Genomic DNA, 288,358 nt, shown 5'->3' with positions numbered 1-288,358 from the left:
TTTGAAAATGGAAGGGCCATGAGCCAAGGAACTCGGGCAGCTTCCAGTGTCTGGGGCCTCCAGAGAAGAGCACAGCCCTGCTGACACCTCGATTTTCTCCTCTAAGAACTATCTCAGACTTCATGGCTGCAAGGTAGTAAGTGCAGGGGAATCATGTAGGCCACTGAGTCTGTGGTAGTTTGTGACGGCAACCACAGGAAGCCGAGAGGTCCCATCCTCAGGCCTGTGTCGGTGTGCAGCAAGGACGACAGCCCAGACCCCCTTCCGTCGCCCAGAGCTGTCCGTCCTCACACTGGGCTTCCATGGGAGCCTTGCCCAAACCTGCAACACAGATTTCACAGAAGGCCCAGGGGTCTGGACACAAGCGATCTAGTCCCTCCCCAAAGACAGGCTCATCAGCTTGACCTGCGATCGAGCTCACCGCCACCTAAATGACTAAGAGGACAATTCAAGGAGACTTAGAACACAGGAAGTTTGATCTTGGTGATTTGCTGAGTTGAGTTATGAAGAGAAGGGCCAGTAGCATATCCACCTGCAATTTTAGGACCTGCTTCCTGGGGAGTCCTACGGGACTCCAGACTCGTGCGTGTGGCAGAAAAGCAGAGAAAGGAGTAAGCACGGAGGGCTGCGGTGACAGGACTCATGGGGGCTGCAAAGCACCGAAGTAGAGCCGGACACTCTGGCGTGAGGCCCCCGGGCGGGAGCCTGCCGGCCGCGCCCACATGGACCGGACTGCGCCAAGCAGATATTCCAGGACTCAGGCCGTTACCGCCTGAAGAGATCACAACCACAGCACCTGGCTCCTCGGGCTCCTCGGGAATCGGGCGCCGCAGAGCACTGAAGCAGGTGCGTGCTGTGCCCGCGCTGCACCCCTGAGCTGCCTCTGCTCTCAGCCGCAGCCGTGCCGGGCATCCTGTGTGCGGGACGCAGCACCTGCCTCTCTCTGCTTCTCTGATCCCGGGCTACCTCTGGAGCCCCAGAGGCCAGCTCAGCCAGGAAGGGGGGCTACTGAGAGATCTCAGGAGGCCCATGGACGAGTTCCCCAGCCTGCGTCCCTCAGAGGCATCACCTCCCAGGTCGCAGGGGAATCGGGCCTCCGTGTCCAAGCAGCTCCCTAGGAAGATGCACCTGGATGGGGCTTTCCTCCTGCCGTGTTTGACTCTTTCCTCCTTCACTCCCACCGCCTTTGCCCAACTCCCAGGTTGACCAACCCAACTAGTGCCCGAGTGCTGGTCAGAGGCTCTGCTTTCAGAAGGCAAGTCGCAGGCCAGCACAACACAAGGACAGGGCCACAGGCAGTCACACGCTGACCCGTGGGCAGTTGGGAGCTCATCCCAAAGAGGGGCAGAGGGTCAAGGTGAGAAATAGATTCAAGTAGACCAGATGGCTGGGAGTGCTGAGAGCCAGACTTACAGGTTTGCCTTCATTATGGAGAGGAGAATCCACCACAGGCCTTTAAATGAAAATGCTGGTCCACAGTCCCCAATGCTGCCCTGAGGCTCCGTGTGTGCCACAGTGGACTCCTGGGGATGCCACGGGGTATTTTAAATTGAGAGAAATATGGTGACATCTGTCTATAGAACTGTTAGCTTGAGGTCATTCTCTTCCACCAACCCTCACATTCATTCCCATGTTGGAGTGTCTTTGCTGGGTTTTCTCCAGTTGCTGGGATGGAAAGATTTGTGCAGAAATGAGGACATGGGCGTGGCAGTCTGCTTCCACAGTTCAAGGAGTCATGCTACGCTCAAGGGGACACAAACACATGTTAGTCTTTGAACCCAACTACTTCATAAAAGAAACTGTCAGGTATTTCCTTCATCCTAGGGGCATCATGAAGAAAAGTTATTACAGCTCGAAGGGTGTCGTGGACTGAGGAATCGGGGGCCTCTGTTCTGGCGGATCAGTCACCTGTTACGTTAGGGAAAGGCCTTGTCATCCAGAGGCTCACAGGAATAAGGAGAATCTGTAGTACACTGAGGTTAGGCAGGGTGAACACCAGCTATTCTGGGAAATTCAAAGAGACACCAGACAGAAGTGCATTCCACTATAAGCTCCCGATTAAAGAGGGCAGAGAAAGAAAATCCCAATAACCAGATGGGCTCCACGGCACCCTGCAGCTGTGCGGCGGCCCCAGCCAGCCTCGCTCTGGGCCTCAGCATCTTTTCCACGGCCTTCCCAAGAGCCTCCACCACTGCTGTGGAGTCCGGGCAGGGGCGAAAACTCTTTCCCTCTGAGCTTTAGAAGGTGTCAGACCCAGAGGAGAGGCCAAATCACCTCCCCATGTCAGGGAGAACGTCTTGCTGGAGTGACGGCAGAAGTGACCAGTGTTCACGGGGTGACGAAGCCTAATCTTTTCCATGGAGTTCAGAGCAGCTGGGGAGGGACGCTCCAAACTACCAGATAATTTATGGACAGAACCGTGTTTTCCCTATTGCATACATGCTTCTTTCCTCCTTCCTTCGTATCTGTAGCCAGACACATTCTGCCTTCACGTAAAAGACGCATGTTGCTCTAGTATTTGCTAATTCCATTCACACTATTTTTTTAAGTCCGTCTTGCTGTGACTGGCGTAAGTCCTGGCAACTTTTCACGGTATGGCAGCCAGTGAGAGTGGAATTTTTCGGTTGTCTCAACGTGCTCTGGATGGAGGAGGAAGGAGGCAGTAATGAGTCGTAGTGTTACTCGTCCAGGCGGCGACAGGGAGGTATGCGACCAAAAAGAGCAAATGGAACTGTGAGCAAGATGGCGGCTTTGCATTCAGGAGCCTTCCGTCCAGAGCCCAGATCTCTGTCAGGAGGAACAGTGTAGCGGGGGCAGCTGAGGGGCCCCGATGTGGATGCCAGCAGCCGGGAACTCTGAGGCAGCTGGTGTTTTCAGCTTCTGATTTCAGCACACTGTAAAAATACGTTACGACCTTTCCAAAAAGGCATTTCCCTCCAACAGCACAAATGTTAAGAAATAAACTCTTCCTTGCTTACCCCATTTTTATTAACACAAAACAATGTGGATACCAGATTACTGACAGTCAGTTCCATTAAAAACCCAAGCACCTAAAATGAGAACATATCTTCAAGTTCACACGCCCCAGCTGCCTTACATTGAAGCTGCTTATTGCCAGGATCAAAACTCTCTTTCTGGAAAACCAGGTTCCTTCCTCTTGGAGGTAACACATCCTGCTAAAAATGGTATTCATGAAGTAAAGCCTTCTTCCCAGAAAAAGCCAACTGTGAGAGGCAGGAATGTCATGGACCCGAGGCCCAGAACAGGCACCCTGCCAAAGACAGATGTGGATTTAAGTGCTTTTCTAGTTGTGTGCACAAAGTATGATAAGGAAAATCAAAGCAAAGTAAAAAAAACAATCAAAATGTGCTTGCCAGGTCTGTCCTTTGCAACCTATTTTATGGAAAGAAAGGAAGGAAGGAAGGGGGGGGAGGGAGGAAAGAAGGAAGAAGAAAGAAAGAAAGAAAGGAAAGAAAGAAAGAAAGAAAGAAAGAAAGAAGAAAGAAAGAAAGAAAGAAAGAAAGAAAGAAAGAAAGAAAGAAAGAAAGAAAGAAAGAAAGAAAGAAAAAGAGAAAGAAAGACCAGAGAACCTGGTGAGGTTGCTGATGGGTCACTCAGCTTCTGGGCGGAAACACTTCCTAGAATTGGCTATTATTATTAAAGTGTTACATAAATACTTTCTGATTTTCTTCCTCCAGGCAGGTGACACTATTAGGTGGGTGTCAGATTTCCTGTGGCTTTTACCGAGAAGGCCCAGCGCTTTGGCTGAGATGGGCACATCTTGCTGGCTTTGCGCTCTGAACACTCCTGAAAAAACGCTCCCATTTTTATCTCCAGGAGACTTTTGGGTTGGCAGTAGCTGAAAACAGTCTGTGTTTAAGGCATATGTGATCTGGTTTATACCATCTTCCTTTATCAGTCTTATTTCCTGTGACTAATCATCCCCCAGGAGCTCCTGAATACAGTATTTACCCTTGTTTTGATTAAAAGGAATGGTATCACCGGTGTGGGGTGTGGGGGATTTGCGCATACCAGCCTGGAGGAAAGCACTCTCCTGGGGCTCACCCCTGCTCCATCCCTCCACAAAAGTCAGGGATTGCCTCCTGATTCTTAAATGTGCAGTTTAAAAACTGGAAGGCTGGAGGCACCGGAAGGTCAAACCAGGTCAAAGGAGACGCCCCTTGCATTTCCAGGCTACATATAAATATTTCCTCAAGGAAACCATTGTTGAGAGTGATTTCCAGATAATATATCGCTAGCACCCAAAACTGCTCCCACAATATTGTAAAAGGACAGCATGTGCTGGGGCCAGCCCAGGGCTGGCTCAGGGGCTGAGTGGAAGCCGCAGCTGGGGCTCCAAGGACCGAAATGTCTAACCGTCACCTACAGCAACCACGGCCCAGCCCCGTTTGTCAGCATCCTCTGAGAAAACCAAGCAGCCACCTGGTGTCAGGTTGATGCGTCGGACGCCTTTCATCCGGAAAGATGTCATCTTGACTGGGACCTGCACCATTCCAAAGTCCAGCCTCAGGCAGCCAGCTGGGTTTCCACTTTCCTTGAATTCAATGACCTGCTTCAGCCGCTGAGGCAGTAACCACATTATTTAACGGGTGAGCATCCCAGCATTTTCCTCACCCTTCCCGCGTGCTAGAGCGTGTCCGCCTCCTCAGCCTGTCTTTGGTGAGAGGTCAGGTTGGAGGTTTCAAAGAGGGCAAATACCAGACACCACCAAAAGTGCGTCCTGCAACCAAAACCACAAGTCACCCGGAAACTCCCGGGTCCCTCGTGCTGTCCTGGGGCACACGCACACATTTTTAGCTGCAGCAAGTATCGTCAGAAATTTAGGGACTAGGCAGCCCCAGCACACACTTGTATTGCTGAGAAATACGAATGAGCGTGTGTCTGTGAAGATGCAGGTGATCCCTGCTCTGCAGGCATCTTGGTGCCAGGGGACGTGTCAGCAGCGTGTGAAACCGCCGGGCAGATTCTGAGTATTCGACTTCAGGTGGCTTCCTGAGATGATGTTTTCCTATTGTGGGGCAGTGGCTCAATCTGCTAAAGATATTCTGTCTAAATTTTAACAATATAAAGACATCCTTTGTCATTGAATACATTGTCCTCTTTTCCTGATCCCACAGGATGCTAAAAATTTCCTCCTTAGATAAATATTTCACTCTGTAATGTTATAATACTTTTTAAAGTTCACCCACACTCACCTCTAAGGAAGGGTAGAAAATAAATGCTGAGAAAGCATCCCCTTGACAGAATCCACCCTCTTTTCTCCACCAGACGATCCGACCGACAAGAAGAGATTAAGTCAACTTCATGTTTGTTACACAGATAATAAATGACTGAGTGAATTAATTACGATGACCAGGCATGCCCTGCTAATTCATTCAAAGTATCCCCAACAAACTGAATTCACAGCCCATAATTCTGAACCCATGTGTCCAAAGAAAACAAGTCAATAATTTCAAGTTTCTATTTGGAGACGTAAGTCACAAACATGAAACAAAGAAAGAAAAGTAAAGGTGCACAATATGACCATTGTAAGCATTTTGCAAATGCGCGTTTTCTCTGCTTAGGAGCAGAAAGTAGGGAAAACGGCATCCCTGATCTTTTCTCTAAATAGGATGAAGTTCATTTCTATGTCTTTTCAAGATGTTTACACATCCCAGCATTTTCAGAAATCTCCTTTGGTAGCCTAGATAAGGCTGTTCACATGTTTGCTACATCCGACCTTCCAGTCTGTCAACCTCAAGTTATGTCCATAAAAGTGGAGCATTTTTAAACTTGCTGGTCTCTAATGACTTTGAACCCTGACTTTCTGCAGACGGTGAGGACCCAGGGTAATTCTTCTGGCACCAGATGAAGTATTCATAGTGGAGTGTTTACACATTTAATACTTGTAAAATGTTCAACTATAAATACCATTTCCCACAATAATCATACAATTTAGGAAAGCGAGCGCAGTTTAAAAGTCCTATGGGGTTTTAAATAACCATTTATGCTTTACTAAAGAACATCAAAGCTCAAAATATCTTGATCCAACCAATTATCTTTTTATTTCTCACATTAAATGTCTAATGATGTTTTCTTAATTAATAAATGTTGATTCCAAAGATGAAATGGCCTTTTGGTAAAACTTCAAAAACATTAGAGGTCAAACATGCAGATGCATATTCACAGCAACCCAAGACTGAAAAAAAAGAGTGTCCATCAACAGAGGAATGGATAAACAAAACGTGGCATACCCATGCAACGGGATATTGTCTAGGCACAAAGAGGAGTGAAGCACTGACCCAGGCTACCGTGTGGATGGACCTTGAAGACATGATGCTAAGCAAAAGAAAGCAGGCAAAAAGTACAGTATAACTTCATTGATATGAAATGTCCAGAAGGCAGACTGCGGTGACTGCCAGGGCCTGGGGCAGCAGGGAAGGGGACTCCTCTTAAAGGATGTGGCTTCCTTCCATTTGGTGAAAATGTTTTGGAACTAGACAGGGGTGGCAGGTGCACAGCACTGCGAATGCACTAAATGCATTTTATTCACTTTAAAGTGGTTAATTTTATATTTTGTGAATTTCATCTCAATAAAAATTAGGAAAAAAATAGAGGCCTTGAATTGGAAAGATCATAAGGTTATCCCAAGGGCAGAGGTCACTAGCCAGGTGGAGAGTCTGCCAGACGGAGAGGCAGGACACAGGCTCGACCACCGACCAGCAATGCCGCCCAGCACCACAGCTCGCTCCTCTGTGAAATGAGACTAATAACATCAGCCCTTCAAGACTCATGCACGGTGGTGAGTAAGACAGGATAGAAGTGCACATAGACACTTGCACTTTTAAACCTTATAATCCTACCGACAGAGTTATAAACATGCAAACATGCATACATCCAAACATGGCACTAGGGGGTCATCATTTTTGAGAAAAGAGTGTATACACAGTTCAGAATATTCTCCTCTCAATTGTGCACTGGGTAATACTTGCTTTCAGGAAAGTAGGTATTTGTGGGATTGCAACTTGTTGACAATACTAAAATAACTTCTCCGCCTAAAGCCTTTTCATGAATACAAAATAACTTTGATGTATTTTAGAAGGCCAATGGAGCACTATTAATGATTGTTTGAGAACAATATTGACTCATACTTGTGTCATCTTCCAATATTTTGAGACTTTTTCCATGGTCATGGTCATTAGATGTAATAAATCCAAAATCTTAGGACTGAAAAACACTTGGTTTTGGTTTCTAACCATTTACATATGTCATACCAACCATTTGCAACTTAATACTAATGGGCTCGATGGGTTTTTCTTCTTCTTATGAGAACAAGGCACTGAGACCAGGTTGGGGTTGGGAGCTGCTCTGGAGTCCTGGGAGAGTACACCTGTGGAGCAGGCGAAATGGATTATATAAAATCAGTGATTGTTTAAAGAATCAGCCTCTAGCCACCAAAAGGATAAGGCTGAAAAGCAAGAAAAACTTATTTCCCCCAGGGGGTGAGCCTGTATTTAATGCTTAATAGACACACTGGAGAGAATAAGGAAAATATGTACTGGATTAGTTTTAAAACTTCTAGAAGACCAATGCAAATAGTTAAGCAACAAATGAAGGTCTTTTGATGGTGATGACAATGATGATGATGATGATGACGATGATAACAATAACGATGATGATGGTGATGATGATGATGATGGTGATGATGGTGATGACAATAATGATGATGATGATGATGGTGATGATGATGGTGATGATGATGGTGGTGATGATGGTGATGATGATGGTGATGATGATGATGGTGGTGATGATGATGGTGGTGATGATGATGGTGATGGTGATTGTGGTGATGAAGGTCTAAAAATGGTCTGAAAAATGTCTGAGAACACACCCTTTCACAATATGCTTCAGTTTAAATAAAGCAGAAAGAATTCAGGGCTGAGAGAATGAAGCAGTTGTATAGTTGGGGCAAGTCCCTTCACTTCTCAAAGTTCAGAGTCTTCATTTTCTGTAAAAGGGAAAATAACAACGCTTCACACTGCCATGAAAAAAGCTGAGTGAGACAATATGCAGGCAGGAACAGCCATTTCTATACCACCACTCTAAATGCATTACAAATAATAACTCATTTAAATGTCTTAACAACAAGCGGGCAGGGGCTATTATTATCCCCTTATTTTACAGATAAGGAAATTGATGAAGAGAAGTGATCTGAATTATCCACAGTCACACAGCAAGTAAGAATGAAGTTGTGATTTGAACCCAGGCCATTAGACTCTAGACTCTGTGCTATCATCCATCATGCTATAGATAGAGGAGGAAAATATATATATATTTACACATATCTAAATAATGTTATAGATACATATAAAATATATGTGTGTGTGTATATGTATATATAATTCACTTTAAGATTAAATTGCCCACAAATTATGGTTTTTATTATAATTTATCCCAAATCTACTTGGAACAAGAGAAGAAAGATGCCAAATTTGGGTGGTCTCCTTAATTTCTCTCATTGGCAAGGACACAGACATGCACACACAGAGCCATATAGGCAAAAAGTTAAAATATTTACAACAGATTTGATTAGCTTCTCTTGTGCACATGGTTACTAGAGTTTGTTTTTCTGAATGCACACAAATACCGTATTTACTGGTGTCTGTTTAAAGCTACCCATGAATATCTTGAATTCCTGTCTTTATATCTCGTTTTATTTTATAAATGGCAGATGTAGCTTTGACCATCTAGTTAAATCACAAAACTCAAGGTACTTGAGGCCAAAGCAAAGTGTCATTTCTTTCAAGAGACATAGAAGGTGGTGGACGATACCCCGAGCCCACAGTGCTGCCATCTCAAATAGAAGCCTGTGAGTGGAGGAAGAAGAGCAGACAGTAATCGCCACCCAGCCTCGCATTCCCTTCCTCCCTTCTTCAGGGGTGCCTGATGGCATGACGAGCTCTCAGGAGAGATGTTAGAGGGGAACTGAGGCCGATTTCTGGGCAGCATCCAGCAGAGCTGCTGGGACAGGCCTCGGGGCATCTGGGCTCTATCAGCAATTGCTTCAGTAGAACCTGCAGAAATAAGATAATGAAAGATGAGTGAATGTAGATAGATGAAGGTATTTAAACTCTTCTCTAAATAGTCTGGTTATAGACTGAGATGGGAAGATACCCTCTGCCCTTGGGTGTGGTAGACCAGCAGTACATATATCTGAGGTCTGGTGGCATTTGAGAGTGGGCTGCCAATGAGACACCAGTCACGGGGCTGCATTTCTGGAAGGGTTAGTGAATCCTGAATCAGCCGAAAGGAGCTGTCTCCATGCTCAGCCACAGCAAGGCCTGGACTCCTGATGCCCAAATTCATCCTGATGGTCCCTGGAAAGATCTTGCAGGAGAGAGAAGGATAGCAAGCATTCTGTGATGACCCTGGGGGAAATACTTGAGTGCCTAGACCCAACTTATGGTTTGTAGCACACACTTTTAAATGTAAATTTATTTTATGATACTAAAAGAATTATAAACAAATAAAATCTTTGGCTTTAATCAAGGAATTTGAGAAATATACGATTCCTTTGAGTATAATACATGCATATTTGCCTCATAGAAACACATCAATTGTACTCACCCAAAATTCTTAAATGACACAATAGAATTACTCTAAATTTACTACTAGAATAACAGAATTCTACTAAATGTTCTCTAAATCTCCAAATATGTTTAAAGAAAACATGTGTTGTATAAATCATGATAAAAGAGAAACCAGCATGTGCTCCCAATCTTACTTGAATATTTCTTCAATTGAACCACATAATGTTGGTTTAGAAGATGCACATCATGTGGAATCAATCTCATAACTTATTTGGAATCTTCTCAAAAATGGGATATGCCAATCATTTAATAGTTTAATACGGAGCAATAAAGTGGAATACCACCAAATGTATACATATTTAATTAGAAGAAGGCATCCTCGGGACTCATCAAGGAGGAAGAACAGTTGTTGAAGGAGAAAGGTTACTTCTGTGGAGCCACCAGCCGCTGGTTTCCAAACCACATCGGTGTGTGCACATCTCATGCTGCCGCCCTTCAGAGAGAAGACACACCACCCAGAGGGCTCTCCTGGAGCCTCTGCTTGTGTGTTTGCAACCACGCCTTCCTCCAACTCTGTCAACAGCAATCTCTGGACAATTGCTTTTGGAAACACTTGAGTCTGCTTTTGGCCATTTGGATTTCGTGTCCATATCTGTTCTCCTCAGTGTTGGGACTTGTTTGATGATTTGTTGCCATTTTGCCCCCAGGGGATCTTATGAACTCCTGAAGAAGCCGTGCCCATCACCATCCACTGGTGTCTTGCTCATGTGAGGTCCAGCCTCTGGGGGTTTCGTAAGGAAAGAGGCAACAAGTCACCCTCATCCCCTCATGAACCTGCAGAAATAAAGGCTGGGGATTCTCATCTTAAGCAAGAATCATGATAAAGGAGGCATTGCCACAAAGTAGTCTCTCAGGGCTGATCGTCAGGAGCCTGCATCTCTTTGGAAACATCCACAGCTCCGAGCTCCCTTCCGATGCTTAGAGCCGGGGGCATCGCCAACTACCCGCCGAGCACGCGTGGAAATACCGGTTGTGGAACAGAAGGCATGCCTGAACTGGGGCTGATCCAACAACAGAGCATGAATGAACTCCACCACTGAGAGCAAGAGGCAGGGGTATGATCGTTTCTGACTGAGAAACTGAAGTTTTTGGCTTAGGCTCACGAATGTGCACTGGGCTGCTCCCATCTGCCAGCGCGGCAATGCCAGAAACACACCTGTATTTCTCTTAGATCCTGACACTTCAGTTCTGGAGAACCAGGGCTCCACACAGAGGTGCTCTCAACATTAGCTTATTTAATAAAGAAAGGTTTAAACGTAACCGGTGTTGAACTGGCGTGGTGTGGGATGTTGAGAGGAGTCGAAGGGGTGGAAGTGAGCGCCCCGCATTACCCCGTGATCCGTGCGTGTGCCGGTGTGGGTGCACCAGCCGAGCCAGCGTGACGTCCGGCAGCCTTGTAGGCAGAACCGGGCACGACACAACAGTCTGGGACCATGACAGGAGACAGAGATGAGGGTTGGCAGAGAGCCTGTGAAAGCCCTCCGTCCGCTCAGTCCGTCTTCCCCAGACATGCACAGAACGCCTCCTCCAGGCCGGGTGAGGGCCAGGTGCCGGGAGGGCAGCGGACAGGACACGCTCGGCCCCACTCGCAGAGAGATGCAACCGATTCTCCAAGAAGAGTCATAAAGAACACGGTTAACAAGGGTGTGATAGCTGCGAGGAAAATAGGACAGGCGGCTCTGACCTGTGAAGCAGGGGGTCCAGGAAGCTTCCCGCAGCAAAGGACATTTAGGTCAAGGCACGAAGTCGAGCAGAAGGCACCTGAGGACAGAAGAAACGTGTGTGCTCGAGTGTCTGCGTGTGGATTTGGGGCGTGGAGGGCGGAGCTCGGGACGCAGAGTGTGCCCACTCAACTGTCCAGGAGGCCCGGGGAGGGGGGAGGCGGGAGGAACAGGCACAGGGAAGGGGCTGTTGGCGCTTCCTCGCTTCTGTGAGGGGAGTAGGAAGACACGGCGGTTTGCGTCTCGAGGGCGGCTTCCTGAGAGCTGTGTCTCCAGAAGTCGCACCTGGCTACTTTGTGCTCATTGAAACAGAACATGAGGATGCGCACATGCAAATCAGTTGAATGTTGACAGCATGTTAATGGATCCATAGCAGATGCCTCACAACGGATGGCCGTTTGCCATCTCATCTCCCTTCTGAGAGTTTGGGAGAGTTCTGCATCCCTCACAGAGAAGCTGTTTTCCAGCCTCCCTGTGGGGCAGGGGGAGCCCTGTGCTGGAGGGGGAGGGGGCCGGGCACCCAGGGCGGCGTCTTCAGCCCTTCCCTGATGGATTAGGGCATGGCGCCCCAGCTCTGCAGACATGGCGGTAAGCCACGGTCCCCGAGGTGTGGCCCAGCGGGAGCAGGAGGGGGCTTCCTCGTTTCCACCGGGCGGCGTCACAGAGCTCCTGTCCTTGTGCACACACATCACCAGATGCCCTGTCCCTGCTTTCAGACCCCACTGTTTGCTGTGGTCGAGGCACGATGGAGTATTGCACACTTGTACCAGAACTGGAATTCTTATGAGTAGGAAAGGCATTTTGAGCCTCAGCCACACAAGGGAATCAGGTGCATGAATGTGGCTGGCGAGAAGGCGCCCGGAGGCAAGTCCCCCTGGAGTTAAGGGTGTCCAGGCGCTGGGTCCTGCCCTCCCCTGCACCGCAAGACCTCTAGTCCCAGCAGAGCATCTCCACCACAAGTGTTTCTGAAACCCCCCGCGATGTTTGCCTTTTCCTCCCTCCAGCGTTACACAGCTGGAGGCTCTGGGGCGAGCAGTGGCTCACTTCACGTGGCAGGCATGCAGCCCTCTGGGCACGGGTGAGGGCTGGCATGGGTGCTTGGAGGCCTCCCCGTGCCGAGTAAACACTGAACTCCACTCTCAGGTGGACAGTTGCTTGCACAGAGCGTCGAAGGTGCGCTTGCTGCTTCTGCCTGCCCCGGGGCAGTTTCTGAAGAACGAGCTGCGATGCTCACTGGCACGGTGCTCACAGGAGCCCATGGAGAGCTGGTGTGGGAGAGGCATACCTTTCCGTGCACAGCAAGACGGGCTGAACCAGACTCCCGGAGAGCACACCTCCAGTCCTCCTAGAGGTTTGGATCCCAGAGGTTGTGGTCCACGTGCAGGTGGAAATAGCCTGTCCACGCCTGTCCCACAGGAGGAGGCAGCCCCCTGAGCCCCTCAACCCTGCGGGGTCTCCCAGGTCAGGCCCTGAGCGATAATCACGGGCCAGCCTTCCTCCCAGTACCCACTCACCTGTGAGGTTCTGGCAAGTTGCATCCATCAGGTGGGGGTTCTTCTAGGTGACAACTAGGGCTCATTTCAAACATAAGCCGTTCTACTCAAAAGTGGACTCTGAGAAAGTTTAAGAAATGCATAGCACTTAGATATTCCCTCATCTTCCCAAAACTGCTAACTCTGGGATTCGACTGTGTGGTCTCCGACAGTATCATGTGCCTGTGTGCATCTCCGTGGCCCCCCAGCTTTCTCAAACAGACAGACCCCTCTCTTGCAGACCCAGACACGTTTACCTCTGCACCCCTCACACTCTTCTTTCTGCCTCTTCGGATTTTCCACACCCAGCACTATTCCCTTGTACACCCATGTTTTTATAAGGTTTCAGAAAGAAACATGCATATCACAGTCCTCTTTGTGGGATAGCATGAGCTATTAAACCATTGGCCAAAAAATGACATATTACATAATATTGTTACATCATGGGTCACTGATACTCGGTCCTAACATCGACAATCCGCAGATGGAATAAAAGCATGAAAACCATCTTAACATTTAAAAATTCTACCCACTAATTCATCCTGCCAACTGCAAAATGACCTCACTTAGTGGCAAATCTCTTCAACGCAGTCTGTGGTGCACCAGTGACTCAGGGAGCAAGGGTGGAAACCAGGGCCACAGCCACAGGGTAAAAATCACAAGCTGGTGTGTCCCTCACTCCTTCTGCAACAAGAAATTGCCCTTAAGCAAAAGGCAGTTACTGCTTCTCTCTTTTCTGCTGGCTTCCTCATGGACACATTCTGATTTTTAAGACTTGCCTCCCACAAAATATGCACTTTCTTTAGTGCTTAATTTGTGCCCAAGTCAGAAACCCAGGCCCCTCCTGCATCCTTGCTGGCCACACCCACTAAGTAACTGAAGATGGTTTCTCCCCAAATGTCCCATTAATTCTCTGTTATCACCACTGTGATTCTGATCCTAATAACGTCCAGCCCAGAGGCAGAGGTGGGTTACCCATGAGGCTCAAGAAGGTTAAATATTAAGACTTCTCACCTGGCGTGTATGTGTGCATGTGTCTGTGTGCATATGTACGTGTGTGCATTAATGTGCATGTGTGTGTGTGCATGTGTCTGCATATGTATGTGTGCGCATTAATGTGCGTGTGTGTGTGCACGTGCGTGCACATGTGCAAGCATGTGTGTATGCATGTGTTGTGCATATGTATGTGTGTGCATTAATGTGCGTGTGTGCACGTGTGTGTGGGTGCACATGTGCAAGCATGTGTGTGTGCGTGTGTCTGTGTGTACATGTGCACGCATGTGCAACCGTATGTGCGTGGGCATGTGTCTGTATGCGTATGTGTGTGTGCATGCATCTGTGCGTGTGCATGCATGTGTGTGCGTGTGTGTGCACATGTGTGCACATGTGTGTGTGCGTGTACCTATATCTGTGTGCATGTGTGTGCATGCATGCATGTGTGTGCATGTGCTCGTGTGCGTGTGTGCACATGTCTCTGTGTGCACGTGCAAGTGTGTGTGTGTGTGCAGGCATGTTTGTGCATGTATGCGCACGCACATGCAGGCATTTTACTCGCAGAAGTTAGATGTTGTCACAGCAAACTCTGAAGACTGCTGTGTCTCCCGCTGTGTCAGGTGACATTGGGTGACCCTGGGCATCGTTGGGCATCCCTTGCGGTTTGCACTGGGGAGTATTCAGTCCTGATTGCATGGTTTCTACTGCTTCTGTGTGGGTGTCACTGCTCATGGTCCTGGTCCGGGAACAGCCTCAGGAATACACCTGCTTCCAACAGTATTGATGCCAAAATGAATACTTCCTAACTCATTCTGTACCACAGTTTTGATTCTTATTTCTTGTAAAGAGGGCCCTCAAAGCCTCGTATGTTTTAGGTCCCCCCCACCCTGCCCCTGCACGATCAGCACCATTGCCGTGGCTTCTACCTGGTCCCCCCTCCTGGCTGGCCTCTCCAGCCTCCACACACCCAGAGTCATCTTTCTGTAATGAAAATCTCACCTTCCCCTCTTTCGCAGCCCCTCAGGTTCCTTGATTTGTTCGCTATCCAGACTGGGTCTGGGTGGTGCTCTTTCGATTGGAGGCCCCTGAGTCTACAATGCATCTCAGGCCTTCCTGAGAATCAAGCTCGGTGTCTGTTGCTAAGTGAACCCCTCTCCCAACTTGTGTGCTTCCACCTGAGCTGCTCGAGGCACACCCCTCCTGCCCCACTCGGAAAGAGCGGGCGGGCGAGATGCTCAGGCCAGGGAACCAAGTAGGTGGTGAGGGGTCTGAATAGTGTTTAAGGGGGACAACTAAAAGGTAAATCTGATATTTATATCTGGACTTATTCATAGCGTGACCACTGTACCTCCTTTCCCGGGACCCATCCCGGTCTGTGGCCACGGGGCAGTGGATGTTCACAGCCAGCCTCAGTCACGCTCCGCACTGTCCCCGTCCAGGTGGTGAACGGTGTAGCCCCGCCTTACACACCACAGGCACACACACCCTGCTAACTCACACGGAAATAGAGACACATCCTCACCCTATCATCATCGTTATTACTGTTGGTATCCTGAGTGTGCACATTATTTAAAACAACTTAATCTTACATAAAAATCACTTTAATAAACCACAGCAGTATTAGAATGTTTAAGAAATAAGATGTGGTGAACATGAGAAACATAGTAATTTCGGCTCCCTGGAAGGAAGCATTAAAACCCATGAGCATAGGACAAGTTTGGACCATCTCGTAAGAGACCATAATTATAAGTCCTTTAATTATAAGACAAAGAGCCAAAACTTTAACTGTGACACAGAGGAAAGCTATGCCTTTTTTTTGACATCTGCCTTTCTACTAAAAAGTAAAAGCTTTCCCTAAGCTTTTGGGGAAATCAGGACAACACAAAAAATCATAATCACAGAATAATGCCAGGACGTGTAGGTTGGTGCATGGTAAATGTTCCGATTATTAAACATGGGTTGTTCTACCAACAGAAGCTATAGGTTATAAGCCAAAATCGCTCCTTTTATCTCTCCCAGGCCCATCATCCAGCCTGACCACAGCCTACTTGAGCCCACCCTGGTGGCAACTAACTCCTTCTGCCTCTTCCCCACAGCCCTGGTGACTTTCCCCACATGCACTTCTCTAAAGATAAAAAGCAAGTCCCAGCCACAAAAAAATCACATTCTTGTCAAATGTCTGTGTATCTCTACCAAAAATAGAAGTATTATTTTCTTCTCAGTATTCCAATTCTGAAAGTGATGAAAGTGATAAGCTCTGAGAAGAACAGTAAGGACTAGAGATGGGCAGAGTCTATATGCAGAAAGGGCGCCACGAGGCCTGGGACTCCTCTAATGCAGGTTCCCCTGCGGACTCTGGCTAACACTGCGTTCCCTGAAACACCTGCAGAGTGAGGAAGGCTTCTTTGTCCAAGACGCAGCTGAGGATCTGTGCTATAAACTGTGAGGAATAAGAAGTGAAAAACACACTGTTCCTACTCTCCAAGATCTTAATATTTAATCGGACAAAATTAAACAAATGCATAAATTATCGTACCACAAACCATAGTATAAAGACCTTAAAGAAAACTGAAACACCCTTCAAAGTAGCATTTTTAAACAAATATATGTTCCTCAAGTTATTGGAAAGAAACAGCGGACGGGGATCTGCTTCCTGCTGAGAACATCGGAGATGTGAAAAGCACCAGCAGGGGCAACTAGAAGGGCCTGGTGGGGCGGTCAGAGCCACAGAGGTCAGGAGGAACTCGTGCCCCACTCACTCTAGAAACTGGCGGACATGCAGTGAAATAACGAGAGACACGCCATGTCTGTGTGAGTGGCATAATAAGGCGGCTCGCCCGCACACACATCCATCTCACCCTGTCCATGGAGGGTGCCTGGAAGCAGCGACACCCCAGTGGCCGTGAGCACACCTGAGGCCCAGATGTTGACTTCTAAGTTCCCTTCTCCATGAGAAGCCCACAGGCTCCGTGGAGAAATGACTGCTTCTAGGACCAATCGGGATGGAAATGTACACGATGAGCCCAGAACTTCTTATAATGCTGGAAAGTGAGGATGGCGGTCAGTCATTGGGACCCAGGAGGCTACCACCAGAGCCCCCGTGGCCCAAGCTGGACCAGTTAGCGTAACAGAATAAAGTCGTACTGGACTATAACCCAGATATAAACACCCGTAAGTCCACACTGACATAAACTCATGATCGAATAAGCAAATAAAAGGGAGACAATAGACAAATCTGTGCACGAGAATTCTGAATAACTTATGTAAATGCTCCACTGACAAGGGAAACCACCAGCCTACACCCCAAGTGTGGCCGTGCATAGTGCCCCTTTCTAGAGGACAGTCCAGAGTTTTTACAGTGGAGACACCTGACACACACCTTCCTGACCTTCTGGTGAGACTCAGGGGAGCAGAGGGCTTATCATTTGATTAATTTTGTAGCCCCCCAGGTTGGTGTGTGTTCAGTGTGAAGCTCCTACCCCCGAGAACTTTCTTCCTCTTATTATCTTCTCAGTGATTCAATAGAGAAATAAACTTGAGTCATTCCTGCTGTGGGGACCCAGGAGAAGTTATGCACGAGCTCAAGAAATCTTGTGGTAGACAGGATGGGTTCTTAGGCTCACAGAGAGATACAAGGTGCTTAAAATGCATGTGTGTTGTTATTGGTGTAGATGTTCTATTTCCTCACTCTATATGGGGCAATTTCTTGTATCAGCTTCTATTAAAAATCAGTTCTGGAATTGTGCTCTGACTTAAATAAACTTTAACAAAGAGGCTTGCACTAGTGTTCAGGCCTGTCCCACAGCAAGGACTCAGACGGATGCTCTGGGTGGAGATGGTACACTGGTCCTACAGCCCCAGTACCAGTAGGCCGTGCTCAGCTAGCAGACAACCAAGGACTCCGGGATGATGGAATAACTTCCATTCCCACCTGCATGATTGTGTAGCTGTGACCTGGGTGGCAGGTGGGCCGAGGGGCTGCTCGGGGATGCCCCACAAGCCTGCGGACACGCCTGAGCCCGGAGCAGGGACGCAGGGCCTTCTGACACGCATGCCTTGCAGGGCCTCCCGTTGGAACTGGCACTCTCTCCCACATGCAGCCCACGGCCCCGGAGGGTCACAAGATGCAGCCTTCTGGAGGGAGGCTACACTCTTCGGGCAGCAACGGGCAGAGAGGAAGGATAGAACCATCTGCTACGGACTCTAGAACCCAAGCACAAGGTTTGGGTTTCATCCCATGATACATGCAAAGTTATTCAAGGGTTTAGAATGAGGATATGATAAAAGCAGAGACTGAAGACACTCAATCTAGAAGCTGATTGCAAGAGAAAAGATAAAACTATCAAAACACCCCAGTGCCCTAGCCATCAAAATCAGTTATAGATGTTTCTCAAATTATTTTAAGAGATAATACCTAACTAGCTAAAAACTAGAACCTTGGACTACTCAAACATGACTGTCTCACAGAGGCCCAAAGTGCCCTCAGACGTGGGCAATGGAAGGGAGGTGTGGGGCCCAGAGCGTGGTGTGGGGAGTCCGTGGGGCCCGCTTCCCACCCTCAGAAATAGAAGAAAACACACTGTCCTGGGAAGATATTCATCCTGACTTGAAGTGTACTGTTAACAAAATATATTGACTTACAGCTCTAAGTAAAAGTCTTCTGTTATCTCATTAAAACATAGAAATTACACACATCAGGTCTTTGTCGGAAAAGATAATTATTCAAGGTCTGGGGGTCTCCCAAGAGCATGGCCCCACAGGGCCACAGGCTTGGATCAGGTGGGGACACTGTGCTAGCCATCAGTCAAGAATACTGTCTGGGTAACTGTTCTAAATACCTAATACAGACTGAAAACTTTTTTACATATGGAATCCAATGAATTAAAAGTATATTGTGAAATGTTCTCTGCAATTGATCCTGTTACCCACCATCTCTGTCCCTCCTCTCTTTCCCTGTCTCTCATTAAAGGAATAGTGCTTATGGTGCATGTATTCTCTAAAGATAAAGCCCCACTTGTTTAAGGGATGGAGCACTGGGTGTTCTACACAACTAACAAATCATGGAACACTACATCAAAAACTAATGATGGACTATACGGTAGCTAACTGAACATAATAAAAAAAATTTAATCTAAAAAAAACCACTACATAGAAAAAAATTAAAATGTGATGACTTAAAAAAAAGGGGGAGGTCGAGGCGCCAAACCTGAGTCTGCAGTTGGCTTTTGTCCTGCCTTCTGCAGCGGGGGGTGGAGAGCAGGGGGCAAGAGGTGCTGGTGGAGGGGCTGACGCATCTCCCGCCTGAATCTAGACACTCACCGCGGGTTGCCAACTGCTGCTTCATCCAAATCGGGCCTCTCATTAAAATACTCATTTGTGGGGGAAGGTTAGTTTTGGTTCATATTCATTTTGATTTTCTTTATTGTTATTTTTGGGGTGGAATTTCTTCCTGAGCTGAGGGATGATGGCAGTGTGGGGGAATATTTGCTAAGTTGTTTTGTTTTCCACTCATATTCATATTAAGAAATATATTGGCTTTAAAGCATTAAACTTTGACTGACTTGATTCTTTTGCTACTTTTCCTTTGAGACAACAATAATGCAAACTGTACTCTAGACTATCCCTTTTAAATTCCCTTATTGTGTTCATCTCTGATGTGCCCTAGCAAACTAGCAGAAGCCTGGTCACCTCCAAGGGGCAGAGCAAAACGGCCTCCGACCCCAGGTCCCACCCCTCACACGGAGCCCGTATAGCATGGGGTTCTGCTGTGGCAACAGGACCTCACCAATGGGAGGCTCTGTCCATTTTCCAAGTCTGGACTCTGTTCCTCACTCAGCTGGTTGTTATTAGGGCCTTTGCAGTAGCAGCAAGAGATTAACCACGGCCAAGTCGCTGCATCCTAACACAGACAGCCAAAATCCAATATGCCACATCCAAAAGGAGGTGAGAGGAACAGGAGCACATGTGGTTTCCATGTGCTCACTCGTCTAGGACTCTACAACACCATTTCAAGATAGACCAAACTGTTCAAAAATCCACAGGGTGATGTGCATTTAATTTAAGTAACATCGGTGAGTCTTAGGGATGATAATGGCTTTTCCAATTCAGTAAGAGGGAGTCGGTTCATAACAAGCTAACGCAGCATAACAGAAAGGAGAGCCCTGGGGTGGAAGCTGGAGCACGTCTCTGACAGCCATGCAGGAGCCAATCTTGGGTCCAGTGGGGAGTCAAGCCTGGGTCACTTCATCCATCAGGTTTAAAATATACAAAGCAATGAAAATGAAAGGCTGCACTTTTGTACCCACGGCAAGTCAGGAAGGCTGCTTGGCGGTTCCAGAGGAATGTTTCTGGCTTATGGTCCCTGGGAACCGGGGTGACTCCTTCAAATGGCAAGCACTTCAAATACTTGCTGGAAACAAACAAGGACACACAGAGCTCCTTCTTGGAAGCTGCTGGTCACATCAACTGCTGCTAGCTCGCCTTCCCTCCCCACTCGCGTGGAGCTGCAAACCACATTCAACAGTGCGGGCACACCACACTCGATTTAACCCTTCCACTTGCTAGCCACGGTGGTCATCCACTCTCTGCTGTTGGAAGCAACACGGTATTGATCAATAGTATACAAATATTTTCTTATTTTACCATGTTTTTCAGAAAGTAGTTTCCATTTCTGCCCTCATGACAAACTACATTTCCCGGACTATTCTCTTCCTGAAAACAAAGTGCTAAATGCAATTTGAAAATCATCTTTTTAACTGCCCTGCTGAGCTGGCCAGAAAGTAAGGAGCCCTCAGTTGCCCAAACCTAAAGTGTACACGGGAACCTAGGGAAGTAAGAGAGGCTGGGGCAGCCCCCGGGCAGCTGACAAGCTCTAAGGAGACAGTGGGCTCTTGCAAGTGCTGCTCAGGCATGTCTGCAAAGAAGACGTCTAAGAAGTCTAAGAAAGGAGCTGAGGGGCCACCACCTCCTCACCTTGAGAAGCAGGCTCGTTCGGGCATCCAAACAACCATGCAAAAGGGGAGCCCCCACGCCCGCCCCCCAGAGGACCTGCAACCACAAGCCAGGTCTTCACCACACTGAGCCTAGATTCAGAGCAGTTCCAGCCAGGAAATCCTTCAGATCAATGCTGGGTTGTGGGTCAGGCTTTGTCTTGACTGATTAGAGTTTTTTAGATTTCATTTTGTCTAGTTGACCTATCAGTTGCTGAGAAAAAAGTGTTAAGATCTGGCCCTGGTTGTGCAATTATCTATTCCTATTTTTAATTTGGTCAGTTTGGCTTCATGTGTTGGGGGGTCTCTCATCAGGCACCTGCACCTTTGTAATTGTGTTGACTCCCTAATGAAGAGAAGAGAATTTCATCATTGCAAGCTCGTCCTTTATCTCCAGCAGTGCTCACCACGTGGAAGGTTCTTTTCTTTGACATCAACACACTTACTCCAATGACTTCCTCTCAACATCCACATGGTCTATTTTTCCAACACTTTATGTTCGACCTATCTGTGTCTTCTTGTTTAAAGTTTGTCTCTGTAGGCAGCATATAGTTTGTACTTGCTTTTTATCCACCCTGACAATCTCTGCCTTTTATTTGGAGTGTTTAGGCAGTTAACTTTTAATGTAATTACTGATGAGATTTAATGCAGTCTAGCATTTTATTTATTGATTTCTGTTTTTCCCCCTTAGACTTTTGTTTTTTGTTCTACACACACACACACACACATATTTTTCATAAATATATCTTTCATAAAGTCATCTTCCATATCTTTTATCTTCTTAATCCATGAAACGGTGAGCAAGAGAGACAAGTATCATTTCTCACAAAAACTAATGTGGTTTTGGCAATCTCTTCTTGTAGCCTCTAGATTTTTTATTCCATAAAAATGTATTTCATGTTATTCGGTGCATAAAAATCTAGAGATGTTAAAAGTTCTCTTAATTTTTATGATTTTAATAGGCATGGGATCCCAGGTTTTGTGAGGCTTAAATGTTATACAATTTTCTCTTTAAGGCAATTATACACATAAATTTAGGAACACATGAGAATATTTATTTAAGATAAAAGAATAACATAAATTAAAAATTTTAAAGATGACAATTGCCATAAGCATCACACAATCCAGGAAATAGCATGATGTTTTAATCATTTAGCTGCACAGCACATCCACTCTGTGACCCTAACTGTGTTTTCTGCACACTGGCTTGTCTTTTCTTCTAAAGTATTCCTATCATGACACTGAGGTGGTCAGCAGAGTTGGTGACTAGAGCATTTCAAGAAGTCACCCCAGTGTAAGGACACAGAAGTGACAGGGCCCCACACACATCCCACTAAAGCTAACCCAAAGCACCCTGAATCCAATTCCTCCTCACCCACTGAGAAGGCCCTGCAGCAATCCTAGAGTCCTCCCACAGTGGGAAGCAGGGGCTGGAAAGAGGCGGTCATAAACGCCTGTTAAAGTTTCACAACAATGGTAGCATGAGCATGCTGCTGTGGCAACCCAACAGGTCTGGGGAAGAGCCTTACGCCTCAGCGCTGTCAGCCTCATGGGAAACCCACTTCTCAGAACAAATGACTGAGAATAACCAACATTTACTAAAGGTCTTGCTTCTTCCCTGGCATCACCAGGATTCTGCCACATCTTGGGGTCTCTTCTTGGTTTTCCATTTCTTAGCAACATCAGGTGCCAGGAAACCCTGGGGCGACTCACAGTTTAAAGAGAAGTTCTTTAAATAAAAGTCTTCCCTTCATGTATTTATTCATGCAACAAATATTTAATGAGCCCTATTGTCCTCCAGGCTCTACCCCAGTTCCTAGAGATACAGCACCATGAATGAAACAGAGAGTTCTTTCCCTGATGGAGTTGACAGGGCTGAGGAGATAGGCAGTCACTGACAGGAGATTATTATTATGGGAATGCAACAGTCATAGAAAGACATTCGCTAGTGTGCACTAAAGTGAGATCAATTCAACCCATAAAGCCTTCCTGAAATCTTACAAGAGTTATACACAGTGAAGACATCTAACTGGGGTCCAGCTGATAATTTGGAAGAATTATGAGAGATAAAAATTATCAGAGAACACGTGCTCAGAGTGAAGCACTTAGATTTCAACCGTACTCCTTAATTTGTAAAAAATCCAGGCTTCAAAACCTACCTCACCTTGCAGGGTTTCTGTCTGTTTTAGATGAGGTAATAGATCACAGTGGTGGATGCCACGTAAGCTCTGGTGGCAGTTATTTTAAATGATCGTTTAAACTGCTTATCACACTAGTAATAGTCATTTTAGATAATGTTATTATTAAAATAGGAATCTAAAAATTGACTGACGAGGCCATGTTCAACTAATGTTCTGTTTCCAAGAGATATACCTAAACAAAGCAACTCATAAAGATTAAAATTTTTAAAAGCACCAATCACACAAGCAAAAAGAAGGAGGATTACCCATGTGATAGTTTATAATGTACCATTTAAGGTAAAATAGCTGAATATACCAGAAAAAATCATTTCTAACACAAATGAGACAAACTCTGGAAAAGTCGACTCTCTACCAACAGGGTATGAATGTCTACTTTCTGTTCCAGTCGACACCCAGAGGAGGTCCCTCGTGCATCGACAACTGGAGAAAATGTCCAGTTCCCAGAGTCCAGCAGATGTTGAATATCTTTCTGCCAGACTGCGGCAAGATCTTACCATGTTCCGTCTCCAATTTTCAAACCTAAACCAGAAAAAAACACGCTTCGATATAGGAGACTGCAGATAAATGCCACTCTGCGGTGCATGAGCACCACAGCCGGCGGGCCTCGCAGGGCTGCAGTCTCCTGACGGGTGGGGACAGGGTGGCTCCTGGTGGGGGTGGCACGTCCATGGCCCATGGGGACCCTGCTGCTGATGGGAGGAACTCCCCTCTGAGGTGGGCACAGACAGAGGGGGACCAGACGCCACCCCACCGCTCCGAGTGGCCCAAGACTTTAAGACTTCCCAAAATTATAATTCATTATACTTCAGACTCATCTGGCCCATTTTCACAGGTAATTGCTCCCTGAGTCAGAGAATCATGATGGCTCTTTTGTTTTAGTTCTTGGTGACTTCTTTCCTGTTTCCCTGATGTTTAGTAGGAATTTGGAAGTGGACATATAGGAAACATCAGCAAGAGGCAGCTGAAAGTCCTAATTAGTATTTTAAGAGCACTTTTTAGGATTTTACTCATTAAAATAATAATTGTACTCATTAAAATAATTCCATAATAAATCCTTCAGTAAAGCAAAGTAGACGTTTACAAAGCAAATAACCTTCATGCATCAATCCCTAAACGTTTCTTCCTACATTTATAAGAGGTCCTTTATGTCCAGGACTCCTGACTCAGATTTCATGCGACGTAAAGTAATCGAGGCTCATTTTGTCAGCCCACGCTGCCTCTGCAAGAGGTGACCTCACCAATAATAGGCTCCTTCTGAAGAACAGGGTGGCGCCGCGTGATGGAGGTTGAGATGCTAATCTCATCTACTGTCCCGCTGGGCAGACCGCTCCAAGAAGGATGAGTAAGGCTCGGGCCTAAAATATCTCCTTAATGGCACATTTTTTTCAAGATGAACGTCCTCCCAGATAATTGCTGCCCTTGTGATAGATCTTCATGGGGAGTGTGGGCCAAGCCGGGGTTGGACGGGAGGAGTAGACTGGAGGAGCTGAAGGAGATGTTGGGGTATCAGCCGGCATTTCAGCCTCTTACAGCAGCAGGAGGAGGGGAGGAGGCCAGAGTCTCTGCAGGTGGCCCAGAGGTGGCAGGAAGACCAGGCATGTGCAAGGTGAGGAGGAAGGGTCCAGTGGAGACACTGATGGGGCACCCCGGAGCAGGCACCCCTCAATCCACTACGAACACCAAGGCTTGTTTCCATGGTGGAGAGCTTCAGCTCACAGGACAAAGTGACAGGACGCGGGCACCAACAGTGAAGGTGCCCTGGCTGGACGTGCCCTTCCTGAGCCTCGGTCCTGTCCCCACAGCGGTGCACGCACAGCGCTCACGTGACCCCAGAGTACCATCTGCGCAGAAGTTCTGGTCGTCCCGAAACACAAAACTTCTCAGAACAAACAGCCGTTTTTCCGTCTCTCCAGGCTGTGGGTCAGCAGGGTCTCTTTATTACCTCTGGGGTCTTCATGGTAACCTGAGACCCCAAGCTTCTGCCAGCCTACAGGGCTCTGAGAGGGCTTTTCCAACACCCAAAAGCAGATTGGTGCCCCCGTGTGCTTCCATGAAGGATATGCTGGAAGCTAGCACTTCCCAGGCTGCTGAGTCCCCACCCCTACCCGCTTTGTCCCTCGTAAGTTCCTGAGGTCCTGATGGCAGGACCATCATACCCACTATTGTAACCAAGAGTGGTTCAAGAGCCCAGCACAACTCTTTGTTGAAGGAAGGAGGGATGGAGACTAAGGGAAAGATGGGAAGGATAGAGATAGAGGGAGGGATGGTGAGGGATGCATGGGGAAGGAGACATGTGGAGGGAGAGATGGGGAGGGATAGATGGGGAAGGAGAGATGGGGAGGGAGAGATGTGGAGGGAGATATGGGGAGGGAGAGATGGGGAGGGAGGGAGAGATGGGGAGGGAGGGAGAGATGGGAAAAGAGAGATGGGGAAGGGGAGATGGGGAGGGAGAGATGGGGAGAGAGAGATGGGGAGGGAGAGATGGGGAAAGAGAGATGGGAAAAGGGAGATGGGGGGAGAGATGGGGAGAGAGAGATGGGGAGGAAGAGATGGGGAGGAAGGGAGAGATGGGGAGTGAGAGATGGGGAGGGAGAGATGGGGAGGGAGAGATGGGGAGGGAGAGATGGGGAGGGAGAGATGGGGAGGAAGGGAGAGATGGGGAGTGAGAGATGGGGAGAGAAAGATGGGGAGGGAGAGATGGGGAGTGAGAGATGGGGAGAGAGAGATGGGGAGGAAGAGATGGGGAGAAAGGGAGAGATGGGGAGTGAGAGATGGGGAGAGAGAGATGGGAAAGAAGAGATGGGGAGGGAGAGATGGGGAGGGAGAAATGGGGAGGGAGAGATGGGGAGGGACTGATGGGGAGGGAAGCATAAGGAGGAGAGGAGGGAGGGAGGGAGGAAACTCAGTCTATCAGTCAGGAGGATGCAAGGCGGAGAGTGCCAGGTGCCCCAGAGAGCACAAGGACCACCGTGCAGGATGTGGCGTGGATGGCCTCTGAATAAACAGGATCCATCCAGGGAAAAGGAGAGAAAAGCATCTTCCAGACAGAACACGGAGACGTGCAGGGGGCTGCTCTGAATGGCTATGCATTTGCTAAAGGGCAGATGGAGCTTCATATTTGGAAAAGTACTGGAAACAGCTTCACAGAGAAAACTGTGTTCAGCCGTTTTTTTAATAACTCAACATGCTATAAAGCACAGTATTAATGATACTGTGCTGTGGCCATTTCATGGTTTTGGCGAAGGAAACCCAGCGGTTTCTCTGATCTCCCCTACATCTCCTTCTGCAGGGCGCTTGCTTGGTGCTCCGGATGAACTGGGATCCCCCAGTCACGCACTTGGAAGGATCAGCAAAACCTGAAACTCCTGGACACAAAAGTTATATTCATGGAAGAGAGGCACTGCATTTCTCAGCAGTGGAAACTCTGGGTTTTTATTTTAATGTACATCTGGTCCCTCAAAATGATTTAGTTCATGAAGATCTAAAGCAATTCTTTTAAGAGCATTTTCTGTTCCAACATGTATAAAAGTGCCCGAGAAGAACACAGGTCTGTGTTTGCAGTGACTTCAAAGCTCCATGTTATCACTGCCTCATTTGCTCATATTAGACACTCATGACCTGAGGAAGAAACATCATCATTTTCTACCCACCAGTGTATTCCCCGTGCCAACCCCAGTGCCTGAAAAACAACAGGTGCTCAATAAATATTGTTGAAAAATTAAATGAGCGTGTGAATAAATATCACCAAGAACTCTGAATTATTTAATCTATTTGATGGAAAATTAGAATCCATGAATAAATACCACCTCCTAAAAGAGAAACAGAGCAAGGAAATGCCCAGGGTGCCGGGTACACTTGGAGGTCTGCCCCCAGAGCCGGACCCCAACTCCCGCGGGGAGAAGCGCCACCGGCCAAACAGGTCAGCTCGTGGAGATGGAGCAAACGACAGAGGCAGAACTGTGGCTGGGTCAGGGCTGCTTCGGCCGAGGTCCTGAGCCCGCAGGGTAACTGAGTCTCGCAGCAGAAGTCAGAGACTCCGTAGAGCAGGAAGACAGGATGGGATCTCTGCTCAGACCCTGGATCTCTAAGCCTTCCCTACCAGCAGCGAGGTCCCTATTCTGAGGGCCTGCAGCATACGTCTGAATCTTTATTTTCAAAATCTTAATTTTCTTAAAATAGCTGGAGAATGTGTTTCTTTTCCTCGCAGTGAAATAATCCCTGCGTAAAGCACAGAACAGCATTCCATCGGTGGCCTCACCAGACCCGAGCGGCGCCCTTGGACTTCTGTTTGCAGAGGGACCAGAAAAGGAGCACGTTACATGGCAATGACCTCCTCATCTTTTTAATTCTGATTTTTTTCCAGACATTAAAAGGAAGTGTTTTGAACAATCCTGTGCCAAAGTAAGAAGCTCAAAATACAAAGGTTGTTGAATCAGTTTAATACAAGTAGCCAGAAACAAAAGGAAGCAACGAGTTAGATGAAGGCACGTAGCACAGCCTGGAGCACGCTGTGTAAACCCTGTGTGGTGCGGTGTTCATGGTCCCAGCCCCCTCAGCCTCCTCAGACCCCGTGGCTGGTTGTGCGGAGGAGAGAAGAGAGGTTGCACGGGGCTCGGCGGCGTGCCACTAGCTGTCTGCCCACTGAGCCGCTGGGAATGTCCCCCGGTGCTTCCACATTCGTTCAGCTGGGAATGTCCCCCGGTGCTTCCACATTCGTTCAGCTGGGAATGTCCCCCGGTGCTTCCACATTCGTTCAGCTGGGAATGTCCCCCGGTGCTTCCACATTCGTTCAGCTGGGAATGTCCCCCGGTGCTTCCACATTCGTTCAGCTGGGAATGTCCCCCGGTGCTTCCACATTCGTTCAGCTGGGAATGTCCTCCGGTGCCTGTGTTGGGATGGAGTCATCTTGCCCTGGGTGGTCACCTAGGACCTCGTAAACCCTGAGACTCGTGTGGCTCCCGCGTACGGCGTGTATCTTGAATTCTTGGTCCTCCACCTTTTCTTCCCCTTTGTCTTGTGACGCCTTGGCCCGTTTCCCTGGCGATCGCCTGTGTGTTCTCTGTACCCGGGAGCTCGTTTTATTGCTGCTGCAGCTTGTTTTGTTGTAGGTCCCACAGGTAAGCGAGGCCACGCAGTATTTGTCTTCCTCCTCCATCTTATTTCATTCAACAAAATGCCCTCAAGGTCCATCCATGTTGTCACAGATTTTATTTTAGAGCCAGATAGTATCAATCGATCAAAATTCATAGGAAACAGTAACCCATAATCTAAATTCTAAAAAACAACTATCAGCTGTTAACACAGTTATACATTTATTTCTTCCATTTTGTCCTATAAAATATAAATGAATTTTTTCTATTTTGTCTGCTGCTGTGTCCCCGGCCCCGCCAACGATGCCTGACACGGGCTGGGTGTTGAGCAAGTGGATGAGTGAATTCATGCACGGTGCACGTTTGCACACGTACACCCCTAGAAACAAGAACATGCTTCACACACCACTCTGCAGCCGACCAGTCGCAGGAATACTGTCTACAGTGAATGCCTTTCCATGTCTCAACTGGTTTCCTTGGCTTTGTGAGACCCTACAGCTGCTTGCTTCCCTGTCCTGCAGCCCAGGGCAGCTACAGAGGACCAGCAGCCCTCCATCTTGTGTCATGGCAGGCTAGGTGACTTCCAGCAACAACAGGCAGTTGGTCACTTATTCATCTGTTCCTGTTCTTGCTCTCCTGCTCACCTCCTCCCCGAATCATGCCAACATGTGTCCATCTGTCTTCTGGGCCAAGCAAAGTCTCCAGGTCTGACATTCCAATCCACAAAGCCTGTCTGAGGACCTGCCTGCACTGTTTTGAATTAGACTAGAGGGACACACCCCTAAGTCTGGTAGAGTTCCTGCCTTCAAGGAGCATAATGATCGTAGCCATCATTTCAAATACAAACATAATACATGGATAAATGTTTTTTAATGGAAAGAGTAGCCACAGGAATCAGATAACCTAAAGATATAACAGGGGTCCAAATTGGTGAGGAAGAAGTCAAACTCTCACTCTTTGCAGATGACATGATAGTTTATATAGAAAGCCCAAAGACTCCACGAGAAACCTGCTAGCAACGACAAATGAAGTCAGTAGATTCACAGGATACAAAGTCAATGTACAGAAATCTGTTGCATTTCTATACACAAAAAAATGAGCAGCAGAAAGAGAAATTAAGAAAACAATCCCATTTACAACTGCACCAAAAGCAATAACATATGCAGGAATAAACCTAACCAAAGAGGTGAAAGACCTGCAGTCTGAAAACTCTAAAACACTCATGAAAGAAATTCAAAATGATGCAAAGAAGTGGAAAGGCATTCCATGCTCATAGACTAGAAGAACAAATTTTGTTAAAATGTCTATACTACCCAAAACAATCCACACATTTAATGCAATCCCTATAAAAACACCACCAGCATTTTTCACAGGACTAGAACAAACAGTCCCAAAATTTGTGCGGAACCACAAAAGACCCCAAATAGCTAAAGCAAACTTGAAAAACAAAACTGGAGGCATCACAGTTCTGGACTTCCAGCTCTACTACAAAGCTGTCATCATCAAGACAGTATGGTACTGGCACAAAAACAGACACATAGATCAATGGAACAGAATAGAGAGCCCAGAAATGGACCCTCAACTCTATTATCAACTAATCTTTGACAAAGCAGGATAGAGTATCCAATGGAAAAAAGATAGTCTCTTCAACAAATGGTGTTGGGAAAATTGGAGAGCCACATGCAGAAGACTGAAACTGGACCATTTCCTTACACCACACACAAAAATAGACTCAAAATGGATGAAAGACCTAAATGTGAGACAGGAATCCATCAGAATCCTAGAGGAGAACACAAGCAGCAACCTCTGTGACCTCGGCCACAGCAACTTCCTACTAGACTCATCTCCAGAGGCAAGGGAAACAAAAGCAAAAATGAACTATTGGGACCTCATCAAAATAAAAACTTCTTCACAGCAAAGGAAACAGTCAACAAAACCAAAAGACAACCTACTGAATGGGAGAAGGTATTTGCAAATGACACTACAGATAAAGGGCTGGTAGCCAAGATCTGTAAAGAACTTATCAAACTCAACACCCAAAAAACAAATAATCCAGTCAAGAAATGGGCAGAAGACATGAACAGACACTTCTCCAAAGAAGACATACGGATGACCAACAGACACATGAAAAAATGCTCCGCATCACTGATCATCAGGGAAATGAAATCAAATGAGATATCACCTCACACCTGTCAGAATGGCTAAAATTAACAACACAAGAAAAACAGATGTTGGTGAGAATGTGGAGAAAGGCGGACCCTCTTACACTGTTGATGGGAATGAAAACTGGGGTAGACACTCTGGAAAACAGTAAGGGGGGTTTCTCAAAAAGTTAAAAATAGATCTACCCTATGACCCAGCAATTGCACTACTGGGTATTTACCCAAAGAATATGAAAACACTAATTCAAAGGGATACATGAACCCCTGTTTATAACAGCAGTATCAACAAGAGCTAAACTATGGAAGCAGCCCAAGTGTCCATCGATAGATGAATGGTTAAAGAAGAGGTGGTATATACATACAATGCAATATTACTCAGCCATAAAAAAGAACGAAATCTTGCCGTTTGCAACAACATGGATGGAGCTAGAGAATATAATGCTAATCAAAATAAGTCAGTCAGAGAAAGACAATACCATATGACTTCACTCATATGTGGAATTTAAGAAACAAAACAAATAAGCAAAGGAAAAAAGAGAGAGAGAGAGGCAAACCAAGAATCAGATTCTTAACTATACAGAACAGACTAGTCACCAGAGGGGAGGTGCTTAGGAGTATGGGGGAAATAGGTGATGGGGTTAAAGAGCACATGAATCGTGGTGAAAACAATAATAAAGTAATTAAAAATAAATAAATTTAAAAAATGGGAACAGAGCCTGTTGTGGTGCTTGGCACATGGCAGGGGTCCAAGGACTGTGGACGGTGTGTGGATGGAGCTGACAGCAGGCCCTCACCCTACACTGAGCTCTCTGCACACTCCCCTACCTCTCTCAAACACTATGGGATTTCTGTGTTTGCATAGAAAGTCCATTATTGTAAATATTGTTGGTTAGAGTTTGATATCTGGATTATAGGCATGGAGCTTGGAATATTTACCTCACAACAGGAACAGGAAATCACACAATCTTTGTGAAGTCGGGAGGTGAGCCCCATGAAAGCCACAGAGACCTGGCCAACCTTGAACCTGTTTCCATTCACCTCATCCCTAGAGGCTCCCTGGGGACGGAGGGAGGATGTCTACCCTAACGTTCTAGTAAATGCATATATATAATGTAACATGAGTTATTATAAAAACAACATCATCTTTGGAAACACTGAAGAATAAATCATTACTGCTGGTATAGTTGTTAAAGATTATTTATCTCATGTTACTTAAAAATAGCTTATACCCACCCACAGTTTGATTCTGACAGGGCAAGGAGAGGAAATGAGTGGATTAGGGCCTTTCTTTGGCAAAGCACTTGCATTTCAAAGGATATTTTCAACCCAATACAACCAAGCAAAATTAGAGCAAAAAAAGAAAAGAAAATTCTGAGAAACTGTTTGAATGATAAGTGATAATCACTGAAAACAGACTGCTTATCAGAGAGACCCATCAAGTTCCCACCACAATGGGTCACAGAACAGTAAATGGAATCTCAAAAACTGGTTTTAAGGTAATAACAAGATAACGTTCCTCTTACTGACGTTCCTGCCCCAGGGCGACAGGAAAGCTCAGCAGGGGGCGCGCGGCCCCCGGTTAGACTCGCCCGACGGAGGAACAAAGTATGTCGTCAGTCTCGGCTCGGTAAAGGCAGACTATAGACCAGATTACTCAGTTCTCCGAGGAGAGATCTGAAGAGTGAAATTGTATTCTCGGGATTGAAGTAAAAATAGCTGCAGTTGGGTGTGCAGATGTTAACTCTTGAGTCATTGCAGTCTGGAAAAAATAAAAATTCTGAACAAATTTATAGTTCTATGCACCCAATGGGAAGAAATGAGAGGGCTGATGAGGGAGGAACAAAGCAGCGTCCCAGGATTGGCTAACAGAGGCCACGGTTGACGGTGGGAGGCAAGCAATACCATGTTTCACAGACATCAACATAATCAGAGAGACACGCGATTGACAAATCATAAGAAATTTGACAGCACAAAGGATGGAACCAATCAAGCCCCTCGTGGAAGTTCGACCGAGCTCCCTGTAGCCAGATCCGTCGGCACCCAAAATCACATACAGACTTTTTCCTTCAGCTGCACGGGCACGTTTCACTCTGCTTGAATAAATACCCATGTGGCCAAAGACATCACAGGTAAAGAGCAAGACTAAAATCCACAGCTCCTAGCTCGAGCGTAAATGGATGCTTCTAAAATAAAAATCCATTTGCTGTAGGAAAATGTTCTTTCCAAATTATTAAACTTTCCATGGTGCTTGGACAAAGTTCTGAGCTGGATTCAAACAAAGAAGGAAATACAAGTGCCGGCTTTATGTCTGGACATCTTGTCCTTCTCACCTCGGGTTTGATTTCTTTACGAAGTTTTGAAAGTGCTAAGTTCACTTTGCTATTTTTATCTACGGGGGGAGGGAACCGAGCGATCAGCAGGAAGAGGGCTGAGGAACGGGGGTGCGGCAGGCACAAGCAATGGCAGGGTGGATTTTCCACAGAGCGAATGTCTTTTCTGTGTGGACGCCAACCCATCTGTGCCTCACAGTTACGAGGAATCCAATGTATGCTTCCAAAAACGGCTTCTGGAAACCCAGCATTCCAGTGGACAGAAACGAACGTTGAATCCAGCTGCTTGAAATGGCAGGTGCTATCAATGTCCCACTATGTGCCGCCACGTCCCGCCACGTCCCGCCACGTCTCACTGTGCCAGGCTGTGCCACATGACACCATGCCACGTCATGCCACGGCAGGACACCACCATTATTCCAGTTCTTCTGTTTGCAATAAACGTTAGCAGTTAGTAAGGTGGAGTTTCCTCACTAAAATCATTTGTTAGTTTGCTTCGAGGGAATATGCCACCAGGGGAAATGTTTTTAGAAGAAGCCACACAATCGCCTCACATCGTTCTAGCCACGATGCTGAGCCACGCTCCCAGTGGGGCAGACACCTGTGCCCACACTCGGCTGTGCTGTAAAGCTGGCTTCCAACCAGCTGGTGGGAATAAAAAGAAATGGAGCAGACAGCTTCCCAGGTCCAGATCCCCACTCTGTGCTTCCCAGTGTGGAAACCTAGACAAGCCACGCGACCTCCATGAGCCTCGGTTTCCCTGCAGTGCAGAAGACACAGAGGGCTCCAGCATGGGAATGCAGGAGGCTCTCACGGTCCAGCCAGGGAGACAGGTCCTCCCAAGGAACCAGAGGAGAAACCAGCCTCGGGTGCTGAGGTGAGGGTTTCAGAAGTGAGCCAGGGAAGCTGGGAGCAGGGACAGGACAGACTGGCGCTAGGAAGAGGGGAGGACTTCAGGGGCCCTGGCGGGGAGAGAGACCCCACCCCTTGGTTGCCTCCAAGCCCAGGACAAATCTCTGTGTGGGCCCCTAGCTATCTCACGATCTCTCTCAGGAGGGAGCACCCCAGATGTTCCCATCTCTGTCGTCACCAGAAAAGACTCTTCTCGGCCTCTCCTTAACCAGGATGGACATCGGAACAGGACTCCCGAGCACAACTGCGTCCTGCCAACCCTGGTGTGCAAGGGTGACACTGAGTCCAGTTTCTGCTTCTCCCAAAACTGTACCCAAGTTCCACCTTTGCTCTTAATAAATCGTGGGGTCTATGGAAAACCTTCTTCATCTGCTCTTACAGGATGCCGAATGCCACGAGGCTAACAAAACATTCAGGACTTTGAAACAAAAATTAATGACTTTTCAGCACCTGGTTATTACATCTACACAGACAAATTTGAAACTCACGATCAAGAAAATGAAGTTATTCAGAAATGGATTAGCTAAGACAGCTCAGGTCTGAAGGAACCACTGGGACGCACACACAGAGGCCACACGGACACTGCGACCGAGCTCGCACAGGGCTGAGGACCGCTGGACCCTCCAGCACACGGCCAGGACACGCAGCGCCATGAAGACGCTTGAGACCGCGTAGCTTTTCCTGCTCTGTACGGCGACCTCCCAGGACCTACTTGGACCTGCTCCATCAGCTCACGACACCACTTCTCAACCCTCCAGGGGGCAACGCCCAGCCCCTCCGGCCACGTCTCCATGGGCATGGGACCTACTGGCTCCTCTCAGCCCCAACCTTTATCTGTCACCCCTCTCGCCTAAGACCTTTGAAAGCTCCTTGCCCAGTGGTTCTCAGGCCCCAGCGAGCACCTGAGACGCCAAGAGGGCTCCCCAAACAGACAGCGAGGCCCCAGAACCGGAGGTCCCCAGTAGGGCCAGCACGGGGCCAGCATCTCGGACTAGCATCACTGCTGATGCCGCTGGTCCAGGGACCACAATCTGGGGCCTCTGCCTGCACTCGGCAAACCAGAAGATCAGTCCTGCGGCAGAGACAGCTCTGTCCCTCTCTCTGTCTCTGTCTCTCTCCACCTCTACCTATCTCAGTGTCTCTATCTATGTCTCTCTGTCTCTCTATCTCTCTGTCTCTGTCTCTCTCTGTCTCTCTGTTTCTCTGTCTCTGTCTCTGTCTCTCCATCTCTCTGTCTCTATCTCTCTATCTCTCTGACTCTGTCTCTCCATCTTTCTGTCTCTGTCTATCTCTCTCTGTCTCTCTCTATCTCTCTGTCTCTCTATCTCTGTCTATCTCTGCCTCAGCTGCCCACGTCCCGCTCTTACCACAGGCAGACCCTGTGGCGTGTGCACCCCCGTGAAGGGGACTGTTGGGTGCACACCTGGTTTTTGTCCTGCCCGTGACAGTCAGAAACTCTAGGAGGCTGCCTGGGAGTGTAAACCGCAGGCCAGCCCAGTGGAGTGGTGTTTTAGGGAGACCATCGGGGTGACCGTGGGCTGTAAGGGCAGCGAGAGCTTCTGTGTGAGAATGGGGAGCAGGGGGTGGAAAGGGAGACGAGGCGGGGGCCGCCAAGTGGGCTGCTGGCAGGTGTGGGGCGGGCGGCATGGCTGCACCCTCACAGCACGGAGCCTCCCTACCCGCTCTGAGATCAGGGCTGACAGATGGGGACACTGAGGCACGGAGGGGCTTACGGACCGACCCGAGGTTTCTGCACGGGTTGGATGAAGCAACCACGTGCACCTCTCACAATGTCATTACCTCACACATGGTATACACACCAGAAACCACTTACGTGTTCACCCAACTAATGTTTTTTGGGCGTCCACTGTGTCTAGTGTACGTTTGAACATTTTGTGTCCATGCTGCACATGTTTCCCTTCGTCCTTCCCAGTCTACACGCCCTTCTGGAAGTCACCACCGCTCTGATTCATCGAAATGACCCATACACGATGAGCGCGGTGCCTGGCTTCTTCCACACAACGCGCTGCCCACGGACTCGCCCATCTTGGAGTGTGCTAGCGGCTCTCAGTGTCCACCTCATGACGATGCCACGGTCCACGTGTTGGTCCCCTGGGTCGAGGGCATTCGGGTTGTTAGCAGCTCGGGTCTATCATGAATGAGGGAGCTGTGAACGCTCTTGGGCTTGTTCATTCATTTCTCGTCCTTATACCGAGGAGTACAACCGTTGGGTATCTGGATTTAGTAAATGTGACTGAAGCCGGTCCTGAAGTGGTTGAGCCACCTGATGTTTCCCCCACGATGGATGCATGTCCTTGTTGCCACGTCATCACCAAAAATGGCATCTCCGTGTCTTTAGTCTTAGATCGTTCTGGTGAGGGCACAGTTCTCCCTCCTCGTGGACATAACGTACCTCCTCTCGGCAAGGGCTGCCCTTGATCACACGCCCAATGGCTCGTGGGCAGCCTGTTTTGTGGGCTCCTGTGAAATCTGTGGCCCAGCTTCTGAATGATTTGTGGGCGTTCTTCACGTGGACGCAGAGGAGCGGGTCCTGCCTTTTTACTTGCTTCGTTGCCCTTTGACAGTTCTTAATTTTGATGAAGCCCAGTTTCTCTCTTGTTGGAGTTATTTTTCGTGCTTTCTGTGTGCTCCTAAGAAATACTTGTTTCCTGAAGGTCCGGAAGATAGCAGCAGAATTTTTAGATGATGCTGGTAAAGTGTGACCTGACAAAGATGGGAGGAAACTGCAGGACATAGATTAGGACATATTCTTTCCTGTTGTTCTCGTTTCTCACTCTCTGGTTGGCCAATCACAGGGGAATACTCATCAAAAAGGTACCATCAAACGTGGTTGGAAAGCAGAGCATGTAAGAAGGCGGAGAGCTTACCCAGGGTCGGGCCGAAGGGACTGAAGGCAGACACTCTCACCTAAGGAAGAGCAGTGCAGCACGTTGGATCCCTTGGAAAAGCACACCGTCTCCGTGCCCGGGATGCCATTTTTAAAGGAATGATTTATGCAGGTCTCATAAAGAGTGTTTGATCAAAGGACACGAGTTCAAGTGACTTCTCCCGCCTGGCATAAACAACCCCGCCTCCCGCCAAGAGAGCATGACCAGGGAGGCCTGTGACATTCCAGAGGCCACGAGTCATCTCCATCACCCAGCTCCAGAATTTATACCAAATTGTGCCTCTGAACTTTATTTTCCTTTTCTCTCCAAGTTCCCGGGGAGCGCATTCTGCCGTGATTCCTTTGTTGTAAAAGGAATGGTCTGGATCTCTGGTGAGGAAAATCTGAACAGACAGTTAACTTCCACTACAAAGTCTCTGCACTGATCACAGTGCACATTCCAGATCAAGCAGGGGGTTGTCCCGTTTGTTAAATCAGAATCAGACAGTCCTGGGCAGGCCCTTCTGCACACGAGAAACTTGACATAAATGTATGAGGAGATCTTAGCATGTTCTAGGGCCATCTTTTTGGGAATTATGAAGGCACTTTATTTTTTTAAATTTTATTTTATTGTGTTATGTTAGTCACCATAGAGTACATCATTAGTTTTTGATGTGGTGATCCACGATCCATTGTTTTCGTATGACGTCCAGTGCTCCATGCAGTACGTGCCCTCCTTAATACCCAACACTGGGCTAACCCATCCCCCCATGCCCCTCCCCTCTAGAACCCTCAGTTTGTTTCTCAGGTCCATAGTCTCTCATGGTTCATCTCTCCCTCCAATTCCCCCCTTCACTTTTCCTTTCCTTCCCCTAATGTCCTCCATGCTATTCCTTATGTTCCACAAATAAGTGAAACCATATGATAATTGACTTTCTCTGCTTGACTTATTTCACTTAGCATCATCTCCTCCAGGCCCATCCATGTCGATGTAAAAGTTGGGTATTCATCCCTTCTGATGGCTGAGTAATATTCCATTGTATATATGGACCACATCTTCTTTATCCATTCATCTGTTGAAGGGCATCTCGGCTCTTTCCACAGTTTGGCTATTGCGGACATTGCTGCTGTGAACATTGGGGTGCATATGGCCCTTCTTTTCACTACATCTGTGTCTTTGGGGTAAATACCCAGGAGTGCAATTGCTGGGTCATAGGGTAGCTTTATTTTTAATTTTTTGAGGCACAAATCAAAATTGCTTGTTTTCATTTCTCTTATTTTTCACTGATAGTATTTATCAGAAAAATGCTTTGGGAAAAGAAGTATCATGGTGATATTAAAATATCTTTTCAAATGTTAAAAATATACATGATCAATTCATCTCCCTTTTTAAATTCCATATAGATTTTTTTTTCATATCACATTAAAATTGCACAAAGACAATCAACACCATAATGACATAGTACCTCACATGTCAGAATGGCTAAAATCAACAACTCAGGAAACAACAAGTGCTGGTGAGGATGCAGAAAAAGGGGAACCCTCATGCACTGTTGGTGGGAATGCAAACTGGGGCAGCCAATCTGGAAACCAGTATAGAGGTTCCTCAAGACATTAAACATAGAACTACCTTATGATCCAGCAATTGCACTACTGGGTATTTACCCCAAAGACACAGATGCAGTGATCCGAAGGGACACCTGACCTCAACGTTCATAGCAGCAATGTCCACAATAGCCAAACTGTGGAAGGAGCTGAGCTGTCCATCGACAGAGGAATGGATAAAGATGTGGTCTATATACACAGTGGAGTACTACTCAGCCATCAGAAAGGATGTAGATGGAACTGGAGGGTATTATGCTGAGCGAAATAAGTCAATCAGAGGAAGGCAATTGTCATATGGTTTCACTCACATGTGGAATATAAGAAATAGCACAGAGGATCATAGGGGAAGAGAGGAAAAATAAAATAAGATAAAATCAGAGAGGGAGACAAACCAAGAGATTCTTAACTCTAGAAAACGCACTGAGGGTTGCTGGAGGGGTGGTGGGTGGGGGGATGGGATAACTGGGTGATGGGCATGAAGTAGGGCACGTGATGTGATAAGCACGGGGTGTTCTATGCCACTGATGAATCACTAAATTCTACCTCTGAATCCAATAATACACTTTGTATTAATTAAATTGAATTTAAGCAAAAATAAAATTTTTAAGAAATTACCACAAAGACATAATTACAAGACATCTTCATCTCTTGCAGACATCATGCCTCATAGACGTCAACATTGCTTAGTTAGAATTTTCTTCTTATTCTTCTTCCAGTGGAAGGAACCTGGCTTTAGTTTGACAATTCGAACTTCCATTCGGCCAGTCTTGTTCCAAAACATGCACTCGCGCAGCGACAGTCTGAGCTCGCGGACGCAGAGCACTGCACCGTCTCCTCTTGGACTCTCTGTCTGCGCACAGTTCACGTGCTCCTTGACCGTGAGGCCCCGGTTCTCCGCACACCGCCAGCCTGACTCTAAGTCCCGTGTGCCTCTCCTTCCGAAATATTCTCTTTCTATCGAAAACACCTGCCCTCCCTCCTTTCCCCTCAGGGGCTCCCCCAATATGCCAATAAAAATCAGGCAGCCTCGCGGCGTCATGCAGCTGGACCGTTTCCCCCCCCCCCCCACCGTCTTCTCTCGTCCTCCTGGTTTCTCTCGCTCACCAGCTACTCTGCCACACCCAGCCGCGCCCTCCACCACCTTCCCAGATAACCCACGTCCTCCACAGGGACACGCGCCCCCAGCCCTGCCCTGGCTCACCCTGGCCCAAGAGCCCTGGGCCCCCGCAGCCTCCCACTTCCACACACACCCGGTCCTGGGGCCACCCACAGAGCTGCACCTGCGTGCTCACCAGCCAAAGAACAACCTGTGACCACAACTGCCCTGCCCTCCCTGCCCACCTGGCTCCCCGGAGGGCTCGCTGTCGACTAGGTGCATAGTCAGTATTCTCCAGAGAAGCAGCACCAACAGGAGCCCTGGCTTTCTGTCTGTCTGCCATTGATCAAGAGTTATTTTGAGGATTGTGAGAACTGGCGAGTTCAAAGTCTCTGGGCAGAGCTGCAAGCTGAACCGGGGAAGAGTCGGTCTGCAGTCCAAGGGCTGGAAACTCAGGCGGGATTTCCACTTACAGCCTGGAGGACCATTCCTTCTAGGGAACCTCAGGATTTTCTCTTCGGGCCTTCAACTGCTTGGATATGGCCCACCATATCACAGGGGTCATTTGCTTTACTCAGAGTCCACTGACGTAATGTTTGATATGTGTGCTACCTTCACAGCCGCATCTGAACGAGTGTTTGACCAAACAGCTGGGCGGTGTGTTCCAGCCAAGTGGACGCGTAGGGTCAGCCCTCACACCAGCTCTGTGCTTGTTCTCACCAGGAACACCCAGGCTCAAACGGAGGGGCCGCCCCTCTCCTGAAGGCCTTTTCATCTCACCCTTAGAGAAACCTCCCCTGAGGCGACGCTGGCTGAGCACCCTCTCTGTGCCCACCCCCCTCAGCCCGGGGCCACCACAGAGTATCAACCGCTGGCCTCGAGGGGCTCTGCAGCTCCCTGAGCACCTGCCACACTTCCCGGGATCGCAAACCTGCCCGTGTGGTCCTGGCGGCAGGCTTCTCTCCGCTCCCACAGGTTCACGGACAGGCAGGGTCCCCCGCCCTCCGTGCTGGGACCCCCCCCCCCCGCCCCCCAGGAACTGCGCACCTGCCCGGCACCCGTCCACCGACACGTCCATGTGCTCAGGCCGCCAGCTCCCCCCCAGCCCCACGTGCCCTCTGCCTGCCAGCCCAGCTCCCTCTCACAGCAGCAGCACCTCCGTCGGCAGCCGTGCCCTTCTGCCTCCGCTCGCTTCCCCGTCCCAGACCGCGCTCTCCCTGACGACCAGTGAAATAACTCCTGTTAACACCAAAACAATTCCCTGAGTCCAAATCCCACGGCTGACCGCTCTGGGTGTTTCCAGAACTTTCTGTGTCCTTGGCACAGGCTACATCGTACCAGTGTGGCTTTCCTCTACTTATCTGCTGACTATTCTGTTTGTTGGTTTCCCCAGTTTTCTCTAATTTTCCCATTTGTGGCATTAAAGCCCTTGAGTCCCTTCATGCTGGACCGCAGGCCTCTCCGCGCCCCATGAACCCCCTGGGCGGCCTCATCCCGCCTGCGACTCGAGCATGGCGGGCGTGTTGATGAGGACACATGCCGACCCCCAGGTCTGTCTCGAGCAGGAAAGCCGACTGGATTTTCTTCAAAACAGAAGAAAGCTTTGGGCAAAAGTATAAAACGACATGGGTTGGCAGGGGGGCCACCACGGAAGAGCGGCCTTGTCAAACGGCAGGTCCCTCAGGAGAGAAGTGCGCACCCAGCGCAGGGCAGAACCCTCACCGCTGCGGGAGCCATGATGTCAGGCGTGCAGGGAACCGGGTCTTCGAGCTGCTGTTACCAACAGCTGGTGTCCCGAGGAAGATAATTACCTGGTGCCACGCTGGGCGTGTGGCTCATTCCCACACAATCGCCTGCGCGCCGGGGGCCGCGTCCCTCGGTCACTGCGGAGCCCAGGATCTCACCAAGGGGACCGTGCTGGAGCGCCCTGCACTCCACAGTGCCCTGTTTGGGGCCAGTTTCCTGGTCCTTGCACACTCCGTCACTCTCTGGAGATGACCAGGGAGGGCAGCTTTCGTGGTGGGCAGGACGGCGCGTGTCAGTCCTAAAGTGAGGGTCCCACGCCGTCTCAGCCGCAGCATCAGCAGGGACACCTGCGTGCACACGGCTCGCTGACAGTTGACAAAGACGCTCAGACACAGGTCTGTTAGTGCCGAACCACAAAATTAAACCCATGAAAGCATGATGCAACAGAAGTATCCCATTTACTATCATTTTGTTATTTTACAAATTTTCCCTGTTGTAATGTGATGCATTTGAGTGTATATCCCTATCCCTTCTTCAGCACGTGGCTCCAGAAGGTTTTGAGCAACAGTGAGGTGGGTCTCGGAGAATCGACTGAGCTGGCAGGTGGCTCGCCGAGCCCTCCGGGAGAAGAGCGCTGTCTGTGTGCACGTCCAGCGTGGCTGTGGGAAAGTGACGCCGCACTCAGAGCCCCCGGGGAGGGCCAGGGTGTCTGGGCTGTGACGGTCCTGGCTTCCAGAGACACACAGGGGCCCCCATGAGCACCACAGTGAGCAAGGCCTCGTGGCTTTGCAGTGTTGCTAGGCTCTTCAAGACCAGGCCAGGGATGCCCACGGCAAGGTGGGCAGAGCCCAGGAGTCCGTGCAAGCTGGCTTTCCTCAAACCTCAGGTTGTGGCAAGTGTCCTCTGCAATCCAGGGCCTGGCATGTGGACGAGGCAGGGCGCTTATCACCTGGGCACATGAGCCAGACCAAGTTCTGGCCAGGAGCTCTGTCCTGTGGTGGAAGGGTGAGTTTTTAACTTCTGCCAGCAGTAAAAATCACATTTTCTCCCTGAGTGGTTCTTTTTTCTGATGTTCCTTTTCTATGGTGTCCTGTTCTTGGTTCATGGATGCAATTTCTCCTAATATCTCTAAGGGTGCTAATGAGAGTTTGACTTTTCTTCTGTAAGCATAGTTCTGCTGCCTCCAAGTGATGGTTTTCTACTTGTTCTTTTGAATTTTGTCTTTCATGCCTCAGGCCTCCCTTAGGGAGCATTCGCTCCTGTTTGTCTGGTCACGATTATGACCAGGGGACTGAGAGGTTGATGGGAAGCTCGGGGGGGGGTGGCCCCTGTTGCATGTGACCAAGACTGCGGGGTGTCAGGTTGGGCCCCTGGCTGGGAGCACTGGTATCTGTGTCTTCAGTTCTCTGGAGGCTGGTGGGCAGAAAGCCCTCTCACGCCCTGCTTGGACGTACGGACTGCCGACACGCGGGAGCTAAATGAGGAGGGGGCTGTGGGCAGGCTGTGGGCATGCAGCACTTGCTATGCAAACGAGGACCAGCCACGTCCCAGAACAGCCACCATGCCCTCTCTAGAACCTGGTGTCCCCCAACCGTCACAGGCGTCTGCAAGGCAGGGTTGGGGCTGGTGCCCCCAGGCATGGAACCAGGAAGGGATCTCGAGCATCTTTACCACTGTGCCTGATTTTAGCTCCACTCAGTCCCGGCTCAGAAGCGGCTGATGCTGTGTGCCCCGCACACATGTCACTCAGGTGGGTCCCACTGTGCCCACGGCTGCCTCGGGACCCCCTTCTGTCTGCCGAAACCATCGCCCTTAATCCATCTCTCTATCAACCAAAATTTTATTGCCATCTTATCCCCTCCAGGATACCCAATTCTTCTGAATTTATTTATTTTCTTAACAAGGTGACCTTTTGTGGCATTTGGTGCATTTTTCACAAGGGAATGAGAGGTGAGATGACATGTGTTTTGGACCAATCCTCTCCACTCTGTAAACTGCGAGGTTCTTCCCAATTCAGAGTTTTACATACAACTCTTAACATATCTGGAGACGATTTTGGTCTATGGTAGAGATAAATATTCTAACATTATACAAACAAAACTTGGCTTTCTTGAACACCATTTTTGAAACATTCACCCTTCCTTACACTAGAGCATAAGGCTGCCATTGTTACAAATAAGTTCTTAAATGTGTTTAGGTCAACTAAATTGCCCTGTCCCTTCACTGACCTACAAGTCAGTTCTCATGTCAGCATTCTCAAAAACACACACATGCTCACACACACGAACACACCCACAGACACTGTGCACACACACACGCTCACGGATGCTCACACGCGTGCACACACCCACAGACACTGTGCACACACACATGCTCACGGATGCTCACACGCGCGCACATACCCAGACGCACTGTGCACACACACACGCTCACGGATGCTCACATGCGCGCACACACCCACAGACACTGTGCACACACACACGCTCACGGATGCTCACACGCGCACACACACCCACAGACACTGTGCACACACACAGGCTCACGGATGCTCACACACATGCACACACTTGCAGACATGCACGTACACAGAGACACACTGTGCACACACAGATGCTCACACGCGTGCACACACCCAGACACACTGCACACACACGCACATGCTCACGATGCTCAGGATGGAGGACCAGGGAAAGGTACCAGAAAAAGCCTCCGGCCCCCTCAGGAGGCACACCCACCCAGCAAGTCATGTTCTCTGGTAGTTATTCTGCGTTTCTGATAGCAAGTTGGCTTTCAAGCGTGCAAGTCAGTTGTAGGAAGCACAGTGTAAGTGGACCACTGAGTCACTGTTCTCACATTAGCCTACTAATTTGGCTCAAAAGTTTGTGGAAGTTCTCCTAGTATTTTCAACATCAAAGGCATTTGAAACAGCATGGCATATTGGGGCAAATTCAGTACTTTCTCCATGTCAAAGCACAAGCTTTGCTGAACAAACTAAAGATAAATACACACATACACACATACAAAGTAAAGGCCAAGACAGTTTCTTCTCATTGGACAAATCTGAGGATTTGTGTTACTAGTGTAGAAACACTTTTGCTTCCAGTCATGATTAGATATAATATCTTTTATGGTTTTTCTTTAGGTCAGAGAGAAGAAAACACAAGACAGAAGGAACGGGGAAATTTTCATTATTTCCCACAGTCCAGGAGAAAGAAGTTGTCTGGGACTGGGCTGGTGAGAAGCTTGTGAAAACCGTGTATTTATATTGTGAGAAAGGCTTCAAATTCTGAGGCATCCTGAGATGTAGAGCGATTGGGTACCCGTGCGAAGCAGGGTAATGATTCAGGGCGAGTGGAAAGGGGCACTCCAGTGAAGGCTCAGACATGTGATTAAAAAGTAATTTCAAATAGTTAAGACCATGAAGAGTGTTTGGACTGGAAGTTGGGGAAAACTGAGTTTTAGTCCCAGAATCTGCTTTTAATTAGTTCTGTAACTTAGGGGATTAACTCATCCTTCCAAAACCTTGGCTTCTTCGTCTAAAATGCAGAGGCCAGTGCATATAATCCCCGAGTCTCTTACCGCTCCAAATTCTCCATTTGAAGATTTCAGCCAGGACGGCACTTCTCAGACTATCAACTGAAAACACAGAAGGTTCCGGGGTGAAGTCACGGCATTGAGAGACGTGGCACAACGGGGTGAGCTGGCTGCTTGCAAAGTCCCCAACTGTGGGCTCTCCTTCAAACACCCGAGAGCTTCTGAAACGAGAGAGAGATGATCTAGCTTCACATTTCTTTATTTCTGAAAGAAAGATGGAGAAGCAACACGACGGCCATCCACCCTGTCCCCAAATGCAGGATTGAGGTTTGAGCTCTGGCCATGTCTGCACGTGAGCTGAGGAGATGCTCCCATGGGGCGTAACTCCGCCAACTCCCCAGAATGAAGGCCAGAAGCTCCTAGTGCTGATGAGGGGGCTGTGAGTGTGTCGAGAAGTCTAGTCCACATTGTCTGCAAATTTCTAACACCGAGTAATTACCAAAAAGTGTAACAGGTATCAGGTAGGGCCATTTGGTTGTGAGAATTAGGGACCCCCTTGTGCTGGTATAAAAGACATGTGGGCATTTATTACAAGGCTATCAGGCGGTCGATACCACCCAGAGGGGGGCAGCTGACCTCGCACATGTGACCGCTCTGCAATCCTCTTACCGGGTGTAAACGGAGCCACGCCGAAGCTCTGACTTCAGTTCCCAATCTCCAGGATGCATGATCTGGGGGGTGGGCCTTCTAGGTCAGGTGTTCATGGCCCAGGGGCCAGAAGAGGCTAGTTTCATCACCAGGGACTGTCCTGCACTCAGCATGGGACGTTCCCAAACGTCTCCACTCCAGAGGGCCCGGGAGGGTCTTCCTGTACGCCGCCACCGCGTGGACTGACGAACAAGACAATATTTTACTCTTAAGGGGAAAACTTAGAGTTGTTCTTTTCTAAAAAATCTTTCCCCTTTAAAAAGTATTCTTCTTGCCCCCAGGAAATCAGAATGATAAGTAGGAGACACAATGCATCTAAAAATAGTACTGTATGTGAATCTTTATCCAAAATGTTTAGCAGCCATTCCAAAAATGTGTTATCTGTTTGTAAAACATATTTTGCATTTTCAGTGTGCGGTCCAGCCTGGACACTTTCCTAATACCTTCACGTACTTGCTGGCCTGCAGTGTTAATTTCGTGAATGTCTGGATGGAAGTTTGGACGAACAAGTAAGATGAGTCGCCCGTTGTGCATGGTTAGTCTTGTCCGATGGAGCACATCGGCAGTGGTTTGTCCATCTCAGTCCATCTTGTCCTGTCTTTCCCACGTGCAAGCACCAGCTCACCCAGCGAGGGAAACACTGTAAATTCGGACACGGTACTGAAGTCTAGCACTCCGAGGAAGATCAACAAGCACCGCGAGCGGGTGGCTTCCTAATCCCACGTCCTCAGCTCATGTCTAGGTCAGGCCACATTTCATACTTCATTATTTCTTTACAGGAAGACCCAAGTTCACATCGGGAAGAATGGATAACAGGAACTGCAGGTTCGGGGGGAAACCGAGGGAAGGAGTATGTATTTCGTACCACCCGGCAGATTCTTAACTGATTCGCCACCTAAAAATCTAGCCTTCCCCCAAGTTCCTTCTCTGCCTGGGCTGGTTGGCCCCTCTGCTTCCCTCTGCACATCTCTCCCAAAGGCCCCTTAAGGGGCTCAGCTGTGTAGACCACGCTCGGCAGGGTGTGAACACACTGGCAGCCCGCTCTCCGCGAGGGGATGTGCACGGAGCACCTGCCGGAACCCAGTTTCCTTCCGTGTTGGAGAGGTCACCATGGCCCCTGTCGGATCTCACTCCAAACCACACTGCGGTCTACAGGACAGTCTTACTCTCGTCCATCAGCAGTCAGACTGGGTCTGCAGGTGCCAAGTCAGCATGCACAGGGGGCTGCTGCCCTTCAGCCCAGGGATGAGACACAGACTGAAGAGCACCAGATGGAGAGAAGGAACCATCCCGTGAGGTGGAAAGGCGGGGGGTCTCATGGCGCAAGGACCCTGTGGAATGAGGAGAGGAAGCCCGTGGGTCAGGTGGTCCAGCTCCTTCTGAGAGCGGGGACAGGCACAAAGCCCTGCCAAGCCCAACAGCGCTGGGTGGGAAACAGACTTATCACGAGGACAAGGAGAAAATGACCGAATCCCACAGGTGACCCAGCTTGGGTGTCTGCAGAAACGTGCTCGTAGACGTCAGTACGGCTTTCTTCCTAATCCAGAGAGACCCAGACTCACCACTGCCCGTATCTGGCCTGCCTCCCTGTCTGTGGCTCGGATCCCATATGCTGACATCACTGAGTGCCACCTTGCTTCTAGCCCCTAAACTCAAAAGCTCGGCTCTCTATAATTTTTCTGCCTCTCGCTCACTTGGAGTCTCTGCTGACTGGCCCAGAATATCCCCCCTCCAGCCTGTGGCTCCTGGGTCCCACTGCCCGGCCAGACAACACCCATTGGTTCCACTCAACAAATTTCTGATCATCTACTGTGTGCAAACCTCTGTGCTCCACCCTGGGCTGCCAAGAGAAGAAACAATGCCATGCCTTCGACGGGGTCAGTCAGAAGGGAAGAAAGACGTGGAAGTTCCCTGTGGTTCAGTGAGATTAGTGCCCAGCGAGGGCGAGCACAGGTGAGGGGCAGTGAGTCTGCGTGGAGGAGGCGGGCCGTTTCCTGCAGGGGTGACTCCACAGGGCTTCAAATGTAGGCACGGCGAGCGAGCGTGAACATCGCACAAAACAGGCCCACAAACAGGAGAAGCGGATATGTGGTCTTTAGAACCAGTAGAGAAAGAATTTTCTCCCCACGGAATTGTGCGGGGATGACTGACTTTTACGAAGACTAAATGTGCATCTTTGGCGCACGCCTCATACCGAATGCAGATAAACACTAGTCCCTTAGACACTTGCTCTGGCTCTCGAATGAGCACAACACACAACTCCCGAACGCAGGCGTCTGAAGCAACAATTTTATTCTGATCGGAGGTTCGTGTATCGGAACTGGAGGCGGGCCGGGCTGCGGGCCTGTCCCTTCCCCACGTACAGCGGCTGGAGGACCCACCTCACAGGCGTGTGAGATCCTCTGGCTAGAAAGTGAGCCTGCCGGTTACACGCAGCAAATATCGCAACAGCTACCGGCCTTTGACGGGGCCCTGGGGACTCCGAGGTTAGTGAGAAGGGCCGCTCTTGAGGGGTCAGCAGACGGGAGGAGACATGAAAGGCCATGCAGTACAGGGCTGGTGAGTCGCTGTTGGCGCGAGCCCTTGGTCCCCTCCGCGTGGGCCTCTCAACCTGTCTGCTGGGGCTTCCTCCCCTCACGGTCCTCTGCTCACACGGCCGGGGACAAGCGCCCGAAATCAGCATTGTCAGTGTTGGGGGTTCAGAGGACACAGCACCTGCCCCGACCCAGGCAGGGAGCGTCGACGCCCCCTCATGACACAGAATCCTCCTCCTCCTCCAGACTCCGCACACTGAGCGCCCACCCCAAGAGCAGGGCTCTGATGAGGTGTGCCCTGTCTCTTCCACACCCAGGTGCCTAGACCGCGCCTCGCACAGGGTGGCCGCTGTGTGGCCCAGAGACGTCCACGCATGAGCACTGGAGCCCGTGACATGTGAGGTTATGTGGCAAAAGGAGTTAAATGTGCAGCTGGAACTCAGGTAGCCAATGAGCAGACCTGGATGGTCTGATTGGAACCAAGGCAGTCACAAGAGTTCCTCAGGGGGACGAAGAAGGGGCAGAACAGCGAGTGAGACAGACGCCTTGTGCGGGGCCGTCTGTGGAAGGAGGGGCGCAAGCCAAGGAAGGCCGCGTTCTCGGGAGCTGGAAGAGCCCTGAGCATTCGCAGGGGCGGTTAACAGCGACCGGTCCTATGACCCCACGAGCTGGCCGGCGAAGGACACGGATAGGAAGGAGCGCACCCAGCACCTGCCAGGAGGCACGCGGCCTGGACGCCAACCCCACAGCGGGGTTGTTACAGCTGACAGCACAGTGACATGGCCCTCACGAGAGCTGCTCAATAAATGACCTCAAGCCTAATGTAAAAACTAAAGCCAAAAAATAACTAGAAAAATAGTCTAATTTTGTAAAATGTCAGTGGGAAGGAGTTTCCTGAGTGAGCCAGGGAAGAGAAGGCAGGAAGTGCAGGGCTTCAGGATGCACTGGGAGCCGCAGGGAGGGAGGAGGGTGGGAGGGAGGAGGAAGGAAGGAGGGAGGGACAGAAGGAGGGAGGGAGGGAGGAGGAAGGAGGGAGGAAGGGAGGAGGAAGGAGGGAAGGAGGGACAGAAGGAAGGAGGGAAGGACAGAAGGAGGGAGGAGGAAGGAAAGAGGGAGGGACAGAAGGAGGGAGGGAGGGAGGAGGAAGGAGGGAGGAAGGGAGGAGGAAGGAGGGAAGGAGGGACAGAAGGAAGGAGGGAAGGACAGAAGGAGGGAGGAGGAAGGAAAGAGGGAGGGACAGAAGGAGGGAGGGAGGGAGGAGGAAGGAGAGAGGAAGGGAGGAGGAAGGAGGGAAGGAGGGACAGAAGGAGGGAGGAAGGGAGGAGGAAGGAAGGAGGGAGGGACAGAAGGAGGAGGGAGGGAGGAGGAAGGAGGGAGGAAGGGAGGAGGAAGGAGGGAGGGATGGAGGGAGGGAAGGAGGAGGAAGGAGGGAGGGAGGGAGCTCCCCTCATGCAAGTTTCCCTCATCCCGTCCACGTCTGCAGCCCAGAGTCCTCATCACAGGAGGGGATCCTGGTCTAGCTGAGCTGTGACCTTGACAGACCTTGAACGGGCTGTCGGCTGGTGGCGACTGGAAGCCCCTGATCTCGGGCGGTCCCTGTGTTTGCACCCAGAGCACACAGCAGCGGCTCAGACGATGTCCGTGAGACCATTAAATAAACTGCCACATGTGAGGGACAGCTGCCTCCAGGGTCGCGGGGTCCACGGGCCCCTCCTTGGAGCATAAGCCCTGCCTCAGCTGTCCCAGTGTAGACTCGTGTTCCCTGATCCCGAGAGCAAGAGGGGACATTTGGTCTGCGCTGCGCTTCCACCGACAGCGGGTGGTGAGCCCCTCCCGTGTTGAGGGCACCCAGGCCCCGGCCCGTTGGCGGCCGCCCACCTCCGCGATGACATCAGAGCAGTGGGAGGTAATGACCATGCATTTTCATTCTGTGTCCCTTTCACGCCTACACACTGAATTGCTTCTTCAGAGGTGCTTAAGATCAAAGGTTTGGGCCAGACACACTGGGCTCCGTTCCGGTTTCTGGGGCCAGACGGTCCCTGAGCCTCGGCAGCCGTGTCCACGGGGTGCCCACGGGGTGGAGCTGCTTCGAGGCTCCTTCTGGGGGCTGAGGACCTGCCCCGTCTGCCCGCCACTGACAATGGCCCAGGGATCCACCCGCACCGGCTGGTGCGGGAGAGAAGACGTCCCGCACTGACCATCACTGGCTGTGAGTTCTATTAATGCATTTTCTAGTACTGAATACCCTTTCTCCTGGCATAAAACCAGCTTTCTCTTAATGTATTAATATTTAAAATAAGTTGGGCTTATTGATTAGTGTCCCATTTCAAAATCTTGCCTTTATAGTCTCCAATGCGATTGCTACTGCGGTTTTGGTAACGGGTAACACTCACGTCATAAAATGGATTGTTTATTCTTTTACATTTTCTAGATGCTAGGCGTGCTCAATGAGTAAGAGTATTTACTGTTTCCAAAAAGCGTGACAGAATATGCTCATAAAACCATCTGAGTCGAATGTCATTCTTGTGACTGATTTTATTACTCTAATTATGGTTTCCTGTTGTTTTTATTCTATTTTATTTTTTTCAACTCCTTCAAATTCTTCAAGGTTATTTATAGAGGATTTTAATATCCCATGCTAATAATTCAAATATTTATCTGGTTTTATAGTTGTTTAAAATAGAAAGGCAAGACTGCTGGCTACCCCATCGTGGCTGAGAATAAAAATCTCTTAAACACAGTTTTGGATGCACGGCTATTGGGTATCGGCCGGGGCACCCAAGGTGGCATTTGTGCTGCGTCAGGAGATTCTGTGCCCATTCACATACCTTCGCTTTCAGTTATATCGTCCACAGTGTAAAATTACCTCTTCAAGGAATTTTTTTTAAGATTTTATTTATTCATTTGAGAGCAAGAGAGAGAGCACGAGCAGGGGGAGCAGCAGAGGGAGTAGGAGAAGCAGGCTCCCCGCTGAGCAGGGAGCCCAATGCGGGGCTCAATCCCAGGACCCTGAGATCATGACCTGAGCCGAAGGCAGATGCTTAATGAGCTGAGCCCCCCAGGAGCCCTCCTTCAAGGAATTTTTATTCAAGAATAGCCTGAGTGTTTTCTGAGTCAACTGGAGTTATCAAACCTTTCCGTGGCCTCCACACCTGAGCCGCTTCACGGGGCGGTGATGGTACGACAGGACCGTCTTCTCACGGGGTCCGGCCACATCAGCTCCTTATCTTCTGGACTTCCTCATCACAGAGGCTGCCAGATTTTTGTAACCTGTTTTTAATTAGTTTGTTTTCTATCAGAATGTTGAAAACATTTCTTTCTTCTTTTTAAGATGTTTTGCTGGAAATGCAGCAGATCCCTGCACATTGACTTTACATCCTACAACTTTGTTAAATTCATGTATTAGTTCTAGGCACCAATAATGAAGCAGCAGAAAAAGAAATCAAGGAATCGATCTCATCTGCAATTGTACCAAAAACCATAAGATACCTAGAAATAAACCTAACCAAAGAGGTAAATGATCTTTACTCTGAAAACTGTACAATACTTATGAAAGAAACTGAAGATGACACACACACAAAAAAAGGGGAAAACATTCCATGCTCATGGATTGGAAGAACAAATATTGTGAAAATATCAATGTTACCTAGAGCAATCTATACATTTAATGCAATCCCTATCAAAATACCATCCACTTTTTTCAAAGAAATGGAACAAATAATCCTAAAATTTGTATGGAACCAGAAAAGACCCCGAATAGCCAGAGGAATGTTGAAAAAGAAAAGCAAAGCTGGTGGCATCACAATTCGGGACTTCAAGCTCTATTACAAAGCTGTCATCATCAAGACAGTATGGTAGTGGCACAAAAACAGACACACAGATCAATGGAACAGAATAGAGAGCCCAGAAATGGACCCTCAACTCCATGGTCAACTAATCTTTGACAAAGCAGGAAAGAATGTCCAATGGAAAAAAGACAGTCTCTTCAACAAATGGTGTTGGGAAAATTGGACAGCCACATGCAGAAGAATGAAACTGGACCATTTCCTTACACCACACACAAAAACAGACTCAAAATGGATGAAAGACCTCAATGTGAGACAGGAGTCCATCAAAATCCTAGAGGAGAACACAGGCAGCAACCTCTGTAACCGTGGCTGCAGCAACTTCTTGCTGGACACATCTCCAAAGGGAAAGGAAACAAAAGCAAAAATGAACTACTGGGACTTCATCAAAATAAAAAGCTTCTGCGCGGCAAAGGAAACAGTCAACAAAACTAAAAGTTAACCTACAGAATGGGAGAGGATATTTGCAAATGACATATCAGATAAAGGACTAGTATCCAAAATCTATAAAGAACTTATCAATCTCAATACCCAAACAACAAATAATCCAATCAAGAAATGGGCAGAAGACATGAACAGACATTTTTCCAAAGAAGACATCCAAATGGCCAACAGACACATGAAAAAGTGCTCAACATCACTTGCATCAGGGAAATACAAATCAAAACCATAATGAGATACCACCTCACACCAGTCAGAATGGCTAAAATTAACAAGTCAAGAAACAACAGGTGTTGCCAAGGATGCGATAAATGGGGAACCCTCCTACAATGTTGGGGGGAATGCAAGCTGGTGCAGCCACTCTGGAAAACAGTATGGAGGTTCCTCAAAAAGGTAAAAATAGAGCTACCCTATAATCCGGCAATTGCACCAGATTTGAAGGGGCACCTGCTCCCCAATGTTCATAGCAGCAATGTCCACAATAGCCAAACTATGGAAAGAGCCTAGATGTCCATTGACAGATGAATGGATAAAGATGTGGTGTCAACAGTGCTCACCATAGCACACACCCTCCCCAATGTCCATCACCCAGCCACCCTGTCCCTCCCACCCCCTTCCCCTCCAGCAACCCTCAGTTTGTTTTCTAAGATTAAGCGTCTCTTATGGTTTGTCTCCCTCTCTGGTTTTGTCTTGTTTCATTTTTCCCTTGTTTCCCTTGTTTCTGAAATTCCTCTTATCAGTGAGATCATATGATACTTGTCTTTCTCTGATTGACTTTTTTCACTTAGCATAATACCCTCTAGTTCCATCTACGTTGTTGCAAATGGCAAGATTTCAATTTTTGATGGCTGTGTAATATTCCATTGTATATACACCACATCTTCTTAGTTCTTAGAACTCTTAGTTCGTTGTATATTATGAATATTGACCCAGAAATCTGTGCACCCACCACCAATGACACTGGGCGTGGGTGTCCTTTCTCCGCCAATCACTACACAGGCAGCCTGTCAAACCACGGGCTGGGGTTCCCCCAGAAATGTCATCAGAGCCATCGCTGGCTGCAGTCAGATTCGGGAAGGGTTTATGTGGCTCACCCCAGGCTACAGACACTTGAGCACTGAGAAACATAAGTCAACAGAAGCAGCCCGATTGCACCAGCAATATGGGGGTCACACCACCCACGTATGTACTGGGTGGTCCCTAATGAGACCCAGGGCGTGTGTGTGCAAATCTCTGGCCGTGGCCTCCCCCTGCTGGCTGGGCACAGGGCAGGACCTGCCCCACGGTAACAACAGCCGCCAGCCTCCCTCTCCTCCAGGCCAGGTGGCACATCCTGTCCTCCACGGATACCGTCCCCAGCCACCGGGGTCCTGGCCCCTCCTCGCCCCGGAGGGAGTTGCAGCACACATGGGAGCCCTGAATGGTAGCCTGCAAAGCCCGCCCTCCCTGAACCTGAGATGTCTCTGGTGAGAACAGCTGTCCTCACAACAGGGTGGGTTGGACACTATCACCACCTCAGAGGAAGGCACCTGCGCAGTTCTCCAAACCGAGCGTGTGTGTGCACACCTGATGAGTCTGCGGGGGGCCACATTTATTAAGACACATAGAGGACGCACGTGAATGCCCTGAGTGACCCGACCCCCAACCCAGGGGGTTAATACACAAATCAGTGGTGCGCCGTGGGGGCTCTGGGTGGAAAAGTTGTCCCTGGTTTGGGGAACCATTGTCTTCCTCTGTGTTTTCCGTTGTATGCGCCTGTGTTGACGCCGTGGCCTCCGCCTCCCACGCAGCCAGAGGCCACGCAGGGAGTCACCACATGCCACTGACCCCCCATGCAGAGCTCTCAGGACCCGTGTGGTTGTAAGAGCAGGTCCAGACGGGTGGGGTGTCCGAGGATCAGTGAGAGACCGTGAGCTGGACCCCGGCCATCACCCCCACCCCTGTCCTGGGATGTGGGTTCCACCCGCCTTTCACCCCCAGAAGTCGCCTAAGGACACAGCCTGGAGACGGAGGTGTGGCGTGAGCCTATGAGCACCGGTGCATGACCGAGCCCAGATGGGGCCCCTTTACAAGCATTTCCAACTAGGCGGGAAGGCACGGAGATCTACTCTCCCTGCCGTCACCCCGGGCAAGCCTCGGGTAAGTCCCCCTTGCTCATCAAACCTGCCTCGTGCGCCTGGAGCTGCTGAGTCCTTCCTGGTCCCCCCTGCGCTCCGCTCTGCATGTGGGGCCGCTGGGGGATCCCGCGGGGAAGCTCTGGAGGAGGCAGCGGCCGAGCTCTTCTCCACTGAAGTGTCCGATACTAGATTTTTATTGGTCAGAACGTCTAATTTCGAGATCTGTCTTCGTGTTTGTTGTGATGTTGGATATGAAGGGTTGCACTAGGACACTCCTTCCAGGTTAAATTGTACTTTTGAAATAAATTTGCTTTCTGAGGAATAAATAGAATTGGAATTATATATATAAGTTGTATGTGTTTTTATTCTAGGAAGAACTCCAAGCAATGGTAAAAAAGCATTGAGTTATTTTCATTTATTCATGCGTGATCACATATGTAGAAAAATCCCAAATATGATGAAGGCATATTTGACTTAGGTTTGATAGCAAATACAACAAGTATTCTCAGACGTTCTCCCAGATTAAAAACAGGAGGCAAGTGTGCTTAAAGTTTTTATTTAGCCAGAATACGTACTACCGTTGATATGGATAAAATAAATTACAATAATACCACAGAACAGAGAGAGAAAAAATTGTTTGAAATAGTGGTAACTTCATTGAATTAAGGTCTTTGCCCTGTGTGTTCTTTAACAAAGCCATGGATCTTAGCAAGAGTAGCTGCTAGTGACTACTGGGAATTTACCCAAAGAATCAAAAACAGGAATTCAAAGGGATACATGCACCCCAATGTTTATAGCACAATGTCCACAATAGCCAAACTACGGAAAGAGCCCAGATGTCCATCGACAGATGAGCGGATATAGAAGATGAGATATGTATATATATATATATGTATATATATATACGTATATATATATATATATATATACATACACAATGGAATATGACGCAGCCATCAAAAAGAATGAAATCTTGCCATTTGCAATGACATAATGGAACTCGAGGGTATTATGCTGAGCGAAATAAGTAAGAGAAAGACAGATACTATATGATTTCACTCATGTGGAATTTAAGAAACAAAGCAAATGAGGGAAGGAAAACAAGAGAGAGAGAAACTGAGAAGCAGACTCGTAACTACAGAGACGCTGCTGGTCACCAGAGGGGAGGGTGGGGGGTGGGGATTAAAGAGGACACTTAGGATAACAAAGGTGTACGAAGGTGACTCTCTTTGCCCTCGTCCTCCACCCAACTTAGTAACCTGGGTGGTGCGTAGAGCTAGCAGGCACCTGGGTGGCTGGTGCTGGAAGCGAGACCCTGGAAAGATCTGGGCTCCCCATGCTGCTTCCGTGCGGTCAGCTGAGGCTCACCCTCTCCACACTGACCGAAAAGGCCAGCACATCTCTCCCGGCTGCTATTTTGCTCCCTTGGACTGTCAAAGTAGCAGGAAGGAAAAGACGCTGCCTTACCTTCTCTTCGGGCCTGGGAACTCAGGGGGGTGAAAATTTGCAATCACACGTGTAAAAGCCGAAATGTGTGTGCATTCCTTTATTGATGAGTAAAATACCTTCTCACCGTTACTACGGTGATACCTATTTCCCTGCATTTCATCCTCTTCTCCAAATGTTGCCATTTTTCAATAGAAGTAAGATGAGAAAAACAAGTCAGTGTTTCTTCCTGCCCAGAAAATGAAGGACTGAAAGCAGTCAAGCAGCTGAAGCCAGAGTGAGGGACACCCCCAGAGTGACGGACACCCCCGGAGTGATGGACACCCCAGAGTGAGGGACACGCCCAGAGTGATGGATACCCCCAGAGTGAGGGACACCCCAGAGTGAGGGACACCCCCAGAGTGACGGACAACCCGAGTGAGGGACACCCCCAGAGTGACGGACACCCCCGGAATGATGGACACCCCAGAGTGAGGGACATCCCAGGGTGACAGGCCCCTAGAGTGAGGGACACCTCGGAGTGACGGACACCCCAGTGTGAGGGACACCCCTAGAGTGATGGACACCCCCGGAGTGATGGCCACCCCCGGAGTGATGGACACCCCAGAGTGAGGGACACCCAGAGTGATGGACACTCCAGAGTAAGGGACACCCCCAGAGTGACGGACACCCCTGGAGTGATGGACACCCTAGTGTGAGGGACACCCCCAGAGTGATGGACACCCCCGGAGTGATGGCCACCCCCGGAGTGATGGACACCCCAGAGTGAGGGACACCCAGAGTGATGGACACTCCAGAGTAAGGGACACCCCCAGAGTGACGGACACCCCCGGAGTGATGGACACCCCAGAGTGAGGGACACCCCAGAGTGAGGGACACCCAGAGTGACGGACAGCCCCAGAGTGATGGACACCCCAGAGTGAGGGACACCCAGAGTGACAGACAGCCCCAGAGTGATGGACACCCCAGAGTGAGGGACACCCCCAGGCCTTCTCCTGCACACTTCCTCACCAGCACCAAAAACAAAGGAAAACATCAAAACTCTCTGGTTAAAGTTTATGAATATTGCTATTTTTCCTTTTGGTCTCAAGTAGCACATCTAACTACTGCTCATAGGGCAGTAAGTAAGGTGATCCTAAGGATGTATTTAAACCCTAGGTTGAAATGCAGGTTTCATGATTTTCAACTGTTGTCCAACCAAACTAAAACTGCCAGGTTTATGGAAACTGTCCTTATTTCAGCACGATGCATTTTATTTTGTCTAATTTACCTTTGGCCGTTGAAAGTATGATTTTAGTTTTCCGGCGGTCATTCCCCTGACTTGACAGTTTGCAATGGTGACACTAGATCTGAGATAATAGGGAGAATGGGCATATTAGCTTAGGTTTTGACTCCGTTTTTATTAATATTATTTTACCTTGGGGGGTGCGTACTGTCTGGGAAGGTGTGATTTGAGATGCGGTTGTTTTCAATGGCTTCCCCGGGCACAGCAAACTGATGTAGAGTGGGACGGGTCAAGGTAGGTGGGAGGGAAAATTCCACCAAAAACAATTTTGCAAGAGACAAGCTACAAAACTAGAAAGCATTTTCTAGGAAACATTTGAGCCTGGTTAAATAATGAAAAGTAAAGAACTTGAAAATTTATCTTTCCATCTGCCCAATCTTATGACATTTTGTTCAAGTAATACTCATGTTTATATCATGCAGTTTGCTTGGGAAGGTAAGCACAAAACACCGAAATAATTCAGCCTATAAAGTTCCATCTCTATGGGATGCCAAAATATATAAATAAATAAATCTCCTAAATTTCTATAAGATGATTTTAATGTTTTTAAATCAAACACATACTAATCAGAACTTTTAGATAGTGTTGTAACTCAAGTTGTTTTCAGTGGTATGAGGAAGATCAGATTCACATTTCGGTAAATAGAGTTTAGTTATTAATTATTAACAAAGATACAAAATACCTTCTCGGTGTTCATTCTCTTAGCTTCATCTAACACAGCCTCTCTGTGTAAGTTGAGTGGGGTTTTCCTCTTTCGTTTTCTCATGAAGTATCCCTAGAGTATCAGGGTTCAGACCGTCCCACGAATTCCTGCGTGAAGCATTTCCACTGGTTTTGTGCGTGAGGGAAACTCTCGGACCACGCACCTAACGGTCACGCAGTGTCTGGTCCAAGCGGCCAGGGAGGTATGCGGACTCTTGCTCCGTTCTATCCCCTGGGCAGCAGCGGGAGCCACGCCGCCCACCAGCCGGCAGCCGTCGCAGAGCGCCCCACCCAGCAGCCGAGCGCAAGCCCGGAACATTCTCCAGGACGCGTCCCACGCTAGCTAGGAAAACAGTCCTACCAAACCTGACAAGCTTAAATCATCCCCAGGATCTTGTCCAAACACAAGGGGTAACACTAAAGGGAAGTGGGAAAACTCGCAAACACATGGAAATTAAACAACGTATTCCTGAATAACCACTGAATCAAAGAAGAAATCAAAAGGAAGATGAGACATTATCTTGAAACAAGCAAAACAGAGCACACAACACATCCAAACTCACAGGGTGTGGCAAAAGCAGAGCTAAGAGGAAAGTTTAGATAAATGCCCATCAAAAAGGAGAAAGATGTCAAATAAGTAGCCTAACTTTACACTTCAAAGACCTAGAAACAGAAGAACTGAGCCCTAAGTCAGCAGAAGGAAGGAGGTAATAAAGATCAGAGCAGAAATAAATGAAGTACATGATAGGAGTCAGACGCTCAACCGACTGAGCCACCAGGAGCCCCTGATCTAACCTATTCTAATGTCCCCCTGTAAGGTCGCCTGTATTTCCGTTTCCATGATGTGCCTTTCAGTCATTCTGGTCTCTGTTTCGCTTTGGCGTGCCTGGTGCTTTTTAATTAAATGCTGGACATCAGTGTGAGAATGATAGACCTCGGCTCAGGTCATGATCCCAGGGTCCTGGGATCGATTCCTGCATCGGGCTCCCTGCTCAGCGGGAAGCCTGCTTCTCCCTCTCCCACTCCCCCTGCTTGTGTTCCCTCTCTCGCTGTGTCTCTCTCTGTCAAATAAATAAATAAATAAATCTTTAAAAAAAAAATTACAGATATAGCTCAAGCCCCAGGATTTCTCCTCCCTGGAAAGGATAATTAAAAGTTGTATGTTCAAGTGTAAATAAATTATTAGATGCAGATGTAACTGTGACAAAAGATCCTGAAAGAGAACCCAAATCCCCAGAGGAGTATAATTATGTATTAATCTAACTCAGCCTAGAAGGAAATGAAGCACAAAGAAATCAATTCAAGTGATTTTTGCATGAGAAATAATGAATGTCTCCGGGTGTGGGAACCGGTCTTCTAGTCTCCGGCTCCAATGTGACCACACTGACCTTGGGCTCTGTTTCCAGAGAGCTCCTGTACTTTTTTGGCCACCATCTATAAAAGATCTTGGGGAAATAGAGGTAAATATAAGGCATTGTTCTCGCTATTATACCACGGGCTGAGCGCACTGCTTCAGGCCTGGGGTCCAGGCTGCTGCTGGAGGAGAATGTGGTGCCTGAGTCCACGTGAAAACATGGCAGCTGGGAGGAACACAAAACCCTGAAACAGTTCTCTGCTCAGAACATGTAAGAAATGACAGAACCAAGTCACAGACACGTTGAATCTTCAGGCGTTACGAGAGTAACAGCAGGGAAGTCTCGCAGGACCGACCCCGGGGTTCTAAAGGTGATGCACGTATTTGAATTTATCAGCCCTGAGAATCAACGGTTAAGAAACAAACTGATCCCACCACTTCCCAAGCAGGATTTGTAACGCCTGGAAGTGCAGGAAACAAGCCAGGAATGAGGACTGCTTCATCCAGGGGAGCCAGGGGAGCAGGTCGGCTCTGCCCTGAAGCCTCCCGACAGCGATGCGGGTGCGCTCCCAAGGCTGCGCTTTGCGGGACGTTACTAGCCTCTGCGGTCACACAGGGGGCAGGGCTGGGCCTGGCCCCGCAGCCTCTGGCCCCGCGCAGGCAGTGGGCACGGCTTCAGGCGAGTCCCGGAAGCCAGGAGCCACAGGTGCTCAGGTGTCCGGGTTCAGAGAATTGATGTGGGAACAAAGGCACAAGAGAAATTATTAAATGTCCTTACTCCCTACAGCCCAGTGACAAGTCCTTGAAACAGCAGAGGGACCTTCCTCCAGGGAACTAACTGCCTCGATGTTAATACTTTGCTAAGGGCCAAAGGCAATCTAAGCGTGACCCCAGGACCCTGTAAGTCTACTTTAACATACACAAATTCCTTTGGAAACTTCCTTTATCTCTAACCCCCCAAGATACGTGTTGGCAATCACCCCCCAAGCATATGACCCACTGATATACATCTGAAGGGTCTCACGACTCAGGTTTTATTAGACAGTAATAAATCACATTTTCCCAACAACAGCTAGCCCCCTCGAGGTCCTGGAAACCTTGCTTCCAAATTCCTTAGAGACTTACGCTTTCCTAAGCCCCTCCCAACTTGAAAGTATATGATGGGCCACTCCTCATGACCCTGGTGCGGCTCTTCCTGCCCATGGGTCCTGTCCCTGTGCTTTAATAAAACCACCTCTTTGCACCAAGGACATCTCAAGAATTCTTTCTGGGCTGCCAACTCCGCACCCCAACGTTCTTTCCTACATCAAGGACGTGTGTGTGTTTTCCTAGGGACGTGCAGGGTCTTCCCCAGCTCTTCCACCTGCTGTGGCATCCCAACCGTAAATATCTAACCCTCTCTGGCATCACACACGGCTAACGTTTTGCTGCGATCCGCAGAGTTGCCATCCCGCCTACAGGAGGACAGAGGACAAGCCCCGGCTCCTTTCACTGCATTTCCTCCTTAACATGCTTCTCCAATTAGAGTTGATGACATGGTGTCCGTCTATAAGAATTCATTTTTCTTCCAGAAAGGCCAAAATATTATGCTTTATAATTCCTCCTCTGGCTAAGAAGATACATTTAGGTCAAAGCTGAAGCACTCCCTGAGGTCTGCTGGTCGCTCATTAACACGGTGGCCAGATGAGCCAAAGAGACTGACCCACAGCCTGAAGACCGGGGTCCTCGGGTCCTCAGAGGCAGCCTGTGTTTGGGGCCTTGGGCCGGCCGGGCGGTAGCAGTGGGATGCGGGGTGGAGCCTTGTCCCCAGGAGCCGCGGACCTGGGTGTACGTCGGCCACGTGGACAGTCTATCATGCCCCCAAGGCCGAGCACGGCTGACCTGTGTGTCGTTGTGCAGGGGCGCGGGCAGGGTCCGGAGTCCTCAGGAGAGGGAACTGGAGGCCCCACCGTGGCCCTTCTCCTGGACTCCACGCTGTTCCCGCCATCCCTTAGCTCAGTGTCATCTGTGTCCTTCCCCAAAATACACTGTGGCTGCCAGTAGGGCCGTTTCCCTGCGTCCTGTTGATGGAGTTTTGGAATGTTGGTGGGGTCCGGAGCTGACGGCCAAGAAAGAATTCTTGAGACGTCTTTGGTGCAAAACGGTGGTTTTATTAAAGCACGAGGACGGGACCCATGGGCAGAAAGAGCTGCTGCCCCAAGGCTGTGAGGGGTGACCAATCATATGCTGGGGAGTTGGGGGAAGGAAGGAAAAAGGGAGGTTTTCTTTTTTTTTCTTTAAAGATTTTATTTATTTATTTATTTATTTGACAGAGAGAGAGACACAGCGAGAGACGGAACACAAGCGGGGGAGAGGGAGAAGCAGGCTTCCTGCAGAGCAGGGAGCCCGATGCGGGGCTTGATCTCAGGACCCCGGGATCATGAGCTGAGCCGAAGGGAGACGCCCAAGGACTGAGCCACCCAGGTGCCCCAAAAGGGAGGTTTTCAAAAGAACTTTCATATGCTAAAGAGGACCTCTGATCCTGGAGGCCTTGCCATTGTCGAGGTGGTTTTTCCCACTAGTAAAGCATTAAGACAGTTGGGAGTTTTCTTCTGGAAGTTAGGCTGTCCATAAGAATGCATTTTTCTTGTAAATCACTGACATTTGCAAACTGTTGGAGACTCCTGTCCTGCAGGACTTGATCTCTAATAATGAACCATTAGTCTTCCCTTCCCTTAGCTTTAGGGTGGCCAGGAGGGCCTGAGGAATGTCCCGCGTATCCCACCTGCAGGTGTCCGCTTGTGCTTTCCCTCAGCTTGCCTTCTACTCCCTCATCACTGTGGTCCTCCCCACGGATTTCCGAACCTGAGGGTGCGTGGGAACCCTGACCTTGCATGTGGGCTCCAGAGTGAGGGTGGCCTTAGGGACCGTGCCCTCTAACCTCTCCGTGACTGACTCCCTGGTGTTGAGCCCCTCCACCGGGCCCTCCCATGGGATCCGTGTGACATTCCTCCAGGAAACTCCCAACTGTCTTCACACTGATGCTTTGCTAGAGGGAAAAACAACCTCAGCTTGACAAGAGCCAGGCCTCAGGATCCTGAGTCTTCTTTAGCAGATCAAGGTCCTTCTGGAAACTTCCCTTTGTCTTTACCTCCCCAACCCCAAAGTCTCTAATCAGTTGCTCCTCACAGCCCTGGGGCAGCAGCTCTTCCTGCCCACGGGTCCTGTCCTCCTGTTTTAGTAAAACCACCTTTTTGGGCTCAGGGCAAAGCTTTGGAAAACCAAGTCAAACCCATCACTTGTCCAAAGTGTGTCCCTTAAGTCCACTCTGTGGCCTCCCATGGCCTCATCACAGGATGCCCCTCCAGCCCTGCACACGGATGGCCTCTGAGGTCAGCCCTTCCACCCTCCTCCTCACTCTGCTCAGGCCCGGGCCATCCTGCAGTCTCCTGACGCTGCCGCAGGACCTTTGCATCCGTTTCCCTTCTGGGGAGCCCGCAGCCACCCAAACTGCCCGATTCTCATTTCCTCTGGTGTCCCTGAAACCTCCGTCCTGTGAAGCTGCCCCGCATCACACTGACCCCCCCACCCAGGACTCCCACCTCTTTATCCTCTTTGTTTTTCTCCAAACACTTCCATACAGGTTTACGTGTTGTGTCTGTCCGCGGGGACGCAGCCCCAGAGTTCTGTTGGACGTGGAACACCAGCTCCCGGACAGAATGTGCAGGACTGGGCACACGCTTGTGGGACGGCTGTGAAGCCTTGCAGGTGAGGGAAGGTCGCTGCCCATAATAACCCTGAAGCCGACCAGCCCAGCAGACGTGCAGACACACCTGAGAGGCAGGGTGCAGTGGGACAAGAGAACGTGTGGGAACTCAGGTGCTGGGGGGCAGGTGCTGGGGGACGGGGGGCGGGTCTCTAAGTGATCAGCAAACCCAGGGGTACCTGGGCCGCTCCCACGGTTGAGCAACCAACTCCTGGTTTCAGCTCAGGTCATGATCTCTGGGTTGTGGGATCGAGCCCCCGCATCAGGCTCTACACTCAGCAAGGAGTCTGCTTGAGATTCTCTCCCTCTGTCTCTCCCCCTCTCTAAAAAATACAGAAATAAATATTTTTTTAAAAAGTGTTCTGCCCTCAGACAGAGGCTGTCTTCTGAACTTAGAAAAACAAAAAGCCGATGAATGACTTGAAATCCGAGGGCTGGGTAGAAGGGGTCGTTGTGGGAAACGTCTTTTGGGGTGGGGGGGCGCTGGCCAGGGCTGACCCCTGGGGGCTGCTCCACAGACTGGCGGCACCCGGTTTGAGCAGAAGGGCCTCTGAGCTGAGCCAGGGGGACGAGACTTCTTGAAGAGTCCATTCATACCTGAGAATCCGAAGTGATGGAGAAGGGCACAATTTTTTGAATAATATTGAAGCTTTCTGTAATCATATGGAAGAAGTATCGGTTCCTTTCAGTGGAGTCTTTTACAAAGTTGTCAAAGAGAACCCAGTGAAAAAAATTTGGCTCAATCTTTACTTCCTGCAAATATGCAAATTAGCCAGTTTCATCACTAACTTCATCTTGGGGAAAAAAATCCATTAGAGCAAAAAAGAAATGTTTCCTGGCAATTGAGAATTTTCTGGCAAAATACAAGGAGGAGACACTGGTCTTGACCCCAGAATCCACTGTACTCTGCTGCGGGGGAGGGCCTGGGTCCGTTTCCTGAGACCACAGCCGAGGGCTCTGGAGACAGTGCGCCTGCCGACCCACCACACGAGAACGTGCCCAGCTGCCGCTGCAGGAAGGGGCTTTTCCTCGTGGGCAGTCTCCCCGCCTGTGACCGGCATACGGCCGCCTGGGAAATGTCCTCGAGTCCGCCTTGTGCACATGGCCTCTTGCGACCGTAGTGTGCCGGGGTCCGGGAGTCCACACTGTGCTTCTCTGGCAGGTGCATGGACTGTCTCCAGGTGCGTGGACAGTCCCCGGGTACGTGGGCATTCCCTGGGTACGTGGACGTTCCCGGGGTGCGTGAACGTTCCCAGGGTGTGTGGACAGTCTCCAGGTGCGTGGACGCTCCCTGGGTGCATGGATGTTCCCTGGGTGCGTGTTCTCCGGGTACGTGGACAGTCCCCGGGTACGTGGGCATTCCCCAGGTGTGTGGGCGGTCCCCAGGTATGTGTTCTCTGGGTGCGTGGACAGTCCCCGGGTATGTGGACAGTCTCCATGTGCATGGACGCTCCCTGGGTCCATGGACAGTCCCCGGGTGTGTGTTCTCTGGGTACCTGGGCGGTCCCCGGGTACATGTTCTCTGGGTGCGTGGACAGTCCCCGGATACGTGGGCATTCCCCGGGTTTGTGGAAGGTCTCCATGTGCATGGACGCTCCCTGGGTGCGTGGACGACCCTGGGTGCATGTTTTCCGGGTGCATGGACTGTCCGCGGGTACGTGGGCATTCCCCGGGTGCGTGGGCGGTCCCCGGGTACGTGTTCTCTGGGTGCGTGGGCGGTGCCCGGTGTGTGGACTGTCTCCAGGTGCATGGATGCTCCCTGGGTGTGTGGACGTTCCCTGGGTGCATGTCCTCCGGGTGCGTGGGCGGTCCCCAGGTACGTGTTCTCTGGGTGCATGGACGTTCCCAGGGTGTGTGGACAGTCTCCAGGTGCATGGACGCTCCCTGGGTGCGTGTTCTCTGGGTGCATGGACATTCTCCGGCAGGTGGACAGGAATGGCGGCGCCTACTTCCCAGTGAGTGGGGCTTTGTTGACGCTAAGCGGCTACAGGTGCTGAGCACAGGAGCTGCTCCAGGGGCCGACGCAGCCGGGGGGCTGGACACGATGCAGGAGGGCGTGAGGGGTGAGCCTCTGAAGGAGCTCAGTGGATGGGTTTGGGTGAAAGGGGTGGTGACCCGGTCGCAAAACAGGGCTGGGTCAGAGCATCCACTGATGTGGCATCCAACTGAACACTCATCATCCCCAGGTCCTCTTCTGAGGCTCTAGGTGGTGAAGGGCGATGCGCGTCCTCCTCCCCATCCATGTGTAGAGCGGGCTCCGTTCATCCCTTGCGACCTTCCACTCAGGATGATGGCCCCACGGTCACTTCCTATGTGGACAGCCCCGCGTGCCCAGGTCCTGCACCTGCGTCCACTCCGCCTCTGCCCCTGCAGCAGCCTGCCCTCCCACACGTGGCCCGGAGCCCGCTCAGCACCTCACCCCGCACACTTCCAGCGATGCCATTCTTCTGTTTCAACAACAACCCAAGCAGGGACGTTTCCTCCTTTTGAGTTCCACACGTGAAGGTCACTCAGGATGCCCGGGGCAGTTGGGCATGGCGTCACTTTCTGGAAGTCTGGGCCATGGAATGCTGTCCATCCCACACCCTCCAGCCGCCCTGCTCCAAAGACCCTGGGTCTTCCTGCTCCCTTTGGAGATCCCTTCAGCTGTTCTGGAAACTGTCCCACAAGAAAAGGCACATTAGTGTGCCCCACATACTGGAGTTATGTATCCAGCCCGCCCACCCCATGTTCCGGCGTCTGCGGATACCACATCCCATAGCCTAGTGTTGAACTCACTTCTGTCTGCATCCCACCACCTCCTCCCCCGGGGGGGTCCTGTGGCCAAGAAAACACCCCCCCGCCGCCCCCCACCAACACCCACATGGTCTTCTTCCTCTGCACAAATGGCAGGGAAACGGGCCTGATTGCTCCAGCAAACTGCACATTTCTGATGAACCCGAGCCAGACACACGGAGCCAAGAGCTCAGGCTGCTTACAGTAGGCTTGCGGGGTGCCGAAGACCCAGCCCAGCGCATGTCCCAAGGAAGCAACCTAGACATTTTCCGAAATGCCAGAGGTCTAACCCATGCTTTAAATCTCTGCTGCTACAAAGTAGGAGAGTGAATCATCGTCTCAGGAAAGTCTTAGGAGAAAAATATAAAGTCATTCAGAAAGCATAGCCACTTTTATTTTATTTTTTGTTAACTTTTAGTGTGGAAACCTCCAGCCCTTCTCCAACAGAGCACTGGTGGACGAGGCCTCTCTCTCGCTCTATTCTTTGTCTTCTCTGATATCTTTTGCACTCTCCCGAGTGGGCGCACAAGCACGAATCAAATGCTAACAAGCCCGGAAACACAAGCCCAGCCGCTGGGGAAGGTCTAGAGGTGTGTGTGGGAAATGGAACTTCAACACGGTTCTGAATACTTTCTACACGTTACCTTTCCTTACCGTCCATGTGTTCCCCAAGGTGCATGCCACAGCTGTCCATGAGGATAGTAACAGATGTTTCCAGGAAAAGAGTAATCAGTGGCCTAAATATTTGGGGAACTATGTATAGAATACAGTAGCCTCCCTTGCTGTAACGTGTTCCCAACGCCACCACACGTCACGGAGCTCCATGACGAGAGATGTGCCACGTCTCCCAGACACACGGAGCCGCAGGGACCCTCCTCCTGCGGCTTCCCAGGACACATGTCAGCAAACTTTGCCCAGCCGCGTGAGGAAGACCGGTCCTCCCGCGACGGCACCAGATGAGGCCCCGCGGCGGGTGAGCACATTTACTGAACGTCCTCAGGTCACAGTACTCACTCCACTCAGCACGGTGCAGGCTCAGGGAGAGAGACCAGACTTGGAAACAGGGAGGCTGGAAGCAAGTCTGCTGTGCTCACCGAGAGACAGATAAGGAAGTTTCTAGAAAGGCTCTTGCAGGTTCATGGGGCTGGAATGGAGCTGGTGTGGGAGGTAAGCAGTGTGGGGCCGACCACAAGTCTGCTTCTGCCGGACACCAGTACCACCCGCTGGCTCAGGGAGCAGGAGAGATGAGTCAGAGCCGTGCTGAGATGAGCTAAGTCTGAAGCTGTGCGGTGTGATGTGCTTTGAACAGTCCACGGGCACGGAGGGTCCAACAAGAGAGAAAGTGATTCGCAGCTGACAGCTATTGGAAGTGGCTGAACCCATGAAAGGGGCGACCCACCTAGGGAGCAGGGCATGCTCTGGGGCCCCAGGACACACATTCCAAGAATATGAACATCAAAAGGTGTATGATCGCGGCAGGAAGAGCCGAAGGTGCAAGGAGAGCCAGTCGGAGGGCAAGATGGGTAGAAGGCAAGGGGGGAGCAAACTTCAAGGAAAACAGAAGGATGATGACAGTGGCTGCCCGGGAGCACCCACTGCGCGCTGGCAGCCCTAGTAAGTGCACTGTGATGCTCTGTCTCAGTGCTCACAGCGACTCCCTCCCGTTGGGTAATGATTCTTTGGCGAGGAGGAAGAGTGGCTGAGAAGACAAGCGACTGTCCTGGTCGTGGTCCTGGGACTTGTGAAGCCAGAGAAGGACTCACAGGGAGGCCCATGGACACAGGCAGCAGGGTGCTCTCGTCCTGGCCAGTGGGTGGCTGTAGAATATTCGGGTGAAAACCAGGAGCTCCAGGGCTGGCCTAAACCTGGTTTGCCCAGCAAATGGACACATTCAGTGAAGGAGCACAAACCTGTTACCTTTTTTCAGAAATTTAAAAATTCCAATCTTCTCATTTCTGTTTAGGACAAAGACTTTGGATTTGTGGGGTCCTTCCACCCACGGGGAGAGCACTCTCCAGGCCCCCAGGGCCAGCCTCCCTCACCCCTGCCGGACTCTGATACCAGAAGAAAAACACTTTGGAAACCCCACTCACACCGTGGCTTCCCCATCAGACCTGCAGGCAGGGACCCCATCACTCTCACTGCAGGAGGGCCGTGGGACTGAGAAAGGAGGGCTGACTGTAAGAAAGCCAACCTCCCAGCAGGTTAGTGAGTGCTGTGTTCCTCGGCTCGTGGAGGACGAGAGCCCAGGGGACAGGACTTGAGATCGGTCCAGCGAGCTGCTGGAGCTTGTCCGGCTCGGGGACCCTGCAGAAGGGACAGGGTCTGCAGGCCTGCAAGCAGTTCCCAAGGGACATGTGTGTGTCCTGAGGTGCGGTCTGCTGGGTTGTAAAATTGAAGGTTTACTGATTTCCAGGAGACACGAGGAAGACCGTGAGATCATCTCAGTACGGTATGTCTACCATGTCTGATTGTTCAAAAAGATGGCACGCCTCCGTGTGACTGGCTTCCTGGTGCTTCCTGCTCTGGGTTTCTCCCTGAGTCACTTGAGAGGATCACAGGGGCTGACGTGGGTCACCTGCTGCAGTGTCCCGAAGTAAAACAGCGGCATGCAGAGAGACCAGCCGCCGGCCAACCAACATGGGCTCATGGGGGCCTGCAGAAACAAGGAGTGAAGGCTCTGCGTGGTCCTATGGGGCCTGGAGGTCTTGAGCCTGGAATGAAATTCCTGCAGTCCTCTGGGCTCTCTGGAGAGAGAAGGAGGGAGGAGGGGTTGGGTACTCCAGCAGAGTGCAAGCGTAACTTTGTCCCCTGCAGGTTAATGTGGGTGAGCTCCCGTGGCAAACCAGCTGTCAAGTGGAACTGTGTGGACAGCAAAGCAGCACAAGTAAGTCCTGGTGTTGCTCAGAAAGAGAGTCCCAGTCTCCCACAACCATGCAAGTGTGTACACCTGTGCAGCCTCACCCATCCATGCAAGCTCAGATACCCCTGCAAGTTCACACACCCACGCGAGTTCACACACCCGTGCAAGCTCACACACGCAAGCTCACACCCATGCAGGCTCACACACTCATGCGAGCTTACACACTCATGCAAACTCACACACTAGTGCAAGATCACACATGGGCAAGCTCACACACCCATGCAAACTCACACACTAGTGCAAGATCACACATGTGCAAGCTCACACACCCATGCAAGCTCAGATACCCCTGCAAGTTCACACACCTGTGTGAGTTCACACACGCGTGTAAGCTCACACACTCACGCAAGCTCACACACCCATGCAGGCTCACACACTCCCGCAATCTCACACACTACTGCAAGTTGACACATGTGCAAGCTCACACCTATGCAAGCTCAGATACCCCTGCAAGTTCACACACCCATGCGAGTTCACACACCCGTGCAAGCTCACACACTCACGCAAGCTCACACACCCATGCAGGCTCACATACTCATGCAAGCTTACACGCTCACACAAATTCACACACTAGTGCAAGTTCACACATGTGCAAGCTCACACACCCATGCAAGCTCAGATACCCCTGCAAGTTCACACACCCGTGCAAGCTCACGCATCCATGCAAGCTCACACACTAGTGCAAGTTCACACCCATGCAAGTTCACACCCGTGCAGGCTCACACCCATGCAAGATCACACCCATGCAAGTTCACACCTGTGCAGGCTCACACACTCATGCAAGCTCACACACTCACACAAACTCACACCCATGCAAGCTCACACACCCGTGTATCCTTCCTGAGCCCCATCCCCAGACTCAGGTCTTCACCACACCTGAGTCTGCTCCCCAGGGCCTCCCTTTGTCCCCTTTCCCAGGACCTTCTGATTGTGCCATCAAGCAAGCTTGAAGCCTTCCCTGTCCAGGGCATTTACATTTTCAAAGAAGGGAGGAGCAGATTGCAGTGAGTGCTGGCTGTGAAGTGACCCTAGCTCGGGTTGGACCTCTAAGGTACTTAGCACCTGTGGCCCTTGGGTCACCTGGAAAACTGAAGCAAGCACAGCCACCTTGCCTATTTGGCAAAGTCAGAGAACAGAGCTTTGCAGGGGGGGCACCTGTGTAGACAGTAAGTGTGTGTCCATCTAACTCAGTTTAGCTCTTGGACCCCTGAGCTCCCATGTGTGCTCCCCAGTTAAGGACAATCGTCTCCTGGTCTAAAGTGAGTCCTTGAGATGGGACCGACCAGCTGGAGTTCTCCCCCTTTCCCTTCGGGCGGGCGGTCTGTTCCTCCCCTCTGCCCCAGTGTGGCACCACCACCACCTGGGTCCTCAATGCCGAGCTCACTGGGTCTCCCTGTGGGTGCCCGTCAGCTCGCCAGTACCCCCCCCCAGGACCCCCAAGGGAGGGCTGGACTCTGTGAGGCCTAAGCCCCCCCGCCGGACGCCCCCTGCTCAGGCCGACTGCCTGGCACCTGTAAGGAGAAGGCGGGCAGAGAAGCCAGTGTGTGGCTCCCTCAGGACCAGGATCCCGGAGCTGGTCTGGGGCCTCTCTTGGGCTTCCTCTGCCTCAGCCCTTGCTGGTCCCACCGCCAGGCAGACGAGCGTTCGTCCTCTCGTCCCGGTCAGACGTGCACCTCTTCCCAGCAGAGGACAACCACTCATCATCCTTGGGCCTTCCTACCCGGCCGGACAGGGAGGGACGTGCGCACCGTCCGAGTGGTGCGAGGCAGACACAGGCTCCTCTCCATAAAGCTCTCACTGGGAGAGAGACAGGAGACGGCGCCACTCACCCAGACACATGATAAAACCCTGCCCGTGCACGCAATGGGCCAAGGTCCTTGACGGGCCCTGCGGCCACCATTTGAGAGAAACTTCCTGCCCTCCAGGCCCCCGCCCCGGGTCCACTCTGCCGAGGGTCTTCCTCAGCCCCCTGCCTGCCAGTGCGTCTGTCGCCGGGATAGTTTTAGGGTTTTAGTGGTCAAAGGCAGTCCAGGCTTTGGGGTACTTGGCAGCAGGATCCCTCGAAGACTGAGCTGCTTCCAGCTAACCGTAGGGGGTGCTCCAGACGGCTTCCCGGATCCCCTCCAGCACGAGGACGGTCCTTGCTTTGTCGCACACGTCCCTCCCTCCCTCATCACACACCGAATGAGCACATTACTCACCTCCACAGCCAGCCTGAGTCTTTCCCTCCAGAGACGTCTTTCTTGGTCACTGGAAGTCATTTCCAATTTTGTTTCTGGTTGTTTGGAATCTAGAAACAATGAGGTTTTCTAATATTTCAAGACTGCACATTATTGGACTTTTTCTATTTTGTCATTTCCGTTTGGCAAATTCCTTCCTGGGCTCCCCTCTCTCATACTTTGTTAAAGCACAACGTAAATCCTATTATACCAGCCCCATAACTTCCCCCTGAGCAGGGGCTCTGGAACGTCCGCCAGCAGCAGGGGCACCAGACGGCTTGTTAAAACACAGATTTCTGGAACCCGCCCCCAGTGTCCGATTCAGTGGGCCTGGGGACAACCTCTGCATTTCTCGCAAGTCTGCAGGTGGTGCTGGGACACGTGGCACTCAGGCGTGGTCGGCAGGCTCTGCTTCCGAGGACCTTCAGGGCACAGTTTTGTGGGACGTTTGCCCCGCACCGTAGGGTCCTGAACCAGGGCCCCTGATTCAAGCTGCAGGAGGGAAGGCACGTGGGGTTGCGGGCCGGGGCCTCAGAAGCCAGCCGAGGAGCATTCATTTCTTCCATCATGTCCACGGCCACGTGCAGCCACGGGGCCACAGCTACTTCATGGAGACTCGGGCTCAGGAAGGAGCCTGTGCTCCCAGTGGGAGAGGAGGGGGCGGCAAGCACCCAGCCCATGGGCCCCCGTGTCCTGCCCCACCGACGCCCACCGGGGATGCCCCCCTGCCGTGTGGTGGTGGCAAGCGTGGGCCGCAAGCCCCTTCCTCAGCCTCAGCGTCTGTAGCTGTAAGCCCGGCCTGGTTACGGCCACCGCGCTGTACACAGCTGGGGGGACAGAATGAGTCAACACACCGACGGCGGAGGGTTTTAGATGGTGCCCATCCCCCGGCATCACTGCAACGTTAGATGTTATTCCAAACGGAAACGTAAAAACAAGACTAGTCATCACCACGGAGCCTTCCTACCAGCACCCCCTACAGCCACAGGCCCGGACGGATTGTTACTGAGCAGCTGGCGGCCACCCTGCTTGCGCCCCAGCCTGCACCTGCCTCCCGCGTCCTGCCCCCCCAGCAGAGGTCTGGGGGCCAACTGCCTGCCTGCCTGCAGCAGGACCTGGAGCTGAGGCGCTCCCAGCCCCCGGGCCCGTGCCATCCAGCGGTAGCAGGTGACCCCCATGAGCCCCGAGTCCTCGCGTGTGGGGGCAGGAGGGAGGGAGGCCGCAGTGCGGGGCCCGCTCCCTCTGCAACCCAGCTGCCCCAGAATCTGTTTTCACAGTGAGATGTGGTTTATTTAAAGAAAGCAGCGGCCCCCGCTGTGTGAGAGGTGGGCTCGCGGGGCCTCCTAGGAGGGCCTGAGCTCAGGCCCTTCAAGGCGGCCGCTGAGGACGCAGTGGGTCGCAGCCTACAGCCTCACTTCTGGGGAGTTCGGGGCTTCGGGGAGGGGAGGCCCGGCCTGACCTGGCAGGAGCCTGCTGCTGGGGTCTCAGGACAGGAGGCCCCGGGGGGTTTAACAGGCAGAGGAACCCGAGTGCCCTGAAGGCTGGGGGGTGCGCCGAGAGTCCGTCTGGCTGGTGCCGCACCAGGACCCCCCAAGAGTGCGCACCATGGCCCTCAGGAAAGCAGACCACAGGACAGCACGTGGGAGCGTCCAGAGGGGAAGGTAGTTATATTATTAACCATGAAAGAATAAGGAAACCAAACATTAGGAACATTGTTAGATACTGAGTCTGAACAACACTTCCAATAAAAATCTTGTCAAATTTTAAATGAAAACTTTAGCATTTTCTTGCGAAACTCATTCTTTTGCATCAGGCTTTATAAATAAACTATCTACAAGAATCTCCTGACTCGGGATGTTGAATGAATCGTTCTGACAGTCATGGCGGGCTGAGAAACAGCGGTCTGCTCTCCTACACAGAGAAGTTCTCCCTTCTTCCTCCCGCTGACGGGCTGTCTTGTCATTAAACAAAATCAGAAAAACTGACCTCATTAAAATGGATCTCAAATGGGTGATCATTCTATGAACCTAATGTTTTATTTTCTCTCATTGACACAGGTCGAAATTTCTTAGGATAATGCAAAAGGATGTCTAAGTCAGTGGGACTACTAAACTCATGTTTCAAAATATTGAAACCCTCCCACGAGAACATGCATGTTCTCTGCTGATTTTGTTCTTCAGGATTTCAATTATTGCACTGACTACACATGACGAGAAAGCCATCTTTCACATCAGTTGTCCAAAGTTGGATTTTTGCTTTAAATTTGTGAACTTTGTCATTACACGTGAATATGTTCCCAATTATGTGCACTTTGGTCCTCAAACATGTCATTTAACTAAAGTTTTTGGAAGATACTACTATTCTAAACAAATCTGCAAAGTAAGACTCTCTCACAGAGTCTTGGTTTTTTTTTTTTAAGATTTTATTTATTTATTTGACGGAAAGAGACACAGCGAGAGCCGGATGCAGGGCTCGATCCCAGGACCCCGGAATCATGACCTGAGCTGAAGGCAGACGCTTAATGACTGAGCCACCCAGGCGCCCCCAGAGTCTTGTTTTTAATCCTTTTTTTTGAGTGCCCAGGCACTGTAGTAAGAAATTTCAGAGTATGCTCAGATTCTTTTTCTTCTCTAAAGCTAAAAACAGAAACCAGTAATGGCCTGGGTTTTACTAATATGTCATTTAGGTAACACCTGTGGTGTGGAAATTAGATCTACAGGATTTTCTTTTTTTTTTCTTTTTGACATGAAGAGCATCCCTCTGCGACTAAAGCTGCTTTGCTCGAGTCTCGGGATTTCCAGAACAATCTCTGGATTGTTCTGCACCCCCCTGGCTGCACCAGTGGGCCGGTGGACGGAGCAGGTGGGGTTTCCACCCATCACACCTGTTTCAAACGCTGCCGTGGGTGTTGGCGCTGCGGTCAGGACAGGCCTCGTGCGGTGTCCAGGGGGAATTCTAGCTGGGGCTCTCGGCAGCTTCCGATGTCAACACTCAGAGTCATCAGCAGTAAAAGTCTTTTTGATTTAATCATCTTCTGGACCAGTGTTGTCTCCATGTCCTCAGTGTGTGTCCCTCCACGGGACCAGCTAAGTATTTTATACATGCCCACTGAAAAACAACCTTGCTGCCCAGAAGAAAACCATGGCCCGAGGCATCCCTGCGGGAAGAGGCAACGACGCGGGGCACAGCAGGAAGGGTGAGTAAGGTCTGGTCACCCAACTAACAATTTCTGTACTCACGCGGAATACAAAGAGAGCCATATAGATGGTGTCAACTATAATTTTAACAGGTGTGAATTCTGAAATGGTTTTTAAACACAGATATACAAATGTTAGCATTATAAATAAATGTTCACCAACATGACAATCCCCGCTGCTGAGCAGTGAGGGGCCCGTGGGAGGGGAAGTGCCAGGGGGAATTTACTACATGTTGAGGGTGGGGTTCTTGCTGAAGGGACACGGCAGGATTATTTTCCAGAACCAGGCCTGGCGGGGGGGGGCAGGGCGCAGGCCTCCCTGAGAAGCGCCGTGGAGTAGGCTGAGAGCAGGTGACCAGCTGAGGGAGCACAGCGTGTGAGAAGGCGGTGAGAAATCACCACCGCACCTGCAGGACTGTGGTCCAAAATCATTCCTCCGAAGTCAGGCTTTTGTAGCATATATTTTAACAGAATGACCAAAATAAGGCCATTTCACAACTTCCAAGAGGCTGTGAGAAACATGGCACCAGACACTGGGATTTTGGAGACCTCCTGTAGGAATGGACAGGTGACTGTCCAATGTGAGAAGCACGAGAGTTGAGGCTCCCTCCCGACCAAGTCACGTGATGAGAGCCTTCCCGCCAAGAACGAAGTCTGAGTCAGAGGTCAGCCCCTGCAGGACCGGCTCTGGCCCAACTGCACACCTGGGCCGTGGAAACGCTGCAGGACCATCATCCTCTCCTGGAGGAAAGTGGGAGGCCTGGACCTGGCACTGAGGCTGAGACAAGGGTAGTGGACAAGGAATGTCTGTGGTTCACCTACAAGGGAATCCTGTTCACGGATTAAGGAAGTCACTGGGTTGGATTTTTACTTAGTTCCCTCACCAAAAATTATCCAAAAGCAAGGGATCCAAACTAAAACATCCATTAGTGCTTCAGAATTTAAACTAAGTCTGCTTCTTAAAAAGACTGTGGTAAGAATACTTGAGAGCTAGCCCTCCCAACAAACGTGAGTGCACAGTGTGAACCACGGGCCCTGCACAGCCGAAGCTCCCCGAGCCCCGACACAGCGCTCTAGCACGTGGGGATGTGCCGTGGCGCCTGCCGTCCCCCTCCTGTGCTCCCGTGCAGCGGGGCCTCCGCCACGGGACCACCCCCTCCACCCCACTTGCTGATTTGGGCGTGGGCCCGGATTTACGTTGGAGTACGAGAGACGCGGTGTTCGCACAGGCTGCAGGTGGCTTGCAGAGTGCCCGCACATGCGCGTTCACCCTCTGCCACGGGAAGGGCTGAGGCAGGCAGCCGCAGGTCCCACGTGGGGACACGTGGCCTTGCTCTGCCCTGCCCATGAGCCTGCAGCCAACGGGTGCGGGACAGTTCGTTTTGCAGCAAAATCCCAGCGAGCACACACTTCTTTTCCAAGATTTCTTCACCTTTTCTGTTTCCTTATGGTTCACAACCAACACAGAAATTACCACTACCTTGAGATAAGAATTAAAACGTGAGTCGTATGTGTAGTCAAATGATTTGCCCACAGCTTGAATTGTGTCGGCAGCCGACATGGCTTCCCACACGTCCGGAGTTAGCGCAGTCTGTGAGGCTTGTCCTGTGAACCTTGGCCCCACGCAGGTTAAAGGTCCAGCTTTACCGCGTCCTATGCAGATGGCCACCTCCTGAGTTCATCAGCTGCCATGAAGTAAAAGTCATCATTCCTATCTCTCATCCACTCCCAGGAAGTTGATTTCAAGGTTTCTGCCTAATATGAAGGAAAATAGATACAAAGATTCGGTACAAGCTCCAGGAAATTGCTGAGAAAACTCCTAGCATTTGAATCTGTTGAGACCAAAGAAAAGCACGCAGCGATGGTGGTCTTCTCTGACGCGGGGCAGTGGAGGGCACGTAGACCAGATGGGAACCCAGGGCCTTGAGGCCACCTGACTCACCGCACTCGCATCGCAATGAGGTGACGCCGCCTATGGGTGTGAGGCAGCCCCGCATGACCCGAGCCCACCGTCTCCTGCCGGGAGGTCACTCGGCCAGGCCCTTAGCGTCAGGGTTGTAGCCGTCACACAGAGGACGGCTCGGGGATGGAAGCAGGGTTCCATGGGCAGGCAGGAGAGCGGGGTCTCTGAGAACAAGGGGACAGAAGGTGCACATTCCACCCGAGGCACTGCTGGGACGGAGGATAAAAGACTGGTACAAAAATGTCTGTTCAGCCCCCTTTGTGAATACACTAAACTGAAGGACAAGACCCGTGGGAGGAGCCCGCGTGTGCACACTGCAGCAGTATCTGAGCAAGGAGGGAATGCCAGCACCATCATTTAAGAAGCTTAAACGGTGTTTGAATATTTGGGGTAGTTAAGTATTCCCTATTTAAAGTTTGTCCTTTGCATAAATATATTATTACATTTACTTCTCTCACCTCTCCTCCAGAATGCTCACTCATCAAGATGTATTGTTTTGCATTTATACCTGGTGGAATTCAAGCCTTGGTCTCTGACCCTTTCTGGAGTCTGAGTGGTGGGTCTTTGGGAAAATTCAAGCATCTTTACAAAGACCCCCTAGGGGCAAAGCCACAGTCCTTGCAAGCTCTGTGTGAATGAGCCCAGCAGAGGGGGGTCCGGGGAGGAAAGCCGGTCCTCGCTCATTCCTGGGAAGGCCAGTTGTCTCCCATGGGCCAGAACGGGGCCTGGAACACAGTGGGTGCTGGGCACACACTGCTGAGGAGCTGAGGGAATGAAGTAGTGTAGACATCAGATCCCCAGCTCTAAAATTAAAATCACTGGTCTGTCGCATGCCATCACCCAACCATTACCGGAAATATGCATGTTTAAGGAAGGTTTTCCTGAGGTGCCATTTACACACAGTGGTGCCTCTGTTTGCAAACACGAACCCTCAGGGAACCCACATGTGCCAGCAGACATGCCCATCTCCCTGGACACCAGCCTGAGACCCTGTCCATACTGACCCCTGACGCTATCTGATCTTTATTGTTGTAGGTTTGAGTTGTTCCAGAATTTCCTATAATCTGAGTCATATAGGCTGTGTACTGTATTCTGTCCGGCGTCCTTTACTCAGCATGACCGTCACTGCCTATCAGAGGTCTGCTGCTTTGCCCGCACCCTCTCCTGATGGTGGGCACCGGGAATAAAGCCTCTATGAACGCACTCACACAAGGCGTTTTATAGACACATACTCTTTCTCTTAGATAAATCCCTGGAGGTAGAATTTGGGACACAGAGTTGATGTACGTGCAACTTCTTTGAGAAACTGCCAAACATGTTTCCAAACTGTACCATCTGGTGCTCCCTCCACAGGCCCTGTGTGTTCCAGGTGAACAGCGTCCCTGCCGAGGACGTCCCTACAGTGTGAGTGCACAGCAGGGTCTCACTGTTGCTCTGACTCGCATTTCCTCAGTGACGGATGATGTTGAGTGAGTTTTCCTTTCATATTGCTGTCATATATCTTCTTTCACGAAGTGTCTGTTCAACTGTCTTGCCCATTTTTGGTTATTTGTCTTTTTGTTACCAGTTAGAGCTAGGTTTTGTTGTTTTTTTTGTTTTTTTAAGATTTTATTTATTCATTTGAGAGAGAGAGAGAGAAAGAGAGTGCCCAAACATGAGCAGGGGGTGTGGCAAAGGAAGAGAGAGAAGCAGACTCCCCACTGAGCAGGGAGCCGGATGCGGGGCTCGATCCCAGGACCCTGGGATCATGTCCTGAGCCAGAGGCAGATGCTTAGCTGACTGAGCCACCCAGGCGCCCCTAGAGTTGTTCTTGTTGTTATGTAGAAACAAGCCTTTTGTCAGATATAGTGTCCACAGTGCCCTGCATGGAGTCTGTTCCTCCTGCCCTGTGGCTTGCTCATTGATCTTTCTAATGCTGCCTTTTGAAGAACAAAATATTTTTTCTTCATTCAGAAATAACAATGGCTAACTCAGCTATCCCCACCCCAAATTTTTAAAAGTATAGTTTCCTTTAAAAGAACTACAGCAAACTGCATGGATTCATTCCATATCTGTGAAAGAAAAATATTTTATTTATTTCACAGTAGAAGAAAAATGAGTATGGTTTCACTTAAGAAGGCTTTTATTTTCATATTTTCTCATCCATTTGTAATGCATTTGAATCGCCCAGGCTGATCCACTGCCAATGGAATGTGAGTTGGTGTGCCGGGCACTTGCGGTGCAGGTCTGAAAGCAAAGCTTCAGGGCTTTTAGTGGAAATTTTAGTATTTTGTTGGTGGCTGGTAAATATCTGAGAGTCACAGGAACAGGGGCTTTCTGGATGACAAGACAGCTGTTGGGCATTCTGTGAAGAGGGTCACATACGGAGAGGCTGCGGGGACGAGAACAGGATGCAGGAGCAGGGGGAGACTCGAGGGTCTGGGTCAGAGAAGGTGTTTTCAGGAGGGCACTGAGAACCTGGGGAGTTCCACGCGAGAAGGGCTGAAGAGCAGGGGCCACGGACAAGCACCGTGTCAGATGAGGGCAGCATCACAGCCCGTGAGGGCCAAGGCCCACCTGTGGAGCTTGTCTTTACTGAATCTTGCACTGCAGAGAGAGGTAATAGAGCATTCATACTTGCCTTCTCATCCCGCTGTAACTCCAGTTTTAGCACCTACGATTCAACCTGGAGCTTCTCTCCGTGAGTGGCTGCCACTGCTCTTCAAACGACGACGACAGCAACCCCTGCAGGTGGAGGGCCGTGTTTGCACATCATGGTGGTCAGCAGTGGAAGTCTAGAACCAACAGCAAGCAGGCTCCTGGAGTCCATGCTGGTCAGCCTGGACTCCACCCAACATACACCCTCAGAAAGTGAACAGAAGAGCCATTCCCTCTCGTGACAATGTTAATAATTTTAGCGCCAACAGAGGAATAAGATGTCTTCATCCAGAACACGCCCCCTGCACTGATGCTAATCTGGACAGAAATGTCCTGCAGGCTGTGCACCTGGGTCCGGGAGCCCTGGGTTCCCCACTCTGATGCTGGGCGCATGTCCCGTGCACCGTGGAGGAGCCATCCTGCTCGGGTCCACCCCCATGCCCTTGACCACGAGGACGCACACCTGCCTCAGTCGCCCCGTCCCACTGCCCCTCCTCACCTGTCCCCCTCTTCCTTTGCGGCCTTCCTGTGAGGGCCACCTTTTCTGCACAATCTCAATTTTCTTATGTTAACATCAAAATCACAGACAACCATCTTTGCTCCCAGTCAAACTCTTATCACTTCTCCTTAGTGTCACTTGCTTGCTTTATTTCAATTCAGTTCTTGTTCCTCTGGGATCTTCGTCCTCCTATCCTGTGCCTCACATGCCGGGAAGGACAGGCACGAAATTCCATCCATTCACTTTTCAATCCTCTGTTGAACACCTCAGATGAAGTGGTGTTCATCAAACAAGCAGGCTCGGTGTGAGCGTGAGAGTCTCTCCTGGCCTGAGGGTCACACCCGCGCCCCACAACCCCACGGCGAAGCAGACCACCCACTCCCTGACAGCCACTCGCTTGAGGAGTTTCCCAAACAAACCCAGACCCCGGGGAGCTCCCCAGACCCCCGTGTCATGGCTCCAGGTGCTCAGAAGATACTGTGAAGCTACGAATAGCAGCAAAAGGAAAACCAAGCTGGGAACATACAGAGGAAACAAGGTGACAGGTTATTTCTAAGTAGGGCCTGAAACAAAGTTGGTGCTAAATAAGTTGTTGTGGGAAAGAAGACGGGAAGAAGGCAAGGGGAAACTGAGGCCAGGACGGCAGGGTTAGCATGAGCATGGAATCCCTCCTTTGACAAACATACTCGGTTGAACCACATGAAGTTTCCATTCTTGCAGATCAAAACCAGCTGAATGCTGGTAATTTTATACAGTTTAACCTAACAACATCAAAGCCAAGAACCTGCTAGGTATCTGAAAAAGATACTTTTCCAAACGCTGAGCTGCCTGCTCCCCGTGTGAAGCCACTCTTCAAGGCTGATGGGTCTCCAGGTCCAATCACAGATTTTATCAGCTTCTCCATCTGACAATGAAGCATTTGCAAAACACTAGTAACCTTTGCTACGCAACACCCAGAGTCTGAAACATGAAGTCAGTTCTGCTTAAGCTCATGAAAAGCAAAATCCCACATCTGAAAAGAATGCCTCACACAGAATGTCAAAGATGAAGAGAAACTCTTTATTCCAGAATTTGTTTAGACCACCCCTCTGCACAAGGCTTGGGCAGCCCGCGATCACATTCTTGCTTTCTTGTCTACAAAAACATGGGTGTGCCAAGAGCGTGTAAACCCCATGACATACGCCACATAATATGAATCATTTTATCATCCAAATCCCAGAAGGCAGTCTTCACAGCAGCCTAATTACTGAAACTCACCTGGAGGTCAGCATCCCTTCCCCCTGGGACACTCGCCCACCAGCCTCCCCACCATCCTGTCCCTGCTCTCTCGTCCACCTGCTGCGGACGGCACACCCACCCAACAGAGCCATCCTGGGAAGCCACACTGAGCCTCAGGCTTCCTACCTGTAACATGAAGGACGCTCCCCCGAACACCCCTGCAGGATCAGGAAGAGGGACAGGCTGACTCACCTTCACAAACCGTAAGATGCTTCTGAGATCCCTGGTTGTCATCTACGCAGTATCTTCCCATGGTCCTCGGGCAGGTCACCTCTGGACCCCACCCCACCCCAGCCAGGTGTCCTCAAGCATCGTGCCCCACCTTCGGCACCTCTGTCCTGGCGAAGCCTCGTCCCAAAGCCAGGCAGCATGTTTCTCCCGTCCACCCCTGAGAGGGCCAGATCCTCTTCAATCTATCAACTTGGTGTGTGAAAAGAATGCCTTCAAATGGGATTTCCAAGACAAAATTCCATCACTACCTCCCCATGATGTAGATTTTGTCAAGTATTTGGAAAATAAAACTAATAATAATTTCTACCAAACTCATAACATTACCATAAAAATTGGGTAATGATGTGAAATCAAGTCAAAAATGAGAAGTTCTATATCATATGTTATTTTTATTAGTGTTCTCTGATGAACGTAGAACCAACCAATTTGACATTATCGTGCACTTGTTTATTGCTTGAATGGTGTAATCGCTATATACCGCCGATGAAACATAAACACGATGCACAACACCTTCAGCAGCTCAGGCTCCCGAGGCACCAACACCCACAGCCCATCGTGCCCACAGCTGAGGCGGCCCCCGGGCTCTGCTGTCCACACTCCCGCTCCTCCCAGCCTCTCACCTCAGCAACGGCTTTTCCAAGTTTACTTTGTCCTGCATTTTCCCTGATGAATCTTTATAATGATTAGGCTTTTTTTTAAAACATTAGCTTTTCTTTAAAATATAATTTGGCTGTTATTATTGACATTAAATAATTTAGAAATTTTTTTGCAATGTCACATTGGATGCAACTGGAATCAGTACTTACTTTGGAGGAAATGTAGATAAAGATGAAGGCATTATGTAAGTCACACACGGACCAGGCGCATCAACGACAAAACGCTGGCGCACCTGCCGGTGGGGATGGAAACTGGCACAGGGACGGTGCGAACGAGTCCAGAGCTTCTTCAGAGCATCAAAAAGAGAACTACCACATTACCCGGCAATTCCACCTGGGATGTCCTTCCAGAAGAACGATGGTGAGGTCTTGAGCAGATCCTTGCACGCCGACAATGTTCACAGCAGCAACACATACAACGGCCAAGAGGTGGAAGCAGCCCAGTGGCCGCGGACGGATGGACGAGCCCCTGGAACCTGCTGCAACACGGGTGGACCTCGGGGACATCATGCTCAGGGACGTGAGCCAGTCAGGAAGCGGGGACTCCACAGCTGAATCCACGGACAAGGGGAGGAGGGCAGGGCGGGCAGGGCAGCGGAGGGCAAGCTCATGGGGGCAGTTCTCGTTTTGTGAGAGGAGAAGGTTCTAGAGACGTACGCTGGTGGTGACTGCACAGCAAAGTGAGTGCAGTTAACACCACTAAACTGGGCTCTTAAAAATGGCTCAGGTGGTGTTTTCATGTGTATTTTACCAGAATTCAGAATAATATGGAAAAAAATTTCAAATGATGTAACTGGAATTAAGACAAGTAAGATTCTATGGGTTTACTTGCCTCATTAAATATGCTTCATTTACCTATTTTTAACTAGTTTTGAGACAATTTAATTTTAACAAAGAGAGACAGTAGAATTGCTATAAACAGATAAAATAACTCCCAAGTGTTAGGAAAAATAAAAATGAGTTTTTCTAAAATTTTGCTCCCCCGAAAGCGTGCAAGGAAAGCATGTATATTTATGGTCAGTGTTGTGGACATTCCCAAGTGGAGCCCGGGAGCCCAACCTGGTATTTCTCAGCACTAAGGAGAGGGGCCAAGGGATGGGATGGTTCATGCTAGAATTTACCGGGGTCTGTCCAGGCTGGCCCTGAGAGGCTCTGTCCCAGGTGGCATTGTGTGTTGTTGGCCATTTGCCATCGGGAACTGTTCTAGAAGGATCCTGACTCTCCTGGGGTCCCAGAAAGACTGGCTCTGGGCCCTTGGAGGGAAGACACCTGCTATCCATCCCCAGGACAGCCATTCGTGCCTGGGGAATTCGTGTGGGACCCTGGGGACCCTGCCTTCACTGGGAGGAAAGGCCCAGAAGCCAAACTGTGTGCAGTGCCCCCCATTCACCAAGCAAAACCAGGGCACACGGTCAGGAGGCCGGGGGGCAGCGCTGCCCACTGCTGTGCGTCCACCCCACAAAGTCTGTTAGGAAACAAACACTAGGCTACTTTTTATTGAAGAACATTCTGTTTTAACTTTACCACGTTCTGTGCACAAGTACTGGAGGCCAACTCCGAGCTTCCATCAAGGGCACCCTTTGTAGGAGCAGGAAGCTGACAGGCGTGAGTGTGCCGAGCAGCAGCGGCTGGTGGAGGGAAGGGGCCTGAATCCGGTGGTGCTGAGAAGCGGGACCCCTGCCCTGGCCGGCGCAGCCCCCTTGGGCTCATGGCCCTCAGCCAGCGGTCAGTTATCGGCTACTAAGAGCTGCAGTTTACCGTCCAGGCTGACTGTGGCAAGCTGCAATGGAAAACAAGATGCCATGTGGCTCCATCACTTTCATGAACGGAGAATCCTATATGCTTACCGTTTTCCTTATTGGGGATTTTCTAGACCACAGAACAAAATGCATTAACACTAGTAAAATCTATGTATACGGCAGGTACTCTACTGATTGTTGATTACTGCAGACTATGTTTCACTGCTGTTCTAATACTTGCGAGTGCCTCGGTCAGGATCCATGGTCGACGTGCCCGGAAGAGGACAGGACGGCTCTGCACGCCTTGGCCCACTCTGGGCCATGCGTGGGAGCCAAGAAGCCCCATCCCTCTGGCTTCCCACTGCTCGGCTCCCCTGCCCAGGGCAGAGGGCAGCTCGCTCGGTGGGTCAGACAAGGAGCCAGGCCCCTTCCTTCCTCCTTTGTCCCCAGGGGCCAGCTACCCACCTGCCCCGTGAGCTCAGGGAGGAGGATCTGTGTTCTGGGGACCAAGTCCAGGCAGCGCCCGCTCACTCTCACACCAGATGTCTCAGGCGGCCGTGTGCATGGAGGCCTCAGCCGTCATTCCCATTTGGACCAAAGGCCGGCCAGCTATGGTGATACTGTGCCTCGCGTTCTGCATTTTGAAACGTTACATGAATCACCACTTGGACATCCACTGTGACTTCAAATCCCATCGACCCATACTCTTCTTGCCCAAAGAAGCCACCGCAACCCTGACCTATCCTATGATCTAAAACCTGGATGGATCCTTGAATCTGCTCTTCATCCAAATGACATAATCAGCACCACACCCTCGCGATGCTGCGGCTTCACCCTGCAGGGCTACCTTCCGGCTGCGTGCCCATGGCCACCACGTCAGGGTCCTCACCTCCTCCTGGAGCTGCATGATCTCACCCCGTGCCCCCTCGCCCCCCCTTGCAAACGTCTGTGATTCAGTCGTCCCAAGTCACTGCAGGACCCCCTTTGGCATCATGGTCAGGAATCTGAACGAGATCCACGAGGTTAGTCAGGGTCCTCAGGTCTCGGGTGGGGTGCCCGCACCCCCATCTGTGCCTCTGTGGGCATGGACGTGCTCTCGGAGTCTGTGCCCCCCGCACACTGCAGCCTCCTGGGCGTGTGGGCCCAGCGGGTGTGTCCCCAAAGCCTTCCACAGCTGGCCCTTCCCTACCTTTCCACTGTTCTTGCCACTACAGCGAGGTGACTCAGTGTAAGTGTGATATCTGAACCAATGCTGCTTCGCTATCTTCAGCCATATTTCGGTGTAGCGCCCTCGGTCAGCCCACAGCTGGGGCACGCTGAGCCCATGGCGGGGTAAAGAATAAGATGACATCACAAGGAGCAATGTGTACATTTGTGGCCTTTGATTTTTAAAAGCCTCTGCCTTAGAAAAGGTAAAATATCTGCAGGACAATAGTCCATAGGAGCCGACTTTGGTGCTTCTGTCCCCACAGATCCAGATGTTCTAAAAATCCCTGGCTGGGAGGAAGAGAGGACAGCAGGGTGCAGATCCCTGACGCCAGGGGTCCGGGCTTCTCCTGGGATCATTCCCCGAGTCTCGCCCTGAGAACCAGGTGGCAGACACCAGACAGCTGTGGGGGCCCCAACGAGGGACTGCTGCCCTGTCCCAGAGCACAGCCTAGGGGGCAGCGCGGTGGGGGAGCGACACAAACCCTCTGCCCCGGCCCCGGCCCAGGGCCCGTCGTGTGTGCTCCAGAAACTTCCCGACACCCCCGGGGAGCCTATCTTAGCCCGGGCCGTATGACAAAGTACCAGACTGGGTGGCTGATAAACAACAGATGTGTGCTGCTCACAGTCTGGGGCCCAGAAGAGCAAGAGCGGCGGGCTGGAGGCTCCGTCCTCACCTGAGGAAGGGGGCATTCTGCAGCTCTTTCTGGTCCCCGAGGGCTCCACCTCATGACCTAGTCACCTCCCAAAGGCCCGCTCCTAACACCAATGCATCCTGTCCGTTGCAGAGCCCAGGTCAGGGTCTCGGGTGGCATGAAGTCGCACTGACCACGCGCCCTGGAGTAAGCGTGCGGAGACGGGCGCTCGCCACAGACGGCGTGTCCGCTCGGCTGTCCCCACGAACTGGCACTGGCCAGGCTCTGCGTCCCCTCCACCCCCTTCGCCGTGCGAGGGCTCAGCTCATGCACACTGCGCTGTGCCTGAAGCTCCCTCAGGAAACGCATCCCCGAGCACTCAGCAATCATTTCAAACCATCATTTTTCTTTTCTTAGATATTGTTAGGTTCGAGACATCCCAGTAATGTCTTAGGTGATGATCATCAATCTATCAACAACTTCCTGGGAGGACATTTTATGTTGACTGACACTGATGGGTCTTTGCTCTCATGAATGATTAAGTGAATTCAACATCAGAAATGCAGAAATAAGAGAAGCACCATTCCTTAGTGTTTATAGCACAGCGCCATGCCCTGTCTGGCGTCTGTCTCTATGGATACTGACGAGGATGTTGGAATCGACGCAGATACCCTGCCTCAGAAGACACTTGCAGAGCCACTAGATGCCGAGCAGAGGCATCTAGGATTTCATTACTGGATTAAAATTGTAAATCCTGCCCTGATCACGAACACAGACTTGCAGTCGGACTGTTTCTACCATGTACCTGCCGTGTGGTGTGGGGCAAGTCACTTCCCTCCACCTCCGTCTGGGCTGCAGACCGGGGTGACATTACTATCCTGCAGTCATACGGGCTGCATCTGCTCATGCGTGTAGAGCACCCACCAGAACCAGACACGTGGGGCACACTCGACAAACAGAATCGTTGTGGACCAACCAGATGAAGGACAGACACAGATAAAAACCTGCAATTTTCAGACCCAGTACACCACTTCCATAGTCCTGAGAGTGACAGACTGATGTCTGCAGTTCAGATTTTGGCCTGAGACTGTTTATTGTTTTGGAGGGAGAACTTGGTTCTTATTTCAAAGAAATGGCTAAAATAAAGTCAGATTTCACATTGGAGCAAAGCCTCACTTATTCACAAGTCCCCAAATAATCTTACACTCATGGACAGGTGTCAAATTTATTTTAAAATTTGTCTCTAATTGGACTACATCAGAGACAATGATTATAAACCACACACATCTGGGATAAAAAAAATGAGGTTTATCTGTTCTAAATACCTCAGTCTGCAAAACATTGCTGCAAACCTCATACTAATGACATCTTACAACATTAATAACCCTTTCTCAGAACATATCTTCAAACAACATAAAAGTAAGTTTCAGATGCCTGAGGCATTTCTATTTCCAAACTTTTGGAACATTAGGAAAAGCAACAACATCAACAAAACAAACAAACAAAACAAGGAGCAACAAAATCTCATCTCACTTAAGCTCGCAGGCTCCAGCCACTGTTCCCTGCTGGTTCCAGTTTCACTGTGTGGCCCAGACAGGCTCGTGTGTTCAGTAACTTGCTGCTCCTGTGGTAACCATGGGGGTGCAAAGTTCCCATAAGGGCAGTGAGGCAGGAAGACAAACTGTGAGGGACAGGGATGACTCCTTTCCTTCATAAAATCAGGACATCCCAAGAGAGGGTGTGCATGCTGTGCACTGCAACAAGGTACTGACCTCACCACTGCTCTTGCGAGGTCGAGGCTAGTGACTCCTGAAGGGACTCACATTCTGAGCTTGGACAGGCCTTGTTCATGCGTATAGTTGAGCTAGGAAAACAGAGACATGCCTAGGAAAGGAACTGAAAGCCAGGGTGACACATTTATGACATTTTCTGCCCAAGGAAATCCCAGTTTCTATTAAAGTGTGTGTGTGTGCTGGGCTTTAATTGCCACGTGAACACAGAAGGTGAGGATATGGGGTCTCATGATAAAGGGAGCTGGGCCAAGAAACCTGTACAAAGTCAAAAGATTATGTGTTTAGACCTGAGTGAAGCATGGACAGGGAGGCCACCTCAACACCAGGGAGATGAGACATCTCAGCCTGAGGTGAGGAAATCATCTCCAAAGTCCATAACCAAGGGCAGCCCATAGGGAGTTGGCAGTTTTCACCTATGTGATACAAAGAAATCCATATCAAGGAACTAACTAACAAAAGTGGTCTCAGCTGCTAATATTCCCAGAGCACCCAGCAGAGCAAACTGAAGACTGCCCAGACCACTCCTCCACAAAAGCCATGCAGGACCCTCAAGGATAAGCTCTGCTGAAGGTCATCTCTGGACCTTTCCCTATGAATTAGAGTGGACACAACAGGAATGGAGTACTAGACACAGCCATCAGACATGGTCTTCAGATCAGTATGTTTAAAATGGCTAGGAATATAATAAGAGGATAAGCTGTTAGAGTAAGGAACTGGAAGATTGAAAACAACAAAAGTGAAGCTAGAACTAAGAGTCATTGAACATAAACTTTCAATTAATGGGTTAAGAGCTGATTAGAAACAGCTGAAGAGAGGATTTGTAAACTGGAAGGCAGGTGTAAAGAAATCACCCAGAATGTAGCTCACAGAGTTAAAAGGATGGAAAATGTGAAGGAGACTTTAGATGACAGACTGAGTGTAAATATTCATTTAAAAGGAGTTCCAGAAGGAGAGAACAATGAGAATGGAAGAGACAGAATATTTGAAGGGATAATAGCTAGAATTATTGAGAATTAAGGAAAAATCAAATAGTTATTGAGGAAACAAAATGAGCTCTAGGAAAGATAAATAATAATAAACACACAACTAAATTTATATTAAGTCTCCAGGACAGTACACACAATAATCTTTCTCCATTGATGGCCTCATTCTGAATCTTTATCACATGGAGTGGGCTTACGTAAATACAAGCACCCACCCCCCCTCATAGAGATTTGGTTTCAGTGAGAGCAGGTGAGGCACAAGGGTGACACTAAAACACAGGCCCTGGGACACCTGAGAGCTCAGGTGGTTATATGTCCTACTCTTGATTTCAGTTCAGATCATGATCTCAGGATCATAGGTTCAAGCCTCACATCAGGCTCTGCACTCAGCATGAAGTCTGATTGATATTCTCTCTCCCCCTCCCTCTGCCCCTCTCGCTTGTGCTCACTCGCTGTCTCTCAAATAAAATAAAATAAATCTTTAAAAAACACACACATGGGACACCTGGGTGGCTCAGTCGGTTAAGCATCTGCCTTCGGCTCAGGTCATGATCCCAGAGTCCTGGGATCGAGTCCCACACTGGGCTCCTTGCTCAGCAGAGAGCCTGCTTCTCCCTCTGCCTCTGTCCCTCCTCCTGCTTGTGCTCTCGCTCTGTCAAATTAATAAATAAAATCTTTAAAACACACACACACACACACACACACACACACACACGCCCCAAGTGACTCTGAGGTGCAGCAGGAATCAAGGCCCATTTACTTACATACTACTCATTTTTCAGTTTTAAATACTGCTATCAGTTACTGACAATTACCTTTGTCGTGGTGTCCTTCATTAAAAATTAATCTTTAATTTTTATGAAAATAAATTCATCAAATTTTTTCTCATGTTTCCTACTTTCAAGTTTTTTTTTAAGTTTTATGAAGTCCTTCTAAAGCATAGGTCACAAAGCTACTCTACATTTTCTCCTATTTATTTATAGTTTTACCTTTCACATTTAGATATTTAAATCAGTAATTGCATGCATGTTTAAATAGAAATACAATTTTTTCTCACTATAGAGATCCAATTTTCCCTAAACACTGTACCAAATAATCCATCTTTTCCCCATTGTTTTATCGTGTCATGTTAATATGTATTGAGTCCCCAAATATACTTGGGTCTCTCTCTGAATTCCCAATTATATTCCTTTGGCTTTATTTCAGATCTTGAACCAATGCCACATTATTTTTATTTCTATGGTTTCATACGTCTTAATATCTGATAAAGAAAATATAAAGTTGACTTTTCCTTTTATGGATCTTTTTACTCCAATAAATGTTTTTTGGAATGAGTTTACTGAATCCTGATGGAATTTTGATTAAGACTGCAATAAATTTATAAATCAGTGAAGAACTGGCATCCTTAATTTAAATTATGAAAGGATATGGAATACTATTCAGATCTTCTATGTAGTTTATTAGAGTTTTAAAGTTTTCTCCATAGTTGTTTTTCTTAGTTAAGCTCCTAGATATGTTCAAGTGTTATTTGTTATCATAAAGGAAATCTTATTTTTATTTTAATTTCAGTTAGTTATTATTGGTATATTGACTGTTATAACTAGATATTACATGAAGCAAACTTACTGAAACCTTAATGAATTATATTACTTCTAAAAGCTTAATAATTCTATAAGTTTTTTCCACTTAAATGAATCAAATCATATGCAAATAATGAGTTTTGTCTCTCCTCTTCCAAGCCTTTTTACTCTCATTTGTTTCTCTTTGTTTTATTGATCAGAATCTCCAATATTATGTTAAAAGGAGTTGTAAGAGTAGTTATCCTTATCATATGCCTGATCTTAAAGAGAATGCATGTAAAATCTATTAATTATAATATTTTCTATAGATATTGGCATATAACCTTTACCAGATTAAGAATCTTATTTTTTATTCCTACTTTGTCAGATTTCCTTTTAATCCTGAACAGTAATGGATTTAAATGCTTTTCCTGCATCTACTGAGATAACACAAAATATTTTCTCTTCATCAAAGTAGTGAATTAAGTCATTAGATTTTCCAATGTTGAACCAATTTTGCATTTGGAGATAAATCCTACTTAATCAAAATGCATTTTTAAGTGCACAGCTGAATTCAGTTGGCCGTGTTCTATTTAGGATTCACACAGGCTTGTCCATAACTGAAATAGGCATATAATCACATTTTGCATTATATGTAGCTGGTGTTAGAATAAAAAATACCCTACCTTCATTGTTAAATAAGGGGGATTCTTATACATTCAGTTCTGGGGAAAGGTAAATTGGCCACTTGGAAAACATTTGGCACTTACCTTATAAAATAAAACATACATTTCATATACAACCCAAAAATCCCATATGTAAGTTATTTATCCAGAAAAACTAAAAACATGCATTGGCACAAAGAGGTGTTCATGAAAGTTTCTGTAGCTTTACTCATAATACATACAAGCTGGAAACTTCCACAAATTGGTGAATGTATAAACAAGTGTGAAACCATATGACGGAACAAACTACTGATACGTGCAACAATGTACAAAGTCTCATAACCATTATTCTACATGAAAGAATAAACATACCAAACACAGTGTAATATTCAAAGTATATGACTTCCTGAAAATATATAAGGAACAGAAATCAAATCAGTGGCTGGGGTAGGAAGAAAAAGTTGACTACAAAGGGACTCACAGGACCTGGGTGGCAGATATTCTCCATCCTCTAGTGGGACTTGGGTGGGGGGGATATTCTCCATCCTGACTCTGCTGGGACCTGGGTGGCAGATATTCTCCATCCTGACTCTGGTGGGAATTGATATCTGGTGGGGGACATCTCCAACATGACTGTGGGGCAGGTTGTATGGCTATATCCATCCATTAACTCTTATTTAATTTTATACCACATAGAATGAACTTTATGTAAACTATTTATCAGTAAAACTTAATTTAAAAAATATAATAAATGAGGGGCACCTGGGTGGCTCAGTTGTTAAGCCTCTGCCTTCAGCTCAGGTCATGATCTCCGCATCCTGGGATCGAGCCCCACATCGGGCTTCGTGCGTAGCAAGGAGTCTGCTTCTCTCTCTCTCTCTCTCTCCCTCTGCCCCTCCCCACTGTTTGTTCTCTCTCTCTCTCACACACACACATACATAAATAAAATCTTTAAAAATAAATAAAAATAAAAATATAATAAATGCTACCATATGTTAGACTAAGTGAAGTAGATAATGGGAGTTGCCAAAGATTATTTAAAATAAATCACAACCAAAATACCAATTGGTATTTTTTTTTTAATTTTATTATGTTATGTTAGTCACCATACATCATTAGTTTTTGATGTAGTGATCCACGATCCATTGTTTTCATATAACACCCAGTGCTCCATGCAGTACGTGCCCTCCTTAATACCCATCACTGGGCTAACCAATCCCCCCTCCCCCCTCCCCTCTAAAACCCTGTTTGTTTCTCAGGTCCATAGTCTCTCATGGTTCATCTCTCCCTCCAATTCCCCCCGCCCATTTTTCCCTTCCTTCTCCTAATGTCCTCCATGTTATTCCTTATGTTCCACAAATAAGTGAAACCATATGGTAATTGACTTTCTCTGCTTGACTTATTTCACTTAGCATAATCTCCTCCAGTCCCATCCATGTTGATGTTAAAAGTTGGATATTCATCTTTTCTGATGGCTGAGTAATATTCCATTGTATATATGGACCACATCACCAATTGGTATTAAAAAAAAAATAAGCCTTTGTGTTCTAAGTCATGTGGAGGCTGCAAATAAAAATGTTTGTACCTCAGGTAAGTGAGACTCGCCGCTACAGTAATACTTCATTTGAAGAAGAGCATATGTCATAAAACAGATTTTATAAAACTCTAGGTGTTTGCACATGCAATACATAAAAGAAGACTACTTTTCAGTATCACACACCTTCTGTTCATACAATAGAGAAATCCTGAAAAATGATTAATAACCAGAGGTGCAACAAATTTGGTTTCTGTCTCCAGCAGGAACTGAAGAGAACAGGGAGAATGAGACAAGCATTCTGGGTTGTTAATCCAGACCTGCACCAGTCCTTCACGCACATCTAACGTGATTCCAGCTCGAACGACACAGGTTGCTAAATTGCTCAATGTTTGCTCCCAGTCCTCCCACCTCACACGGGCTCCACACATCCTGATTTCCTTTTCTCCAGGTCTCCACAGCGCTGAGAGCTTTCCTTTACTCACTGAGGACCACCTTCCTAGTGTGCGACAGGTGGGGCAGATCATACAGCTCTGCCTACAATATTTTATTATCTAAACAGGTCTGAAAATAGCCACTTTTCTCCAGACTCAAGATTCTTTGGAACCTTCATACTTTCCCTATTCCCCATTCCAAAATGTACGTGGCCCATCAGTAATAAAAGACAGCAGAGCACAGCGCTCAGCACAGTGTGGGGCGGCCTGCCATTCACCAGCTGTGTCATCTTAGTGACACTACAGTGACCTCATGCGCCTCGTCTCCATCTTAAAATGGGGATGATAACAGCATCCACTTCAGGGGACCTATGTGAGAACTACGTGAGTTAACACAGAGTCTTAGAACTCTGCCAGCATATTGTAAATACTACCACTTTCATACTGTAAAAATCACCCTCCTCTAAGACAACCACAACTGTGTCCCCTCCACTTTGAGTAGAAGGTAGGAAGATGTGATTTATAGTTCCAGGATCTGTAGATGAGCTCCACGTATGTCCTGAAGGAAACAAGAAAGGAGCACTTCACAGAGAGAAGAGCACCAGATTGAAAAGTCAAGGTGAAGTCACCAAACCTGGCTGTATTGGACGTCAACCCTGAGTCCTGCTCCGAGGCTGACCTGCCCTCCTGGGCCTCCCATCTTCACGGACGCTTCATCTAACACAGCAAGTGTGAAGGAGACAAAACCCAGATGTGCCATTGGAAGGAAGAGAGAAATTCACGTCATCATTTAATTGTGACGGATGTGGATTCCTGCCTGATGAGAACGCGTGTTTGTGTGCGGATAAGTCAGCTGCCAGACTCTCTGCTTCAAAGATTGCCAGGATTTGCCCTTTTGTGTACTTGGGGAGATCTCTGTGGTAAATGAGGGGAAAGGTCTGGAATTTCTTCACAAAGAAATCATTGTTCAGCCTCATCCATCAAAAGAAGAAATTCAGAAATGAGGAGTCTCTCAAATGTTTCCCAATGCAGAATTTTAAGATGATATTCAATGTTACTATTCTTATCAACTCTTTCAAATATGATCATGGGCAGCAAACGTGAGAACCACTGGTCTGTGGCCAGTGTAAATGCCTTTCTCCACGTGCACAGCATAAGGTGTTTGTTTTGATCTTGCTTCACCGAGGATTAAACCTCCTTGTCCTATGACATTACTGAATATTGTTTGTTTGGGGTTAGCAGATAACCGAACGGAGGACTCTCCAGCTCTCCTTCCCTCTTTAACCTTGTAAATGAGACTTGGATGACAGTTGGGATAAGACCACTGACGACTTTGCTGTGACTGAGGCAGAAAGGACACAGAGTCCCAAGCTAGTGGACCAGTTACTGAGTAACCAGTAATCTCAGGTATACTATTCAGTCTGCCTGAGCCTCAGTTTTACCATCTGTCAAGTGGGGATAACAACGTTAACTATGCTTCAGAACGTGGACTGATGTATGCACACGCATGACTCATACAGCAGCATAAGTCACTTCATAACAAAGATGATGTGTCACATATAAGATATGCAGTTGATATAGGGTCACTCAGGTGGCCACTCCGTCTCAGTCCCTGATGTCGCAACACTTGAAACCCCTGAATATGAAGCATTTTCATGCCCACGTCACGCTCCGTAACCCCTTGATCAAACCCTTCCCAACTCCCCAGTACCTGCTTCTGTTGATACATCATCATTAATTTGAGTCACACGATTCCAGAGGTGAAGGTAATCTTAGAGAAAAAAACTAGCGTGGTTTTCTTTTTTTAAGTGGTTAATCTGGTGTGTGAAAAGTTGCAGAGCTGAAAGGGGTGGATCTGGGTGGGGCCCCGTTCCTCTGCTGCATGCAGACCCTCCAGTGGGGTCCTTTACTGGACAGGCTGCTCGGTGTCTGCAACAGAAACCGCAACAAACAGGTACCAGCCTTGACAAAGGGAGTAAGGGCGAAGATTTAAACTAGGTGATATTTGACAACGTTTGTTTCATGAGCCATCGTGGCAGAAAAGAACTAGAGAACGCACCCTGTGGCCCCATGTTCTGTCTGTCTGACGGATTTCAGAAACCTGGAGCACCACATGCCACCGCAGGGTTCAGCCGGCCTCTCTGAAGAGGCATTTGTGACATGTGACCGGAACTCTGTGCCTCCACCCAAGGCCACCGTCCCGATCACTCAGGCTTCATGAGGGGCAATGGCTATTGGCCAGACCCTGCTCCTGATCAATTAGCTCAGAGTTTCTGGGATGGGCAGATGGGCCCACCGTGCAGCCAAAACGGAGCTCTCGGAGATTTCAGTTCTATAATTTCATTACTTCTCAAACGTTTCTAGTCCAGGGTAAATATTTCCACTTTGTTTAAACTTGCTGAAGTCCAACATGTGGCAACGTTCCGTGGTCACCTTCCAGCCCCTCCCCTGGCTTGTTGCAGTAATTCTACTTTGCAAACTCCGAGCTAGCGGTCTTTCTGCCCCGTGTGCAGGCGGTGGGGCGGGTGCAGGCCAGATTGGGACGGGGACACATGGGCCCACCCAGGGTGGACTCTCCCAGGTGAGTCAGCGCTGAACGGTAGCCCAGGCCAGTGTTAATTCTGGAAGAGTCCGGCCGGAGGGCAGGGCCGCAGAGCGTGAAGCGCCCACACAGATTCTGCGGCACATCTCCTCAGCACGAAGGCTTATGCCAGGTGTCCTGGCAGGAACGGGACCCAAGCAATTGTGTCCTTCCCGACCCTGAAACATCCCTGTGTTGCTATGATTTAGCCTGCGCGCCGTGCGCTCCTGGGGGAGCAGTTCAAGCTGGTACTGCAGCGACCCACAAACTGGCTGCTTTCTAGGCGTGCAGCAGACGGGCCTGGGTGAGGCGTACGTACCGTGTTGGCCTGTCTCTGAGAAGCTCTGGGATCCTGCAGGATGAGCTCTACTTGTAACCATGCAGACACTCCCTCAAGTAGCTGCTCTATGGGTTGGAGCGCAGGGGTCTGAGGCATGGGGAAAGCTCAGCAGGGGTCTGGGGCGCGGGGGGAAGCTCAGCAGGGGCCTGGGGTGCAGGGAAAGCTCAGCAGGGGAGCCCCTGGATTCCCAGCACATCCTCCACGGAGTGTACACTGAGCACACGGCTGCTTCTGTTTGAAGCAGGGAGGAAGGACTCTGTCAGCTCTGCACCTGCCCGACAGACGGAAGGAGGCTGCTGGACTCTGCATGCAGAGTGCAACTGCACACGTTTTAGAGACACGGGTGGAAACCAGACAAGCAGCTGGGGGTCTTCCTGGGCATCCTCAGCCTCCAGTATGGACAGGCAGACCGCGTGCTTTGAATAACTACGATGTACACAGTACAGTGTCTGTCTTACCCTCCACTTCTAAAGCACCATGGAGTGTTGTCACAGCCCCGAAATCTCCAGGGAATGAAGCATCATAACCCCGAACCACCACAAACTCCACCAGTGTCGATGATGGGGCCCAAGTTTAGGAGCTGAACTGCCAAAGAGCAGATCTGCTTTACAGGCTGTTTTAGACTATCCACAGGTCCACACGCACACAAAACGCACGCTGCATAGAGAATCTGTACGGGGAGAATCACACACGTGTTTTATCACATAGAAAATGTGCTCAGTGTTACAGACCCAGGGACATCTGTAAAAGGAGGAGGAAGGAATTCCAGGTCCCCCTGGAAATGAATGCAGTCGCTGTGCGGTCGGCACCTGAGGAGGAGCTGACCGATGGGAGAACGTGGCCGTCTCCTTAAGGGTAACGCACTAGAATTTTTAGTAGGTTTTCTTAGACTAAGTGGAATGAAATTCATGGCAATGACTCTAGAGGGTGCCTACTTTGGGGGTAGGATGGACAGTGTGGGTACTTAAAATTATTTTATCTGAAATGTGAAGTCCCAAATTCCTAACCCCTTTATAGTTATATTATTCAATATCTAAAGTGCAAATTCTAGTTAAGATCAAGTTTTAAATTCATGCTTCAAGGCATCCCCTTTACTTCAGACATATAGAAATTATATATAAAACATAACACAAGAAAAAACAAACTGGCCTAGCCAGGCTCCAAACAAGGTAGTTTCTCCAGAGCAGGAGTGAGAGAGAAGCACACGCGTGTGCCATGGCCTCCCGGCCTGTGGCAGGACGACAAACAGGAACGCTCCACAGACCGACGGGAGCCCAGGTACCAGCCCCACTCCTGAGACGCGGCCAGCCCTGTGCACACTGGGGAGTTGCCCACCGGTGTCCTTCCACCACAGGTAGGAAACACTGCACCAAGGCCCCAACAAAATCCAACTCCAGGGAGAGAAAAGTGGGGAAAGAGAACGCTGGAGCGTTTTTCTCAACTAAAAATAAATCTGCAAATTAAAACTGCAAAATGCATATTTACATTGAATGCGAAGAAGGTAGACTGAGTAACGTGGTCTGAGAAATAATTCAAAATAAGTATGCTTATAGTCACCAAAGAGATGAATGGACAATAACCAAATAACAATTAGAAATCATTTTATAAATTGCAATCAATGTGAAAGGATAGAAAGCAGAATATTGTTTGCTTGGACAAAACACACTTGGAAGAAAGGACTAGTTCACAAGAATATAACATGATGGGATCACCCAAAATTCCAGTGAGAGACAAACTGGTTTAAGAAATATGAAAGATCAGTTAAAATCCATGAATGATACCTGGAGAGTTTAAAAATTATACTGAATGGAATCCAGACCACAATACTAATGGCAATGCTGAAAAAACAATATTTGAAAACCTAACGGACATCAGATTCCTCATCAGCTATGTTTGCTATCAGAAGGCAATGGAGGGGCGCCTGGGTGGCTCAGTCAGTTAAGCATCTGCCTTCGGCTCAGGTCGTGATCCCAGAGTCCTGGGAACGAGTCCCGAGTCGGGCTCCCTGCTCAGTGGGGAGTCTGCTTCTCCCTCTGCCTGCCACTCCCCTTGCTTGTGCTCTCTCTGTCTCTCTCACAAATAAATAAATAAATAAAATCTTAAAAAGAAAAGAAAGAAGGTGATGGAATAGTGCGTTCAGAGTGTCAACGTCAGGTGTAGATATTTATGTCGAGCTGAACTATCATTTTGATGTGAGGGCAAAATGGAGGTATTTTCAGATACACAAAGACCAAGAGATATTATCACTTAATTTCAAAACCTTACTGGGACCAGTTATCATGAAAAATGTATTTCAGCAAGATGAGAAAACCTAGAAGAAATGAGACTCAAGAGAAAACCAGTGACCAGAATTTGACCAAAACCCCAAACAATGACCACAAGCTCTGGACAACAATGCTCTCCAAGCTCTGTGCACCTGTTGAGTTCTTGTTCTTGTCCGGGAGGAAATGATACAAAGTAACTTCAGATTTTTTTCAATAAAATTTATAGCTAAGTATATAAGTTACAATATTAAGGGTAATAGTTACAATAAAATAGAAGTATAATCTTTAGCTTTCAGCCAACACTGGGAAAAATATTAAAAATCAACCTTGCAGAGACAGAAAAAGAAACAAAAAAATCAAAGTACCAGGATAAAAAACAGCAAAATCCATTTGTAAAAGTGAGTCTAAATAAGTCAGTAGTCCAGAAAATGGTAAATGTGTGAGGTTGTCCAGGTGAAAGACAGTAGACTATCACCTGAATTAAGAAATTCAGGTGGAAGGACCGGAAGTAAGTAGCAGGAAAGGGGCTCCACGTCAGTGCGGAGAAGTGTAGGCTGGTTTAGTTCTGCTAATGTAGCAGAAGAACATCGCTGTAACTGCCAACCGTAAGGCAATGAGAAAATAATACACAGCAGGGTCCCCGGGAAGATGAGAAGCACAGACAACAGGAGATGGTGTCCGGGAGCACTGGAGGGAGAAGGAGGGCAGCAGAAACACAGGTGCATATTTTCCTTCATGTCAATTCTAAATGTACGGAGAGAATAGTGATGTTATAGGTTTGACCCAACAGCTGTGACACAGCAGACATTAAGTGGAATCCTGTAACAACAAACTCGTGATTATATATATGTTTTCCAGACACACATGGAAATTTCTTAAGAACTAACCAGGAAGTAGGTCACTATCCCAGGGCCTAGGTCATACGAATAATCATTTTTGGAAATAACTGATTAGAAGTCACATGTTTTGGGGGAAAGAAAAGCAACTCATTGAGAAAAAAAGGAAACCATAAAGGAAATTTTAAATAGTTAAAATTAAATTCAAACCAAAGTGCTTCATGTCAAAACCCATCGGCTGAAACTAAGCTGATACTTTGAGAGAAATTTATAGCTTTAAATGCAAACATGAAGAAAAACAGTCTGAAAATAAATCAGTGAAATATTCATCTCGAAGAGTGGAAGCATGTGAATGAATGATACTAAATGCAGAAGGAAGGAAACAAGAGAAGAAACAGCATCAATGGGAGTGGAGAGACTCCCATGAGGACTAGCATTAGGTTAGTCCACGCAGCGAGGCCGTTAACAAGCAGTTCGCCATATTTTACTTGGAATCTGAAAAAGAAAACTAAGCTGTATTTGAATCGTGGTTCCAGGTGGTGACCTGGGCAGGATCTCAGGTCCCCTTATGACAAGTGGTGAGAAAAATGCACCTCTAGTTAGGCCATCTTGGAGTTAACTGGAAGAGTGGGCAAGGAGCTGTTAACAGAGTTCTGTCAGTGTTGGTTGGAACAAAATGAAGAACACCAGGGTTTAGTCACAGGGATTAAAATTCCAGCCTGGAGAATTAGCCAAATCGATGATATGCACACAAATCACCTAAAATGTGCTTCCTGGATCCTTGGATCTGTTGCAACACAGGGTTCTGTCTGCTCGTCTCTGAACAGGAAGGTGTGTGGCTGCTGAGCCTGTGTGGGCCAGGACCACTCTTCCTCTGTCAGGCATGAATCTGAAGCTCAGATGATCGATACACACTGGAACATGCACAGCAGCATTTATGAAGATGCTCCAGGGACATGGCGACCTGCGGGACAATCTGTGCCTGTAGGTACTTACACTGCACGACATAGTGCGGAAGCAGAAATTGTACAGACATTAGATAAAATGCATAATCTAAAAATCATGATTGTAAGTGAAATTATAAAATATGTCATGGGATATAAAAAGGAAATCCTAGAAGTTTTAAGTTCACAGAAACACGGGAAGTTAAAGATAAACATATGCGGATATGCTATGCGGGAGGGCTTCCTGGGGTATACTGCTAACTAGTGACTTAAGATTTCTTACTTCAAGAAGTATTTGCAGCTGCTTAAAATAAATAAAAGAAAATAAAATGGGAAACAATCAGCTCACACATCAACTAATGAGGAAATGAAGGAATCAGACTCATGGCTGAATTAGCATTAAAACAGCCGATACAATCTTGGAACGCAAGTTTCCACGAAGAAAGTCAGACTATAAGTAGTGAAGGTTGACAGGGTGGTTGGGCAACCATGTATGTGAGTTCATGAAGTGGTGACTCAAATCAAGAAGGTGTCACTTTTCCCCAACTTGGTCTATAAGCTTAATACGATTCTCAAATCTTCAGCATTTTTTCTTTTTTGTTTTTGTACAGATAGACAAGTTTCTTCTTAATTTTGTACAGGAAAGCCACAGAATAGTTGAATAGATGAAACGGTGTTGAAAAAGAGAGACCAAGCGGGAAGAATGACCCTCCTGCACACGGCGGGGTTCAAGAGGAAGGGGTGCGGCGGAGAGCCGGCTCGCAGACCGCCGGGCCAGAACAGCCACCCGAGGCCAGCACACACAGACTCGGCGGCTGACCCCTGATGAAGGTAGCAGGGCAGTCGGGGAGGGAGGACAGCCCCGCCAGCAACTGGGGAAGAACAGCGTTCGTCCCACTTGGCTGGGGGACATCGAGTATGGTCCGGACAGCAGTACACACGCGGCCGCCGCGGGGACACAGCAACCTCTGCACATGAGCGCTCAGTGCCCCTCCACTTGGAGTACAGGGCAGTGCGTCCTGGCGCCCACTCCAGGTCCTAAGACCGCTGACGGGCACAGCGAGTCTTCAGAGGACTGCGTCGTATGGAGAAGCCAATCGTAGAAGGTTACACAGTCTGACTATAGAACATGCTTGACGACATGATGGAAATGGGAACAGATGACCGGCTGCCAGGAGTCAGGGGAGGCCTGGGGGGAGTGGGTGTGGGTGCAGAAGGGACCCAGGAGGGATCCTCGCGGTGACGGAATGTGCTGGATCTTGAATGTGCTGGTGGACGCACGTGTGATAATACAGCATAGACCTCGGTGCTGCGTGTACTCACACGCACGCGTGCGCACACACACACACAGACGTGTGCAGGTCACGTGGGAAACGTGAACAATGTCGGCAGATGGCATCAACGGCCAGGTCCCGTATCGGCCCAGAAGTGTGGGCATGTCTTACGCCGCAGGATGGACAGTAATGCTGTCTGCGTGTTTCTGAGCTGAAATGGAGGCTGTGCTCACAGCTCACCGCTCCTTGTATGAAAGGCAAGCGGTCCACCACGATCCAAGGTAACCAAGCTCCAATCCTGCGAAGGCTCACAGCGAGTGCGGTGAGCCTGTGCTCGGGGCAGACCCCCTGCAGGCAGCAGGTCCCTCCACCCGCACACCTGGAGCCGGCGCGTGCCCGGTGCCGCAGAAGGGAGCTTGCATCATGCGTCCAGGATTCCTCCCGGCCGCATCAGCACAATGTGGGGAGCATGTGGGAGGGCCGCTCGGGGGCCGGACAGGACGGGGAGAGGCTACCCCTGGCGGCATCTGATGTCCGATGGCGGTTCTAGCTGCTGCCTGAGAGGCCGAGTCAACCAGCTCCCGACAGTGGCCTGTGCTGAATGGGGTGCATGTGCCAGAAGCGTCTTGGAATATTATCCAGAAAGAAATCCAAAGACGGTGCTGCTGGAATGTGTACTCATTTGTGACACACACCACACCCAGACCATGGCACTTGCCTCTATGACAGCCCTTCACCACGGGGTTGGGAACCGTCCAGCAGAAGAGCACTCGTGTGAACAGCCCTGCGCTCAGAGCCTCCGTGGCCAGGGCAACCGAGGCGGATGCCACCCACAGGCAGGCTCCCTGGGTCCCCGATGATGCCCGAGCCAGGCTCACAAGCTGCCTTGATCCCGGAGGCTCAGAGGACACGGCCTGATCACAGGCCAGCCACGTGCTGGCCCCGTTCAGGAGGCCTCAGGCCCTGTCCCCCTAGAGCAGGCAGGCCAGGATGACAGCCTGGCCCTGAGGACACCCCGGTCCCTCTTGGCTCTGAGCACAGCAGGAACGCTCGCTCAGCAGTTGGCACCTGCCCACACCAGCTCCCTGCTCGGCAGGACCGAGGCTGTTGCAGGAGAGGAGGATGGCGCTCTCGTCCGCGGGGGACGTGCAGAGATTCACGCTGCTGCCAGACTCGGAAAACAAAGACTTTTGTTTCCAGAAATCCCGATGTGGCCTGTGCGGGAAAACAGTGGCAGGACTGAAAGGGAGCGTGCCGTTGCAGGTGAGTTCCAGTCCAGCAGGGCCGGCGGCCGTCCGTGCCCGAGCACGCCCATCTCAGGACCACCGTGTGCTGCCTCGTCTGACCTTGGGTCACCCCAGCGTCACTCAGCAGGACCCCGTCTCCTGCCAGCCCACGGCCTCGAGGGCCTCACGCAAACAGCATCTCCCAGGGTGAGCCTCGTGAGCTGGAGGCTGGGGGAGAGAACACCCCCAAGGCCCGGGGGGCAGCCCCCCATGCCTCCCGTTGTCCACAGCTCTCACAGAAGCCTCTCTCGGCCAGGTGAAAATGGGCTGCACGCTGCCATCCCTGAAACGCAGGAAAGGCTGGAGGTCAGAGGCGGGCAGCTCCTCCGTCTGTGCGGACGGTGGACACCACAGTGGGCCTCCCACACCCTCATCTGCTGAGGTCTTTCTTGCCTGTCCCCTGGGTGACGTGGAAAGGCCCCTAGCTGCCCCGTGCAGGCAGGCCACGCCAGGTGGTGCATGTAATCTGCACAGAGCAGGACGCTCACAGAGACCCTACTTCACATGTTCTGGGGACCAGAATTATGGCCCCTGTGCCACGGGGTTCCATGGGCCCCAGAATTTATGCCAGGAAGGCTCCAGCCTGAACCCGCCAGTGGAAGCACTGGGTTGGGAGACGGAAGGTGGCAGAGAGAGAAGCCCTGGTTGCTCCTGCAACTCAGCAAGCAAGTATGTGTGCATGGCAACCATGTGATCACACTCACTTTGGTGCAGCGGGAGCTGAAATCCCCACTGGTTCACGGAGATACCTGCATCTTGTTGCGTCCTGCAGGCCACACCCACTGCATCCACCTGCAGGTGGAGGCAGAGTGGCCCAGCCGGGCTCGAGCTTATCCTGGACCAGAGTCCCCAGAATCCCCAGCATCCCCAGAATCCCCAGCATCCCCAGTGTCCCCAGAATCCCCAGCATCCCGTGTCCCCAGCATCCCCAGAATCCCCAGTGTCCCCAGAAGCTCCAGTGTCCCCAGCATCCCCAGCGTCCCCAGCATCCCCAGAATCCCCAGCGTCCCCCACGTCACCAGCGTCCCCAGTGTCCCCGGCATCCCCAGTCCCCAGCGTCCCCAGAATCCCCAGCATCCCCAGAATCCCCAGCGTCCCTAGCGTCCCCAGAATCCCCAGCATCCCCCCGCATCCCCAGAGTCCCCAGTGTCCCCAGCATCCCCAGCATCTCCAGCATCCCCAGTCCCCAGCGTCCCCAGAATCCCCAGCATCCCCAGAATCCCCAGCGTCCCCAGCACAATGGACCCAGACAAGCAAACCACACGCTGGTGAAGACAAGCAGTTGTCATTCGAAGCCTCTGAATTCTGGGATGGTTGCTTATGTTTCCTTTTTCCTAGCAATACTGACCAAGACCTACTCCCAACACACGCAACAGAGAGCAACTGTGCCAGGTACTATGCCAAGATGAACAGCACTCTTTATGCCACAAATCCAACCATGAGCGAAATACAAGGAGAAAGAAGTTATTGCTCAAAGACGTTTAACAAAAATGAAAGTAGCCAACACAAGAAAATGCAGTGAGCTTTCTGACAAGCAGCCAAAGTACATGAAGACAGGTGAAGACAGACTTTCCTCGGGGGCTGTAACATACACTGGATATTCTACTTGGTGAATTTGAACAGGTTCTCACCTGGCCCTTTATCTCACCAGGTCCTGTTGGGTAATTATTGAGGATGCACAGGTAAGATAAAGTTAGGATTCTGAGGTCGTCTGATCAGTGACCACCAGAAGCCTAAACACAGCCCTGCCTGGTGGACACAAGCTGGAGAATCACCGCTCGCAGCCACGCCCAGGAAGCTGGCCAAGGAGGTGAGTCAACGGAGCAGCACCCTCCATGTGCTGGGGTCTGGAATCCAGTTACTCCAGAAGGTTCTCTGTAAACAAGGTAGACCTAAGCAGCCTGACACTTGCCCACGACTAAACCCACGGTCAGCCAGCCAGATACTCGGCAGTACCAGGAGCTGAGGGGCAGGGGATGGACGAGTGAGTGTGGAGTCCCACTGACAGGGAGAGAGAGATGGTGGCATGAGCACGTGGCACGTACAGAGGAGAAGGGGACAGGGACGTGGCTGGGCTCTCCCTCACTGCGGGCAGGATCCGGGCCTCTTAAGGACCCTGGCTGTATGAATACAGGAGACCACAGGACAAGACCCTAAACTCACTTGTCCCATTCAAAGTCCCATCACTACGACTGAAGTCTGACACAGGCCCTAGGACACGGCCCGTCCACACTGCACTCTGTTGCCTCTGCTGGCAGGACAAACTACCAAATGTTTAGTGGCTCAAACCAACACCAGGTTAGCATCCTACAGTTCTGTGGGTCAGAAGTCCCAAGTGGGTCCCACTGGGCTAAGTGTTAGCAGGGCCGTGTTCCCACGTCTAGGCTGACCACAGTCCTTGGCCCACAGCCCCTTCCCCACCTGTGAAGCCCACATCCCATCTTTCTCTTCTGCCCACCTCCCCAGGACCCATGATTAGACCAGGCCCACCTGCATAACCCAGGACTGTCTCTACTGCAAGCTCAGGTGATTGGCAGCCCTAATCCATCTGTCTCAATTCCCCATTACCATGAAAGTAACATACCCATGGATTCTGGGGATTTGGGTGTGGACACCCTTGGGCCCATTCTTGGAGGGCAGCGAAGAACTTAGTGGGCAGCAGCAGCTAGTCGGTACTTGAACTGTGTCTTTTATGGGTTCAGAACATCGTCAGGGCTCCCTGACCCACCATGAACTGTCCACCTCTCATCACACGTGGCAAGCAAACAACATCTGACAGGTCTACCTCCACTGTGTCCTTGAAAAAGACCCTGTGGCCGGGCCATGCACACAGCCCCCGGGATGCAGGGGCGGGCTGGGAATGCTGGGCTGTCCTGTTAGTGAGCCTCTCCAGCCTCCAGTGTTGGAGTGCAGAGGCTAATTCATGGGCTCCCAGCCACAAGGTGAGGAAGACTCAGGGGTTGTGCAAGCAGCTGGCCCAGGGTAACTTCCCGGAAAGCAAGAACCATTCAGATCAAGGGTCCTGAGTTGTAGGACATCTCAGTGCAGACATCGCAGCACCAGGAGGAGCCTCACCCATCCGCTGCATAAACACTTCTGGGAAGAACGGGACTCTTTCCAGCTCCCAAGAGCGTCCCCCGACATACAGCCTGTCATCCACCCCCTCACTAATGCTTTTTTTGAGAGGAAGATGAGAGAGTTTGACTTGGAAGAGGAAAATGTAAGCTTAACCACGTTAGCTGCAAGTTTTCAAGTGCACGCGGCTTGCTCACATTTTCAATGTGTGCTGTAATTTCCTGGGCCGGCCCCATATTCCCACAGCCATTCCCAATCAAACTCTGGTCATTAACACACCCTTTCGCCATGAGTTGAAACCTTTGTCAATCAGCTCTGCCCTTGCACAAGACTCCAGCCAATAAGCCATAAAATAAAAAGCCAAACCATCTATTTTTAATTCTGTCCCTGGCACAGCACTGCACTCCTATGTACTAAAAAGGAAGGTCTGCTCATAAGGGGGACAAAATTCTGGTTCAAAAAGGTAGTAATAGGTTAAAAGTATGCTGAAAACAGAGGTTTTCGGGGAAGTGTACTGACGTGTAAAATTTACTTTGAAATGCATCCCAGATTGGATGGATTACTGAGTGGACAGAGGCAAGATGAGTGGACAGTTGTGTGATAAAGCAAGAGTGCTAAGACATTAATGGTAGAAATCTAAATAATGGAAATTCCTCTGTTTACTGCAAAACTCGTCCAACTGCGTTGTGCAGCAGAATATTGCCATAGTGATTCTAGGAAGCGCAGCACACCTCTTTCTTAGATGAAGGCATCATGTCTCGCAAGCTACATTATTTCAAGGCTTTTATGAATATCAATCATTTTAGGCAGTAGAGCGTTTTCTACAAAGGAAGTGAAACCTTATACTCTTTGTGTAATCTGCCAAAGATCCTTACATGACATCTGTCAGGGAACACAGGACCCCTGGGCTCTCCTCCTGCCTGTGGATCATGAGGGGCACGTGGCCTTCCTTGTGATCGCGGCCAGCTACAGCCGAGCAAATTCCCCTTGGCAGAAGCCCAAAGATGGACCAGCCTCGATACTGCTGGTTAAGTTACTGTAGAGTATTCCCCTAAGGTCCTAGCAAGCTCCAGCCAGCTGAAAATCACCTGCTCATGGTCAGGACCAACTTCAGTTCATGGACAGAGGCAGAGACAGGGAAGAAAAGCTGCCTTTGGGAGTGTCTGCCTGCTTTGCCGGCTGCCACCCCGTATTAAGCCCTGCAGCCACTATCCGCGCTGCTCCTCCCACAGGCGGGCAGGCACACCAACACCACCACGGCACAGACGCAACCGTTCTCCCTTTCCGTTCACAAGGAAACAAGACTCGGATGGTTTGCGTACTGTGTTGCAGGCGGGCCGGCTGCCAGCAGAGCCGGGATCAGACTCGAGTGCACGAAAGCAGGCCCCTAGCCCAGGGGCAGCCCCAGACAGCAGCAATCACCCCCCCTTGTGGTTTGTTAGAAAGCAGAGTTTCTGGACCACCCAGACCTACCCAGTTAGAGCCTGTGTCTTCAAAGGAACCCCGGAGCTTCAGTGGGACACAGACGGCTGAGAAGCATCCAGTTCCCTCAACCGCTATACCAGTGGTTCTCAGTTTTTCTTGTGATCAGAATCATCTGGAAGGCCAGTTAAAATACGGATTGCTGGGCCTTACCCCCCAGACTTTTGTATCCAGTAGGACCGGGTGGAGGACCCGAGAATCTGCATTCCTAACAAGTTCCCAAGTGATGCTGGTGCTGCTGGTCCAGGGACTACACTTTGAGAAACACTCACTTTCCTAGCCTGCCTCCAAACCCTCCCTCAGGTGATGTATCTATTGGAATATATATGCTAGCTAACATCTTCTAAGCTGGTAAACTCACAATCTTCCAGACATTAACCCTACGGTGCACATTTAAGTTTTTACAACATTTTTCTGTTTCCAGTGGAATTGGGATTTCTCAGCAAATGCGTAGTATTTTATCTGAGCTAAAAACTGAAGTGCCCCAACTGTACAAGCTACACTTGGAAGGGGTCCAAGCACTAATTTCTCCATGTTCTCCAGTTTAATCATGTCTTCCCTTTGATGGTAGGAAATGGGCACACATCACGGTCATTTGAAATTTCCAGGGAGACAATAATCAGGAGACGTGCAATAATCATATACCATTAAAATACTCTGCCTTACATAACAAATATTGTGCAACTGTGAATTCTAATCCATTTGCATGCTAATAGAACTTGAAGTGATCCAAAAACTAAACAAAAAGACAATCTTGAAAGCAGCAAGACATAAGCAATTCATTGTGTACAAATGATCATAAATAAGATTAACATTTGGATTTCTCATCAGAAACCATGGAGTTCAAAAGGCAGCAGGGTGTCATATACAAAGTGCTGAAAGAAAAGAAAAAAAGATCTTTCAGTCAATCATTCTATATCCAGCAAAACTATCTTTTGAAAATATAGGAAAAATTAAGACATCCCCAGATAAACATTAAGAAGGTGTGTTGCTAGCAGACCTTCCCTACAACCAATGCTGGAGGGAGCCCTTCAGGATGAATGGAAAGAAACCAGGTAATAACTCAAGTCTGTATGAAGAACACCAGCAAAGGTAACTAAACAAGTAAATATGAAGGATAGCATAAATGAACTTTTGTTGGTAGCTCCTTTTATTTTCAATCTGATCTAAAAGATAAGATGCATAAAGCAATAATTATAAATAATAACTATACATCCATGTTGATGGGCAAACAATGCATAAAAGAAAGAGAAGACACAAGTTACTAAAATCAGGAGTGAGACATTATGACTGACTTTAAGGAAATAAAAAGATCATAAGTGACAGCACAAACCATGGTGTCCCAGCAAATCAGATAGCCTACATGAAATGGACACATTCATGTAAACACACAAACTACCAAAACTGACTCAAGAAGAAATAGGTCTATAACAGTTAAGAAGATTGAGTCAGTGATGATGATGATGGTGATAATTAAAACCTCCGACAAAGAAACACTCAGGACTGGATATCTTTACTGCTGAATTCTGCTAACAATATAAAGAAGAATTTATACCAATAATTATTAAATTTTCCACACAACAGATGAGGAAAGAACACTTCAGAACTCATTCTGTGAGACCAGTATTTCCCTGATACAAAAGCCAGGCAATGATATGATGGGGAAAGAAATTTACAGAACAATATCCCCTACAGATACAGATGCAAAAATCCTCAACAAAATACAGAAGAACTGAATGCAGCAACATATAAAAAGCTTATACACTATGATTAAGTGGGATTTATCCCAGGAATGCAAGGTTAGTAGGCCACACAAAAATCAATTCATGCAATAAACCGTAACAATGGAATAAAAAACATACGATTATCTCAACAGATACAAAAAAAAATTTGAAAATATGCAACATCCTTTGATGATAATAAAAACATTTAACAGACTAGGCACAGAGGTGACTTTCCTCTACCATTTATGAAAAAACCACAGCTAAGGTCACACTTCATGGTGAAAAACTGAAAACTTTCCCCTAAGATGTGGAATATGATGAGGATATCTGCTTTCATAACTTCTATAAAACATTGTACTAGAGGTTCCAGCCAGAGCAATTAGACAAGAAGAAGAAATAAAAGCCATCTAAAATGGAAAGGAAGAAATAAAACTCTCTCTATTTGCATATGACATGATCTTACATATTGAAAGTTTAAAAAATCCTTAAAAATAACTATTATAGGGTGCCTGGGTGGCTCAGTTGGTTAAGCAACTGCCTTCGGCTCAGGTCATGATCCTGGAGTCCCTGGATCGAGTCCCGCATCAGGCTCCCTGCTCGGCAGGGAGTCTGCTTCTCCCTCTGACCCTCCCCCCTCTCATGTGCTCTTTCTCATTCTCTCTCTCTCTCAAATAATAAAAATAAAATCTTTAAAAAAAATTAAAAATAAAAAAAATAAAAATAAATAAATAAAATAAAATAAATAAATAAAATAACTATTATAACTAATAAGCTAGTTCAGCTAGGTTGTGGAATACAAGATAAACATACAAAAGTTAGTTGCATGTCTATACACTAGCAGTGAACATTCTCAAATTAAATTAAGAAAATAATTTCATTTACAGTAGCATCAAAAAGAGGAAAATACTCAGGAATTAATTTAGCAAAATATATGCACGACTTTTACAATGAAAATTATGAAACATTGTGAGAAATTAAATAAGATATACATAAACAAAAAGACATCCCATATTCATAAAATGGAAAACAGTATTGTTTTAATGGCAATACCCCCCAAATTCAATTATAGGTTCAGTGTAATCCCTATCAAAATTTTTGTACATACATAAAGACAATCTGATCCTAAAACTCACATGGAAATGCACGAGACCCTGAATAGCCGAAACAATCTTGAAGAAAAACAAAGCTGGAAGACTCACACTTCCCACTTTCCACACTGACTACAAAGCTACACTAGCCAAGACAGCATGGCAGTGTCATAAGGACAGACATAAAAAACAAGGGAGTAGAGCTGAGAGTCCAGAAATACACCTATAATCCATGGTCAACTGACCTCTAACAAGGGTTCCAAGACTATTCAGTGAAGGAAAAGAATCATTCTTTCAACAAATGGTATAAAATAACTGCATATCCACAGGCAAAAAAAGGGGGAGGGAGGGATTTGGACCCCTACCTTCCATCCTATGGAAAATTAACTCTCCTGTGCTAAGGGATGCCATAAAAAAAGTAAAAAGACCGTCCACAGGATGAGAGAAAACAGTTGCCAGTCACATATCTGATGAGGGTCTAACATCCAGAACATAGAAAGAACTATGAAAACTAAATAATAAATGTCAAATAACTCAATTAACAATGGGCAGAATATTTCAATAGAGTTTCTCTAAAAGATTTGAATAGAATTTCTCCAAAGAAGACACAGAGACATAGAGATGGCCAACAAGCACACAAGAAGATATTCACATTATTAATCATTAGAGAAATGCAAATCAAAACCACAAGATGCCACTTCACACCCACTAGAATAGCTATAATAAAAAAAATCAAAAATAAGTGTTGGCAAAGATGTGGAGAAATCAGGACCCTTACACATTGCTAATGGGAATCTAAAATATTGCAGCCACCATATAATTTTGGCAGCTTCTCAAATGGTTAAAAATAGAATTACCATATGACCCAGAAATTCCACTCCTAGGTCTATACACAAGAGAACTGAAAGATATGTTTAGACAAAAAAATGTGCCTGAATCTTCACAGTCAACATTATCTACTGTAGCCAAAAAGTGGAAACAATCCAAAAAATTATCAACAAAATGTGGGCTATCCATACTATGAAATCATCCTCAGCCATAAAAAGAAATGAAGTGCAGATACATAGTACAGCATGGATGAGCCTTGAAAACATTACGCTACAGATACTAGACACAAAGGACATTATCGTAAGATTCCACTTCTATGACATATTCAAAACAGGCAAATCCAAAGACACAGAAGGAAGATCAGTGATTGCCAGGGGTCTGGGATGTGGGAATTGGGACCAACTGCTAATAGGAACAGAGGCACCTGGGTGGCTCAGTCGGTTCAGCGTCTGACTTGATTTCAGCTCAGGTCATGATCTCAGGGTCCCGGGATCGAGCCCTGCGTCAGGCTCCGGGCTGAGCATGGAGTCTGCTTCTCCCTCTGTCCCTGCCCTTCCCCCCACTCACTCACTCTCTAAAATAAATGAATAAAATTAAAAAAAAATTAAAATCAGCAACACGGAGAAAAAAATAAACTCATCTTTATTCTTTTTTTTTTTTTTAATTTTATTATGTCATGTTAGTCACCATACAATACATCATTAGCTTTTGATGTGGTGATCCACGATCCATTGTTTTCGTATAACACCCAGTGCTCCATGCAGTACGTGCCCTCCTTAATACCCATCACCGGGCTAACCAATCCCCCCTCCCCCCTCCCCTCTAAAACCCTGTTTGTTTCTCAGATCCATAGTCTCTCATGGTTCATCTCTCCCTCCAATTCCCCCCGCCCATTTTTCCCTTCCTTCTCTTAATGTCCTCCATGTTATTCCTTATGTTCCACAAATAAGTGAAACCATATGATAATTGACTTTCTCTGCTTGGCTTATTTCACTTAGCATAATCTCCTCCAGTCCCATCCATGTTGATGTAAAAGTTGGGTATTCATCTTTTCTGATGGCTGAGTAATATTCCATTGTATATATGGACCACATCTTCTTTATCCATTCATCTGTTGAAGGGCATCTCGGCTCTTTCCACAGTTTGGCTATTGCGGACATTGCTGATATGAACATTGGGGTGCATATGGCCCTTCTTTTCACTACATCTGTGTCTTTGGGGTAAATACCCAGGAGTGCAATTGCTGGGTCATAGGGTAGCTCTATTTTTAAATTTTTGAGGCACCTCTACACTGTTTTCCAAAGTGGCTGTACCAACTTGCATTCCCACCAACAGTGTAAGAGGGTTCCCCTTTCTCCACAACCTCTCCAACATTTGTTGTTTCTTTCCCTGTCCATTTTGGCCATTCTAACTGGTGTAAGGTGGTATCTCAGTGTGGTTTTGATTTGGATTTCCCTGATGGCTAATGATGATGAACATTTTTTCATGTGTCTGTTAGCCATTTGTATGTCTTCTTCAGAGAAGTGTCTGTTCATCTCTTCTGCCCACTTTTTGACTTGATTATTTGTTTTTTGGGTGTTGAGTTTGAGAAGTTCTTTATAGATTTTGGATACCAGTCCTTTATCTGTAGTGTCATTTGCAAATATCTTCTCCCATTCTGTGGCTTGCCTCTTTGTTTTGTTGACTGTTTCCTTTGCTGTGCAGAAGCTTTTTATCTTGATGAAGTCCCAAAAGTTCATTTTTGCTTTTGTTTCGCTAGCTTTTGGAGATCTATCTTGAAAGAAGTTGCTGTGGCTGATGTCAAAGAGGTTACTGCCTATGTTCTCCTCTAGGATTTTGATGGATTCCTGTCTCACATTGAGGTCTTTCATCCACTTTGAGTTTCTTTCTTTTACAATCAGACATAAATCATGGAAAACCAAAGGCAAAATTAAAAAGCAATGAGATATTTTCCAGGAGTTCACCTTATCCTGAGAAATGAGGTTTAGAAAGTGTTGCCCAGATTACAGAATACAGCTTAAAACAACTGTGCTCTAGCCTTAAAATGTGGTATACTAACCTAACGGTGCGTTACCTGCCTGAACCAAGACCATGTACACCTGGGGACTTCCCGTCTCTCTTAAAGTGGGCAGGATGCAGTACTGGGTAGGCACGGGAAGGCCAAGAGAGGAGGTCAAAGGTGAAGTTCAGACCTGGAGCAGTGCTCCCAGCAGGTCCAGACCACGTCCCCCGAGAACGTCCATGTAAAGGGGCGGGACCAAGGGGTCGCTTTACAGAAGCTGCTGGCACGCCTGAAAGATGTCAGCTCTGGAAAATATGAAGTCATCTTCCGTGCCAATAACAAAACAGGCTGCAAAGGAGTAAGGACGAAGCACTGTGCTCACCGTTCCAATGACAGAACCCACTGTGGATTTCTCACTTGAGGGCTTGGTCCTCTGGAGATCCCCTGAAGGAGAAGCTGTTGACAACACATCTGCTGCGTGCCCGCGTGACGTCAGCACACACTGACCCCACGTGGGCCACCAGCCGGCACACACAGCCACGGAACATTTCCAAATTGTGTCCGTTATCTTTATGAACCATGATTCTAGCTACTGTCACTATAAAGCTGGGCATATTTCTAGATATCTGAGGATCCCATTTAAAGTATGGAACGAATAAAACTGGCTTATTCTGACATGTATTGCTTAAAAATGAACAAAAATGCTATAAAAAATATGGCTCTTTTTAATTCCATTACCCCTCCCCAAAATGTATGATTGTGTTCATTCATGCAACGAATACTAATTAAATGCTCTTTGAGCCAAGCATTGCTGCAGGCTCGGGGTCGGGCAGCTGAGCTACCAAATTGATCAGATGGTAACTCAGACCCACACGAATCAGAGCACTTACCAGGACCACGTTTTACCAGTGATTCCGAGGACACAGCCATCCAGAGGCACAGGAAAGGCAGAGGCCTGAGACACCCCAGCAGCTCTCCAGATGCCTCCTCCGCCCGGTCTCCGGGTGAGGCACGGGCTCGGTTCCACTGTGGCAAGCAGTCCCATTAGGAGGCATCCCCATCTTCGACCTCAGCTAGTTGCAGAGCTTGCGTGGCATGCTCTAGGGAGCCATGACTCACAGATCCATAGGTCACAGACTTATTTACCATATGCATTTCTGACCCAAAGACATCCTGCTGAAAGCATCACTTAGGCAAAGACCGTCTCTCCAGGAAATACCATGAGTCCATCTACGAGGAGGTTGGTTATCACCATATTAACACAGAGTAGTCCAGGTTACCTGCCTTCTTTCCTTTCCCTGGAGTGCCCCCTGGTATTCCTAGTAACTGGGAGAGAAACAGACCCTAACATCTTCCTTCCTGGCATTAAACTTGTCTCATGTGGCAGATATTCTACTCGAGAAGCAGCTGATAAGCCAGCGGACACCTACATAGACAAGATGTGTTTTGAGACCTTTGTGCTATGAAGAACATAAAACAGGGGACCGGACAGAGATGAGAATGAGTGGGAGGGCTGCTTTAAATTGGTCAGAGGAGTTCTCTCTGAAGATACAATTTGTGAGCCAGGATCTGAAGCGCAAGAAACCATTCATGAGAGAGTTTCTGGAAAATCATTCTAGTCAGGAGAATGGCAAGTGCAAAAGTGCTACATGGGAAAGCCTGGTATGAAACAGAAACAAGTGAGAAACCGAAGAATGTGCCCTTGGGGATGGAGCCTGCTGGATGGGGAGGAGGCCGGGTCTAAGCTCTGCTCCCCTGCAGGAGAGGGAAGACTACAGTAGTAAGAACGACATCTAGTTTGTCTTCTAGGAAGAGCATCTGGGTGCAGGCTGGGGAAAGGGGGGCCCAGGTGAGAGACGGGGGGGAACCAAGGTGTTAGAAAGCATGGAGAGAAGCAAGGGGATGGGCATCACCACCAAAACTAGGGCCACAAGTATAGAGACACACCTCAACAAGCTGTTTCAAAACGCACGGCCAAGAGTCCTTAAGTTTTGAAGGTATTACTATATAAAGAATTAGTTACAGCCAAAAGTGCACCTTCCCAGGGGTTTCTCCCAGAACAGGGTGTGTGTTGGGGGTGGGGGAGAGGAAGCAAATCAAGACATGAGTAACGGCTGCTGAAGCCAGCGACGGGCACTCGGGACCCATTCTATGCTGAATATAACAAAATATTTGAAGTTGTGACGCATGGGGGCAGGACCCTGATGGATGCAGGATGTCAAATGCCTGTAGGTCCCCAGGGACAGGTCACCCTCCCATCCTGCCTAGGGTAGAAACTCCTCGTGAATAGAATGTAGTCCTTTAAGCCACTTTAACCACTATAAAGCTCTCTGTTACAATGAGCTAAAATCATTCTTCTGAAACTTCCAACATTGGACCCAATTCAGTGATATGGAGGTCGAGGAGACAGGTGCGTTCCTCCACCAGATCCTGCTTTAAAGACCTAGGGACAGCCATCCTGCCTTCCACAAGCTAAGGTTCTGAGCCTTTAGATCACTCTTGAACCACAAGGAGATATTTTCCCTATAAAGAGTTCTTTTCCCAACCCTTTCTTCTGTCCCCACGTCTGGGTTTGCTTAGCTCGGCTGCAGGACCCTGCGGTTTGGTGAGGGGCTCCTGGTTTCCGGTCTATGTGCACGTGCCTGTAAACACAGTCCAGCTCCCACATACTAAAAACCACGTGTGAGTCCTGCTGGTGCACAGGGATTGTCCTCAACAGTTTTCTTATTCAAGTCTGTCATCTTCTTTTTAAAAACCAATTACCCAAAAATGCCAGAGTTCTTCAATGAATGCCAAAATTAGTAGGCAAAAGTTTGATAATAAATAGGATATTTATTTATATTCCAAACTGCTTATGAATTATGAAAGGAAAAATACTGGCTTTACAAAAAAGAAGCCTGAGTTACAGTATCTTAGCCAAGTTACAAATGTCCACAAGGTGACCGGGACAAACCCAATATCACATTGCTGCTGATCTTCTAAGAACACCACCTCCGTGGCCGTCTGGACAAAAAAGTAACTAATCATAAAGAAGAAATGTTATGAAAGAATTGACCTGTGGTTTTCAAAACAAACAAACAAACAAACAAAAAACAGGGTCAAGGAAAACAAAGAAAGCCAGAGGAATTGTCCAGTTAGGAGAAGCTAGGAAGATATACTAATGCATCATCCCGGGATGGGAAAGATTATAAAGGTCTGTAACTGTGAGCTGGGAGTGAACTGCAGATTGGATGTGTCAATGTTAGATTCCCTAATTTTTGTAACGATATTCTATGTATGTAAGAGGATGTCATAGTTCTTAGGAAATGCATCCTAATGTGTTCAGACATAAAGGGGAAGATTTCTCCAACATACTGTTGATGATTTTGAAAAACAAATTTATATATATGCAATCCAAGAGAAATGCTATGCAAGCCATATGTATAATTTAAAACTTTCTAGAAGTCACGCTAAAAAATAAAAACAAACGATTTAATTTTGATATTTGATTTAACCCAGTATATAAAAATATTATTTCTGCATGTAATCAATATAAAATTAATAAAAAATTTATATTTTATTGTACCAAGTCTTTAAAATCTGATGTGTATTTTAGATTTATAGATCATCTCAATTTCGACTAGCCAAATTTCATACTATGAAATTTGCTAAATAGCTACATGCAGAGATTAAGAAGGAAGGGATGGATAAATAATAAGTCAATTAAAAAATAATGTAAAATAAAATTGTTATTACTCTTGGTAAAAACTATATAGAATGTTCATGTATTCTTAAAATTTTTCTATAAGTTTCAAACACTATCACAATTTTAAAATTATAATAAAAATCAAATAATAATAAATGGGAAGAGAAAACAATTTCATGCCAATACATTTTAAATCTTAGCAAATGAAAAAATTCTAGAAAAATATCTTTCCAAAATGAATCTAAGAAATTATTTAAAGCCAGAATAATCCTATCATAAAGTAGCAGTTCCTAAACTTTTTGGTCTCAATATCCCTTCATGCTCTTAAAATTTATTATTGAGAACCACAAAGACCTTTTGTTTACACAGATTGTATTTACAAATATTTAGAAAATTATAAATTAAAACTGAGAATTTAAAAATATATTTAGGGGCACCTGGATGGCTCAGTCGTTAAGCGTCTGCCTTCAGCTCAGGTCATGATCCCGGGGTCCTGGGATTGAGCCCCACATCAGGCTCCCTGCTCAGCGGGAAGCCTGCCCCTCCCTCTCCCACTCCCCCTGCTTGTGTTCCCTCTCTCACTGTGTCTCTCTCTGTCAAATAAATAAATAAATAAAACTTAAAAAAAAAATAATACATAAAAATAAATTTATACTTGAATTCATCTAACAATAATAAATCCATTATGTTTTTACATAAATAACCTATTTTATGAAAAATGACAAATTTCCAAAACAAAAATAAATTGTGAGATGAGTGTCGTTACGTCACAATGTCTAACCCAATGGGAGACAGCTGGGTTCTACCTGCTTCTGCATTCAGACTCTTGCAATATGTTGTTTTGGTTGAAGACTATTTGGAATGGAAGAACTATTCTTCACAGTCCTTTCAGATGATCGCGAATAATTTCTTTTGACGCTGCTCCGAAATATGATGAGTGCATGTTTCTTAAAGGCTATGTGAATCGTGGAATCTGAAACTATCAATGACTGTATTGTTACCCACTAACTTCAGCTGGTCTATCTTCCACTGTGAATGAATGATCTCTACCGATGCATGTTTTTGTAACTTCATGCATTAATCACATGAAAAATACAGTCCACTTAAGTTAAGCAGATCTTCCAGCAGTGACACATGACATTGTACAGTGTCAAAATACCAGTCCACCCTATCAACAAGCTAAAGAAAAACTGCATGATATCAATTGATCCTGAAAAAGCATTTGGCAAAAGCCAACACACATTTGTGATAAAAGCAATTTATGAAGAAGACTTGACAGCATCAGCAAAATGCCCACAGCTAGCATCACATGTAACGTGAAGGATGGAATGCTCCCTGACTGGGGAGGATGGAGGGACGCCTGCTCCTACTCATGCTGGAAGCTCCAACATTTGCAATATGTCAAGAGTAAGACACAACACGCATGCATATTGCAGGGGAAGCAAAACTGTCCCTATTTGCAGATGACATGATTGTCTACATAGAAAATCCCAAGGAATCTACAAAAAAAAAAAAAAAATCCACAAAAAACAAACCACAAAAAGCAATTCCTAGAATGTGACCAAAGTCACATCACACAAAATTCAATCTCATCTCATATACTGATAATGACCATGTGGAAACCAATGTTAAAAACAGTATCATTTATAATTAAAGAAAATCATATACCAGATATAACTTTTAAAAGCATATGCAGAATAGGTAAACTGAACATCACAATATGCTGACAAAGGAAATCAAATGTCAACATAAAGAGAAGAACAGACCATATTCATGGGTTGGAAGACTCATCATTGTAACATGTCAGCTCTCCCCAAATTGATAGATACATGGGTTTAATGCAATTCCTATGAAAACCCCAACAAAGACTTTTGTAGACACAGCTTACTCTACAGTTCACATGGAAGGGCACACCCCTAGAATAAGAAAGACTAGACCTGATAACCTAGCGTACTATTCAAGGACAATACATCATGTCCAATTTGAGGGTTTTGGAAGAATAAGAGGTGGTTCTATACTAGAAAAATCAGTAAGTGCTATTCATCACATTAAAATCTTAAAAAAGAAAAAAAATGTTCTCAATGGATGTACACAACATTTGATAAAATTCAACACCAATTCCTACTTAAAACATGTTGGGCCGGTAATGGTTCCCTATCAACAGTCATCCTTGGAGCGCCTGGTGGCTCAGTCATTAAGTGTCTGCCTTCGGCTCGGGTCATGATCCTGGGGTCCTGGGATCGAGTCCCACGTCGGGCTCCCTGCTCGGCAGGAAGCCTGCTTCTCCCTCTGATGCTGCTTCCTCTGCTTGTGCTCTCTCTCTCTCTGTCAAAAATAAATAAAATCTTAAAAAAAAAAAAACAGTCATCCTTATCGGCGAAGTACTGAAAACTTCCTTTCAGATGAGGCCTCTTCCTGAACTTCTAGTCAGGCTCTCTGCCGGGGCAGTGACACAAGAAAAGAGTTGAAGGACAGACACTGTAAAGAAAACTATCCAGACAATACAGTGTAACTCGGCACTAAAAAGACAGGGAGGAACCTTCCATGCATATCGCGAAGTGAAAGAAGCCGGTCTGAACCCACACACTGTGGGATCCCACCTCCATGAATAACACTCGGGAAAAGGCAGGCATGGGGACAGTGAACGACGGGGTCGCCAGGGTTGGGGCTGGGAGAGGGATGGAGAGGGGCGCCCAGAGGGTCCTTAGGGCACAGAAACCCCCTCTGTGTGAAAGTGTGATGGGGAGTACCTGTCACTGCGCACCTGTCCAAACCACAGAATATCCGACACCAATGGTGGGCTCTGGGTGACCACGTCTGTCCGTGTGGGTTCACGACTGTAACAAGTGCTCCCCATGGGGGGGGGGCATAATGCGGGAGGCTGTGTGTGTACATGGATTCCCTAAAGGTAACAGATGACACACACATGGCCACTAGGGTAAAATGTGGGGGAAAGAATCTAATTTCCTCTGCAGACGTGCCCTCAGTCAGGCCCAGTTTAAAGCGTTCTCTTCTCAACATCCTGCCACTTCCAGATTCTACAGTGGCCTGGTCTGCAACCTGGCCTCCCGCGCTGGGTGGACACCCAGGCAGGGCCACGAGGCTCCTGTGGGTAGAGCTCTGGACATCCGCCCCGGGGTGTCCGTGGCCCCGCCCAGAGGGACCAGGGCCAGCAGCCTGGTGCCACCCACCTGGAGGGGGAGGGAAGGAGCCACTAGGACAGGGAGCCGGGAGCCCTGCGGGGGCGGGGCCAAGGGCAGGGAGCCTTGCGGGACATAGCCACTGCATGCACCTGCTGGCCACACCCCGCTTGCCACCGCGAGGCTCCCACATGCAGGGGAGGGTGCCGCCCTTCTGGGCTCCATCCGCACTGGGGCGGAGCTTCTGCGGGTCCCCTGAGGCAGGGGCTGCGGCATCAAGAGGACAGTTTTAGGAGAGAATCCCTGGCTTAGCATGTGCCCTGAGTGCGTATACTTCATGGTGTCCACTGCGTCTGCTGAGACTGTCGTATTTACCTCCCAGCTCTTGGCTGTTTCTCACGAGTCAAGGTGAGCAGACAGGTAACCCTGAGTAACTGAACCGTCATTCTGTCACCATTTATATCCAGCTCCAAAATGATCCGAGTTGGCACTGAGTCATTTAAATAAAATTTCTGAATTCTTCACCCTGAATTAACAGGTGTACATAGTTTTCCCATTCAAAGTGGCAAATGAAATGAGAACATGAAGGCGAAACAGACCCTTGTAAGCTGGGGTCAACGTGTCTTCTCTCCGGCGGGGTGTTTTCATTCATCAGTGTCGAGGCTCTAAATCTTCTCACACAAGGGGAAGCACCGTGGGATACAGAGCACCGCAACTAACCTCTAAGCAGTCAGTTGAGAAGAAGCATTCGGTTTTATAGGCGATAAAGAAAATGCTTAACATTTTGTGTTAAGTGCTCATTTCAGTGCAACTACTAACTAGTTACTGGAATTTAAAATACACAGAATTGTCAGCCTATCGCAGAAGTAGTTGTTTGTAACACGCAACCATCAAGCTAAAATCAGTAGCTGGACGTTAGCACGCGTGCCTTGTGGCTTCTCACCGGCTGTGGCTTGGCGCTAAGGCCAGATCTCGGAAGCGCGGTGCAGTCACGTGGAACGCCCCCGACTTTCTGGGGTGTAACTGGAGCACCACTTCCAACCTATGAAGCAGTTTTGCAAAGTCAACATCTCATCTCAGTGGAGACCAGAGTTCTAGTTAATCAACTCCAGAAGCAGGCAGAAGCCATATTTTGGTTAGAAATAAACACTGTTGCCATGATGATTGCTTAAAAATTTCAAGAAAGCATTTCCAGAACACAGTGATCCAAAATGGCACTGAGTACTGAAGCAGTGGCCTGATGACATCAACGCACTGACCCCAGGAAGCCTCCCATGGGCTCAGACCCTGCAGCAGCCTCTCGTGCCACAGTGAGCCCAGTAGGGGTTTCAACTTACAAGCACCTCATTCCAAAAGTTCAGTCAGTGCACTGGGAGCTAATGTTGGAGCAATTATCAAAAAGAAATTTAAAAGAGACTAAAACATAAACCATTACTTCTAGAAGAGTGTCTGATGTCTACCATGAATTACATTTATGGTAACTGTTCTGTAGACCTGCAAAAGGTCCATTTACAATTTCTGAAAGAGAACCGGTCCAGGTCTGCAGATCTCCCTGCCCCGGGTGGCTCCAACCCAAATGGTCCCTTAGCAAGGGATGCAGTGGCAGCAGAAGACCCTCAGAACAGCACCACAGAGACCACCAGAGCACGGACTGGTGCACGCTGCGGGGAACCCGTCCTTGACACCCCCGCCCCCCTGCGCATACCCCCTCGGGACCGGCCCCTGGACAGCCTGTCCTTGACACCCCGCTCTGTGTGCACCCCCTTCGGGACCGGCCCGTGGACAGCCCGTCCCTGACACCCCACTCTGTGTGCACCCCCCTCGGGACCGGCCTGTGGTCACAGGCTCCAGTCCACATCCAAGCATCTTCAGTCCTCTGGTGATGAAAGCACACTGGCAAGTCCTTATTTTAAAGGTGATTCACTGCTGTAACATGTGAGCAGAGGCCAGTCATGTCATCTGGGTTCATGTGACATCTAAACACAGAGGACCCTCTGCTCTTCCTTTCTCCAGTTGTGATATTAGGAAAAGCACTTTGAAATAGGGTGTCTGGGTTCACTGCAGTGGTTGCATTTCTCTTTCCTCCCCTCCTTCCACCTTCCCTCCCTCCCTCCTCCCTTCTTTCTCTCCTTCCTTCCTCCCCGCCTTCCTTTCCTTCCTTCTCTTCCTTCCTTCTTTCCATCTTTCCTTCCTTCCTTCCCTTCCCTTTCTTCCTTCCTTTCTTCCTTCCTCCCTCCCTCCATGCTCTTTCCTTCCTTCCTTCCCTTCCCTTCCTTCCTTCTTTCCTTCACTTCCTTCCTTTCTTCCTTCCTCCCTCCCTCCCTCTTTTCCTTCCTTCCCTTCCCTCCTTCCTTCACTTCCTTCCTTTCTTCCTTCCTCCCTCCCTGCTCTTCCTTCCTTCATTTCTTCCTTCCCTTCCTTCCTTCTCTTCTCTCCATCCTTCTCTTCCTTCCTTTCCTTCCTTCCTTCCTCCCTCCCTCCTTTCTCTTTTCCTTTCCTTTCCTTTCCCTTCCTTCCTTCCTTCCTTCCACTGGGAGGAGAGAATTGATTTTTCATTTCATGGCTCTTTTCTTCTTCAGTAGTGATGCTAAGGCATCGTTGAGAACAGCTAACTAGTCCTTTAGAATATTCCTCTGGCCAAATCTAGCTTTCTCTACATCCTGCAGCCGGACAGGCTTGCTTGTTCGAACAACCACCGTAGTTCCCACCAACAATATTGTTGACTCTGCCGTCAAGTGTCGGGAGAAGAGAGAGTTGTGATCACTTTGTGTGCCTTATTCAAATGTCTCTAATTCTTGTTTTAATAAAATTATTTGGTAATTATAGTTTAATTTTCTGTAATTTATTCTACTGTGTTTATTTCATTTTCTGAATGCCCATGGCCCATGAAAATTTGGGCTCCTTGTTTTGGGCTTCACCGTTTGACAGACTGAATGGCAGCAGCTGACTTGGGCAGTTCTTCCTCGCAGATGTAAGTCTGAGAAAAGACACTGCCAGCACCGAGCGTGCATGGGGCTTCTGCCTCCGAGTCTGACGTGCTTGTCCCGGAAATTCCAAGGAACATGCCTATGTCGTGTGAGCACCAAGTGGCCTCTGGAGTCTTGACACAGCCACGTGGAAATGGCCGTGCAGGGTTGCTGAGGGCAGGCAGCGGCTGGGACCCGTGTGTAGGACTCCCCTGGCCAGGCCACATGTACCTGCCTCGGTTCGGCTCTGAACACACCCGTGTGACGGTCAGTGGGTAGGGACAGGCCGCCCGGGGCACATGGAGACTCCTTACTGGCTGCAAGCACCCGCACCACCCAGCTTGAATAAATGCCAACAGTCAAGTTTCACTGGAAAGCACTGAATTCTCACTTAAGGATTCCCGCCTCGTCCTCTGGTACTTCTTACAAGCGCCCCTTTTTGCTTGAATCTGATGTCCTGTCATTTTTCTTCCCTGATGAGGTCTTTTTTCCTCACACCTCTTTCCCCCGATCCTGGATTTTGCCAGACACCCTGCCGCCAGGCATCACTGCTTTAAAAATAACTGGCAGGTGGGGAGTTTGCCCCAACAGATGCTGTAGAACACCTCGAGTCCCTTTAGAATGTAAATTCTTGAGAATTTATTGTGTTCCCACTTCTGATACAGAATTGTCAATAGTCAGCATAGGAATTTCTTTGCTGGCAGATAACTGGTACCCCTCAAGCTCGACATTTGCAAGCTCAAACAGAAACCCGTCAGACTCCAGGGACAACGCGTGATCAGAGCTGTGGCCACCATGGGCGCCTCCGCATCTGCACCGGAGACAAGCTCCGCGGATGGCAGGACGTGGCTGTGCTCTCGGGGGGACAGCGGCGCTGCTGTGTGTGGGGAGCCTGCTGGTAAGAGCCGGTCCTGGGTCGCATGGTCCTGGCATCAGGAGTCAGGCTTCCGGTGACGCGCCGCAGAGCCCAGAGGTGTGGCCAGACAGCAGGCACAGGTCTCGGCGAGAGGACAGATGGCAGGAATGTGCTATGAGCCTCACCACACTCTGGGTCCAGGAACAGAAAAACCAGCCCCCTCACATCCCTTCCAGCTCCAAAAAGCTGTTGTTCCAATGGAACATGAACAAACAAATCCTAATTCTCTGAACAAACGAAGCAATCACCGAGTGAATGCTCTTTCCGAGCTGAGGAAATCTCAAACTCAATAGCGAAGTCTGTGTATCTGAGGCTAGAAGTGTGTGGTGGGTCACGGCCTGACCCACGCGTTCCTTCAACCTCAAGGCCTGCAAGAACTTCGCAGGTTGGCAGGGCAGATGAACGGCAGATGGGACATGTGCAGCCTTCTAAAGGACACTTGACGGTTTGTGCGAGAAGAAGGGGGTGTGCCAACTAACACCGGCGATTCCTCTGACCAAGAAAATACAAAAAAGATGTGCAACCTGCTGGCCATTTGCCCGTAAGTCACTGATGTGCTTTAATGGCCCCACTTGTGGACTCATGCATCTTTACACAATCATTACTGGAAAAATGCCCTTTTAAATGCTAAAACGGTGTGGGGGTATCCCACTGAAAACCCCGAAGCAGTGTATATCCTTAGAAAACGTTAAGCGTCGGAGGATCCCAAATTGCAAAATGAGTGTCGTTCACGCGCGGCGTCTTTGGCACAGGTCCCATTTCTGTGGTGGGGGTGGCTGAACCACAGTCTCTGCGTTGGTCATCTGATATGACACAGTCGCCAAGGAAGGTTGGTTCTACTTCCCAAGCGGTGCGTTTTACACACAGAACTCACTCTGCTTCTCATGATTTACTATTTCAAAGGCTTTCTAAGTACACTGACTTCAGAGATGAGTTTTGTAGACCTCCATGTGTTGATGTGCATTTCTGCCTCCACAAGATAAATACTCTGAAATACTTGCATTTCAGCTGAAAAATACTGTAATTTCTAGGCAATGTGGAAATGAATAAAGCTATTAGAAATAAAAGAATGATTTAGTTTACCAGCGTTCAGCAAGCATCGATCTGCTCTGTACTGGTGGTCAGACCGACTTCTAGGAATAAAAACAAACCTCCCCCCCTACCCCGAGGAACTCAGATTCCAGGGCAAAAGCTGCCCCATCTGAACTGGGAAGTTGAGAACGCAGTGCCCTGTGCGCTCTTCACATGGGGCTCTGAAGCCCGTTGCTCACACTTGGGGGATCTGAGGCCGACTGGGCTTCAGGGAAAGTTCACAAAGGATGGCATTTGAACGCTGAGGAGACTGAAGTGTTTGGATACCAAAAGGGGCAGTAAAAACGCATTCCAGAGGGGGAACAAAGGCGCAGGACGGCGGTCCACAGCGGAGCAGGGCGCTCCCTGGGCTGGGCACGGAGCCCTGGGGCAGAGGTGTGGGCAGCAGGAGAGATTTCACCCACACTTATAAAGTCAATTGATTTGCAACAACGACACCAGTAAAATTCAGTGGAAAAGTAATTTTAACAAGTATTGCTAGAGTGAATAGATATTTGCACAGAAAAAAATGAATCTTGACCTATACTTTTCTCTATTCCCCGAATTAGTTCAATTAGTTCAAGAAGGATGTGCAGGCCAGACACGTGGCGTGCCGGCCCCGGGCGTGGGTGGGCTGGGACTTGCCCTGGACCCCCAGCACAGTGGCGGGACACACTTACACAGACACCGCAGCACCGTCCCGCTGGGGTCTCTGCCCTTGTGGACAGTGACGGAGCAGGTAGCCTTGCTGGGGACCCAGCCTGGCAGGGAGTGGCAGGGGACTCTGGTCCTCAGCCAGCAAGACGCTGAGGCTCTCGGTCCTACAACCACGGAGATCCAGAACCTGCCAACAAGCTGATAAGCCTGGAGGCAGATCCGCCCCCAGGAGAGCCTCAGATGAGCAGGAGCCCTGGTCAACAGCTCAGCCGCAGCCGTCCGAAACCCTGACCTGAGGACCCAGCTGAGCCACACCCAGACTCTTGACCCACAGAAATTGTAGGAATAAATGTGTTAGGATGCTATGTTTTTGCTAATGCAGTTGATCCTTGAACAATGTGGGGGTTAGGGACGCCAACTCCTGCTTGCCAAAACTCCGCACATAACTTTTGACTCCTCAAAAACGTAACAACTAATAGGCTACCATTGAGCAGAAGCCTTACTGGTTAACACAGTTTGTATGCCGCGCACGTTACACACTAAGTATTCTTACAATAGAGTCAGCCAGCGAAGAGAAAACATCACTACCACAACCACATGGAAGAGAACGTGTGTTTGCAGGACTGAAGGGTCAGCATACCGTCAGGGAACACAGGCAGCTGATGCCACTGAATCAACCACTAAGTATGAATAAAAACAATAAACTTCCTAGAAGAAAACATAGAGAATACCTTTGCAGGCTTTGGGTTGGCAAGATTTTTCAGACAGGCCACAAAGTAAAATTTGCACTTCATAAAAATTCAACAGTTATGTTCATTAAGGGATATTATAACCCAAATAGGCAAACCACAGATGAGGGGAAATATTTGCAATACATGTACGATGTTCTACAACCTGAGGTGCCTGGCTGGCTCAGTGAAGCATCTGATTCTTCATTTCAGCTCAGGTCATGATCTCAGGGTGGTGAGATCCAGCCCTGCGTCGGGCTCCATGCTCAGCGTGGAGTCTACGTGGGATTTGCTCTCCCTCCACCTCTGCCCCTCCCCACCTCATGCACGCACACGTGCTCTCTTCTCAAATAAATAAATAAACCTTTAAAAATAATAATAACAAATAAAAAGTTCTACTCGATAAAAATGAACAATTAAAAATAGGCCTATAATCATATGATATAGTGTTCAATATCAGTCATTATTAAAGAAATGCAAATTAAAACCACAATAAAAATACCACAACAGCTAAAATTAAAAAGACTAAAGAAATAGGGCAGTCCCGGTGAGGGGGGCGGTGTGTGAACGGCACCCGCTCTAGAAAGTAGGAGCAGGTTCTCAATGCTGAGCGTGAGCCCGCCCAGCAGCCATGCTCCCATCCGCTTGCTCAGGAGAAAAGAAACATGTCTCCACACAGACACCTGCACCAGAAGCAGCTCTAGCCATGAACACCCGAACTGGAAACACCAGAACCTCCTTGGCTGACCCAACAGAAAAGCTCTCTACCGCATAAAGGAGGGCCCACCAGGACACCTAAGGGCACGGACGAAGGTCCCACTGCCATGGCACTCTAGAAAAGACAGACCAGTCTCTGGGACAGACGCTGGGACACTCTTTGCTCTGGGGTGTGGGTCCCAGGGGCGTGTGCACCAGGCCACAGAGAGTGGGACCACCGCCCGTCTACGAAAGGGGCAGGGCCAGCCTCCGACGTGACTCAGAGCACACATCCCTCAGCCTCCACCTTCAATCTTGCCTTTTTAATTCTTATTCAAAAAATTTTAGTTTTGATTAAAAGTATCAAAGTATCGGGGTGCCTGGAGGGCTCAGTCGTCAAGCGTATACCTTCTGCTCAGGTCATGATCCATGTCCTGGGATGGAGCCCCGCATCAGGCTCCCTGCTCTGCGGGAAGCCTGCTTCTCCCACTCACCCTGCTTGTGTTCCCTCTCTCGCTGTTGCTCTCTCTGTCAAATAAATAAATAAAATCTTTAAAAAAAGTATCAAAGTATAAAAAAATACCTTGCTTTAACCCTTCACAAACTTAAAAGATGGTCAGGATGAGGGTCAGAAGTAGATCTGAGATGGTTTCATCGCTGCTCTCTGCACTGGACAGTATCATGGGCGTAAATGCACACTAACGGCGGTGAAAATCGTACAGATAACCTGGTGCAGACTCTCTCCAAGCGTGACCTGAGGCCCAACTGCACCAAAACCCAATGACCTTGTGAAAGTTCACATTTCCAGCCTCTTCCGTGCATCTATGAAACTGGAACATCCAGGATAGGGGCCAAAATACCCTGATATTTCCAGAAACACTCTACTAGACCCCGATGCAAGCACATTTTGCACACCAGCATTCCCCAGCACAAGTGGAAACAGATGCAGTATTTGTCCAGAGTGCGTGAGCCATAAATCTACAGCAAAACAGGCTGTTCATCTTGACCACTGCTGGCCAGAGGGAAGTCACTCGCCCTTGGGTCCTGGAGTAAATTCTGCTACCAACCGTGCATGCTGGCGGTCTTCCATTTGGCACACAGATCACGGGGCACTCTCCACGTGCCGGGGAGCCCTGACAGACCCAGGTGCTTTCATAGCTCAGCCTCCTTCCCTTTCTGCCCAACAAATTCTGTCAGCAGCCCGAACTTGAAACCGATGCCCTATTTATGTTTCATCTTCTTAATTTATCACCTGGACAGGTTACACCTGCATTACAGTGAAAGGGTGAGTTCTGGTACAATATTCTGACTTTTATAGAAAATTACCTGAATATTAAAGTAAGTAATGTGATGAAAGCAGAGGCTTTAATCCTCTAGTCTGTGTTACATTTAAATTTATGGCTTCACTGTTGACTTTCCTAGAATCTGCAGAACATTTTCCAAAAGGAAGGTGCTTAGACTCCGAGGTCCTTAGGAATAAAATTAGCTTTCGTGATGTGGCCTGAGGAGGTGGGCAGGAAATATCTGGGAATAACACAAGCTTCAGAACTAGAGCATCATAGACGAAAACAAATTTGAAAGTACTCAGAGGCTAAAAAAAAGAGTGTTATTGCCACATCAATAAAAATAGAAAAACATCCCGCCTCCCATAGAATAAAATCTCATGGTAGAATTCAGTTCTGGGGCATAAGTGTAGGATGGAAAACACTCCTCATGCCCGGGCCTCCCTGAGCGGTAGAGTGTGGTCTCCGTTCCCATTTCTGCCGCTGCACACTCCAGGCCCTCGTCTCTCGGGCCCCTCCCTGGGGGCACCCTGACTTCTGTCTGCGTCCTCACACGGCGCCGTGGGTATGCAGTGCCAGGCACGCCGGGCAGCAGACATCAGCTCCATGGAGTGCGGATCGTACAGCCCACCATGGCGCTCAAGTGTGTCAGCTTCTTCTGCCTCGGTTTCCCTATCTGCACTAGGAAGATAATTCAGTTCTCACTTCCTGAGGGTGTGATTAAAGTACAAGTAAATGGTTACATTGAACTCAAACCTTTTTTTTTTTTTTTTGGCTCCAGATAAAAAATCAGTCGTGGGTGTGTAGGCAAGAAAGGATATTCTAAATGAAATCCACCGCAGCCCGCATGCGGGGAGCAAAGCATGCTTGGCATCAGAGGCAGGATGAAAACTGAGTCGACGCCTTGTGGGTTTGGATGCAGAGGTCGCGCTGCAGCCCTGAGCCGCCCGTCCAGCACGCACAGGATCACTAAGGCGACCTCACATCTGCCCATGTGTTTCATGTATATATGCTTTGTGCGACACAAAATGAAGACTATGTACACACAGATACAGAAACCACCATGCACATGCGCACACATGCACACTCACGCACACTCAGAGTCCTGCACCGTCCCAATTCTCTCCGTGGAGAAGGAATCGATTGGAGAATCACAGAGATCATAAAGTTCAAAAACCGTAAAGATAAGAAAATCAAGCCTCCAAAAGTGTAATGTGGAATGACATGGCAAATACATAGGATTCACCGCTATTAAGTCTCTGTAGGAGGTAGCTACCCACTGCAACAAAATGAACCAAGGACTATATGGACAAGTGAGGTGCGAGGCCGCCACCGCGAGCCCCCAGCTGCACACGGGCGGTGACCGTGCTCCAGGCCCCTGTGCGCATTCTCAAGTTAACAAAACAAGGAGTTGCACACGAAAGCCAGGGAAAGTGAAGACATGGAAGAACAAAACAAAACGTACCTACTTAAGCTGAAAGGAGGCAGGAAAAGGAAACAAGTATCAAACGGGCAAATATAAAACAGATAAGCAAGAGGAGAGGTTTAAACATGATGTTACCAATAATCTCATCCAATGGGGGATGCGTGGGTGGCTCGGTCAGTGAAGCATCTACCTTCAGCTCAGGTCAGGACCCTGGGGTCCTGGGATTGATTCCCATGTCAGGCTCTGAGCTGCCCCTCGCCCTGCTCGTGCTCTCTCTCTCTCTCTCACTCTCAGTCTCGCTCAAATAAATAAATAAAATCTTTAAAAATAATAATAATCTCATCAAATGGAACCAGTCAAAACAGACCAAGTGAAAGGCAGAGATAGTCAAATTGGTTAAAAGAATGAAAAAAACTCGGGGCGCCTGGGTGGCTCAGTCGGTTAAGTGTCTGCCTTCGGCTCAGGTCATGATCTCAGCGTCCTGGGATCGAGCCCTGCGTCGGGCTCCCTGCTCAGCGGGGAGTCTGCTTCTCCCTCTGCCTGCTGCTCCCCCTGCTTGTGCTTGCTCTCTGTCTCTCTCTCTCGTGCACGCGCGTGCTCTCTGTGTCAAATAAATGAATAAAAAATAAATAAATAAAAGAATGAAAAAAAGTAAGTACCTATGAGAAATGCACTTCAAATAAATGACCCAAGTGGGTTAAAGGAAAAGAACAGAAAACACTATCCTAACAGTAATCAGAAAAGAGCTGGAGTGGCTATCTTTATATCAAAGCATATTTCAAAGCAAATAAAGAGGCCATTTCCTGAGATCCTGAGAGCGAAGGGGCGCACTCGCCCAGAGAACAGAACGCTCCTGACCTAGCAAGCAAGCCTCCAAGCGCTAACGGCACACACTGCTGGCATTACAAGGAGAAAGAGAAAACCCACAGTTCTGGACGGAGAGACCGCGAGCCTGCTCTCAGCAGCTGATAAAGATACAATCGGCAAAGGCCACCTGGCTACACGGACATCAGCAGCCCCATCCGCCCCAGCAGACACTGGCTGTGAAACCCAGTTCAGTGGCTTCAGGCCACACCACGCATGTTCTCCACATGTCGTTAAAGGAGAAACCGATAAGGAAAGATCTCAGGAAAGACCCCGCATATTTGGAAACAGAATAGCACACATTTGGATAACCCACGGACCAGTGAGACTGGAAAGTGTCTTGAACTAAATGAGCGCATCCAAACAGGGGACGCGTGCACAGCGGGATCTGGAGGAAGCACACAGCCCCCCGCGCCGTGCTGGGACAGACAGCGGCCTGCCTCCACAGTGTGGGCTGGCACGGGCCGGTAGTGGGGATGGGGGGGGGGACACTGGCAGGGGCAGGCCTGGAGGCAAGGACCCCAGAAGAAGGCGTCCGTGCCCGTCCCCAGGAAGGCAGGGAGGGCAGCCGAGAAGGCCCAAGAGGCAGTCTGGGATGGACTGGACCACAGGTGGGGCGGTGAGCACGGCGTGGGTGGAGGACAGCCCTGCACATGGCAGGCGCGTCTGGACTGGTGACGCGGAGTGGGCGGTGCTTGCTGCAGGGCTGTCTGTGGAAGTGCAGTTACAGGGGAGGAAACGCCGCACACAGAGAGATGACAGTGAAGTTTCCTATGGGAAACCTGCCGTCACTGGCGGGGTCCACCACAGCCACCACTGCGGCCACAACTCTGTCCCTTCTACAGAGTGCAGCCTGGGGGACTGTCACCGACTCGCAAACCAGAAACAGAATCCGCGGAGTGGCAGGTGAGCACAGGGCACCCGGGGAGGTGGGGGGTGGGGGCAGGAGCTGGTCTCTCTGCACCGAGGCAGCCCCACGGGCTCTCCCCCACAAACGGGCCTCTGCTGACGTCAACTCGTGTCCAGCCGACCAAAGCTAATTGTCCACTGAAAATGTCAAGCACGATTTTAAAAAAAAAAACATCATATTCAAGAGTGAAAGGGGTGAGCACAGACCTATTTCTTCACAACAGAGAAAAGGGACAGAGAAACTGAACAATAACAAAAACCTTTCTCCTTTCAACATGATTTTTAAGGACTGAGTATAATCAAAATACATCATTTTCTTATTTTAAAATTTAAAGTCCAAACCACGAAGATAAGAAAATCCATTTATCAAGTTCACTGTTTGGCTTCATTTTGTGATCCGAGTCTACATTTGAAGGAGTTTGAAGGAGTCACCCAGGCCAAATTGGGGGTGGGGGTGGGGGGAGGTTTAAGAGAGCACCTGATCTCTGGAGCACTTCAGAAGAGCCACGTACGAGACACGACTTCATCCACATCTCAGTGCAAAGACCACGAGGACTCTGCAGCCCTGGGCCCCTGGGTCCCCTCCTCTCCACAGGGCACCCGATGCTGGACAGGCGACTAGCTCTTCCTGTCCTGGGAGGTTGTGCTGGGCGCCACGAGGACCAGACACACGGACGAGAAGGCAAAGGGCAGCCGGCGTGGCTCCAGCACTCCTGTGTGCATGTCATCACCGAGGATGCGGCCGGAATCCAGTGTCCTCCACGTGGCCCTGAGCACACCCAGCCTCCCAGCCTGAGGAACGCCGTGCCTGCTGCCTGCTCGCCAGCTGGTTCTCTGGCCCTGACACCAATCGGTCAGTCCCCCCACTTAGTGACTCCCATCAGAGTCCGGGCCGTGGCTCATGGCGCAAGACGCAGAGGTGAGGCTGGGGAGGTGGGAGGGCCCCGCGAGGACACCCACACGTGGAGGAGCCCACGATGGCACTGCAATCCGGTCCTGCTACAGCCACAGCCCATGCTCTCTCCTCCAGCTCACCCAACCCAAACACTGCACGTTTTATGAACGGTTGGAGTACTTTCTGCAAATCACAGAATGAGTGAATGGTGGTCTATTTGAGTTCCATGTTCAAAAAAATAAAAGGAAAAGCGATTCTCTGAGAGACATTCACTAAGGAAACAATCCCAGAGAGGTGTTCTACTTAGAGAAAAGAAAGCCAATTTTATTTGCCCCCCCCGCAGCTTACTGCTCACAGGGCGGTTAGAGAGGTGGTGTCTCAACCAGCAGGTGTCAACGGCCCGGAGCCAGCACAGAGACGCGGGCTCCCCTCCCCATGAACACAGCGCTGACCCCACTGTGTTTTCACCTGGACTTGAAGACCAATTCCTAAAGGCAAAGTCTATTTTTGGGGGGGGGGGTAACATTTTATACCAAGATGAAACTTCACTCTCAATCAGTCATCAAGGAGACTGAATTTTAATATTAAGTTCTACATGATATCCTAAATTAGAAACACCTACGTGAATGGATACTCTATTCCAAAGAAGACAGAACACTGAGGACCCTGGTCTATTTCTGTTTATTTAAGGGGATCAGTCATTAACTTTCATCTACTAAAAACACCTCACCAGATGTTAAAAATCTAGAATATGTATTTATTTCTCTCCTGACTTTAAACAATGAAGAAACTATTTCCCTTCAAGGTATGTGTTCATGAACCACATGATCACTAGAATGTTCTGGGGACGCACATGGAGAAGCCATCCCACTTCCTGTAACAGAGCCGTCCCTGAGGAGTTGAGTGTTAAGAAGTGAGTTTTACAAACCAAGTACCATTTTCTCATTCGCTGATAGCATGAGTTCAGTTTTTACTTTTATTATCGATCTTTCTTCAATAGCCCAGTTTTATCTGTGACTGACTGTACATTGAGAGGGACCATTTGATCAGTGACAAATCAAAGAAACATTCTGTGATGTAAATAGTAACACCACTTACTAAAGCTACAGCTCTCCGGGTCATTCTGAGAATGGCTGGAAAACACCTAGCTCTGTCTGGGCAGGACAAACTGCCCCAGGTACACAGGCCTCTCCTCTGGCTGGGGGGCCCCTGCAGGTGCCCGCGCTCCACGGTGACCTCTGCCTTCCCGGAGAAGGCGTCTGGGGACTCGGCACCTGCAAAATCCATCCTCGTGGACCCTGAGCGGATCCTCCCTGCATTCCTGGCCTTCGGAACAGGCTACACGAGAAGAAAATACAGAACTATTTCGATGATGACCATTCCCGACCTGTCATTCACCGAGAGGAGAGTGTGCACCACGCTGTGGATTTACTGACATGTCTTTGTATGTTTACATCAAACAGCAAAGGGACCTGGGCTTGGGGTTTAAGATTTCACTCTGAGAGCAGTATCAGACTACACACACCTCCCGTCCCGAGGACAAACAGCTCTGCCAGACGGCCGTCCTTCTCCTGTTCACAGCTGAGAGAGGGAGCAGGCCACACACTGACGGGGACCATGACCTCCAGCCCAAACCCTACCACTGTGCCTTGCAGGGCTAAGTAAGTTTATTCGTAAAAGGCAAAGATGTCTATAACCAAGCATAGAATGATGTCACCACAAAAATGGGGAAGATGTGTCCTATTTAATGAACGGTATGTGTCTTTAGTGCCATTTTAGTGACCTTCAAGTCCTGAACTGAGTAGAGATCATATACTCCCAGAAGCCAACCTGCAGGCCACTTTCTCATAAATTGAGCTCATGTAAATGCCATCCAGAACTGTGAGGGAGAAGAGTTCCGCCCGCTACCATTCTTTCTGCTCCTCCTCCAGCATCCCCATGGGCGGCCCCTGGAACAGATGGGCTCCTCCTGACATGGCGTGCACAGGTGTGATTTATCAGGAACACCTCCTCCAAGCTCCTGCAACTGCAGACTCTCCTGAAGGGCCATGGGAAGGAATGACTCAGCACCATGGCTTTCCACTCTTCATCTCCACAACAAAGCTGGAGATTTGTGGCTCATTTTCACTTTTTGAAAGTATAATTCAATTTATTAAAGATTCAAATTTTAAGACCTAGTTTCCTTAAGCTTCTCATTCAATTTAGTATCTTATTTATTATATTTAAAAATCTAGTAAATTTTAACAACCACATGCAAAGTGGCTTTCATTTATGTTAAATCTCCTCATGATAAACAGATTAAAAATCTTTAGGCAATGAATTAAGTTTACAATTTAAGTTATTCTAAAACTGTCAAGATTCATTTCAAATGTGTTAAATTTTCCTGAATACTTTAAATGAAAAAAAGTTAAAAAGCAAAATGCTCCCAATTCTCAAAAATCTAACAAAGTAAACTTATAAATATGGTGAATCTCAACTTCTCTTAAAAATTCAAATGCTATTCACAACTGAAAGAAATTTTCTCATTTTTCTCAACTAAATTTTCTCATTTTTCTCAACTAAAAAGTCACAAATCTAAGTCAATTCATATTTCAAGCTGGAATCAAATACTTTAATATATCAAAATCCTTAAAACATAACAAATATCTAAAATATTAATTATTCTCAGAATATTCCTAAATTCATAGCAAACTGTTAATACTGTGGGCTTGACATACTTCACCTGTGTACTAATTCCAACCACAAGAGAAGCCAGTGGGGTTACCATTCTAGGGGAGCCAGCAAACTTTTATTCAATTTAAAAAACAAGGAAAATAACCCTTTCCCAGATATAGACTTAGGTTATTTTTCATTGGCAGAGCCAAACACAACTCTCAAAGTAAAGGTGGCCTATTTAAAACATGTAGATTTAAATTTCATCCTCATATGCTTTAGTAAATAAAATTTTCTAAAAGGTTTGACAAAAGATGACTTGGGAAGAATAAAATATTGTCTGCATGCTTCTATTTGTATAATGATCTGTACCAATTCTAATGACCTTACTATAATCAAAGTTTTAATAATTAAAGCACATGGCACCTGGCTCAACTCCTAACCCTACCAAACCAACAGCCTAGCAGAAAAAGAGACATGTTTGTCCAGGCATCTTTATGTCCTTCCACAGTCAACATTCAGCATTCATTCAAAAATTACAACACATCAAAAGAAAGGCAGGCGAACCAACTGTCAAGAGACACAGCAATCAACAGAATGAGACTCAGATATAACCTAGATATTGGAACTGTCAGCCAGGGAACTTAAAAATTACAATCTTATGTGAGAGATTCTACCATAATTTCATCAGAGAGAGAAATTTTGAAGAGAAAAAACTTTCTAGGCCTAGAGTGATTAGAAGAAATCCAAGTTTTATACTTGAAAGAGAAAACAACAAAATAAAAAGCAAAACTGAATCTACAAAAAAATACTGTAAATACAAAGGACAAAAAGTCAATTTTAAATTGGGTCCAAAAGATAAAGATATGAAGGATATAAACAAGCAATTTTAAAATGAAAAAACTCCAATAATTAATAGCATATGGAATGATGTACAATATTCATAATATTTTTAAAAAGGCAAATTAAAGTAATACGTACCATTTCTTGATAATGAACTTAACAAAGGTACTGAAAGTGTCAATAATCTAACCTGGTAAGGAAACAAGCAATGGCGAACATTTTGAAAAATATTTCTCTGTACATATTAGAGCGCTTACAAAGTTTTTGCTCTTTTACTCAGTAGCACTACTTTTAATAACCTATCTTGAGAAAATGAATCCAGACATAGAAAACACTGCACACTCAGGATGTACATGTGAATATTACTTATAATACCAAGATACTGGAAACAGCCTATATGTCCACTGTGAAGTATCATGATCTTAAAGGAAAACAAGAAGTTCTCAGATTTCCATTTCTTAACTTTTTCCTTCTCTTTCTCCACACCAGGGGCTGTGGGCCTAGGAGGAGAATAGTCACCATGCCATCCTGCACACTTTCCACATTTGGTCCTCCTTTCTTCCCTTGCTAGGGTATTTTGAGTCGTAGCCTGAACCATGCTGTGTAGACTGGACCCTGAACACATGTACCTGCCTTCTTCTACTTCTTGTCTACACATGCTATTGGAGAGCTCCATGCTCCACCTCGTGTTCTAAGGCAGCATTAGACATGGTCTAAATGCAATCCGGCATGGCCAGGAAGACCCAAGCAAAACTTCCCCAAACAAGCCCCACACGACACAGAATTGTAAAATGGGAAATACAGCCTCACTGCCCACTATCAATAAGAAAGAGCTTTTATATTATCCTACATCAATGCTCTTATTATTTCATACTTGACACAAGATAAAACTGATGATTACGATACTAACATAAGGTAAGTTTGATAACATGATGAAAATTATAATTGTGACTTTTTGTTACATTCCAACAAATTCCACCTATTTCTGTCTTCATGTGGAGCAGCCTTCCTCCATGGCTAAACCACAATTTCACAATTTCCCCAACCTTTCTTCCTAAACTTCTCCTGTGACTGGTAGGCCCCCATCCTTCAAACCAGGAACCCATCGGCTCACACCCCAGTCCCCTCTCTTCTGTAGCACCTGGTTTGGATTCCTCATACCTCTTGGCCACAGTCTCAGCCAGGATGATGTCACTGGGGTGCTTTCCGGATGTTCGTTCCGACCCCAAACAGTTAAACATCTGAATGGACGTGTCTTATGACAAGTATACCAGTGGCGCAAGCTGATGGCACAGCCTTCGAGCCAAGCGTGGGCCATGGGGACTCGGCTACATTTCCCAGCAGGACCTAAGGCGCTGCCATGGTCTCTGGGGTCTGAACCCACACTCCCTCGTGAGCTGCCAGGATTCCTGCTCATTTTCAGAGTCCTCTCTTAGCCACATGCCTTGTGAGAATAATTTCATTAGTGTAATACAATCTTCTTCCAAAAGACTCACAAGTCTTATTTTGATAATTGAGCAACAGCACTGGTGAAAAACACTACTTCTTTAACCGTATCTAGTAGTATTCTGAGGGGACCAAAACTTTGATTTTTAGAGGGGACATTTCTCAAAATTTATTTAACAAAAACCTAGTCAAGTAATCTATCTCCTGCTTTTCCAAGAGTCATGCAGTGTCCCTGGCGTAAGGTTGGTGTCACCGCCTCTGACCATGCCGGCCACTTTGGACAAGGGCCCTCCTTAAATTAACTTCCCAGATGTGATATGACAAAACTAGTGCGTACTCTGCGGGGTCTTCGTGATCCCTGCCCTAATGAGGTCGCGACTCCGGGGAGCGCGGCACCCAGCACTCAGCAGGTGTGGGCACCGGGGGGTTTCCTCCCTGGACCTGCAAGTCCAGCACCGTCCCGGGCACGACTCAGCACCAGGAGCCACCGTGGGGGGCGGGGCTGACCCAGGACCAGGGGAAAAGGCTTAAAGGTTAATGGCTGATCTGCGCAAGCATGATTCGAGTCGAGGGGAGTCGCCCAGGATCCGGGCGACGAAGAAGCCTAAGAAGGCGAGGGAGCGGGCGGAGGACGGCAGGCGGCCACGCAGCTGCTGTGCTGAGCCTGCGGTCCGGGCAGTCAGGCTCCAGCACGCGCATGCCCGTTTCCCCCGCCGCACCCTGCGGAAGCCCGTCCGCTCTCCTCTCGTGAGCGGCGCCCGGCACACACGCAGCGCTCCGCACCCCGCTGCCCGGACACGGAGACGCAGACCGCCGTCCTCGGCCGGCACGGCGGCGCTCCCGAACCCACGCGCTCGAACCCGGCCGCCCAGCACGCGCAGGCCATCCTCTGCGCCCAAACGTGGTTTCAAACGCTGATGCGTTCACACGTGACGAGTTAAATGCTGACGTGATTACAGCTCGGAGGAGCCTTCTCCTACAAACAATAGTATCAAACTGCGGCTCTGATGCGCCATTCATACATTCCTTAGGACAGAAGCTGGAGTCGAGCGCTTCGGCCGACGGACGGCAGTGACGACGTAGAACGGAAGAACACACGCTTGAGGAGGAGGCTGCCGAGTTTCGCTCCCGTTTCGGAATGTTAGTGAAGGGCTACGGGGTCTAGAACCGAATCCCAGCCCACCGAGAAACAGACGCCTGTAAGCAGCTCGAGGCCACCGCTCAAGGAGCGTTCCCAGGGTCTCTCCGCTGACCGTGCGCAGGAAAATGCGGGACTTCTGAACAGTGAGGCTTCTCGTTACGGACTCCGCTCGCCGGCAGTCCGCGCCGCACGCGTCCTCAGCGTCCCCAAACCCGCCGGCGCTCCTGTAACGTGAACCGCGCCGCTGCCCATCAGCGTTCGCACGCTCGTTCCCGTCCTGTGTGGCCACCGGCCCCGCGCCGGCCCCTCGCCGCGCCCCGGCGCCAGTGACCGGGCGGAGCCTGCTCCTCCCCTCCCGTCTTCGTGCTGCCCGTACGGGAGAGCGGTCAGGGCGCAGAGCGGCTCTCGGGCCGTCCCGCCGAAGACGGCGTCAGGCCAGCACCGAGCTTTCAGAACCACGACAGCACCCTCCGCCCGCGGGCACGGCGCCCCGCCCCCGCCCCACGCCGCGCACCTCTCAGCGCGCCCGCTCTGCGCCGCTTCGTCCGGACGCTCCTTCACCTCACCGGCGCCGCGTCCGGCAGGGAGCTAAGCGGCAACGCAACGGCGGCCATAGCTGACGCCATCAGGGAGAAGGGCGGGCCCTGCGGTCCGTGCAGCACGGCCTCGTGTCGCGGTAAGCGAACCGGAATCACACGAGCGGACACTTGAAGGCGAACGCCCAGCGGCAGCGGACTGCACGGCTCCCTCACGGCTGACGGGGAACGAGCCACGCGAGGGCCTCCGGGGTCCATGACGTGACCAGCCCGGCGCATGCGCACCGCCGACGTCGGTGTCCCCGGAGGCCAGACGTGCCCGAGCGCCCGAGGCGCCTGACGGCAGCGGACTGCGCAGCGCAGCGCGTCCCCACGTCCACCCCGCGCGGGCGCACACGAGCCTGGCCGACGCCCGCAGCCGCGCCGTAACGCTCCGCCCGAATCGACGTCCCCGGACGCTCGCGCTACCGAGTTTCCGCAGTTGGTATTTTCAGGCAAGACCGCACACCTTCCCGCGTGATCGATTTGCAGCTGCTGCGACTCTCGCCTCGTCGTGCCTCCTCCTGACACGAATGCCCTCACGTTCGGGGTTCTCCTCCTCCCCGCCCTCACTCTGTGCATGGGGCTCTTCTCCGCCCTTTCTCCGGCCGCTCCGGGACTCGCCGGCTGCGGCGCTCACGCTGTGCCCGGGGACACGCCAGGCTGAACGACGAGCACGTTCACGGGGAGCACGCTTGCGCTCCCCGCCCGCCGGCCCGCACGCCGTGGAAACGCGCGTCACCGACACAAAGGCCGGCAGATACAGAAAGCGCGAGGGGAGCCCTGTGCTGCGTGCAGGCGCCGCCCACGAGGAGACCGTACCTGGGGGGCTGACGGGCTGAAGGCCACGCCAGTGACGGTGTCCGTGTGTCCAGCCAGCCTGTGAGAAAACGTGCTCGAACCCACGTCGTACACGTACGCCTGCAAGACAAACACACGGGACTCCCTGCTGACAGGGCCAACGGCCGGCGAGCACGCGCACGAGCACGCGCACGCAGCGGCTCCCCGTGGGCGCCCCCGCGCCGGAGAAGCGACTCCACGACGCCTGCGTCTCTGCCCCTCGCCCTGTCGGGTCTCCACCGTCTTCGTGGATCCGCGGCCCCTCCTGTCTCCGTCGTCCAACCTTACCTGCACGTCCCAAACTGAGTGAAAAGTGGGCTTTTACTGTCCTTTCCCATAAACTTCAGACAAAACCTCCTACTCTTTGCTTCCTACTAATTAGCCTGGAATTCAAGTATTTTGAACTTTTTCTATGGCTGTTGATAAAAACTTACATTCCTCTCTAATGTGTTACCATATGAGAAGATGTGTATGTGTGTAAATATACACATAGATGCCATCAGACACTTCATTTTAGGGACAGAAATCTGGGGTTGGATACCATGCTGATGTGAGATAAGAGATGAGAGATCCAATCAAATTTTTAAGTAACAAAATGTGCAAACAAGTATTTTGTGGACTCTACTGGTAATAAAGAGAAATGCCACATCGCAGCAGAAGCAAGACATCTAGGTGATTCCTTTTCCACAAAAAACCTATTTTAATGTACAAATGAGCCCTTCAGATTTAGAACTTCCAGATGATCCTGCCATTGGTGAACGGTGGTTCCTGAAATAAAGTCTACCAGTGGATATCATATGTATCTTGGAGTGGAGAGATCAAAAGTATGGATTTTTTCTTCTGATCCAGATGTGCTTATTTGAAAAGCAGCTCCTAACAGTTCCCAAAGTGGGCCACTGTTGCTGCCCCGGGCCCCGTGTTGAGAACCCCTGGCCCAGCAACGGTCACACTGTGCGGTTCATGGCCGCCTACAGCTCATGTCACAGACGAACATCAGGTACCCTCATGTTCACGCCGGGGAAGCAGGACACACGGAGAGTACGTGACCGGTATGGACTTCGGGCGTCAACACTGACGTTCTAACCGGGTTTTTCTGACTCTAAGCTTGTGTGTTGTTCTGTGAGGCCGCCTATGACCTCGACTGTCCACAGAGGACTCGGGGCCTCTTCGGACTCGCTGCCCTTCTGGCGACGACTCAGCACCAGCCTCACCACTCCACCGATCTCCCTGCAGGACACGCTCACGTGGAACACTCTCGTGAATAGCACTGGAGGGCTTCCCGGGACTCAGGACCCTCCTTGCATCTGCCGTTCGGCTTAGCGACTAAGGGGACCCACAAGGGCCACAGCTCTCTGGCACCTGTCATGTCTGATCATCACACAGGGAGGTTAACGAGGACGGCACAGGCTCACCGCACACGGACGTGTCATCCTGTCCACCTCTGAAGACACAACTATCACCGTTCCTGCCCCGCAGACGAGGACACCAGGGCAAACAGCTGCTCACGTCACAGTCCGAGCTCCTCGCCAGCACGCGGTGGCTGCCCTTACTGGAGCCACGCCCCGCTCGGCGTGCTCCCATCACTGTCATCTGTGCACGTGTGTGGGTGCCGAAGACTCGATGCCACACTGGCCAGTGGTATAGCCAGCATGGACCCCTGCTGGCAGTTTCCGGTGAGGCTAAACCCACGCCAGCCCACAGACCCACAGCCTCACTCCTCCGTGTCAGCCCAAGAGAAACGCAGTGTCCACACAAAGACCTGCAAAAAACTCCTCAGACAGGTGAACCGACAACTACTTTATGCCCCATATATAAACCGTGTGCTAATAAAAAATGTAATTCTTGGAGGCATATGTTGGTCACACACCCCCTGAATCTCTCTAGATCCCAAACCACGGAGAGGAAGCAGGAGCAAACATCTCAGCACGTGGGCATCTCCACAGGGAAAACCACCCTGGAAAGGGGCACTGCGCTCCGAGAAGCCCACACGCGGGGAAGTGACCACCAGTGCTCCAGGAGAGCCCCAGCTGTACCGCACTCAGGAAGCAGGAAAGGGGCCAGTATTCGAGGTGCGTGACATCGAGGTGACCTGTGATGTGGGGGAGATGAGTAGGACGGGTGAAGGAAGAAGCAAACATGCAGAGAAGCATGAGGGCCAGAAGCCGTGAGAGCAAAGGATTTCAAGAAATGAGAAACAGCGGGAAAGAGGCCGGGAGGTGAGGGAGTTGGGCTGGTGGTGCTCATGTTCCGGGAACCAGCTTCAGTACAACGTGGGACATAAATCCAATTACAGAAGTAGGTCAAGTACATGCTGATGGCTCCGGTTCACATGGTTAGACTCCAGGGAACGTGCATCCAGGCTGATGGAGAACAGCAGAGACCACAGGGCAGGGAGAGAGAGGCTCTGGGCAGAGCGGCCCCCACGCGGCAGGAGGGGACGGCTGGAGGGGCTGGGCAGAGAGGGAGATGCTTCTCCCTCCCACCCCAGGAAGGCCAGAGCAGTGGGAATCGGACAGGTGCGGGCGGGCTCTGATGAGAGCACAGGCTCTGAAGGTGGCCTGACTCTTTTCAGAGCAGCGTCTGGAAAAGTCCTTCTTGCGACTCCTTCTGTTTTTACCAAATTTTGAGTGGGGATTAGCACTGCCTTGCATTGGCGAGGATCTCACAATGCTCATAAAATGATGTCGTGATATCAGGAAGGACATCTAGATAAGGGTCATTTAAGAAACAGCCTTTCATTTTCTATATGAAAATGCTTTCAGGTGTGGGAGAAAAGATGGCGGAGGAGTAGAGAACCCTATTGCAACCAGTCCCAGAATTGAACTGGATATCTACCAGACCACTCTAAACACCCACAAAATCAGCCTGAGATGTGATCTGGATCTCTACAAACAATATCGTGGGCAGTTGGTTTTGAGGTATGAAGCAGGGAGCCGTGATTCCGTGGGCAGATATGGGAGGATAAATGGCAGCGGCAGGGAGCCTGACCGTGGGAATCCTACACCGCTGGTGAGCGACAGCCTCGTGCGCTGTGGATGGGGCACAGACTCGCAGACCAGTAGCGGCGGGGAAAGGACTTTAGGGCAGCCCCTGGGACAGAAACCTGGAGCGGTGGGGTCATGCATGTGAACTGGGAGTGGCTGGCAGTTTTAGAAGCACAAAGGGCAGAGATGTGCCCCGACCTGGAGGTAGGACTGGGGGCGCTGCAGAGGGGCACACAACCCAGGACGCCGCAGTTTATAGCATCACAGAAACAGAGACAGTGTGGCCTGGAGAGCTCACTAAAGAACAGACTGCAGTCTCTCTGTTCTGAGGAAGAGGGTTGGAAACGGTCTCTTCTGCTCTGACTCATGGAAGAGACGCAGAAAGCTGCCCGGGAAAGCCGCCAGAGAACAAATGCCCCCCAAAACTGGTTCCCACTGAGCCCATCCCCCACCACAGGGGGGCAGGGCAACTCTGCCCAAACAGGGTTGCCTGAGTAACAGTGCGGCAGGCCCCTCCCCCAGAAGACAGGCTGGGAAAACAAGAGGCCAGCAACCCTAAGGTCCCTAGAAAACAGGTGCATCTTGCTTGGGTTGTGGTCAATAATTTGGACTCTATACATTCCCTCAACCACCCATCAACAGAATGACTAGGAGGAAGAACCGCCAAAACAGGAAAGATTCAGAGATTATGACTTATGCTGCAGATTTACAAATGGATGCAAATATAACCAAGATGTCAGAGATGGAATTCAGGCTAGCAATTGTGAAGACAGTAGCTAGAATGGAGAAATCAATTCATGGCAACATAGAGTCTCTAAGGGCAGAAATGAAAGCTGAATTAGCAGAACTTAAAAATGCTATCAATGAGATCCAATCTAATCTAGATAATCTAACAGCTAGGATAAGTGAGGCAGAAGAACGAATAAGTGACCTGGAAGACAATTTAATAGATAAAAAGGGAAAAGAGGAGGCCAGGGAAAAACAAATAGGAATCCATGAAAATAGAATCAGAGAAATAAGTGACACCATGAAACATTCCAATGTCAGAATTATTGGAATCCCGGAGGGAGTGTAGAGAGAGAGAGGACTAGAATATATATTTGAGCAAATCGTAGCTGAGAACTCCCCTAATCTGGGGAATGAAACAAACATTCGTGTCCTATAGGCAGAGAGGACCCCTCCCAAGATCAAGGAAAATAGGCCAACACCCCGGCATGTAATAGTAAAACTCGCAAATCTTAGAACCAAGGAAACCATCTTAAGGGCAGTTAGGGGGAAGAGATTCCTTACGTACAGAGGGAGGAACATCAGGATAACGTCAGACCTATCCACAGAGACCTGGCAACCAGAAAGGCCTGGCAAGACATATTCAGGGTACTAAACGAGAAGACCATGCAGCCAAGAATACTTTATCCAACAAGGCTGTCATTTAGAATGGATGGAGAGATGCAGAGCTTCCACGACCGGCAGAAACTGAAAGAATATGTGACCACTAAGCCGGCCCTGCAAGAAATATTAAGGGGGGTTCTACAAAAGGAGAAAGACCCCAAGAGTGATCTACAACAGAAATTTACAGAGACAATCTATAAAAACAACATCTTCACAGGCAACATAATGACAATTAATTCATGTCTTTCAATAATCACTCTCAATGTGAATGGCCTAAATGCTCCCATAAAACAGCACAGGGTTGCAGATTGGATAAAAAGACAGGACCCATCCATATGCTGTCTACAAAAGACTCATTTTGAACCTAAAGATACATCCAGACTGAAAGTGAAGGGATGGAGATCCATCTTCCATGCCAGCGGACCTCAAAAGAAAGCTGGGGTAGCAATTCTTATATCAGACAAATTAGATTTTAAACTAAAGACTGTAGTTAGAGACACAGAAGGACACTATATCGTTCTTAAAGGGTCTATCCAACAAGAAGATCTAACAATTGTAAATATCTATGCCCCCAACATGGGAGCAGCCATCTACATAAGCCAACTATTAACCAAAATAAAGAGTCATATTGATAACAATACATTAATTGTAGGTGACCTCAATACTCCACTCTCAGCAATGGACAGATCATCTAAGCAGAAAATCAACAAGGAAACAAGAGCTTTGAATGACACACTGGACCAGATGGACCTCATAGATACATACAGAACATTTTCCACCCTAAAACAACAGAATACTCATTCTTCTCGAGCGCACATGGAACTTTCTCCAGAATAGACCACATACTGGGTCACAAATCAGGTCTCAACTGATACCAAAAGATTGAGATTATTCCCTGCAAATTCTCAGACCACAGTGCTTTAAAACTGGAACTTAATCACAAGAAAAAATTTGGAAGAAATTAAAAACACTTGGAAGCTAAAGACCACTCTGCTCAAGAATGTTTGGGTCAACCCGGAAATCAAAGAAGAACTTAAACAATTCATGGAAACCACTGAGAATGAAAACACATCAGTCTAAAACCTATGGGATACTGCAAAGGCGGTCCTAAGGGGGAAATACATAGCCATCCAAGCCTCACTCAAAAAAATAGAAAAATCCCGAATTCACCAACTAACTCTACACCTTAAAGAACTAGAGAAAAAGCAACAAACGATGCCTAAGCCATGCATTAGAAGAGAAATAATTAAGATTAGAGCAGAGATCAATGAATTAGAAACCAGAAACATAGTAGATCAGATCAACGAAACTAGAAGCTGGTTCTTTGAAAGAATTAATAAGATCGATAAACCACTGGCCAGACTTATCCAAAACAAAAGAGAAAGGACCCAAATTAATAAAATTATGAATGAAAGGGGAGAGATCACAACTAACACCAAGGAAGTAGAAACAATTATTAGAAATTATTATCAACAACTATATGCCAATAAACTGAGCAATCTGGATGAAATGGAGGCCTTCCTGGAAACCTATAAGCTGCCAAGACTGAAACAGGAAGAAATTGACAACCTGAATAGGCCAATAACCAGGAACAAGATTGAAGCAGTGATCAAAAACCTCCCAAAAAACAAGAGTCCAGGGCCTGATGGATTCCCTGGGGAATTCTACCAAACATTCAAAGAAGAAATAATACCTATTCTATTAAAGCTGTTTCAAAAAATAGAAACAGAAGGAAAACTTCCAAACTCATTCTATGAGGCCAGCATTACCTTAATCCCCAAACCAGGCAAAGACCCCATCAAAAAGGAGAATTTCAGACCGATATCCCTGACGAATATGGATTCCAAGATCCTCAACAAAATCCTAGCTAATAGGATCCAACAATACATTAAAAGGATCATCCACAACAACCAAGTGGGATTTATCCCCAGGATGCAAGGTGGTTCAACATTCGCAAATCAATCAATGTGACAGAACACATTAGTAAGAGGAGGGAGAAGAACCATATGGTCCTCTCACAACTGATGCAGAAAAAGCATTTGACAAAATACAACATCCTTTCCTGATTAAAACTCTTCAGAGTATAGGGATAGAGGGAGCATTCCTCAAGTTCATAAAATCCACCTATGAAAAACCCACAGCGAATATCATCCTCAATGGGGGAAAGCTGAGAGCCTCTCCCTTAAGATCAGGAAGACGTCATGGATGCCCACTCTCGCTACCATTGTTCAACACAGTACTAGAAGTCCTAGCAATAGCAATCAGACAACAAAAAGAAATAAAAGGTATTCAAATTGGCAAAGAAGAAGTCAAACTCTCTCTTTTCGCAGACGACATGATACTTCATGTGGAAAACCCAAAAGACTCCACCCCCAAATTACTAGAACTCATACAGCAATTCAGTAATGTAGCAGGATACAAAATCAATGCACAGAAATCAGTTGCTTTCTTATACACTAACAACGCAACTGTAGAAAGAGAAATTAGAGAAACGATTCCATTTACAATAGCACCAAAAACCATAAGATACCTTGGAATAAACCTAACCAAAGAGGTAAAGGATCTATACTCTAGGAACTACAGAACACTCATGAAAGAAACTGAAGAAGATACAAAAAGATGGAAAAATATTCCATGCTCATGGATCAGAAGAATAAACATTGTTAAAATGTCTATGCTACCCAGAGCAATCTATACCTTCAATGCCATCCCGATCAAAATTCCAATGACATTTTTCAAAGTGCTGGAACAAACAATCCTAAAATTTGTATGGAATCAGAAAAGACCCCGAATCGCCAAGGACATGTTGAAAAAGAAAAACAAAGCTGGGGCATCATGTTGCCCGATTTCAAGCTATATTACAAAGCTGTGATCACCAAGACAGCATGGTACTGGCACAGAAACAGACATATAGACCAATGGAACAGAATAGAGAACCCAGATATGGACCCTCTCTATGGTCAAATAATCTTCGACAAAGCAGGAAAAAACATGCAATGGAAAAAAAAGACAGTCTCTTCAATAAATGGTGCTGGGAAAATTGGAACGCCACATGCAGAAGAATGAAACCGGGACCATTCTCTTAACACCATACACAAAGATAAACTCAAAATGGATGAAAGACCTCAATGTGAGACAGGAATCCATCAAAATCCTAGAGGAGAACATAGGCAGTAACCTCTTTGACATCAGCCACAGCAACTTCTTTCAAGATGCATCTCCAAAAGCTAGTGAAACAAAAGCAAAAATGAACTTTTGGGATTTCATCAAGATAAAAAGCTTCTGCACAGCAAAGGAAACAGTCAACAAAACAAAGAGGCAACCCACAGAATGGGAGAAGATATTTGCAAAGGACACTACAGATAAAGGACTGGTATCCAAGATCTATAAAGAACTTCTCAAACTCAACACCCAAAAAACAAATAATCAAGTCAAAAAATGGGCAGAAGGCATGAAAAGACACTTCTCCGAAAAAGACATACAAATGGCTAACAGACACATGAAAAAATGTTCATCATCATTAGCCATCAGGAAAATTCAAATCAAAACCACATTGAGATACCACCTTACACCAGTTAGAATGGCCAAAATGGACAGGGAAAGAAACAACAAATGTTGGAGAGGTTGTGGAGAAAGGGGAACCCTCTTACACTGTTGGTGGGAATGCAAGTTGGTACAGCACTTTGGAAAACAGTGTGGCGGTTCCTTAAAAATTTAAAAATAGAGCTACCCTATGACCCAGCAATTGCACTCCTGGGTATTTACCCCAAAGACACAGATGTAGTGAAAAGAAGGGCCATATGCACCCCAATGTTCATAGCAGCAATGTCCACAATAGCCAAACTGTGGAAAGAGCCGAGATGCCCTTCAGCAGTTGAATGGATAAAGAAGATGTGGTCCATATATACAATGGAATATTACTCAGCCATCAGAAAGGATGAATACCCAACTTTTACATCAACATGGATGGGGCTGGAGGAGATGATGCTAAGTGAAATAAGCCAAGCAGAGAAAGTCAATTATCATATGGTTTCACTTATTTGTGGAACATAAGGAATAGCATGGAGGACATTAGGAGAAGGAAGGGAAAAATGAAGGGGGGTGGGGATTGGAGGGAGAGATGAACCATGAGAGACTATGGACTCTGAGAAACAAACAGGGTTCTAGAGGGGAGGGAGAGGGGGGATGGGTTAGCCTGGTGATGGGTATTAAGGAGGGCACGTACTGCATGGAGCACTGGGTATTATACGAAAACAATGGAACGTGGATCACCACATCAAAAACTACTGATGTATTGTATGGTGACTAACATAACATAATAAAATAAAACTTAAAAAAAATAAATAAAAAATAAAAAAACTAAAGTATCTATTTCTACCCACTTTCACATAATCAAAGTACCTCATTTATAGTGAACTCAAGTATCTATCATAGCAGATGACAAAGAAAGACGTCAATGGAGCACATTTAGTTACTTATGAACTAGTAAAATTTTAGAATAGATTTTCCTACTTAGAAGTTTCATAAAATAGGGGCGCCTGGGTGGCTCAGTCGTTAAGCGTCTGCCTTTGGCTCGGGTCATGATCCCAGGGTCCTGGGATCGAGCCCTGCATCAGGCTCCCTGCTCCGCGGGGAGCCTGCTTCTCCCTCTCCCACTCCCCCTGCTTGTGTTCCCTCTCTCACTGTGTCTCTCTCTGTCAAATAAATAAATTAAATCTTTTTAAAAAAAAGTTTCATAAAATAGTTTTCCATCCTTTTAAATTCCATTCTCATCAGTTAAACTGAAAAAGAAAAAAGTTTATACGATAAATCTTTCAGCTAAGTGGTAAAAGTTATTTTTTTTCAAATAAAGTCTATAGTTTCCTTGAGTTTTTAGAAATTTCTCTATGTCTTTTTTTATTTAGATAACCCATATAGACTTGTAGTGAGTTGAATTGTGTCCCCCAAAGTGATATGTTCAAGTCCTAACCCCAGGACCTGTGAATGTAATCTTATTGGAAGTAGGATCTCTGCTGATATGATTATGTTAAGATCATAAGATCAGCTTGGATTTAGGGTGTCCAGTGACCAGTGTCCTTGTAAGAGAAAGAAGAGGGAGAATGGCGACACCAGGGAAGACAGCTGTGTGAAGATGGGGGCAGACACTGGACTGATGAGCCCCAAGCCAAAGCATGCCAAGGATCGGCAGCCGGCTTGAGGAGTGGAAGGGGCCAGGGGCAGACAGTTCCTCAGGGTCTCCAGGAGGAACCAACCCTCCAACCCCTTGATTTTAGACCTGCAGCCTCCAGAACTGAGAGAATAGATTTCTGTTGTTTTAAGCTGCGAAATTTATGGTGATTTGTTGCAATAGCCCTAGGAAACTAACACAAAACCTTTTTAAATATGTTGAGGACACATGGATATGTATCAGTCTCTATTCCAAATCCATCATAAGACATGTGTGTCTAACATGTAATGTATGTCGGGGAGAGGAAGGGAAGGCAATTTCATTAAAATAAGTGCATTGAGGGACGCCTGGGGGGCTTCGCCCGTTGAGCGTCTGACTCTGGATTCGGGCTCAGGTCATGATCTCAGGGTCAAGCTGGGCTGCTCGCTGGGTGTGGAGCCTGCTTGAGATTCTCTCTCCCTCCCTGTGCTCCTCCCCCACCTCTCTCGCTCTAAAATAAATAAATAAATAAAAATTTAAAAATCGATTTAAAACAATGAAATGAGTAGGCTGGGCCAGTCGGCAGGGCGGCAGGGGGTGTCCTGCCAGCCCGCAGTGGGGCTGGGGGCCGCCAGGCTCCGGGCTCCCCGGCGCCCGCACTGTGCACCCACGGGAGGCAGCGGCAGAGGAACAGTGTGACATCGGGCAAGGGCCCGAGGCAGGGCTCACCGGAGCGGACGGAAGTGGGCGCTCCTGCCGGCGCCCTAAGTACCTGCGGACCGTGGCAGGAAAGGTGGGATGGGTCACTGACCTGAGACGTCAGCGCTGATGAACAGCTTTGAAGAGGGGATGGGTGCCAGGGACAGAAAGCGAGGGCCGGAATCTTCACTGCATGATGTGCAAACCGACCGAAACACCTGCAGGGTCCAAACTGGCTGTCGGCTCGCGGTCACACCGCCAACCTTCCCGCACCACCACCCGCCCCGGAAGGACCTGACGCGGAAGGATGTGAGAAGCCGCAGGAGGGGCTGGGGCCCGACGGGGCCCCCCAGCAGGAAGCGCGGACAAGAGAGAACGCCTGGCGCTGCCCGCAGACCACGGCCCGTGCGCGGACAGGGTCGGGAGCAGCCCCGCCGGGATCTCGACACCGAGCGGATCCACCAGCGCTCGACACCAAAACGGGGTCGCGGGGCAGCAGAACGGCTCGTCGGCGAGGGGGCCCCGCAGCAGCCCCGCGCGCCCTCCGACACCCGCACCGCACGGCGAAGCGCGGAGCCAGTTCGACCTGCGCTTTTCTGGCGCCTCCGCGCCGCCCGCCCAGCGGCTCAGGCGGATCCCGCCGCTTCTGCTCAGGGAAGCGCAGCCCCGTGCGCCGCGCGCGGTGTCCGCTCGGCCGTGTCACCGTTCAGAGGCGGCCACACGAGCACGTCCGCGGGGGGCCGTGGCGCAGTCCCCGGAGGCCGCGGCGTGGAGGCCAACAGCGGCCGCAGCGCTTCCAGGGCCACGGCGACGACCACCGCCCACGACACGCTGAAGCGCCGCCGACCGCGGCGTCCGCTCTCACCCCCAGCGCCGCCGGCAAGCGGATCCTTAGGTAGGAGCTGATCGGGGACAGCCCGCACTGCGCCTCCCGACCGTGCGCCACAGAGCGCCCGCGCGTCGGCCTCCAGGAGGCCCGGCCCTGGGCACGCGTGTCCGATGAAGGGCTGGCGCAGCAGGATGGGGCGGGGCGGGGCTGGACGGGGAGGGGGGGCTGGACGCGGGGGGGGCCTGGGGGGGCTGAACAGGGGGCTGGGCGGGGGGGGCTGGACGGGGAGGGGGGGCTGGACTGGGGGCTGGGCGGGGGGCTGGACGCGGGGGTGGCCTGGGGGGGCTGAACAGGGGGCTGGACGGGGGGCTGGGCGGGGGGCTGAACAGGGGGCTGGGCAGGGAGGGCTTGACGGGGGGGCTAAACGGGGGGGGCTGAGCGGGGGGGCTGGGCGGGGGGCTGAACGGGGCTGGGCGGGGGCGCTGAACAGGGAGGGCTGGACGGGGGGCTGAACGGGGGGCTGGACGGGGGGGGCTGAACGGGGGGCTGGACGGGGGGGCTGAGCGGGGGGGCTGAACGGGGGGCTGGACGGGGGGGCTGAGCGGGGGGCTGAGCGGGGGGGCTGAACGGGGGGCTGGGCGGGGGCTGAACGGGGGGCTGGGCGGGGGGCTGAACAGGGGGCTGGGCAGGGGCGCTGAACGGGGAGGGCTGGACGGGGGGGCTGGGCGGGGGGCTGAACGGTGGGGGGGCTGGACGGGGGGGCTGGGGGCTGAACGGGGGGGCTGAGCGGGGGGCTGAACGGGGGGGCTGAGCGGGGGACTGGGCGGGGGCTGGGCGGGGGGGGCTGAACGGGGGCTGGACGGGGGGCTGGGCGGGGGGCCTGGACGGGGGCTGGGCAGGGGCGCTGACGGGGGGGGCTGATCTGGGGGGGCTGGGCGGGGGCTGAGAAGTCATCAGGGCCACTCACTGGGGCCCAAACTGGCCACCGAGAGATGCGGGACGTCCTCACGACCAGGCAGTGACCACCAGGAAGCACAGGAGACGGCAGCCTGGACCCTGCCAAGTCCTCCCTGCACCAGGGCCTATTCTGAAATTCCCTTTTTCTAGAGCCTTTTCCCTTCCTAAGCCCTGTGAATAAATAAAGGCATTTCTTTGGAAGGTTAAAAATAATAATAATAAAATAAGTACATTGTTCCCTAAGATACCAAAAAGGAACACTCCCAGTTAAATACTTTGATCTGGTATTTTACTCATTAGTGTTGTTATCTGGTGATTCACAGAAAATGCAGCATGCAGCAATTCCTACATGGGAGGCAATTTGTGCAATGATTGATAAATGAATAAAGAAATAAACTAACATGTGACTGGGGTTTAAAATAATCATGCCTCACCAAAATTAATGCATGAGGGTCTTTCATGGCGCACACATTATTCTCATTAAAACAGATTTTTATCCTCATGTGCGACAACATTAACCAGTTCCCACAAGAATGAGTCTAGGGTCTCATGACTGAAGACCAACCGACACACCGCGGCAGCACTTACATGTCTGTCCTCCGCGCCAGAAGCCACGTAGCGTCCACAAGGGCTGAAAGCAATCCCACATGGGTATCCGTGGTTTGGATGTCCTTCAAAACAGCGCTCGCATCTATAGGAAAGAAAGAAACATCAGGAGAAAAAAATGATTTTTTATTTTTTTTATTTTTTATTTTTTTTTTTAAGATTTTTTTATTTATCTATTTGAGAGAGAGAGAATGAGAGACAGAGAGCATGAGAGGGAGGAGGGTCAAAGGGAGAAGCAGACTCCCCGCCGAGCAGGGAGCCCGATGCGGGACTCGATGCCGGGACTCCAGGATCATGACCCGAGCCGAAGGCAGTCGCTTAACCAACTGAGCCACCCAGGCGCCCTGATTTTTTATTTTTAACACAAATTAGGGCAAAGACACTGACTTGTAGCCTGTCTTCCCAACAATGAGCAAACCAGCACTGAGATAGCATGCTCACGTGTGAGTAATTAAAGGCAAGCAGGTCATTCTGAAGATCTTTAAAAATATAGAACAAACATTTTCAAATGATAAATTATTTGGATCAGTGATTCAAAGACTTCTGGGAGGTGCAACACTCTAACAAGGCTGGTGCCGCTACAAAGTGTTATATACAACCTGTTTATTGATGCTGGTTTTCCCGAGAAAATCTCCTATTTGGGGATGGCCAGAGCCGCCCAAGGAGAGCCTTCGCAAGCGCTGACCAGCACATGGCTGGGCTCCAGGGGGTCCACGATGCCAAACAGAGCCCCACCTGGAGAGGGCTCAGGGAACACGCCCTCACACATCAGAGGGGCTTTTATATTCGCTCAGCGATTACAGAGGAGAGCAGAGACACTGTTCATTCTGCCCTTGCCATCTGTAAGTGTGCATACGCACAAATATTGATGATACTTTTTTATCTACGTTATATATTTAGTGATTATTCCCCATAACAGAATTATCTTTTTTAGAGAACAGGAACATACACATATATGCATTTGCATCACTGTAGTTTATGAGCATCTCATTACCTCCCTGTGCATATCTGACCCTCAGGGGTCACAAGGCACAAGCCTAGCAAAGACCAGCACCTTTTACGTTAACATTCCAAATTGGTGTGACCTGTTCTGTGTATAAATCATACTCTTCTTAGATGGCTCAGCATGAGTAGGTTCACCACAACCTTGTTGTATTCGGAAAAAAGATCAAACTGAGTTTACAGACACTAAGGCCACATGCCTCAGGAGCTGTTAACAGAAGCATGTCTCGTGCGCCCCCTGCAGGCCAGGGCGGGCCTTACCTCAGGGTTCGCATGTCCCACAGCTTTATGCCATCCCCAGTGGCTGTGGTGGCGAAAAGGTTATAAAGCTGGTGCTGCTGGGTCGTGAATGATGATCCCTAGGATTGTAAGGGGAGGAAACAAGATGTGTTCTTTAAAGGCGGAATTAATAAACATTATACTGAGGCTATCTAACAACAGTGAATCCAAAGTAAGAAATTGACACGAGGTTTTTTCTTATTTATAACAATTTCAGAATTGGCCTCCAAAAACTTCCTTATGAATAATTACTAATGGTACATTTTGACCTTAGGAAGTGTATGTTTTCTATATATGAAATGCCACCAAGAGTTATAAAAGTACAATAAAAGATCAAAAGACTACAATATGAATATACCAGAATTTATTTTTAAATATAGATCATAATCCATCTTCAATAAATTATCTGAAAGATGCCCTGAATGGGGCATTTGAAGTTTGAGGTCAATTATTAATCTGCCAGTTATCAAACCCTAAGGCCTCCGTGCAGTCCCTGGCTGGGGTCCCTTTGAGGACCTGCCTCTGATCTGATCATCACCTCCCCTCATGCTGCAGTCAGAAGGAAGGCCGCAGCGACTTAAAATATCTCCTGGAAGGAGCTGAACTGCACTCCACCTACAGAACCGTTTTTGGACCCAAACATTATATAATTATGTTTCATAACAATGTCCATCTTCCTTCCATGCCAAGAATATCCAAATTATTAAGAAAAATATACTGAAGTACATCTGAAAGCACGTACCCTCACAGTGTGTACATACCTCGAGGCTGTTCTTCTGTTACAAATAGGAAATGAAGGTGTACATAGACTCAATAGCAAACTAACAGAGAGAGTCTTAAATCTGTGCCAACAGCATTCTAAACACTGAACATTTCATCCTCTTAACAAACTTATGAGATGTAAACTATTTTATACCCATTTCAGGTGAGAAACACGACACAGAGGAATCCACTCATAGTCACCCAGCTACCAATTCAACATAGCTTAGCAGTCCACAAACGAGCACAAGGTCAAGACACCTTGATAACTCATACCATCCAAACAATTCAACAGACATCCAACAAACACCCAGAGATCATCCACTAAACACTGAGCACTTTGCAAGGCACTGAGTCTAGGAATGAGACACAGATCGAGTTTAACAGAAAGGCAGAGTTACAATACCTTACAACATTGCTAGTTTCTTGAAGTTAACCAGTAAAAAACCAAAAGCATTCACAGGGATAAAAAGAGAATTAAAACCTTTTTTCAATCAATCCAATTGAGGCTAAGGAAGAAGAAATGAACAAGCAAAGAAAATCCATGATAAATAGAAAATACAGAAGTTTTTTTTTTTTTTAATGTAGAAGAGAATGCACAAAATAAGATCAAATGTGTGAGTAAGCATACCAGTTATAAACAGACTAAACTCAACAAGTTAAAAAAAAGAAGAGATTCTTAGTTGGATTTCAAGAAAAACACTTAAAACATCATTTTTAGGGGCATCTGGGTGGCTCAGTCAGTTGAGCGTCTGCCCTTCAGCTCGGGTCATGGTCCCAGGGTCCTGGGACTGAGCCCCACATCAGGCTCCCTGCTCAGAGGGGAGTCTGCCTCTCCCTCTCTCACTGCTCCTCCCCCTCACTCATGCTCTCTTTCTCTCTCTTCTCTCAAATAAATAAATAAAATTTTTTTAAAAAATCACTTTTAAAGGCTGAATGTGAAGGGTGGGAGAAAAATAGCATATACTAAATAAAAGAAGGCAAGATTGATTGCAAAAGTACTAGAAAAAATAGATACAAGGCAAATAAGACCTCATTAAAAATAGTTTATAGATATTATAAAAGGAACACTGCAATGAAAACGTAAGAAGTCTGACTTAAATATGCCCAGTTACACAGCCTGTAATTATACGGAGCAAAGATTAATAGAATTATAAGAAGAAATTGACAAGATTACAATCACAGGGAGAGGTATTAATACATTTCTCTAATTAAAAAAAAATAATCGAGAGTACAAAAAATTAGGAAACCTGAATAATTTGAATACAATAAATAAGGTTGGGTCAATAGACACCTATGCAAACACGTACCCAGTGGTGGGTGAGAACATATTCTTTTCACGCACACATATATGATACTCATAAAAATCAACCACACAGCCAAGTTTCTCAATAGATACAAAAATCGCAACAGGTAGAAGACAATCAGTGCCATATAGATCACGTGCTCCAAACACAATGCCATAAAATTAGAAATCAGTAACAGAAAGTTTACCAAAAACAAGCTCACACATGTAGAAGCCTAAAAGCACACATCTAAATAAAGTCTAGGTTAAAAAAAGTCCTAATGGGAATTAGAAAATGTTTACTACTGAATAATAAAAACAGCACCTGCCGCAAGCAGTGCAGGGCAGTTACAGCGGGACTCAGAGGGAAATTCATAGGCTTCACTGCACACACTGCAAAGGCGTAAAGATGGGTTAAATTCATTCCTACAATGTGAATAAAAATCAGGTAGCGCAGAGATACAAACAGTTTGCTGCCATCACACAGTCCAGAACGTATTTTGATGCGTACTTGGGAAAGAGTCACACCAAATTCAGTTGTGGTAATCAAAGGAGACAGAAACATACAGAGCAGAATTGTGTCTGTCCCCACAAGCATTTCATCTCTTTAAAAAAAAAAATACAAGATCTAAAGATAATAAAGTAATATATCTTAAGGCAATCATATGGATTTCACTGACCATTATTGCTGAAAACCTAAAGTTTTCTGTGTGATGAAATGTTTTCATTAGAAAACTATTTAAACCATTACATATTTAATTTTTCAATTCAAATTAGCTATATAGCATTGTGTATTTACATCATAAAAATGCATATATCTTATTCAGGCGTAGAAAAAAGTAATAGTCAAGTTTTCATTATATATAAAGAAAAAACAATAGCTATGATTTTTAAAGAGATCAGTAAATCATAAAAGATTTATGTATTTTCATTGTAAAAATAAACCACTTAATGATATAACACAATTTAAAAATAGGAAAATATGGCGCTCAATTTTTGATGTACTCTTGTGAATGTGATAAAATTAGACAGTCTGCTTCTCCAACAACGATCGCGGGGCAATCCCCAGAAGAGGTGGTTTTCAGACTGTGCGTGGGATGCTTGCAAAAGAGCATTACTGGTGTGTGACTTCGGAATGATCTATTTTATGTTTTACTGGAAATACGGCATTCGGGCCAGTTAGGATTTGTGTTACATGAGCATTGCTGGGTAGCAGCTCCCATACGGCTGCGGTTGGTCAGAACACTTTGATGTATGTTGTGCAACTGAACAAAAATTTAAGAGAACTTTAGAAAAACAAGCTATTAGAACACAGTGTAAGCGTCTGGAACCTTACACTCCTTCCCTTCCCTCCCACCATACACCATTCAGAAGTGTATTTTCAGGAAGTAAAACCAGTTATTCTACCAGTAAAAAACCTCAGGACTATTTTTCCTAATACAACACCTCTCATCCAAGAGCACACCACAATGATCCCCAAAATATCACAGTCATCACTGGAAGGCCACATCAATTTGAGGTAGATCGGGCTACTGTTTGGTCATTACATACGCTGCTACTTAATGGAGAAAAAACTTTAAGCAGTTTCCTAAGCAAATGCACGAAAACCCGTAACGACGAGAGGTTTTGTGAGAGGGACCTACGGGGTGGCCACCGTGTCCCCGAGGAGGGAAGGCCATCCCGTCACCACAGTGGCCTTGCGCCGGCCGCTGACAATGCTGTCGACACTGTGTGTCTGGGGAGAAGCTGCCCAGGAGTCCGTTAGGGCCCCCAAAACGCAGAGACCCGCACATCCTTCAGGAGGGCCACCTCCAGCCTGACACGGCGCCCGAAAACAGGCTACGTCGTAAGCCCCTGCCCACGCGCACCGGCACTGCCGGGGCCCCAAGCCTCTCCCGCATCCGCCAGAGCCGGGGTCCGGGCAGGCGGCGGGGCCGCGGCAGGTCCTGAGCGGACGGCCCGGGAAGCCACCTGCCGCTGAAGGAGCAGCCGTGCGCCGGGGCAGCAGCTGTGGGCGCAGCGCCCGCCGGGGGCCGGCATCCACGCAAGCTGGGCTGCTGCTCGGGAGCACAGCCCTTCCTCCCTCGCCAGCCTGCCCCTCCACCGCGGGGACTCACAAAGCGCCACACGTTTGCAGAGCACCAGTGTCCTCCCCAGGGCTGGCCTTCCAGCCGGAACCACGGGGCGCACTCGCTACTTCCATGTCTGGGCCCCTCCCGCACGCACACCCACGCAGGCACCCGTGCGTCCCTCACCTTCCCGCTCAGCCTTCACGACGGCTGCCCTGTACCTGGAATAAAGCCCGGCTGGCGCCGAGACTACAACCCGCACCTGGGCTTCACCACGTGGCCTGAACGCTGCCCTCCCAAGGCACGCCTGGCTCCCTCCCGTACCCCATGGACCTGCGGCCCGCCTCACCTGCTCAGAGAGGGTCCCCCACAGGGTATGTGATGCTGTGGGAACCCACTTCTTTCCGTAGAAGGGTACCAATTCACTCCTGCACACACGTACCCCAGGGCTCAGGACGGCGCCAGGTGCAGACTCGCTGACAGATACATTTAGATGAATTCGTTACTAGGCTAATGCATATGCATACACACACATGCGTGCGCACATGGATAAACACATGCTCACACACCCACACATACATGTGTGTGCACGCACCTATACACACGTGTGCACAGGTGTGTGCCTGCATGTCCTCATCTGGTCCAGGCCACAAGAGTGGTGAGGACAAAGGGGCAGGCACCGGGATGCTCGGTCTCAGCCATCCCCCAAGAGCTCGCCGTGGTGAAGTGTTGCAGGCGTGGAGTGACAGGATCACAATTCTGCTCAGTGGGCTCGTTATCAGGATGTGGGGAAGCCCCAAGCCTGGACACAGAGAGGCAGCACGGAGGCCCCCAGACCACAGCGCCCCACTGGGGTTTGGACCGGGAGCTCTGTGGCCAGACGCACAATCACTGCTGACGCAGCTCAGGGAACTGGCGCTGCGTGTCTCGGCTCCCACATCCATGCATTAGGGTTCTCTGGGGACAGAGTTCATGCACGCTCAGCACATCATGTCCGGCACGTGGGAGCACGCAGCACACATGAGCTATGGCGTGTGCACCTGTAAGAGTGTGACGGCAAACACTGGGGGATGCCTCCTCCTGTCCTGGGGAGTGCCCCCCAGGAGCTAAACGTCGCCAGAGCTCAATGCATCCCACAGAAGCCATCTATGGCACAAGAAAAGGGCCTGGGCCTAGCAACCCAGGTTCCCGCACAAGCCCAGCCTGAGACCTAAGTCCACAGAGGGATGAGACAGGAGAGCCCCAAGGGCCTGCAGGCCAAGTCTGATTCTATCCCAAGAGTTACTGGGAACCTCGAGGGATTTGAAGGAAGACACTGAGATGGTCACTTGTATTTAGCAGTGGGAGTGTGACGGGTTGAGGAAGACCCTTGTGGAGACAGCAGATTGGGGTGGCGGCAAGGGCAGAAGGACGGACGGACAGAGTGCACAGGGGGTGCTGACCAGGCAGTGCTGGGCACACTCGTGGTGTTCATGCCGTGGGTTTACATATGGGAGTCAGGCTGTGAGGACACACGGGGCACGGGAACCACCTGGCTCTTAGCCCAAACTCACTAACTGCTTGGGCTAAGGCAACCTGTCTGTTTTATGTATCTTCACAACCCTCCTAAAATCAAGTTCTGTCTGATAGTATGTGACAAGGTGGAGTCCCCGTCAAATGCAGCCTTCTCCAGTCTTCCCAGGACACAATGACTGTCCTCCTGACCGCAGCCACACTCTCATCTCATGTGACAGCACTCGCCACAGTCAGCTCTGCGTAAATATGACCCAGGTCCACACCTACCACCTCTGTGTTACAGTTTCTTTGAAAGCAATTTCTTACTTCAGCTTCTGATCTTCTACTGCAAGTAGCAAATTCTCGAGCATTTATCCTTAACACTCACAGGAACAAAGGGATTGTGTGAAATCAGGTGCACCAGAGAAGAGAGACTTTTTAAGGCAACGCCCACCAACCTTCATAAATTTATATTTAAAGAAACAGGAAGAATGGTTGTCATTTAATGAACTGAGAATATGTTAAGAGATTTACCTGCATTATCTTATTTAATCTCTGCAACAGAGAAAAGTAAGGAATGCAAAAGGTTTAAAAGTCTTCTACCATGAAATGGGAACAGAGGGCTGGAAACAGAAAATCCCAAGATGTCAGAAAAAACAGCATCACATCGTTTTTCAAAATGAAATGACTTCTTTTGAAAATATGAGAAAATTGTTTAGTTCAAAAGAATTATCTTTACCATTATTTTAAAACTAGGGTTTTGTTTTTTATAAGTAAAAAGCATTTGGCTTTTTCTGCCCACGGTGTCTCAGATTCATTCTTAAGGAACTGAGAACTTAATCTTCCAAAATGTCAAAAAGACCATCTTATGCCCCACCTCCCACCCCAGCTCCTGCAACACAAATGCCCAGCACACCAGGGTTTGTGGGATACAATCCATGCAGTCATCTCGCCTACAACAACTACAGGCTGGGAGGGAACCCGGGCACCAACAGCCGGGTCACGGCATCCTCTGGTATTACGATTCCAAAACCCCCAAAGCCACCAGATAAGCTGCTGATGCCCTACATGAGGTGCAGCAGAAAGGTCTGGGACCAAGTAAAAGCTTCCAACCCTGACCTAAAGTTGTGGGAGATTGGCAAGATTATTGGTGGCATGTGGCGAGATCTCACTGATGAAGAAAAACAAGAATATTTAAACGAATACGAAGCAGAAAAGATAGAGTACAATGAATCTATGAAGGCCTATCATAATTCCCCCGCATACCTTGCTTACATAAATGCAAAAAGTCGTGCAGAAACTGCTTTAGAGGAAGAAAGTCGACAGAGACAGTCTCGCATGGAGAAAGGAGAACCGTACATGAGCATTCAGCCTGCTGAAGATCCAGACGATTATGATGATGGCTTCTCAATGAAGCACACAGCCACCGCCCGTTTCCAGAGAAACCGCCGCCTCATCAGTGAAATCCTTAGTGAGAGTGTGGTGCCAGACGTCCGGTCAATTGTCACAACAGCTAGAATGCAGGTCCTCAAACGACAGGTCCAGTCCTTATGGTTCATCAGTGAAAACTAGAAGCTGAACTTCTTCAAATAGAGGAGCGACACCAGGAAAAGAAGAGGAAATTCCTGGAAAGCACAGATTCATTTAACAATGAACTTAAAAGGTTGTGCGGTTTGAAAGTCGAAGTGGACATGGAAAAAATTGCCGCTGAAATTGCACAGGCAGAGGAACAGGCTCGAAAACGGCAGGAGGAAAGAGAGAAAGAAGCCGCAGAGCAAGCTGAACACAGTCAGAGCAGCATGGTTCCTGAGGAAGAGCAAGCTGCTAGTAAGAGCGAGGAGAAGGACGACGAGAGCATCCCGATGGAGACAGAGGAGACACACCTTGAAGAAGCAACGGAAAGCCAACAGAATGGTGAAGAAGGCACATCTACTCCTGAGGACAAGGAGAGCGGGCAGGAGGGGGTGGACAGTATGGCTGAGGAGGGGACCAGTGACAGTAACACCAGCTCAGAGAGCAACAGTGCCACAGTGGAGGAGCCACCCGCAGACCCCGCGCCGGAAGACGAGAAGAAAGAATAAATGTTGCCTTGTTTTATGTGTTCTAAATACTTTTTTAAATGAAAAAAAAAGATGTTTTTTGAGTTTAAAAAAAAAAAAAAAAAGCATTTAAAACTCCAAAACTGTATTTTGTATTTCCAATTTAACCAGCTGAAACAATTTAAAACAAATATGGAACCAAATGGAAAAAACAACTATCAGACTGAGATTTTCAGATTTTCATACCAAGTTTCATCTAGATGAAGTTTTCATGGCTCTGTGATAAATCCGAGAAAGAAATAAAGAACAGAACAAATAAAAGAAAAAGAAAATAGGGATTTATAATGGAAATGTTGACAAACCACTTTCCATACACAAAAAATGATGATGGTGATGATGATGATGGTGGGGATGATGGTGATCATGGTGGTGATGATAGTGTTGGTGATGGTGGTGATGGTGGTGATGATGATGATGGTGGGGATGATGCTGGTGATGATGGTGATCATGGTGGTGATGATAGTGTTGGTGATGGTGGTGATGGTGGTGACGGTAGGGGTGGAGCCTGCTTAGGATTCTCTCTCCCTCTGCCCCTCCCTCCCTCTAAAAAAAACCCAGAAAACAAAGAACAATGATTCCCTTGAAATCATAATGCAGATTTCAGAAGACATCATAAAGTCATTCCAAATATATCAAAAGTAGTTGCAGTCTTAAAAACAGAAGTTTTGTTCACAATGTCTTAGATGCCTTTTGGCTTGCAAAGTGTCTTTTAAACTAAACTATGAGACAATGAATTCGTCAAAACAGCACCTCCTCTAATCTCGAGTCTGTAACCCTCAGCTGTGGGTAGTTTTAAAGTACTACTCCATCAAAACAGAGTAGGTACTTCTTAAAAAGAAAAACTATTGATTTCTGAAGGCTGCTTCACATTCCAGGAGGATCTACATGACTCACTCAATCCTTTAGTGTCTGAAACACCCAAACCCTCCATCAAGTTTTAAGTGTGAATGCATTACTAGTAAAGTTGAAAAATAGGCCCATGAAACAATCAAAGACCAAAGTACAAAAATTAACATTCCATATGATATTAAACTATCTTCTAAGGTCAAACATCAAGGCTTAGAAAACTGATAACTAAAAATTAGCATTGAATTTGGTAGCACTGGTACAAACTTGCATCGGGCATTTGTACGAGTCAAATGCTTAGACATACAATTTTACAAATGATATGTGCTGTCGACAGCTCACTCACTTTATTCTGGCAGATTTGGTGGACAGGCCGTGGATGGGCTTCTACGATTGTGGCTGCGCTGCGACCTGCATTGAGGTCAAAAACTTCCAGAGTCCTGTTCCGGCCAGCTGTGAGCACAAGATCTGCATGACTCAGTTAGGGAACTCCTCTCAACGGTCCATCACCGGGAATGAGCAGCCCCGCGTATTCTGTTAGTACTTTTGGGATGCACCGGAAGACACACAGGATGACTGCGGCTACGACGCCCGAAGCTCCACAGAAGCTGTGCTCACAGCCCCGTTTCCCCCTCTGGTCCTGGGCATCTGGCAGGAGCTGCTGGGCCGTGGACAAGGGCAGACCCAGGTGCTACACACCCCCAGGCGGGAGGCCCAGAGGTCTAACTTCAGTGAAATGGGGTTTGAGGTGTCCAGGAAATGCCCCAATCAAGAGATGGAACGGCAGCTGAATCTACGGGTACTGAGCTCAGAAGACAGGTCTGAAGGTAAAATTAGGCAATGCAACCATAAGCGTGGACAGTGCCGCCCAGAGCCGGCCGCACGAGAGCACACAACTCCCACATGGCATACCACTGGCCAAGCATCGCTCACTTCTACACGTGGGACAAGAGCGGCAGTTGATGAACTTAGGGTTCATGTGACCACCAGAACTATCCAACCTCCCATGTTCAGCCCAGAACACTGTCATCAATAGAATGGTAATAAAAATAATATGGTAGAAAGATTATCAGATTTGATAATAAACCCAGTGCTAACACTGAAATATGCAGAAACCACCATTCAAGGCCAGAATACTCAGAAGGACACATTTCTGCTAAGTGTTGTGTTGTGTGTGTAGCCAAAGGGTCTAGCATAAAAATATCACATTTCTAATTAAAATACACTAGAACCTCTAATACCTTATATCAGTCCTTCTGAAATTTCAACTATAAAACTCTTCAAAAGAACATAACTTAGACCTCTGAATAACTTAAAATTTTATAAGATGAATTCCTAAAGATCAGGGCTTTTCTTCTAAATAAATCAAAATCGATGCTTTTAATTAAAAGGGATGATGCTAGCCAAAAAAAGTCAAAAAATAAACTTTAGGGGCGCCTGGGTGGCTCAGTTGGTTAAGCGACTGCCTTCAGCTCAGGTCATGATCCTGGAGTCCTGGGATCGAGTCCCACATCGGGCTCCCTGCTCGGTGGGGGGTCTGCTTCTCCCTCTGATCCCCTTCCCTCTCGTGCTCTCTGTCTCTCATTCTCTCTCTCTCAAATAAATAAATAAAATCTTTAAAAAAAAATAAAAATAAAAAAATAAACTTTAGACTCAATTTCATCTTCAGCATTATGGCTGTAACTTCTGCCATCCTCCACAGAGCTGGGGCAAACTTCCATTAATGGAAGGCTACCACCCACCATACGTGTAGCAGTTCATTTTTAAAAAGTACTAAATTACTACATATTATACAATAAACTACAGGCCAGAAATACTGGGTTAGATGCTCTGTTGTATGTATGTCATATGCTCTGTTGCATCCACGTCTAGTTTTCCTCTGAAGCTCTTTTCACCACTGAGATGAAATCACTACACATATAATTATGCAGAAGATGTGAGCTCCCTGAGTCCTGGTGCTCAGCATGGCGCCTGCAGCCTGGGCCCTCGGCAGACGCTCTTGCTGGGAGGGTGACGCTCAGGATGTGAAAACCAAGAGCAGAGGCAAGGATACAGGAATAGAAGTCGTTTACAGCTGATAAACTGGTAATCTCTGTCATACCAGTCATAGGAAGCCTGAAGACACATTTGCACCTACTCTTCTGTTTATATCTGAAAGAAAAATAAAGATAATTGATCTTTCTGTTTCTCTCCCACAATTAAGCATTCTACCATTAAAAAGCTGAATATGAAGAAAGTTTTCATATTACTGAATAATTATATTTTATAACATCGAAGGAATAAGTCAGCTACCTTAATTTTCCTTTCGGAAACTCTAAATTTTCCTTTAAGAAAACTTCATGAAAAGGGGGTGGGGTGGGAGGGATGGGGTGGCTGGGTGATAGACACTGGGGAGGGTATGTGCTATGGTGAGCACTGTGAATTGTGCAAGACTGTTGAATCACAGACCTGTACCCCTGAAACAAATAATACATTATATGTTAAGAAAAAAAAAAAAAGAAGAAGATAGCAGGAGAGAAAGAATGAAGGGGGAGAAATCGGAGGGGGAGACGAACCATGAGAGACTATGGACTCTGAGAAACAAACTGAGGGTTTTAGAGCGGAGGGGGGGTGGGAGGATGGGTTAGCCTGGTGATGGGTATTGAGGAGGGCACGTTCTGCATGGAGCACTGGGTGTTATGCACAAACAATGAATCATGGAACACTACATCAAAAACTAATGATGTAATGTATGGTGATTAACATAACATAATAAAAAAAAATTTTTTTAAAAAAAGAAAGAAAACTTCATGAAAAAATATCATATAAATCCCCAAATAATTCATTCCTGTCTATGAGAAAGCAAATTTTTCTCCTAATTCTAAAATAATTATGTATACTTAAGAAGACTTCCAACCGGTTATAAATTATCTATATTTCCATTAACACAAATGTTGTTAATATTTTCTAAAGGGTAACATAAGCAGTTAGTATTGGTTTAATAAACATACGACCTCAAGAATCCCTAACAATAATTTTATAAAGGAAAGGAACCCGCTAGCAATCTTACAATGTGATCCTGGCCCAGGGAGGCCCAGGGGAGATCTCTGGGGGTGGCCCAGGGGGGCAGGAGCAGGTGCAGGATGGCGCAAAGCACCGGGAGGGCTCCGTGTCTTGAGCCTGCTGGGCGCTGAGATGGAGGATGAGCAGTCCATCAACCTGTACCTTCCACAGGGGGTGAGTGCTGCATGGGGGCCTGGGGCCATATATGCAGGGGAGGCACAGAGATGGGCATCCAGAGTCGTGACTCAGCAGGTCCTGGGGCAACGGCGATGTGGGGGTCACCCACACAGACTCGAGGGACAGATGGAGCTGCGTCGCAGGAGAGGTTTGAAGGGAAGCTCAGTGACAATGCAAAGATCCCACAAATTATTCCTGCTGAAAAACTGCACGGATCATACAGTAGGTGGTTCATGGAGCAGAAAGCAGCCGTTTCATCGAGAGAGCCACGGAGAAGCTCTGCGGACACCACAGACCAGGAGAGGCACGTCAGAAAGATCACGCAAGCCAAGGGAGAACGCACACAGCTGAAATCACAGGGCATGGCGGTGAGGTGGGACGGGGGAAGGGACAGTCCCCGTTTAAGGCACAGGTATTCATGTGACATAGTGGGCCACGTGCCCATTTCAGCTCAGAGGGAAGGGATGGGCAGGGGAGAAGGGCCAAGGCAAGCGCTGACGGGGCCAGCAGAAGCCCTGCCCGAGGGACAGACAGCTTTGCTGAGGGGCGCTCATGCCTGCGGCCTGTGTGAGGTTTGGCGTCGCATCCTCTGAAGCCTTGCCAGTTTCCAAGAGTCCCCACCCCTAGCTGATGGGGGCGTTTAAGTGGGGAAGGCAGCCGTAGCCCAAGCAAGCAGCAGGCCTGGGGAAGGGCCTTTCTCCAACAACCTCCATGGGGCATCTCCCCAGACAGAAGGAGGTGAGGCCGCCCAGGTTGCACACGACCACCCACTGGAGGGTCAGACCGCTTGCAAAGGGCCATGTTAAGCACGTGCAAGGCCAGCCTGGAGGGAATCCGGCGTGAAGGCCATCTCCACGCCCCAGCTTTGGCTGCTGGACCGGAAGTAGTCTGCAAACACAGTACTTCTTCCCAAGGAACTGCATTATCAAAAATGTGAAGACATTAAAAACACCAGGCTTGCAAAAACCAGTAACCATTCAGTTCCTAATACCTGGCCCCAAACTCACACCAGTGGAAAGCAGGCTAGTAAGACGCAGCAGGCACATGATGCCACACCGTAGCCTCGGGAGACAGGGGCCAGGAGGCTGCAGGGGTAATGCCACAGGGAGCCCTGGGCACTCTGCTGTCTGCTCGGCCACGGTGCCCGCGTCCTGCTCAGGAGCAGCTGGGACCCCATGGATACATCACACCTGAGCCAAATCCATCCTGGCCTCAGCACATGTTTCTTGGCCAAGTGGCTGACCTAAGAGTAAGCCAATCTTCTGGCTGAGATCCGAGGGCACCTGCCATGTGTGTTCCTCCTTCACACTTAAAAAGCTACCCAATAAGGCTACTAAGCTGAAAACTTGCCCACAGATCTCCCCATGGGCACAAGGGACCGGGGATGAAACAGAACCCACAGTGACTCGCAAGACAGACCCTGCGCTCAGACTCCAGAAACACGAGCCCATTCAAACTCACGCGCCCCACAGTAAGAGCACAGACGCGCTGATGTGGGGGTGACACCACGCGTCTGATGGGTGAGGGAAGTCTCGCAGCAATCTGCCCAGTTTATAAATTCTGACAAATCCCTGCCTGCACGTTCCTAAGGCAGGTCCCAGCCCCAAGGGCCTGGGATGCTCCCAGGGGTCCGCCGCCTGCCGGCTTCAGCACGGTCTCCCCCTTCATGTTGCTGTAAGAATATGGATGTGACGCCTGGAGCCAGAGCCGCTACCTGGAAATCATCAAGTGAAAAGCAGCAGGACAGCAGGGCACACAGTCCTCAAGCCTGTGAGCCTCCTCCCTCCAGACGGCTCAGCTCCAGGCTGACATGAAACACTACCATCAGGTACTTAGTTATAGGAAGGAAGACGGCACGGCATCCCCTGCAGAGAGGACACAAGGACAGACAGCCTCCAGAGAAAGACAAAACCCACCCTCACTGTGTGTACAACACACAGCTCGCTGCCGGCACAGAGCAGACGAGCCTGAAATCACCCCGCACGGTCCCACGTCCACACGTGCACAAGGAAATCCAGCACAGCACTGGTTAGAGCACGGGGCGCGTCGGAAGAAGCCGGATCTCCGGCAACAACAGGATGGGTGAGGATGCTATGGCACGTACCTGTTGTATAGAATTTCATAACAGCTGCCGCGAACAGTCTGAAGTCACATTCACAGGCACGGCTAAACCTCAGAAACGGAATCCTGATTATTATGAAAGGTGTGTTGCATTAGCAAATATAAACCATGGATAGGAAGCAAACACACCAATCTCAACACGAGGAAAGTTACAACAGCCAAGACTGGAAGCAGCCAGGTGTCCACGGACAGACGAATGGATAAAGAAGATGAGGTGTATATATATACGGTGGAATACTGATCGGCCATCAGAGCAGATGAGACCTCGCCATGTGCAACAAGGATGGGCCTGGAGGGTATTATGCTAAGTGAAATAAGTCAGAGAAAAACAGATACCCTATGACCTCACTTATATGTGGAACCTAAAAAAAGAATAACAACAACAAAACAGAAACAGATTCATACATACAGAGAATAAACTGGTGGCTGGCAGGAGGGAGGGGCGGGGGGGCAGTGGGGGGATGGGCAGAATAGGGGAGGGGGATTATGACATATGGGTCCCGGGGATGGGAGTGCAGCACAGGGAATACAGTGAACAGTACTGGGTACCCTGGAAGGTGACAGATGGTAGCTACACTTACCATGGTAAGGAAAAAAAAAAGCAGAGGAAAGAGGGGGTGGGAACTGGCCCAGGAAGGCAGGCCACTAATTACCCCCATAATGTTTTATTTCTTTAAAAAATTTGAAAACGAATGTTAACATTTGCACAGGGAGTTGTGAACAGGTGTTCCGTCCGTATATTTAGCACGTGCGTGTGTGTATGAAACATTTCCTGTTTTAACTTCACTACAAACACAGTAGGATCGTCCCACATAATATCGATCAGATGCATTGCTGAACCACGGTAAGAGTTCCATGTTCCGAAGCCCCGGGGCCTCTCGTCACACCAAGGCCCCCGCGTGCGGCACTGCAGACGAGCTCTGAGGAGGGAGAAGCCCGTCCCTCGGCTCTCACCAGCAGCTTGCGGTGAGGTGATTCAATTTTGCACAACATGTGTAAATGAAAACCCTCTATTTACATACGACCCAGTAGGAAACACGGCTCCCCCCGACCATGGAGGGAAAGGAACCGAAGAGCAGGCTACGCACCTTTGGATCTCATCCTTGCAAGTGTCGACATGGTACTTGAGGAGCTGGAGTTCGGGGCCCGAAGACGACAATATAAAAGTGTCTATGTAATAAAACTGTGCAGACCGAACGGGCTTGGAAAACACATCTTTGCCCTGGAACATAAATCAGTAATCACGGCCAACGTAACAGAGGCAGACAAGACACACACGGAGACTCTTTCCTATCAACCCACACATCCACTCTAAACGTGGACACACGTCCTTAGAACCGGTTCACCATTTTGTTTCTTCTTCCCGACTACTTCTGAAAGATGTCACATGATTAAAATGTTTCTGTAATGAGTATTTTGAATCCCAGCCATTTAAAAACTTTAAAATAAAATTGATACTTGGCAGTGAGCCTATTAAGTAGTGAGAATTTTATTAAAGATAAATATTAACCATGGAACACAGTTCTGAGGCGTCAGCGACATGTGGGAGACGACAGTGGCAACGGCCCTAAAACAGACCCGTCCCCTTGAAGCTGCTCCCAAACGCCTTGTCCCGGAGTCCCCGGTCTGAGGACTTCCCTTCCTGGCTAGTCTTCCTAGGACCCAATCCCCCTTCCACAGTAACACCCGCAGGAGGTAAATGCTAACCACAGCGTGGGCAATCTGCAGTCCCCCCGCTCCCGACCTGACTCGTGGGGGCGCGGCCCTGTGGTCACCTCCCTCTCCCGCCTCAGCTGTGACGTCATCACCACCGCCCTCTGGTCTCTCCCGTTGTCTCCAAACGGTCTCCCCTAAGCGCGTGGAAATGCTCACAGGTAAGGGTGCGTGCGTGCGAGTGCACACGTGTCCGTGTGTGTGCACGGCTGTCACACGTGTGTGCGCATGACACACGTGTGAGTGCGCACGCGCACACACGTACGAAGATGCTGACGCACTGACCACCGTGGGTGTGCGTAGCAACTGCGGTTCACCCGTTTCCCACGCTCCCGGTGAGGGTACCAGCCCGGGCCCCATGAAGGCGCTGGCCCGCCTCTGTGACTGCCGGCCCGGGGGCCGCAGGGCTGGGCACTGAAACCCGTAGCCAGCGCTGGGGTGGCCCGTTACCGCACACAACGCGAGTTCCGCCCCACGGAGTGACCACAGCCGCAGCGTCCCGTCCCGGGAGGCAGACAACAGCCACCGGCCGTCATGGCTCCAGCACACGGCGCTCACTGCCCCGTCGTGACCTAACGGAAGACACAAACACAGGTGCCCCTGGGACTTTGACCCCGCAGAACGCGGCTGCTCCGGGAGCAAATCGCCGGGCCAGAGGCGTTCCCAAGCCATGCTGGCAGCAGTGAGCCCAAAGCCCGAGGATTCCTTCAAAGGCTCAGTACGGTTTGCGAAGGAGGTACTCCAAAATGCATGTTTAAAACACGCAGCTCAAAATTATGTGTGCGTCTGTGCTTGGAAAGAACATAAACTGTAGAAACACAAAACGTAGCATTGTAAGAGGTAGGAAGTCTGTGGGCTTCACAACGACGCGTCTTCCAGAGCCCTTGCTCTCTCAACACTGAGGAAAAGGCAGAAGGATTCGCTGCGCGCGGCCACATACGGTCCGACTACCGTTAGGGCTGCCGGAGTCCGCGGCGCCGCCAGCGACAGGCTGCGTGAACGCAGCCCACGGGGCCCGCAGCACACGGGGGTGTGCAGGAAGGAGATGAGAAGTAACAGTCAGGCCCATCACCGGGTCGAGAACACACCGCTTACCTGCTTCTCTCTTCCTATCGAAACACCAAAGAGAAGCTCTACCGTGCCAACCGCAGTCTGTCCTTGGGGCGACCTCTGTCGCCAGCACCACTGGCCCTGACTCGGCAGGCAGCGAACCCGCGCCTTCTGGTGTGACCCCTCCGCAATCTCGCAGTCAGGATGTCGGCTCACTGACTCAGGGGGGCGGGCCCAGTGATCCAGTGCTGCACCCTCTCCTATTCAGGGGCGCGTGCACTGCTGTGGGCCGGGGCCTGACCAGCCAGGCGCCGGGTTGGGCACCCAACGCGGTCCATCACCTACCGCAGTCGCACACGAGGTCAACGGGACAGCCCGTCCTTGCGCGCGGGGTGCCCGTCCCCCGCCTGCCTCAGCTCCACGCGGCGCAGAGAACAGACGCACACCCCTGCGGGAGCCGGACGCTCTACCACTGCGCCAGGCCGCCGGCCAGCCCTGCTCCTTCTCACCGGGCGCCGGCTGTCTCCCACGCAGGCTGACCTCTGCATCCTGCCTCCATCAGAGGTCCAGGAGGCCGCTTCAAAGGGTCCTGCCCCTGCTGCCACCAGCCGCGCTGGGAAGCAGAGGAGCCCAAGGACAGGCAGAGCCAGGCCGCTGGGGAAATGAAAACCGTGGGCTTTCTGGAGTGGAGAGGGCCAGAGAGGGCAGGCTGGGGTGCGAGCGCCCCCCGCACGGCACAGCTGGGGAGTCTGGACGGTGCTGTACCACACAGAGCACGGGGACGGGCCCAGGGACCCCAGCGGCACAGCAAAGCCGCCTTTCCCTGCGGGCCCCACGTCTGGCCCGGATGGTGGAGAGGGGACCCGCAGACGCGGCAGCGCATCCGGGAACGTGCCAGCCTCCGGCTCAAGCACTCTGTGACCGAACGTGCACGGAAGCCAGTGCCCCCGTGAGGACATTCTTGCTGCGTCCGGACCACCGCAGAGGAGACAGTGAGGGGCCGACCCGCCAGAGAACCAACACGGAAGAGGTGGAGAAGGCAGCAGAGATTTATAGAGTAGGCCCCGCAACCCAGGACAACCAGAGCCGGATTTCCCGGGAAATAGCTCTGCTGCCCTCTGGTGTAGGTTTCTGGGAGTTTTACCAGAAGGACGGAGGCCCCAGCGCCAGGCTGCAGGCCTGCACCACGCTGCTTTGCTGAGAAGCAGCAAGGCCGGGGGACACCAGGGACGGCACCTGTGACGCTTCACTGCAGGTCAGTGTGTCTGAGAACCCGCGACCACCCGCTAGCGTCCCAGGTGCTCTGGGCCCGGCCGCAGGCCCAGGGTGAGGGCGTGACAGGTAGGCGGCTCTGCCTGTTCGGGCCTGGCACCTGCAGATGCACCTGTATTCCCAGCTCAGTGGCTCCCTTCCTCGACATCGCATAGGGGAGCTCAGACCGCCACCGCCTCACCCGGCAGTGACGAGGCCGACAAGCCACGAGTCAGAGGGACAAGCGCAGTGAAGTCACCACCATTTAGCTGGGTGTAATTCTTCCCAATTAAGTGGTGATCCACTGCAGTGGGGACACCCTCCTCTGTCCTGCCAGCCCTCCCTGCTAACTAGTATTCTGAGCCTGGGCGCCCAGACAAGGTCAGCTGAGTTACCAAAGAAGGCCGAAGTGCTCTTATCGCAGAAACCCTAAACAGGCACCCCTCTGCTGACCCCCAAACATCACCGGGGCATCGATGAGCCCACCCAGTGCAGCAGCTGGTAGGGCAGGGACAGACCTCTCTGACTCCGAATGAGAACACGACATGACCTTCTCCTCCGAGCTCCAGCCTGCACACAAGCAGCTGGGACCGCAAGGCCTGGCGTGGGGACCCCAGTTCCAGCCGGCCGGCGTGCCTAGCGGGGACCTCGGCTGGGCTCCTCCTTCCTCCTCTCAGCTCGGCTCCACGCTGCACACACTGCCTTCTCACTGAACCACACTGACGGCCTCGCACCTTGGATGGCAGGTGCCCCTGCGGCATGCACACTGCAGTGATAAACCTCAGGAACAGAACGAACAGGACACAAGACACATCTGAGTCCTCTCCTTCCCTGGGGCCAGGGCCTGGCCTGAGGTGTGTGACCCCCGACGCCACAGAGAAGGAACGCAGGATGGCAAGAGCGTGGCCGAGATCAAGCAGACTGAGAACTTAACAAACACCAGGAAGCAAGATGTTCTGAGCTCAAGTCCACCCTTTTTTCAGAATTGGTTTTTAAGCAACTCAATAATATTTAATAAAATCTTAACTAAATTTAATCTTGTGAAGGGGCTGGCCCCAGAATTCCACTCTTACACCCCTCAGCCTTGGGCACATCCTCCTGCAATGTGCTCAGATCTGTCCACCCGTGTCCTCGAGCATCTGCTCTGTGCCCAGCACTCGCTGAGGGACGGAAGCAGGGTCCCCACAATGCTTGTGCTGGACAACAAGGTGTGATGGGCGGCGTTCCACATTCAAAAGCACAAACATGAAGCCCTTATTGAATTCAGTGCAGTCGTGACCACTGGCTTTCAAGCTGGGATGCACAGCTGGCTGTCTCTCCTGGGACCCAGTCCTGAGTTCTCTAGGAGGGGTTTCTAACTTAGCATCTAATTTTAACCACAACAAAATATCCAGATTATACTGGCCTCATTTGTCCTAGATTGTGATGAATATTAAAGCGCCCATTTTCCTGCTTTTTGTGTCAAGTGTGGAGAAAGCAATCGTATTTTCAAAGTTGAACCATATGACCAGTAACCCAGCGGTACAAGGCGGAATGGTGTCCTAGAACAGGTGGGGTGGGTAAGAATGACACTTTTCCCCAAAACACAAACAGGGCACTTTTTTAAAAGGCAAGTTTGAACATCTCCTGCATTATCTGAATTCAGCCACAAGCCCTATTCCTGCAATAAAACAGACGGGAGAAACATCCACATCCAACATAATTGCCATTTCTATCAATTGTTGAGTGACAGAAAGACACCCAGGCGGAGTCCCGGGCACATGCAGGTGCCTTAACAGGAGCCTTCAGAACGACAGTTTGAAGCCAGGAGGAGCCACGGAGCGTAGGGGACGATGTGGCTCCGGGCCGGAAAGCCGCCCTCCAGAAGGCCCCCCATTGCTGTCAGGAGGCCCGTTGTAGACCCTGGAGGTACCCGAGTCTGGAGGAACACTGTGGAGCATGCTCCTGCCCCCCTCCACCCACCATGTCTGCGCCTCACCCCCTCCGCCAGGTGCCCCCTCCTCTACTTCACAGAAACACTTGGACTGGTAGCATTTCTGGGGTTTTTTTGTGTTTTTGTTGTTGCTAAAATATCTACCAAGTGTGAGCCTTGCAGTGAGGGGCTCCAGGAGCCTGACCGAGAGTGGGGGTAGCTCAGAATCTGTCAGGAAGCTACAACAGCAAGACTTCCAACACCTCTGCCCTCATCTGAAATCTACTCACCCGAGAAACATCCTCACCTCGTTAGTTTATAAAAGTATCTGTGTACAAACCCTCCTAATTTTCCAAACGTGCTTTAGTCATGTCCGTAAGATCTGACTTTGCCCCTCCCCAGCAACTTCGTAGAAGCTTAGTTCCCTGACCATGGGGCACTGCGACAGAACCCCTGCAGCCTGGCCTTCCTGGTTACACCCCTTCTGCCCAGTTTAGTGGGGCCAATCTGGTTTGCTAAACCTCCATGCAAGCCTTAGTTCTAGTCCAGTCTGATCTTGAAGAGAAGAGCAATTGATACCCAGGACCAAAAGGAGACCCACCCATAAATGTATAGTAACTAAAATTAACACACATCATACCTGAAAAAACAGCAGGTGTCCCAGTGAGATCAGCGCGGAAGACCAGCGTGTGGTTGGCCAAGCCGCAGGCGAGCCACCGTCCGTCCCCTGCTTAAACACGGTAAGAGAGAGCCCTGTAAGACCACACCGTCCGTCCCCTGCTTAAACACGGTAAGAGAGAGCCCTGTAAGACCACACCGTCCGTCCCCTGCTTAAACACGGTAAGAGAGAGCCCTGTAAGACCACAGCTCACAGGAGTACACTTGCAACAGGTAAATATAGAATCTGTAGTTAACTTGACGTTCGTTTTGTCAGGTTGTGAGGGAGCCTAAAACAGCACTTGCTCAATGGCTAACCACCATACTTTGAGGGTCCACCAGGTGGCATCCCCCAGGATGTCCTTTAGAGAGGACCTGGGAGTTAGGAGCCACAGGGCTAGTCAGAGTCAGCACGGGGTTCTGAACCCAGAGAACCCTAACCCCCAGGGCACCCTGCCTCCCATCAACAGATTTTAAGACACATAGTATTCAGCTACGCAAGAATATTTAAACCTATCCCTAACACAGGGCAGAACTAAGTTACAGACACCCCCCCATGATTTTCCAACTCGTGGAGCTCCTACTTTATTTCTAATCATATCATACAATCACATGATCATAAATAAGCAAGACTCTCTCACACCACAAAGGTACTTTACTGATGATACTATGTATCTTATTTCCCAAAATCACTCAAACATGCTTTGGCTAAACTTACATGAAAAACGAAGGGAACTTAGCATAGTTGGAAGTAATGAAACCTGCAGGAATGCCCTCAAAATGCTGAGGGGTGGCCTTCTAGCCACCGGACTGAGGGCAAACACATCTTCTCACCTCCAGGTATGTCTAGAAACCAGAAACAACGTGTGCTTCTGAACAAAGAGCTCAGATCGCAGAGCCACCTGGACGGGAGCTGCTCCCCACTTCCTGCAAACTCACTTAGGAAAAGTGCTGAAGGCCCAGAAAAGAGTCTGGCAGAGGCATTTCAGCGCGCTTGAGAGAACATGGCCGTCACCAGCCCAAGACGCACTGGGCCTGCAGGAGAGGCTCCATCTGAGGAGGGATGGTGACCACACAGGACACTGAGGTAGTCCGCCCTGAGTGGTCTCCTCCACCGTCTGCGAACCAGCCCCCCACCCCCTCGCGGCTCCCTCCAACACTACAGAGGAGAGGGTCACACACACAGCACAGAGCTGGCCGAGCCTCCAATTCCAAATCCAGGAGCTCCCGTCTCCAGCAGCGGCCGGCGCGAGCGGGAATGCCCTAACGCCAGTACGCTCAAGGGCAACGTGAGCTTTGATTTTAATCCAGACTCAAACAATGCCAGAAAACTTCACGCAACCAAGATTTTTAAAGCTCTATTTACGACGGGACAGTGGCAGTTGAGGGAGCCTCGGAAACACAGCGAAGGGCGGCCCCGGGCGCGGCGTACCTGAGTACTGGACGCAGCTCGCAGCGGCCGGCCCGTGCGCGAGGACACGCTGCTTGTGGACTTTGGTTGGCGGAGAACTCTCCAAAGGGTATTCCTCACTGGAAGGAACATCAGAAAGATGAAAATCGAGAGAGTTCAGAGTGAGATGAGAAATAAAACAACGGACTAGAAATGGTGGATTCTCCCCTATTTACATGTGCAATTTCATTCTATCCAACTTAAATATATATAAATACACACAGAGCCATGAATAACTCTGTAAAATGCACTTCCGCTCCATTTTCAGTACAAACTGTCAAGGATTGCTCATGTTCACCATACACTGAAGTGACTCTGTGAGGACTGGCGAGAGAAGACATCCTGCACTTCCCGGTCTCGCACTCTCTGTGGGCGGCCATCACACTAAGTTCTCTAGTAATCTACAGATGGCTTATATCTGCCGTGAGAAGAACCACATCCCCAGGCTGTGAGCCAGACCATGGCGGCTTGCGGGAAAGGACCGATGGCCGGGACCCGCGCAGGGGCAGGCTGGCTGGAGTGGGTCCTCCCACTGAAGGCATCCATCTCTTGAGGCAAAATCTCCTCAGTGTTCACGTTCAGCATCTGGTTTGGCAGCCTCTGAGCGGCAGCAAGGCCACGGGCCTCCTCCCTGGTGCCCATGTGGCCCCCACAGCCCTCCCACCTCAGCGGAACCACCTGTCACGCAGCGTTGCTGCGCGCTTCGGGCAATGTGGAAAGGCGCCAGGCACACAGCAAGGGCAGAAAAAGAAAGTAGCTGTGAAGACAGGCTGTTGTAAAAGCTGGAAGTTACTGGTGACAAGTTACACATTTATTCACACCTTTAGAGGCCGTACAAGCTGGAAAGACTGGCCTTGCAAGCCTGCCCCAGGCAGCACCATCCGTCCAGAGTGAAATCTGGTAGGTGTTTGGAGGAGCCTTTCCCTGAGGAACACTGGCCTGTGTCCGGGACGTTGTTTGGGGTCCTCCCCTCACTGAAACCCCTCAACAGAATGCCCCCCAGGCCAGAAACCCATCAAAGACTACTGGCTCTGTCTGGAGAGCTGGGTTCCCGTAGGAAAAAGTCACCAAGAAGATCAGAGTTGAGCATGGCTCTTGGTGCTGCATTCCGTCCCCAACCACTGGTCTGAGGATCACAGGGTCTGAGGGCACCTGCTGGGGTCACGACCCTGCCATCCATGACCCGCTGATACAGGAGCAGCGGAGAAGGGCAGGAAGAGCATCAGGACGTAGGAGAAACGTCACAAGACTGGGTAAAACCAGCATTCTCTGTGCTGTGGACGGGAGCAAGTGACATTTCAACACCACAGCCTGGAATCTCTGTCCAGATGAGGTCATCTCCAAGTGTGGGATGGGGAGGGTCCTGGAGGGCCCCCCACACACCTTCCCATCCAGGAACATGGGGCCTGGGGACCGGCAGGACTGGCCACAGTCCCACACACGCTGTGCAGCACCCACGGGACAAAAAGCACGTCCAAGTCCATGCGCTCAGCTCGGGCCTGTAGCCCTGTAACTGCTCACATTCTTCTGTCCAGTTATTACCTAACAAACTTATCAAGAATGACCCATCATCGACCACAACACTTTCTAAAACAGAATTTTAACAAAAATTAATATTCCTAAGTTGTTAAGGTGGTAAAGATAGCAACCTGCCTGAAAAAGGGTTAATAAGGAAGAACTGAATGTGACCAAAAGGGCATGTATTTACAAGTGATGCACGCACACTGAAGCACATGTGCCCATACATACACGCAGACTCACAAGCTCGCACACCCATTTGAAACAAATTCACTTAGAGTATTCAAAAGGTCTCTCCAAATTACACATTTACTTCGGGCAAACTAGTAACGTACCACCTGTGACGGGCCCTACGTGGTAAAGAGCGGTCACCGCTGCTCCTGGTGTTGGTCTTTGGTGAGAACAGAGTTACGCTGTGGAAAGCAAACACGTTACCCTCAAAGACTACAGTTCCAAGCTTCTTAAGAGACCTGTATTTGCAGCAAAATATACATATATATTTAAATATATTAATGCTTCAGTGCCCCATGCTGGAAATACACTGAACATTCAATTACTTCAACTGTAACCAACTTCCCTCCCACTTACACATCTGCAGTGGCATTCTTGGGACAGTGTCTCCTTTTGGAGAATGAAAATAAAGGATCACAACAGAAATTGAACTGCATTTACAGACGTTATTTGTGAACCTACTCAGAAACAGAAGTGAAATCACTCGGAAGTAATGCTGAATCCTCCCTTTAATAAAATCAAATTATCGAATGTTGGCAGTAGCTGAACAGTACTGGCCTGTTTTTCAGATGAAGAAACAAGACCCCAGAGATTCCGGGACACAGAGTGCCGAGCCCCAGGGGTGCATGCTGGACAGCCACACTCCCACCCCCCACCTGCACCCAAGCCTCTCGGAGCAAGCAGCACACTCGGCATCAGGCCGTGCCCAGAGCCATCAGGACAAGGGGCAGGAGCGGGTGGCCCGGCCGTGAGCCACAGCCAGGGGCTCTGCATTTGCCGCAGGATCCGCAAGACCCCTGGGTGCTGAGGAGGGGCTGGGGCCCAGATGAGGGAGGGTGGGAGAAGAGGGCTCAGGTGTACTGAACCCTACCTCTATGTCCCAACATGAGCGACCTATGAGCCCATTTACTCACTGTGGTGTGGACGCATACCCAGACGACTTCACTTTGCTGTGGAAAACCAGGGGCTGGTCCTTAATGGTGCTCCGCATGGCTGCATAAAATGAGTGTCAAAAGTAGCAAATACTGAACATGACAAGAACAAAGTTCCTTGAAAACAGAAAAGTTCACACAAATGGAATGAGGTTATTACCTATAAACTTAAGAGGTCTCATACCTGATGCCAAACCAACCACTACCAGCAAAGAAGGTCACATCAAGGGCATTAAAAGCATAAGAAAACAACAAGACAATGTTTTTCTCATTCCTCAAATGATACTGAATTGCAGTATGTTCAATGCCACATATTTCAAATACTCTGGATGAACATGTCAGCGCAAGGTGTAAAAAAACAGGCCCCACACAAAGCCCGGTCTGTCTGAAATTCTGTCCACGGGACGCTAAAGACCAGCTATCAGGAGCAATTCGCTCCATAAATCTGTGACAAATACATCTTTTCTACAAACAAGAATAGCAATGATCTTAACTCAAATTCCTCGTTTATACTCTTTTTTATCATAAGATAGAATAATAAGAAAGATAAACCACTAAAACATAATTACATCAGCACCTTTTAATGGCAATAAAACTTATTATCCTATTTTTAACCTAAGTCTTCCACAACACTGCAGACTGATAAAAACTCTGACATTGCATGAACTTACCACAAATATTTATAAATCTCAAAAATTCTCTCAGATGAAATAAAATTCTGCCAGAATTATTTATATTTACATACACTTAATACTTGGTATCCAATAGAATATTCTGTACAATAGTATAAAATAACTTTAGAAAAATGGATAATTGTATAATATTGAGTTATTTTTAAAATAGTTCTTTTTTTTTAAACAAAGAAATTTAGTTCAGTTTCTGACACTATTTCAAACCTGTAACCTGGACCATATTCCCATCAAAAACCAAGTGAAACTAATGAGCAAATCACTAAAATGACATGTATGTGACCAGGAACTGGGGACGCATCCCGGCTTACACAAGGCAGATCCCCCCCGGGGGAGGCAGGCTCCTCAGGGGAGACCTGGAAATAAAACTGTACCCAGAAAACCTCTCTCCACCTCAATGTCAAGTGAAGGAGAAAAAAAATCTCCAAGAAAAATAAAGCCAACAGTAAAGTATTTTCAGGATCAGGTAATAAGGTTGCAGGTGCATTAGTGTATTGATTTTCAGAGGGTCTTGAAATTACTAGAATAAAGTTCATGAATATGTAAATGCATATTATTTAAATAAATGCCTTAAGCATTAAAGTAAAGCAATTCTTCATCACAGATATTTCTTATTTCTATATGCTTTCTGCAAGTAGAGGGATGTAAATTTTTAGAATATAGGATAGCTATAAATCAATCATTTTCAGTAATTTTCCGTACAAATGTTTTTTTAAACAAGACATAAAACCGTCATAAAAAAAATCAACACTTTGATATTTCACCACTCTCTGGATACAGAGAAATTATAATCTCTGTAATAACCTTACTATTTATTTAATTGTTCTTATCAAAGATTTTGTTCTACACATCATTTAGCTGTGACGCATGGTATATCATATACCCCATCTGAATAAGATGATCCATACTAGCGAAAAATGAAAAAAATCCATTTTTAAGGGTAAATCTAAACAAAACATATGCAAGAACAAAAGCTAAAGAAATGAGTTCGGTAAAAAAAGAAGAAGAGAGAATCATGGGTCTCATTTCACAACAGATTTCCGCATGGAGGTGCGCTGTGAAATTATACTCCTGAAATGTAAAGTCGCCCACATGTGGCTGATGAAAGTAGCTGGCCACACTTACAGGGAAAAGACAGATTACATCACTAGCCACGTAACATACAGATTTCATCCCACAAGTAATTCTCCTTGAGTAAAAATATACTTAGAACTTCAGAATATTATTCCAACTGTTAGCAATGTAATTAATATTTGTTAGTCACAAGGTTTCCAAATAATTTTAATAGAAGCATATACATAACATAAAATTCTTTTTGGTATTAAGAAAATTATTCAAAAAGACTTTTTACATTATGCAACAATATGAAAGTACTTAATACCAATTAACTGTACACTTAAAAATGGTTTAAAATGTTAAATTTTACATTATATATATGTTACCACAATAAAAAAAATATACACAAGAAACAAGAAATAAATGAACAAAACATGTTTTTAAAAAGAATATGAAAAACAGACTTTTACCATATCAATAAAGTATAAGATCATAATATACACCTAGTAAAGCCTCTCCACTTTCAGTAACACACGGACATAGGAATGGACAATTCTCTGAGGAAGCTGCTATTTAAATAAGGACTGGTAGCTGACTTCCTGCTGAGCAATCCTCTCAGCTGGGTTTTCAGACTGAAGGGGAGGGACGGGGAGCAGAGAGAGACAGAGCAGGAAGGGTCAGAAGAGCAGGAGAGAGCCGCAGCTCAGAAACCCAGCAGGGGTGATCCAATCCCCAGGGGACCTGGCCAGCAGTGACCTGGGAGGGTGGCAGTCGGGGGTTCTGCACTATCTTTCCCAGAAGGACAGTCAAGGATTTCAGAGGGTCTCACAGAGAAGGGAGGGGACAGCTGGACACAGGGGCCCACCTGGGCAGGAGGAAATCTGTAGGAGAGGAGAGCCTGGAGGTCCTAGCAGGGGGGCACTCCATCCTACCCAGTCCTTCCCTGTCCAGGAGCTGGGTCTCTCACCAGAGATGGAGATAAAAGCAGACCGACTGAGCACCTCTATTGTTTTTTAATTAGGTCAATAGAGGCTTAACAAGACTGATTAGGACACTGAGTTGGTCACTGAAGGGAAAAAAAAAATCATTATCAATGATTCTTACAATGGAAATAAATGGAATGTAATGATGTCTATCATCTTAAAACAGAAGTTAATTTTAAAATCATTTCTTTGTAAAAAGCAACATGTGAATTTGTTTTCTGCTTATAATAAAACAGTAAGAAAAATTTTTGAGGCAATCGGGAATAATTTATATGGGCTGGCTAATACAAGAATTACCATTGGTTTTGATATAATGACGTCACAACTAGGTAAGCAAATGTCCACATGTTTTATAAATGCATGCTGAAGTATACAGGGGAAAAATAACATGATGTTTGAAAATTATTCAGCAAAGAGAGGCAAGAAAAGATTGCTCCCATGATAAATGACTAAGCATCCCTGGGTACCACTGCTCTTCTGGCCACGAGAAACATCAGCATTTTTTTTTTTTTTTAAGATTTTATTTATTTATTTGACAGAGAGAGAGATAGCGAGAGAGGGAACACAAGCAGGGGGAGTGGGAGAGGGAGAAGCAGGCTTCCTGCGGAGCAGGGAGCCCGATGCGGGGCTCGATCCCAGAACGCTGGGATCGTGACCTGAGCCGAAGGCAGACGCTTAACGACTGAGCCACCCAGGCGCCCCGAAACATCAGCATTTTTAAATATTTCTGAATTCCTCTTAATTCTACCCAATTCAGGAAAAGAAACATCTAGCACATTCCCTACCACAAACAGCATGTAAAACATACGTGAAAGGCAGCGAAATGAAGGAACACCGGAAGGGAGGAAACACTAAATTTTCATGCTGACAAACATGAATTCACAAAGTAAGAGAGTGGTGCCAACCAGCACGGGGCCGAAGGGCAGCACCAGCTTTGTATACTGATATCCCAGAGTACATTATACTAACCGGACTGTCTCTGCGGAGCCGGCTGCGTCCTGTTTTCCTCAGCAGGTCTGAAGTGCAGTGGAGAGGTGGAGAGCACATGGGCACTAGGGTAGAGACACAAAGTGCACCAGGAGAGCAGACTCACATACTGGCCTCTTAGCGAGGAAATGTACATTTTAAGGACAGTCCCAAGCGATTAGTAATTCATGTACATATGGGTGTGCAATGTTTGGAAACAAGCTTACTCTTATCCTTCTAAGAAATATTTTTTAATATTATTAATAAAAGTGCTATTTCATAATTTACATTCTATCCTGAAATACAATAGTTTTGCATTAAAATAAACTATGAATCATTTAGTTTTAAACAATATAGAAGCAATACCATGAGCAATCATCTCTTTCAAACAGAGTTAGTACAGTTGGGAGTTTACTAAACTTTACTTTTCTTTCTTAAGATCAAAAGGAACCGAAAGTCCCCCGGCTGGTGAAGTTGCAGGTGTATACCCCACTGAGGAAGACCGTACCGAGGCAGCACGGACAGGTCCCTTCCCGCGCTGTGGCCCCGCTGAGACCTCACCAGAGCAGCAACATGGATTTCCAACAAGGCGATCTTACGGCCACACAAGGACGTGAGCAAGCAGACGGCCTGCACGGACAGTCAAAGTGAACACACAGGACCCCACGGCAAGCGCAGCCTCAGTAATGACATTAGCGGTGACGCTGCAGCTGCACGTGGCACCGTGTGCCCAGCAACATGCCGCCTGCCAACCGTACGGCCCCCGGGGAGCGAAGTGGCATACAGCACAAGCACAGAGAGCTGCATTCTGCAGGACTCACCTTCTCATCCCCGGCTCTGCTCATCACTGCACATGATCCGGCAACTTGAATGCTGAGGCTCCTGAAATCTTCGTTTGCAGCAAAGAGAAACAAACCAGCGCTGCTGACGGGATAAGTGGAGGGAACCACCCACTCACGGACACATCTCTGCACACAGGCCTGTGCTGGGGGCTGGCAGGTCTCGAGCAGCGAGGCCCTTACAAGAGCCCTGCCCCCGGAGCAGCCCCGAGTCACGGAGAAGCAGGCGCCCACAGAGACCACAGACCCCGTGCGCGGTGTAGCCTCAGGGGGAGCAGGGAGAACAGAGCTCCCGGGGCAGGTTCAGGTGAACCTTCAAGGGCCAGCAGGAGGAGAAACGGGAGCTCTGCTCTGGAGGGTTCGGGCAAAGTCCCGCAGGTGATGAAGAGGCACAGTGACTTCCCATGAGGATGGAGGCATGGGCTGGCCCAAGCTAAGAACTCAGACTCTGTCCCCAAAGCGCAGGGGCCTTAAAAGAGAAAGAGGGAGCTTGCATTTACAGGTGACCTTGGCTGCAGTGCACACAGGGAGGGCGGAGGAGGAAGCGTGAATCATGCCTGCATTTCTGGCAGGGGCAGCTCCGTGCACGGTGGTCATGGAACCTGAGGACAGGAACCAGGGTTGGACAGGAGGGTGCCCCAGCTCAGTTCAAACAAGTTGAGTCTGACAAGCTGATGAGGCCGTCCAGTCACCCAGTCACGGTGTTAAGTCTCCAGTGGGAAATACTGACCGGGTGGACTTAAGAATCCTTGGTAGGAGCTTGGGACAGATGCGGGAGTGCTAAAGAGAACAAGTGTCCCTCGGGGCCCTGCACACACATGGAAGATGGGAGGACTGGGGACCAAGGGAAGGGAGACCCACCAAGAGGTAGGAGTGGACTCAAAGCGTGTCCTTGGGATCCCGTGCACAAGAGGCTGCCCATGGCCCGTCTGCACATTCTGATGACTAGGCTTTCTACACCAAAAGGGTCACTCTCCCAGATGCCAGAGAAAAAGATTAATTGAAGTTACATGAAATTTATATCAAAGATGATCTGAACTTTGATCTTACCCTTGTAATGTAAAACGGCTTCCAGTTCAAAGTTTGCCAAGTTAAATATGAATAAGCCAGCTGAGCTTCCAATCCACAAGCATGTGGTATTCTCAGAAGAAAGACTAATTTTAAAGGAAAAAGAGAAAACGTCCAGCTGGTCTCCCTCCTCAGGCTCCCATCCCACAGAGCGCCACGGAGCGGGCCCTCCTCAAGCTCTTGTAGGCAGCCGGCTCTTGGCATTTAGGATCTATAACTATCCTCGACTAGGCTGGTATTTCGGGTTTCCTGGACACCTGCTGTCTGGCGAAGACAAGTACTAAACAACCACAACCAGATCCCAACTCGACTGTGATCTGCAAGGTTTTCCTTTCTCTGAGGCCACAGGACTCTGCTCAGGTGGGCATCCCTGTGAGAGGGGCAGCGTGGCACCTGCAGGTCCTTCCACGCAGTGTCTGGAAAGGAGGAAACCAGCTCAACAGGAAACAGACGAAAGTAGCAGAGCCCATGAAAGGGCAAACGCAGCTCTGCTTTCTCTTCTATTTTCTGATATACAAACTAGATAAACATTAATAAAGGGACCACTAAGCCCCTCTGGCTGTGCCAGACCTGGGACTCTGAGCAGCTCTCGGCGCCCTCTCTCCCACCTTCCTCTTGGTCCCCTGAGGCCTCTGACCACCCTGACTTTCTGGGCTCATTCTCAGGCCCTCGTGCTCCCACAGCCGTCCCCAAGTCAGCCAAACAACTGCACCCCAGGGGAGGAAGCCCAGGCTGATCCTCAAGGAGCTCCAGCGCAGGTCATCTCAGATGCCTGTTCCCGCGCGGCCTGCGTCGAGGGGCAGACCCAGCAGGGCACCTGTGCAGAGACCTGGCCCACAGCACAGCCGCTCCCCTTCCCATCCCCACCTTGTCCAGGGAGGCCAGAGGCTCGTCCCTCGTTGTCCCTAGAGCTTTCTGTACTCAGTAGTTAAAGCCATCATAGTATATTTGAAATGTCTGATGTAGGGCACAGATGGGGGAGGTTTAGAATGAGTTATGATTACATCCCCCTTTACCTTATTACAGAGTCAAGATCTGCCTAGACTTTGGTGAGCAAAATTAAAAACAATTTCATTTCTTTTATCAAACAGACTTAAAAGTAATTGACCAAGTTTACCGAATATGCAATCCTAAAAACACTTAACAGTTATTATTACTTAAACAGACAAAAATACATTGGCTTTATTTTAATCATTCTTAAAAAGTGAACCTAACTTAAGAGGCTTTCCTCAATGGTGTTGGACAAGTTCATCATACTCACCACCCACACTCGGCAGGGAGAACGAGGGACAGATCACATGGCCGCAGCCCCAGGACAGGGAGGCTTGCTTCAACCTCCTCTCCTTTCTCCAAGCCGTCTGTGCAGGGACGCCAACCCTCTTCTAGGAACAGAATTACTGATAATCTGAGCTATGGGATTAAAATGGTCCGGAGAGTTAAAGGCAGACAGTTGGCAGCATGGGATATTGTAGGAAATAACATGTGGGCTAGAATAACTCGATCAGATCATGAGTCAAGGAAAACAGCCAGGCTTACACGCGATAAGAACAAGATTATAGGGACGCCCGGGTGGCTCAGTCGGTTAAGCGTCTGCCTTCGGCTCAGGTCATGATCCCGGGGTCCTGGGATCGAGCCCCGCATTGGGCTCCCTGCTCTGCGGGAAGCCTGCTTCTCCCTCTCCCACTCCCCCTGCTTGTGCCCCCACCCTTGCTGTGTCTCTCTCTGTTAAATAAATTTTTTAAAAAAATTTAAAAAAAGAACAAGATTATAAATGCAGAGTAGTCCCCATACATGAGGCCTGTCAGGAAGAAAGGTGGAGTTCCAAGCACACCTAGACTTTAACTCTGTTCCTAAAGCAGGATGAGGTTCACTTCCTAATTAACGGCACTTACACAAGAAATAATGAAAGCCAAGATTTAAAGCATTAGGAAGAAAACAGATACATTGGATAAAGGTAATTTCTGACCTTCTTTCAACAGAAATAGCTTAAAGCCATCTATGAAAAAAAAAAAAGACACAAACTAAACCAAAAGGAAGAAGAACAGTGATGAGAAGCTTGAGGGCAGCAGGGAAAAGACACATCTGCTGTAAGGAAACTTAAGTGATGGCGCGTGCCCACAAGAGAGTAAGAAGGGATGGCGCGTGCCCACAAGAGAGTAAGAAGGGATGGCGCGTGCCCACAAGAGAGTAAGAAGGGATGGCGCGTGCCCACAAGAGAGTAAGAAGGGATGGCGCGTGCCCACAAGAGAGTAAGAAGGGATGGCGCGTGCCCACAAGAGAGTAAGAAGGGATGGCGCGTGCCCACAAGAGAGTAAGAAGGGATGGCGCGTGCCCACAAGAGAGTAAGAAGGGATGGCGCGTGCCCACAAGAGAGTAAGAAGGGATGGCGCGTGCCCACAAGAGAGTAAGAAGGGATGGCGCGTGCCCACAAGAGAGTAAGAAGGGATGGCGCGTGCCCACAAGAGAGTAAGAAGGGATGGCGCGTGCCCACAAGAGAGTAAGAAGGGATGGCGCGTGCCCACAAGAGAGTAAGAAGGGATGGCGCGTGCCCACAAGAGAGTAAGAAGGGATGGCGCGTGCCCACAAGAGAGTAAGAAGGGATGGCGCGTGCCCACAAGAGAGTAAGAAGGGATGGCGCGTGCCCACAAGAGAGTAAGAAGGGATGGCGCGTGCCCACAAGAGAGTAAGAAGTGATGGCGCGTGCCCACAAGAGAGTAAGAAGTGATGGCGCGTGCCCACAAGAGAGTAAGAAGTGATGGCGCGTGCCCACAAGAGAGTAAGAAGTGATGGCACGTGCCCACAAGAGAGTAAGAAGTAAACCCCCCCTTTCCAGCGGAGCATCCGCTCCTTTTGCGATGCGGTGTAGATACCAGAGTGAGGCGTGGCCACGTGGAAGCTACTGTGGGCAGACAGAGAGGACTCCAGCAGAGATGGGGGCCAGCCCAGGTGGGCTGGGGGCCTGGCCCAGGACAACCATCAGAAGCGGGGAAGCGGCTGCTCTGGGCTGGGGGGGCGCATGCTCTCCTCATCAGCGGACCTCACCCCCTGCACACAGGATGAGCTTCACTGCCACCCCACCCCACCCCACCCTCCCTCACAAGAGCCCCCTGGTGCTGGTGCATGTCTGAGGTCAGATCCTAGACTTCTCCCAATAGGAACTGTCCCTGCCCTGCGCTCTCTTCAGTTCACCTAACACAGGACCCTGGCAGGCTGCTCAGGTGCCCTGTGGGCAGGGGCCGCATGCGCAGGGGCCCCGGGGGAGGGTCTGCGTGATGTTACCTGGTAGCCTGGACTCAACCCTCCTGAAGAAACTCTCTCTCTTCTTCTTTAGGTCAACTCGGGTCACACAACGATAATGATGTCCTTCAACCAAACTGAAGACCCAAAGCTGGAAAGGCCAACAGGGCACAGACCGCGAGTCTGCCATCACAGGGCACAGGTGAACGCGAGGTACAAACCCAAGGAGAAAGATGGGTGTGGTGCCCGAGACAAGCCCCGCAGCCTGAGAGCCTGCTTGGGCCCTTCCTCTGCCCGTCGGACGCTCCCTTGCCCTTCCGGGCAGACACCGGTGCAGACGCGCCCTCTGGCTTATAAACCACTGCCCCAGAGGCGTGTGCTCTGGTCCCCCCGGGCCCAGGCCAGGCTCTCTGAACCCAACACCACGAACACACAGCTGCAAACACACAGTAAGGGCAGCCACCCTCGTCAAAAAGAAAAATAAAATTTCTTCCAAAAATACATCTGTGATATTGTGATTTATAACCATAAATACATGTCTTTGGACTTCCTGTTTCCAGCACAGACCTCTTAAAACCCTAGGAACTTCCTAAGTGTTGAGAGTGACAAATGTGTCTTTTGTTGTGTTAATGAGGTGACTTCTGGAAAGCCCCTTAGGGTGGGGGCAGGTTTCCAGGGGAACCAGTCACGTGATTAGAGGCCCTGAACTTTCAGTCCCACCCCCTGACCTCCGGGGAGGGGTGGGGGCTGGAGGTTGGGTTCAGTCACCAATGGCCAATGGTTTCATTAATCATGCCTACATACTGAGGCCTCCATGAAAACCCAGCTCCCAGGTTGGTGAACACGTCCACCATCCACACCGGGAGGGCGACCCTCCCAAACCTCGCCGTATGTGCCTCTCCATCTGGTACTCGTCTGTGTCCTTTATCACATCCTTTAACAGACTCGTCAACTGGGGGCACCTGGGTGGCTCAGTCGGTGAAGCGTCCGACTCTTGGTTTCGGCTCAGGTCGTGATCTCAGGGTCCTGAGGCCAAGCCCCACACTGGGCTCCCAGCTCAGCACGTTCGGTGGGAGTCTGCTTGGGATTCTCTCTCCCTCTGCCTCTGCCCCTCCCGCTCGTGCTCGCTCTCTCATTCTCTCAAATAAATAAATAGATCTTCATGAAAACAGACTGGTAAACTGGTGAATAAGCGTTTCCCTGAGGTCTGCAGGTCGCTCTAGCAAATCCGTCAAACCCGAACGGGGGGTGTGGGTCCCTCCGGTCTGCGGCCGGGTTGCACAGAACCTGGGGGACCCGCAGACCCACTGCTGTGGTCGGCGTGTGAAGGGGACGCCGTCTCCCGGGCCTCGGCCCCTCGCCTGTGGGGGCTCCAGGCAGACAGCGTCAGAACTGGGTGCAACCGTAGGGCACCCGGCTGGCGTGCCGCAGGCTGCCCGGTGTGGGGGGGACACCGCACGCGTGGGGTGACCCGAAGGGCCAGAGGCGAGGTGTTCCGTGTGAAGGCAAAGGACACTCACACAGGAGCGAGAACTGCATTATTTCCTAACAGGGTGTCTTGCCCAAATTATCTCAACAGCAACTTTTTAAAAAAGAGAACAGTATCCATGCTTTGTGAATACACCTGAATTGCTCACCTAAAAAAAGTAAGTTTTGAAAAAAAATCAAGTTATCTTCAAATTTTTCAAACTGTATAAAGTGGGCTCTTCTGATGGCTGTGGGCGGGCGCGTGTGAGTGTGAGCCCCACCCCGATGCCCAGGCCCCAAAAGGAATGGCTCGACTGCTGGGGTCGACAGTTTCTCCCAGTCAGAAAGAATACAAGGGAGTGTTGGAGCAGAGACCTCTCTGCAGGCGTTCACATAGTCATGATGGTGTTTAGACCTGGAACTGAAGTCTGTGCTTCCCTCACCTGGCCGTTTGCGCATCCCGTCACCAGCTGCCGGCTCTCTGCATCGATGAGGAGACTCAGGAGAGGGGAGGCTATAAACGGAATACACAAATATCTATCTGTAAATACTTAAACTGAAAAGTATCCGAGTTTTACTTACAATATTTTTTTTAGTCAAGTCTGAACTATCCTGAAATAATTTCTTCACCAGGAAATAGAAACCGTAAGTGCGTACACATTCTGAGAACCCGCGTGCGCGGGAAGGTAGCGAAGCTGTCCCACGTGAACGGCCTGGGGCAGCCCCCCGTGGAGGTGGGAGCCTGACTAGCACAGTCCACGCGGCGCCACTGAGGCCCAGCAGCTCCGTCACCCACACCGTAAAAAGCCCTACCAGCCAGTAACCATGACACTTGTAACAGAAGTAACACGTTTATGGGATTAGTCAGGAAAACAGCAATTAAATGATGCCTACTGTTTAAATTGTTGCCTAGAATGTCATTTAAAAGTTATTCTGAATCTAAACCGTCAAGAATTCAGAAGGAAAGTTAAGATAAATGGACATTTAAAGACACCGCGTGTCCTAAATAAACTATAAATGACATCAAAATCAAGTTAGTAATTGTTTTCTTGACAGTCAAATAATAATTCCACAAATTAATTTCAGGAAAATAATTCCAAGGTAATTCCAAGAAATGTGGTTTGTCCCTGAGGTGGATGAATGTCTTCGAGTTGATAAAACACCCTACTCAGCACATGGATGAGTGATGTCAGGAAGGATGCTGAATCTCTGAGAAGTACAACCGTATCTGCTCCAGGTCACAAGCACCTGCACGTTCGCAAAGCTGTATTTCTGTGTGAGTCACCCCAAGAAAGGGGCTCCCTGTGCAGAAGGATGTGCACCAGGAGCATGGGAACACCGGCCAGGAGGTGTGTGGAGACCTACGTGACCTGTTGTAGGGACTCACGGCCAGACACACAGTTTGAGCAGAGGGCACAGGCACTGAGAGCTCAGGGCCGTGCAGAACTTCCTGCCTAAGCACAGCCTCGGATCCACTGGGCAGATGCACCCTGCAGAGGCCTGGCTCCGCACCTGTTCCTGGGGACAGCGGGGAGGGGGGGGGGGGCAGCATGTTTCTTCCAGCCCACCAGTATGCTTTTCAGACTGCAAGCATATGCTTAATTGTAAGTTAAAACCTTCAAGAAATGTACCTGTTAAGTGAATCCTTACAAGGTGTAGATGGGAGGGAGACCCTCAGACCCCCTTGAATGTGAGAACTCCAGCTTAAAAACACACACTGAGAGAATTTGACTCCACAAAGCCCACCGACAAAACAGACATACAAGTTTTTAAAGTTACCTGTTAACACTGACGAGTTGTAGATTAATGATCCCATATGATGATCCCAAACCTTTGGAAAGACACATGTTTCTTCAGAAGAGATATAAATTTTTTTCTGATCTACATTCCTGATGTAGCTTGAACTAATACTTCTACTCGGTTACAAATTAATTCGTGTGAATGGTTACCTAAAGGAGAAAATAATAAAATAGGTATATAAATAATAAAACTGTAGAAACACAACAAAAGATTTCAGAATCATATGGGGAAAAGCTAGCATTCCCAGCAGTAAGGACCTATGGGTTTGGGAGACCCAAGCCAGGGCTGCAGACATCCCCACAGCCATCGACGCTGCCGGGGGAGGTGCACGGCCACAGTCACTGCCGTCTACTGCCAAGGGCGAGGGCCTGTTTCCGGACACGCTCCGGCGCTTTCCAAACTCAGCTCCCATCTCAAAATCCCCATGAGACAAGGGGCACCCTCCCTTCCATCCAGGCTCAGCTCATCTGTCCGCAGCAGCTGGAGGACCTGGGGCTGGGCCCGAGCAAGGGAAGAAGCAGACATTTCCAGATGACCGAGGAAGTGTTCCAGTCTCTCCTCTCCCACCCTGCAAGTGGGTGTAAACCACCCACAACTCTTCTTCCAATAACGTTGCACAAGTCCTCACTTGGTCAATAGGATAAAAATCCTAATGCTAGCTGACTGGGAGCTGGATGGGAACGGAGCTGGCATTTTAAATTAGTTTCTTCTTGGGGCGCCTGGGTGGCTCAGTCGTTAAGCGTCTGCCTTCGGCTCAGGTCCTGATGCCAGGGTCCTGGGATCGAGCCCCGCATCCGGCTCCCTGCTCAGCAGAGAGCCTGCTCAGCAGAGAAGCTGCTTCTTCCTTTCCCTCTGCCTGCCGTTCTGCCTACTTGTGCTCTCTATCTCTCTGTCAAATAAATAAATTAAAAAAAAAAAATCTTAAAATAAATAAATAAATAAATAAATTAGTTTCTTCTTAAGCTCAATTTAGTTCTGATTGAATCCTCTGATATTGGAAAATGGCTCTTCTGCTCTGGGCCCCCAGGAAACACTGCGGAGTAAATTAATGTTCTAGCTCCCCAAGGCCCTGGATTTGAGGAGGAGAGTCCCGCAGCTGACCCAAGCCCACCTGGGAATGTTGGGACACGCCCAGCTGACACCTCTGGCCAAGTTCAGGCCAGAAGTGTGGTAGAAATGAAATCACACGTATGCAGTGACCGCAGACCAGAAAGGCCTGCTCACCTGTGTCCACAGTCCTCTGAAAAGCACCTAACGCACTCCAGTGTCCACGCCCTTACCTTAAAGCTTCTGTCTTCAGACACTGAGATGATGAGATGTGTTTGCCACGGACAGAACTCAGCTGCAGTCACGGCGCCCCGGTGACCCTCCAGCTCAGCTAGTGTAGACTGCCTCTGGGAAAATTTGTGAAGGAAGATCAATAACTGAATGTTCTGGTAACTCTTGTTATTAAGAAGCTATATACATCTCACAGAAAACAGTTTCTGTTAAGCTCTACTTTATGTAACTCCCTTTTCCAAATGTGAAACTACCTGTATCTAAACCTAGAAGTTAAAATTCAGACGGCTGAGCTGGGAGGGGGCGTCAGCTGCCCAGGGCCACGTGCACAGCAGTTTTAGAGACAGAGCGACGTGACGCGGGTCCTGAGCAGCTCCACACAGCGGGCAGGCCGGTCTGCCCGCCCACACCGTGTGCAGCCCTGAGGCCGCTCTTTGCTGCGGGACTGCCCAGAACAGCTCTGCAGCCGTGTGCAGAGCATCCTAAGATCAAACAGGACAGTGTCTTCCTACTACTAATGAGCTATCCTTCCTCCAAAACCCTGGAAACCTACTCTAGCCAGGAAGCCCCAGAAGACAGTGTCGTGAGCCAGAATCACACAGCACAGATTCGGTGACCAGTCACCCCAGCAGATGTCCCTGTGCGACTCCAGGCAACTGGGATCAGGCCTGCTCTTCAACCCTGCGGCCTCCTCATACACATGCAGGAAATATACACATATCTGTATCCACACAGCAACTTAACTAAGGAGTGAGCGCTTAACCCTGGAAGACTTCCAATAATGTAACCTGAAACCCTCGACAAGCTAGCTTATGTCTCTTATCACCAGAAGATTAAAAATAAAAGGTGGGGTCATAATGTGGACAAGAACAGGGATACTCTCCAGGTTGGATGTTAGGAAATGCACGTTTCTACCCCCTCCAATGTCTGTAATATGAGATAGTCCTTGTCTATTAATAGCATTGTATCCTGGAAAACCCCTTGTTTCCTTTCGGCATTTATGGTCATGTGTTACATTAGTTTAAGTGTTCTGTATTCACTTAAAGTCTCTAAAGCCAAGTTCATCAACTGGTCACGTCCTAGTGTTCTGTGGAAAGCACTACACTTCACCAACATGCTGGCAGCCCACGTGCGTCCAGCTACTTTCCCCCGGTAAATCTCACAAGCCTGCTAAGAAGTGTGCGAAGAGTAACAGGCCAGCCATACACGGTCTGGAACAAACAACTGCCACCTCATTTCCTGTCTGCGTGGCTGAGGCCTGGCTCAGGTCCGTCACCTTCTCGTTCCGGGACATCTCATCTTCCTTCCGATGCTGACGGTGCTCAGTGTCCTCCTGGCTCATCTGTGATCCTTCTCCCAACATGAGGCTGGTGAGCTTTGCTACATGTGGTGGGTGCCGTCATGGAATCACTGAATCCCAGGACATTTCCCATCATCTGTGACCTCACTTACAACGTTAGCATTTTGTTATGTGTGAGCCTCAGGTGCACAATTTGGCCAAAAATTGCATGAACGCAGAAATGTACGCTCTGCCCCAAACTGCCTAGCGCACGGTAAGCCCACCATCAATTAATCCTCAATTAAGATTTTATGCCCAACACTCTCCCTAACCCAGATTTTTCCTAAGTAGATACAGAAAATTCCTCATAGGCAAATAGCTTTAACTGCATTCACTTGGCAAACATAAGCCAAGGCCAGGCCTTGTATGATGTCTCCAAAATAAGTCTCAAGCAGAACATGAATTCTGAACAAACAGGGGGCCTCCCTCACACCCCCGGCCCCACTCCTGCTCTCTCATGCCTGGCTGAGCCTAACTGGCTCCCGTTTCCTAGTCAGATGTGAGATTTAGAAGTCGCAGAGCCTGGAAGAGGAGACGCATATACTTAGACCAACTCCAGTTAAGAGATAAGTGAGAAAAGTACAGTTCTTGACAGAAAGCAAGCTTAGAAAAAAGAGATAAACAAAAGCACTGTGCTGGGAGGGCTTGGAGAGATCACCAAAGGAGGAGAAATCGGAGAAATAAATGTTGACTGAACACGCTTGCTTAGCATCCTGATAGCCTGACTTCATGGACTGGTGTCATGATTGATATAAAACAGTACTATCTGATTCAGGCGGCTTTCCAAGTGCAAGATAAAGATATGTCTTCCTTCATTGCCCAGTTAAAAGTACTGCTGATGAGAGGCAGGCGGGGCCCCGCTCAACTGCTAATGGGCAGGCACTGAACCTTACCTCAGTATCCAGCATAAATACTTTCCTTCCAGCACACACTGCAGCCGTGCGGTCATCTGGGCTCAACCTCAGACACAGCACCTTTCCCAGGAGGGTACCCACGACAACCCCTCGAGGAGTTAGCCCTAGACGGAGTTTCAGTGTTAGTGTCAGGTTTTCAACAGGAGTCAACAACCTTAGCATAACTGCAACAAGCCACAGGGAGGCACTGATAATGTAGCTCTCTCCTCTAAAATCACATGCAGAACAACAACGAGCTTGGATGTGACTTTGGCCCCTTGAGAGTATTAAAAACATCAAGTATAAACAGTTCTTCTGGAAGTATGTGGAACGCAGGGATCATGCATCAGAAAATGACTCAGTGTCGTCACAGATAATGGGTCTCTGGGAAGGCTGCATGTGCATACACGTGGGGGTCATACAGAATTGCCCACGGTCCCGATCCTTCCTCCTCCGTGACCAGGCCAGTGAGCTGCTCGGGCTCATGTCAGACAGGCAGAAGGCACAGGGTGCCCATCTGAGCCTCTGGGGCCTCTCTACCCCTATGAGGATGTCTCCCGGCAGGCCTGCAGGTCCAAGGTGACAACACGAGCCAATCCGCAGCCTCAAGCAGGGTCCCTCAACCAACCCACCACCATGCAGCAGGACTCAGCGCCATTGTGGTTGGGCCCTGTCCAGCAAGGCCGTGTCACCAGTGAGACCTCGAACTACAGAAGAGGAGATGTGCACATATCACTGGAGTTCTGTCTTGGCTAAAATCCCATGGTCTCCTTGCATGAATATTCACCAAGCACCTGTGTTACCCAGGCATCTCCCTGGGCACCCGGGACAGATCAGTGAACAAAGAGACAAAGTCCTGCCTTTGTGGAAAGCTTACTTGGGGTAGGGGGTGGGGGCATTTAGACACCGATAAACAGAATAAGTAAACAGGTTATGTACAACGCTAGAAGGAAGTGAACAACGAAAGAAAAAGCAAAGCACAAAAAGGGACCGGGGTCCAGGGTGGTGGTCAGAAGGGCCCACAGCAATGGAGACACTTAAGTAGACCCTGAAGGACGTGGCAGAATCCACTGTGATCCTGAGATGGAGCAGCAGATGCAAAGGCCCGGGGGCAGGACTAGGCCTGGGCTGTTCCTTGAGACTGGGGCTTCGGCTGGGGGTCCCATAGCTTTGTCAATCCCTAGTCTGCATGAGGTAGGAAGGCACTGGAGGGTTTTGGGCAGAAGGGTGGCATACTCAGACTCCAGTTTTCCAGGGACCCCTGGCTGCTGAGTGAGAGCAGAGCACTGGGCAAGGCGAGCAGGAGGGGCCAATGCAGTAACCCTGTTGAGTGATCCCAGCGGCCTGGACTGCAGGGCAGCGGCCAGGGCAACAGTGAAGACAGGTGTGAGGAGCGTCCAGAGTTTGGTTCCATTTCTCAGGGAAAGCAGACGGAACCTGGGTTCAGTTGGATGTGGAGGTGTGGAGCGAGGCTGAAGCACAGTGCTATGGTTTCTGACCTGAGCTGCTGTGGGGAGGTGGGAGGCAGGTGGGGGAAACGCGACCAGGACAGGTAAACCTGCAGTGCTATCAGACACGCGCATGGAGATGTCCAGGTGCAGTTCACACGTGAGACCACAGTCGGGAGGGAGGACTCAGTGAGACCAGACGTGGCAGCTGTCAGAGCCTGGGGTCATCACCAAAGGAGTGGTTTTTGAGGGGAAAGAAAACAAGCCCATATCCCAGTGTGAAGAGGTGGGAGAATGACATGGAGCCAGCAAAGGAGACTGGGGACAAGTGACGAACGACAGCCCCGGGTCACAGTCCATTTTCCAGTCCAAGTGCAAACACAATCATATTGGACACGAAGGCGCTCTAATCCAGCACACCTGCCCACCGAGGGCATGGAAACCAAGCCAGGCAGTGCTCCGTCCGGCCCAGGCCCTGCGGCTTCCCTGCAGCCCTCTGTAGTCCCACTGTTGGAGCGCTGGGGCACAGGACGCTGAGCTCCGCAAGGGCGCCAGACTGTGCCTCGGGCCCAGCTTCAACCCGCCCACGGACTAGACCACATGCATCCAAGTCCACACGAGTCCTCAAGGTTGCAGCCCCTTCCCACAGGGAAGGCTGCTTATTTACAAAGACCTCTGCGGGGAGTAGAAAATGAACATGTGGTTTCCTGTGCATACGTACGTGTGTGTGCCTGTGTCCATGTGTGCACACGTGCATACAGCTCTGTGTACCCTTACGTGCGTGTGCACGCACGTACTGTATGCACGCACGGAGTGTACGTGTGCACGTGTGTGCGCTATATACACACAAGGGCACACACTACACACGTGCACTGCTAGACGCATACGTGTGTGCTGTGCACGTGTGTGATGCATATGTGCACGTGTGTCCGCATGTGTGTGCGTGTGCTGTCCTGACACTGACACTGGACACTCAACTACAAATTAAATGAGATGAGGTGTAAACTATTCCATATGCTGCTGCCTAAGATCCCTTCACACCTGTTTTCTGGAGCAATCCTACGAATTCTCAGTGTAACCAATTACAGAGAGCTCAAACTCCTTAATGCGGTCCTCGCCTCACTTCTCACCTTCATCTGATAAAACTCTCTCACCCCACCGTGCTCCCACCCTGTGGACTCCTCCTCAGCTCGGCCGACAGGTTGCGTTCTTGATAGAGACGGCCCGCGCACACCCAGCACAGTGCCGCTGTCCAGCACCAGCCCTTCCACCCAGCTCCTCCTCATCCTCCAGCTCACAAGTCACCTCCCCAGAGATGACAGCACGGGAGCGCGTCCTGCCCACATCCTCCATCGACCCCTCGCCTGCCTTCTCTACTGTGCTCCCCACAACTCATAACCACTCGCTTGCCTGTCTGATGCATGTTTGCCTCCCCTCACTGTCTGTAGGGAAAGAATATTTCCACTTGCCTACATGTTTCCAGAGTTCCACAAAAATCACAGGTTTCATCAAAATGACAAAACACGTAAGATTAAAACTAATGAGCCTATCATGTCAGCTTCACACACAGCAAAGGTCAGTAGATCTGAATATAAGGTATCCTTCCCCCAAAGAACATCCAGCTTGGACATCTATCTGGTTTCAAGGTTAAAGGAGTGAAAAATTCTCCCAAGTCCCCTTATGTAACCAAGTCTATTTAAGGGTGAGTTATTCCCTTTGTACATTTTCTTAAATATATTTTAACTGTTCATTTACCTTGAAGTGCTTTCTGTCTGCATTCATCTAGAGTCCACATTATAACATAATCTCGTGATGCAGAACAGATGAGAAGCGGACTCACTGCATTTCCAAATGCCACAGCAGTAATTGGCTCATGGTGTCCTCTTAGGGTCAGAGGCTGAAGAGTTAATAGAAACAAAACTATCATGAACTACAGATAATATTTAAAGAATAAAAAAGCATAACAGCATAATCTCAACCCCAAGAAATCAAATGGATTGAATTTTTCAAATATATTTATTTCATATATTCATTTATAATTCATTTATTAAAATTCCTGTTAATGTACTACTCAGTTATTCTCTCAAGTGAACCATTTCATGGTTACCCAACATTAAGAATCACACTAGTAAAATGATGCAGGTCACCTCACTCTTCCACTTACTCACTAGTTATTAATGAAGCAAATATGTATTGCATCCTGCTACGTGCCAGAAGAATAACGGCTGTGCTGGACATTGAAGGGTAAGGCAACAACGAGGAATCCCCAAGAGGAGGGGTGCATTCGGGTCATTGGGAGACAAGGCACATGTCAGAGGCTGCTGGTGCAAGCAAGGAACACAGTGAAGTTACAGGAAGGCTGGGCACTGTGTATGGAGTTCTGATAGTGCGCTAGGAAATGGGAAGCCAGCCGAGAAAGTACAAGCAGAAGAATCTATGACAAAACTCGTTTTCAGACTTGTAACACTGCTGCAAGTACAGAAGAGGGACCACAATGGGGACACAGAGGGACCAAACATCCCAAAGCAAGTACAGTAAAGGCCTGAATGAGGGCGACACAGATGGAGATGGGAGGAGACAGAGAACCAAAGACTCTGTGACCAGTGGGCATTGAGAGATGGGGGAAGGGACAGAAGCAAAGATAATCAGTGTTCCAGGTTGAAACCCTAGGTGAATGGTGGCATAAGAAAGGGGGAATGGAATCAGGAAAGAACATAGTTTGTCTGGGCTGTGTTGAGTGAGGTACTTTAGAGCTGACAGTAAGCAGACAGTAGGCACTTTGACAGAAGAGCCATCACTCAAACACGAAAACGATGAGAGCTCTGTCTCTGGTTGTGGCGGCCAGTTCATCTGTACCAAGCTCCTGATGAGAACGAAAAGAAAGCGGGGAAAAATTTGCCAAGAACATACAGACACACTTTTAAGACATCAGAGAGCAATGAAAGCAACAAAGAATTAAGAACGGAGAAGAAGGAAACAGAGAAGGAACCCAACATGGGAGGCCATTCACCCATGAAGACTCCTGTTGAATGGCAGCTTTCTGACAATTCCAGTAAAGGCAGTTGAAACCTGAGATACTTATGGGACTAGGAGCACAAAAATGGTGTAATTAAATGCATCATTTTCAGGCACAAACAGAACTATCTTATTGGGAAAAGGGTAAAGAATTCCACTGCCTGACAAAGTACTTTTGAGAATAGAGCCAATGGCCTTAAGGTTGAGGACTCCATGCATTTTTTTTCCTTTAAAACACTACAGATGAATTTTAATAAATTTCTGCTTTAAAAAAGGCATACCACCTACTAAGGTGGGAGGGAAGGGCATGTTACCAAATGCCCAGGCCTAGAGTGGTGACCCAAAGGGCCAGGCCCAAGGAGGGAAGACGAACGGGCAACAGAAGAGTGCTCACAAGCCCACCTTTGAGTTCTCATAATCCCCGACTGGATTAGAGTGACCTGGGATTGCCAGTGCCCTCAGCCAGCCAGCTATCAGAAGCAAGCATAAATTCTCTCTGCAAGAAGTTAAGATCATCCAGAGCCCCAAACTAGTTGTGCATTTTTTCACACATAATGTCCGGCAGTCAATCATTCAAGGAATCAAGACCATTCAGTCAGAAACAAGGGAAATCTATAACCATGGAAAACACCCACCCACAGATCATCCAGATGGCCTTGAAACCAAACCAGAACTGATCCAAATTGCTGAATTACTAGATAAGGACATTAAAACACTCATTATAATTCTATTCCATATGTTCAAAAAGTTAAATAGGGGTATAAAAAAATCAATAATTAATAACCTTGCAAAACAGAAAGCACCAGGCCACGATGGATCCACTGCTCAATATTTAAGGAAGAGATTTTACTAATTCTCTAAAATCTCTTTCAGAAGACTAAAGAAAGAGAACAGAGGGAAACACTACTTTCAGAAGAAGCAGAGGAAATATTTCCTTACTCATTCTATAAGACCAGGATTACCCTAATATCAAAACCAGACAAAGACCTCACAAGAAAAGAAAATTAAAAACAAGTATCTCTCATGAACATAGATGCAAAACTCAACAAAATATTCAAAATATCAGCAAATCAAACCATACAATGTATTAAAAAAGTATACATCATGACCAAGTAGAATTTGGAGATTTATTCCAAGTATGTAAGGCTGGTTGAACATTTGAAAATCAGTTAATCCATCACATCAATAGGCTAAAGAAGAAAAATCACATGAAAATATCAAAAAATGTTGGGGTGCCTGGGTGGCTCAGTCAGTGAAGCATCCAACTCGATTTTGGTTCGGGTCATGATCTCAGAATCATGAGATTGAGTCCTATGTCAGGCTCCATGCTGGGCCTGGAGCCTGCTTTAAGATTCTCTCTCTCTCTCCCTCTCCCTCTGCTCCCCCCCTCACATGTGCTTGCATTCTCTCTAATAAACAAATAAACAAATAAATAGAAATAGTAGCTGCTTCACAGTACAGTTCATTTACAAAAAAAAAAAAAAAGTAGAAGAAAGCATTTGACAAAATCCAATAGCAATTCATGATAAAAACAATCAGTATACTAGGAATGAGGGGAACTTCCTCAACCTAATAAAGAGTATCTACAAAATACCAAAAGCTAATGTATGAAGTGGTGAGAAACTACAAGCTTTCCCACCGAGATTAGAAACAAGACGAGGATGAGGACGTCCCCTCTCACCACTCTTGTCAACATTACACTGGGAGTCTTAGCTAATATGATTAACACAATAAAAGGAAAAGAAGGTATAGTGACTGAGAAAATAGAAATAAAACTGTCTTTGTTCATGGGTGACATGATCATCTAAAAATTAATAAGTGGATTTTGAAATTAAAAACACAATACCATTTACATTAGCACTCAAACAAATGAAATGCTTAGGTACGTATCTAACAAAATTGTATAAGATCTCTGGGGTGCCTGGGTGGTTCAGTCGGTTAAGTGCCTGACTCAATTTTGGCTCAGATTATGGTCGTGAGATTGAGCCCTGTGTTGGGCTCCATGCTGGGCATGGAATCTGCTTAAGATCCTCTCTCTCCCTCTCCCTCTGCACCCCCCACTCACACATGCTCACTTTCTCTCTGAAAAAAAATTATGTAAGATCTCTATGAGGAAAAATAAAAGTGTTGAAAGAAATAAAAGTAAATGAATGGAGAGATATCCCATGTTCATGGATAGAAAGACTCAATATTGTCAAGATGTCAGTTCTTCCCAACTTGGTCTATAGATTTAATCCAATCCCAATCAAAATCAACAAACTAATTTTAAAATGTATACAGAGGCAAAAGACCCAGAATGGCCACACAATACTAAAGAACAACAACAAAGTTGGAAGACTGATACTACCTGCCTCCAAGACTTATTATGAAGCTACATTAATCAAGATTGTACAGTAATGGCAAAAGAAAGGACAAACAGATCAATGGGAGAAAAGACAGAGCCCAAAACAGTCAAATGAACTTTGACTAAGGAACAAAGGTGATACAACGGAGAAAACTATAAACCCCTTAAAAATAACATGGGAGAAAACCTAGATGACTTAAGTTTGGTGATGACTTTTCAGATAAGACACCAAAGGCATGATCCATGAAAGTAAGAATTGATAGCCTGGATTTCCATTAAAATTAAAAATTTCTGTTCCATCAAAGACACCATCAAGAGAATGAGGAGACAAATCACAGATTGGGAGAAAGTATTTGCATAAAACCTATCTGATAGAGGACTATTTCCAAAAATAAACAAAGAACTCTTAAAGGGCAGCAATAAGAAAATAACCAAGTTAAAAAAGGAGCCAGAGACCATCACAGACACCTCACTCCAGAAGATATAAGATGACAGGTGAGCAAACTCCACATCATCCATCATCAAGGAAATACAGATGACGACAACAATGATACCACTGTACACCCACTGGAGTGACAAAACCCAGAACACTGACAAGTCCAAATGCCGATATGGATGTGGAGCAGCAGGAACTCTCATTCACGGCTGGTGGGAATACAAAATGGTGCAGACAGTTTGGCAGTTTCTTACAAAAATAAATATTCTTTCAACATATGATCCAGCAATCATGCTCCTCAGTATTTACCCAAAGGAGCTGAAAATGTATGTCCACTCAAAAACCTGCACATGAATGTTTATAGCAGTTTTACTCATAATTGCCAAAACTTGGAAGCAGTAGGTAAATAGATAAACTTGCTGCATCCAGACAATGGGATATTGTTCAGTATTAAAAAGAAATGAGTCATCAAACCATGAAAAGACATAGAGGAACCTTCCATGCATATCACTAAGTGATCCCACCTACATGTGATCCCACCTGTGTGGGATCCCACCTACATGACCCTGTGGAAAAGGCAGAGCTGTGGGGACAGTGAAAGGTCAGCTGTTGCCGGGGTTGGGGTTGGGGGAGGGGGGGTTAAGGGGGCAGAGCACAGGATTTTAGGGCAGTGAAAATTCTCGGACTGATATGATAATAGTGGACACCTGTCATTCTACATTTGTCTAAACCCACAGAATGCACACCAGGAGTGACCCTGAGGGACCTGTGAAGTCTGGGCAACGATGACGTGTCAGCGCAGCTCTGTCAGCTGCAACAAATGCACGACTGTGGTACAGGGTGTTGGGTGGGGGAGGCTGTGTGTCGCAGGAGCACAGGGGGCATACAGGAAATCTCATACCATCCCCTCAATTTTGCTGCGAACCTAAAACTGCTTTTACAGAATTAATGAAGTTTTGGGGCGCCTGGGTGGCTCAGTCAGTGAAGCGTCTGCCTTCAGTTCAGGGTCCTGGGATCGAGCCCCACATCGGGCTCGCTGCTCAGCGGGGAGCCTGCTTCTCCCTCTGCCTCTGCCCCTCCCCACTCGACTCATGTTGTCTCTTGCTCATTCTGCTCTCTCTCCAAATAAATAAATAAGTAATCTTTAAAAAATAAAAATAAAAGAATAATAAAGTCCTAAAATTTTTAAAAAAGGAAAAAAGTAGCCCCTAAAAAGAAAAATGCAGCCAAAATTTCAGAGCAAGAAATATTACCAGGGATAAAGAAATGTTACTTTGTACATTCACAGAGTCAATTCACCAACAGAACATAAAGATACCAAACATTTATGTGCTTAATAATGGAGTTTCAAAATATATGGAGCAAAACTGAGAGAGGAGAAACAGGCAAATTCACATGCAGAGTCACAGATTCCAATATGCGTCTCTCGATAACTGACAGAACATGGGGCCATGAATGGAAGATGTGAAGAACACTAACAAGCAATGTGACCAAACTGACATTTATAAAACAAAGATCTGCAAATACTCATAGCATTTTATCTACAGTAGTCAAAAGTGAAAATAACCTGAATGTTCACCAACAGGAAAATGGATACACAAATTATAGTACATTCACACAATGTGATACTACTCAATATTGAAAAAGAATACACCATTGATACATGAACAATGCAGATAACTTCTAAAATAAGTATTCGGAGTGAAAGAAGCCAAACAGACACAAAGAATAAGCATTGTCTGATTCCATTGGCATCAAACCCCAGAAAATGCAAACTAACGAAAGCTCTTATTTAGAATACATAAAGAACTCCTGGGCGCCTGGGTGGCTCACTTGGTTAAGCGACTGCCTTCGGCTCAGGTCATGATCCTGGAGTCCCAGGATCGAGTCCCGCATCGGGCTCCCTGCTCAGCAGGGGGTCTGCTTCTCCCTCTGACCCTCCCCCCTCTCACGTACTCTCTCTCTCTCATTCTCTCTCTCAAATAAATAAATAAAATCTTTAAAAAAAAATAGAATACATAAAGAACTCCTCACATCCATAGGAAAGAGACAGATAATCTGTCAGAAAAAACAGCACAGGATTGAACACATATCACAGAAGAGAAGGTCCAAATGGCCAATAAATTTGTAAACAGGGGTTAAACCTCACTAATCAGCAGAGAATTGCACATCACAAACAAGCACCCCTACACACACCAGAAGGCCTCAGACTAAAAGAACCAAGTACAGGTGAGGATGCGGATCAAGTGGAACTCTTACAGGGCCTTTGAAGAAGTACAGACCACTACAACCACTCTGGAAGTCTTCTTGGCCTTATCTACCAGCCTGAATATGCACACTCCCTACGGCTCAGCAGTTGTACACACATGTGTACCAAAAACATACAAAGGAATGCCTTTAGCCGTCAAAATATGGAAACAGAACAAATCTCCACCAAGGATAGAGAGGGTTCAGTGTGGTCTGTCCATGCAACGGGATACGGTGCAGGGATGGAAATGAACCATGTGGACGAACCCCACAGACATCCTGCTGAGTCACAGAACCCGGCTTCAGGCACAACCCCACTCACAGAGTTCAAGCGCGAGCAACACTAGCACACGGCACCAGCAGCTGAAGGTGTGTCAACTCTGGGGAGAAGGGAAGGGAGCACAGGCTGGGACACAGCAGAGCCCAGATGACGCGTACCCAGCTGTGTTCACTTCATCATAATCAAACGATGGCACTCAATATCTGGGACACATTTTCCTAAGTATCTCACACTTCACCAAAAAAGCGAGAGAGATCAAGCTGGACATCGGAATGCAGGAGCCCATGCATCGGTGTTAAGTCGTGTTGAAGAAACATAGTAAAACCTCTCGTAACTCAACGGGGAAAGATCTAACTATAGATTTCTCTTTCACGATGATGAACAGCTCCTACTACTAGTGAAGTGAGTGCCAATAACATCGAAATTAAAGGAAACTTTCAGGCAAACACAGATTGGCCCCACGCGCTATCATCACTGGCCCTAAACTCCTGAAGCCCAAAATAAAGATAAAAATGATCCCAACACTAAAAATGCTGATAGAATTTACTTTTTTCATTTTGTACAATGAAACCTGTTTTGAAGAGCATTCAGATAATTATACTAGTCATGAAATAACTTTTGAATGAAAACTAATGATGTCTTTAAAACTGTCAGTTTGATGTAAAAGATTCTGCAATAAATGTAATAAACTTCCTTAAATGTGTTATATTTCAAATCTACAAAAATTGGACTTCTCTTGATTATGTTAACATGAACCTTTTCTGGCTTCTATTCTTATTGAAAAACTTTTTTTTAATAAAGCGATTCCAGGCAGTGTATTTTCTAACACTGCGACGTTAGCCCAGTGTTTGTTTCTCCTGTAGTTGGTACTGGACCCCCCAGGGGGCAGTATCAGCCAAGCAGCATCCGAGAGATGGGCAGGGAACCGCAAGGCTGTGTCCCTCGACCTAACGAAAAGCACACAGAACTTTCAAATACCTGGTAAGAAGGGTCGTCCGTGCTCCACACGCAGAGCGCGTTCCCGTGTAAGGGGAAAGCGCAGTACTGACCGCTACAGGCAAGCTGGGCTCGGCACGCAGCCTCCTCCGACGCCACCAGGCACTTTTCTGTGACCAGGTCACTGACACCAGCATCAGTGCAGAGACTCCCCTGTGGGTCTCCCATCTCCAGTCTGAACGCACAGTGTGGAAACCACCACGGGATGACACTTATACAGACATGACGAGTACGTCACACACACAGAACGTCACACCCACTTATCCCCCTCGCCCTCCCCGCTCCCAAGACAAGGGAGAAGACAATACTCAAAGTCCTGAAGGCCCCCCACACACACACGCATGCACACACACACGCACACAACTGCTCACTCGATCCACGGCTTTCAGATTCACAGACCCTGGTTCACGGCCCCTCCTCCCACCCAGCACACCTTGCTCAACGCTGTGGACAGTGCTCCCTGGTTCACGGCCCCTCCTCCCACCCAGCACACCTTGCTCAGCGCTGTGGACTGTGCTCCCGGGTTCACGGCCCCTCCTCCCACCCAGCACACCTTGCTCAGGGCTGTGGACTGTGCTCCCTGGTTCACGGCCCCTCCTCCCACCCAGCACACCTTGCTCAGCGCTGTGGACTGTGCTCCCGGGTTCACGGCCCCTCCTCCCACCCAGCACACCTTGCTCAGCGCTGTGGACTGTGCTTCCGCGACTGGACATCGGACAGAATAGCACCTCCCGGCGGCGGTCTGCAATGCTGGTCCGTGATGCACGAGCCCAGCACTAGCTCTGAGGAGTGAACAGAAGGTTATTACGGACATTGATTACTATTATCAATGACTCTGAGATACAAAATCATTTTCCAAATTTTCCAAGCAAACTGGTGGTAAAGCACAATATTAATCTAGCTCTCCTATTGCTTACCTTGGGTTTGTTCCACTGTTTCACAACATTGTGTCATTAAAATCAATTACCTCAGGTTATATAATCACTGACTCACTGACTCCATCTTACAAAAGCATAAATGAATGAAACATTGACAAAAATAAAAACTGCTTCAGACTGCTGTCCCGCTTCACAGTTAATGACCTCACCCATGTTACGTCTTTATATACATGTAGCCCTCAAGTCATCCTGATTCTGCTCTTCCTCACGCCTCACTCCAGGCACTAGACCTGAAAAGCTCATCCACAGAATTTGCTGACACAGTCATGAGCAAAGGGTTTAGCTCTCTGGTCCACCATGCTGGTCGAGTGGACTCAGATGACCTAACCATGGTTCACATGCAGGCTTCATAGGAAAGGGGTGGTCCAGACAGAAGAAGACCAGGTGGCACTGACCAGCAGAGATGGGATGAGGTTAGAAGAGGGAGAAAAAGTCATCGTCCAGTGGGGACAGCCTGCAGTGCTCAGCAACGGACCAAACAGAAGGGCTTCCACTTAAGCTCAGTTCATAATTGGAGGGCTATTGAAGGTTGCTGAACAAAGCTATTTAGGAAAATGCACATTTCAATCTGGCAGCAATGGGCAAGGTGGTCAGGATCAAGAGGGACTGGGGTAGGCAAGAGAGAGGGCTAAGCTCCCAGCTCCATGCACAGGGGCTCTGGCTCAGGGAGCCTGCAGAGCAGATGACTCTCAGTTCGATCCTTTCTATCTCCAGATCTCTCTTCATGGCACAACCATGGTCTAGTTTCCAGGGACAAAGGCCTACATGAATGTCAATCCTGTCCTTTCCTGTGGCCCTCATATCCAATCTATACCTAGCCCCGTCTTTCTTCAAGAGGACTTTGGCCCCCAATACCCAAAAGAAAGATCATGCAAATGTACAAAACAATCTAGAACCACCCCCCCAACCCCTGACAGTGGTGAGGATGCCACAGACTGCCCACACCTCTCACTCCTGAAGGGCAGCCTCCCCTGGGCCCGGCAGCACTGTGACCCTCAAGGCCAGCAAATCTCAACTTAAACACAGAGGCTCCCTCCACACCCATCATGCCGGCTTGCTCCTAGCTCTGAGAATAGAGCTGCTTTTTCTCCCCTCGAATGTCTCTCCTGTTGAAGGTTCCTCAAGCTCTCCACTTGCCGGCCGCTCCCCCTTCAGGTCTCAGCTGAGCCACAGATGCCCTCTGTGTGCCCCTACCACCTCCTTGGCCTCCACACACCCTGACCCAGGGGACCCCTTCAGAGGCAGAATGGGAGGCTGGGGTCAGGGCCCTGGGCTGCAAACCAGCTGTGTGATGCCGGCTCAGACGGCCCAAGTTTCCAGGACCGCAGACGGGGAAAGCTCACTAGGGGCTTTCCAGCTGAGCAGGTGGCATCCCGCGTAAAGCCTCTGGGCCACCTGACAGAGGGTTGGGCCCCGCAGTACACAGCACCCGGGCGCTGGGCAGTCGGCCATAATCACTTTCCAGCTCAGGTGCAGTAGTCACGATTGAACAAGACAAAGGAGACCAACAAAAATATCTACCCAGGCTATTCTATTGGAAAACAACCCAGAAGAGAAGTCAGTAAGCATTCCAGTAGAAGACCTGACTAGAAACCCTTATTTTAGTATCTGTAAGGCCAAGATACAAGGCAAGCAGAGAGATTAAGTGATAAAGTTCTCAAAATACAGTCAGAGGACTTACGCTCCATCATCTCCCACAAAACAAACGTTCTCTGTTATAACAAATAAGAGGCAATTTTTATAGACTTGAAAATTCTGCAACAATCTGGAGAAAAAATAAAAGCATTTTGAATATTTTAATGCACAATCTTCTCCAATTCATAAACTTGGTTTTACTTATTTTTCTTGCAACTGCCAAGACATGGCAGGGAGTTTCATATAAAAAATAGCTGAATGTTTTAAAGCTACCATGATTTGCTTTGTAGGTTTTACCATTTTAAGGATCCAGTGCCTAGCACCGTGGCCAGCATGTAGTTGGTGATGACGGGAGTGTCCCAGATGGACACAATGAAATTACTGTGTGGCCCCTCCAAGTACTTCCCAAAACATAAAATATTGTAAGAAACATGAAAGAATATATCAAAAACTATAATTGTCTAAAAAATTTTAAGAATCTACCCATTGAATAGATAAGGAAGATGTGGTATATATATGTAAATGGAATACTACTCAGCCATCAATAAGAATGAAATCTTGCCATTTGCAACAATGTGGATGGAACTGGAGGGTATTATGCTAAGTGAAATAAGTCAGTCAGAGAAAGACTGATATATGATTTCACTCATATGTGAAAAAAACAAATTAAGAAAAAAAAAAGACCACCCCCCCCAAAAAAAAACACTCTTAAATACAGAGAAGAAACTGGTGGTTGTGGGGGAGGTGGTTGGGGGATTGGGGGAAACAGATGAAGAGGATCAAGGGCACACTTATCCTGATGAGCACTGAGTAATGTATAGAAATGCTGAATCATTATATTGTACACCTGAAACTAACATAACACTGTATGCTAATTACACTTGAATAGAAAATATTTTTAAAAGGAAAAAGCACTACTTTGAGTAAAATTCTTACATTTTCGTGAGAACTAAAAGACATATAAAAATTTAAAAAAATAAAAAAAGAATCCACCCATCAAACTGTGATTAAATTTTGTATTATGCCTTCAACATAAACTTTTATGCACCAAGAACTGTCTTAATCTCTTCTCTAATTCCTATAACATTCAGCACCATGATTTGCAAAGAATAGAATCTGTACACCAATTTACAATTTAAAAATCATTTTCATACATATTAACATGCAGATTTGGGTATATCAATAAATACATTATATCATTTAATACTTACAACAACTCTGTAAAGTTGTTTGTAAATGTGTGTTCCATTTTACAGGTGGAAACACAGGAGGTGTCATAAGTGGTGAAACTCCCCATTTCTGACCCTCATTCCCGGCACCTCTGCCGCGGCATACCCAGAGCGGCCGCAGGTGACCTCACAGCTCCACCCACCTCGGAAAGCAGCAGCAGCGCAGGGAACCTGTGCAGGGCCGGTGGCTCCACAAGCAAACAGCTCTGCATGAGCCGCCTGCTCAGCCACTCACTGCTGCTCGAAGTGGCCTGGCCAGTGTACCAACACCCACCGGCCTCTGCTGGTGACCGCGCTCGGAGCTGCCCGCAGACAGAGGACATCTAACCCCTCCGCACGAAATGTGTGCTGTCCTGCTGGCCATTACCTGGACACAGGTAAGTTACCCCTAGAGCTCTGAGCTGCCGGCCATCCCAAATGACTTCCACCCACAGGCTGCTGGAAATCCGTGCCGAGGCAGGAATCTCTGGACAGAACCGAAGCATAACGGGGTAGAGGAGGAAGGAGCATGACCTTCAGCTATGTGAAACACATTGTTCTAATTGGTCAGGGACAGCTAGATAACCATTTGGGAAATAATACCAAAAACAATTAAATTTCAGATGCCTTACGGGTTACAAAGTACTATTAACAATTTAAAAACAAAAACCAGAGAAAAATCTGCAAAAATAACGGAAAGAACTACATCCTTAATATTTAGAGAGCTATAACAAATATATGAGAGAAAGCTTAAAACCTCAATAGAAAAAAAAATACAAACTACGGAGGAGCAATAAAAACGCACAATAAACATCATCCTCAACAGGGAAAAACTAAGAGCCTTTCTCCTAAGGTCAGGACTCTGACAGGAATGTCCACTCTCATTGGTTTTATCCAACACAGGACTGGACGCATAGCCACAACAATCAGACAAGAGGAAGGAATAAAAGGCATCCAAACTGCTAAGGAAGAGGTGAAACTCTCACTCTTTGCAGACGACATGATACGGTATATAGAAAGCTCTAAAGACTCCACCAAAAAACCGCTAGAAATGACAAATGAATTCACTAAGGTTGCAAGATACAAAATCAATATACAGAAATCCATTGCATTCCTATCTACTAATAATGAAGCAGCAGAAAGAGAAATTAAGACAACAATCCCATTTATAACTGCATCAAAAACAATAAAAATATCTAGGAATAAACCTAACCAAAGAGGTAAAAGATCTGTACTCTAAAAACTATAAAACACTTATGAAAGAAACTGAAGATGACACAAAGAAATGGAAAACATTCCATGCTCATAGACTAGAAAAACAAATATTGTTAAAATGTCTATACTACCCAAAGCAATTCACACATTTAATGTAATCCCTATCAAAATACCAACAGCATTTTTCACAGGGCTAGAACAAATAATCCTAAAATTTGTATGGAACCAGAAAAGACCCCGAATAGCCAGAGGAATGTTGAAAAAGAAAAGCAAAGCTGGCGGCATCACAATTCCGGACTTCCAGCTCTATTACAAAGCTGTCATCATCAAGACAGTATGGTCCTGGCACAAAAACAGACACATAGATCAATGGAACAGAATAGAGAGCCCAGAAATGGACCCTCAACTCTATGGCCAACTACTCTTTGACAAAGCAGGATAGAGTATCCAATGGAAAAAAAGACAGTCTCTCCAATAAATGCTGTTGGGAAAATTGGACAGCCACATGCAGAAGAATGAAACTGGACCACTCTCTTACACCATACACAAAGATAAACTCAAAATGGATGAAAGACCTAAATGTGAGACAGGAATCCATCAGAATCCTAGAGAACAGAGGCAGTAACCTCCGTGACCTCAGCCGCAGCAACTTCTTGCTAGACATGTCTTTAAAGGCAAGGGAAAGAAAAGCAAAAATGAACTATTGGGACTTCATCAAGATAAAAAGCGTCTGCACAGCAAAGGAAACAGTCAACAAAACTAGGAGGCAACCCACAGAATGGGAGAGGATATTTGCAAATGACATTACAGATAAAGGGCTGGTATCCAAGATCTAGAAAGAACTTTTTTAACTCAACACCCCCAAAAATGAATAATCCAATTAAAAATGGGCAGAAGAGGGGTGACTGGGTGGCTCAGATGGTTAAGCGTCTGCCTTCAGCTTAGGTCATGATCTCCAGGTCCTGGGATCAAGCCCTACATCAGGCTCCCGGCTCAGTGGGGAGAATGCTTCTCCCTCTCACTCTCCTTCTCTCTTAAATAAATAAATAAATAAATAAATAAATAAATAAAACCTGTCCTATGTTCCAATAATCACACTACTGGGTATGTACCCTAAAGAATACAAAAACACTAATTCAAAGGGAAACATGCACCCCTATGTTTACAGCAGCATTATCAACAATAGCCAAATAATGGAAGCAGCCCAAGTGTCCATAGACTGATGAATGGATATAGAAGATGAGATATATACACACAGTGGAATATTACTCAGCCATAAAAAAAGAATGAAATCTTGCCATTTGCAACAATATGGATGGAGCTAGAGAGTATTATGCTAAGCGAAATATGTCAAAGAAAGACAAATACCATATGATCTCACTCAGGTGGAATTTAAGAAACAAAACAGATGAACAAAGGGGGAAAAAAAGAGAGAGAAAGAGAGAGACAAACCAAGAAACAGACTTTTAACCACAGAGAACATACTACTGGTCACCAGAGGGGAGGTAGGTTGGGGGATGGGGGAAATAGGTGATGGGGATGAAGGAGTACATGTATCATGATGAAAAAAAATAATAATAAAATGACTTTTAAAAAGAAAAAAATAAACAGGAGCAATAAATTCACAAAAGGATTAATACCAGTGCCCAATAAACATATAAAAAACAATTAGTAATCAAGAAAAGCAACATAAGACAAAAGAATATCATTTTTCATCTACCAACTTGGCATTAACTAAATTATAATATAAGAATATCATGTGCAGCTTTTTTCCGCTGGTAAGAGAATAAATGGGCATAAGCTTTGGCTATTTGGTAATGTATATCAAAATATTTTAAAAAGTACATATTCTTTGATTCATAAATTTTCATCCTATAAAGTTAAAACAAGCAAATCATTGCACATTTCTCAAAATGCATTTCTTCAAGGGTGTCCAAAATAGCACTGATTAGAATATAAAATGCAATGACAGTCCTTACATTCAGTGGAACCCAGTGTAGACATTGTGACAGTTTACTCTGCATATCAGTAAGAGCCTTTCCAGTGTAAATGAGAGAAAGCTCAGCCTGATGGGCCTGAAAGAAAGGGGTGTCTCTGGAGGGGCAGGCCTTTAACTGGAAGGTGTGTGCAGGGCTCCATGCAGCAGCCTGAGCCAGCCAGGCCTGGTCTCTCCATCTTTCAGCTGTGACTGTCTGGATCTTGGCTCTGGTTTCTCCTTTCTGTTGCCATTTGCTGGCCAGCAGCTCCCACCACCACTCTCTCATGTTCTGGTGCACTGGGAAGAGTGACCACCTCTTCCTATCAAACCCTGAACATTCTCTATGAGTTTGGGCCAGTGTGGGCCACTTCTCATCGTTGAATTTACCATGTGATCAGAAGGATAAAACTGTGCTGACAAGTCAGCCCCATGTGTCATGGAACTGTGACCCCTGGGGCCTGGCCAGGAGAGGGAAAAGAGTGGCCGCCCAAGGAAATCCAAGTATTATTGCCAGAAAAGGAATAGATACTAAGAAAAAAAAATCCATGTTTGTCTAAGTATATACTAGCATTTAGATGTTTGAGAAGGACAGAAACTTTAATAAAATACATCCACAATAATACCATAATAAATATCCACAAATACAAAACTTATATTCTTCAAAAGACACCAATCAGTGAGTGAAAATGCAAGCCACAAAGTAGGAAAGATGAGCAACACATAAAGCTGACAAAGACATCCAGAATGTACAAAGAATTCATACAAATCTTAAGACAGACAAGCCAACAGAAAAATATGCAAAAGGCACTTCATGAAAGATCTCCAAATGGCCAATTAACTGGAGAAGATGCTTATCCTCATTATTTACCAGAGAATGGCAAACTGAAATGAAAAGTGAAAACCATGCACCCATCAGAATGGTTAAAATCAAAAATACTAAGAAAAGAACACTGAGTATGGATGAGCTTCCAAAACCTATGGGAGGAGTAATGTAAGTTGGAACAACCACTCAGAAAAACAGACCTAGAGGCAATTCTCTGCTGAGCACACACGGAACCATGAACACATGAACCAAAAAACACGTAACACAGAACATTTATCAGAATGCTCAAAGCAGCACTATTCATGATTCTAAAATTGGAAACAGCCCAACGGTCCACGTACAGCAGCCTGGGGAAAGAAGGGTATATTCATAACAGGATACATACAATAGTGTGTGCCCAGCATTGGTCTACCAGCGGGCACAGCTGGACTCAAACACCTTTGGGAAGGAGGCAGGGAGTGATGACTAGAGGTCCACAGCGCTCTGGGATGCTGACACCACGTGCTCTCAGACCTGTGGGGTGATCACCTGCATTTACTCAAGACCAATTCCCAACCCGGGTGGAGGTTTCACAGGTTTGCAGCCGGGCATTTTCATGCCATATGCACTGCACGTGGGGTCCCACCTTCACTGTCTGGGCTCCATTACTCCATAGGGTACTGGCTGCTGGGTTACAGGAATTGTTCTCTCTGAGATGCACCTGTTCCCAGGCCAGTCCTTGTTACTTGTCCCTAAGCAGCCTGAGGGGAATTTAGTTCCCTAAAGAGCTCCTTCTGGACCCACAATCAAGGAATGACTGAACTACAAGGTATGAATGCAATGTCCTGCTTAGATGCTGCCAACAGCTGCCCATCTTTCTGAAGACAAAGACCAAACTCGTGGCCCAGCCCAGCTGTTGGAGCTCATCCTACACCACATCCCCATCCCATGTGCCCAGCCCCATTCATTGTCCTCCTGTGACCCAGCTTATTCCTCGAATTTGCTCGTCCCTCAACAACACAGGTGTGAATTGTGCAGGTCCACTTACACACAGATTTTTTCAGCCAATACAGTAAAGTGCTGTAAATGTATTTTCTTTATCATTTCTCTAACTGATCTTATTGTAAGAATACAGTACACAGTACATATAACATACAAAATATGTGTCAGTCAACTGTTTATGTAATGGGTAAGGCTTCTCCTCAACAGTAAGCTATCAGTAGTTAAGGTTTCAGGGAGTCAAACGTTACACACAGATTTTCCACTCTATGGGGGAAGGGGGCACGCCAAACCCTCATGTTGTTCAAAGGTCAAGTGTATACAGACACGCACACACACACACACACACACACATAAAAGTATATAACTGATTAACGTCTAGCTCTGGGAAAGGAAAAAATGTGTCTATTTTCTCATTATTGTATCCTAGGGAAGATACATGATAAGTATTCAATACATATCTGAATTGTTAAAGACAGCAGGACCAAAATGCAGTCACTGTGCTAAACCCCACGTCAGCAGACCAAAACTTAATACCTAATCTAACTGCAGTCTCAATCCCCAGGAATGTAACATTTTACACTCAATATTTAATTACCTGGTTAGCACCAGTGTGACAGTCTGGCCCACACACCCCTTCCATTCCCTGAGGAAGGCGACCTCGCCTAAAACAACACATTGTCTAACGATGTCGTTCTCACACCCTTTCCAGCTTTAAAAGCCTTTCCTTCCCTACAGCTTAGCAGAGCTCCTTTCTACTGCTGGACAAATAGCCAATTTGATCTTTAAATTTATTCAGTTGAGTTTTTGTGACTTAACAGATTTAGCAGCAGTGATGGGATATGAAGCGATCTCTGGCAGCTTCAGGGACGAAGAGAAACACAGGCATGGTCCCCTGCAAGCACCCTGAGTTCTCTTTGTCCCTGTTTCCGGGGGCCCTGGTGAGTTCCTCTGGGCTCTGAGCTCGGCTCTCTTTGTGCTGAGCTCCTGCTCTCATTGGATTTCCACAGTCGCCCATTTGGTTGGAATCCCTCCCCGCATCCTCTCCCCACTCTGCCCAGATTCCACAATGGGAACTGCTGGTGGTTACTGGGTCCAACTCAAAAACTGGATTGGGTCCTAGATCAAACTGAGCCCAATTTAAGCTGGGCTGGGTCCAGCACAAGGCCTCAGGTGAATAAAATGCTATAGTAAGTAATGGCTTGTAGCTGATGGGAATCTTGGAAGCCAAAAAAGCTGGAAACACGGTGGGCACAGGTCAAGCACTGAAAGGCTGTTGGAGTGCTTGCCACCTCAAAAAGATGCTCACGAGAGGATAAGCTCGCCACAGAAAATGATAAGTGGGATCATAATTAAAATATCCTTGATGGTTTACTTTGTAGCAAAAGAAAACATAAAATTCTCCACATGACCCAGAACAGGAGAAAGTCTTAATTCTAGCTACCCTGAGGCTAGAACTAGGATAAAATGAGCAAGGCTGGTAACAAAGGTGTGGGGAGTGGGAACGGCACCAAATCAGACACAGTCATTTCTATTTGTTGAAGTCTTTCCTAAATTATTAAATATTTTTAAAGGTAACACTACTCTTTTTAGCTGCTTTAATTAAAAAAAAAAAAAAAAAAAAAAGACTATGCCCTCCTTCTGTTAGCCAGACCTCAGGTCCTCACCTGGGTACCTAACGTGTTAGGTAAGCACAAGACACCGGCGACGGTAGGACACTGTGGTTGTAAAAGTCACCTCCTTTCTCAGTCATTTAAAACAGATCCAGATGTCTCCCTCTCTCATAGCCTCTCTTTTGTACTCCAGGCCAGTACGCTTTCCCGGGGAAATAAACGGTGGTCGGCCCAGGTCGGCGGGGGAATCCCGGTGCGAGCAGACACCCCTGGCTGGGGCCATCTCCATCACGACCCCCTGGCGCCAGCTTTCCCCAGCTTCACAAAAATGCTCCGCCTGAAGCCTGTCCTGTCACTCTGACACGCAGAGTGAGTCCGACTTCGCCAGTCGGTGTTGCAGCCACACCTGCTTGACGCAGCCTCCCTCGGGTCCCCGACGCCCCCGAGTCCTGCGGGACCGGCAGAGGCCAAGTCCCCACACGCGGGCGCAAGGGCACCGCATGCTCTCAGGGCCGCACTCCACGGATTTCCACAAAAGCACAAGAATGGGACTCAATGGTCCTAAAATGCACACAATCTTTCTTCCAATAGGGGCCCCTTCACACCAGGTTCCAAATTCACAAAATATCCTGAATATAAATACAACTCCATTTGGAAGCCTCTTTCAGGAGCATTTCAAAAACTACCGTGTTCTTACGAGGACAGAACAGGTAACAGGTGCCCTGACAAGAGTCGGGTCTCGGGCCACCTGTCTCTCACCTGGGGCCCGCCGGGACCTGGCGCACAGCCCCCGAGGCGGACGCTCAGTCCAGGTGAGCTCCGAGAGCGCCCGGTCCGCGCCCCGCCCCACCCCCTGTCGCCCTGGTTACGAGCCACCGCCCCTTAGCACCCACGGCCTTTTCGTCATTTCCGCGAGAGGCCGAGGGCCCTTCCGCTTCCGGGTTTCGCTTCACTTCCGGGTCGTGCCTCACTTCCGGGCGCCGCCTCATTTCCGGCTGCTCTGGCGCGGCGGGCCGTCCCCGGCCCGGATGCTCCAGACGCGGCGCCCGGCGGGGAGCGGCGGTGAGTACGGTGCCAGGGCTCCCCCGATCCCTCGCTCCGGCAGGGCCGTCGCCCCCAGAGCCGCCTCTCTGCTCGGCCCCGCGCTCGGGCTCCCCGGGTGTCTCCGCTTCTGTCCCTTTCTTCCCACGTCCCCTTCCCCACCTTCCCCCGCGCCTTCCCCGCCCCATCCCTGCTCCGCTCCGCCTCTCCTCTCCCCCTGCACCGCCCCCCGTCCTCCCCCTCCTCCCTGCACCGCTCCCCCTTCCCCTTTTCCCCCTGCACCGCCCCCCGTCCTCCCCCTCCTCCCTGCCCCGCTCCCCCCTTCCCTTTTCTCCTCCCCCTTCCCACCCGGCACCGCCCCCCGTCCTCCCCCTCCTCCCCCTCCTCCCTGCACCGCTCCCCCCTTCCCCTCTCCCCTCCTCCTCACCCTGCACCGCCCCCCGTCCTCCTCCTCCTCCCCCTCCTCCCTGCACCGCTCCCCCCTTCCCCTCTCCCCTCCTCCTCACCCTGCACCGCCCCCCGTCCTCCTCCTCCTCCCTGCCCCGCTCCCCCCTTCCCTTCTCTCCTCCCTCTTCCCACCCGGCACCGCCCCCCGTCCTCCTCCTCCTCCCTGCACCGCTCCCCCCTTCCCCTCTCCCCTCCCCCTTCCCACCCGGCACCGCTCTCCCTCTCCTTCTCCTCCGGGGGCCTGCGGGGAGCCGCCCCCGAGCGGCGGCCTGGCGCGGCTGGCGCGCTGAGCGTGCCCTCTGGTCCTCCTGCAGGCCGTCCGCAGGGGAGCGGGGGAGCGGCGGGCGGCGGGCATGGCCGCTGCCTGGAAGCGCGCGCTGCTGGTCCTGCTGGCGTCGCAGATGGTGTCCGCGGCGAGCTCCTCGGACGAGGACGAAGTTCCCGAAGAGTGGCTCCTGCTGCACGTTGTGCAGGGCCAGATAGGAGCCGGGAATTACAGCTACTTGAGGTTAAACCACGAGGGGAAGATTGTCCTTAGGATGCAGAGCTTGAAGGGCGACGCAGACCTGTACGTGTCGGACAGCACCCTGCACCCGAGCTTCGACGACTACGAGCTCCAGTCCGTCACGTGCGGCCAGGACGTGGTGTCCATCCCCGCGCACTTCCAGCGCCCCGTGGGCATCGGCATCTACGGGCACCCGTCCCACCATGAGAGCGAGTTCGAGATGAAAGTGTACTTCGACCGCAGGATCGAGCAGTCCCCGTTTGCCGAGGTCGCGGTCTTCGACGGCAGGGACCCGGCGCACAGGCACGCCCACGCCCCCGAGGATGCGCCCCAGGAGGAGGAGTCCGTGCTCTGGACCATACTCATTAGTATTCTGAAACTGGTCCTGGAAATCCTGTTCTGAGTCACTGAACATGCTCTGGACGCTCATCCCCGTAATCTGTGAAGTTGATTGCAGTTCTCTCTGAATCCAGCTACCCTGGTCTGGTGGAAATTCTGGTTACTTCTAATTGGGGGGTGGAAAAATAAAGCCATACAGTTTTGTTACCTCATATACCCCAAAAGTAGGGAAAGCAGCAAGAACGATGTTTTTTTCCTCCAAATGTCAAAATTCCTGTAAAAGGAATACGCACAATAAAATGTTTAAACTCCAGTTTGATTAGCTTGTCAGGTGACTAAAAATATTGCAGTAACCCAGGTATATATAAAATAAATCGAAATAGAGCATCAGATTAAAAGGTTGGTAGTTAGAACTGTATTCTGGTTAGATTCCCAATGCAGTTACAACGTGTAGACTTCGAAGAGTTACTAAAAGCAAGTCGGAAATGTAATGATTTCTGGGGATTTGCGTGGGTATGGGGCAAAAGCCCCGTGCCTGTTCTCCAGGTCAAGTGGGCACCCGTCTCCAGACAGATTTCCTGGCAGACCCAGGTTCCGAATCTCATCAGGTCATTGGTTATTTATCACCTTGGGCTACCTATTTAAAATTCTTCTATCATTAAAATAACTGTTTTGCTACCCACGATAGGGCAGAAACAATATAGACTAGGAAAATTTCATGCAAATACTAGTCACTTTCAGGTCAATGGAGAAATAGTTGAGTATTTCAATTAAACTGCCTAATATTTCCAACTGAATTTCTGGGTAGAGCCAAAGTACTAAGAGATTAAAAGAAACTTTTGGAAAATGAACTGTTATTTCTCTACTTGTAATTGGTTTCAAGAGTAAAAGTGGCTTATAACAAATAAATCAACTTGCAGATTTTAAGCACATAGTTAATTTCAGAATCTTTTATTGGCATAAAATTGAGAATGTAAATAAGTTGGCACCAAATATTTCATTTAAATCCATATTTTATCCCTCTTTGCTGTTTTTCCCCCTTCTGCCCACTTTCCTGGGTGTTGGGGGGGCTCGCTGACAACAGTCACAAATCCAGCGACCTAGGAGAAAAATTGTTAGTTAATATAGTATGAAATTTAATTCTTTAGGACTGAATTTTAAACCCATTTGGCTCTCCTTCCTTAGCTATCACTAATGATATTTCTCTGTGGATTTGTGATGTGTAGGACACTAATGAGTTTCTTAAGGAGAAAAATGTAAACTTCCCTTCATCAGTGTAATCAATACCATATGAAATTCTGTACCAATGGGGGGTGGGGTGGGAGGAGCGATTCTATACAATGATACGGACTTTAAAAAATTATTACAATCCTTTCTGAAACCTAAACACTATCCTACTTGCAGAGTTCAATACTACAAACCTCATATAAAACCTGTTAGAGAGCTTGGCTTACTTTCCAGCCCTTTTCTCTGCTGCTCAGTGGCAGCTCCCAAGGCCTGGTGTACCAGACACAGCACTTTAAACTGATCAGTGATAAACTGTACCATGTACTCCATCTGACTTAACTACAGAACTTCAAGTTGCCTGCTTCTTAATGATTCCCAGGAAACTTAGTTCTTGGCATATATTTTATAAAAGTATTATGCAGTGTTAACTATGCAAATAAGTTCAGATTTACACAATTATGTGTAATATTTTAGTCCAAGTACTGTGATTTATTCTTCAACTCTGTGTTCATTCCAAAGTTACCTGGAATTGTCATGCTGCCTCATTTTATAGAAATCTGGTTTAATATTTATAAAGGCATAGCAGTCATTTTTGTTAAGTTTCTGAATAGATGATATAAAAATAAAATCAAGGCTTTGAAACAAATTGATGGTCTTGCTTTAGTTCTTTCAGTAGAAAGACATGAGTTCACTCTACATTGAACTCTACTTCCAATACTTGGATGGGGCACTCTGACATCCCATTTGTCCTTTAGTTGGATTACCTAGGGATGAAAAGCAGGCGGATGTTATCTGGATAATCACAGCTTTGGTCACTTCTTATGAACAGAAGGATCCTTAAGGTGTTTATGCAGAGCCTTTAAAAAAAGGCTGGGAGAGTCCCTCCACTCAAAGATAATGTTCCTCCTTTTTTCAGTCTTTACCTGATGGAATAGCACCAAGGCCCACACAAAAAGTATGATAACCTCTGTCACACACATCACAGAACATCATTTCTTCTTCGTGGTGGGGTTGTCCACATATAATGCAAGTTTTACATTCCATACACTGCCATGGGTAGGTCTTAATCATAGAAACAAGCTCCATGGTCATATCCAGGCAAGAAGGATGGCCTAAACCAAAACCAGCATTAGTATTTCACAATAGAAGTTTGAACTTAATATGGCATAATAAAATGCTAGTTTGCTTGGAGTTCTCGAGAATGGCTACAATGTTTAATCACCAAAGAAATGAAAATACAAGAAGTAGAGGAAAATACATGGGCTGCTTTTCTATGCCTCACACGTTACCCTATATATGAGATGATTCTTTGATTCAGGTCTGACAACTAAAACCCCTCGTTTTTGAGGCAACAAATAGGGCGGTTAAAATGTTAAGAAGACACATTAGTACTTACCACTATTCTCACACTGGGAGCAGTGTATAAGTGATTCAGCCTTCCCTTTCTTGTTGGACTCCTTACCCTTCAGACAAATTCCACATAGAGCATTTGGAATGACCTTTGGCTGGAAGGGTAGAAGAGGGCTATAAATTCATGCCGGAAGAACTTACTATGGGTTCATAAGGAATTGTTACTGCCATATCTTTACTTATGAGGACCTTTTTGAAAGACCTCACTTGAGAAAGCCAGCTTTCAACATATGATGGCCTACTGACTAAAGCCTTAGATTTCGTTTAAAAATTCTGTCAACAGCGTAATCTCATGTCAGGATTAAATGTAGCATTCTACACTCCCTACGTGCACAGTAAGGTCTGTATAATGAACTGGAAGGGAAGACTACAATGTCAAATTGCACTATTAACCGGAAGAGAAAATCCAAGTACCGAATGACCATTTACATGTATAGTCAGGCTTACTGAAAAATGGAAGGCTCCGTGTTAAGCAGCTTATATACTGGTTTTGTTTAAAAAACGATTATTTTCCAAAGTTGTAAAAACAGATCTATAAAATCTAAGTTACAAGAATCAATATGTTTTAACATTTTTAATTGAAAGATGTCTCATCCATACATTGTCATGTGCATAAATGTTTCTGGAAACCAAGCTATTATTCCCTTTCCATATCTAATAATAAAAGAGCCTGTGCTTAGGGGAAAAGCATTCCATAGGAGATACAAAACATAGAAGAGGAAAGTAAGTTTTCAGACGAGCAAAAAAAAAATCATCACTTAAAAAATTATAGACACCCTCATATTCTTGAGTACCATTCATTTTTCAGATTAAAGCCTTGCTCAATCCAATGAAAGTATTTGGGCTTTAAAAAACACTTAGCAACACATGGAAAAGGACAAAGAAGAAAAGATTCACAGCACCTACAATTATCAGGGGAGGGAGAACATACAAACATCACAGCTTTGACCATAATAAGATGATGTTCATTCATGCTATTTGAATATGTAAGTAATGGTGGCAGAAAAAGAAGAGCAAGCATGGGCCAAGTAGGAGATGGGCCAGGGGTGTACGTGTATACATGACCTGCAGGGAGATTCTCTTCAACAGGATTGTGGTATTTCTGTTTTATTCCAACCCAGCCAAATACATCTTCTATTTCCCTCTCCTAAGTTACTAAATCAAAGAGGAGCCTAAAGGAAACTCCAACTTTGTATATAGCATTCCAGCTTTGAAATGTCTCACTGCCGCCTTCAAAACCTGTTAGGCCTAAACAATTTGTTCTTAATTCTTTAAATTTTTTATGTCTTAAATTGTCTTTCTTTGCAAAAGATGACAGAGGCATTCAAAAATAATTTTTGGCTTATTTATTTAAAAAAAAGTCAACCTTATACATAAATATAATAACAATAACTAAACAATCACAAATGTCTCTACAAAATAATAAATATCATGGAAGTTAAAACATACACATAAAGCTTTACCGTTCACTATTCTACATGTCCTGTGTGTCTGCATACCCTGCTCCCCCAACAAAAGGATAGTGTCCCAGGCTCACACCGTGTGCGTCGTGCGGTGCAGTCACCCTCCGTTGTTGCTGCTACGTTCTAAGCAGGAGGTTCTCACTGTGCTTCCTACACTTAAATACAGAAGAGCTAGAAGTGCACTTCTATGATCCGAGTTCTGACCCAGTGATGACCACATCTGTAACTGCCATAATATGCAGCAGAAAGCTACCTCTCAATACACCAAAGTAAGAGCTCTGTTGGTTATGGCCCCTGCACTGGACGTGAAAGACTTACTTAATACTTGTGGTCGAAGTCAGATACCAGCATATACCAAGTATTCAAGTATCTCTCACTAACGTCAGGGAAGTAACTACATAGTATTAAATTCTAAAAGAACTCCTCATAGGAAATCCTTTACAAAAGTCAAAAAGGAATCAAACACAAGGCTAGTCATTCACATTCTAGAGCAATTCAAGTTCTACAGCCATTAAAATATACATTAAACACCTATGATAAAAAAGGGACACCAAGAAAATTCTAGGTTTACTTCTAAGCTTAAAATCATAATATTTTGTTAAACCATTTAAAATGTTTCTTACCCAATAGTCTTCATCTTGATGAAAAGAGGGAGTGACGGGGTGGAGAAGAGAGAGAGAAAGAGAGAGAGACAGAGCTTTGTAGCATTTCCTATGGCAATCCTTTGTTCACGCAAGCACTCTGAGCTCTCTGAGAAGCCACCCTGCTCACACCCAGGACCGCCAGCTGGGCAGCTAGTCTCTGAAGGAGACCCCTCTGATGGAGGAGGAAGGAACAGTGTGCAGAACTCCCACGAAGACTGATGGAACAGAACCTACGTCTGTCAGTCAGTTCTACTTCTAGAAACCGCAACAACATCAAAGTTTCACTATTGATAAGAAAATTAAAATACTCATCCTAATGGTTCTCAGCATCTCAAATAAAAGGCTCACAATACACTGACTTTCCTGCTTGAGAAATAACCAAAGATAAGTGAGACTTTCACGGTAGCACTAATATAGTATAGATTTTAATTATAAACTTGTCACATAGGCCTGAATCCTAACAATTATGCTTTAATTGCAGGTTAATGTAACCTAAACAATACTGTCCTACAAATTAAGGGCAAGCACTAGTGAATCTTATTAAGCAAGACATCAGATACGTCGTCATTTTTCTTAACTCCAACATATTTATATATATGACCTTCAGCTTGAAGTACCCTAATATTTAGGCACATCTTGGCTTATTAATATTTTTCATACAGAGGTTACTTTTAATAAACATGTTCACATTAATGTATTAAGTCTAGATACTGGTTGTTCCAAACTTTGAAATACCTGAAACATTTTTAGGTACTAAAAATGTTCACAGAAATTATAAAATGTGTATTTTGCATATTACACTCCCTTGAGTAATATCAATTTAGGTCAATCTATAGGATTTCTTCTAGATTAAATCAATGATACTGTGGAATAATTCATTTTCAGCCTCTATTAAAACATCTACTTCACCATTCGCTCCTCTGAACCCATGATGAACCCAGGCTTATTATGAAAGGTCTCCTTAATGCTGACAGTGTGCTCTGAGCTGTGACTCCCATCAGAAGACCAGCAGCACACACACCAGGCTAACTTTCCAAGATTTAACCTTTGGAGTTCATTTGCTTTCAATTATTAAGCATTAATTTACATCTTACGTTTAAAAAATTAGGTAAGCTATCTATGTAAAAACAAGTATAAAAAACACACAGCTGCAGCCTGTTGAAGCCATCCTTAGAAGCCAACCCTTGCCAAATGAAGCTTAAGATTTGCTTGCCATAGGCTGAAAAAACATGGATTTTTAAATTGATTATGTAATGGCATTTTCAAATTAAATATGGATTAAATTAAACACTAATTTGTTAAGTTGCTTTGTTTACTTCAGGAAAAGAAAGGTAAGCAGATTGCTAGAAGGGTCCGGCTGAGGAAGGGAAGTTGGCTGGCAGCCCGTGTGCACCTGTTCCTCTAGATCGTCCACTGTGACCACAATCCTGACCCACGACAATATGCTTTTAACAATTCCATTCAGCAAAACTGCTCCATCACCTTACTCTAAAACGTTCCTTCAAAACACCTTCATAACCACAGTTAAAGGCATATTCAGATATACTCCAGACCATATGAATGGTCTATTTTACTATTACCATCCAGAACATAAAACCATGCGGCTGATTTCACCCCCTCCAGGACATTCCTAAACCCCCATCATGTAGGGATAGGGCTACTCACCTCTCACCTAGCCCTTGGAAGGGGAGGACGATAACAATAATATTGCTGATAACATACTACCTTACTCTGAGAAGAGCCAGACCAGAAGTTCACAAGTGTATATATATATGTGTGTATATATATATCTATATATATAACCCAGATTACATCACTAAATAATGCTTAAATCCTGGTCATAGAGTCATAGAGGCTATTTGCCAAGGTTAAGCTAAAAATCACCATAATGTAAATAACAGGTTTTACTATTTTCTATCGCAGAGTTAGCTGAATTTGGCCAATGGATCGAATAATCTTTAGATTAAACCCAGATCTTTCTCCAGGAGAGGCAGCTTATTCTAAGAGTCTATCCACCCATCCTTTACAGCTTAGCATGTTCAGCTATACTAAATACTAGGATATTGTAAATATCAGATAATTAGGATCTTTACTCCAAAGAAACAAAATATAAAGTTCTGCCTATGAAATGAATTTTTAAAAACCCATACTTGCCTGGTTATTGTTTAAAAAACAAAAAAAGATTTTCTTATAAATTGTACATCTACAGAAAACAGAAGCTGAACCATAGGCAAAAGTGACAGAAAAGCCACCAGGAAAATAAAGCAAAAAAGAAGGAAGCTGACAGAGGGCACACAGCACAGAACAGCTAGTGAAGTGCAGCAGGCAGAGCTCCACAACTTTGAAAGTCAAAGTTAAACTATCTTGGGGAGAGAGGCTGGTCAGGAAGGAAGCGGAGTCAGGGGCTTTTTTCTTCTACCTTGTACCCAGGGACTGACTTGGACAGTACAGAACGTTTGGAAGCATCTTTTCTTGGAGTAGCAGCTTTGTCCTTGGATCTCTGTCTTCCCTGGAAAGGCTCCTCCTGGCTGTCGGGAAGGCCTTCCCCTTCAGACACGTTGCCGGAGGAGCTGTCCTGGAGGTCAAAAGCACAAACAAAGATCCCTTGGAATTCACATAGACTTGAGTGTGATTTGTAAAAAGTTTTAAAGTTCCATCAATGTAAAAATAAAAAGATAACTGTAAATATAAGAAAACTTTTTCCAGTGCCGACTAAAAGAAGTCATGTTAAGAATCACCTACCTGTGTTATAAATACATGAAAGCATAGAGCTAATTCCATTTACACCAGCTAGTACCTTAATCCACCGTTCTCTGACGTAACACGACCAGAACTATCTGCTTCAGTGCTTCGACACCATTGTGCCGTGTCACGGGGGGCATTGTTTGTTTCAGACAAAAAACTGCTCAAAAAATAAACTGTCTTAAATAAGGGTGGGTATTCTTTACTGAGTAATAAATGTCATTAGAGTTCTTCAAGCACTCACTTGTATTCCATGCAAGCACCAGTATCGCTGAGCCTTTACGACAGTATCTGACATATTTTAGATGTTCAAGTTTAGGAGTTCGATATCTGAATATTTAATTCTTCATTTTTTAATTTAAAATTTTCTAATTAAAATAAAAATGCTATGTTCATATAAATTATGAAAATTAATAACTGAAAAAATTAGGTTATCCATAACTACTTTGATAAACATTCTGAGACAACTACTGGGAACATGAATGCATCTCCTTTTAATTTTTTCCAGGTGTGTGTCTGCATATAAATACCCAGAGTCACACATTCACACATTCATACACACACCTATCTACACATACCCCTCATTTTTTTAGAACACAGAACAGGTGGGGCACCTGGGTGGCTAAGTCAGTTAAGTGATCGACTCCTGGTTTCCGCTGAGGTCATGATCTCAGGGTCGTGAGATCGAGCCCTGCATCGGGCTCCAGGCTCAGTGCGGAGTCTAAGATTCTCTCTCCCTCTCCCTCTGCCCCTCCCCCACTCCTCTAAAATAAATAAATCTTAAACATGATCTTAAAAACACACACACACACACACACACACAACTGGATTACACTGAGTGTGTATGCATGTGTTTTTCAATTGTTTTAAGTATTATGTGCATTTTATCACATCATTTAATATTCTTTGAACTTCATTTCTGTCATGTAAATGTAATATATCACTTACTGTGAACATTAAAATTATTCCTAATTTCCATTATAAAAAAAATACAGTGGGGCGCCTGGGTGGCTCAGTCGTTAAGCGTCTGCCTTCAGCTCAGGTCATGATCCCAGGGTCCTGGGATCGAGCCCCGCATCGGGCTCCCTGCTCGGCGGGAAGCCTGCTTCTCCCTCTCCCACTCCCCCTGCTTGTGTTCCCTCTCTCGCTGTGTCTCTCTCTGTCAAATAAATAAAATCTTTAAAAAAAAAAAAAAAAAAATACAGTTAACACTCCAATGGCCATTTTTTATCCTAATTATTGTCCTTCAGGTAAATTCTGTTAATATATTTGCTAGGTCAAATTCTGTGGAAGTCAAAAATCTTGGTTTTACTGTTAAATACTCTCCTGAAATGTTGGATTAATTTATACTCTGACAAGCAGAGTGAGGGAAAGTCAACAGACCCTGTTCACACCACAGCAACCCTTTCACCAGTAAGAGAGGAGAAAAGTGGTACCATCCTTTAATACTTGAATAGCATCTTAGTTTATGTAACATGTATCATTAAATGTTTTAGAAGGTGCTGGTGACAAAAGATTTACTGCACATCGAATGGTAGCACATTCTCAGGTTCAGGCTGGCTGCTCAGTGCACCACGCTAAATCAGATCAGAATCCTCTGACATCGTGGTTTTGTTCTCCTTCACTTCCACCAAGCACACCAACACTCCCCAGTCATGCAACTGCATTTTGCTTTAAAAAAAAAAAAAAAAGTCATACAAGAAAACCTACCTAATAGCACAACATACCAGTCACCTTCACATTTTCCTATAGGAAATCTAAATTATTAATTAAGCAATAGGATGGGCACCTGGGTGGCTCAGTCAGTGAAGCATCTGCCTTTGGCTCAGATCTTAAGGTCCTGGGATCGAGCCCTGTGTGGGGAATCCCTGCTCAGCGGGGACCCTGCTTCTCCCTCTCTTCCCCGCTTGTGCTCTCTGTTGCTGTATCTGTCTCTCTCTAATAAATAAGTAAAATATTAAAAAACAAAAAAAAATTAAGCAATAGGAACACAAGTTAATGTGCTCCCAAAACCAAGATAGTTCAATATAGGATTGTAAACTCATGTCCGGTGCCCTTTCCTAACCTGCCTGTGATAACTTTAAAGGCAACTTTAAAAATAAAACTTACCAAAGGCCATCCACAGCCTGTCTACACCAATGCATACAATAAATAATTTTCTTGATGAAAGCATTCAGGAAATTATATGCAACTGTCCTTTTTCAAAAAGAGGATGGTGATACAAGTTCAATTCAACATCTGGGAAAGCAATTAGCAAAAACTCAAAGGGAAGGAGACACCTCCTAGTAAAGATCAATGTTCCTACCGAAGTGCCTTTATGTTTCCGTTTCTCATCGCCTTGACCATCCTCGGCATCATCTGAATCACCATCGCTGTCTAGGGCCGGGAGCTCAGGATCCAGAGGGGGCTCATAAAGTGCGGTGTTTAACGGCAGATACCGCAGCTCATCTGGTGAGTACCTGAGGTTCAGAGAGATGACTGTCAGTTGTCTTTTGATTAATATGAATGATCTAATCCACAAGTTTCAAACATAGCCTTAATCTTCTCAATTAACCCCAAATACTTTTGGAAAATGATTACAGATGTAACAAGTAAGTTTTCATTTTGTATCAAGTAAGGAAAAGTAATAAATAAAAAGCCTAAACATCTTTTGCACCAGGCTATGAGTTTAATATACACATTTGATTCTTATTATCAAAAGATATGTCTCTCTCCTTCATCCTCAACCCAAAAAGAGGAAAAAAAAAAAAAAAGTCAGCAGACTAAAGTGGAACTGTGGCAATTAAGGACTGTGCACAAAACCCATGCCCCCTGAGCGCCCCACCCCTCACTCCCTACGTTATCACCGCTTCTGGGTCCACTGCTGCTTCACATGCACAATGAGTATGACATGCGTCCACCTCACAGACGGAGGTGAGGATTTTATCAACTGACACTTGCAATGCACGGCAGCACGTGGTCCATGACATTATTTAAGAAACCAAATCAATCATCTATTGTGTCTGAAATGAGAGATCAGCAGCCCCTGACCCTGAGTCAGATGGCACCCACCCACAGGCCGGCCCTCTCCCATGTCACACCCTGTCCACACCCCGAAACCTGAGTTTAGGAGTGGGCACTGGATCTGCATCTCCCTCAACTAAGATAGCAAAAAGCAAAGGGATTGGTACCCTGGCATATCACTTTTAATAATTTGCTGACCCAAAAGTGAAATTAAAATCTGCTAACCCATGATTTAAATTTGGCTTTCAAATAGTAGGATCCTATAGTCTATTTTAAATACTATTCCTTAAAGAACAGTCTCTTTCCTCAAGAACATAAGGTTTAAGGCTGAAGTAAAAGCTGAGATTTTCAAATAAAATGACCCTGTTAGCCTGGTTTTCAGTTACATCCCGGCTGGGACTCAGAGGTAAGCAGCCCTCTTGCCACCCTGTGTGGAAGTAGCAGCCAGGCCGGCGGTGTGGCTGGAACAAGCAGGTGGCCGTGGCCGCCCGGCAGCCCCTCCGCTCCTTCCTTCATCTGCTCTGCCGAATAAGTCAGTGCTTCCCGAGGGAGCAGGTCTGGGGTTGTGCCCGGGAGTCTGCATTCCCAACAAGCTTTCAAGTGACACAGGTACAGACTGAGGCCTGGGGTGCTTTAGAGCCTCTGACGCCTGCCCACAGAAACACAAGCAGGTGGGCGGGGAGAGGGGCAGCCTGGGCCTTGTCAGCAGACGTTCAAGCACTGCCTGAAGGGGGTTCTTCTGTGTGCAGAGCCGCAGAAGTCAGAGAGAATACAGACACATGCCAAACTCTTTGGAGGCAAGTATGCCAGACTCTCAAGTCCCTCAGCAATACCCAATAGTAATGGTCATAAAACCAATGAATACCTTTTGTAATATTCCTGGAACTGTCCGGGGATGAGGGCCACTGGGTAAGAACTGACCTTGGTTCGCTCTGTCGGTAACACTTTGTACTTCCCTTGAGGCACCTGGATAACCTGGGTTAACGTGAAGAGAAATACAAAACTGATTCCACGCTAGGAATCAAGGTTTTAGGAACACAACAGCTCTTGTTCTCCACTGTGCTCCTCCCCGCCAAAGGCTAGAAACACAGGAGACATTAGAACTAGAACCCAAGGGGACAGGAGGGTGTTTCTAGCTGTACATGGGAACTGTGTCTGGCTCTTTGCCACAGCCATCACTGCTGAGGGAAACGTAGTGTGCTTCTGCCCACCGCTGACGAGCAAGGGGACCTGGGCAACGCATACGGCATCCTCATCTATGAAATGAGAAGAATACTAGCTTCAACCTCACATGGCAACTGTGAGTATTAAGTGAATTAAGATGGAAATTTCTTAAAACAACCCTTGGGACAAGCAAAAGTCAACTACAGAGCAAAAGACACCTCCCTCACACACACACACACATACACAGAAGTGAGCAGAGTATTACTGGCATATTGTTAAAAATTATATCTTAAGTTCTGGGGCAGAAAAGGACACGCTGCCAGCAGAAAAAAAAAAACAACGGTTGAATAAAGGAGGCGCTGAGCACTCCACCCTAACAAGCACAAAGTGAGGTTCAGGAACTAATAAAGTTAAGCAGCCCTACGTGTGTCTGCAAGTCAAAATAAGCTCTTCTTTCTTCCATACGTTCCCGGTTTAAGTTGCTGTTAAATTCAGCTGCTTTTTTGGCAGCTTTCTTAATGTACTCAGGCACTTTGCTGGCTTCAACCTTCTGAGTATTCTGTTGTTGCATTTGCTGAAATAAAAATATTACAGTTGGAAGTCACATACAACTTTACAAAATGTCATTCTCCCCAAACCAAATAAGAGATGCCAATCACCTCAATACTTACAGAATACTCTTTATAATGATCTGTAATTCGCTGACGTTCTTTTTCTTGTAAAATAACAGAATATTCAGCATGTTTGGCTGGATATTCTTTTATCATTAAATCAATCACTTCATCACTGCGCAATGCTGTTAAACCTATTTTAGACCAAAAAAATAGTTAAAAAAAAAGCTCTTTTAAGGCTAAGTGAACAAAACTACTTTTAAAAATTTGCTTTTCCTTTAATCTACTCTACATTTAAAATATTCCAGTAGTCAAGGGAAAATATTGTAATATATTTGAAAATAATAAAAAACAATATTCATAATATAAAGTCAAACAATTTTTTTAAAAAAGCTCATCAAAGTTGCAAAGGAAAATAAATCAATTTTTGAACCACATTTTTTTTAAGATTCAATGTACTATAAACATATATCCCTTTACTAAAAACAATGGCTAAATAATGATGCATACTAACTTAGGCCATTGAGGATTAAGGATTATCCTTAATCTAATATCCTTAACTAAGGAAAGATATTAGACAAAAACAAGAGTTTTTCAATATACTGCAGTACTTAGTCTTCAAATTCAATACACTAGAAATATTACAAAGAGTCCATTTAAATTCCAAGAGAAGCATCAGCACACACATACAAGTCATACAGGCAATTTTCAAAACTCAGAGCATCCGATCATATCAACTGTTGTGATGAACACCCATGGTTTTATGTTAAAAAGTGCCACGGCGCGTTAAAATGTTTATTAAAGAAAAACTGGAAACAAAGCATGGAGATAAGCCTACAGAACTAAAAACAGAGCAAAATGTGCCTTATAAGAGATAAAGACAATACTTTTTAAAACTACTATACAAATTTAGCACACCACACACACGGACATTTCTGTGAAATATTGTTATGTCATTCTCCTTTATATTTTAACAAAAACCAAAAATAAACAATTTAGCATTTAAATAATTCAATCTATCTCATTAATTTTGTAAAATACTTTAGGAAAAAGGACAAATACCCATCCAATATCACCTCATAAACATCTAGCTTTCAGAATTCCCATTCAAAGCCTCTGTTACCTAGAGTGCACTGCGTCTCTGTGATGACATTCAGCTCCCGCAGGTAGAGTTTCTCCTTATGGGACAAATCTCGTCGCTCTAAATCTCCAAAAAAAAGAACAAAAGACTATTAAAAATAGTCTTTTACATTTATAACATTATGCATTTGTAAAACTTTTAAAAACTTAAAAACCTTAAGATTTTTTAAAAAGTTAAATTCTTCATGGACTTAAAAAAGTACTGTGTGTTATATATTCCAAAGATTACTAAAGAGACCACGCAAACAATCTTACAAATTCAAGGAATAAAAGCTAAATTAAAGTTGAAAACAGAATAACCCAAAGCAAGAATAGTAACTTAGTTGCACAGACAGCTTTTCTCAAATGGAGACACAGCCCCGTGCAGCTGCCTCCCTCGCTCAGGCCAGCAAGCAATGGGAAAGAATCAAACTCCTGCTGCTTTCGGCCATAACATGACTTTTTCTAAGACTTTCCCCAGGAAATTCACCTTCCACATTTTGCTTTTAAGTCCATTTATAAGGCATAAGAGCAAACTGAGAGTGGAGAGAAACGTTGGGTGACAGCAGAGAGGAAAATCAGCCAGCAGAAGAATATACAGTACATTACAAATATTCCATACTCAAATATTCAGAAGTTGATAACCTATCAAAAAGAATTACTATTTAGTTAAAAGTTAGATTTAATCTGTTACATAAACTAAGACTTAATACCTGGATATTTCCGTTTAAAGGAGGTCACACCCAAATATTCACTGACTTGTTCTTGAAGCATATAGTATTCTCCTGTTTCATCAGGTGGCCATTTGTACTCTATCAAATTTTCTGCTGGATAGTAGCTAAAGCTAAGCACAGAAATATGTATTATGCCTTAAATGTGGCTTTTATTAAGTTTTAATCATTTTTATTTTAAGGATTTATTTTTGAGGAGTTTCATTTTTAGGAATTTGGAGAACTACTTTAATTATTTAAATTCTCTGATTCAGTCTTCTGACTCTGCCATACATACAAGTTCCTACCATCTTGTGCGTCCAAGAACATCACAAACAGGCAGAGGGAAAGGAAGCAAGCGTGTGATACCAAACAAAACAGTACACTGGAACACACCCCAAAGAACCAAGACTCACAACTGTCAGCAGTCAAGGAATTTTGTAGTGTTAAGAGATCTATAAGGCCAAAACAAAACGGTGGTGATATTCTTTCTGAATTCCCTCTCTTGAGCTTCATGCCCATACCGCTATTTCATCCGCCCAAAGTACAAAGTCACCAACTCGTTTCCCACCTGCTGTTCAGTGAGTCAAACAGCTAAGAAAGCAGAACTCCCAAAACGTGTTTCTCAAAGAGCTGAACTATAAACCATAACTGTTTGTTCTCATAGACTCCACAGGCCAGAAGCACAGAACAGACCTGGTTTGATGGTTCCAGTGTACCGTGGACCAATCCCAACCCTGAAGAGCCAACGACAGATCTCTGGGCCTGGCCAACTCAACCTCTAAATGTCACCACTGGACAATAGAGGCAAGAACGTGACACTATTTTATGCATCCAATTAAAAGTAACAAACAAAAAGTAGAGTTTTCTCAAAAATAGTGCTGGGAAATTAGATATCCAAATGCAAAAGTATGAAATTGGACCCTTACCTCCTATCACATTCAAAAATAGATCAACAACCTCAGTACAAGAACCAAACCAGAAAACTCTTAGAAAAAAACACAGGAGTAACTCTTCCTGATCTCAGATTTGGCATTGGGTTCTAGACATGACACCAAAAGCATGAGCAACAAAAGAAAAACAGGTAATTTAAACTTCAGCAAAATTAAAAATTTTGTGCATTTTAGGACTGTTCAACAGAGTGAAAAGGCAACCCACAGAATAGGAAGAAAGAACTGCAGATCCTGTATCTGATAAGGGATTAATATCCAGAATGCATAAAAAACTCCACTACTCAACAACAACAAAACAAACAACCCAATTTAAAAATGGCAAAAACACCTGAATAGACATTTCCCCCAAAGATTCACAAATAAGCACTGACAGGATGGTCAACATCACTAGTCACTACGGAAATTCAAATGGAAACGAGAGTGAGATGCCACCTCACATCTCTTAGGATGGTTATTATCAGAACAACTGGGACATAACCAATGGCAAAGGAAACTGCACTGCTGGTAGGAACAGAAAATGATGTGTCCGCTGTGGAAAGCAGTTTGGTAGGTCCTCAAAGTGCTAAACACAGAACTACTCTACGATCCAGCTGCTCCTCTCCAAGGGATACGCCCAAAGGGACTGAAAACAGGGACTGAACACATATTTATACACCAACGTTCACCGCAGCACTGTTCACAACAGCCCAAAGTGGGAAACAACCCTAGTGTCCGTCACGGGTGAAAGGACAAACAAGAGGTGGTCTATCCACGCAACGGAGCTCAGTTCAGCCCTAAAGAGAAAGGAAATTCGGACACATGCTACAACATGGATGAACTTCCGAGAAAGAAGCCAGACATAAAAGGACAAATACTGTATGATTCCATCTACACGAGGTGCACTGGACAGGCAAATCCAAAATGTCAGCAAGGGGATGGTGGCTGCCAGGGGCTGGGGAAAGAGGGAAGCAGCAACTGTTACTGCTTCCTGGCTAGGACGTTTCAGTGCAGGGGTGAAGCAATAGAGAAGGGTGCAGGTGGCAGCTGAAGGACACTGGACATAACCGTGCCACTGAGTGACACACCCAAACATCACTACAATGGTGAATTTTATATGTGTATTTTATCACAATAAAAACATGTTTTAATTGCACTGAGTAACAAAAGCAATGTTGGTGTCATATGTAAAACATGACAAAAATATTCTACAATATCTAATAACTGCCTTTGCCAGTGCAGGGGCCGGGGAGGAGGGAGGTATCGCAGAGAAGAGAAACATACCACAAAAACTACTATTAAGCAATGAAATGACAGTACCCAAGATCTTGACTTGAAGTCTCACAACTCCTAGAGCTATCTCCTGAGCCCATTCGCCTCCTTTTGGATGGTTGGGTCCCATCATTTGAATTATCTTCATTATCATCCTATACATTTAAAAAATTCAAAAAATAAGAAGAGAAACAATAAAAAAAATAAGGAAAGAATGATTATGTATCTTCCCAGACTTGCTAAAAGGCTCCACTTAAAGGCTTTTTAAGGACAATTGATTATACAATGTTAACTTTCTATTATAATTAACAGGGGTCAAGAATTTGGTATGGCAAGACCTGGAAGAAAACTAAAAAAAAAAGTGATCTTCAATACAATCAAAATAAGAAAATTTTTAATTAACCTGTAAATCTAAATCTACTTTTGCTTTTTACCAACTGCAGTTAAAATGCCCTGTGCATTAAAAACACATAAAATTGCTGCAACACTCTAAAATTAAAGCAAACCCTCCTACCTCAGCTAGGGAAAAAAATGTATGGATCATTTAGTGTTTAACTCAACTCATAGCTGGTTGACAGGACTATTCTAAGGGGCTCTTATATACTTCTATTTCCGTGAAAAAAGGGCATACAAGGACTAAACACACATTACCAATCCTGTTAATTTTTTTTCTTACATTGCAAAAATTTAGCGAGAATATTCCCTAATAAGAGTTATCAATCTATACAGCAACACACACACATCTCCACCAAAAGAGGAGAGGCTTAAGCATTTTTAGGTAACATTATCTGTGATGAGACAGTAATATCAAGACTCTAAGTTGGACCATTCCATTCAGAACATGAATGAGGCATCAGATGTTAGGAAATGGATTTATTCACATATTAGCTAAGGCTTAATGACTATAAGACTTACAAAAAATAACTTTTAAAAAAATCAAGGACATGTAGCTTTGTAAGATGAATACAATTTTGTTAAATACCATGGTGCTCTTGTTACATATTAAAAAGAATGCAATCCTGTGGAAGAATACAAAGAGGTAATAAGTTATATTGGTCATGCGTGCCAAAACTGGACTTGGATCTTACTGGGCACTGTCCTCCACTAGCTGAGGGAAGCTGTGGGAGCCTCTCCTTATCTGTAAAATTGAGATGATAGTACCGCCTGGATAGTGTGGCTGATGCAAGGATTAAACGAGTTAAATACATGGGAAGCACTTAGAGCAAGGCCTAGCAAATAATTAAGTGTCCTACAAAAGTTAATATAACTGTGACGATAATCAGAAAGTCTCAAACGGCTCCAGCTACTAGGAATTTACTCAGATTCTTTCCCAAACAGTAAAATATATGGCATATTGTCCTTTTTTAGTTCCTGCATAATATAATCATTCAATTAAAGAACTCTATATTCCTATTAAGAAAGGCAACCAGGTATGAGATGGAGAAGAATAAATGTATTCTCCAAACATTTACATTTAACAGCAAGACTCACAACTGAGACATTTCATATTCAGTATTACAGGAATAACTCCCTTTAAGCAAATTCAAGTATTTTATTTTTTTGTTTTACTTGCGACTGAGCATTTTAAGGAGTTTTAACGTCGATTTAAGTATATTTCCCTTGGCTAAAAAGTTGAAACACTCAAAAAAGGTGAAAAATGCAAAGTCCTCAAAAAAAGCTGAAACCGGAGTTTCACAGGCAGTGCTCTGCACGTGCTATCAGCAATGCTAGGCAGAGGTCCTGGGAGCACGAGGGAGCACGGGGCTGCGGCCCCTTCCACGCACAGGTGCGCGCTGGAGCGGGGAGCGTTAGGGACCGCCCGCAGTCCGCGCCACAGGTGGTGCGCCCAGGCCGCAGGTGCGCGCCCCCCGCGGCTCTCCCCGGGCTCCCCCAGCGGCCGCTTCCCCCGGGCCCCACCTTCTGCCCCAAACCCCTGACTGCGCACACGCGCTGCACCGCGCAGCCTGGCTGCTCTCCAGTCGCCTCCGGCTGAACACGCGGTCCCCTTACCTCCGGGAAACCGCACCGACTACAACATTTCAATTCACAAAAAGAGTTTCGCAGTAAAAACTGGAAGGGCTGCGTGCTGGTCTAGTTACTAAACTAAGTTCACGGACTATCTTGTGCTCCAGCTGTCTGGTTGGTTCTCGGCGAGGTAACACTTTGCAGAGCCACGCCAGCCACCCTGGAGCCTCCGGAGCCGGTTTCCCGGCTCGCGGCCGGGACGCCGCAGCCCCGGGCGCCGCTTCCGCCAGGCGCGCTCCGAACCCCGGCGACGCGCACTCCGCCCGCACTCCGCGGGGCCAAGCCGCCCCCGCCGCCTCAGGGGCCGGGCCGCGGCGGCCGAGCGGGGTGCGGCCTCGGGGGCCCGCGGCCTCCGGCTCGTCCCGGCGGGAACGCCGAGGCCCGGCCCCGCCGCCGCCGCCGCCGCCGCGGCCCCGTCCCGTCCCCGCCCCACCGGGCGCCGCTCCTCACCTTCGGGGACGGCGCTCCGGGGGTGGCCGGGTCGCTGTCGCACGGCCGCGGGGACAGCGCCGTCCCGGGGCCGGCCGCCGCCGCCATCAGCCCGAGCGCCCCGCGCCGCCGCCTCCGCCGCCGCCGCCGCCTCGTCCCGGCCGCCGCCGCCGCTGCCGCCGCCGCCGCCGCCGCGCGAGCCGCCCGCCGCCCGGGCCCCGCCCCCTCCGCCCGCCCGCCGCCCGGGGGCCGGCCCCTGCCGCCGCGCGCCCCGCGGCCCGCCAGCGCCGCCGCCACCGCCATGGCCGCCGCCAGTGCGCCGCCGGGGCGCCGCGGCTGAGGGGGCGGAAGGAGGCCGCCGGCGGCCCGCGCGCTTCAGCCCCGCCGGCCGCTCAGCGCGCCCGCCCGCTCCGCGGCGGCGCCGTCCGCCGGCCTCCGCTGTTCCCGCCGCGCCGGCGCCCCTCGGCCCCGCGCGCTCCTCCTCCCCGCGCACCGCGCCCTTCCGCCGCCGGCTCCCCGCGGCCCCTCTCGGCCTCCCGGCCGCCGCTCCCCTCGGTCCCCCGGCCGCCGCCGGCCGCGGCCCTCAGCTGCTCCCGCCCCGCCGCGCTCCGCGGCCCCGCGCGATCCTCGGGCCGCCGCCGCCACCACACCTCCCGGCCCGCCGCAGCCCGGCGCGCTCCGCGGCCCCACCTCCCGCCGTCCCCTCAGCCCCCAGCCCCGCCCCGGCCCGCCGCCACTTGGCGCGCTCGCAGCCGCCCCCTCCCCGCGGCCCCCGGCCCGGCCCGGCCTGGCCCCGCCACACGTCAGCCCTCTCCTCCCACCGCGCCGCGCCGCCCCGCCCGGGGGGTCCCCGCCGCCCCGCCCCCTCCCCTCCCGGGGGACCCTCCCTCCAGGGGGCCGCCCCCCTCCCCCGAGGGACCCTCCGCCGCCTCCGCCCCTCCCCCCGGGGGTCCCCGCCGCCGCTCCCCCCTCCCCTCCCCCGAGAGACCCTCTGCCCCCCTCAGCCCAGGGGTCCCCGCCGCCTCTACCCCTTCCCCTCACACGCGGGACCCTCCGCCCCCTCCCCCCTCCCCTCACGCGAGAGACCTTCTGCCCCCTCAGCCCAGAGGTCTCCGCCGCCGCTACCCCTTCGCTCCCCCCCGCGGGACCCTCCGCCGCCTCCGCCCCTCTCCCCGGGGGTCCCCGCCGCCGCTGCCCCCTCCCCCGAGAGACCCTCTGCCCCCTCAGCCCAGGGGTCCCCGCCTCCCCTCACCCGAGAGACCCTCCGCGCCTCCCCCCAGGGGCCCCCGCCGCCCCTCCCCCTCGCCTCACCCGAGAGACCCTCCGCCCCTCCCCCCGGGGGGGGTCCCCGCTGCCCCTACCCCCTCCCCTCACCCGAGAGACCCTCCGCCCCTCCCCCCGGGGGCGTCCCCGCTGCCCCTCCCCCCTCCCCTCACCCGAGAGACCCTCCGCCCCCTCCCCCCAGGGGGTCCCCGCTGCCCCTACCCCCTCCCCTCTCCCGAGAGACCCTCCGCCCCTCCCCCCAGGGGGTCCCCGCTGCCCCTACCCCCTCCCCTCACCCGAGAGACCCTCCGCCCCCTCCCCCCAGGGGGTCCCCGCTGCCCCTACCCCCTCACCGAGGGACTCTCCTCCTCCTCCCCCCCTTCTCCCAAGGGTCCCTGTCCTCCCCCTCAATCCCGAGGGACCCACCCCCTCCCCCCGGGGGTCCCCGCGTCCTGGCACCGGCCCCGTGGGCTGTATCGCGGGGGGCTGTGAGGGCCCCTGCCCATTTCGCGCTCGGTCCTCGGCCACCGCCCCTCGGCCGCCTTTGTTCTCTGCCGGCGGCCTCACGCTCCCCGCAGCTCCTGAAGCACCTGCCGGGGAGCCAGTCTACGGCATCCTCCGCTGCTTTCATCTGAAAAGTTTATGCACACCCAGCTCCCGCCTGTCGGGATCGCAGGGTAAGAGAGGCTCGGCGCCGGCTCGCACGCGCGGGGTGCTGCGGCGCGGGGTGCCCTGCGCGGCCGCGGCCCCGAGAGCCTAGAAGGCGGCCGGGTGGGCCGGCGCGCACCGAGAGCTCCCTAAGCTGCTGACCTCTCGGGCCTCTCGTCTCGTCTGCGGAGTGGGCAGAAATCCTGAACCCTCAGGATTAGTGCAAAGGTCACGGTCCAAAGGTAGGCTGACAAAGGACAGACATCATGGGAAGCGTTTTACTCGAACTGAATTTATTTTTAATCCTGGTTGGTAGACTTCACCTGGCCACTTCCAGATTTCTCACACACGTTAGGAACTGAACCTTAGAAGAACATGGCAGACAGTTGTGACAAGGGTCCCAGAAATCCGTTGCAGTTGACCTCTCAGCAGACACTTGAGCATCTGAGAGTGTAGAGGACTTGCTTCAGGCAATAGACACGTGACTTCCCTTTCCTTATTTTTGCTCACACTCAGCAAGCAAACGTTTGGAAAGGAGAAGTAAAGGGATAAAGGACCTATTTTGACTCTCCCAGCCCACCTGTTCCTGACTTTCCATTCCCACCAGCTCAGAAATGGCACCAATAGCTGGAGACTCACAAAGGGCTCCTAATTTAAACTTTGCTTTCACTCACAACCTCAGTCAGACCAGCTCCCTGTTTCCCTACCCACTGAAGAAAATAGCCTGTCTGAATCCACCAAGAAAAATCAACAACTTTCTCCCAAATTCTCTTAACTCATCAGGGCCCTTACTCAGATTCTTTAGATGGAATTTAACATTAAATATATATACATATATATATTCAGAATATACTTTCATTTATTTCGGTCCACTGTCCTCCCTTGGGTATTCTGTCTCTAGATCAGATGCAAGTTTAAAACTCTTCATTCCAAGTCAACAGATACCGACTCAGCCCTTCAACGTGCAAGGCAAGCCAGAATATTCAGGAGACACTCTTGTGGATTCCAGTCCCTGCCCACGGGCAGTTTCAACACTGAAAGAATATGACACAAATATATAAATGTATTTAAAGGCAGTTTAGGTGGGAAAAAATTTACTTGCAAGTACAAAAGTTAAGATTTTAAGGTTGACATAGAACTTGAAAAGTATCTTAAGAGACTGGGGTAGGACAATTCCAGGTCAATGTACAACTGGAAGTGGAAATAGGGTTTCAAGCCTGAAAAAGACTGAGAGATGGAAAAATAAGAAGCATCAGCCATTCCAGTGTGGGTTGAGAGTAGGGTAAATGAAGGCAGATTCCAGGAGTTAGGGGTGAAGTATACAGGGCAGTGGCATGATGCAATGGTGAGAACAAAGATCAAGAGTTAGGATTTTGGGGGCACCTGGGTGGCTCAGTTGACTGAGCATCTGACTTCTGATTCGGGCTCAGGTCTTGATCTCAGGGTGGTAAGATCCAGCCCCTGATGGGGCTCCCCGCTCAGTGTGGAGCCTGCTTGGGATTCTCTCTCTCCCTCTCCTTCTGCCCCTCCCTCTTCCCTCTCTTAAAAAAAAAAAAATGAGATAAGATTGTGATCAGTACCAACTGTGCCATTTAATAGCTGTGTGATCCATAATGGGTTAAGTTTTTAATCTCTCTGAAACTCCATTTTCTCATTTGTAGGATTAAAATAATAATGTCCATCCAATTATTTCACAAATATTTTATGAAAAGCAACTATGAACTAAGAATTATGTTAGGTGATAGAAATGTAAGGAATCATTCATTCATTCATCAAATACTACCTTGCTACGTACTAAGTTGGAAATAAGTGGAAAAGGAGCAGGAAACTAAGTGACAGATATTGTAAACTGAGAGGATAGTGTTTCAAAAAGAGGGACAGTCAACTATGTCAATTGAGAGGTTAATAAGATGAGGACAAAGAAATGTCCATTGTATTTAGCAATCTGGGGGTAATGAGCAAACTTAATTATTTTGAGCTGTTTCTAAGGAGTGGCAACTTCAGAAGCTAGCCTGAAGTCCCTTGAGGAGGGAACGGGAGGTTAATACGTGAAGTTTGTGCCGAGTATCTGAGAAAGAAGGTAGCTGGAGAAGTGGGTTGTTGTCTTTAAGGCGGGACACAGGGGAACAAGCTTGAATGCCAAGGAGGGGGAGCAGAGGGGGCATCGCGTGCAGGAGCTAGGGAGGCAGCTCTGGGAAGGCCAGAAGCCAGCATGGTGCTGGGTAAGCCCTTGACAGCAAGAAGCACAGTCTATCCACTGTGGCAAGACAGAAAACAGAATGTGGCTGCAGATGCAAGTAGGTTTTGAGACTTGGTGGCGAAAAACTTGAAAGATTTTCCTCTGATATTTTTTCTTTCCTGAATGAAATAGGAGGTGAAACCACCCATGGAAGTGAGGAGAGGAGAGGAATAAGGAGGTAGTGGGGAGAGGTAGGAGAGCAAAGTTCCTAGGATGCCAAATGCTTTGCCTGCTGCAGGTTTTTGGTGGAGAGCTTCAAGGGAAACCAGTCTGTCTGGCTTTTCCATCTTCTCAAATTTAGCTACTTGAATTCAGGCTATGAATATGCATTTCCTTCAGGAAGGGGTTTTCCCAGATGAGTAAGAGGGGCAAAGGAATTTGAGTGTGTTTGTAAGGCAAAGATTATAAAATGGGTTATTGCATCGACTGGGGATTTCAGTAAGATTCTACAGGTGCTGAGCCCTAAGGACAGAAAATGATGGTATAAAAATAACCTGCTTGAGTCCGAGATTTGAGAGGTCATCCTGCTATTGATGACAGCAGAGTCTACAGTTTGAACCAAGGAGGAGATGACCAAGGTGGGCTAGAGGAAAAGGTCACCAAATGTGAGTTGGTCAAGGAATCAGGAAGCTAGAGCACGGACTTCTAGTTTTCATGAGAGCACAGGACTGTAAAAATGACCACAGAAGCTGAGACCATGCAAAGTGATCTTAATAATTTGTAAAACTCCCTTACTGCCAATTATAAATGTACAGAGAATTTTTTTAAATTGTAAAACTAATGTTTAGTACACCATAAATCCAAAAAACACTGAGAATTAGTGCTTTATTTCTGTGTAAAATCTTTACCAAGAGTAGTTTGAACAGTGCTTGCCTTCTACTATCACTTACCTTTTTTGTGTCTTGATAAATTGTCATATTCCTTCCAGCATTTGATGTTTTGCATTTTCAGTGTTGTAAGATACCTCCAAGTGTCCTTAACGTGAAGTTGTTATCAGTGTCTCTTCATCCTTTGTCACAACCACCTGCTCTAACTGATCTGTGCAATCTGGGTGCAGGTTTCCCAGCAGCGCCTGGTCTGGCCCAGCAGCTTAACCAGAGCTCAACGCTAACCAACCCCATGGGTCTCTGAAAGGATGCAACCAGACTTCACTGCAGTAAAAGCTTGCTTTTCAGTCTCTCTGTAATTAACAGTTTTCTTTCGACATGACAACTAACGTGGACATTTGGTCTGAATGCTAGCCACACCCACTGGGATTTGTCATTATTATGACTGTCTTCTACCAAGTCTGGTTGACCACAAGCAGTTTTCTGTCTCTAGAGCAGTTTAAAAGATGTTGATCCAACGTTACCATGCTCTTTCTGCTTGTTGGATGGTACCTTCATGCAGGCTGAGGTCTCATCATCTCAGCTTCACTCTTGTCATTTTTAAATTTCCTAATCACATCCAATTTCATTTGCAGCTCATTTATTTCTTTGATGCACTTTCAACTTTTTTGTCAAACTTTGTAAAACAAAATTCTAATGTAAAATGGAATTTTCTTTTTATGGTCCATTTTTGTGAAACATCCTGTGGGTCTGTCTCTGGGAGACAAGGAGGCAGCACCGCTGCACACTTTGCTGTCTGTGTTGTGGCCGAAGCACTGAGTAATGGGGTGCAGCGACCGATCCCCGACGGGCCTTGAGAGGAAGACCAGGATGCGTGGTGTCATCGGTGTGGTGATCTGTGGGTGATCTGTGGGCTGAGCACCTATGCGGTCTGTCCTTGATGTACTTGCTGTCAGTGTAGCAGAGTAGTTGAAATTTGAGTCATGCTGTTGGGGGACTGGTGTTTCTTTACTAGACCGTGGCAATCAAAATTTGTTCATACCAGAACCGTGCCCACGTGGGGACTGCCTTACTGGACAGTTATCTGTATGGGTATCAAAGTCACAAAGAATGGTAGCAGGAGTCAATGGAGATGGGGGCTGGGGTCCCCTAGCTCTTGTCTTCGCGTAATGAGAAGGAACAAGCCAGGGGCCGTGGGCAGTGGCGGCACACAGACATGAAGAGGTGTGAGTCCACACCGTGTGCTTTGCCAGGAGTTGGAGTGTTTAAGGCCCGAGGGGTTGCATTAGGGACTGAGAGGAACAACAGCTTTTGCTTGAGGGGCTGTAGTGGGCCTGTGCGAACGAACCTGGTGTCCTCTTGGACAAACCCACCATGATGACCACTCTGTGACCTTCTGGAGCACAGCCCCCACCCCAGGCTATGCTTCTGTTTAAGCGCACCCTGTTTAGCCACACTCTCGGGGCCTGACGGGCTTGCTCTGCCCTGGAGATAGGACTATGACACACAGCAATTCTTCACCATTCTCCCCCCTGGCCCCCCACAGGTATGCCCACCCTCCAGGGCTGAAAAAGCAGGTCTTAGGGAAGGTGGGGTTTTAGAGATCTACGCATCACTGCCGCCCGAGACCCGCTTCTGTCTGTAAGTCCCCGTAACAAACCACTTCTCCTCAGGCTGGACCTGGCCTTTTTCTTTGCTCTTATGGTTCCTTTGGAGGGTGCTTTGCATGTACCTACCTTTCAGAGAACCGGGACTCTTCTGTGGGGACAAGCCAAGTCCTTGTTAAGGAAAGAGACTCAAAATACATCTGGAGGAGAGGTTGGGAATATAGAGGAGGGTTGTGGGGCCTGCAGAGGAAGGTCACCAACCTGACCTGAAAAGCTCTGAGGAGCAGGAAGTCAGATCAGGGACGCGCAGATTTCTCCAGCGGCTGAAGCAAACATCTGCGTCATATCTGATGTGATTCGTCCTTACAATTCCTTAAGGACACTGGGAAATTGGTTCAGGATGGTCCTGTGGCTTCTGCAGGCTCACAGTGAAGCGGCTGCCATGGCGGAGCAGGAAGACATGGCTGATTGCAGGGCAGAGGCTCTCTTGGTCCAAGCCTCCACACAACTTGGAGGAGGAGAGGCTGGAAGGGGTCTTTGTGGTGGGAGGGAGGCCCAAACAGAAACATGCAGGAGACTGGATGAAAGTACAAAGGAGGACATCGAAGGTGACTGATGACAGGGGGGTCAAGTGGGGGCAGCAGTAAGAAGTACTGCTGGGTTAGAGATGTTCACATGAACCTGGAATCCATCAAACCTCGAAAAACGGCAGTTCTCTTCCCTGGAGAATCAGGCCCGTAAGAGTAAGCAGAAGAGTTTAACTCAGAAGACGACCGAGGACTGAGAGGACCTGGGCCAGGGGGTGACATGACCTCGGTCATGCCTTCCAGACGGACGCACCACCAATGTTCTGTGGGAGGCAAAGAAGGGTGTGCTCCCCATTCCTCCCGAGGCGCGCTCGCCACAATGGAAGCCTGCTGAGGCAAGGGCCCTGCTCCACACCCTGCGCCTCACACAGTGCCTGGGACATGGTGTACACAGAGTGTGGCCGAACAAAACAGCTGAACTAACACACGGATGAAAGGGGCGCTGCAGCAAAGCCAGACAAGACTTTGCGGTGGAGGAAAGGGGAGGATTTGAGTCACTTGTATGGAATTCAACAACGAAGTGTGTACGGGGTTGGGGAAAGCAAGAGAAAGAGCAGAGCGGAAGGTACTTCCGAGACCTCAAATCAGGTAATACCAGCAGGTCACATTTTAGGACGTAGGAAGGTCCAGGGTTCTGTGAAGTGCTGGGCACAAGTGCTTGGTTATTTACTACGTCACATAATTCACACGCTAGCCTTAGGAGGTCTCATTCTCACTTTACAAACAGTTCTAGGAGGCCGTACGCTTTACAACTAATGAATCCTGCAAATTCAGCAGGAAGGTGCATTGCTTAACATGAGCTGTTGCACAGGCTCACTACCACTTTTTTGGCGGCTACAGATCACAACTGAGAACTCCCGTGTTGAAGATTCTTTGGGCAACAATGACCATGTTTATGCTGTGCAGCACGGACTTGTTTGTCCTGGATTATCCAGCTCATGATAACACATAAGTGAAAAGAAAACTCTCCTCGACCTTTCTACATTCCAGTCTTTGGACTATTCAACTAATGGCTATTTTAACCATCCATTAAGTTTGACATGGTTTTCCAAGTTCTGATTACAACTCATCTGATCACAGACATTACTGGTTGCCTCCTCCAAGCCCACCCCCTGATTCCTTGCTGGAAGACCTCTGACTGATAGTCATGTCTACTCTTTTCATGTGGCCATGTGCTCCAACAAAGGGGGGATGCAGCCCCAGCCCCAAGGAGTGAACTATGACCCATCTAGTCACAGACAGGACAGGAACGTGATTAAATCAAGTTAAACAAATGTATGTAAAAGTCTGGCGGGGGAAGGGGAAAGACAGAAAAAACCTGGGTCCCTGATCAAATGCCTGGAAAACAAAATTCTGTTTTTAAAAAACAAAACTAAACAAAACAAAAAAAACCCACTGGTTTAGCTTTTTCAGTTCTTGCACCTAAAAAGAATTTAACTAACAGACTAACAAAAAGAATGACCACACGTTAAGCATTTTGATTGGTTAGGGATGTGTTAAATACATTAATGTCTTTATTTCAAACTTGGTAATTTCTTTCCAAAGAATGCCTACAACGTATTAAAATGCCATTTAAAGATATAACTGCCTTTAGAAGTTTTCCAAAATCTATTTTAACATTTACTCGACACTTTACAAGGTTGTGTCATAATTTCCGGTAGCAAATTCTAATTGTCTTAACTCTAAAAAGAATGATAAGTAATTTCCCTATAGTAGCACCCACTATAAGCATTTATATACTCTATCTATCCTTACATGTATCGTACATACATTTATACTTTGGGGTCATAGAATGTTAATAAATATGATAACTAGTAAGTATGAAGCTAAAAATCTGGCTTTTACTTGTTTGTTGTTAAAAGAATACAGTCAGTCTTCAGCTGGAGGCCAAAGCATAGCTAACCACTATGAAGTTTGCAAATCTTCAAAGTCACAGATCTCGGTAAAGTTGAGAAGCAAGCACTCCTATAACTTGTAATGAGCTATTCACAATAGAGAGCAAACACCAGGGCCAAGGCGACGTACGTTTCCGTTTCCTGTTTCGCCGCAACCCAGCTGTCCCATGCAACATCCCATATCCATCTGCTGGCAATCTGTGATACACAAATTTCAAAAGACCAACTTTAAATTGAACATGTTAAGAAGTAAACTTTAAGTCTATACAGTATCTCAGAAAGTCATATTTAGAAAGTAGTTTGTCCAATGCCCCCTTTCCTGAAAGGGCCCCTCTTCTCTTCCTGGAGTGGTCCTTCTCTGACGCAGGGACTGGACCTTAGCAGAGTGTCTGGGCGCAGAGCGGGGAACCCTCTGTAACTGGGTCTAAGAGTTCTGCATACAGTACTACTCCGCTGTGTTACACTCCCTGATATGGAATTCTCCTTTCCATCCTTAAAATATGTTCAAGGGAAAGTTTATTAGAACTTTGTTTTGAAATAAAGAAATGGCATTGATTATCCAAGCAGACCATTATTGAAAATTCTAAATCCTTTGCTTCGCTCACAAAGCCATACGTGATTTGAGTACAGCCTACTTTTCCATGGTGGATATAAATGGCCACAAACCTGTTGTGGTTTCTCCCAAGAGGGTGAGTCTATTTCTCTAGCCCTTGAGTATGAATTGGTCTTGGGACTTGCTCTGAGCAAAAGAATGGGACATCGTGTGACTTCCAAGCAAAGCCTTCAGAGGTCTTCTGCTCCCACCTGCTCAGAATGCTCTGAGGAGACCCCCACATAAGGAAAGCCACTCAGCCCGCCAGAGGACGGTGGCTCACGTGCAGGAGAACCCGGGAGCCCCAGCCAACAGTGAGCACCGGCCACCAGACACGTGAGCGAGGCCATGTGGGACGGCGAGTGTGTCAGGGAGACCAGCAGGAGAAGCCGCTGCTATAGTTTGGCTGGCCCACAGAACGATGACAGATAAACGGCTGTCGTTCTGCGCTGCTAAGCTGTGGGGTGGTTTGTTGTACGGTACAGTTACCCACGTGCGCTACCGAAATATACGGCAAGCACACAGGTTACTAACCAAGCATGCCAGTTCCCCGCTGCCGCGGCATCTTTCCACTCCTGCGTTCTCCGGTTGCCAGTCCCTCTCCCCAGTCTCTGGCACAGCTGGTTTCTTCGTGACATTCAGATATCAGAGGGCCTTCCCTGGCTGCAGACAATCCCAGGGGCCGCTCTGCCCTACTCTAATCTCCTCCACGTGAGAAGTATGTGCTGGTGTTCTCTTCTCCCTGGGTGCCAAGGTCACCTCCGTCTTGTTGACTCTTGTGTGGCCAGCAGCCCTCTGCCTGCTTCGGCGAAGACTGCACTGTGACCAGCTGCCATGCGTTGACAGGCAGCTCACTCCAGCTCACAGGGTCTAGTGTATTCATATTTGTAAATGACCGCGATTGCCTTGCTGCTGACTGAGGCCTCTGTGCCAGAGACCACGTGGATGGCTTTCTTACAGACCCACTCATTTAGCCCTCAGGGTAGCTGCGGCCCTTAGGTGTACCATCTCCGTTTTACAGATGAAAACAGCCATGCCCCGGCCGCAGGCTCCGACTGTCGCTGCCAGCATTCCTGTCTAGGTCAGCTGGACTCGGAAACCTAAGCTGTACCACTGTCCATCCCATTCCATTTCTTAAACGCTGGCCTGCATTGTTTTCTTTCCTCAAGTAAAAACTCTCGGAGAATCATGGTCTGCGTCTCCCCATTTTCTTTTTCTCAGTACCTAACCTAACTCCCATTAGTGCTCAAAATAAATTTACTGGTTAATTATCAAATGACATTAAATTGTCAAAATTAGTGTGATCATGGAATAGGATAGCTATATAGTTTAATAAATTATCAATAGAAAATTGCCATTTCTGGGGGCGCCTGGGTGGCTCAGTTGGTTAAGCGACTGCCTTCGGCTCAGGTCATGATCCTGGAGTCCCGGGATCGAGTCCCGCATTGGGCTCCCTGCTCAGCGGGGGGTCTGCTTCTCCCTCTGACTCTCCCCCCTCTCATGCACTCTCTCTCTTTCTCATTCTTGCTCTCTCAAATGAATAAACAAATAAATAAAATCTTTAAAAAAAAAAGAAAATTGCCATTTCTGGGTTAGTACTTTTCAAATAAGAGGCACTGAAGGAAGATACAGTTAACAAAACCATCCTCTATCAGAGAGGCACCTGGGGCCGTGGAGGCCGTGGCACAGGAACTCAGGTCACTAGAGGGGACACCGTGGGGCACTGCCTGGGAGATGCTGCGTCAGCGTGGTACTCACATTTATCGCCTGACCAGTCTTTTGAATAAACAATACTTTTATAATGAACTTGTAACGGTGATACCCAAATTCTTTCACTGCTGACAAGATGCGGTCTGCTAACTCAAGTGACAAATGAGAGAAGACTTTATCATCATATTTGACATCTTTAAGACTTTCCTTTAAAAAAATAGGAAAAACATTTTAATTTTCAAACCAAATATTTTCTACATAAAAATTCAAGAAAACATGTATCTAAATAATACATATAACTTTAAAAAAAACAGATGCATTCCTAACCAAATAGTATTAAATGAATGTTGAGCTTATCAATTTATTTCAATAACAATGCTGAATAAAGTTTATTTGGTTTTTAATCACATTCAATTGCTCTTCATTACCAACCCTTAACCAGTTAAGTTTTCCTTTCAAACAGCTAGTGGGGAGACACGGGAATTTTAAAACAAGGCTTCTGGGAATGCTTAGGTAGATGAAGGAAATCTTTCTCTAATTTCCATATTTGCTAAAACTCAGACTTGCGTTTTCCTAAAGCCTGGGTTTCCTGGACGGGAGCCTGTATTATGTGACTCCTGTCTTCCCCAGTGTCCTTGAATTAAAGCCACTTCTCTAGCTGCTCCCTCTGTGGACTCCAGGGGGACGCTGAGGAAATCCAAGGTTTCCCGCCATGTCTGCTGTGGATTAATCACAGCTGGGGAGACAGATGTGAGTCATGAGGCACTAGGCTTTTCCACAGCCCATAAGCAGACTGGACCACCTAATGAGCAGACTGCAGGTACCTTTGACTTACCTGGACAATGATGAATTAATGTGGTTCTGGGTCCTGCGATAACAAATGAGCTCCTACCAGCTAATTTTATAGACATGTAAAACCAAATAGATTGCTCTGTTTTTTTGTTTTGTTTTGATTCCCTTCTAGAATGGTGCTGGACCTAAAACTGGGTCTAGAAGCATTTGTTTCCCTCAGGCATTGGCTGTGTTTCTGTCTTTCAGACGTTTAGCAACATCCACTCTCTCTTCTGAATCTGCCTAACAGACCTCAGGCTTTGCCCGCCCACATGCTCTTATTTAACAAATAATGAGTGCTTGCTATAGGAAGACACCCACAAGCTCCAGCAGTGTATACTATTTCTGCACCCAGAACTATGTTGAATTTTCCGTGAACCCAAGCGAAAATCCCTGGCCTCTTTATGACACCTAGCTATCCACCTACATATCCAATCAGCTGTTCCAGGCCCCATCACACTCAATGCAATTCTGTAAATTATCATATGTAAATACAATTTGAAATCCTACTATATCCAATAAATCCGAACTCAGTCTATGTGGTAAGACCAAGTAAGAGACACACCAAATGTATATTCTCATGTCACAAATGCTTGCTGTTGGTGTTTAAGTAAGAGAAGAAGGTAATCAATAATTATTTTATTGTATTAAATTGAGTTTAATTTCTTTATTTCCTGAAGCCATGACAATGATTAGTTCAGCTTAGAAATGTATCTGTCTGTGGTAGTAGAGGGAGGCTAGAGTAGGCCTCCTAAATATTCTTCTGTATTAATAAAAGTTAATTCATTTAAATAATTAACTTTGATATGATTAAAAGAGTATTAATCATTTATACAAAATAAATTAAAGAGATGCTTTCTTCCCAACACCTAGCTCACATCAGTAGTTACTGAGAGAATGCACCTTGTAAACTGAAGGGGAGGGAACTTTGAAATCAGAAACGTATCTGGGGTAGACTCAAGCTTGGTGGAGTCCCACAGGGGAATGTGGCCATCAGAAAACGCCTGGGTGCCTGGGGCCCAGCACTAGAGACCACAGATGAAAAGGTGATTCAGAAAAAGTGGTCCCTCAAATTTTCTATAAATAAAAAACTTTAATTTTGTCCTTTAAGAAAGATGATGAAGGAATTCTTTCCATCTGAACAATGTAGCCTTCAGATACCAACACTAGTATAAATAATGTTGGTATTAACATTAGCCTTACAGTATTTTATAAAATTGAAGCAGCTTTTTTGGACTAGCCTGGAAACAACTGTCTTAAATGACCTTCAGATTCCAGTCACAGTTCAAGGAAGGGGACCAGTGCCTGTGTTGGTAGTTGCCTGCCCTTAAATGCTTCAGCGTCCAGGGACCACCTTTTCACACCCATATACGGATACAGTGTGTTTTGTTTAACTCATTCCTCCAAATATGGGAAAACATGAAACCTGAGGGATAATTTATGGATAATTACGGGTTAATTAATGGTTGAAATAAAAGAATTAAGTCTAGCTCACAGCATCAATGTGAAATATATTTGAGTATGACTACAAAAGTACTTCCATATTTTCAGAGATAAATGCTAAAAAAATCAATGAAATATATGGCCATAAATCTTAATACAGTTTATCAAATCCCCAAAGCTAAGATATTGCTATCATATGTATTTATCAACCTACCTTTAATATCTGCTGGACTTTAGTTTCTACTGAATGAGCTTGGAATTTTTTCAATGGCTCCATTCTATATGAATTAGCAAACTTTAATTTTGCCAGGGCACTCTTCCATTCTTTACCTAGATCAGCAATTGAATCATCAAATGGAGGCTCTACATACTGAACATCATGAATCGATTCTCTCAGTCTTTCTCTTAAAATCTGTGTATACTGAAACAGGGGGGAAGGAAAAGAAAAAGAGATCACTTTTTTAATTGTAACCCTGCTACAATGGGACAGAGCTGACACAAAGTTTGGAAATCCATTCTAATTGATAAAGAAGTTGCTGAATCCTAGATTCAGTGATTCACTCCTGGCTATCAATTGGGTAAAAGAAAAAAAAGTCTATCTAGCTAGCAATCATCTATTTATCTATAAACACAAATTTGCATATGTATATTTAAAATATCCATGGAAGATACAAAAGAACCAGAAACAAGAGAGGCCTCCAGAGAGGGCAACTGGGTGGCTAGGAGACAGGTGTGTAAAGAAAACTTTCTGGTTCTCTACCCTGAGGTTATGAAAATATTATCCTTCATTGTGTTCTTACAATTTTATTTACTTTTATTTGTCTTTGAGTAAATAATACCATTATTTACATAAATATTTACATAAATAACATTACATAAGTCTTAAGTTGAAAAGATAACTAAAGTGTATTGATCTGGTACCTACATTATTTTATGGTTTTGAGATTCAACATTCATTCTGTGACATTCAACACTCCTTAAAGAAATATTTATTTGGTGCCTAATATGGTCCAGATAAATGTTCTAGGCTCTGAAGTTACAGTGGTGAGCTTCGTTGTAATAGCTAGGGATTAATTGTTCGCCTTATTTTAACTCATAATCAAGGAGTCTCCATTCATGGAGGGATCATTCTAATGGACAGGAGGGCTGATTGACAATTTAAAGCATACAGAAACATGAATAAACGGATTTATATAGTAGCAAATGCTATCAAAATAAAACCACATGACTTGGTAGGAACTCATTGGGAAGGACTAATTTAGACAGAGTTACCAGAGAAGGCCCCTCTGAATGAAGTTAGATTTGGGCTGAAGCCCAAAAAGAACAAAGGCTTCAAGGCTAACAGTGTGTTCTAGGAGCAGGTTTGTGGTCAGTGTGGGTCAAGTGTTCTGAGCAAGGCAGAGTGGTGACATGATGGAAGCTAGAAAGGCAACCGAGGAGCAGGTCGTGAAGCACTGAATAGAAAGAATGTGGTGAGCAGTTTGGTTTTATTCTCAGAACAGCGGGAAGTCGCTGGAAAAATTTAAGGATGTGAGTGATATGTTCTAAATTACAGTTTTAAAAGGTCATTCTGGCTGGTGTGGTGAACAGATTAGAGGGAGATCAAGGTTTGGAGGGAGATAACTTTATACTTTGTAATGCTTTTTACAAATAATGTTAACTAAGTAATTCTGTAACCAGGAACATGGTTTACTTTGGCATTTATGTAAGAATTTTTATTTCCAAGTAATTTTTTATTTTAACACAAATCTTTCAATTTATTCTGAAGCATTTATTCTTTTGCTATTTTTTCAATGAGGCTTTAGATTTAAAAACACGTTTTATGTTTTTAGGAGTTGTTTTTATATAGAATTACTGTTGCACCCACCTATTAAACTTTTATTAATTTTAATGTTTATTATCTCTCGATTTTTCTAAATATATAATACAAGTCTACCTATTTCTATCATCCCTCCTCCTTTTCAGATTTTACTGCAGAGACCAGTAGTTTAAGATGTAAATATTAAAAATCACAATCCTAGGAGTATTGTGAGAGTATTTATTCTCTACCACTGATGTTTCTATGTGGCAGAAACTGGCACTGGATCAATACTTCCCTTTCTTTGCCCCCTCTGAGGGATTTATCTGATTGGCAGGTTGGCAAGACAAAGAACATGTTTAAATGTAGATTCTTCCAGCCCTTCTCTTGGCATCTGATTATATCATCTGTTTGACCACTGCATACGTTTCACAGAGATAGGCCATCATCTTAGATATATATCATTGTCCAGCTATGGCCGTGACTATTTGGTGAGCTGGTTTAATGTGAGTAGAAATGTTACCATTTGCCAGCCTATTTTTCATCACTAATAGTTTGTTAATGTGGCTATATGATTTTTTGAATGTTTAACCAACCTTGCTTTCCTGGAACAAACTCCACTCAAATATAATATACTATTACTATTATTATTATTATTTTACTGGAAGTTTATACCTTTTGACCTCCTTCACCTATTTTTCTTTTTAGATTTCACATATAAGTGAGATCATACAGTATTCGTCTGACTTATTTCACTTAGCCTACTGTTCTCAAGGTCCACATATGTTATTGCAAATGGCAAGATTTCATTCTTTTTTTAATGGTGGAATAAATAAATACTTAGGTTGTTTTCATATCTTGGCTATTTATTGTAAATAATCCTGCAATAAACAGGGATGCATGTATTTTTTCAAATTAGTGTTTTTGTTTTCTTTGGACAAATACCCAGAAATGGAATTGCTGAATTGTATGGTAGTTCTTTTAATTTTTTGAGGAATCTCCATATTGTTTTGCATAGTAGCCGTACCCATTTACATTCCCACCAACACTGCACAAGGGCTGCCTTTTCTCCACATCCTTGCCAACACTTGTCATCTCGTTTTTCAATAATAGCAAATCTAATAGGTGTGAGGTAATATCTCACTGTGGTTTTGATTTGCACTTCCCTGATGATTAGGGATGTTGAGCATCTGCTCATGTACCTTTGGCCATCTGTACGTCTTCTTTGGAAAAATACCTATTCAGAACTTCTGGCCATTTTTTAATCCAGTTGCTAGGGTTTTTTTGCTGTTGAGTTGTAGGAGTTCTCCACATATCTTGGATACTAACCCCTTATTAGTTATATGATTTGCAAATAATCTCTCCCACTCAGTAGGCTGCCTTTGCATTTTGTTGGTTTCCTTTGCTGGGCCAAAGCTTTTTAGTTTAATGTAGTTCCACCTCTTTATTGTTGCTTTTGTTGCCTTTGCTTTTGGAGTCGGATCAAAAAATCATCACCAAGACTGATGCTAAGGTGTTTACCACCTATGTTTTCTTTTTGGAATTTTATGGTTTCAGGTCTTACATTCAAGTCTTTGAGTTTATTTTTATGTACATGTAAAATGCTGATCCAGTTTTGCCAATAACCATTGAAAAGACTGTCCCTTTCCCTATTGTGTATTCTTGGCTCCTTTGTTATAAGTTAATTCACCATAAATATGTGTTTACTTCTGGACTCTGTTCTGTCCTATTGATTTAAGTGTCTGTGTTTATGACAATGCCATACTGCTTTGATCACTACAGCTTTGTAATATACTTTGAAATCAGAACGTGAGATGCTTCCAGCTTTGTTCTTTCTCCATACTGCTTTGGATACTTGGGGTCTTTTATGATTCCATACAAAGTTTAGGATTGTTCTGTGAAAAATGCCATTGGAATTTTATTAGGGATTACACTGACTCTGTAGATTGCTTTGGGTAGTATGTACATTTTAACAATATTAATTCTTCCAATCCATGAACGTTGAATATCTTTCCATTTATTTGTGTTGTCTTCGGTTTCTTTCATCAATGTCTTACAGTTTTCACTGTAGAGGACTTTCACCTCCTGGGTTAAATTTATTCCTAGATATTTTATTCTTTAATGCAATTGTGAGATGAGATTGTTTTCTTAATTTCTGACAGCTTGTGTATAGAAATGCAAGATTTTTTTTTCATATTGATTTTGTTGACTGCCATTCTGCTAAGTTTGTTTACTGAATCTAACAGTTTCTTGGTGGAGTCTTTAGGGTTTACTATATATAATATCATGTCATACACAAATAGTGACAGCTGTACTTTTTCCTTTCCAATTTGGATGTCTTTTCTTTCTTTTTCTTGCCTAATTTCTCTGGCTAGGACTTCCAATATAATGTTGAATAGAAGCGTTGGAGTGGGCATCTTGTCTTGTTCCTGAACTTAAAGGAAAACCTTTCAGCTCTTCACCATTGAGTATGATGTTCACTGTAAGTTTGTCATATATGACCTTTATTATGCTAAGGTATGTTCCCTCTAAACCCACTTTGTTGAATTTTTAGGATAAATGGATATTGAAGTTTACCAAATGCTTTTACTGCATCTACTGAGATGACACAATTTTTTAAAAATAGAGAGGTGAGGGGCAGAGGGAGAAGCAGACTCCTGGCTGAGCAGGGAGCCTGATATGGGGCTCAATCCCGGGACTCCAGGATCATGACCTGAGCCGAAGGCAGACGCTCAACCGACTAAGCCACCCAGGTGCCCAAGATGATACAACTTTTATCCTCCATTTTGCTAATGCAGTCTCACACTGATTGTTGGGGATGCTGACCATCCATGCATCACTAGAATAAATTCCACTTGACCATGTTGTATGATCTTTTTAATATATTGTAGAAGTTGGCTTGCTAATATTTTCTTGAGGATTTTTGCAACTACATTCATCAGGTTTATTGGCCTGTAGTTTTCTGTTCTCTGGTGTCCTTGTATGGTTTTGTTATCAGGGTAATGTTGGCCTCATAAAATTAGTTTGGAAGTGTTCCTTCCTCTTTTATTCTTTTGAAGAGTTTGAGAAAGATTGGTATTACTTCTTCTTTGAATGTTTGGTAAAATTCACCAGTGAAGCCATCTGGTCCTGACCTTTGTTTGTTGGGAGGTTTTTGATTACTAATTCAATCTCCTCACTAGATATTGGTCTGTTCAGGTTTCCTATTTTAGGAATTTATATATTTTTTCTGGGTTGTCCAAATTGTTGGTGTATAACTGCTAATAATACCTTATGATGCTTTCTATGTCTATGATATTAGTTGTAATGTCTTTTTTTTTTCTCCTCTTTCATTTCTGATTTTGTTTGAGCCCTCTCCCTTTTTTCCTTGGTTTCTCTAAATAAAGGTTTGTCAATTTTATCTTTTCAACGAACCAGCTCTTAATTTCACTTATCTTTTCTATTGTGTTTTTAGTCTCTTTTTCATTTACTTCTCAAATATTTCCTTTCTTTTACTAAATTTGGGTCTCAATTTTTTTTTCTAGTCTTTGATGTATAAAGTTAGATGCTTGAGATTTTTTGTTTCTTGAGGTAAGCATTTATTGTTATGAAATTCCCTCTTGGAAATGTTTTGCATTCTATAAATTTTGGTATGTTGTATTTCCATTTTCATTTGTTTCAAGGAATTTTTAAATTTCTCTTTTGATTTCTACAGTGACACATTGGTTGTTCCATATAATGTTTTTAATCTTCACATATTTGTGATTTTTTCAGTTTTCTTCTTATAATTGACTTCTTGTTCCATACCATTGTGGTTGGTAAAGATGCTTGGTATTTTAGTCTTCTTAAATCTATGAAGACTTGTTTTGTGGCCTAACATGTGATAGGTCCTGGAGAATGTTCCATGTGCACTTGAGAAGAATGTGTATTCTGCTGCTCCTGGACGGAATGTTCTATATATATCTGTTAAGTCCATCTGGTCTACTGTGTCATTGAAGCTGATGTTTTATTTTTTGTCTGAATGATCTACCCATTGATGTAAGTAGGGTATTGAAGTCCCCTATTATTACGTATTGCTGTCTCTTTCTCCCTTTATGTCTTGCCTTATGTATTTAGGTGCTCCTATGTTGGGTGCAGTATATGTATTTTATTTTTCTTAACATGTTGTTGGATTTAATTTGCTATAGTTTCATTAAGAATTTTTGCATCTATGTTCATGAGGAACAGTGGTTTGTTTTATTATTCTGGTTTTGATAGTAGGGTAATGCTGACCCCGCAGGATGAATTGGGAAGAATTCCCATTTCTTCAATTTTGCAGAACACTATATTTGGCAGAAACTCACCAGAAAAGCCATTTGGGCCTGGAGTTTCCTTTATGGAAATGTTTTAAACTTCACTTTAATAGATATAGGGGCTCTTCAGGGTACCTATTATTTCTTGAGTGAGCTAGAGTAGTTTATTTCTATATATTAGTTTTTCTAGAGCTGCCATAATAAAATACAACAGACCAGGTGGCTTAAACAACAGAAATTTATTTGCTCACAATTCTGGAGGTGGGAAATCCAAGATCAAAGTGCCACCAGGGTTGGTTTCTCCTGAGGCCTCTCTCTTGCAGATGGTTGCTGTCTTGCTACCTCTTCACATGGTCACCCTGCTGTGCATGTTTTACCCCGTGTATCTGTGCCTTAATCTCTTCTTACAAGGACATGAGTGAGATTGGATTAGAGCAAACCCTAACAGTCTCAAATTAACTTAGTTACTTCTGTAAAGGCCTAACTCCACATACACTCACATTCTGAGGTATTGGGGGTTAAGGGCTTCAACATATGAATCCTAGGAGAACACAATTCAACCCATAATAGTGTCTTTTGTGGAATTTGTGCATTTCATCCAAGTTGTTGAAATTAGGATCATAGCTGTTTTTAGTATTTCTTTATGATCTTTTAAATGTTTATTGGGTATGTAGTGATTTCTTCTCATTCCCTAGTTGAGAATTGGTCTTTTTCTTTTCCTGATTAGTCTGGCTTCAGCAATGGCTGGCAAACCTTCTCTGTAAAGAGGCGGCTAGTAAATTTTTTAGGCACTGTGGACATTGCCAATGCTCCTGCTCCTCCAACTCTCCCCTTTCATCCTCTTCCTCCCTCATTTCCATCTATCCTTTTAAATAACCTTTTAAAAATATACAAATCATTCTTAGCTCATAGGCTGTACAAAAATAGGCAGCAAGCCAAATTTGACCCACACGCTGTTGTTTACCAACTTTTAGGCAGGAAGTTTATCACCTTTATCTATCTTTCCAAAATATCTTTGGTTTCATTAATTTTTTCAGTTCACTATTTCATTGACTTGCACTCTTGTTTTTATTACCAACTTTCTTTTGCTTGAGTTTAGATTGTTCTTTTTTAAAAAAAAAAAAGATTTCATTTATTTGACAGAGAGAGACATAGCGAGAGAGGGAACACAGGCAGGGGGAGCGAGAGAGGGAGAAGCAGGCTTCCCGCTGAGCAGGGAGCCCGGGTGGGGGCTCGATCCCAGGACCCTGAGATCATGACCTGAGCTGAAGGCAGACGGTTAATGACTTAGCCACCCAGGCGCCCCTAGAGTGTTCTTTTTCTAATTTGAGCTGATGGTTGAAATACTGACTCAAAATTTTTCTAATATACTTATTTAGGGCTATAAATTTCCCTGAGTACTGCAATAGCTATACCCTACAGTTTTTGAAATGTTGTATTTTCGTTTTCCGTTGAAAATATTTTCTCTTTTGTTTTCTTTTATTCTGGGTTATTCAGAAGTGTATCATTTTATTTTCAGACAATTTGCATTTTTCTATATATCTTTCTGTTAATTTCTAATTTATTCCGTTATGGTCAAAGAACATACTTTGTGATCTGAATCCTTTTAAAGTTATTGGGACTTGTTTTATGTCCCAGGACATATTCTTAGTGATGCTTCTTGTACACTTCTAAAGAACATTTATTCAGCTGTGGTTGCATGGAGTATGCCATAAAAGTGCACTAGTTCAAGTCATTACATTATTGTTCATGTCTTTTATATCTTCATTAGGTTTTTGTCTATTCTACCAATTACTGATAGGGAGATGTGTTGAAATTTCCAACTGTAATTATGGATGTCTATTTCTGTAAGAATGCAAGTTTTTGTTTCCTGTATTTCAGAGCTCTGATTTTAGGTGCACAGACATTTAGGATTGTTAGGTCTTTCTGATGAATTGACTTAACATTATGAAATGACCCTCTTTATCTCTTACAATATTCTATTTAGAAATGTATTTTGTCTGATACTAATATATGTATTCCAGCTCTCTATTAGTGTTCACATGGTAGATTTTTTCCATCCTTTCCATTTTAACTTATTTGTGTCTTTATTTACATTCCAAGTGTTTCTTGTAGACAGTATATAGTTTCAACTTGCTTTTATAAGTAATCTGACAATCTAAATTTTAGTTGGGGTGTTTACAATATTTACATTTAATGTGATTGTCACGATTGTTTAAATCCCTATTTTTTGTTTCCTCTTTGTCCCATCTGTTCTTTGTTCCTTTTATCTACTTTTTTAAAAGATCTTATTTTTAAGTAATCTCTACACCCAACATGGGACTCAAACTTACAACCCAAGATCAAAAATCACATGCTCTACCAACTGAGCCAGGCAGGTGCCCTGTTCATTTTTTATGCTTTCTTCTAAATTAAGTATTTTGGGGGGCACCTGGGTGGTTCAGTTGGTTAAGCATCTGCCTTCAGCTCAGGTCATGATCCCAGGGTCCTGGGATTGAGCCCCGCATCGGGCTCCCTGCTCAGCAGGAAGCCTGCTTTTCCCTCTCCCACTCCCCCTGCTTGTGTTCCCTCTCTCACTGTATCTCTGTCAAAAAAGAAATAAAAATCTTTAAAAAAATAAAGTATTTTTCATGATTCCATTCTGTTATCTGTTGGCCTATTAACTTTATTATTTTCCAGTGGTAGTTTTAGGGCTTTATATATCTTTACCAGTCTATTTTCAAGGCAGATTATGCCACTTCCCATACTATGAGTCTTACAATGGCATAAGTCCCCTCCTCCCACCTCTCTGGTCTTTATGTTAGGATTGTCATGCATGTTACTTCTACATATGCTACAAGCCCCAAAATGTTATTTTGTATTTAATCAGCCAATAATCTTTACTTTTAATTTTTTTTCCTAATTTATAATTTTTAAAGTTATTATTTAAATTTTAGCTAGTTAACATACACTATAATACTGGTTTCTGGAGTAGAATTCAGTGATTCATCATCCCAATAATCCTTAAACAGAAAAAAAAAATATTTATCTACATATTTACCACTTCCAATGCTTTCATCTAGATACATATTTACATCTCTTACCACATTCATTATGCCCAAAAGACTTCGTTTCACATTTTGGATAGTGCAGAGCTTTTGATGGTGAATTTTTGATTTTCATATATTTGAAAAACCTATTATATTGCCTTTGTTTTTGAAAATTTTTTTTCACTGGGTATAGAATTCTAGGTTGATGGTCTTTCAACTTTTTTTTTTTTTTTTTTTTTTTTTTTTTATAATGGTCTTTCAACTTTAAAGATACTTTAAAACTAATGAAAGTGCCAGTTTTCTGGCTTGCATTGTTTCTGATCAGAAGCCTGCTCTCATTTTACCATTCCTCTGTACCTACAGTTTTTTTTTTCCTAGCTGCCTTTAAATTATTAAATCATTGATTTTAAGCAATTTGCTACACGTCTCAGCATAATATCCATGTTTCTTGTGCTTGAAGTTCATCGAGCTTGGATTTGTGGGTTTATAGTTTTCATTAAGTTTGGAAATTTCTCACCCATTATTTCTTCAAATCTTTGTCTGCCCTGTCTCCTCTCCTCACTTGGGAACTCCAAATATAAATATATATACATATATGTATATATATATATATATATATTTTTTTTTTTTTTTTTTTGCCTGAATTTCCCTGTATCTCATTTATTTCTCCTAATATATTTTTTTTTCAGGTCTTCTTTCCACTGCTGCCTCTAAGTTCACTAAGTTCTGTTCTGCAGTGTGAAATCTGCTATTTCCATTCAGTATCTTTTACATCTCTAACATTATATTTATCAACTGTAGAGTTTCATCTGGATTTAACATGCTTGAACATACAAAATGTAATAACTGTTTTATCATTTAATATCATATAACTGCTTTAATTTAATGAAAACTAATACAGTAACTTTTCTGTAGTAACTACTTCAGTGACCTTTTATACTAATTCTATCTTTGCTATTTGTCATTTCTGGGTGTTTTTATTGTTTCTTCTCACTTTGAGTTCTATTTTCCTGTTTCTTTGTAGGTCTGAAAATATTTAATTAGACAGAAGATACTGTGACTTTTACCTTGGTGTGTTTTTGCATTCCTTTACATACTCTTGAGTTTTCTAGCATGTAGTAACAGGAACAGTTTCATTCTCTTGAGACTTGCTTTTAATCTTGATAGACCAAACTGGAAAAATCTTTAAGTCTAGAGCTATTTCTTCCCCCAGTACTGAGACAATACACTTCTTAGCACTCTAACCAATGCCCTATGATTTACATGGTTTTCCACTCCTACTGGTGGAAAAACAAATGATTTTGTGTGAGTCCAGCTATTTTTTCCTGCTCCTTTTGGTGGTTCTTTCTCTGGGAACAGGTGGTTTCCTTATTAGACACACTGATCCTCTAACCTGAAGACCTGAGGAAAATCCTTAGCAGATCTTTGGAGCTGTTTGTGCAGCTTCCTCCTAATACTCTGCTCTGCATTCACACCAGCTTCATCTACCCTGGCTCTCAAACCCTTCTCAACTAAGGAAGAGCTCTCCACAGGTATAGGCCAGAATTCCCTCATCGGGGAGTCAGAGGAAATCTTGGGGGTCACCATTCCTATCCCCCACCCCCAGAGATTACTATCCTGTCTTGCCTTACATCTCATCAATGGAAGAACAATTGCTTCATACATTTTGTGCTATTTTCAATGGCTTCTGGTAGGAGTTACTCCATGTTGGCTGCTAGTTGGAAGCCCTTCATCAGAAATCTACTGTTTTGATTATTTGCCAGGCTGCATTGTTTTAGTTGGAGTAAAGAGGAATTATTTGCTCCCAAAGCCTCTTAAAAATAAAATCTTATTTTGGGGCGCCTGGGTGGCTCAGTTGGTTAAGCGACTGCCTTCGGCTCAGGTCATGATCCTGGAGTCCCTGGATCGAGTCCCGCATCGGGCTCCCTGCTCGGCAGGGAGCCTGCTTCTCCCTCTGACCCTCCCCCCTCTCATGTGCTCTCTCTCTCTCTCATTCTCTCTGTCTCAAATAAATAAAATCTTTAAAAAAAAATAAAATAAAATCTTATTTTGTTCTTTTTTTATTAAGAGAATACTTCTCTAGAGTAATTGCCATCTTTTTTCCCCACAACATACACAAGGGATACAACAAGACTGTATCCTTAACAGTGGCTTACAACTGCAATGATTCCCTTGGGGATAGAGCATGCATGCATGGTTTGAAAATAAGTGATTCTAACTTGCTGAAAACTCACATCTCTAACATTTCTTCCTTATATATAATTTTGGCCTTTTGATTCAGTTTTCCTTTTTTTTTTTTAAAGATTTTATTTGACAGAGCGAGAGACAGCGAGAGAGGGAACATAAGCAGGGGGCATGGGGGAGGGAGAAGCAGGCTTCCGGCTGAGTAGAGAGCCCGATGCGGGGCTCAATCCCAGGACCCTGGGATCATGACCTGAGCCGAAGGCAGATGCTTAATGACTGAGCCACCCAGGCACCCCATGATTCAGTTTTCCTTTTATTCATTATTTTATCCTTTCATTAAGGAAGAATCTTTGTAATTACTTCTAAAAATTAGAAATGTTTTAAATATGATCAACATTTTTGCATCTACAAAAATAACCTGACTTTAATTATTTAACCTAGTGATACAGCATTTCCTTATGTTGAGCCTGCTTATAATCCCAAAATAAACGGAGTCTGGTCATAAGATGCCACTATATTAGTAACAATATTATATTAATATACTAATTAAAGGCTATTTGGGGCACCTGGGTAGCTCTATCAGTTAAGCGTCCACCTTCAGTTCAGGTCATGATCCCAGGGTCCTGGGATGAGCCCCGAGTCGAGCTCCCTGGTCAATGCAGAGTCTGCTTCTCCCTCTCCCTCTGCTCCTCCCCCCAGCTCATGCTCTCTCTATAGCTCTGCTCTAAAAATCTAAACGCTATTTGCTTGTATTTAAGATTTTCAAATGTATATACACAAGTAAGACTAACCAAGTCTTCAATTTTTTGGTTATCTGTTTATGGTTTTGGATCTTTGGTTTGAGCAGCTCACAGAATGGAAGAGAAGGCTAAAGAACCAGACACATGAGGCACATCAGTATTCTGTCCTCAATTTGAATTAATCCCAACCATTTTCTTACATTATTCCATGAAGCGTTCAACTAATTAGCCACATTTGTGTCTCATCTAACCACAAAGTTAAGGAAAATGACAGTCCCATTAAAACTCTATTGTATGGGAAATGAATTAATCCTCCAAAGGAAAATGGAAGTACTATTACTAGAAGAAAAAAAAATGGATGCAGCACATATAAAATTAAAAGACATTTAAATCGATTAAATTGTGCTGTGTGTCTTCATGCTTCCTATGCTTAAGAACAGAGGAATTCTCTACTACCAAAAAATTAGAAATTACCCATTAGTGCACTTATTATTCTCAGGTCCATTTAGTGAGCATATGTGGAGTGCATTCTCAGTCTCTTCCCTGTTTCTGGTCTATTCAAATTTCTTACTCCTAGAAGCCTAGGTCTTAAAGGCAGCTATGATCGATCACATCCATATCAAACAAGAATGGCCTTGGTCCGTATCCCTTTATTTTCAGACTATGGTCTATATACCACGTGTATATATATCCTTTAGGATTCAGGCTTATTCATTTTTCAAGACCACTTCTGCCATGTAGTAGGAAGTTCCTAAAAGGCACCTTTGTCTGCCTCAAAATACAGAAATTTTTCTTTACTGCTGGTGATCTATCTATAAAACAGATTTATTACCAGGCAACACGGTTGATCCTTGAACAACAGGAAGGTTAGTGGCACTGACCACCCCCCTCCAGTCAAAAAAAAAAATCTGTAACTTCTGACTCCCCCAAAACTTAAGTCTACTGTTGACCAGAAGCCTTACCAATAATATAAATAGCTAACGAGCACATATTTTGTATGTTATATACTCTATTCTTACAATAAGGCTAGAGAAAGTTCTTTTCAAATTGTTACAAATCTCAAAAAAATTTTTTCAATATATTTATTGAAAATAATCTGTGTAAGTGGATCTGGATGGCTGGCCCTCATGCTGTTCAGGGGCCAAACTGCAGAGCACGGCTTTTGGGAGCATGAAACTTCACTCCCAACAGGTGAAGTTTCCAGCCTCGCTCTGCATTTGGTTGTGTGAAATTGCTCTATTTTTCCTCCTCTAGTCTGTTCTTTCCTTTGTAAAATGGAGACACCACAGAACTGTCATTACAGCCGGCATGTTTTGATTCCCGTTTTATTCCTTGAAATGTTTTAGGAACATCAGCGTTTTGTCTGCTCTCTCTCCTTCACCTCGGAGATTATGGGTCCCATGAAGTAGGTGGGAAAGGAAACCTTGAGACAAGTGGACCAGGATTCCCAGGGCAGATGCTAGTCTCAGCTCTAGCCTTACAGTTCCCTATCCTTGGACAAATTATTTCCTCAGTTAATGTCTCAATAAAAGGAGAAGTCTCCATTACAATAATGGTTTTTGGACTATGGTCTCACAGAAATCCTGATGTTATTCCACCCATAAAGTGAAGGGCATCTTCCACTAACTCCAGACAATAAGTCTCACATTTGTTTTTTCCTCCTGCAGGTCCCTCAAATACTGAGACTGCAGCTGTTTCTGAGAACTCAACACATCGGACCCTTGTCCTTGTCAAAACAGCACACGTGTGGCCCTGAGTGCAGAGCCCAGGGAGCACGAGGGAAGGGAGAGGGAGACCGGGGAGCACGAGGGCTGGGAGCGCGAGCCCCGGGAGCACGAGGGAGGGGAGAGGGAGACCGGGGAGCACGAGGGAAGGGAGAGGGAGACCGGGGAGCACGAGGGAGGGGAGCGCGAGCCCCGGGAGCACGAGGGAGGGGAGAGGGAGACCGGGGAGCACGAGGGAGGGGAGCGCGAGCCCGGGGAGCACGAGGGAGGGGAGCGCGAGCCCGGGGAGCACGAGGGAGGGGAGCGCGAGCCCCGGGAGCACGAGGGAGGGGAGCGCGAGCCCGGGGAGCACGAGGGAGGGGAGCGCGAGCCCGGGGAGCACGAGGGAGGGGAGCGCGAGCCCGGGGAGCACGAGGGAGGGGAGCGCGAGCCCGGGGAGCACGAGGGAGGGGAGCGCGAGCCCCGGGAGCACGAGGGAGGGGAGCGCGAGCCCCGGGAGCACGAGGGAGGGGAGCGCGAGCCCCGGGAGCACGAGGGAGGGGAGCGCGAGCCCCGGGAGCACGAGGGAGGGGAGAGGGAGACCGGGGAGCACGAGGGAGGGGAGCGCGAGCCCCGGGAGCACGAGGGAGGGGAGCGCGAGCCCGGGGAGCACGAGGGAGGGGAGCGCGAGCCCCGGGAGCACGAGGGAGGGGAGCGCGAGCCCGGGGAGCACGAGGGAGGGGAGCGCGAGCCCGGGGAGCACGAGGGAGGGGAGCGCGAGCCCCGGGAGCACGAGGGAGGGGAGCGCGAGCCCGGGGAGCACGAGGGAGGGGAGCGCGAGCCCGGGGAGCACGAGGGAGGGGAGCGCGAGCCCCGGGAGCACGAGGGAGGGGAGCGCGAGCCCCGGGAGCACGAGGGCTGGGAGCGCGAGCCCGGGGAGCACGAGGGAGGGGAGCGCGAGCCCGGGGAGCACGAGGGAGGGGAGCGCGAGCCCGGGGAGCACTAGGGAGGAGAGCACGAGGGCGGCGGGCCGCTCACCGACACCAGCCCCGCGCCGCCCGCCACCGCGCTCTGGCCCCGCCCCCGCACTCACTGCCTCCCTCTCGAACATGCTGGGCCTCCTCTCCCTCCGAGGCTGCGGCGGCGCCGGCTGCAGCTGAGATGCCGGACTCGAAAACGGTTTCCCGCCTCGCCCGCGTTTCTCCATGCCGCCCGCACTCCACCACGCCCAGCGGCCCGCCTCCACTCGCCCCAAACGCCTCCGCCGCTTCCCGCGAGAGCTCAAGTCCCGCGCCTGCGCCGTGCCGGCCAGAAGTGCGCCCGGGAGGGAGGGGCGGGGCGAGGCGTGCGTCATCCAGCCGCGCCGCCCGCCCGTAGCTGGAAGTGACGGAGGCAGAGCGGCGGGGAAGCGGGGTGCCGGTGGGCACCTGAGCGCGCTGTTGGCCTGCGCGGCGCCCGCTGCGGCACGGGCGGGGGGAGGCGCAGCGTCGGCCGCACCCTGCTGGCCTGGCGGCCTCTGCGCCGCGGTCCCCGGGCCTCCGTGGTGTCTGTGCAGGCGCCGCCGCGGGAGCAGGTCGGCCTTGCCAGCCCCTCGTCCGCGGCTGGCGAGAGGATGAGCACCCGACCCAGACCCGAAGACGCACCGCTTGCCCTCGTTTCCCTTGGCGCCGCCCGGGCCCCCAGATTGTTCCAGGGGCGCAGTTCCTCGCACCTCCCAGGCCCCAGGCTGAAACCCGCGAGTCGGTAGTGGAAGAGTGAATGTAGTATTCCGCTCGCGGGTGGGGTCTTCGTCCTCGGAAGGAAGCTTTCTCTGCTCCTACACTGTGTCATACTTACCCCTGCAGGTGGTACTTGCAAATCGAAATTCGACGTTTTTAGGCCATTTTGGTTACAAAACTAAATCACAACAGCCTCAATGGCTGTAGGTCGGGTTATACGGGGTTGCCTCATAGGGTTTTATTTATTTCCTGTCCTCGTGGAATTAAATACAATCATCTATCATCACTTTTAGCAATAGCTACTATTTTTTGAGTGCTGTGCGTGAGATGCTTTTCAAGTATTATCTCTAATTACTGCAACACTAGAAGATAATATCCTGTACCATTTACAGTTAAAACGGAGGCTCAGAATACTAACTTTTTCAAAGCAAGTGGTACAAGGAGTCTGAAGAAGAGTTCAAATTGAAGGTCCTAAGTATAGGTCATTTGCACCGGCCCATACTGCCCTGGACAAGACCCTGGAGTATCAAGGAGTAAAGGTATGGGTGGGCGCGCGCGCACACACACACACACACACACACGCGCGCGCGCGGACTGACGGGGAGGGCGGGTTCTGGCTTCTAGTGGGAGGACAGGCCCATTCATAACTAACGGGAAAATGTACGGTCACGGGTCACAAGGTATTGCAGTATCTAATATTCCTTGATTTGAAGTAGGATTTTATTCCTAATTAACATGAGGTTAATTATTCAAGACAATATGTGCTTGCAAGTTAACAAAAGCCAGCTTCTAGAATTGTGTATCTCTTGGTAGGGGATAGGATATTGTTATTCCCAAAAGCTGAAGGTTGTAACGACTTGAAGTGCATTCCCTTCAGCTCCAGGAAGGATGAGCCATCGACGATTCAGTTAACTCTCATTTACTGTGTGCTGGGAGCTATGCTGTGTCGTGAGGGTACGTTCTGGGTAAGATCTGACCTTGGTGCTCTAGGATCTTACAGTTTGGTTAAGGCTGCAGGGCAACTATATTGCAAGGGCGAATACAGCCAAAAGAGAAGACATTTCTTAAAGCTTCTGTTGCCATATCCAGGGCCTGCAGTAGTGGAGTAGACGGGCTTTTGTGCAAAAATATGTTTGCCTGCCACCTGTCACTCCAGAACCAGAGCTCCTTGCTTAGAGTTCAGATGCTTTTTAAAAATGCAAGGAGTCCCTTTTGATATCAAAGTAACCCTTTAGGACTGCATTTCTGTATCAGGCAGAAGACAAACCACACTAGGCTTTGAAGGAAGAGAATTAAGAGTTAACAGTGTAGAATTGTTAGAAAAAGAATAAAAAGAGATGTCTACAAGTATTGTGGACTTGGCAGCTGCAGGAAGCATTCACTCCCTTGTGGGACTGAGAGAACCAGGGCAGTGGTTGGAATTTTACAACTTAGAGACTTGGTGGAAGGTCCCACCCAGTTGAAACTTGGATCTATGAGGAGGAGGTTGTGCTACTCGGCTATGGGGCGGGCCTGACAGTTCTGGGAAGCAGACCTTTGAAGAGCAGGCGCTGGACAGCTGGTGGTGTGTCAGGTGGGGGCACGGTGAAGAAGCTGGGCCTACAGGTGCTGGGAAAACTGCAGACTGGATTCTGCAACTGCGCTGCTGCTGGGGAGAAGCTCCAAGGGACAGAGAGTGGAGGGGAAGGCCCAGGTTGCAGGCAGCAGGAGCGGGTCCGGTCTTCCCCCTGCTCTCTTGCAGTGTCCGAGGTCCCTGAGCGGCTGAGCAGCGTGCGCCCTATAGGTCACAGCATCACTGCTTATTTGGCACACATTCCTTGGGTCTATGGAAGATTGGTCGGCAGCCAGGGCTGAGAGTGGGGAGTGAGGCTTCTGGGCAATGGGAGGAGTGAACTGTGTAACGGGGATGCTGAGAAGGATGCAGGAACTCAAGATGACCAGCTTCCAAACCAGGGAGCTGTTAGGGCTTAATCCCTCATGTTAGAACACACACCCCTTGACTTGATACAGCAGATGAAGACCCCGTGATAATTTTAGTCCCACAGTGTGACTCCTTTGCAGGTTTATAAGGTGATGTTAGTGTAATGTGGGGATAATTGTGAGGATCTTGGTATTACTTAATCCTTCATGTAAAAGCATGGTTTGCTGCTTCTTATACCACATAAGGATTCAGAACTATGCTTTTTACTTGCATTTTAGTTTATTATGCTTGATTTTCTGCTTTTCCATTCTGCATTAAAAAAAATTGCTCATTTCAATAACTTTGGGACAGTATAGGAATCCTGAAAGGAACAATGCACTATCCACAAGATGTACCAAGCTTCTGTAAACTCCTATCTTCACAAATATTATTAAAAATTTCACATCTTCAACATTTATTTGATAAAGTTTATGTACACTATCTTTGATTAATATTTAATCCCAGTGTTTTAATCCTGCAGCTCTCACGATAGCCGGGAAGTGTGTGAACAGTAGCTGTGCCTAAGTGTGTTCTGAACTTAAGGTAGAAGGGGATTTTCTTGTGACTTGAATATATAATCGATACTACTCTGTTTTTACTTCTTTTAAATAGTGTCTTCTATGTCTTATATTTCAGATGCTAATAGAGGATCCGATTACCACTTGTCTTTCTCCCTCAGTCTATGATATGATCTGTAAACTCGGGTTTGAAGTCAGAGAAAGCTGTGATATCAGTCGCATTGTAACCCAGAGGGGTGAAGTATGCTGGCCGGCCATCACAGCCTGCGTGACGCTCACACAGTCAGGTCTGTACGTTCTCTGCACCCCAAGCAGCTGTCAGTGCTGTTCGATTTAGAACGTCTTGGCTGTAAAACTTTCCTTTCTGACCATTGTTTCTTTTAGTTAGAGGTTGTTACAATACAGACCTAGCTCAGAAGAGGAAAGGGATCAGGTGACACGGGGGGGCATGAGGCCAGAGGAGCGCTGAGCCAAGGAAGCCGTGTGAGAAGGAGGCCGCGGTGTAACGGTCTCGCTCCGTGCCGACAGGCAGACGGAAGAGAGAAGAAAGTAGGGCTCCTAGGAATTCTGGGTAGGAAATGACCAGTAGGATGTTACACAGCTGTCTTAAGTGTTCCAGGCTTTATTGTACATTTTTTAGAGCAGGGATGTGGGTTGGGAAATTTAATAATAGTTATAAAAATTGCAAATGAACATGCTCTGGCCCAGCAGTTTCATCCCAGGAATTTGTAAGACAGGCACACGTACAGGTATGAAAGAGTGTTTGTGCCAGGTTACTCTTGGTGCTGATTGTAAGCAAAAATGGAAGAAAACAACCCAGACGTTGGGAACAGCCAAGCATACAGCATGACTACGACAGAGGCACACGAGAAAGTGTTACGTGGTGGTATGAAGGGTGAGGAGCCCATCGCCCTGAACCACGGGGCTAAGTGAAAAAATAGGAAGGGCATATTACTGTATTTGCTTGTGTATGTATAAGTATTTCTAAATATCCCGAGGAATTAATAACTGTAGTTGCTGTAGGAAAGAGAACTGGGTGGCCAGAAGGGAGACCTTCACCCTTTTATATTTTTTGGGTGTGAGCCGTGTGAATGTTCAGTTTCAAACTTATCAAAAAATTAAAACAAAAAAAATCATATGTTCTAAAATAACACCATTGGAAATCTCACGGTCTAATAATGTCAAGTAAAAAATCAGGTTAAAATATTATATATACAGTATGAACCTGATTTTGTATAAACTTACATACAAGTAAAGTGAAGAAAATATTTTCTCTTGATTAACCTTTTTGTATCTTCCAACCTTGTACAACCTGATGTAGATAAGCACCATGTAACTTATTTCCAGCAATATCTGAGTATCTTTTTTTTTTTTTTTTTTTAAATTTGCGAGAGAGAGATGAGAGAGAGCATGAGAGGGGGGAGGGTCAGGGGGAGAAGCAGACTCCCTGCTGAGCAGGGAGCCCAGTGTGGGACTCGATCCCGGGACTCCAGGATCATGACCTGAGCCGAAGGCAGTCGCTTAACCAACTGAGCCACCCAGGCGCCCAATATCTGAGTATCTTTATTGTAAGTTCAACTATAAACTGGTTGTTGATTTCATGGAAACTTCATAATTAAAGCACTTTTTCTTTGATGCTTAGGCATTTTCATCACGTGGTAAGGAGCTGTAGTACTAACACTGGTTTTCTTATCCCTGAAGCCCAGAGTCTGGATTACCGGGGCACCGTGCTGCTGCTGGGCCCTGTGTGTGAGGCCGTCCACCGACATTTGTTATCTCTGACCAAGGGGCAGTTTGACATGCGATACATGCCGTGGCTGCAGTGGACAGCTTTTCCAGAGGTTTGGCCTGTGAACAACCTTTAGAAATACAAGACTTGGCGAAGTCTGCTTAGAGGCCCTCGTTACCTGTTCATCTTAAAGGGGTCTCCTCCATCCTCTAAGCCCTCCGCCTGCTTGAGGGATGCAAGGGAAACTCGGAATGTTACGTAGTCGCCATGGCCTGAAACATCCTTGGAACAAAGGAAGTTTTTGGATGCAGTATCCGTACTGGGGGTTGGAGAGTAGCTAGGTATGTGGGTGCTGGTCCTGGGACAGATGAGGATGGACTGCTCCAGAAAAAAGCAAAGACCTTACGGACAGACAGTAAGGTGTTCTTGAGACAGTGGGACAAGGAAACCAGGTGGGGATGCTTGGCTTGTGGAGGGTGAATGGAAAGAAGGAGGGGTAGTGTGGGGCCAAGCCCAAACGTTTTGGCTGGTTTGTTGGTTGGTGCAAACCAGCCATTGCACTTGGCACATTTAATGACCACAGTAGGGCAGTAACTATAAAAGGTCTAATTATAAAATACTTCAAATTTCCTGATGTAGATAGAAGGGTCATTGCTTCTCCCCTTTTAACAGCTCTTACATGACAGGCTGAGCTGCCTCACGTTTATTGACTTTTAAGAACTAATCAGAATGGGAAATAAGATTTAGGTCAAAATATTTGACTTTTCAATTTACAGTTATGCCAGATTTATTGCTTTCAATAAACATTTAAATGAAGAAAACGTTCAAAACTCCTTAGATATTAAACATTTTTTTGATTCTTTAGATATTGTTAACAGTTGAGTCTTGGACAGTGCAGGGCTAAGGGTGCCCACCCCCCGTGCAGTTGCAAATCTGCATATAACTTTAGACTCCCTCAGAGCTGCACTGCTAATAGCCGACTCTTGACCACAAGCCTTACTGATAAGGTAGTTGATTAACACGTATTTTAGATGTTTTATGTATTATATACTGTATGCTTGCAATGAAGTCAGCTTAGAGAAACGTTATTAAGAAAATCATGAGGAAGAGAAAAATACACTTACAATACCGTACTGTGTGGAAAAAATCCACATGTAAGCCGACCTGTGGAGTCCAAACCCGTGTTCAGGGGTCAACTGTGTATCTATATAACAAATGTTTACCTATACCAAGAAAGTCATGAAAATACACCAATTGAAATCTTCAGAAGTTTGAATTTCATAAATCGTATTGCTTGAGAAATACTTGGGGAAATGTTTCTTACTGATCACAAATTCTAACATATGTCTTGTTCTACACAGTTATTTCCTGAAATATTTGATGCTTTGGGAAGCCCTCAATGTCCCGCTATTCCTCTTAGCTTAATGAAACTGACGGCATGTCTAGAACGGGCTTTGGGTGATGTAAGTGTGAGACCTCTTTCTTTGGTTCACTGAAGTATCTGAATGAACATCAGACTTTTACAGCTGTCCTCAGATTTCTTGATTTTAATTCTTGTTTTCCTATGAAATGTAATCATTTGGCACAGATGTTTAATATTTTTCTTTTTCAATGATTATGAAATCAAAACATTGGTGTCTTCAGTGCTTTTCTCCCTCATTTGTACAAACAGTGGCTTTATGGGTGGGTTTTTTCTTCACATTGTTTGGCTCATTATAATGCAACTATAATACAATCCTTCTTTGAATTGTAGGTGTATTTACTGAATGGGAAGGAATGCCCCTTTCTTTTGAGAGATCTGCTTGCGTCTGAGGAGCTTGCCGAGGTCTTTGGTCGGTCTGTGGTAAGCTTGTTCACCTAAACCTGATAGAGTAGACACAACACAAAGCCGTTCCTAGTAGCTCTACTTTTGCTCCTCAGAAATTGATGCTGCAGTAGGAAAAAGTTGATGACAGCTGTAATTTGAGCATATTCTCCTTTCCCACCTCCCCTTTCAAAATTGCCACTTTTCCAGCCACAAGACACACGTCTCTTATCCTGGGTCTTGGCGTGGTATAAATAGCCTCTGGCGGGACGGCCTCGGGGGGCCAGCCAGATGAACAATTTTTTTTTTTTTTTTTTTTTTTTTTATTTTTATTTTATTTTTTTTCCAGATGAACAATTTAAACTCTATTGCTTTCATTAATTATACGTTAATAATTATCATAATAATATATTCTAGACTAAAATTTTGACCATTTAGGGAGGGATATTAAAGTTTTATCCTAAAATATCCATTTTTTTTTTTTTTTTTAACGTGGGAGTTTATGCCGTTTTGCAACTGTTCAGACTTACAGTGAAAAAAAACTAGATGCCAGTTTAAAACCATGCAGAGCTGTATACTTTGTCAAAATCTTCAACAGGCCACATGACCAAAGCTCTTTAAGACTAATGAGTAACCTTTTGGCAACCGAGTGAGGCAGGATCAAGGTGCAGAAGAATGCCAGGATAGTGTCCTGGGCAAAGCCGAGCCTGCCAAGCCAGGACGATGTTTAAAATGCTGGTGTAATATGTTACCAGCTGACTTGCTATTTTTGGATAAGAAATCTGTTTTCAGTAAAGCTCTCCCACTTTACAGTGGTTCCCTGTCAGCTTAAAGAGCACTTTGTTTAGTAGAGAATATGGAGTGAAGACCAAGTACAAAATTCCTGTAGTTATACTGACTTCTGAAACAGATCCATGTGTTTTGGCCTGTTGTTTGTTGTCGGCCTGGGTGCTGTTAGCCTCTTGCTGACCTGCAGCCACTCTCAGCCCCAGATCCTTCTACTAGTCCATTGGCTTCTGTATTTCTGATTGCCCAGGTGGTATGAACAATTAATTAAAGTTAGTAGTAAACTAAATTAAAAATAAATATAGCTAAGAGAGTATTATTATGATTATTAGTATTAGGTATTACTATTCAAGTATTAAAAATTGATGTGAGCGTGAAGAGTTTCTGGAGTTGCATGGAGAGACTGGTTGCCAAGGGTTCTGATGCTGAGTTGAAACCCTCTTTGTAACTTCCGCTCTGGCTTGTCCTGCCCTTTGAGAGAAATTCAGGATTTCTGCATCCATTTCCTCCTCTTAGCAAGAGTCCTTCAGGCGTCTGAAGATAGCTTTCCTTCCTTCTCCGTGTCTTCTGGAGGCATACTCTTCCTTCTCATATGACTTGGTTTTGAGTTATTTTAGTCTCTGCATATCTTCTATTATCCTGAATGTGTTCCAAAGTGTTGCCCTCCAAACCAAGAGCGAGCCCATGGAAATGCACGAGTCTTGCCATCTGATAAGCGGGATCCCCATAGTGGGTGTCTTTATAAGTGGAGGGAGAGAAGCAGGTGAATGGTGAGCTTCCAGCCAACAGCTAAGTAGGGGAGGTCTGGGCTGGGAGCATCCGTGGGCCAGCCCCTCCTCACAGGGTCTGCCTCCTTTGGATTTCCTGCTCCCCACTTTGTGTTTTGTTTTATCTAGGTAGTAGGCACGCTTGATGTGCCGGATGAAAGCAGCATAGCCTGGGACAGATCTCATCCCCCTTTATAGCTCGTGGCCCCTGAGACCTAGCTTTCAGCTCTCCATGCTTGTATTCCTCATCTGCACAGTGGGATTAATAGTAGTGCCCTCCTCATAGGTTGTTCTGAGGATGAATGAGTAATAAATACACGCAAAATGTGTTTGACGTGTTAAATGCCCAGTAATGTTTGAATACTGTTACGATTACTAGTACTACCGTACGCCAGCCAGAGTGTCGGGTCTGCTCTAAAGAAGAAAGCAGACGTTCTCCCACTACTATATCAGTTTATTCTGTAGTTCTGTGAATATTTAACTGTGCAGTAATCTGTTCTTAACCTGATTAGATGGACGTGCTGAAAGTCTTCGTCGGATCTCCACGTGGACTCAACCTGCGTAATACCCTATGGCACGGCTTTGCCTCCCCTCACGAGATCCCCCCAAAGTATGTTGCTAGGAAAGTAATTTTCTCTCTTCTTTGATGTACTTAAGAGTTTGTTTTATCTTGAATTTCACATTGGGGAAAGATGTGTTTTGGGAAAGATGAGAGTTTTGAGGCAGGAATTTGAAGATCAGGCTGAAGTCGATGACCACCTGGAGTGTGCAGGGTTGGGACCCACTGACTTCCCCCCAGAGGCAGCTGTGAGGCCGAGCCTCGCGAGGTGACGAGGGGCACTGCCTGCTGGGGGTGGGAGACCCTGAGAACTGCGCTCTCGAGCCTCCCAGCCCTCGTGTAGCTCAATTCCCACAGCCAGGGGGAGTTTCCTACAATTGAATGGTGTTGTACTTTCTTAATTTTAAACTTGTTCTTTTGAAAGTAAATCTCTTTATGTGTACGACAGTCCATTTTTCTAACAGATCCTGTGGTGTTTTGCACTAGATACTGTTCAATGATGGTACTGTTGACCGTGGGATTGGGTCAGCTGCTGAAGAGTTACTTGCAACAAGCTAAACTTGTGTTGGCACACCGACCTTTCATCGTTCTCACAAACCTTGAGGATTTGGCCGTTTTCCCTGGCAAGTATTACACTTCACAGGTTCCCCTGAATGTGTCTTCGTAAAGGTAGGGATAAAGTCAGGAAGTGGCGCGGGGACTTGAGCCCTTTCGATGGACGACTTTCCAGAGGCAGGAGAAGAAGAACTTTCGAAGCTGCTTAAACTTTGCTACATAAAACCTCACCCCCTACAGCGGGGCTGAATCTCTGATGTAAATCATGGCAGGAGTAACCCAGATCACCCTATCCTGGCAGTCTTAGCCTTTTTGTGCCACAGACCCTTTGGTAGTCCGCTGACTGCCAGTAATACACACTTTTTAAGACTTTTTTAGAGCAGTTTTCAGTTTGGAACAAAATGGATGGGGAGGTGTGGAGATTCCCTGGAAGCCCCCGCCCTGACACGTGCAGCATCCCCCCGCAGAGCACATTTGTTGCCAGGGATGAACCTGCACAGACACGTCGTCATCAGGCAGAGTCCCTAGTTTACCTCAGGGTTGAGTCTTGTTCCTCTCCCTTCTGAAAATGTATCTTACTTTTCTTAGCGTGGTCAGCTGGTCAGCCCTGACGTCCTCTCCTCACAGCTGTGGCCTGAGTCATGAAGAGGCCGTCGTGCGCCTCCCCTTGCCCCAGGGGTGCCACGGTCACCTACGACTCGTGAGCCTCCTGCCCTGAGTCTGCTTACGTTGTTCTTCAACTGATTAGGGTGATTGTGCTTAAAACTCTTGTTATTTTGCAGACGTTACTTCTGAGGTACTTTCAGTATTAGAAGAAGTGATGAAGAAATCCACTTTCATATTAAAGGTCATGTTGCCGTACTGGGAAGCTGCATTAATCGGGTTCAGGTCACACAGGTAAGTGAGGAGGCTGGTCCTCTCCAGCACGGCTGAGCTTAAAATGCCTTCACAGTGCTGACTGAAACGTTAACGCATCAGCCTTTTGGTGTAGTCGATACCGATAATCATTCTTTGGAATCAACTTTTCGGTGTCATTTGAGTTCTAACTATGAGAGTCCTGTGTTAAAGAATCCTGCAGCCAGGAGGAGGTAAGTTCGACTCGGTTTCCTGGGGAGCAAAGCAGATGCACGTGGACATCGCGAGGCCCACGGCCTTTGCCTCCCTTCAGGTTCTGTTGTCCGTGTGTTCGTTCGTACCTTGAGAACCCCCCCAAATCCTGCAATTTGAGTATTTCTTACAAGTAGTGGGAAGAATTGGGCAGATCTTTGATGACCTTTTATTCTGGAGCTTCTCTTATGTCAGAACAGTGGAAAATAGATTTAAGCTCACGAGTGTAAGGAGCCTGTGACTCTGCTTTGTCCTCGTGTTAGCGAGTAGTCACCCTCCTCGCCTCGATCACACCCTGGTAATACCTGGAACAAAGCACCGCTATTTGGGGTCGATGCCAGTGTTTACTTTTAAAGCTTGAGATTTGCCTATTTCACTTCAATTTCACAGGTTTGCCGACTGTGCCATGTTGTTACTGACACAGTTAGAGACGGGACTCAGGAGAGTTTTTGCCACTGTTAACCAATGTCCAAAAAGACTTCTGACCGCTGAGGTACACATGCTTCCGTGATTGATGGTGGTTGCCGCTGTATTGACGGTTTTCTCTGCCTAATTAAAAGTTTTTAATATCTCATTTTTGTTTAGCATTAAATGAATTTTTTAGCTAAGAATTTTCTTTGGAACGCTCGAGTGTTGTTTTTTGTGGCTTCCTATTATAATGATTTTATATGGTTTATAATTATTTGTGATTGTTTTTTTTTTTTTTAAAATAAAGATTTTATTTATTTATTTGAGAGAGAGAGACAGAGAGCACACGAGAGGGGGGAGGGTCGGGAGGGTCAGAGGGAGAAGCAGACTCCCTGCCGAGCAGGGAGCCCGATGCGGGACTGGATCCAGGGACTCCAGGATCATGACCTGAGCCGAAGGCAGTCGCCCAACCAACTGAGCCACCCAGGCGCCCCATTTGTGATTGTTTTTGATCGTTCTGTATTTCCAAGTATTTCAGACTTGTCAGGAGAGTAGAAACCGCGTAGCCTTGTAGCCGCAGGACGCAGCTCTGGGCCAGAACTGCCAGGGAGCTTGGGGAAGCTTCTGGGTGGCCCTGTGCCCAGTCACCTGGCAGAGGCAAGGGGGTGCGTGTGTCGGGGCTGCACCCAGAACTCTTGTTTCTCTCACTCAGTCAGCTTCGTCTTTCCGCCCCTTTCCAGAGGCATTCCTCACCATTCTGTTCCCAGCCCTGTGCTCCCTGGATCTGCCGCGGTAGATCTTACTCCCTCCCACGTCTTAGCCGCCCTGCTTCCAGGGGAACAAGGATTGGAAAATACTTCGAACCAATGAAAGCGAAAGCCTGACACAGGCTGAGCTGTCGATGCGGCCGGAGAGGTGTTGGGACAGCAGTCTGTCCCGTGAACGGCAGGGGCTGTCCCAGGCAGTCGTCTCCTCGAGCTCAGCTCATCCTCCTCCCGAGTTAGGCTTACCGCATTTGCTGAACGTTTTCAGGTCTCAAACTCCTTTATTGCTACAAAGCTCACTTTTCCTCCCACAAATTTGTTCTCTGGTGTTCCTTATTATCCCCGTCTGCAGGCGCTGGGTACCAGCCTCCAGCACCACCTTGTGCTGCGTCCCCTTAATCCACTCAGTGTCCAGCCCCACCCATCTGTTCTGAACGCTGAGGCCTCACCCGGCTCCTCTCCCGGTGATGAATAGTCTTACGTCTTTCATGTCTCATCTGCTTAGAACTTTAGGGGCACCCCAGTACCTGCAGCGAGCTTAGAGCTTGCGCAGGGCGTTCCGGGGACCCCATGTGGACCCGCCTTCCTCCGGTCTGTCTCCTCTCCTGTCGGATTCCTCCGGCATAACCGAGGCCCCTCGCCAGTTCCAGAACGTTCTTTTCGCAGGCTTTGCCCACTGTCCCTGCCAGACCGCTTCAGGCCATATGAGTGACCTCCAGAGCCTTGACCCCTCCGATGCAGCAGCTTCTCTTCCCTGCGTCCTGCCTCTGTTTTATCTCCAGGCAGTTCGCTGCCTTCCGTGCCTGTTTGTACAGGTTTCTAGTGCAGGCTCCTCAGGAGTGCAGTGCTCACGGTTGTGTCCCCTGATGCCCATGCCTGGTGCCTTTCCCATCGGCTCTGCCCTGGGCAATGTCGTGCAGCGTCTGTCTCCAGCAGAAAGAGCGAGACCCCGGTTGTCACAGCTCTCACTCGAGTACGCTTGGGATTACTTCACGGGGGTGTAAACAGATTCGGTCATTTACGTGGTATTTGGCCACACAAGTAAATAGCATGACTGTTTTTATCAAACAATGTCTTAAATTGTAGGCCAGGCTCTTGTTCAGAATAAACACCACGTCAACTTATTTATAAGGCAATGCATATGTGAAAATGCTTTATAAAGCTGTAAAGTGCTGTGCACAGGTGGTTACTGTTTACTGAATACTTACAGCATAAGGTCTCTGAGATCAGTGGAAGATCGGAAGATGAGTAAGATGGTGTGACTTTAAGAAGCTTATGTATGAGGGGTGAGAGATAAGACATTTATACCCATTCCTTAAACAAGGTAGAAGTTAATGCCTGCAGTTTATGGAGATCAGTGAAAAGTTCAGTATTTAGTAGGCAGTTGGATGCTTAGACTAGAGCTCAGGAGAAGTTTTAGGGTCAGTAGCATAGGTTTGGGGGCTGTAAAGATAACAGACTTTATAGGTATCTACGTCGTAATAAATGTTGAAGGAAATTTCATAATGTTAAATTGAAAATATGTTAAATGAGACACTTTTTTTGAGAGCTGGCTTCCACAGAATGCTGATTTCATCACAGTGTGTGTAAAATCTTACTGAATTCCCCAGCAGCCTTTCAGGATGGGCACTACTCGTGTCCCGTTTTGCAGAGAAACCTAGGTGGGGAGGTGTGCAGGGTCTCACTTCCAGGGAGCACGGAAGCCGGGAGTGGATGTTGAGAGAGCCAGCTGCAGGGCCTGTGTCCGTAGACGGGACCGGTCACGCCAGGAGGCGTGCAAAACACAGGCCATTTGTGGGAGAACACGTCCAGTTGTGCTGACTTGCACACACGTGTGTGTGAGTCGTGCTGTGTGATGAGAAGAACCTGAGCTGAAGCACGTGGTGAGAGCAGAGTTTGAACAGGGCCCCCCTGCCAGGCTCACCGTAGGTCCCCATCTTTGATGATACGCCACGATGCCAATGGCATTCTTCCCAAGGTGCTGCTGTGTTAAGATTTATTTTCGAAAGAAGGTTTCATATTTGTGGCCATGTACTAGAATTGATTTTTCTCCTTTGAGTACTTACATTTTGTTTTAATTATTTCTTTTCTTTCCTTTTCTGAAGTCCACGGCTCTTTATACCACCTTCGATGAAGTAAGTAAACTTAGGGAGTATCTGGAAACAAATAAAACATTGTTTTTTACTACACAGGAAATGTTGATAGTCATACATGCAAAAAACCCCACTTTATTATAAAGTGTAGTTTTCAGGCTAATTTTGAGATCCAGTATGATTTACCTAGTTTCTGAAGTTATGGAAAGAGCAACATTGGAAAATGCCAAGAGATAATAATATTATATGCTATGATTATTTAGAGGTTACATTTTAGATTTAAGATTAACACTTGCTTCTTTTGCACATGAAATATACATGAACTGAGGTTGTAAGTGTACAACAATGCATTTAATCTGTGAATTGGGTTTGTGAATCTAAAGCTGAAAATCTGGGCTAGTAAAAATTGCCATTGAAAATATTTTTTATCACTTTAGAGTATAGAGGCTTTTATGTGTGTGTAATCCTGGATAATAATTCTCATGTAGCCTGAAGTGTGATTTCACAGAGTTAGCCGACAGGAGGAAACAAAGGGAGAGTCTCTGGGGAGAGATTTGGGTGTTTAGATTACTTTGCCTTTAAGATAACTCTTAGATTCCTTAGTGAATGGGTGGTGGGTGGGATTAAGCAATGTGTCTGTTTACCTGTAGACTTTATTCCATTAGGTAAATAATTTGCTATCATTTAATACATAATATGTTTGATGCTGTGAGGATTAAATTAGATAACGTAGTCATATCTGTATGGGATTAGGGTCTATTGTGTTGGATTGGGTGGTTGGGTTCCAAACTGGTGTGTTAAGAAGTGGTGTATAAGGTAACTCTGATTTATACTTCTATCCACATACACACACATACACATGGATGCACACTCACACATGTGAATATATATGAACACACACATACAAATAGGAACACACACAAGCACATGTGAATACATACATACACACATACTTACACATACAAATACACTTGAACACACATACACACATACATGCATGTACTTCTAGATAACGTAAACACATACATACAATACAGAAACATGCACAGATATATACACACGTCCACCTACACGCATGTAAATACGCATCAGCATACGTATGCACAAATACACACACATGGATAGGCAGTCCTGCACTGGTACACACAAATACACCTATAAATACACATCCACACACATATATACACATTATCACACGTATCCATATATGCATGTAAGTACACATAAACACCCACATACACGCACAATTAAGATACATACATATTCCTATGTATTCCTAAAGTCATCATACTGGTTAAGAAAACGGGTGGCTGGCTATGTCTTTAAGACTGTCCTTATTTGCTTTGCTCTGGGCTTCCGTAGCATGTTGTAACCAAAGATCCTCCATCCTTTGACTCTGAAGGTTCTGTAGGTACATGTGTGTGCACTAATTAATTAATGTATTTATCTTTGGTGTTTTAGATATTGGCAAAACACTTGGATGATGGTAAAATCAATCAGCTTCCTCTTCTCCTTGGAGAGCCTGCAATGGTAAAATACTAGGCCTTTTCCGATCTCATATTCTTCTATTTATGGATGTGGTTAGCACTTCTCCAAAATGAAGTTAATCTTGGCTTGTGATCTGCTCACAAAGAGCACTTCTGAACCACCCCCGCACTGTCTCAGCGTCACACCGGCGGCAGATTGCAGCTTGGGCTTCAAGGCCCTTTTTCTGAGGCCTGCTGCTGGAGGCAGCCCCCCCGGCGGCCTGTGAGTGTGTCGCTGGGACCGTGGTGCTGGGGGGGCCAGACAGTGGTGTCCAGCCAGGTCCGTTTCCTACTTAACACTTGTTTTTTTATGAAACTATTACAGTGGCTACTTTGGACTCTCAGTAGAATTTTTATATTTCTTCCTTTCCACTGAGCATTATTAGCAGCCTGAGTTCTAATGGGTGACATTAGTGGGATTCTCCGCGGTCTCTGGGTGTCGTTTCTGGCAGCAGTAAGTGAGGGTGAGTGAGCGAGTTTATCTGACATTTGTTTCCCTCCTGAATCTCCGGGACTGCTCTGTCCACCAGCCGCTCGCCCGGCTCAGCACTTCTGACTCTTTCTGCTCCAGCCTGCACTGGGGAAGAAGCAGCTGTCCTCACTGTGGGGGGCTTCACAGAGGAGGGCACAGATCTGAGAGAGGCCTCAGGACAGGGAGGGGCAAGGGCTGTGTTGAGGCAGGAGGAAAGTTAGCTTCCAGACGTGGACACCTCTACCTGTTCCTTCGGGGGGATGTGAGTAAGACCTGGTGAGTTTTACTAAAGCACTGGTGCTGTCCACTTCCTTGTCAGTCCTCCCCAAGCAGCGGGGGGCAGTTAGACCAGGGCTTCCCAGGGAGAGTCCTCCCCAAGCAGCGGGGGGCAGTTAGACCGGGGCTTCCCAGGGAGAGTCCTCCCCAAGCAGCGGGGGGCAGTTAGAGAGACCAGGGCTTCCCAGGGAGGGTCCTGCCCAAGCAGCGGGGGGCAGTTAGAGAGACCAGGGCTTCCCAGGGAGGGTCCTGCCCCAAGCAGCGGGCCACAGTTAGAGAGACCGGGGCTTCCCAGGGAGAGTCCTCCCCAAGCAACGGGGGGCAGTTAGACTGGGGCTTCCCAGGGAGAGTCCTCCCCAAGCAGCGGGGGGCAGTTAGAGAGACCAGGGCTTCCCAGGGAGGGTCCTGCCCCAAGCAGCGGGCCGCAGTTAGAGAGACTGGGGCTTCCCAGGGAGAGTCCTCCCCAAGCAGCGGGCCGCAGTTAGACTGGGGCTTCCCAGGGAGAGTCCTCCCCAAGCAGCGGGCCGCAGTTAGAGAGACCGGGGCTTCCCAGGGAGGGTCCTGCCCCAAGCGGCAGGCCGCAGTTAGAGAGACTGGGGCTTCCCAGGGAGGGTCCTGCCCCAAGCGGCGGGGGGCAGTTAGAGACAGAGTTCCCAGGGAGAACCCAGCACGGTACCTCAGCTGTATTACCTTGATTAACTGTCTCTGAAGCTCAGTTTCCTCGTCTCTGTAAGCTGACACTGCTGTTCCCTAGATAGGTCAGGTATGGCCCATTCTTTATTCCCTCAGTTGAGAAAACTAACAAAATATTTTCTCTGTTTATATTCTGAAAGGAGTTTCTTTGGGATTTCCTAAACCATCAGGAGGGCCCCCGTATAAGAGACCATTTAAGCCATGGGGAAATCAACTTACCTGAATTTCCGAAAGAGGCAGCAAACCAATTGCTTGCATTTTCCGTTGTACTTTTACTCAGATTCACTGATGAAGATCTGTCGGCAGCCCTTAAGGTAACATATAAGGAAGAGAACCATTAGATGCACGGTTATTCAGCTGTGACAGAATACAGCTTATTTTCAGATGTAATTAACCCTTAATCACTTTTTCTTTAAATTTATGTGAGTTATTGTATGCCTCCATCAGAACACGTAATTGTGACTTGATTTGATTATATGCATATATTTACTGCAATAGGTAAACTGATATTGTGTGATCAAACCAAACAACCAGTATAAAACAAATTAACTAAATATATCAGAAAATTTTACAAATGACAAATTGGTCAGATGGAATATTTGCATCAATTAGTAAACTAATTCTTTTATTATTTTATAATAAATAATTTGGGTTAGTTATTGATATTTTAATCTGTTTTTCAAATTATACATGTCACAGTTACTGTAAAGATTATTGAAAGGTTCAGACAAAACAGAAAACGTGATAGGAAAACTGACAGCACTCAGGAAGGCCTTGTGGGGCGGTACGCTGTTCATGGGTGGGCATCTGCTCCCACCTCTTCCCACGAGCACACGGTGCAGCTCGAGGAAGAAACCTGTTAGTGATTAGCATTCCTTCTACCTGATTTCTGTCAGCTGTCTGACATTTTTTACCAGTATATCCTCATGTGTATAAGCTGTCCCTCATGGATGGGTGAGTTCCGATGTGTGGAACGCTCCTGATTACAGTGTCTCAAGTAAACATCCTTGTTCACTTGGGCACGTGTAAGTGAATTTGTTCAAGTATAGTTCTAAAGCAAACGTACCAGTAAGACCATGTTTTTATCTCTCTGTTATGTGTTACTTTGCTGTCTTTTATTGTTTGTTGGAAATGTGTGATTCTTTTGTGAACGATTAATGTCTTTTGCTCCATTTTATGCATTTTTATGGTTTATTAGCCGCACTTACCACTCCGATGTTCGTGTTGCTCCTTATTTGTCTTGAAGTTTTGAGGTCTTTTCATTTTGGCTTATGCATTTGGAATTACTCTTTTTTTCTTTTAAGATTTTATTTATTTATTTATTTATTTTTAAGATTTTATTTAAGACACAGCGAGAGAGGGAACACAAGCAGGGGGAGTGGGAGAGGGAGAAGCAGGCCTCCTGCTGAGCAGGGAGCCCGATGCGGGGCTCGATCCCAGGACCCTGGGATCATGACCTGAGCTGAAGGCACATGCTTAACGACTGAGCCACCCAGGCGCCCCTGGAATTATTCTTAAAAGACCCTTTGCTTTCCAAAATTATGAACATATACATGCATTTCCCTGGTACCTTTATAGGATTTTTTCCCATTTACATTTTTTGATCCAGCTGGAATTTATTTCATCTGGGAGTGAGTTAGAGAATCTAGGTTTACTTGTTTTTGTTTTTTTGTGGGTTTTTTTTTTCCTTTTCTTAGACAAAAGGCTTGCAAGTTGGCCCAAGAGCATTTGAAAGACAGACATCTCTGTAGTATGTGCGGTGGGCTTGGTCTCCTTGTGTATTCGTACTCACCTTCATGACAGAGTTCCATGTCTGTAAGGTTACTTTCCCATCTCTCTTTTTCAGAATTTCCCCACCTCCTCCCTATTAGGATTGTAGGCAAACTTGTATAGTTACAGTAAACACAAAGCCCAAGACTAACCAAGCGACAAACAGGATTGGCTCTTGATGGATTCATTTAGGGGTAATTGATGGTTTTTACAACAGTGAACATTATTCCCAAACGTGGTGTCTCCGTGTCCTCAGCCTTCCCTCACAGAGCCTCCCTCTAAGTGGCAGCGCCATCCAGAGGCCAGAATCTCCTGTCTTTGCTTGTCCACATCCTCCTGTGCCGTGTGCTGGGCCGAGCTGCCCCAGCCTTACCTGCCCTCGCTGCAGTGGCCCCCTGTTCTCTTGTTAGTGCAGCAGCCAGAGGGGTCCTCCGTAGGCCCGCCCTCCCATGGTCTCACCTCTCAGATGAAAAGCCGTGTGCTCTGTTGGGCCCGGGGCCTCTTGTGCCTTCATCACTAGTCTTCACACGTGTGAGTTGCGGCTGCCCCACGTGGAGGTCGGCCTGCCTGCCTTGTGCACAGAACCTCTCTGCTGTGCGGTAGGACTTGGGTCTTTGAGCGAACGAAACGTTTGCGTCTGGATATTTAGTGACTCGCTTTGTGCTGTTGAGAATTCTGGGGAGTTACTGCTTCTGTGTGGGAAAGCGACTGATTATTGGTGTATTGTTAGTCAGCTGTCAACTCACTGACTTTTCTTTTTGTTTCTGATAGTTTTTAGTCAGCCAGCATGGATTTTCCAGCCACACAGTTATATCAGGTGTAAATAATGTTATTTTTACTCTTTTTTTCAACATTTACATGTGTAGCAATATGACTCTCTTTTGGTTGTACTGATTTTTAATGTTTAAATTCCCATTCTATTTTTTTTGGAGACATTCTTATTTTCCATTTTGGAGTCTTATTATGTATTTCTAGTGCCACTGATTTTGAACAAAGTGGATGTGGCCTTTGTTATTTATCATTGTTAATTGGCTTCATTTAAAACACCTCTGTTATGATTTGACCACTGTCTCAGACCTGTTTTGGTGAAGAGTCTTGCTCTGTTACAGCTGAAGGAACATGGTGAGACGGGGGCTCTCGTGTGACTCGCATTCAGCAGAAAACTGGGGGCCTGACCACACGTCGTGGTAACCCTTGTCTGTTTTTTCTGAACCAGGAAAAAGCAGCGATAAAGTCACTGGTTGGTCTTGCGGAGGGTTACCACGCCCACTTCCACCCAGTTGCTCAGCTTAAAAAACAGGTGAGCCGCACGTGGGCTATCGGGAGGGGCGTGCCCGGCACCCGCAGCAGAGATGCCCACTGGTCCCGGCGGCCTGGCAGGCTGGACCTCAGGGCTGCGAGCGGAGGCTGTGCTCAGGAGGTGGCCTTGGCCACGTAGCTCCGTCCCTCCGAGCCTCACATCTGACGTTCGGCAGAGCAGTAATGATGGTGTTTGTTGTTTCCGGTGATTTTAGTATTTGAGGTGTGGCGGCTGGGTCAGCAGGTCGTTGCCTTCACTTGGGCAATGTTCCTTTTACCAGGCGAGACCAGAGCTTGTTCCCGTGTAAATTAGATCATGGAAACCACAGACTTTGAAGCATTTCTGCCAGGAGGTTCCAGTATAGAAATGAGCTTGGGTGCCTTATTTTCCATGTAGCTGGATATGAATGTGCAAGGGGCAAGGATGGGGTTGTCTCTAAGACTAGAATAGTCATGATAGTTGCTAATGCAGACATTCATCAGTGAGCTGGCCTCTAAATGGAAGCTGGGGGATCCACACGTAAGGATTTAGGGAGAGATTTACAGCGGCAGATGGAAGAACTGCCCGAGACAACTGAGTGTCACTGATGACGTCTTAAGAGAAGTAGTGTCAGTTAGAAGGGGCTGTCGGCAGTGGATGTGCAGAGAGTTCTAGAGGTGTTTTACTCTCCTGGTGCTACGTGAGGAAAGAATTCAACCCGAATACCTGTGCCCCCTAGTTTCTAGTTCAGCAGCGAGTCATCGGGCTGCAAGGGAGGATGCCAGGTGCCTGCAGCACCCTGACCTGCAGAGTCGGGAGGGAGGAAGGGAAGGGACAGAGAAGGGGGACATCCCAGAAGGAAGAGAAGCTTCAGGAAGGCAGGATTTGCCCGTAGACCTCTGCGGCCGAATCTCCAGCCTCACGAGCCCCCCTGCTCCTTGGCCGCTGCTGCCACGGCCCTGGTGGAGGCCCCTCCGTGCCCCCCAGTGGGTGTTTCTGACCCTCCCCCTCCCCTGCAGCTTCTTATTCTTGCTGCCCGTGATGTATTCATTTTTCGTTTAGCAGTCTTGCATCCGTTCTTTTTAAGGTCATTGCTCTGCTCACTACTGCTGCATAAATTACCCACATTCAGTGGTGTCAGTGTTTAATTTGCTTACACTTTCGTGAGTCAGAAATTTGGCATGGGCTCCCCTGGTTTGGTATTCCATCTGAGAAGATGAGAAGTTGGTGCGGGGCCTCCCAGCAAACCAGGGAGAAGTGCCGCCCTTTCTGACCTGGCTTCCAGAATCACACACATCCTCACTTCCACTGTGTCGTCTGGGGGAAGGCCACTCACCAAAGCACGTCCTGATTCGGGAGGGGACGAGGACCTCCGCTCTCAACAGGGGTGTCAGGAGTTTGCTGATATGTTTTACAACTACTCCACATGTTAACTACCTCCTAATCTCCCGTTAATTTCACTGGGCTTCGCTTATCTGATGGTATTGAATAACTGAGACCCACCACCTGGTTTTAAAATGTTGTAAGATCTGTAACAATTTTGCCAATATATATCTCCTAGAAAGTGATTGCTACGTTCATAATAGTTACAAAAATATTTTCCAGACTGTTACTGTAAAATCTTTAAAAGCAGTAGGACTTTTCCTCTCAGGTGCTGAGCTGTGAGAAGAGCATCAGGGCTTGGCCCCTCCTGCCTTTGCCTGAAGAGGCCGAGGAGGCAGCCAGGTGAGTTCTGTCCTGCGGTCATGCAGACCTCACAGTCCCCAGTGGACGCCAACCTCCACGTGAGGTCTCAGCGGCGCCATGGGAAGACCAAGTGCAGGGGGCTTGCTAGGCCTCGGTGGGCAGGGCAGGCCACTCGGTGGAGGCGCAGGGGGTGCGGTCTCCCCGCTGAGGGCCCAGCCGGTGGTGGGCCATTTGGGGAGACCACGAACACAGGAACAGAGGCAGGCTTTGTGGGGAGGAGGATGGTGTCTGCTCGAAATATTTAGTGGGTGATTAGACATAGGATCTAAAGGGCAGGAGAGAAGTAGGGATAGAGATTTTGGAATCAGGATATAGCAGATTCATCTCGTAGGAGTAATAACTTAGATGGTTTGTTGCTTTTGTCAACAATGTGTGTTGCTTTTAGCCTGTCGTTTATTTTTAATTGCCTCTGACAGTGGGTTTTTCATTTTATATTTGGGAAAACTACGTTGCAGATTAAGTGAACCATTAAACATTTGCACGGCACTGCTTGGGCTGATCTGCATACCTTCTGTTTTTCAGATTAAAAGGTACTTCTGAAACACAGGCCTGCGAAGCTCTAATCACAGAAATCCTGAGAGCGCTGCCCCGCCACTTGCCCGAGAGCCGTGGTGTTGTCAGCGACTGGGACAGTCTTCCCGCCGAGAGGTGAGTCTCTGAGAAGTGTCGGGAATTGCCGGAGCGCTGACCAGCCGCGTCGGGCTCCCGCACTCAGCTGTTTTCTGTGTCGTAACGTCTGTGGGCTTGCGGCGGCATTCGGCCCCACTGTGGCTGTGCCACCAGAGACCGGGGAGCCCACCCTCCGTGCTCGTGAGGTGCTGGTGTGCCTGACGGGGCTCTCTTGCACACTCTGCCCCCCACAGTTAAGTGTGTGTGCATGTGCGTGAGGCCTGCAGAACTGAGCACACTGTGTAACGGCCACTGCTCCCCAGAAGCTGAGCGTCGGGGGTCTGGGCGGTGAACGTGCCCCATGAGAACTTGCATTCCAATCCCCAGGTGGCCCCAGGTGATCCAGGAACTCTGCGGCACCCCTGTCCCAACTCTCTTCTGTCCCAGAACCGTTCTGGAGGTGCTCACCGTGCTCCGAAACATCAGCGCACACTGTGCCCGCGTGTCCAGCCAGGTCGCTGCCTCTGTGGAGCTGAGACACCAGCAGTGGGTGGAAAGGAGACTGCGCTCCCGGCAGAGGCAGACCTACCTGCACATGCTCACTAGGTGTGTGGCTCGCGGGCCTGGTCCGGAGACGCCCCGCTGGGCAGGGGTTCTGTTGGGATGCAGCTGATTCCTACTTTGAGGGGAATACTCACTTGCAGAGGACACGTAGTGTGTTAAATACTGTTGTGATTTTGGTGTAAGAGAATATGGGTGCCACTGACCCAAATGAGTATCTGGATTTAAAATATTAACAGCAAGTTAACTTGGGTATGCCAGCATTCTGGTTCCTTACCTGTTGTGTATTTTAGGATGTTCTACATCCTTAAGAAATCACCGTTTTGGACAAATTCCTAGAGCTCTGCTTGAGTGGTATCTGTGTCTATAAAGCCTTTAATGGGTTTTCCTTGGCTGCTTCTGAAAGGTACGCTCTAACCAGCACTTTATAAGACGGTGCCTGTTACGTTACATCCTTCCCCAAACGGTGTATTTCAGAAAAATTCCCTACCGGTTTCATGAGCACAAGATAATATCTTACTTTGATCAGCATATCTTTGTCCTGGAGACATTGAACACATTTCCAGGTTTGAGCCATTTGTGTTTCTTCTTGTGGGAGTCGTTTCCCAAATACCAGACCGTAGGACAGACGCTGCAGACAGAGGCCCAGAGCCAGAGGGACTGCTGGACACAGAGCCGGTGCCGTCTTGCTCCTGAGCCGCGGTGGCTGGGAGGCCGGCGGCGGTTGGCCGGCGCTCCGGGGGCGGGGGCCGGGGCAGGTGGGCCGGGGCGGGGCGGGGGCCCACAGGGAAACTGCCACAAAGCGGCCTTGGAAGGCTGAATTTAAGTTCCCTTGAAAAAGAGTTTTCACTAATGAAAGTGCAAAATTCTTACGTTTGTCAAATTTTACCTTACTTCATCTTTTTTAGTATTAAGCTTCTGTCTCCTGTGCTTTACCTGATTTTATTGCTGATTGCCCTGGAATTGGTCAACATTCATGTGGTTCGTGGAAAAAATACTTACGAATATCAACAGTATCTAAAGTAAGTGTGTTGTATGTATAAGAAATGAAACTTTTAGTAAATTTAAGTGATTTCACTTCTATTGGTTATTTTATTTCATTATTATTTTTTTAAGCCCACAGTCTTGGTTGGCTCTTTACTGTTTTTCTCTGTGGATTTTGGTGCAAGTTTGTGAACCTTTGAAACTAACACCCATGTAGGCTCATTTCAGAAAATTAAATGGGATGAGCTGGCAAACGCTCTCAGAATTCCTCACTCTGTCATAACACCACCGCCACGCAGAGAGTGATATTGCAGGGAGCACGTACCTCGTGTTTAAAGTAAATGTGAAAGTAGGGCTGGTATTGTCTTAAAGAAACGTGGAACCCAGGTGGGAACCAGGGTGGCCGCCACGCTGAGTGTTACGGATCGGTGGCTCCATGTGAGCCCCCCCGCCCCCACATTCTGCGCTGGGGGGTCGTCTGTGTGGGCCATCTGAGCGTGCACGGTGGGAGTAGCTCCCTGGCCCCCAGCATTGCGTGCTGGTAGCTCCGCGTGGTGACAGCCCAAAATGATGCAGACGTTGCCAGATACAAAGTCATCCGCAGCTGAGTCCCACTCTCTAGATGAAGGATCTGTGGACTTCCATTATATGATTCCTTTAACTTCTGAGTTTGAAAATATTCAGGATTAGAAGTTGGGGAACGTTGCCAGCCTACTTGGCAAACTGGGGAGAACTTGGAAAGTAGAAGCATGACCTGATCCCCACCCGCTGGAGAAGAGCCTGGGAACCATTTGATAAACACCTCTCAGCAGTGCTGTGTCCGAGTGGAAAGTGTCTCCCGGGAGACAGTGCACCTGCATTACAGGGCAGGTGTGGGATGCCCGGGGCCAGAGAGGCACCCCCGTGGGGCTGCAGGGCCTGCACACTCCCCGTTGTGTGCATTGCATGTGCACATGGCATTTAATCCAGGCGGTCTCTAACGCCTTTTCTGGAGTGCAGTTCCATCACATGCAACCATCTTACCTGATGTGAGCGTGAGTTTAACAAGGCGCTCGGGCGTGTAACTCGTCCGGGGTCCAGCTGCCTCTCCAGGGACACGTACGATTCAGCATCTCTTCCTCTAGCTTCTGTTCTCACTTCCATTTTGCATGTGGCTCTTTTATTCGAATTTACAGACAAAAATTAGGTGCAGTACTTTATTTTTATTTTTTTTTAAGATTGTATTTATTTGACAGAGACACAGTGAGAGAGGGAACACAAGCAGGGGGAGTGGGAGAGCGAGAAGCAGGCTTTCTGCTGAGCAGGGAGCCCGATGCGGGGCTCGATCCCAGGACCCTGGGATCATGACCTGAGCCAAAGGCAGTCGCTCAACCAACTGAGCCACCCAGGCACCCCTTAAGTGCAGTACTTTAAATTCCAAAACGAAAAGAGTGCATTTAAATCATTGTTGCATTTTATAATAGAATAAAGAAATTAATGTCTTTTTGTTAAAACAGGTTCTTAAAGTCGATCTTGCAGTACACGGAGAACCTGGTGACTTACACCAGCCAGCAGAAGAACAAGTGGAACGAAACTATCAATCTTACACGTACAGCTCTGTTGAAAATTTGGACTTTCAGTGAGAAGAAACAAATGTTAATACATTTAGCCAAGAAATCCGCAAGTAAAGGAGGCTTATGAAAACACTTAGAAGTCAAGATGCTTTTGGCTACATCTGAAAGCTCAGCCTGAATAGGCTTTACTAGCATGGAAATTGAAAAGCCAAAGGTAGGGTGGATTGCAGGCTCTGATTGATCAGGGATCAAGTTCCATTTCTCTGCAGTTTTCTGAATTGCTGTTCCCGCGTTTGTGTGAACCTCAAGCTGGGTCCCTTCCTGGGACCAAATGGCCGCAGCATTTTGGCCACCATGACACAGTGTCCAGGGGGAGCTTTATACCCACATGTCACCCAGGA

At 47.5% G+C, this 288,358-nt stretch overlaps 5 protein-coding genes and 1 pseudogene across 21 annotated transcripts; 3 read left to right on the top strand and 3 right to left on the bottom strand.

The window, feature by feature from the left end:
- Nucleotides 1-101,160: 101,160 nt before the first annotated feature.
- On the bottom strand, nucleotides 101,161-214,012 carry WDR27 (WD repeat domain 27). 4 transcript variants are annotated; one of them, XM_078054453.1, is made up of 27 exons: nucleotides 213,328-214,012; nucleotides 203,559-203,667; nucleotides 202,868-203,096; nucleotides 195,323-195,464; nucleotides 192,120-192,244; nucleotides 189,890-190,003; nucleotides 188,589-188,640; nucleotides 187,253-187,323; nucleotides 185,385-185,493; nucleotides 183,367-183,502; nucleotides 182,088-182,191; nucleotides 181,020-181,087; nucleotides 180,707-180,828; nucleotides 180,202-180,284; nucleotides 176,487-176,565; nucleotides 175,677-175,754; nucleotides 173,806-173,903; nucleotides 172,357-172,446; nucleotides 167,954-168,075; nucleotides 166,879-167,012; nucleotides 162,504-162,601; nucleotides 160,797-160,918; nucleotides 151,881-151,978; nucleotides 150,600-150,702; nucleotides 137,990-138,088; nucleotides 101,780-101,867; nucleotides 101,161-101,358 (listed from the first exon to the last, which is right to left on the bottom strand). In XM_078054453.1, the coding sequence occupies exons 3-27, from the start codon at nucleotides 203,051-203,053 to the stop codon at nucleotides 101,309-101,311; spliced, it is 2,571 nt and encodes an 856-aa protein (XP_077910579.1). In that variant the 5' UTR covers nucleotides 203,054-203,096; nucleotides 203,559-203,667; nucleotides 213,328-214,012; the 3' UTR covers nucleotides 101,161-101,308. The 4 variants fall into 4 exon arrangements, with proteins under 4 accessions (XP_077910579.1, XP_077910580.1, XP_077910582.1 ...); XM_078054454.1 differs by lacking the exons at nucleotides 101,161-101,358; nucleotides 101,780-101,867; nucleotides 137,990-138,088; nucleotides 150,600-150,702; nucleotides 151,881-151,978 and adding an exon at nucleotides 159,673-160,147; XM_078054456.1 differs by lacking the exons at nucleotides 101,161-101,358; nucleotides 101,780-101,867; nucleotides 137,990-138,088; nucleotides 150,600-150,702; nucleotides 151,881-151,978 and having other exon boundaries at nucleotides 160,802-161,271.
- LOC118543376 (SWI/SNF-related matrix-associated actin-dependent regulator of chromatin subfamily E member 1 pseudogene) lies at nucleotides 158,274-159,663 on the top strand (annotated as a pseudogene).
- Nucleotides 214,013-214,228: 216 nt separating the features above from the next.
- Nucleotides 214,229-217,478, top strand: C9H6orf120 (chromosome 9 C6orf120 homolog). Its single transcript, XM_036104373.2, has 2 exons — nucleotides 214,229-214,335; nucleotides 215,076-217,478. The coding sequence occupies exon 2, from the start codon at nucleotides 215,115-215,117 to the stop codon at nucleotides 215,667-215,669; it is 555 nt and encodes a 184-aa protein (XP_035960266.1). The 5' UTR covers nucleotides 214,229-214,335; nucleotides 215,076-215,114; the 3' UTR covers nucleotides 215,670-217,478.
- PHF10 (PHD finger protein 10) lies at nucleotides 216,541-234,524 on the bottom strand. Of its 2 annotated transcripts, none has more exons than XM_078054451.1 (12): nucleotides 234,375-234,524; nucleotides 231,948-232,054; nucleotides 229,702-229,832; nucleotides 228,993-229,076; nucleotides 227,930-228,063; nucleotides 227,683-227,832; nucleotides 226,960-227,069; nucleotides 225,397-225,550; nucleotides 222,769-222,924; nucleotides 218,229-218,337; nucleotides 217,756-217,944; nucleotides 216,541-216,705 (listed from the first exon to the last, which is right to left on the bottom strand). In XM_078054451.1, exons 1-12 carry the CDS (start codon nucleotides 234,459-234,461, stop codon nucleotides 216,620-216,622), a joined length of 1,497 nt encoding a protein of 498 aa, XP_077910577.1. In that variant the 5' UTR covers nucleotides 234,462-234,524; the 3' UTR covers nucleotides 216,541-216,619. The 2 variants fall into 2 exon arrangements, with proteins under 2 accessions (XP_077910577.1, XP_077910578.1); XM_078054452.1 differs by having other exon boundaries at nucleotides 228,993-229,070.
- An 8,475-nt stretch (nucleotides 234,525-242,999) lies between these two features.
- DYNLT2 (dynein light chain Tctex-type 2) lies at nucleotides 243,000-262,989 on the bottom strand. Its single transcript, XM_036104372.2, has 4 exons — nucleotides 262,814-262,989; nucleotides 248,210-248,416; nucleotides 245,770-245,928; nucleotides 243,000-243,617 (listed from the first exon to the last, which is right to left on the bottom strand). The coding sequence occupies exons 1-4, from the start codon at nucleotides 262,925-262,927 to the stop codon at nucleotides 243,507-243,509; spliced, it is 591 nt and encodes a 196-aa protein (XP_035960265.1). The 5' UTR covers nucleotides 262,928-262,989; the 3' UTR covers nucleotides 243,000-243,506.
- An 86-nt stretch (nucleotides 262,990-263,075) lies between these two features.
- ERMARD (ER membrane associated RNA degradation) lies at nucleotides 263,076-288,089 on the top strand. Of its 13 annotated transcripts, XM_078054442.1 has the most exons (20): nucleotides 263,079-263,977; nucleotides 264,252-264,392; nucleotides 265,880-265,941; nucleotides 266,035-266,203; nucleotides 267,618-267,757; nucleotides 269,007-269,108; nucleotides 269,399-269,488; nucleotides 271,515-271,612; nucleotides 272,048-272,184; nucleotides 272,899-273,013; nucleotides 273,614-273,716; nucleotides 276,501-276,530; nucleotides 277,950-278,018; nucleotides 279,596-279,769; nucleotides 282,442-282,525; nucleotides 284,141-284,229; nucleotides 284,773-284,898; nucleotides 285,247-285,465; nucleotides 286,329-286,442; nucleotides 287,901-288,089. In XM_078054442.1, exons 4-20 carry the CDS (start codon nucleotides 266,035-266,037, stop codon nucleotides 288,082-288,084), a joined length of 2,043 nt encoding a protein of 680 aa, XP_077910568.1. In that variant the 5' UTR covers nucleotides 263,079-263,977; nucleotides 264,252-264,392; nucleotides 265,880-265,941; the 3' UTR covers nucleotides 288,085-288,089. The 13 variants fall into 13 exon arrangements, with proteins under 13 accessions (XP_077910571.1, XP_077910574.1, XP_077910570.1 ...); XM_078054448.1 differs by lacking the exon at nucleotides 264,252-264,392 and having other exon boundaries at nucleotides 263,078-263,977; nucleotides 267,623-268,097; XM_078054446.1 differs by lacking the exon at nucleotides 264,252-264,392 and having other exon boundaries at nucleotides 267,623-267,757.
- The last annotated feature ends 269 nt before the right edge of the window (nucleotides 288,090-288,358 follow it).

The sequence above is a fragment of the Halichoerus grypus genome, chromosome 9 (genome assembly GCF_964656455.1).
Source record: "Halichoerus grypus chromosome 9, mHalGry1.hap1.1, whole genome shotgun sequence".
Taxonomy (NCBI): domain Eukaryota; kingdom Metazoa; phylum Chordata; class Mammalia; order Carnivora; family Phocidae; genus Halichoerus; species Halichoerus grypus.
Note: the sequence above shows the minus strand (reverse complement) of the source record. Positions and strands in the feature narration are given on the sequence as shown.

What these genes read in the sequence shown, in the direction of transcription:
- WDR27 (XM_078054453.1), bottom strand. Translation starts at nt 203,053, where the DNA reads ATGGGAGACCCACAGGGGAGTCTCTGCACTGATGCTGGTGTCAGTGAC. An exon ending in AGCCGTTTTACATTACAAGG is followed by an intron (nt 181,088 to 182,087) that starts GTAAGATCAAAG and finishes CTGCAAACGAAG; the next exon opens with ATTTCAGGAGCCTCAGCATT. An exon ending in GACCTGTCCGTGCTGCCTCG is followed by an intron (nt 180,285 to 180,706) that starts GTACGGTCTTCC and finishes TCTCTACCCTAG; the next exon opens with TGCCCATGTGCTCTCCACCT.
- C9H6orf120 (XM_036104373.2), top strand. Translation starts at nt 215,115, where the DNA reads ATGGCCGCTGCCTGGAAGCGCGCGCTGCTGGTCCTGCTGGCGTCGCAG.
- PHF10 (XM_078054451.1), bottom strand. Translation starts at nt 234,461, where the DNA reads ATGGCGGCGGCGGCCGGCCCCGGGACGGCGCTGTCCCCGCGGCCGTGC. An exon ending in CTTTAAACGGAAATATCCAG is followed by an intron (nt 229,077 to 229,701) that starts GTATTAAGTCTT and finishes TTTTTTTTGGAG; the next exon opens with ATTTAGAGCGACGAGATTTG. An exon ending in GGAAACATAAAGGCACTTCG is followed by an intron (nt 222,925 to 225,396) that starts GTAGGAACATTG and finishes TTTGACCTCCAG; the next exon opens with GACAGCTCCTCCGGCAACGT.
- DYNLT2 (XM_036104372.2), bottom strand. Translation starts at nt 262,927, where the DNA reads ATGGAGAAACGCGGGCGAGGCGGGAAACCGTTTTCGAGTCCGGCATCT. An exon ending in GCATGTTCGAGAGGGAGGCA is followed by an intron (nt 248,417 to 262,813) that starts GTGAGTGCGGGG and finishes CCCCTGTTTCAG; the next exon opens with TATACACAGATTTTAAGAGA. An exon ending in AAGTCCAGCAGATATTAAAG is followed by an intron (nt 245,929 to 248,209) that starts GTAGGTTGATAA and finishes ATTTTTTTAAAG; the next exon opens with GAAAGTCTTAAAGATGTCAA.
- ERMARD (XM_078054440.1), top strand. Translation starts at nt 266,035, where the DNA reads ATGCTAATAGAGGATCCGATTACCACTTGTCTTTCTCCCTCAGTCTAT. An exon ending in GGATTTGGCCGTTTTCCCTG is followed by an intron (nt 272,185 to 272,898) that starts GCAAGTATTACA and finishes GTTATTTTGCAG; the next exon opens with ACGTTACTTCTGAGGTACTT. An exon ending in ATCGGGTTCAGGTCACACAG is followed by an intron (nt 273,014 to 273,613) that starts GTAAGTGAGGAG and finishes TCAATTTCACAG; the next exon opens with GTTTGCCGACTGTGCCATGT.